The sequence below is a fragment of the Erpetoichthys calabaricus genome, chromosome 11 (genome assembly GCF_900747795.2).
Source record: "Erpetoichthys calabaricus chromosome 11, fErpCal1.3, whole genome shotgun sequence".
Classification (NCBI taxonomy): Eukaryota; Metazoa; Chordata; class Cladistia; order Polypteriformes; family Polypteridae; genus Erpetoichthys; species Erpetoichthys calabaricus.
The window spans coordinates 23,558,716-23,847,073 of record NC_041404.2 but is presented as its reverse complement, the minus strand read 5'-3'; the positions used below and the strand labels follow the sequence as shown (position 1 = coordinate 23,847,073).

General features: G+C 39.2%; 2 protein-coding genes across 12 annotated transcripts in view; both read right to left on the bottom strand.

The window, feature by feature from the left end:
- Positions 1-72,350, bottom strand: part of rapgef6 (Rap guanine nucleotide exchange factor (GEF) 6) — a 287,599-nt gene extending 215,249 nt beyond the window's left edge. For 2 of the 9 annotated variants that reach the window (XM_028812818.2, XM_028812821.2), the window contains exon 1: positions 71,372-72,348. In XM_028812818.2, the coding sequence (XP_028668651.1) occupies positions 71,372-71,440 (69 nt within the window). In that variant the 5' untranslated portion in view covers positions 71,441-72,348. Of the gene's footprint in view, positions 1-71,371 lie in introns of all 9 variants that reach the window. The other 7 variants (XM_028812815.2, XM_051933460.1, XM_028812813.2 and 4 more) reach the window with 5 other exon arrangements.
- A 31,328-nt stretch (positions 72,351-103,678) lies between these two features.
- fnip1 (folliculin interacting protein 1) lies at positions 103,679-272,143 on the bottom strand. 3 transcript variants are annotated; one of them, XM_028812810.2, is made up of 18 exons: positions 271,954-272,143; positions 203,000-203,132; positions 187,007-187,144; positions 186,100-186,200; positions 183,489-183,563; positions 180,626-180,717; positions 171,354-171,437; positions 169,924-169,995; positions 168,607-168,742; positions 160,463-160,658; positions 151,550-151,635; positions 137,396-137,542; positions 136,288-136,457; positions 129,368-130,646; positions 122,791-122,959; positions 116,948-117,145; positions 115,072-115,187; positions 103,679-105,863 (listed from the first exon to the last, which is right to left on the bottom strand). In XM_028812810.2, exons 1-18 carry the CDS (start codon positions 272,040-272,042, stop codon positions 105,785-105,787), a joined length of 3,360 nt encoding a protein of 1,119 aa, XP_028668643.1. In that variant the 5' UTR covers positions 272,043-272,143; the 3' UTR covers positions 103,679-105,784. The 3 variants fall into 3 exon arrangements, with proteins under 3 accessions (XP_028668643.1, XP_051789421.1, XP_028668644.1); XM_051933461.1 differs by lacking the exon at positions 271,954-272,143 and adding an exon at positions 216,982-217,667; XM_028812811.2 differs by lacking the exon at positions 171,354-171,437.
- Positions 272,144-288,358: the final 16,215 nt, after the last annotated feature.

The window sequence follows — 288,358 nt, the reverse complement described above, 5'->3', positions numbered from 1 at the left end:
TCGCATACTTAAAAGCTCGAAGGGCACGTATTGATTTTTGACTGAAAAACAAACTCTCCCTCTCTCTCTCTTTGTCTGCTCCTGACGGAGGGGGTGTGAGCTGCCGCCTTCAACAGCTTTGTGCCGCGGTGCTTCGCATACTTAAAAGCCAAACAGACATATTGATTTGTTTGCTTCACTCCTTTGAAGAGGAAGATATGTTTGCATTCTTTTAATTATGAGACGGAACTGTCATCTCTGTCTTGTCATGGAGCACAGTTTAAACTTTTGAAAAAGAGACAAATGTTTGTTTGCAGTGTTTGAATAACGTTCCTGTCTCTCTACAACCTCCTGTGTTTCTGCACAAATCTGTGACCCAAGCATGACAATATAAAAATAACCATATAAACATATGGTTTCTACTTCGCGGATTTTCTTATTTCGCGGGTGGCTCTGGAACGCAACCCCCGCGATGGATGTATAAGCCGGACTTATGTATAAGCCGATATTCTATTTTTTCATTTTCACAACTTTTTTCCTTAGATAAGCCGCGGCTTATAGACAAGAACTTAGGGTACAATAAAGCATTTAATTCATTTAATCATTCTACTGGTAAAAAACAAACACTCACAGTTCATCACTCTTTATATGAAAGAAAGCTGGGTTGTTTCATTTTGTGTTCTGACCTCTGGCAGTGCACTGCTGCAATGACCAACAGAAAAGAACATAACAGCAGCAACAACATTTATTTATATAGCACATTTTCATACATATAATGTAGCTCAAAGTGCTTTACATGATGAAGAAAAAAAGAGAGAAAAAAGACAAAGTAAGAATTAAAATAAGACAACACTAATTAACATATAATAAGAGTAAGGTCCGATGGCCAGGGAGGACAGAAAAAACAAAAAAAAAAACTCCGGAGAAAAACGGCTGGAGAAAAAAATAAAATCTGCAGGGGTTCCAGACCATAAGACTGCCCAGCCCCCTCTGAATGCACGGAGCAATAATAATATGCTGAATGCACGGAGCTTGATTGCCAGCTTTAACTATTCTACCCCCGGCACCATACATAGAATAGAATAGAATAGAGGAGATTAGGGTTATTCATATAGAATCTTTAAGGGCAAGGATTAAGCCCAACAACCACGAACGATGCACTGAAATTGTAGCATTTTTATTGAAGAGAATTCTTCACATCCTTGCAAATAAAAGCTATTTCTAGAAAGACTATATAATGTAGCATTATCGAGCAGACATTCTACTGAATTTCTTCATATCACTGAATGACCCAAAATGCAAATAACTAATATCAGTGTTCTTTCCAAACAACAATATTCTGTCCTGCTCAACAGAATTCAGGAAGCAACCAGTGCAAGACCAGAATCATTGCTGAATAAAAAAAACAGTCCATGGTAGATCAAACACCCAACACTAAGGCAATACATAATCTTCAGTTAGTCTAACAGAACACTTTTGGACTTTGAAAGGGAAACCAGGAACAACATCTGTCTATTATAAAAAAAAACTTGGGCCAAGACTTTTTTCCTGCGACGAGACATGATCTTTTGAAGAGAGACAGAGAGACACTTTCAAGTCCCACGAGATAAGCAAGTCACGTCATACATACAACCGTTGGAAGCAAGTCCTGTGATACATATGCAGAGCAGGTTAGAGATAATGGAAGTAAGAAAATTCGAAAGTCTCAAAAAAAATGAGTAAAGCACATTAGCGCAAACAAGCGGAAAATATTACTCAGTGAAATATCGGAACAGTGAAAAGAGATCGAATAGTGTTGAGGATGTCTGGGAGAGAAGAGAGACAGAGCAGTGACTTTAAAACGTTCAAAGCGCTGCACGAAATGCAGATCACATGGCACGGGAGCAGCAGCAAGTCAGCAGCAGATCGAGCAAAGAGGAGGTAAAAAAGAAAACTATTATTTGATTCCCATTGTATCATCGTTAAAAAGGGGTTTCGGAGGAGCGACTGCGTCTCCTTGGGATGCGTTCAGCCCCCCTCTTCACAAAAGCGCATATTGTTCTGGCGGGGATGGGAAGGGGTAGGCGAGCGAAGTACAGATCATACGGCATGGCGGCAGCAGCAAGCCAGTAGCTGATCCAGCAAAGAGAAGGTTAAAAAAAAAATAAAAGGAATTTGTTTCCCATTTTATCACTGTTTAAACGGGGTTTCGGAGGAGCAGCCACACTTCAAAATGGTGCGGGCGGGGGCGGGGGGGTCGTTGTGGAAGGGGTTGGCGAGTGAAGCTCCCTAGTGTAAACTAAAAATCACCAACTTCAAGCTCATCACCAGATAGGACTTTCCTCTTGCTGTGCCTTTTAACATGTTTCTAAATACTTAAAATGGTTTTAATTGGAGCAAGAGATTCATTTAAAAAAATGTTCAGGGATTATAAATGTGTAGACCTAAAACAAGTAATCATTTTAATAAACTGCAGTTAAGTGTCCATTTTCTGACATGCAGGGATATTCACATGTATACATAACAACAAAAAGACAAACATAAAATGCTGTTCAGCTATGGACACTATTTTCATTTTATTTCTCAAAAATCAAAGGGAAAGGTTTCTTTGTATAAATGTAACATGAAAAAGAAGCATGTGACTAAAATAATTTATTATTTTGCTCAGACCAAGTCATATTTTAACAGTAATATTATACTGTATTTTCTAATTCACAGTTTCCAAAAACACAGCTGGGTAAGACTGGGCACAGAATAAAAAGGTAAGTAGAAAAAAAAATTATTATTACTGGCACTTAAGGTAAGCTGTCTTAGTAATGACCAAATGACGCTGACAGGAAGCACTAAGTGAATGGAGAAAATGACTGTCAGCTTCATACTGGTAACACATATCACCATGCATATAAGGGCACAAAGGATTGTAAAATCATTTGTCAGCACAATATTCTCTCCTGCCTTTTTTTAATATAATCTAATTTCCCACAAGAACATGTTTCATATTAAAATGCTTAAAGTAAACTAGACTGGACAACCTCTCCCCAAAAACATGCAGTTCTCCTTTGAACTTGAATGCTTTCCTCAGTGGCTCACTCAGTTATGGAAATGCAGCACAGATTTAGCCACATGCATAGTCAGTGAATTTACATTGTAGCTGGGGTGGCCCGGGGAAGCAGAAAATCAGTACATTAGATGACTAGGGATCATTTTACTAACTACACAAGGGTTCTTAGAAAGTAAGGGCCATCATTTCAATTTTAGGGGAGTTTGTCAAAATGTATTGAACTCCATCATAAACGTTAAATAAGAAACTAAGCAATAGTTCTATATTACTTCCCCCAACTTGGTTACCTTTAAGTCTAACAAGACTAACATGTAAAGTACAAAACACCACAGCATGCAAAACACCACATTTGAATGCTGTACCTACTATTGTTCCCAGAAGCAATATTCCAGCATCCTGCTTTCAGAACTGCTGTTTTATTACTTTTATTTTTTTGGAAAATCCCATTTGAAAAATACTTAGACATTAAAACAATATTATCTGAACATTCGATATCTTTAATTCTAGAGGCCAAATTTCCTATGCCAAACAACCACATGATAGTCTGCAAATGGTCTTCCCTTTTATGTAAGATGCAATTTTATAATGATTCATCTCAGTTTTTTTTAATTTTCTACTTTTAAATGTTTTTGTTACACACAGACAAACTTGCTTCATGGAAATTTCCTCCAGTCAGGCAGAGACAGGGGAATGGTGCAGCCTGCCTTCACCATGTCATTCCACATAACATGCACAGAGTTCCCAAACATGGGTAAATAAAAAAAATAAATAATAAGCAAAATTTTGCAACCACAGTATAAAGGTTAATCATACAAAAATGATTTACAGAATGTCCACAAACTATATATAAATACAAAATATAGGCTTCAAAAAAAAAAGAAAAAAAAAAAAAAAAAAAGAGGCAAGAATATGAAACAAAACATGAAAACCAAATCGAAAATACCTTCAGAAGAAAGAAAAAAGGATTATGGCCTGCAGTTAAAAAATAGAAAAGAACCACAAATCATGCAGTTTGTCTGGTTAAAGCGTTTCACAACAAGGCAAAGAGATATCAAGCACTTGTTTACAGAGGGATTTATAGTCTTCTCAGTTCCTTGCAGTAAAGGTATATATGATATAATGCTTTCAAAAGCAGCTAGATGAGATCGATGGATCAATTACCCAAATGAGGAAATCGAGCCAAACATGTACTATTCATCTCAAAATGTTTATTTTATTTTATTTTACAGGCCATTTTTCACAATTAACAATATCACTGCATCCCTTGCTAAAGCAATGAAAAGTAAAGTACCAGATAAAACAAGGAAGTGTACAGTTTAATGATGGGACCTTTTTTGATATCTTTAAATTTTGTTTGCATCAGAAATACTATATATGATACTATATATACAGTAGATATATTTTAGGATTGATCGTGAAAAATGTCATATCCTTCTTCAGCATATATATACACATCTTAATACATAACTCGCCTGCCTACTCACTCACTCACTCACTCACTCACTCACTCACGTCCGTCCGAAGCCGAATGTGCAGTCGCCTTCTGTGCACGTCCGAAGCCAAATGCGCAGTCACCTTCTGCGCAGCTGCCCGAAAAACCTTACGAGACCGACATCCAACCCCAACATCGTGGCAGGCGGCGGATTTACGGCCACAAAAATTAAAAGAGATAGGCTACTTCGATTAAAGCTCTATAGAGGCCTGAAAGGCGATTTCAACTACAGCTCGAGGCCTAATTACGCATTCTGATTCAATTACGCATTCATTCAATACACCTATATCAGGTTTGTGGTGCTTATACTTATTACTATTCCATATTGTACTGGAACATTCATCATTCAATATTATACTATAGGCCTGGAAAATTCATCAACTAATAGTACAAGCCTGTACAGTAATGAGTAAAGCTGACTACAATCATTACAAAACAACTTCTTCGTTACTTATCTTTTGTTCTTCATACACTGCTGATACAAACTCGTGCCCGTTTCCTATATATATTGTAGCAGTAGAGGCCGCTATCGACCTCTTGAACCCTCAGGTACCACGCCAAACACCAGGTAAAAGTGCAATACTTATTTATTTTATAATAATATTGTGCACCAAGCACCCTCCACTCCAGACTATTCATACAATTCTCAATAATAATACAACTCTTACTCCCAATCCTCCTCTTCCAGACACTTAGCCACCCTTCCTCCCAGCTCAGCTCAGTGTTCTGGTCTCTCTCAGTCCTTTATATAGTCCATGACCCGGAAGCGTTTTTCTCTCTCTCTCTCTCTCTCTCTCTCTGTCCATGTGACCGTGAACACTTCCGGGTCGGATAAAAGCTCCTTTTCTTCAACCTGGAAGCACGTCGTTTCTACTGTTCATGTGACCAGGACGTACTTCCAGGTTATAGGGCACATAGCACTCCCCTATAGCAGCTCCTGGTGGTCCCCATGGTATCCAGCAGGGCTGTTTATAAAAACTACAAGGTCCATAAGGCCCTGCTGGAATTCGGGGAACCTCCATGCTGCTGGGAGGGCTCCATCTGGCGGCCTGGAGGTGTGGGCCGGAATATTTGGCCGGCCATCCATCACAATATATACACACATATACATACATATATATACATATATATATACACACACACACACATATATATTTAAAGCAACTGTTTTGTGTTCTAAAGGCTGGTAAACATTTATTGGTTAGCCTTAAAATTAAAGGTTATGGGTTCACGGTTAGCAAGGGAAACAAAACAATAGGTGTCAGAAATGCTGTTAGAATTGCAATATAGTAGTAAAAACACCAAAGAGAGATCATCATCTATGCAAAATCCACCAAAGTCAGCTTTTACATAGTAAGCACTAGTTTTATTTAGCAAGCACAAAGACTGGCACGTGCATCTTTAATCATTGTGATAGAACCCACATAGACTGGAAGTTAATATAAAAAAAAAAAAAGCAGAATAAAAGCAGAAAAAGCATTCTGTATTTTATAAAGAGCATTTTCACAAAGTATTTGACAAGGTATTAACATATGTAGCACAGTATTACTCAAAACAAATTTAGGCAAAAAACCCTGAAAGTATAGAAAATGGAATGAATATGGGAAAGCCAGTAAAGATAATAAAAATCACACAGCAAACTGAGACTACTTATCTGTGACATGCTAACACTGAGTACTTTCAGTCAAAAGAATCATTCAGCAGAAGTGTGTCAAGAAACACTACTGGGGCTCCTTTACACCAACAGCAATACAACTGCATGATGCCTCACTGGGACTGGGACAAACCAAGAGAGAACAGTTCTTTCTTTTGAATTTTCTTGCTTTATAGTCATTTTTGGTGTGTGTATATTAGTTTATTTTCTTGCATATCTACATGTTTATGTATGTATTTATTTAAAGAGCTTCTGTAAAAAGCCAACTTATCACTGACTGTGAAAGAAACAGCATTAGAAATTCTCATATGAAGAATTGAAGGTACCTCACCCCTAATATTAATCCAAAACAAGATAGTACCTTAAAGTTGTGCACAGTGCATGCATAATTCAAATCAGTTTTCAATTTGCTTAAACTTTCATAAAAGTATTGTACAGCACTTAAAATGATAAAAGTGCCTCATAGGTTAAGCATCTTAGGACAAAGGAAAAAAAAAAAAACTACACAATGTTGTACCAAGGCTTATGTGATTAAGCAAATTTAACTGAAGTGAATGGGTAAGTCAACAAACCACTGCAGGGCTGACAAGGAATCGAAAAATATTGCTGCTGGGCACAATGTAAAACGTGGTTTTCTTCAAAGGCACATTTTTAAGCTGCTACCCTCTGCTGGCTGTTTACAATGCCCATTTAAAAAACAACTACTCCCTTGTTTGCATGCACACTGAAATAATTTAGCTGCCTTGGTTTGTAATTTAAGCCCTAGAGAATATTTTATTTGAAGGCAGTGCACAGACAGAAATTCCTTTTCTAAAACTCTTCATAAATGCCTGGATAAAAAAAAAAATTCTCACTGCTTTACAGCTGTATTTTCAGAAAATAAGCACAATATTTCAAATATGACATTGTGTTGTCTGAAAGATTCAAGGTTGCAGGTTCAGTACTGTCAAGAAACGTTAGCTGTTTGACACTCTATTTGAATAAATTAATGTATCTTTCAATACTGTGCTGTACTCTGTACCCAAAGAACTTCCATCCATCCATCCATTTTCCAACCCGCTGAATCCGAACACAGGGTCACAGGGGGTCTGCTGGAGCCAATCCCAGCCAACACAGGGCACAAGGCAGGAACCAATCGCGGGCAGGGTGCCAACCCACCGCAGGACACACACAAACACACCAAGCACACACTAGGGCCAATTTAGAATCACCAATCCACCTAACCTGCATGTCTTTGGACTGTGGGAGGAAACCGGAGCGCCCGGAGGAAACCCACGCAGACACGGGGAGAACATGCAAACTCCACGCAGGGACGACCCGGGAAGCGAACCCAGGTCCCCAGATATCCCAACTGCGAGGCAGCAGCGCTACCCACTGCACTACTGTGCTGCCCACCCAAAGAACTTTTAAACCATATTTACTATGGAACTGTATTAATTACATTGAATAACAGCAGAAAAAGTTAATTCTTCGCAGAATTTGGGGGGTGAATACTCTATGAAGAGGACAACTGCTCACGCAAATTGCAATTGCAAATGCAACCAAAAACTGTTAAAAGAAAATACTGTAGTCTGAAACAAATTACTTTAAGAAGTAGATGAGTGCAAAGAAGCCAAAGCAGAAAATTCACACTTCTTTCCTTGTTTAAAGTTGATCAGCACTTTCAGTTAGGTTTACATACAAGAACATTTTAGTTTTTTGTGTGGTAAAGTTAGTAAGAAATTGCAGGAAAACAACTAAATAAATAGACATTTTCATTCTCCAGGTCTGCAATTCTTCAGCTTAAATAGATTTATAAGAATATCAAAATGACCAGAAACAAGAAAAAATGTGTCTCATTCTCTGTGGACATCTGAATCACTGTGAAAAATACATTATAGTGAGCAATTATAAAGTAGTATTAGAAATGGTCGGCTGTCTCAGAACTTTTCAGTTCTTTAGACATCCAGCTACTTGGGCTGAATGCACAACACCAAAATAAAATAAAAGCACACTAACTTAGGGTTAATGGAGGCTAAGCTAGTATACAGTAGTATAGCATAGTATGGCTGACTTACAGAATACCAAAATTTCAAATTTCTATAGGATACTAAATATTGAAATTTAATACTATTTTTGAAACCGAAGACAGTATACAATGCAACTCAATAAAACATTTAAATAAACTGCAATTCTATATGCATTAAAATCTTGTACTTTGATGTAAAAAATACGCTATATTAGTAACTATACGCAATTACTTCAATTAGTGCAATCTTTTGTAAAAGGTAAGAGTACTTTTTATTGTTTACAAAACTTTAAAGAAGCTTAAATCTGGTCAATGGTTTTTTACATTAATGAAAACAAATACTGTTTCTGAGATAGTACAATGAAATGTCAATAAATTGAATACGTATTGTAATCTTTTGAAAAAAGTATACATAAAAATATTAAAATAAACATTAAATAAACATTCAATTAAATGTGGTCCTTTGCAAACAACAATCATTTAGAAAAGTAACAAACAGACCACTAACACACTAAAAGGCTTTACACGAGCCCTGACGTACTAAATGCATGCACAGCTGGAAGTATATGAGCACACTGAAGAGTAAAACCAGTATTTATACAATTGAGCACTAAAAAGTTATAATGCCTTATGTTATATAGTAAATATGATGAAATATAATTTTAAAAATCACACATAATAAAATAAAAGAAAGTATTGCACTATAGTAGCAGACTTCGCGGTGAGGGTTTAAAAATAGAAAAAGGGACAGAACTATAGTGCTAAACAGTGTTGCCTCTGAATGAAAAGTACAGAATAAAACTTGCTTGGAGGTAAAAAATAAATAAATAAATAAATGATTGAAGACTTCAGTTTTGATGAATTAACATTTAACTGACAAAAATGTTTTAACTTGTAGAAGGAAACAATTGTCATCTCCCTACTTCAAATACCACAGTTTACATGATTATACTTATTAATGCTTCTGTAATTAAGAAATAAGATACTTCTCAAAAAGGATGGCACGGTGGCGCAGTGGGTAGCGCTGCAGCCTCGCAGTTAGGAAACCCGGGTTCACTTCCTGGGTCCTCCCTGTGTGGAGTTTGCATGTTCTCCCAGTGTCTGAGTGGGTTTCCTCTGGGTGCTCCGGTTTCCTCCCACAGTCCAAAGACATGCAGGTTAGGTGCACTGGTGATTCTAAATTGTCCCTAGTGCGTGCTTGGTGTGTGGGTGTGGGTGTGTGTGTGTGTGTGTGTGTGCCCTGCGGTGGGCTGGCCCCTTGCCCGGGTTTGTTTCCTGCCTTGCTGGCCAATCTAAATCGGGCAATTTTCACCAAAAAGGACACAATCGGTGATCTGTAAATTGGCTAAACACTAAATCCGATACTTTCAGCCCCCTGCTTGTCTAAGTGTTATGGTAATTTAGTTGCAGATGTCCTTTATGCGAGATGTTAAGGTAGTTGCGCCAGCACATTTTTTAAAATTTTATTTATTTATTTATTTTTATAAACACATAAACTTCCTGCAGCGCAAACAAAAAGCAATCAAGGCCTGTTTTATCATAGGGCTTAGTCTGGACATTAAAGAAAGTGGAGTAATAAACTGAGAAAATGAAATCAGAGAAGTCATCCTGTGCTTTAAGACAAATGCCAAAAAAACTACTTTAATGAATTCAGACCTTTTTATTTTATCTTTTAAATTAAAATGAACACCATTTCAGTTTGGACAGTGAAATTATTTTAAGTGCAGCAGTTTACATTTTTAATTGGAAAAAGAAAAGAAAGAAGAATTTGAAACTGCTGCTTAGTAAACAATAGGTATGTTAGCTTAACAGCAAAATGTATCTTTTATTTATACACCTGTTAAGCATTTTTTTATTTGTTGGAGAAATGGTGAAAAGTGCTTTTTTTTTTTAATTAAGCCTCTATTCAGATAGGTACATTACTGAAAAAAAGCACACAGAACTGGAGTGACAAAAACTTCCGTTTGCTTGTGAGTGTGGTCGTAAGTTGAAAGGTTGCAAGACACATAGGTCGTAAGACGAAGACTATTCATAAAACACACAGTCACATATTCATACGAGAAACATACAGACGTGAAAAATTAAACAGTGAGAAAACTGTACGCCATCGTCACCCCAATGAAAAAAATCAAACATTTATGTTTCTAGTAAATTAAAGACTGACTAAAATTCAATTACTGGAGTTCAGACAAAGCTAAGCAATAAGGAAGTTCTATTACAAGTTACCTTTAGGAGTAATTTGTCCATTATCTACGTAGCTATGAGAAATGCACATTCTAAACAAATTAAGCAAACGTGTGTATTTTAAAATTAATACTAACTTTCCAAGATGGGCTATTACAATTGACATAAGTGCTTAAATATTAATAAAAGTGTAACAAAGCAGTGTCAGAGCATCTGGCTAGTAAGGATTTAGGTTCTTTTTAGTGGTTGATTTTATAGCTCACTGTCCTGATGAGGAATCATGCACCCAGTCGCCAGCACTAGAATGAAGGAAAGAGAGCAGTGCTGATGCTTCCCTTTCACAGGGGACACTTGCTTGGAATTTAGATGGCTTTTACTTATAAATAGCAGTTGACCAAGTACCGCTACAATTTTTTTTTTTTTTTCTGACATTGATGTTTGTTCTTTCTGTGGCTCTTGCTGCAGCTGTTACTATAATAAGATTTTTTTTAAAAAGCACATATGAATGTTCTTGTTACGGCCAAAATTGTTGACCAAATTTCCAAATATATTTGAATTAACTTATTTTAATTTCAACATTCAAACCTGTTTTTAAACTAATTAGACAGCCCCAATACACACAGTTGATACAGAGGTCTCTAAAGGTCTGGGTACCCCATAACTTCCACGACTTTAATACTGAATACCAAAAAGGCTGAAATATTCATTGTGATGTACTACAGACACAACAAATAGCACCTCTACTTTCCAGGTTCCCTACATGTTAGATGTTTTAAACATGTGAATTAGATTGTTAATTGGAGATTGTTATTGATGACCGGGACATGATTTAAACCTTCAGCATTCCAGATTGTAAACCTTAATGAATTTTTTTTAGCAAAACCTTATATTCCCCATAGCTGGATTCTGATAGTGACACCATTAAAGTGTTCAACAAAGTTCCAGAATGATTTAGCCTCAATAACACTGCCGCATCCTCTAAGCAATTTTCCATTCCCAAAAAGGCTAAGATCAAACACTGCAGAATCTGTGTCCTCTGACACACCAATAAGCATGGCACACCTGAAACACTCTAAGTTAGACAAACATAAGATAAAAGATAGAATGAATAACAGAGAAAAATATAAATACATAAATTCATAAATAAATAAATAGAAAAACAACAGAATTAGTTCATTATTTGTTACTTTTGAAGTTAAACAGATATACTGGATGGCTCACATAGACTTATCACTAAAACTAAAATTACAAAAGTAATGGACTATAGCTAAATGTAACAATGTTAAACACATGAATAATGTCAAATGTATCAATGAGAATGTTTACCAGGTAACCAATATGCTCTTTCAGCTACCAGGTTCTCCATAATGACATTGGTAGGTTTCCACACTCTGAATTCTCAATATTCCAACAAATCTACTGTTTTCTCAATCTGAATTCATTAATAGGCTTGTAATTAGGCTGGTCTGGTCTTGTAACACTAAAGAACTACTGTACATAAGAAAGGGCAGAACTGATTCTCTTTTCATAGGAGACTGTGTTCATTTGATGTGGGTTATGATATTCTTTACATGTTCTACAACAGAACTTGAATGCTGCAAGGTGGTGGCAGGGGAAAGTGTAATTAGGCAGCATAGGATGGTGGTCTGTAGGATGACACTAGAGATCATGAAGAGGAGGAAAGTGAAGGCAGAGTGAAGGATCAAATGGTGGAAGTTGAAAAAGGAAGACTGCCAGGTTGAGTTCAGGGAAGAGGTAAGACAGGCACTGGGTGGCAGTGAAGAGTTACCAGACAGCTGGGCCACTACAGCAGAAGTAGTAAGGCTGACAGCAAGATGGGTGCTTGGCGTGACATCTGGAGGAAGAAGGAAAAGGAAACCTGGTGGTGGAAAGGAGAAGTACAGGAGAGTATACAAAGGAAGAGGTTTTGGTGAAGAAGAAGTGGGATAGTCAGAGAAATGCAGAAAGTAGAAAAGAGTACAAGGAAATAAGGCAGAGGGTGAAGAGAGAGGTGGAAAAGGCTAAAGAAAAAGTTATGATAGGTTGTATGAGAGATTGGACACTAAGGAGGGAGAAAAGAACCTGTACCAACTGGCTAGACAGAGCGACCGAGCTGAGAAAGATGTGCAGCAGGTTAGGGTGATAAAGGATAAAGATGGAAACGTATTCACAAGCTAGGAGAGTGTGTTGAGTAGATGGAAAGAGTACTTTGAGACGCTGAAGAATGAAGAGAATGAGAGAGAGAGGTTGGATGATGTGGCGATAGTGAATCAGGAAGTGCAACAGATTAGCAATGAGGAAGTAAGGACGGCTATGAAGGGGATGAAGAATGGAAAGGCCCAGATGATATACCTGTGGAAGCATGGAGGTGTTTAGGAGAGATGAAAGTTGAGTTTTTAACCAGATTGTTTAATGGAATCTTGGAAAGTGAGAGGATGCCTGAGGAGTGGAGAAGAAGTGAAGTTTGCTCTGAGGGTGCTAATGAAGAAGTATAGAGAAGGCCAGGAGGAGTTGCATTGCGTCTTTATAGACCTGGAGAAAGCATACGACAGGATGCCTTGAGAGGAGTTGTGGTACTGTATGAGGAAGTCGGGAGAGGCAGAGAAGTATGTAAGAGTTGTACATGATATGTATGAGGGAAGTGTGACCGTGGTGAGGGTCTGTGGTAGGAGTGATGGATGCATTCAACGTGGAGGTGGGATTACATCAGGGATTGGCTCTGAGCCCTTTCTTATTTGCAATGGCGATGGACAGGTTGACAGATGAGATTAGAAAGGAGTCCCCATGGACTATGATGTTTGCTGAGGACCCTATGATCTGTAGGGAGGGTAGGGAGCAGGTTGAGGAGACCCTGGAAAGGTGGAGATATGCTCTACAGAGGAGAGGAATGAAGGTCAGTAGGAACAAGACAGAATGCATGTGTGTCAATAACAGGGAGGTCAGTGGAATGGTGAGGATGCAGGGAGTAGAGTTGGCGAAGGTGGAAGAATTTAAATACGTCAACAGTAGAGAGTAATGGGGATTGTGGAAGAGAGGTGAAAAGGAGAGTGAAGGCAGGGTGGAATAGGTGGAGAAGAGTGTCAGGAGTAATTTGTGACAGACGGGTATCAGCAAGAGTGAAAGGGAAGGTCTACAGGCCAGTAGTGAGACCAGTTATGCTACATGGATTGGAGATGGTGGCACTGATGAAAAAACTGGAGACAGAGCTGGAGGTGGCAGAGATAAAGATGTTAAGATATGCATTGGGTGTAACGAGGATGGACAGGATTAGAAATAAGTACATTTGAGTACATAGTCTTAACCCCAAGGAGGTAGTGCAGAGCTGTGAACTATGACAAAGCCAATGTCCATTATGAACAATGCTGCACATCCTCTCTATAACACACTAACATAGTGTACCTTCAAACAACGAATTACCCAACAGAAGCATATCAAGAAATGCTTCTGGGGTTCCTTCATACCTACAGTTAGGTCCATAAATATTTGGACAGACAACTTTTTTCTAATTTTGGTTCTGTACATTACCACAATGAATTTTAAATGAAACAACTCAGATGCAGTTGAAGTGCAGACTTTCAGCTTTAATTCAGTGAGGTGAACAAAACAACTGCATAAAAATGTGAGGCAACTAAAGCATTTTTTTTTAACACAATCCCTTCATTTCAGGGGCTCAAAAGTAATTGGACAATTGACTCAAAGACTATTTCATGGGCAGGTGTGGGCAAGTCCATCGTTATGTCATTATCAATTAAGCAGATAAAAGGCCTGGAGTTGATTTGAGGTGTGGTGCTTGCATGTGGAAGATTTTGCTGTGAACAGACAACATGCGGTCAAAGGAGCTCTCCATGCAGGTGAAAGAAGCCATCCTTAAGCTGCAAAAACAGAAAAAACCCATCCGAGATATTACTACAATATTACGAGTGGCAAAATCTACAGTTTGGTACATCCTGAGAAAGAAAGCAAGCACTGGTGAACTCAGCAACGCAAAAAGACCTGGACATCCATGGAAGACAACAGTGGTGGATGATCACAGAATCATTTCCATGGTGAAGAGAAACCCCATCACAACAGCCAACCAAGTGAACAACACTCTCCAGGGGGTAAGCGTATCGATATTCAAGTCTACCATAAAGAGAAGACTGCATGAAAGTAAATACAGAGGGTGCACTGCAAGGTGCAAGCCACTCATAAGCCTCAAGAATAGAAAGGCTAGATTGGACTTTGCTAAAGAACATCTAAAAAAAGCCAGCACAGTTAGTTCTGGAAAAACATTCTTTGGACAGATGAAACCAAGATCAACCTCTACCAGAATGATGGCAAGAAAAAAGTATGGAGAAGGCGTGGAACAGCTCATTATCCAAAGCATACCACATCATCTGTAAAACACAGTGGAGGCAGTGTGATGGCTTGGGTGTGCATGGCTGCCAGTGGCACTGGGACACTAGTGTTTATTGATGATGTGACACAGGACAGAAGCAGCCGAATGAATTCTGAGGTGTTCAGAGACATACTGTCTGCTCAAATCCAGATAAATGCAGTCAAATTGATTGGGCTGCGTTTCATGATATAGATGGACAATGACCCAAAACATACAGCCAAAGCAACCCAGGAGTTTATTAAAGCAAAGAAGTGGAAAATTCTTGAATGGCCAAGTCAGTCACCCAGATCTTAACCACAATTGAGCATGCATTTCACTTGTTGAAGACTAAACTTCAGACAGAAAGGCCCACAAACAAACAGCAACTGAAAGCTGCTGCAGTAAAAGCCTGGCAGAGCATTAAAAAGGAGGAAACCCAGCATCTGGTGATGTCCATGAGTTCAAGACTTCAGGCTGTCATTGCCAGCAAAGGGTTTTCAACCAAGTATTAGAAATGAACATTTTATTTCCAGTTATTTAATTTGTCCAATTACTTTTGAGCCCCTGAAATGAAGGGATTGTGTTAAAAAAAATGCTTTAGTTGCCTCCCATTTTTATGCAGTCGTTTTGTTCACCCCACTGAATTAAAGCTGAAAGTCTGCACTTCAACTGCATCTGAGTTGTTTCATTTAAAATTCATTGTGGTAATGTACAGAACCAAAATTAGAAAAAAGTTGTCTCTGTCCAAATATTTATGGACCTAACTGTACGGCAGTACACCTGTATAATGCCTTACTGTGACTGCTCTTTTTATCGTTAGCCAAGTCAGAGGTTTTCTTTATCTTTTGTAATTCTAGAGTATATTTGAGGGTGTGTGTCGTTGTTTATTATAATAATTTATTTATTGTTTTATTTATTGAGTTTCTGTAAAAAAGCTAAATTTCCACCTTGAGGCAAATAAAGTACTATCAATATAATATACCCATAAAATTACTTTATCCTTGACTAATTCCAGTCATATCCCTCCTAAGCTTAATTATCACCATCCTTAAGTTTAAGAAGATCTGTAAAATGAAAGCTGGACTTTCTGTATAGTATCACTGCATAAATGATAAACTAACCTGCTAAAGTATGGTATGTCTTTAGTGTACATAGAAATGTTTGGCATGTACGCATGTATAACTCCATATCAATCAATTCATATTTGGTCAACTTTAAACAGTAACAGACTAGACACTTATGACACATACTGTGCAGTATACCCTTTAAGAATAAATAGTATTTGGTAACGTATCATATCAAGGTAAACCAACAGCAACAGACTTAAAATGAACAGTGGTCACTCCCTGGATACTTTAAGAGTATAACACCAGTATCAGGACAATGTATAATTTTTCATCATCAACCTTCTAGACCAACCAGGAAGCACAGAACTATTGTTTTACCACTCCCTTTCCTTTTTCTGTAGGAAATGATTCCCCTGAGAAGAACAGAGTCATGTTACCCTCTCTGGAAATAATAAATGTTTATCTGCAAAATTGTCTGTTGCATTCAGTAAGAATTATAACAGTATGCAGTTTTCACCAGAAGCTACAGGAAGCCTATAGGTATCAGATTATTCATATACAGAAAATACTGAATGTAAGTAGCTCAAGCCAAAAGAACTTGAATTCACAGGGGTTAAGACTAATATAAGCAAAAATTACATAAATATAGGGCAGTAAATGAAACAAGTTAAGAGTGAGGATGTTATTTTTAAAAAACTATATAGAAAGCTGGCCTTGAAGGTTTACATCAAACACATTTTATAACATGTTGGAGAAAGACTTGCAGGAACCAGTTGTAATGAATACTTTTCACCACTAAAGTCAAGCACAAATAATTTCCTTTCCATTCTAGTATGCATATTCCCATCCACCTAGTCTGTGAATACCACTGCAAGACAAGTAAACAAAGAAAGTAATCCCTAAAATGTGAATAAAGTAAATCAGTTTTCTTCTGCCACCATCTGGATATCAAGTGAATCGCATCCAGACATGGTGTGTATTAGCAACTTGCAAGGGTTAAAGTTTCTTTGTTTACAGTAACCATATAACAGGGAAACAAGGACAATAAGTTTAAATGTAGTATGCAAAAGACTCTATGCCACTCTGTTAACTACAGTGTGTGTCAATAATGCTGCAGCATCTATAATAAAAAGAGAACAAACAAACAGAAGCTATACACTAATTCAAATACAGAATTCACCATATTGACACCCTCAAGGTTATTCAGGTCACATTTCCAGCAAACAATAGGTTATCTCTTGTGATAAAATCTGGCAATGACAGCAGGAACTGCAATAGAGAAGGAAATGAAGCATGCTACACAATGCTTTAAAAAAATCCCGAATTATGTGCTAGTCAAAAGAGTTCCTTCAGTTCAATCAAGACAATATTTAAATATTCCCTGTGATATTATGGTACAACATCTAAATTATTCTTAAGTCTTCACTACACAAGCAACAAATTTGGATACAACTTCTCTAAGGTCTGGTATTTAATCATCTTTCAAATTACTGTAGCAGTGACTAATTAAGCTCCAGTACTAGTCAGCCAAGGTTGTGTGTTTTCTGAAGTACTGGCTCATTTAAATAAAATTTGGAATGCAAATAAGTTTCAGTTTAGTTGACTAATCAGGTTTTATTATATAAACTGTAGTGGTGCTTAATCTTTTTACCCCACTGCAATCCTCTTTCATCATATCTGAAGGTTATGTAGACCAGAGGCTAGTGAAACTGGGCAAAAGGAATCCTTGTGTTTTTAAGTGAATTTGGGTTGCTTGCCTGAAGAAGTGACCTGAGTTGCCTCGAAAGCTTCCATATTGTAATCTTTCTAGTTAGCCAATAAAAGGTGTCTCTTTGCTTAAATTCTTAACAGGTTGACCAAGTAATTAATTAATAATTTAAGATATTGTCAGCTCTAATCGAAGTGAGCACTAGCTGGGCAGACATGGAAAACAGACAGGCGATGTCTAGTATAACAACTGCTTTCATCACAATAAAGATCAATTCAGTTTCCATTCCCAAAACATTACTTTCATAAAAGTTTAAAAACAGCATCATTCATCTAATGACTGACCAGGCCATTTTAAATTACCACAGTTATTCTTCCCTTTTGAATTTGAAATCCTTTAACAGCTGTTGCCCACTTTACCCTTTAAATCTAACAAATGACAAGTAAATAAGGATAACTGGATGAACTGCATGCAGTCACACAAATATTTTGAATGACTGAACACAAGAAGTAAGATTAACTGCTATGAATGAAAGCTTTTAAAAGTTGCAGAATACTATACTGTAACTACGCACAGAGAAAACACTATACAGATAAGAACATCCCAGCATTCTGCATCAAGAAGGCAATGATACTTTTACTGATGCTGTTAGGAGAGACTTGGGTAGCTGCAGTTCTGTAAAAAGGAAATCTAGTTAAGAAATTGCTTAGACAAGTCACCTATGCTACTTGCAGCTTAAGTGTTCATTACTTGTCACCGCCAGGCACACTGGAACTACTGTATGTCATGTATGCCACAGCCCAGCCCTCCTGACTAGTGTGTTACTGACTGTGCAAAAGAAACTTACGGACGAGAAATTAAAACAACTTGTTGATTATGACAGCAGAATTGGGAGATCATTTGTGATCTAGAAGCAAGATTAATATGAAAGGATACTTAGTTATAGTTGGTGATTTCAGTCCAATAGCAATGCAGCTTGATTAGAAGTTAGGTTTACAACAGGCACTTGAAGATGTCCTGGGTTTCATACTTCAGGCAGTTATTAACTGTAAATGATTTTTAATCAAATATTGAAAATGATAATTATATTTATGATTATGTTAGTTTGTCCAAATACTTTTGTGCTCCTGAAAATAGGGGACCATGTATAAAAAATGTCTGCCTTTTCTAAACAGCTCATACAATATTTTTGTTAAACCCCATGAATTACAGTTGAAAATCTGTACTTCAATCGCATCTTGATTGCTTTGTTTTAAATCCATTGGTGTACAGAGCAAAAATTATGAAAATTGTGTCACTGTCCAAATACTTATGGACCTGACCATACCTTATTACGAGTACTGGACAATCTGGTCCAAGTACTCTGTTGGGCAAAATGTCTAATGCATCATACAGGAGTGAATGACTCAGCTGAAACAAAATGCTGCCCTATATGGATCAAAGAAAAAAAATAAAAACTGTGTATAGTGGCTAAAAAAAACAACAATTTTTTGTATATGTAGTTAATGTGCTTCAAGACCCTGCAAAAATCAACAATCTACTTTCTTTTTCATTTAAAGCTGTATACATTCAAACACTTCTAAAAATCTCCAGACAACCAAGCCCAGTATTAACATCAGTAACTTGAAACAGCACCTTTCTGTTTTCAGCCAGATGGCTATTTTTATGTGCATGCAGCTGGTCAGACCAATATAGTGGATGCTCTGTTTTAAACCAAACCCGTGTAATCAAGCAGCATTGCTAGCTGATTTGATAAATATCCTGGCTCTGCCATGAGAATCATTAAGGACATTATGTGGCACATGATATACTGGAATGCTGGGGTATAGAAATCACCTCTGGGAATACTGGTAAGAAAAAGCAGCTGTCAAATAAATTGAGCTGCTTACAACAACTATAAAATACAGGTGACATTAGGTCTTTTTTAACTGACTTTTTGGCCAGGCTTTAATCAAAGCAGTGCATAACTAATAGTACACTTTTAAAACAGAGACTCGGCTAATTTTACTTCTTACCTGCACAAGTTAAACAAGGGTGCTTCTCTATTATTGATTCAAACTAATCCCTTCTAGTTTTATACATAACTGTTGACACGTGGCATGTTCAGAAACAAAAGTTTCAGAGAGCTCACTGTCAAATTTAAGCATTAATGATCAGAATATATTTTCCTAGGTAATTACATTTCCAAATTCTGGGATAAATAATGCAAACCAGTTTTTTTCATAAGTTTCTGCATATGTATGCTTAACTATATACAGCAGTACTGTAGGCTACATGGAAGGAAAACAATAGCTCTACTTCCTTGTCATTCTGGGTAAACAATATGGCAATTGTTAGGAGTGACTACCTAAGTATCTTCCCTTCAATTGTGCACAGTAGAAGGGAACCAGACCAGAGGCTATCGGCACCAAATAACTTTCAACACCTCCGATCCTTACAGAAGTTCCTACATGTATTCAAAAGAAAAGGGAGTATTTGGTTGGTCCTGCCAGTTGCACTTGAGTTTTTGCTGGAGTAAGAATGGTGACCAAATACAGTTCATATTACATACTAGATTTTTCAAACTAATTTGATTCAAAATCCCAGTGACAATATTTTAAAACAGGAAATGAAGGTATTTTTCCAGATTAAAAGCAAAGTCTACTTCAAACAGAAAAGAAGGTAGACTCCCGTTTTTCTCATATTTTCATTATATAGTCATGCAAAAACTATACAGATATGCTATCTGTAATAAAGTTAAGCCCCATCACATTATAGGATTTTTCCAGTGATTTTAATTCATGGATTTCATTCACATAATCTAAAGGCCACATCAAGTTACATGATTGTTTCAGTGATTTTCAGCCACTGTATTTACATAATTTTAGTGAGTTGTAGGCAATCATGGCATACTCATGTGACTACCAGCCATGCAGTCCTACATATCCAGTGACTTAATTCAACCAGTCTGTAAATCACCCCTATAAAATCAAACAGGATATATTTTGTCTTAAGTCGTATAGGCAGGCTCAGTGTATGCGTGTGCCAGCAACCAATGAGCGCACAGCCTGAAGTACAAAATATGATGTAATTACGAGGAATAAGGGACACAAACAATTTGGACTTAACCAAAAGAAGAAAGATGCATCTCTCTGAAGTTGTATGCTCAAGGTTGACATCAAGTTTGACATCCCGTCAGACCAGAGGTTTAGTGAGTTGGGGGCAGTCACAGCATGTAGTGTGACATCCTCATTGACTCAGTCAGACTGGTCCGCAACTTGTCCCAACAAAATCAAAAACTGATTTTTGTCTTAATTCGCAGAGGAAGGTCCATATATTTCCAAGACCAATGAGCATTACCCCAATGTATACGATGCACTTGCAAAGAAAGCTGGAGCACTGGTGATTTGGACCGTACACAGAATAAAACTCACCTATCTGATGTCAGAAATGAAAAAAGAAAATAAAAGGGCAGAGGTTTGCAGATGAACTTACCATAGCTGGAAAGCCTTTGTACCAAGTTTAATATCATAAATGACATCTAAAACAAAAAACTATTAATAAAAAAACATATATAGAAATAAAGTTGACAAATCTGAGTTGAAAAACTAAAACTAAATGAAACTATTAAAGTAAATGAAAAGACTTAAAAATATAAAAATTTACAAATAATATTTTCAATTTTCAGTAAAACTGAACTAACATGTGACCCTGAAATTAATCAAAATATATGAATAAATATTTGTTCTGTTTTCAAAGAAATACTGCTCCCGCTAAACTGGCTGATAGAGAGTCTTCTTTATCCTTCCACTGCAAGTCTTATGTGCATCATCATACCCGAGCTTATGCGTCCCCAGCAAACAATAGATAGTGATGGGAGTGTTGACACTGCATTTGTGGCGACAGGGCAAACTGAAAACAGACGCATAAAGCATGTAAAATGAAGGCACTTTACTGTGTGATTACAGTGACAATTCTTCACTTAAGAACGTAACTGCACAGCAAAATAACAGAGCAGTACACACTGAAGTATATTTCCAGGGTGCACATGTGGTCTGATGTCAGATTCTTTGCACGTCTTGTTCAATAAGGCATAATTTAAAAGCCTAAACCTGATATGTGGGGAGGAACAAAACCTATACTTTAGAAAATCAGAAGTGAAAAAATTGCAGTTTATTTTTTAGGCGTCTGTATTTTGTTGACAACAATTTAACTGTCACTTCACACAGGAAAAATCTTTTTTGAAAAGAAAATTATTTTTTGATACTCTAATAGAGAAATTCACTAGGTGTATATACTTGAACAGAATGGTGCTGCTGTTGATTAATCACTAGTAATTTAAAAAATGGTTGTTTGACAATGAAGCAATACAAACTTCATTCAATTACCAAGCATCTACAGTCTGCAAACTCATAAAAGACATCAGTAGGTTTACTTTTTCATTTTAATTTACGTTGGCTTTTCTCTTCATAGTTTTACATTCACGGATGAAAATACCTGATATTGTGAACATAATTTAGTGCCAGAATAATGTTTTATAATATTTTTCCTACCCTCTATTTTATTCTTCATTCTCTCTCTCCCAAAAGAGATAGTTGACCAATCATACTCTCTTTGTTCTGGACCACTTTTTCTGTGGTTCCCTCAGAACAGCTAGGAGAGGTCCAAACAATGATTCAAGCCAGGGACTCCCTACATTTACTGCAAGTCCCAGTCTGTTTTCATGATTAAATTTATTGAACACAGAACAATCTATTTTTCTGATTTTGATAACCTTTTGACCCGACAAGTGACAAAATTCTGTCTTATAAGCTTTCTCTTATTGAGATGGCTTTAGAGATCATCATTTGTAATAGAAAACAACAAAGCTCAGTATGGGATTTTGTTTTAATACCATGTTGAAAGCAGTAATTGTAAGTGCATTGTCTTGATTCAGGATATTTTGTATACTGTACACATTAAAGTAAAAAGCACACAAAACTTTAAATTTCACCTATAAAGTAACCACAAACTGGCCTACAACATACTTCCAGGCAAAGAAAAGGAAATGTTGAAAAGCACAAACAAGAAGAGCACACAGGAATGTCCAAGACCACATAATCTAAGGCACAAATGTTAACAGGCTGTTGCTGTTTGCAAAGGGCGGCAACTTGGGGGAAAAAACTCAGTCGAACACAAAAAGATTGATGAAGCCCAAGGTAATTTGTTCATTGAATAGAATTAGTTTTATTTACAAATCTTAACTATGTAGTGCAAGACAGGGTTGATTAATCAAGTGCTGCTGAAATGGGCTCAAGTACTTCTAATCTCACAGAGGAGAATGAGGATTCAAAAGAAAAAGGATGACAAGATGGACATTTGGAATTTAAATATTACTGGACATTTATCCTGCTAAACATAAGAACTTCAAAGCAACATAAAGTGTCATATGCTAATGTAATATTAACACACTTACTGTGCTTGGTGACTTGACAGTTTCAGATTAACTTCAAGACTACTTTCAAAGTCTTTCCTGCTACACTGTCAATTTTAAAACACATTCCAGGGTTTCATCATTCACTGAGCCTAAAGCTCAAGAAAGTGTGAATCACATTAAATGAAATCTTTTAAAGCTTTCATTAAGTCACCACTATGCAGCTTAAAATAATTTTCAGACTGACAATGGGACAAGCACATTATTAGAAAAGTTTTCCTTTCCTTAAAGGTTTTTTGTCTGAACAAAATCAACTGAAAACAGCCTGGCAACATTAGCATATTAACAAAGCAATGCACTAATCTAGAATAAATAAAAGTGGGTGTAAACAGTACAGTGAATAACTGAACAAACATAACAATGAGATGTGAGCACTATTCAACTCCACCTCCAAAACACATTTCATATTCTCACAAACCTTGCTAGACCATATAATCAAGTCTAAGTTACTTAACACCTACATGGGGAGTAATTGCTATAACATTCAAAACATTTGAAGCAGATCCCACAGCCAGCTACACAAGGGAAACAAAAAAAGCAGGAGGTTTTACAGAATTTGAATGCAATGTTCAGTACTTGATATTTGTAAATGTCTATCATTGCAGGACTCTGTGATGATAATACTGTAAGCAGAATGTGTCCCGAGATATAGTATGGTCTGACTAGGTTCACTTCATTGCATCCATAGCAAGGGGTACTGTGTATTTGAGGCAGTACACCATAATAATATATACAGTTTACTAATTTCAACAATAAAGACTTCCCTAAGACCAAAAGGGTTTACAGAACATTTTCTGGATATGACATGTTCTCATTAGATTGCAAGCAAATGCTTGGAGTTGACACAAAAATGTCAACCCAATAGCACTAAAATCACTTAGGACCAAAATCATTCCATTGGCTGAATATTGTAAAATAAATGTATATATAACTCAAGATGAAATTAAACAGAACTAGGAGACATGAAAGGAAATCATATATTTGAGTGTTGGCATTAATGTAAAGCAAAACATCTTCCTGAACACAGCCAAAAAACAAATGAAATAATGGTAAAAACAAACTCAGCAATGTGTTCCCCTAAAAACAATTGCATAGCATCCTCTTCCTGTCAAGTGAAGAAGTCAGCAAAATCTACTTTCTTAAGAAGGAAAAATAAAGCTCCCTTGTAAGCATCCACTTGATAACCTTATCTTTAAATTGTTCAGGGAGATGCATCACTTCTACAATCAGCCTTTTTGTAATTTTGATTGGTTAACTTCTCATCATTAGCAAATTATGACAGTCACACACCTTCACAAAATAGTTTGTGACAATTTTTTTATAAGCTACTGAACAACTTTTGACCTACCGCTGTACTGACAGCTGATTTTGAAATACTTCTCTTGTAGTTTCAAAGTATTATTTTAGTCCTAATCTTGATTATGTTCCAATTCACTCTTAAACCAGGTCTCTGACCCTGGCCATTTTTTTAAAATGTTCTCACTACTGAGAATGGAAAATAACTGCCACATTACTGATTTTCCTTTTATGATTATAATGGCTACATAAGGAAAAAAAAATCACCATTCTACAGCCTTTCCAGTACCAACAATGAACATTTAGCTATCTTTAACATGCCATCTTTTGTGCTAAATGGCTGCTGGCTTAAAACATAATGCCTACAACAATGTAACATAATTCAAAATATTCAGGTCAAATTAATTACTTTTTCAATGTATCTGTAAAGTGGGAATAAAGACCCCATTTGGTTAAATGCCATCTGATATTCTGCTAAATAAAAAAAAAAATATGAGGGCTACTTAATGACCATTACAATGCAACATTGAGTGCATTCAGTTACTTCATTCATAAAACTATGAATTAGTATGTTATTCATAAATCATAAAACTGTGCCCCATCATTTCTGGCTGAAGTCAGATATGCTACCACTCAAGGCTCAGTACTGAAACAAAATGTTTCTCAATAGTAATATTAAATTTTATTCTAAATTCAGTAAATACACACAATACAGTGGAACCTCAGTTCACAAACGTCTCGGTACACGTACAAATCGGTTTACAACAGAAAATTCGCCAAACTTTTGCCTCGGTACACGACCACACACTCGGTATACGAACAAGCCAGTTTCCCTTTCGGTTTGTACATGTTCAGTCTCTCCCTGTGCATTTCCTGTGCAGCAAGCAAGAGACAGAGTGCGCGACACACACGCACACACACAGGCAGCACGAGAGAGAGCCGCGCACACACACACAGGCAGCGCCAGAGAGAGACAGACGCACACACACATAGGCACCCCGAGAGATGCACACACACAGGCAGCGTGAGAGAAAGACAGACGCAGACACACAGGCAGCGCGAGCGAGAGAGAGGGCTTGACTCATAAGGTAGAAAAGGCAGTTAAAGAATGCACTGGGCTTGATTTTGTTTTCACTTCTGTTTTCAGCGATCAGTTCGTAGAGTGTATTGTTGCAATGTTACTTTTCTTGGTGGTTTATTAAATTACGGATTTTTTCAAATGTTCATTTTTTCCCTGTGCTTAAAACTCATTAAAAAAAAGTGTTTTTAGCCAGCAGTTGGTAGCACTATAGCGCGAACTATTGCAGTGTTAGTTTTCTCTGTTGTTCAAGGTTTTCTCAGTGTTATTCAATGTTTTTACATTTAGTTTACTATTACGCTGTGCATTCTATGGTTTAATTAACTAGATTTGTGCTTAAAAACTTAAAAAATATATATTTTTACATACAGTTCGTATGGTCTGGAATGGACTAATTGTATTTACATACAATCCTATGGGGGAAATTGCTTCGGTTCACGACCAAATCGGTTTACGACCAGAGTTTTGGAACGAATTATGGTCGTCAACCGAGGTTCCACTGTATCTAGTGTCAGATAAACAAAAGCTAACATGCTAACTTACATTAACCACACTAATCTTCCTTACAAACAAAACCCCAGTACATGTGAAGAACACTGGAAAAAAATTTTGAAAAATTACTTATCAAGACTTAAAGTAAAAAAATATCTGGCTAACAAATAAAGGGACTTATTTGTAGTCACCAATGTCAGCTACAAATTGCTACACTTAAATTACTTCTAGTTAAAAAAGTCTTTTTCAATACTAGCTTCATTTACTTCAGGCTCATTATATGGTAAAGAATGGAAGCACAGCAAAACTACTTTCAGACAAGATGCAAGCCTGCCACAGGGGTCGAGTACAGGACCCAAGTGCTGTTTGATTACATTTGCAAAATGCTCTAAGAGGAGTTCCCCTGAAAACATTTTGGCACACAACTTGTTGGAAAACTCAAACAAAATCACTGTTCATTTTCCTTTCAGCATTCCTTTAATAGGAGTGCCTGAAAAAGATAACAGAAAGAAAACAAATTTTCACACTGACTGAATGCGTTAAATCAAATCACTTTTTAACCAATCAAACCTGCCCCCACACAGTCTCTGAAACTATGGAGGCATTCTTGCCAAAGTAAAGAGTTAAAAGAAAAAGTTACCAATAACAATGTATGGAAATGATCAGAAAAGGTGATGAATGCAACACCCAACATTCTTACAATAGTCTTACAGTTAAATATACAATACAAGTACAGAGATGAAGCCTCCTAAAGAAATTTTCTGTGTTCCTTCTCTTATATCATTATAACACAAACATTATTATTGATAAGTAATGTGCAAGTCTCTATGCTACACAGTAGAATAACAATGATGCTTGATATTTTTACACCATGCACACCCACCTCTCATTGGCATTAGCTAGCAGGCTCTTATCTAAAAGAGTAAACTTTTAACTTTTTCAAACACACAGCATATTACTTCTTAACAGAGAAAGCTGTGAAGACATTAGCCATTACTATAACATGTTCGTAAGTTGAACACTTTTAAAATTTTTTTTATAATAAAGTGTCCACCTTGATCTCCCATGTTATTTACAATCATTCAGATCGCTCCGCTTTCTGCAATAAGTTCCATTCTTCCATACATTAAAAGCTATTGAAGAATAGCTGTTGCTGAATAGTACCTGCCAAAACCAGTTCCTTCTGCCATGCTGAGGAGGAAATACCATGGTTAATCATACAAAGTGTGTTCTCCAAGCACTAGGGAAAAACAAAAGAAAACTAAACAAAAGACCATATACCCAGAGAAGAAAAAATTTCATTTGTAAAAAAAACTAGCAGAGGTCTGAGCCATAAAAACATGAGAACTAAACTGCCAAAGCCAAAAGGCTATACAAACTTTGTCAAAACAAACATGCAGAAGACCTGACTCCAAAATCCACATACCACCATCTTTCACAAGTAGGGAGAATGTATGTAGCTTCTGCGTCCACCTTGATAATCTGGGTAACTGAATGTCATTATAACTTTCAAACTATGTACAATCATCAAGAACCATGTATTTTACTCAGGCTCTGAGACTGTGTCACTGACCACCAGAATGTCAGTGTCAGAGGGCCATCCAGTTTTATTTAATCTTCTTTTCCTCTTGTTTGAAATGAGCCAGCATTTGTCACAGGGCTCAAGATCAAACTGTTCAAGTGATGGGCCTATTGTGCTGATCCTGACTCAGTCCTCCAAGGCTGAGACATTAAGTGAGTTTAGTTCTTTTGATTTTATTCTGCTCTATGCTGAAATGCCGCGTTCACAATGAGCTGCTGCAAAAGGCACAACAAGCATGACCCCAACAAGTTGTAGAATATTGTGGAAAACTGACAATTTTGCACAGAAAGACTTCCCACAAATTGTTGTAAGACTTGTCTGAGAATTTGCCTTTAATCAGATTTCCGTTTGTACAGCCCTGACATCACAGGTGTTCTTCAAGAAGACTTCTTGACACCTGTTAATTAAAAACGTGTCAATCTGATTTTCACCCAAAGTGGTTAAATCATCTGGCCATGAATCATGATAGAAGACTGAGAAACAACAAATGATTGCAGATGCATGTAAGCTTTTTTGTTGTGTATTACCCCTCATATTTTCAAACCGGCTTTCCAATTCCTTGACCGTAACCTCCACTGTTGTCACTGCATGCAATTGAAGGTCATCTCTTAAGTTGGTGAGACTTGTGCCTTAGACTTGGATATTCTGAAGCAGATGCCTATATTGGTATTACTCAGACTTTCCTTGTTTTTTAGTCTTCAGTCTGTTTGAGATCTGTGTATTACCAGTGATTCTAGCCCAGTGTGCAGCAGTAACTCCTGCAACTTTCCATTCCATAATGGTCTGTCTGACATGCCCTTGATTGTGAGAACACAACTGTCAATACTTGAGGCAAAAAGACTTCTTCTGAAGTACAACACTTAAATTTGAAATTTCCCCCAAACAAGTCATGTTGAGAGTGAGAGTCATGCTCTCCCTTTAATGTCACAGTTTTTTGAGCTTACCGCCAGGTGTTCAATGTGGTGATGTACAGCTGTACTGTGTTATCTGAGTGCAGAAAACAGAAACTGACCAGTAAATGTGAGGCAACCAACGGTGGGTGATCACTGCAGAAGATGTATGTATAGAACAGCCTAATTACATTACAATTGTTCTCAGCTTACAACTGCTTTCAGAGCTGGTATGTTTTCCATATCAGCTGTAGTAACTCATTGACTTTTTCAATCATTAGCACTCATTTCTACAGCAAAGGCCTAGGTGAGGAAATAAGTTTCTCCTCAAATGGATGGGACAGTAGGGCACAGTAGACATGAAAGTGATGTAGAAGACTTCCTTTGACTTTTTAAAATATTTTTTAGACATCTGTATAATTCCATTATTTATCATGCAAGCAACAGGCAGGGGGAACGCATTTCTATAGCTCTGCTTTCACTGTACAAATGAGTGCTCCCCACTGGATGGGGCAGAAGGCCAGAGTAGACATGAAAGTGATTTAAAAGACTTTGCGAACGCTTTTAAAAACATTTTGAAGAATTTAATCTGTCTTTTGTTTATTTTGTAAGCAGCAGAAAGGGGACATGCATTTCTACAGCTCTACTCCAGCAGGTGAAATAAGTGTTCCTTCCAATGGATAGGACATAAGGGCACAGTGGAGAAAAAGGTGACAAAAGACTTCCTAGTGTCTTTTTAAATAGGTTTAACTCTATTTTAGATGTCCAGTGTTCCTTTTGTATACAGAAGAGCATTTCAACAACAAAGGCTAAGCTGTGGAAATCCAGTGTATGGTATGGAGGGGTAAATTAAATATGAAATTAATATAGAAAACTGCCTACAGTCCTTTAAAATAAATTTAAAAACAATCTGAGCTATGCAGTGTTCATTCTGCAAGTAGCTTACAAAGGCATGCATATCTACAGCAAAGGTTCAGCTGTGGAAACAAGTGTTCCCTCTGGGGGAAGGAATACTGTGCACCATTTTAACTACCCAATATTCATTTTGAATCAGGGCACAGCAGATAAAGATTACCATTTCATGTATTTTAAAAACAATTGATCAGTTTTAATCTGCCAAGATCAACTGTGAATGCAAAATAAAAGAAAAAGAGAGTTTTATAAGATAATACCTGTTACTAAAATGAGATGCTCCCCTAATTTAAAAAGGTAGTCATGACAGGCGAGGCATTTTTTTTTTGATAGAACTATTTCATTCACATGGTTTTAATCACTCATATGACACAGCTGAAATTGGAGTTCCACAACAATTTCCTGTGGAAATGCCCACCAACCCCAACCCCGAGAAAACTACCTGAGTAAATGTTTAAGAGCAAGGGACCATGTATGGCATGAAAGTGGATTAGTATATTTAACAATTTGTCTTTTAAATGTCTTTGTTCAAAGTTATTGGGTGTCAAGTAATGAATTATTAATTTTATTACTATTATTTATATTTTACTAAAGTATGATGAGCTCCCATTTAAAAAATTATTGATAACAGAACATATAGTGCAAATGCCAAAACAACTGAAGAAACAGCTGATAAATAGCATTTTTCAGTACTTTTTTAACAAAGTTTACATTTCCCATCAATCACTGAACACTCTGGTAAAACAACAATAACATGTAGGCAGTGTGGTTTAATGGTTAAGGCTTTGGACTTCAATCCCCGAGGTTGTGAGTTCAAATCCCGCATATGACACTGTATGACCATGACAAAGTCACTTGACCTGCCTGTGCTCCATTTGGAAAACCAAAAGAAATTTAACCATCCATCCATCCATTTTCCAACCCGCTAAATCCGAACACAGGGTCACGGGGGTCTGCTGGAGCCAATCCCAGCCAACACAGGGCACAAGGCAGGGACCAATCCCGGGCAGGGTGCCAACCCACCGCAGGACACACACACAAACACACCCACACACCAAGCACACACTAGGGCCAATTTAGAATCGCCAATCCACCTAACCTGCATATCTTTGGAATGTGGGAGGAAACCGGAGTGCCCGGAGGAAACCCACGCAGACACGGGGAGAACATGTAAACTCCACGCAGGGAGGACCCGGGAATTGAACCCAGGTCCACAGATCTCCCAACTGCGAGGCAGCAGCGCTACCCACTGCGCCACTGTGCCGCCCGAAATTTAACCAATTGAATCATAAATAATATAAGTCAACTTAGATAAAAGGCATCAGCCAAATAAGTAAAAGACTTCATGACGGCAGGCAGCTGCATGTGCATGTTTACTGATGAACAGGCCTGCATTTTGCATGGAGCATACATTAAATCAAAAGAGAAATGGTACACAATGATGCACGAAAGCATGACAGCCATAACTTAGTGCGCTTGTATGAAAGCAGATGGGACACTTCATTCCATGGAGCACAGATATCTTCATAACAGGAGGACCTACATTATTTTAGTTGCAGTCTGGAACGGCATAATTGCATCAATGAGTTCATACACTGAAAAAGTGATAACTATTTATATTTAAGGATGGACAAAATGAAACAAGAAATGCTATTAATATTAGGAGTAAATACCAAAATCAGTTAACCAAATGTCATTACTTTTTGACTCTGGACAGCCAGATTGGTTTAGGATGTAAAACGTGTTACCTTTCACACTAATCCATGCTTATCACACAAATTACAACATTCAAGACCTGCTAAGAAATACAATAAAACGTTCACTGTCCAAGACAAAGAAAAACGGGTATATCGCTTATATTTCAGTTAGTAACTACTGCATAGATTTTCTCACAGGCTAATAAAATCCTTATTATGTTTTGTTTTCTGGGTTCTATTTTTAACAAGCAGATGCATCTGTCATGGGTATCTCGCAGGGCTAGAGACGAATGTCAAACATGAATGTATTGTGCAAAAATCCTGTGTGCAAAGGCTACAACCACAGAGTTTCTTCCTAAAACATCCACCCCCCATTTTCCTTCAGTCTACGCATTTTAAACCACCACCTGGAATTTCAGGGAGAGAGTAAATGATACTTAACAAAAGACTTGGCGCTGAGATAACAAAAAGCTAAAAATTATTATCCATTCAGGAGCTCAGCAGCACAATATAACTGATGCCTAATAATTAATTTGCTAGTTGTAATGAACGCTGCAACATTGGAGACAGACAAACACACACACACACACATAGATCACCACAGCTATTGGGCTCCACTCGTTTCAGAAGTGCCTCTGTCTGCTACAAAACCTGTTCATAATTTACAGTATTGCATCACTGTATGACATAACAACAGCAAATAGAGTTTAGATAAGCATTGTGATCTTTGGATATAAAACATGTTAAAATGCTACAGCTATGTTGTCATTGCATGCTTGCATTTCCAGTTAGACAGTAATGTTGAATTTCTTTAATTATTCTTTTAGACATTGAGTCAGAAGGTGAATGTTGTGCAGCCTTGTCCCTGATGGTACGAGATTTGTTGATTCGGGTGTTTTGAGTACAAAATCTATATATCCTGATGCTCTTCATTATCAGTTCTCTTATCAGGAGACCATTTGATGAGGTGTAACACGCAGTTTACTTCAAAGGCATACTTTGCAGTTCATATTTTCTCAAGCATAGCTGCCAATTCTTTAAGTATACATCGACTCCTACACTAATCAGTGTAATGCTGAATGACAGAGAGCACACACAGCTCCTGTGACAACGTATTGCTAAGGAAAGGTTCTTCTCTTGCAACAGGTTATGTTTATTTTTAAAATGTGCAATGGACTCTTTGAACACATGACACACACATTTATATGTCTAACAGGCTTTTTAAGAGACTTTGACTGTAGACAGTTCATCGTAATCAAAAGTTTGCTCTGTCGGACCAGGTTAATGACAGCACCTCTGATCTTTGCATTTCAAAAATCACCGCCCCACTTTTGCGTGCTTCCAAAATGAGACGTTGGATTGGTTTAGAAATGCGACATTCAAGGAGCCATCTAATTATCCCTACCTTGTTTGAAGCAAAATTCACTCATGGTTGTCTTCAGATGTATGTATTATGTGTCTGGTTTCAGTGAGACTACAAGCATCTAAACTATAAACAAATAAAGTAACTCCCGTTCTTAACTGGGAAGTAAGTGGACACTTAAGTTTAAAGTCGATTTCAAAATTGCTTTTCTAAAACATAAAATTGCTAGTCTAAGTGATCCTTCCATATTTAAATCCAAGCTAACATCAGACTAATTTAGTGCAGCATAATCTTTTAAAATGTTCTGGTTATGCTGGTTAAATTTCAACCAATTTACTCTACAATAAATCTTGAATATTAATATCACCTGTTATTGAACTTTCTTAGTAACGTATTGTGGCACTTGGGATCACTGCTACATTGACCAAGCTACTAATACTGAAAATATTGTGATCGGGACCTTTGAGGATCAACATTTACCAGTTGAGCACTAAGGAATCATTTTACATTTATGTAGCTTCACAGGTGTAGAATTCAGTTTTGAGGGGTTGTGGGGTATGGGGGTTTGTGGCCAGCTGATCTTGGTTAAAAAAAAAGAAACTGCAACTTTGTCACCTATAAACTAGGATTTTTTGTCTTTCATAAATAAATCATTAAATAATCTTTAATAAAAGAATGACTTAGTAAAAATTCATAGTACTGTACTGTAATTGGTAAATGTTTAGCATGGAGACAATAGCCCAGAGTGCTTTATAAGAATGATACAATACAACCTGGACATTTCCATTATTTTTATGATATGGGCACACCCAAGTAAAATGACTTTAGTGGCACAGCAGGGCGCCAACCTATTTGTTTGAAGCTTTAACTTCTTAGACACTAAATTGCATTGCTTGCAGGTTTTATTCTCCAACATATCTATGCTTTGCCAAAAAAAAAAAAAATCAGAATTGGGTATTTATTACTCCTTTATTTAAAAAGCCCCTTGTAAACCTCCACTCTAAGCACTGCAGCACTGTTAACACCACACTGGCTTTGCACCTATATGAGATGCAGGAATCATGTTTCTTCCCAAATACTGATATTGCACATAAGCTCTGCTGAAGCCAAACACCCCTAATTCTCAGTATACCATTTGGCAGTACTGATTCACATTAAGCTTTACTCCACATTCTTACTGATGCAGAATGCCTGGCTGGGACAAAATATGTCACAGTAGGTAAGAACAAGCATGCTAAGTAGGCAGCATGTTTTAATAAAAACAAAAAGCTGCCAAATGATGAAGTGCAAGCCAAAGTCTGAAGTACACTTTAAAAATAAAAATTCTAGTACAAATTATAGAAAAAATATCAATACTGTGTATTCAGTCATTTAAACATGCCAGTTTCACATTAAGATTGCCTTTTTGGTTTTTTACCAAACTCAGTAAGATGACACCACTGTGCTTTGAATTTGTATAAGTAAAATCCTAATTCTCCAGAAATAGGAGACCTGTGTATCCTTGTTCATTTAGAACAACACCCACATGTAAAGTGGCTTTGTTTAAATTCAAACAATGCCTAAAGTAAAGATTATTCTATCTGAAAGTGTATTACGACCCATGTGCCAATTAAAAAAAGGAGGAACAAGTGAATTCTAGGTTTGCAGAACTGTGGTGAGCTATATACACACACATTCCATACTGCAGTTAATTTGAATATTTTTATTGTCCCAAAAAGCCTTGCATTAAAAGTGGAATACAGTAGAGATGAAGAGAGCTAGAATTCAGCAGTTTCAAGGTGTACCTTAAATAAGAATTATGTGAATATCACAAAAAAACAATTTTACACAAACTTAGAAATAAATCTGTCACCAGTTATATATAGTACACAAATAAAGGCATATTAAATAACTTACAGATATGCACAATATCTGCACAGTGAATATTACTCAAAAAAGCTTTGTAAAGCAGTAATGGGTGGACAAAATCCCCCAAGGAACAGAGTATGTACTTTAAACAAGGTATTTCTTTACAAAAATGATTGTAACAGGTAATCCACTGAAGTGATTAATGGTTAATGTTGGAAAGCAGTACAAATAATTAAATGAAAGTAGCCAAGAAATTAAAACTGTTAGATGTTTCTGAATAAACTTTTAAAGTACACTATACAACAAGCCTCAGAAGTGTTGTGCAAAGAAAAGAATGAACACAGCACAGATGGGAACAAAACCTTTAAATTCCTTATTAAATAAATTGGTGTTCAAATTTGGCTTATTGCCAAATGTTCAGAGTACAATGAAATATGTATTTGCATGTCTAATAAACATACAGCTCTTTGTAGCACCTTTCACAAAATGCATCATAACAGGTTGCTATTGAAAGAATTCAGATTTGCAAAGAAAAAGATGAAATTATTTTAAAATCCACTGCTTTACATTGCATGCATATAAAATTACGGCTATAAAAACAATTTTGAAACTTTAAGAAGGAGCCACTGCGATGAACAAATCATTTATCAATAAGTACACTTTTGTATAGTACAGAACACAATATTACAAGCTATGAAAAGCAGAATTAAATAAAAGATGTGTTTACCCTCAACATTATAGTAGTGCTTCCTTATACGTAATTTGAAAGAAACACAAATTTGAAACCACCAATGTATAACTTCAACAGAACCTTCATATAAAAATTATTGAATATTTGCTTAATATGAAACATTTTATCATTACATTTTAAAATAATTTATTTGATGATTAACCTCAAAAGCTGTATCATTTTAATACAATGCACAACTAAAGGAAAAAAGAAGCAACTTTTAAGGTTCAACTTCATTAACTCACACTACCATAATGATAGGCACTCCTATCTCCAAATTCCAGAAGAAAGCACAGAGTTCCTTGTCAAGTTATTATGTGGAGGGGTACATTCTCATCACATCTGTAAGAGTTTTCTCTAGATACCTCAGCTTTCTCCCATAATAAAATGATATTCATGTTAAGTCATAATTCTAAAGTGGCCCATCATGAAAGTATTTCTGTGAATCTATTTCTGCATTTCAGGACAACAGCCAGCTGTCTGCTGACAGAGTCACTATAGTGACCTTTGATCTTCCGATTTGGCTGAAGGCTGTGGATATCATAAAGCAGGCAAATCTATTGGGTGGATTTCACCTGCTGAAGTCTTATCTTGGATCAATGAGTAACATCATGGAGGATTCTGGACTACTACAGGTGATGCAGTTGATCTATCCTGGAAGTACAACAGCCAACCTCATTATGGATGGAGCATGTTTTGACAAGGCAATCCGTGCTCACCTCCTCATCGATGCAGCCATCTATCAGCACTTCATGAAACTTGCCTTCACAGAGGAGGAGCGTGGTGACATGAGGACCTTCATGGAGAAGGTGGCTATTGGGAAGATGGGAGCCAGACACACAGACCCAGTAGTGGCAGTGTTTGAGCAGAAGTTTGAAGAAACCTTCAAATGACTCACAGAAGGAGGAAGCACGCCTGCACTCTGGGTGCAGTACCACCATACCACCACATGGTAGATGTGATCAAGATCTTTATCAGAACCAAGCGACTTGCAGACCACAAAGGGCATCTGTCCTGCATTGTTACCCAGATGCTTGACATCTTTGCCACTGCAGGCCATCATCACTACGCACGCCAAGGGTGCACAGCTGTACTGTCAACTCATGAAGGAACTCGAAAGTTTGCCTGCTCACAAGGACACCTTAGAAAGTTTTACTGCCCACGGGAACCACATTGTCCGTTACTCCAGCCATGAGTGGTCCGGCGCTTGGTGTGACATTTGCATTGAGCAGACAATGAAGTCAGAAGGTGGACTGAGTAGAGGGGGAATGAGAAATAGTGTTTCTGGCCACAAGTGCTCACCCTCAGTTACTTCTCTGATGTCAACCAGTGGATGGAGGAAGACATCAGGAAACATGTTCCACTCCACAGAGACCTTGCCAAAACACAGATGAAGCGAGATGCAGGGGCAGCTGAACTTGTCCTAAAATGGTTAGAGGAGAACAAGCTATTCGACAACAACTGAGACAATGAGTTGCTCGTGTCTTTCTCAACAGGATTCACAAGCACAGGGAATGACTCAGTCAATGCTGAGAGAGCAGCTGAAGTAGGGATGGAGATGCAGATCAAGAAGATGAACAAGGCAAACAAGGCAGACTTTTCAAAGACAAGCCTGAAGGTGTTAACTGATCCACTTGACCTCAGTAACCAACCCTGCTGCACCCTGGTGATTGATGACTGATAGCTTCTCTACATGGTGAAGTGGGAACAACATCAGACCTGGCAGGAGCTTGCCAACAGTTACCTGAGCTACGTGTAGCGTCTGGGCCACTGTTCCCAGAAGATCATTGTGGTCCTTGATGGCTACAGCAGATCACCAAAAGATCATGACCACATCCGGCGTACCAAGAATTCCGGCTGTGATCTCCAGATTCAACCGGATATGTTCCACTGGACCCCAAGAGCAAAGTTCCTGGACAACACTCATAACAAGAGTGAGCTCATCCACTTCCTCTCTTCAGCCTTCCGAAAACATCACATCACTGTGACAATGATGCTGATACTTCGATTGTAAGAGAGGCATTGGCTGCTGCTTCAGATTGCTCTGTTGAGGTCAGTAACATTTGTGTTTGTATTTTTCTTCATTAACTACTAGATGGTGCCTGGAGGGGGGATGGGGTAGTTTAAAAAGAAGAGAATTCACATTGTTGAAAAGTTTGATCTGTTTTTGCACTGTTCACTATGCTTTGTATATCTTGGTCTATTTTCAGGTCTGGGCAGAAGATGCAGATGTGCTGGTAATGCTGGTGCACCATAGCTCAGGCAGCCACCATCCACTCTTCTTCACCACATCAAACGGCTCTTATGACGTCAGAAAGATCCAAGAATCTCTCTCTGAAAGACAGATGCGCTACCTGCTCTTCTGTCATGCCTTCACAGGGTGTGATACGGTTTCTGCAATCACTGGCCATGGGAAAACAACTCTATTTGACAGGTAACAATGATAATATTACTATTACTTTGACAAATAATAATAATCATCATCATTTTCATCATAGCAAAACTATTAAAAATAATAATAATAATTGTATTTCTGTTTAACATTATACTTGACACAAACCTGATGCATTTTTTTCAGGTTTTGTGCAGAGGACGTGGATGAGTACATGGACATCTTCCTTGACACAGAAGCCACCAAGGAGGCAGTGATTCAGGCTGGTACTGTGATTTTCCAGTACATTTACCATGGACCAGATACTACATTGGATGAAATTCGGTACAACATGTTCTCAAGGAAGGAGGTGGCAGGAGTGATCAAACCAGAGACTCCACCTCCAACAGAGGGTGGCAGCTGCACAGCATTCACTCCATGCGTACCTGCAGACCCTTGACTGGATCCTTCTACAGAGCATGTCTCTGAACACCAGTGACTATGGATGGACATTAGGTGTGCATGGGTATGAGCCAGTTCCAACACTAGACCCCATGGCTCCTGAGGAGCTACTTAAGTTCACGATCTGTAACTGTCATGGAGATTGCAGCAACCGACGGTGCTGCTGCAAGAAGAATGGGGTCATGTGCATATCGGCCTGTGGAGTCTGTAAAGGCATTACATGCAGAAATTGTAGTGATGATGTTGTTGAGTCTGAAAAAGACATAGACAATGACTCTTGAAGCTTCTGACATTGTGAATGAGAAATAACTGAGTATTATATAAGTATGTGAAATAAAAGTTACTTTGAATGTAAATGTAAATGTAAAAGGGAGTGTGGCTTTTTCAACAATGGAGTGTTTGTGGTGAAATATAAATACCAACAGTCAACTCAGATTCATGAAAAACCCTTATTTGACCCCTTACAAGTTACTTAAGGCCCAATTTTAAAAAATAGATTTTTCGAAAAATAATTAATCGGTACCCTAACTTGAGCAGGTTTTATCAGGGTTTCCCATGGGAGTTGAATTTCAACATTTTAATACATGTTATTACACACCTTTACAAACATATTGGTGAAGAAATTGTTTGGTAACAATTTAGTTTGCAGATTAGTGAGATATCTCATAAAATGCCCTTACTATAATTTACTATATACTATATTTAATCTGTACAGCTCAAAAGTTAAGTATTTTTGTAACACATTTAACAAATCATTTATCCTGGCGTCGCCCACAAACATAATTTCAGTCGTCATCCAAATGAGCTTAAACAATCTACACTGGAGACAGCAGGTAGCTCCAAGCTTCCAATAAATTAACTTTGTGCCAAAAATAAATAAATAAAAGATGCTATAGATTCTGTTATCTGTAAAGATACAAGACCTTACACCATTGTTCAAAACAAGGGCTTTCGACAAATGATACAGGTTTTGGATTTGTAGTATGCATTAACACTAGAATCCTTTAAGCATACGAAAAAACGCAATGCCACTCATTATTTAGGAAAAGGTCAGTTATGAAAAGTGTGATGGCAGCTTCCATCTGCAGCTAGACATGTCAGTATGCGAGCAACTCTCCACGTTAGTGTTTAGATCTGACAAGAGTTATGTTGACAGTTCACTACACGAGCAATGGTACAGAGAATGCAGTCAGACATCTTTTTTTGGGTACATACACAGACAGCATGGCACTGCCAGATCTAAACACTAGCGTGGAGAGTTGCTCATGTACTCAAGTGTCTTTAATATTTGGACTTTGGTCTTTACGCATTATACACTTCATGTCAAAATTTTGTCATTATTACTATAACATGAAAAAGTTTCCGTTTTAGCTATGTGTTCAACATTTCTTGCCTTGCATTTCCTGTCATCCTACATTTACATAGATCATTGTAGGCACAAAACACATGAAATGCATGTGTTCCAAATAACGACATATTATTTACCCTATACAACTCCAGGCACCTCACACCCAGATAAACAGACTTGAGCTGGGAGAACTTTTTGATTGACTTGAGCAGCAGAGGTAGGGGGATGGGATAGCAGGCTGCTTGCTGCTTGTGCCGATCGGCACATGTGCAAAACAAAAGACATTAATGGAGAGGTGCAAAGGAATTTAAGGTGGCTGGGAATTTTTTGTAAGCTTCAAGGATTCCAGTGTTAAGCATGTTACTGGCTATATTGCTAGGGTGGAAAAAGTTTGCAACACGCCTTACCTGGCCGAGCAAGCGGGTAATCCAAATTTTCATAGCAGCCTGCAATACCAAATTGAAAGTGTGTGCAAAGAAACCATCACGAAGCAGCTCCATAAGCTGTCCTGCAAGTGTCATATTAGTGGCATTGTCATTCATGATGGGCTGTTCTTTTCCTTTTATGTTCCAGTCATCCAACGCTGTTGTCAACAAGCAACAGCTCTAGATCCTCATTTTAAAACACTTCCTTTTTCTCTGAGGAGAAGAGTGAAGACCCAGTTTTGAAAACTGATTAACGTGACTGCTACACATGAGCAACTGCAGATATGTCTTCCCACTGTATCTTTATTTTTGACTGTTTCAAGATCATTTTAAATGTCCAATAGGAGAATAAATTTTGCTAACAGTTTAGTTGAAGGATGTCAACATGGAGATTCATAGCACACAAATAGGTTATTGAATAACATTTAGCTAAATTATTCATGTCATTCCATGCTTATGCATATGTTATGAAGTCACTATGTAGACACCCTTCAAATAAATTTTTACTGAAATTGGTGACATTATATGAATGTTCTCTACGCAAGGTTAAGTAATCTCTTAAAAACCTACCACTTCAAATATATCAGTGCATGCTAATTCAGTCAAGATAAAATCAATATTGAATCGAATCAGGGCATCATGAATCAGAATCTAATCGAATTGGGACATCAGTGCCAATACCCAGTCCTTTCACTGAGCATTGCAGCCACACTTCTCAATGAGTCTAAGTTCACATCCTAGTCTAGCCACTACATATGTGGAGTTTCTGGTTCTCCCTAATACTGTGTTTGTTTTACCTGTTAGGCAGGGTGCTTTGAGTATGGAATTTGCATGGGCCTTTTTATACAGGTTGCAATTTTCATCGTACTTCAAAGTCAAGTTATTAGGGTGCATCATTTTTCACATAGTTTATTATATAGCCAAGCCCTGTCCAGTATAAAGAAGAAACTAAGTACACAATGTGTAAGTGGACTGGAACATACCCAAGACTTTGTGCAGAAAGATACATATTTTTTCTTCTCACCAAGATAAAGCCAGTGAAAAGAAAAAAGAAATATGGCATAAAGACATACTGTGACATGATAAAGCTGAAGAGGTACATTCAAAAATGCAAGAAGCACTCAATGTTGTTTAGTGAAATCCAAATTATTATGTTTTCAGAACTCGCCACTAGCTTTATATAATCCTGACCAACAGTGATTGTGCTGCTAACGAAGTTCAGAGACCAGGCCAATATCAAACCTTAACACTATTATTTCTTCTCAAATCACATACAATTCACTCGTATAGGAGTTAACAATAGGGTAAAATGAAATAAATATTAAAGCACAGAAAAATAACAGTATAGTAAAGACCAACGCATAAGCATGTATAAACCACCAGTAAAAGTAATAACTAACTAAAACAAACTACATACAGTGAACTGACCAGATAATATTACTGTATTAGAATGAATAATAACAATTTTAAATGGATGATCTGTTTAATTGTCCAGAACAGACAAGTCAATTGCATAAACCAGGTGAACAGCTTACCTAAAAACAAATACACAGTTTATCCTAACAATTATCTGAGTCTACAATGTCGTCAAGGCCAAAAGGATTCCAGAACTTTGGTAGCAGCCCTCCCTTTCTTTAGGTCTTCAATATGTCAAACAAATTCTCCAGTTCATTTCACTTTTTACTAGCAGTTAGAATGTTTTCCAGTGACTCACTTTTGCCTCACTGTTTTAAATTGAATTTCCCTCACTCCCATCTACTTCTGGTTAAATAAACAAAGGGTAATTGATATGCAGTGTAAACAGAGATCTCTCTCAAAGAAACATCAAATATCGTAACATTGGCGATCAGGTAAAAAGTACAATCTCCCATTTTACTTAACAGAGACAAATGGCAAAGTCTGGTATTTTACTTAATATTTAAGATAGAAATATTATTTTTTTGCCACTCCTGCATTATGAAAAAAGGAACTGGTAGGCCGGGATGTTTATCAAAAAGTTCTGTTTTCCAGATAATGAAAAATTATATTTCTTAGTGTTCCTAACAAATCTTAAGCCAGGGTGCTGAAACAGATGCTGACTGAAGAAGTAATAGTAGCAGTAGTAGTAAATAACTTCATTTCTTTTACTAGTGATCAGGCAAACAGCACTGCCGACTCTTGGACCCTGTAATGATTTTACACCCAGGTGTTGTTTTTGTGTAGTTATTACTGCGCTTGTCCAGATTTCGCCTTGACATCCATTATCTGGCTTAGTCAAAGGATATGCTGCATGGTAGGCTGGCAATTCTAAATTGTGCTATTATGAAAGGGAGTCATAGAACCTACAGTTGGATTTTACTAACTATTGCCAGGATATTCAATGGTTCCTTGCTATTAAACAGCAGAAAAAAATTATACTATCAACTGGTCAAAAGTTTTAAAAACACACCACATTTAGGCAGTTCAGGTATAGTGAATAGCCTGAAATGGTAAAAAATGTAAATCAAAAACAAAAATAATGCAATTTTCAGAGTTATAGAGCAAAGAAGTTATAATAAAAATAAAGTAAAAATATACTAACAAAAACTACCCAAATGCCTGTCTAAAAATATAAGTCTTAAGCTGAGCTTTAAACTGATCAAAACATTGTACCAATCTCAGAGCAGAAGGACTGTTCCACATGAAATGCTCAATCCCCACGTGTCTTCAACCTGGAGCAAGGGACAGAACGAAGGCCTTGTTGGCTGGATCACAGGACTAGTGGTGTAATGGTGCAGGAGATCCACAATGTATTGAGGAATCTAACCATGCAGGGCTCTATAAGTGAGTATGAGAATTTTACTGGAAGCAAATTCAAAGAGAATAATATAGGAGTAATAAGAGTCCATTGATGGGAGCATGTTAAAAGCCTGGCAGCTGTGTTTTGAGTGGTATGAAGGCGAGTTAAATCAGATTTGCTTAGGCAAGTATAAAAGAGAGTTACAAAAATCAATGCGTGATGAGATAAAGGCATGAATAAGCAGCTCAATCTTGGCCTTAGAAAAAACAGTCTAGTTATCCAAAACAACACCTAAGCTGCAAGCAAACTTGTATAGTTGTTGGCTCATAAAAGAACAACAGATGTCATCAGAATAGAAATGATAAGAAATATCCTTAAAAGAATTAATAAAATAAGCTAACATTGGCATATATAATGAAAAAAGAATAGGCCCAAGGACAGAACCCTGAGGTGTACCCCACAAGACAGCAAAGCATTGACTGACATGAACTCGCCCACAAGAACTGAAAAACTCCTATGAGCTAAATAGGATGAAAACTAGGCTAAAGCTGAGCCAGTGATACCTACAAAGTGGGACAACCTGTCTAGAAGATCTTTTGGTCAACAGTATTAAAAGCTGGACTAAGATCAAGCAACACCAGTACAGAGTACCTGCCAGTGCCTGCAGCCATTAGTAAGTCATTTGAGACTTTTATTAGGGCTGTCTCTATGGAATGTTTCTTTCAAAAACCTGATTGAAAAGGGTCCAAGATCTTGTTTGTCTCAAGAAAGGTGGCTAGTTGTTGCTCAACAACCTGTCCTAAAATTTTTGAAAAGAATGGCAGTTTTGAAATAGGCCCTTAGTTTTTTACAATGGAGGGATCTAAATTCATTTTTTTTTTCCAACAGGGGATGAACAACAGCATGTTTAAAATAACTGGGGACACAACCAGAGTGTAGAGAGCAATTAATAACACATACAGTATTAGGTAAATTCTCAAGAGAAAGTGGATTGAAAGAGTCAAAATTTGAAGTACTTGAGGGACTGGTGTCTAGAATAGCAGGGAAATGTGGAGAGATAGAGCTGCCAACCATGGCTTTGCTAACAAAATAATTAAGAATACCATCACAGTCACTGAGGAGACCAGGATATTAGATGGAGTAGGTGAAACGATATTGGAAACTGTATCATATAAAACTCTAGGGTTGCACTTACTGTTAGAAAAAAGATTGGAAAAATACAAAGCTCTAGCTTCCCTCACCATGTTATTACATGTAGAAAGCTGATCTTTAAGATGGAGACAGTGCACCTCCAAGTTAATGGCCTTCCATAAATGCTTAACCTGCAAGCAGGTGCGTCTGAAACTACAGATGCTATCATTCATCCAGGGAGATGGGTTAACAGCAGACTTCGACCTTAATTTAACAGGGGCAACAATGTTTACAATATTGGTTACAGTGATCATTAATAGATTAAACCAAAATGTCAACATTGTAGCTCACATCAGCAATAAATTTATTACTAAACATATCAGAACATTGTGCAATCACAGTTTCATTGTAATTGTTTCATTGATAACACAAGCACGGCTAACCAGTTTGGGTTGAAAAGAATCCGAAATAAAGAACAGATTAAAAGAAATACATTTATGATCACTGAAAGTTACAGCCTTAAGACATGAAAGCTGCAAGGTTTACACCATGAGAAAAAAATGTATAAAAAATTTGTGTGCCCTCCTATATGAGTGGGATTTAGAACATACTGTGTGAAATTAAAAGCCTTAGTAATGCTCAGAAAATCAGAGGCTGCACTTCACAAAAAGTGACAAAAAAGTCAACATGGAGATTATAAGAAAGAGTGATCTGCGTCTTGAGATTGCATGTGCATTGTAAGGCAAGTAAGAAAATGTGCAAAAAACACATTTATTCGTCAGATTTTAAAAAATACTCCAGTTGTGCTGTTCCTCATTGCTTCTCAACCTGTGCAGCAATCTTTAACCCTTTGGGAATTATCTTCATGAAACTTGTTTTTTGAATGCTACTGTTTTATTAGAGTGTGATTTGAGCAGTTAGCAGGAGTGGGTAGTAGAGCCAAAAATCCATATAATGGTATACTTAAAATTGCTGATGGTTTTGGTAGATATTGGCATTATGATTTTGTATACAGAGCACTTTTCAGACTAAAATGTGTATTTTTTTAACAAGTAACACATATATTAATGATTAATTGTGCACAAAGACACACCTCTTATCTGTCAAAATGCATTTTAATGCTTTGATAGTATAATGGATTCAATAAGCTGCTATACACCTCTGCAGTTTGAACCAAGAAAGTAAAGCTTTGTTGTCACTCATTTACTCACTCATGCCACAGCCAAGCAAAGTCAGAACAAGACATGTTTTTTTCCCCTATCCTCTCTGTTTCTCTGCTTCAAACTGCCAGCATTAAGCATACATACATTGTCAACTCTACTTAATCCACTACAGAATCATAGCGGGTGGCTGAGCCAGCATCAACTAACTAATCAGGTCTGTACTTGTTTCCCATCGTATCACTGTTTAAGAGGGGTTTCAGAGGAGCAACTGCATCTCCTTGGGGTGCGTTCAGCCTTGGGGGGCTTGGATTTTGGGTTGGCAAGTGAAGCGAGCAGGGGGCAAAGCCCCTTAGTATATATAAAAAAAATTAAATAAAAGATTTCTCTGCATTCCATACTAATGAAAGTGTAGATAATTAAACACCAAAGGATAACATTAATCAAGATTTCAACAAATGAAGTTGCCACCAATCAAAAGGAAAAATTGGGGTTAAAGGCAAAATTAAAAATTTCATCAACCCAATATTATCAAATGGATAAATAATGATAACCCACTCAGAAATCAAAGATAAATATGGGATACTGGAAGTCAGATAATATTACCACACTCATTTGGTACATGGTTCATCATATAACCAATCCCAATGTGCATCATTAACCATAATCAACAAACAATACAACACACATATCCCATAATTATAGTTTACCCTGTGGGATTTTTTATAGCACAGTGGTCCCATAACTGCACTGGAGCTTGGGGATCCACACAGAGCACAGGGTAAGCACCTCCAGATGGCCTAGCTAACACCTTTTACAGCAGGAACCCAAACATATTATTTGAGGTGTTTTTTTGCGGTGCAGCTACTTATAAAACTGTTACAGCTTCCTTTGTTAATTTTTCATTATCTTATCGTGACAAAACGTACCAGGTTTTGGGCAGTATAGAAAATGTGTATATATGTACTTGTCTATATCATGTTATCTTCAATCTTTAAGGTGTTTTTAGAATACAGTATATCGAAAAAATACTGGCTAAATAATCACAATGCCAATTTATATCCGTATCATCAAGCAATAGTTGTAAGTAGTCATTCTTAGAAAAGTCAGTAGCACAAACTTGTAGATTAGCTTTCTGTAGTCCTTTAAAAAGGCTTGCTCACACCAGATCTAAGCACTATAAGCCACTTCAAGGTATCACAGCTACCATAAGGAGGTGGATGGAAACTTTAAATAGTTTATTATTTTATTTTCACATTCCCAATGCATACATTTTCAAAGTATTTAAGCAACTTTAGATAAATATTTCAAAGTATTTAAACAGCTTTAGATAAATGTGTGGTTTTGTGCTATTTTACTTCCTTATTTACATGAAAACTATACCCATGTAGTGTGAACAAACAAGTGAACAAGAACGTGTCCTTACCTTAGAAAAAATACAACCAAGGATCATTGATAAAATCTGTTACATCTAATTTCCTTTTATTGTCATAAACTTCATTCAGAAATGTGGAAGATGTGTTCTGAAATCAAAATCTTTTAAGCTCCAATGTGTACAAGTTCAGCATCTTTCAAGTCTTTAATTTTCAAGATTTTACTTGTTTCCCCATAGACATTTCAAACTGCAAGAACAGGCATGGTTTTTTCTTTAGTTAATGAAATGCTGTCAATATAAATGAACACAATGATCATGAAAAAATAACTCATGCTTTAAAATAATATTCACAGATTAATCATTAAAAATGGCACAGGAACAAGCATTATTTTACAGTAAAGCTTTTTATATATTTCTTTGTGTTGTGATGTACATTTACTCTGAAAATATAGCTGGAACCTTTTGGCTGCAGCTTGTATACTTTAATTTTCCTTATACCCTGTTGTATAATCTGAAAGGCAAATTAAACTCATTTCCCTTTCACCACACTGGGCTTAACTTGTTTAATGTAACAATTGGGAAAAGGTAAAACTGAATCCAAAAACAAAACAAAGATAATACATAAAACAAATAAATATTAATAATGCTGACAGCACATCTTACAGCACATGTCAGAATTAGGGAATCCATTCCCGGGCTCCCAATTACCGGGAGCCCGGGATTCCCGGACATTTTTCATTCCCGTATTCCCGGGAATGAAACTGCTGTAATTCCCGGGAAAGCGAGAATGGCCAAGCTCGCATATATAGCGTGTAAAAATCGATCAAGAAATAACAGAGTTATAGTTGAAAATAATTAAGGTGGCGCCATTGCTGCACCTTGCACTTCATCAGACAACAGCTTTGAACAGCAACTTGAAGTTGCAACGCGTCAGTCTGTTGCATCTGCATTATCTGTGCCAAGAAACTTGCCATCACAGAATGATGACAAGAAACTGGATGCATCAGTAAAAGCTGAAATGGCGGTGTTTCAGAGCAACGGCAAGTGTGGGCGTTGTTTAGAACAAGTGTATCCGTATCTGATGTGCCGCCTACTTCAGTTGAGGCAGAGCGTGCATTCTTAGTGGCTGGCGTACTTCTGCACGAAGGTGCGTTCTTGCCTGGACGACCGCATGCTGGACACATTAATAATATTAAATTACATTTATATAGCGCTTTTCTCAGTACTCAAAGCGCTATCCACACAGGGAGGAACCGGGAAGCGAACCCACAATCTTCCACAGTCTCCTTACTGCAAAGCAGTAGGACTACCACTGCGCCACCTGTGAGGACATTGTGCTTTCAAAGCTCTTATTACCACAACTAAAGATACATGTACTTATATTACAGCATGAACTGCTTGTAGATAAGGTTAGTCTTTTATTTGTGTCAACATATTACAGTAGTTTTATTAAAAATAAGTGTCAGTCGTTCTAAAGCCGTTCACATGTGAGATGCCCGTGCACTATTTCATGCCCGGGAGCTCGGGATTCCCGAATTCCCGGGAATGGATAAACCCGTCCGGGAATGGATTCCCTAGTCAGAATTACACTGAAATGCCAACTCTAAATATAAATTAATCTAATAAAAGAAATATTACACTTTACAATAAAGACACATATAAAGAATAAATAAAGTACTGACAATGCTTTAAGTGGCTTGAACAGAAAACACAACTATACTTCTTTCTATTAGTTCTTCACTAGGGGGTTCTGCCCCCTGCTCGCTTCGCTCGCCAACCCCTGGTTTTGGGTAACCCGAAATACACTGATCTATGTATGAGATATATTGGAGTGTAAAGGTGCAGATGACGTACATAGGAAGTAAAGAATACATAGTATGGCAGACTACAAAGATTTATTTGAATATTTCTTTATACACAACATTTGTAGTAAAGATGCTGTGTTGTCCTTGAATGAGTTCTCCTTGGTATGGAGTATTTATAACCTTAACCTTAATGTCAGATGAACGCCGAACTCTTGAAAAGGCTACATAAAGTTGTCCATGTCCAAATACAGGCTCAGAGAGGTATATGCCAACTCTGTCCATGGTCCATCCTTGGGATTTGTTGATTGTCATGGCGAATGCAGCTTTAATGGGAAATTGGCGTCGTTTAAGTGTGCAATCAAAACAGTATTGTTAGTATGTGATCCTGTAAGTACATTTGCTTCAATAACATTGTCTGTCATGGTGTTGATGAGTAATCGTGTACCGTTGCATAAACCTTGTTTAGTATTAAGGTTTCTTAATAGCATGACTACTGTTCCAACCTTAAGGTTAAGATTGTGTTGTTGCAATCCGGCAGGGTTAATAGTGTTTAAATATTCCAAGGGGAAATTAAGATGCTCATTTGGAGCCGAGAGTGTTTTGCCTCCGCTGTTTCAGACGCGCGTTGTAGGATTCTATACGTTTAATACGGAGCGATCGTTAATTGTTATTATCTATCTGGTGATATGTCTGTGTTTTCTGTGGTTGTACTGTTAATATTGTATTACTGTAATGTGATTCACATATGCTGTGTAGTCCAGACATTTATTAGATAACGGGAGTTCCTAACGGCCATATATAACGAAAACAATAGTTCAGCCCTACCTATGAAATGTAATCCCCCGGGATTTGGTGTAAAGCGTTCAGCGGTTTGTACAATCCCAAGCAGCACATTATTCCTAACTTAACTCCGCAGCAGTGCCACCCACAATATGGCGGTGACGCCTGCGCCTTCCGTACTATCTCGGTTTTGACTATGCTGTGTAGTGTGGATGTTTGCAGCATCCGTACTCTCTCTGGTTTGACTTTGGGCGGGGCGCCGAATCCTGTTGTGTTTGTTTGTTCTGTGGCCGTTCTCTGTGGCCGTGTCGTTAGGTATGGGCTTGTTTTTTTTTGCTATTTCCGTTAGTTGAGCTGTATTGTGTTTGAATTTGGTGTAAAGCGTTCAGCGATTTGTACAATCCCAAGCAGCACATTATTCCTAACTTCACTCCGCAGTAGTGCCACTCACAATATGGCGGTGACGCCTGCACCTTCCGTACTATAGTTTGTCTACCGTTAGTAATATGGATAATTGCACTTACTGTTAAAATTACCTATTTCCGTTAGTTGAACTCTTTCGTTTCTGAGTCATGGCTCCTTCGCTTGCGGTGCATAGGCGCATGCGCCTTCCGTACTCTCTCGTGTTTGACTATGCTGTGTTTTGTGGACGTTTGGGGACTCCATACTTTCTCTGGTTTGACTGTGGGGCGGGACGCGGAAGCCTCTTCTGTTTGTGTATTCCGTGAGTACTTATAGTGTTGTATTACTGTAATGTGATTCACATATGCTGTGGATTCCGGATCTTCGGGACTTCTGTACTATCTCGGGTTTTTGCTTGCGGTACTTTAGAAGCGCGTTGTAGGCGCCTGCACCTTCCGCACTATGTCGGGTTTGACTATGCTGTGTAGTGTGGACGTGAAGGGTTTTGTACTCTCTTGAGAAGGCTACATAAAGTCGGTTAAGACTGTTGTGGTAATCCGGCCGGGTCAATGGTGTTTCTCGTTTTGGAGCCGTGACCGTGACTCCATTAGTTATAGCGTCCGTGCCTTCCGGTTTACCATTCTCGGAGGCGGGACGCCGAAGCCTCTTCTGTTTGTGTTTTCTGTGAGTACTTATAGTATTGTATTACTGTAATGTGATTCACATATGCTGTGGAGTCCGGATCTTTGGGGCTTCTGTACTCTCTCAGGTTTTTGCTTGCGGTGCTTTCGAAGCGCGTTGTAGGCACCTGCACCTTCCGTACTATGTTGGGTTTGACTATGCTGTGTAGTGTGGACGTGTAGGGTTCTGTACTCTCTTGAGAGGGCTACATAAAGTTGTCCATGTGATTCACATATGTTGTGGAGTCCGGATCTGTGGGGTTTCTGTACTATCTCGTGTTTATGCTTGCGGTGTGTTAGAAGCGCGCGGACCATGCTGTGTAGTGTGGACGTTTAGTTCAGAAGCGCGTTGTAGGTGCCTGCGCCTTTCGTACTTTCACGCACCTTCCGTACTATCTTTGTGGACCTGTGGGGCCTCCGTAGCCTCTTCCGTTTGACTCTGGGGTGCAGCGCAGAATCCTCTTTTTTGTGTGGCTGTGTCGGTAGTCTTTAGCTATGGGCGCGTTGTTGCTTCATTTCTTATTCACGTTAGCTGAGCTCTTTCGTTTTTGGGCCGTGACTCCTTCGTTCGCGGTGGATCAGACTTCGCTTGCGGTCTATGAGACGCGCGCTGTAGGCGCCTGCGCACTATGTCTCCTGGTCCCATCGCCGTGTACCTGCGTCCGTGCCTTCCGGTTTACCATTCTCGGTTAGTAATATGGATACCCTCTTATTGCATCACTTGATGGTAATAAGTACAAGGGTCATCCGTCTCTCCATTTTATTTACATATTAAAATGAATTGCAGTACCACATTAAGTCAAACAGATGACAAGATTCTAAATTCAGAATTGAAGTAAACAACACAACCAGTAGTGGTTAGTGGACCACAAAGGCTTAAATCCAATAAAACTAAATGTAGTGGTTTATAGTGAATGCAAATGGAAAACTAATCTAAATACTGTACGTTAGACTGGTGAATATCAGAAAATTTAAAATAAAGGGAAAAAAATAAAATTAGTCTAGACTCATTATGTATTGTGATGGAAGATAACCAGATAACCATTTAAGTAGCCATCGATTTTTACTGCACAACTAACTTTCAAGGTGAAAAATTTACTACATGGCCCTTACCGAACAATAATAAAGTGGCAAGAATCCCCAAGATATTTCAAAAAACCCAGCTAAATTACTAAGTAAAATGTTTAACGTAAAATCGATAGTATTAACTTGAAATCTTCGGTTAACAATAAACACAGCAACATTATAGTTACGTCACAGCGCAAAGAACAATAGTAACTGTATAATAAGTAACACTGTGTCTAGGTGTCCGAAAGTCAGACTCCAAATTTCATTCTATGAATTATTTTGAGGTTAATATAGCAAAGGAAAACTGTTCAGCTTCCGGAAAATTCTCGTCTGTTTTCATCTGGGCCTATTTCAGGAATGGGCCTAATGCTGCTGCAGCATCAATAGCACCCACCTTAATCCCGCCATGGCCATGCTGTCAGAAACTTTTGAAGCATGTTTAGTTGTACTTTTTTTCTTTTCAACGGAACAAGGAAGCTGGCTTGTGTTCAACATATCTTTGACCAAGATTAACTTCTTATCCAATAGCATCACTGAACTTTTGGCTCTCCCGGAAACATAAGGAAATCATATTTAGTTTCTTACTACAGGTTCACATAATATTAAATCGCTTTTGTCAGTAAAAATTCATAAACTTAAGGAAAAAGATTTTTTTCATTGCAATAAATGATATGGTAACTGAGTCTCTCTTGTTAGTAGTGGTACAAGTTGGACAAAACAAAAATAATAACCATTATTTTACATGCCCTTTTCTATTACTAACATCATCCCAAAGAACATTGAATTTTACATTTCTCTTACATTTATTTCCATACTTCTACTGTCAGAGCACTGGTAAGTTACAATAAGTCATTGAATTCATAAAACAGTTGGTTTCCAGTCCTGTTTCTTTTACAGAGCCCAACTGTTTAACATGGTTTAGTGATAATTAATCAATTATGGAGACGGAGAAATCATCTTCCAAAAAAGACTATAACCATTATCCCAATTTCCTAAAGAAAACTTACAGGCAAAAGTTCCTACTAGAGGTAATGTCAAACAAGCTTTCCTATAGTTTCAACAGATGTACCATGCATTTTTAAAATAATCTATTGTGTTCATTTTATCAAAGTCACACTCCTGGCTTCAACAGATGTCAGTTTCTGTAAAGTGAAATTATAAGGTTCAAGTAAATCTTTCTACCATTTCTGTCAATTTCTTTTTGCAAAATATAAAAGCACTCTAGGGACAAATAAAGTTCTATCTATCTATCTAACAGAGATTGATGATGTTCTTCAGCACATAAAAGCTTGCATAATGCAGTCCTAGCCATGTCCTGATCTGCTAGTTGTAGAATGGCCTATTAAAACAAACATAATGCATGTCTATGTTTTACTAATAACCATAAAAAACAAATAGAGATGGCATTAAAAATGTCTGGTCTGTCTTGAAAATGACTTTCACTTTATACATCTGTGATTTTACCAATAAAATACAGTAGACCAAAACTTCACTATGTGAAATGAAATGGAAGAATCGTGTTAAAAATATGAATTTCTCTTTCCAAAATCTACAGGAGATATTTTGCTTAAAATTAACTGACTTATACAATTTTTCAGTACTAATAATAGTGTCACGTTTTGGTCAGTTTAAGCAACTTATTTTTTAGTTTTCCATAGACTCACATCTTGACAAACAGACAGGAACACACTGTACAAGGAGTCAGCATAGATGATAATATCATTGGTCTTAATACAGCTTAGACTCAGAGTTGGGGTTTGGCTGGAGCTAATGGGCTCTTTATGTGTCTGTATAGGTTTTCTCCAGTGGATATGCCATTTGGTTGACTGGCAATTACACTCCACTACAAGTGTGCATGTTAGAGTTGGTAGTGGAGTGGTAGTGGAGCCTTATTTTGGACCTACCCTTGACCTACCATTTCCTTACTGCTGATGGATAACCTCCAGCTCCCCTCATTCCTAAACAGGTTAAAGTGATTATAGAAAAAGAATGGATGACACCTATCAGCGAGACAATGGTAAGTGTCTACCACTGAGTCAAGCAAGTAGATACTTAACTAAAACAACTCATGGCAGTCATGTTCCAAAAAGTTCCAAACATACATAATTAAAGATTTATGAGATCAAGAATTTTGGAAGGCAATGTAGTCTTCTAGTGCTGGACTGTAAAGTACAAGGCTCTTAATTCAATCATTTCCATTTAAACTTAAACAATTTAAGTTTAGTCAACTGCACTCTGTACCTACTGTATAATTTACAGGTCACTGTCAATAAAATCATAAGCTACAATGAATAAATGGACTGTCACAATGAACCAGAATAATCTTGCCAATCTGGAAAACAAACATTCATCGTTTACTCCAATGTAAAACATACAGAAAATCACTTCACACCAGGAGGTAAGAATTATTCATGGTGAGGAATTTCTCTCAGGTTTCTTATCAGCGGTGTGGCCAACATCAGGCTTAAACATTCACTGCTACAGCTGCAAAATTAGTGAAGGAAGCCAAATCTGATGGACACTGGCCTTTACACCTTTGTTATCTTTACCTCCCCTATCCACAAAAGTATGCTACTACTCCACTATTTACACAAGAATGAGGAAGATACAACTTGATTTTGTAAAAGAAACAAAGCAGCATGATGATTCAGATAATGCCAATCACAATAAGCGTATGAGTGCATGAAATTATCCAAGAAATCTTCTCTTTCGTATAGTTTTAAGGGTGATATCAAGGAAGAGAAGCAGCTGTTCAAACATTGATACTAGAAAGGACAACTGTTAAACTGGTTACATTATCATTTCTTTTTATTCCCTTGTTATATACTGCAGAATTTCAGCTTATCAGTGATTTTATGTGTCATCTCTGAAACAAAATATATTCACAAATTTATATCTTTTGCTTTTAAAGCAATTAATTCTACCAGGCCACACTTCTTCCCCAGGCAACCGTAAGGTTGTCATGCAAACACAAAGGACAGTATAACTTGTATAACTAAGGTTTATTTAATACATTATAGTCCTACTTCAAAAATCTGCTTCTTGAAAGTCAAACACCATACAATAAATTAATGTTTACTATCACTACTGATCTTGGCCCTGCCATAATGCAATCAATCAACAAGAACAACTTTTAAGGAATGCTTTTTCAAAATTCTGAAAAAAAGCATTACATTTTTTTTTTTGATTTTATTAAAATAAAATTCAATACAAATAAATCAAGTTTCACAAAAATAGATTTGAAACAAATCCAGTTTGATTTAAGCCAGCAGAATAAAAACTTTAATCTAGTAAAAACAATAGATAAATTAATAAATAAATAAAGATAAATAGAGTAAAAGAGGGTAGAGAACCTGCCTCATCAATTTAAATGCTTATTCTAAAATGTTATTGATTAGATCGTGCTAGGTTTTGAAAAAGTTTTGTACAGATCCTCTAAGTGTGAATTTGATTTTTTTTCCTGTTTCAAATAGTATATAACATCAGTTACCCATTGACTTAGAATAGGAGAGTTAGGATTCTTCCAGTTGAGCAAGATAAGTACACATGCCAATAGTGTAGCAAAGGCAATTACAGCTTGTTTGTCCTTCTCTACTTTAAGCCCATCTGGAAGTACACGAAGCACAGCTGTTAATGGGTTAGGAGGGATTGTGACTCTGAGGCTATCTGAAAGGCATTTAAAGATTTTGGTCCAGAATTAGGTTAATTTGGTGCACGCACAAACCATGTGGCCCAGTGAGGCTGGAACTTGATTTCAGCATTTGCAGGTTGGATCTTGCCCTGGAAACATTTTGGACAATTTTAAACAAGAGAGATGCGCTCAATATATAATTTTGAGTTGAATAATTCTATGCTTTGCGTATATGGAGCTCGAGTGAATTCTGTGCACTGCTACCTTCCACTCCTTTTCTGAGATGTTGAGTGAGAGATACTTTTCCCACATTATACTTGGATCTTTGAAAGGGAGGGACTGTAAAATGGCTTTATATATTACGGAAGTCCTCAGGACTGATCAATATTTTTTGCAGCATAGAGGTAGGTGGGAGGTGAGGAAAACTGAGCAGGTTCTGTTTAACCAAGTTTCTAATTTGAAGGTAGGGAAAGAAATGTGGTGCTGGAAAGTTAAATTTGAGAGTGTAATTGTTCGTAGGATGCAAAGACGTTGTCTATGTACTGATTTCTGAGTGATTTAATCCCGAATGTTTTCCAGACATTAAAAACTGCGTACGTTTGAGAGGGTGGAAAAAGATAGTTCTCGTGCAGAGGTGCCACAAACAAAAGCTTCTCTATCTTAAAATTCTTCCTACATTGGTTCCATATTCTGAGTGAGTGAAGCACAATTGGGTTGTTAGTATATTGGTGATAACTTGTATTTATTGGGGTTCAAAGCAAGGAATATAAAGAGGTACTGGAGGATTTTATTTCTATTGCAGACCAAGCCTGTGTATGTTCATCTATTTGTGTCCATGTCCAGGTTTTTATAGCTTGTATATTTGCTGCCCAGTAATAAAACTGAAAGTTAGGTAGAGCCATGCCATGGTCCACCTTAAGTCTTTGTAGGGTCGCCCTTTGGATATGTGGATGTTCTGAATTCCAAATAAATGAAGTTATGGTTGAATCTAATTTCTTAAATGATTTATTTATGTATATTGGAATATTTTGAAATAAAAAGAGAAGCTTAGGAAGGACATTCATCTTAACAGTGTTAATTCTTCCAGCAAAAGTGAGATGAAGGGTTGACCATCTATGCAATTCTTGTTGAATTTTTTCCATACAGTCTGCAAAATCTTGTTGATAAAGAGCTTTATGTTTACTTGTGATATTTACCCCTAGGTGTTTAAACTGATCTGCGATGATAAAAGGGAAGATGTCCAATCTAATATTGTATGCTTCAGAACTCACTGGAAACAGCACACTTTTATTCAAATTAATTCTGAGACCAGAAATCTTTTGAAATACTATTAGTGCTGTTAGGACTGCAGGCACAGTATTTTGTGGATCGGATATATACAGTACCATATCATCTGCATATAGAGAAATTTTCTGTTTAAGTCCTTCTCTGAGAATTCCCTTTATCTCCTACACATTTCTACACTTTCAGCATTTCTGAACTGCCAGTGGCTCAATGGCTATTACAAAATGCAGTGGTGACAAGGGGCATCCTTGTCTGGTACCATGTTCTAATTTAAAGTAGTCAGAATGAATGTTGTTACTACAAACTGAAGCTTCTGGATTGGTATACAGTAGTTTGACCCATGTATAAATGTTCGGGCCAAACCTAAATTTCTCCAATGTAGTGAAAAGGTAGTTCCATTCAACTATATCAAATGCTTTTTCTGCATCCAACGATATCATCATCTCGGGGGTGTTTGACTTTGTGGGTGAATATATACATTAAACAGGTGTCAAAGAAGAAAGGTAAATGTCTGCCTTTAATAAATCCAGTTTGGTCTTGTGATATTACCGAAGGTGCACTTTCTCCATCCTTCTAGCTAGGACTTTGGAGAGTATCTTAACATCATTATTCATAAGTGAAATTGGTCTGTATGATGCACATTGTAACAAGTCCTTATTTTGTTTAGAAAAGACGGTAATTCATTCATGGCAAAATGTTTGAGGTGGAAATTTATTGTCTCTAGCTTCTGTAAATGTTGATAATAAAAGGGGAGCTAGTTGAGTTGAGAATTTCCTATAAAATTCAGCAGGGTAACCATCAAGGACTGCTGCTTTCCCACTCTAAAGCGAGTTTATAGCATCTAATAATTCTGATAGTGCCAGAAGTTTATCCAGTTCCTCTCCACTAAAAGTATCTATTGTGGTATCTGTAATGCATCCAGAAATTCATTAGATTGTGTCTCGTCTTCTTTAAACTCAGTAGAATATAAACATTTATAGTAGTCTGTAAATGTGTGCATTATATTTTTATGGTCAATGATTTTGTCTCTGTTTGTGTTGGTGATTGCTGGGATTGCATTGCGAACTTCTTGCTTTTGGATTTGTTGAGCGAAGATCTTATTAGCTTTCTCTCCATGTTGATAATAATGATGCCTTAATTTAAAATGAGTTGTTCAGTTTCGTAAGTTGTTAAGAGGTTGCGTACTGAATGCAGAGCCTGCCTATTCCTAGGAAGTGCTTCACTTGGACACCTGGCATGTTCTTGATCTATTCTAGTAATTTCACTGATTAGCTCTGATACCTTCTTGGTTACCAATTTATTTCTGTGGGAAAGATATGAGATAATCTGTCCTCTTAAGAAGGTCTTCAGGGTTTCCCAGAGTATTGCTGCAGAAACCTCTGAGGATGTATTTGTCTCTAAAAAAAATATTGATTTGTTTGGATATAAATTCTGTACAGTTCTCATTGGCTATTATGCGGGGCATAATGATTTTAGATCCAAAAATCAAAGGGGCATGGTCGGAAATAACAATAGTATCGTACTTACAGGATTTAATCGTAGGCAAGAAATTGTTATCTACAAAGAAATAATCAATTCTTGAGTAGCGGTGATGCACTGGTGTGTAGAAGGAATATGCTCTTGAGTTTGGGTTTAGAAATCTCCAGGGGTCTGATAAGTTGTGGTAAGTTACAAACTGTGTAATTGTCTTTGCAGTGTTAGATGTCATCGCCCCTGTGGCAGGAGACCTATCTAGGTCTGGATTTAAAACACAAAGTCCCAAGCCATTATAATTTTATGAGTGTTCACATTGGGAATGGATGCAAAAAGATTTTGGATGAAGTCCCTATCATCGACATTGGGTGCATAAATATTTATCAAAATCACTTTACAGTTAAATAAATTACCTATGACAATCACATTTCTCCCTTCAGGATCAGATACTACATCTGAAACTATAAATTAGACTGTTTCTATGTACAAGAATTCCCACACCTCTAGTTTTCTTTGTAAAGCTGGAATGGAACATTTGGCCAGTCCAGTCTTTGCGCAGCCAAAACTGATCCTTGCTTAATAAGTGGGTCTCCTGTAAAAATGCTATTTTAGCGTTTAGACAGAGAGGTGAGAGAAGGTGAGTTAGGTGAGAGAATACTTTCTTTTTAATTTGTGATTCAGGACTTTAACATTCCAGCTCACAAAGTTAACTGTCCGGTCTTGGAGACACTGCTTCTGAACTTTTGTTATCATTTTGTAGTCTTAACTGAAAATAAGACAGTTTTGAGCTTAATTTCCAATTTTCCCAGGAGTTATTGCCATGAAGCATACAGTTACGTTGCACTTATAAGAATTAAAAGGACAGATTAGAGATAGCTTGCTTTTTTTCTCTACCCCCATTTTGCTTCCCCACATGAGGCTGGATCACACTTCACAAAGCCCCAGTCCTCTGACATACCTAGAGACAGAGCACGTCCAAAACAAAACAAGTCCCCCAGCAGAAATTGAGATATTTATTGCCAATACAGTAATCCCTCGCTATATCGCGCTTCGCCTTTCGCGGCTTCACTCCTTCGCGGATTTTATATGTAAGCATATTTAAATATATATCGCGGATTTTTTGCTGGTTCTCGGATTTCTGCGGACAATGGGTCTATTAATTTCTGGTACATGCTTCCTCAGTTGGTTTGCCCAGTTGATTTCATACAAGGGACGCTATTGGTGGATGGCTGAGAAGCTACCCAACTTACTTTTCTCTCTCTCTCTTGCGCTGACTCTCTCTGATCCTGACGTAGGGGGTGTGAGCAGGGGGGCTGTTCGCACACCTAGACTATACGGACACTCGTCTAAAAATGCTGAAAGATTATCTTCACGTTGCTACCTTCTGTGTGCAGCTGATTCGTGAAGCGACATGCTGCAAGGTGCTTCGCATACTTAAAAGCTCAAAGGGCACGTATTGATTTTTCTCTGTCTCTCTCTCTCTCTCTCTCCCTGCTCCTGACGGAGGGGGTGTGAGCTGCCGCCTTCAACAGCTTTGTGCCACGGTGCTTCGCATACTTAAAAGCCAAACAGACATATTGATTTGTTTGCTTCACTCCTTTAAAGAGGAAGATATGTTTGCATTCTTTTAATTGTGAGACGGAACTGTCATCTCTGTCTTGTTATGGAGCACAGTTTAAACTTTTGAAAAAGAGACAAATGTTTGTTTGCAGTGTTTGAATAACGTTCCTGTCTCTCTACATCCTCCTGTGTTTCTGTGCAAATCTATGACCCAAGCATGACAATATAAAAATAACCATATAAATATATGGTTTCTACTTCGCGGATTTTCTTATTTCGCGGGTGGCTCTGGAACGCAACCTCCGTGATGGAGGAGGGATTACTGTACAGTTCAAATACTATAAGCATAAAATATAATCTTCAGCAATCTTGAGATAGTAAGATAGTAAACCCAGGGAATGGTGTTAAAAATGGCCCTGGATAAGCATAGTAAACCCTAATACAATTCTCTTTAGAAGAGAAAAAAAAATTATTTCTTCCTTCCATCCACATACATATGAAAAAGTTTGGGAAAACCTCTTAATTCTTTGGATTTTTGTTTATCATTTGCTGAGCTTTCAAAGTAACAACTTCCTTTTAATATATGACATGCCTTATGGAAACAGTAGTATTTCAGCAGTGACATTAAGTTTATTGGATTAACAGAAAATATGCATCCTAGCATAATTAGACAGGTGCATAAATTTGGGCACCCCAACAGAGATATTACATCAATATTTAGTTGAGCCTCCTTTTACAAATATAACAGCCTCTAGACGCTTCCTATAGCCTTTGATGAGTGTCTGGATTCTGGATGGAGGTATTTGACCCTTCTTCCATACAAAATCTCTCCAGTTCAGTTAAATTTGATGGCTGCCGAGCATGGGCAGCCTGCTTCAAATCATCCCATAGATTTTTGATGATATTCAAGTCAGTGAACTGTGAAGGCCATTCCAGAAAATTGTACTTCTCCCTCTGCATGAATGCCTTTGTAGATTTCGAACTGTGTTTTGGGTCATTGTCTTGTTGGAATATCCAACCCCTGGAGAACTTCAACTTTGTGACTGATGCTTGAACATTATCCTGAAGAATTTGTTGATAATGGGTTGCATTCATCTGACCCCTGCGGTGGGTTGGCACCCTGCCCAGGATTGGCTCCTGCCTTGTGCCCTGTGTTGGTTGGGATTGGCTCCAGCAGACCCCCGTGACCCTGTGTTCGGATTCAGTGGGTTGGAAAATGGATGGATGGATGGATGGATTCATCTGACCCTCGACTTTAACAAGGGCCCCAGTCCCTGAACTAGCCACACAGCTCCACAGCATGATGGAACCTCCACCAAATTTGACAGTAGGTAGCAGGTGTTTTTCTTGGAATGCGGTGGTGTTCTTCCGCCATGCAAAGCACTTTTTGTTATGACCAAATAACTCAATTTTTGTCTCATCAGTCCAAAGCACTTTGTTCCAAAATGAATCTGGCTTGTCTAAATGAGCATTTGCATACAACAAGTGACTCTGTTTGTGGCGTGAGTGCAGAAAGGGCTTCTTTCTCATCACCCTGCCATACAGATGTTCTTTGTGCAAATTGCGCTGAATTGTAAAACGATATACAGATAAATCATCTGCAGCAAGATGTTCCTGCAGGTCTTTGGAGGTGATCTGTGGGTTGTCTGTAACCATTCTTACAATCCTGCGCATATGCTGCTCCTGTATTTTTCTTGGCCTGCCAGACCTGGGTTTGACAGCAACTGTGCCTGTGGCATTCCATTTCCTGATTCCATTCCTTATAGTTGAAACTGACAGTTTAAACCTGAGATAGCTTTTTGTAGCCTTCCCCTAAACCATGAGACTGAACAATCTTTGTTTTCAGATCTTTTGAGAGTTTCTTTGAGGATGCCATGCTGTCACTCTTCATAGGAGAGTCAAAGGGAGGCACAACTTGCAATTGACCACCTTAAATACCTTTTCTCATGATTGCACACAACTGTCTATGAAGTTCAAGGCTTAATGAGCTAATCCAACCAATTTGCTGTTGCAAGTAAATCAGTATTGAGCAGTTACATGCATTCAAATCAGCAAAATTACAAGGGTACTCAAATTTTTGCACAGCCAGTTTTTCACATTCGATTTAATTTCATACAACTAAATACTGCTTCACTAAAAATCTTTGTTCGGAAAACACCCCAGTACTCAGATGTTCCTAGGAAATGAAAGACATACCACTGTTATCTTTTTTGTTGAAAGTAGAGTAAAATATTATGCAAGCTGAGAGGGGTTCCCAAACTTTTTCATATGACTGTACATGTATATAATTGTAATTAAAGCATAAGCAAAAAGTGTCAAAGAAGGGAAAAGGATATATAATTCAAGTACCAGTATCATTGCAAGCAGATCAAACAGTCTGTAAGATCTCCTTTGCCATGCCATGATAGGATGTGACTCACGACTGTATTTCAAAAAACTGTCGGGATCAGTTTTCTTAGCTCTTTTTCTGTTTCCTCCGTAGAGGTAAAGATGTAATGATTGCCTTGAATGTCCACTTTCAGTTTGGCAGGGTACAAGAGGCTGTATCTGATCTCAGCTTTCCGTAAGCGCTTTTTAATGTTGTACAAAAGTGGCACATTTAGCAGCTGTTGAGGGTTAGAAATCAGGGAAAAACATGAATGTGGTTATTCTGAAATATAATCTCTTGTTTCTACCTGAGAAGTAACAATACATATAATTAAAATTGTAATTTTTCGAAACGCATGATAAGTCTTTAGTTTAGAGGTATCCCCATATGCGGTAAGCTGCTGCTATCTCGGTGTCCAATTTAAAGTCCTCTCCAATTATCTTAGAGAACAGTTCAGCTATGAATTTCACTGGGTTTAGACTTTCACGATTCTCAGGGAGACCTTCGATTCTAATATTATTCCTTCTGCATACATCTTCCAGTGCAGCCAGTCTGCCAGATGTTCGGCTGTTTCAATTCGATTCGTGAACATTTGCTTAACATCGTCCAACTGTGGGCCAAGAACTCTCAGTTTATTCTCAAACTTAAGACGCATTTTCCTGAATTTGCTCCTCAATATTTTCTAGCATACCTTTAAAGGCAATTATTTACACATTTCTCCTGGTCTATAATATTATGCCACAGCTTCTCGTTTGTCTTGTGAATATCATTTATTTCCTTCCTTATAAACATTTATTTTTTTCTTTATATCTTTCTTGAGCTGTGGCCATTGCAGTGATCATTACCTTCAGTTCGGACAGATCGTTTCAGCCTTCGTGCTCCGTAGGTGAAGTGGCAAGTCCAGTTAAAATTGATGCTCCCAGCTCACGAGGAGTAGATGAGAACACGGAAGGTAAGGCCATTTTCAGTTTCAATGAATCTTCTGGAATCGATGAGCTATCATGACCTAAATCACTTGCACATTCGCTTCCACTTTCGCTCTCGGCTGGAGACAATACAACGGCCCTGGTTCCCGGGAAATCTGGGCTTTCGCCTGTCTGTTCCGGGTCAGTCTCTGTAAGGCTATACCTTGAACTTGGACTTGATGCCTGTCTAGGCTTGGATGGAGTTTTAGATTTCTTTTCAGTTTCTTTCTGTGCCCCTTTCTTGCTGCTCATGTTTATATATGCTTGCATATACTTTAATAGAACTTCCTCGTGTTGGGTTCTTATAGCCTAGGCCATCTTTAGGTTGAGCAACAATTCTTTTTTTCAGATCCTCAGAGAGTTCTTTGCCATGAAGTGCCATGTTGAACTTCCGGTGACCAGTATGAGAGAGTGTGAGAGCGATAACGCCAAATTTAACACATCTGCTCCCCATTCACACCTGAGACCTTGAAACACTAACGAGTCACATGACACCGGGGAGGAAAATGGCTAATTGGGGACAATTTGGACACTTTTCACTTAGGGGTGTACTCACTTTTGTTGCCAGCGGTTTAGACATTAATGGCTGTGTGTTGAGTTATTTTGAGGGGACAGCAAATTTACACTGTTATACAAGCTGTACACTAACTACTTTACATTGTATCAAAGTGTCATATCTTCAGTGTGAAAAGATGTAATAAAATATTTACAAAAATGTGAGGGATTAACTCACTTTGTGAGATACTGTGTCTGTGTGTGTGTGTATATATATATATATATATATATATATATATATATATATATATATATATATATATATATTAGTTGAACCTCGGGTCACGAACATCTCAGACCACGTACAAATCGGGTTATGACCAAAAAGTTCGCCAAACTTTTGCATCTGTTCATGACCACACACTCGGGTGATGAACAAGCCAGGTTCCCTTCCGGTTCGCACGATGATTTCCGCGCGTGTTGTCTCTCCCTGTGCAGCGAGCGAGCGAGCGAGAGAGAGAGCGCGCGAGACAGCAAGCAACAGAGAGAGAGCTGGCCGCATAAGGCCGAGAAGGCAGTTAAAGAATGCACTGGGCTTGTTTTTAAAGAGACTGATTTGAGCATTGTTTTAACCTCATTGTATTAATGAAGACTTTTTTCTATTGGATTTTAACCTCCACTTCACTTCTGTTTACAGCGATCGGTTCGTAGCGTGCATTGGTGCAATGTTACTTTTCTTGGTTGTTTATTAAATTATGGATTTTTCAAATATTCATTTTTTTCCCTGGGTTTAAAACCCATTTAAAAAAAGTGTTTACAGCAGTGGTTCGTAAGGCTATAGCTTGAATTCTTGCAATGTTACTTTTCTCTGTTCAAGGTTTTCTCAGTGTTATTCAATGTTTTTACATTTAGTTTACTATTACGCTGTGCATTCTATGGTATAGTTAACTATTTTTCTGCTTAAAAATCTTTAAAAAGATATATTTACATACAGTTTGTACGGTCTGGAACGGACTAATTGTATTTACATACAATCCTATGGGGGAAATGACATCGGGTCACGACCAAATCGGGTTATGACCAGAGTTTTGGAACGAATTACGGTCGTGACCCAAGGTTCCACTGTATATATATTGTAGGAGACGGCCGGGGTCCATGACCGGCCGGGACGCCCCTTCGTTATATGCTCAGGGGGAGCAGCCATGGCCTGTGCAATACTTCCCCCTGGACACCAGATGGCCGCCCCCCCCTGGGATGGAGCTGTGCCTCGGTTTCCCGCAGGGCTCCATGGGATTTGGAGTTGGGTGCAGCCCTGTTGGGTCCCACAGGCGGCGCCAGGGGTTGCTGCAGCTGGAACTCCTGAGCCCTTATGGGCAGTGTTTCACCACACCCAGAAGTGCAGCCGGAACTCGGCAATCAAGCACCTGGAGCACTTCCGGGTGAACTATAAAAGGGGCCAGCAGCCACCACTCCAGGAGCCAGAATCCGGAGGAGGAGGACAAGGTTGCCTAGGAAGAGTGGTGGAGGAAGAAAAGAGTGCTTTGCTGTGTGTTTTATTTGGTGTGTTGTGCTTGGGACTGTGTACTGCCTGTAGGACACAGGGAGGACATGCGCCCACAGGCGAAGAAAAAAATAGTTTATTTTACATGTGCCTCCGTGTCCAGTCTGTGTCAGGTCGGGCACCTATATAGCGCCTTTTCACACTGGCGTAGACGGCAGGATTCCTGATCGTCTGGAAGGCAGGGACCTGCAATCATATCTGTGTGATGACCTGTCACAGCAGCGAGAGGCACACGCACGGCACAGGAGCACGAAGCACAACCCCCACAACAGTGCACCGAAGTGTGCTCACACAGTAGGACGACTGCGGAAAACTCCCTCATCCACCACACCTCATGGGGAGGAAAAGAGCCGGACAGGCCCAGCGATCAGTGTCCAGAACTGCTCGTGCCATCAGGACCGACTCAGAGGCCAGTGGGCTCCGATGAGGGGCCACTCAGGAGCAGACGGTTCCCAACCATGGGATCCGTGAGGAGGTAGGTGATGGACTCCGGGATTTTGTACCCTGGGCGTGTTATACAGCTCTGCCGTCTACCTACCTCCTAGATACCGGTGAGCTGGACCCGCGCTGGTGGCCTGGAGATGCCTGCCCCTGGTATGATGGTGGGGCGCGCTCGTCAGAGAGGGAGATCGGTCTGGAGCCCCTTTTTGCAGCCAAGCAAATGCGCGAAGACGGCAGCCCGGAGGATCTTCCCGATGAGGATTTTCCCACAGAGCAGGGGGCAGTGAATGTGTGTCGGCTCCCCGCCAATAAAAGGTGGGGACGACGAACCTCCACCCTGAACCCAAAGAACACCCGAAGGGGCTTACGGGAAACCCGCTTGGCCTCGATGGCTTGTGGTCGACGGGAGAGGACGAGGTGAATCCGAGTCCACCACCGACCGAGGAAACTAACCTGCTTTTGGCTGTACAGGACTTGGAGGGCATCCTCCTACCCCCTGCAGTCCCCTCTTTCATGTTTTTCAGACCCTACAAGAGACGAAGGAGAGGCTGGAGAAAAAGCTCGGGGCGCCTTTAGGGACTATGATTGAGTGGCTGAAGTGGCGTGGCAGTGGATTCTCCAGCCTGCAGGATGCGGCAGTACAGGTGAGTGAGGTATGACGATGCGGGTTCGTGCATGCTCCCATCTTCTGTATGGGAGCCCTTGAACCCAACACCGTCCGTAATGCTACCGATGAGCTAAGCAGTGAGGCACAACATAGCAAAGGGAATGGTGAAAAAGTGCAAAGTGCTTTTATTAAAACAGAACAAAACAGTGTTCAAATTAAATAAAGTGCAGTGATTCACAAAGTCTTCATTAAATAAATAATCCATAAAAACAGATGTGAAGAGTGGAGGTTAAAATCCACTGGAAAAAATCTTTAAAACAACAAGGTTAAAATAATGCAGAAAGCTGTCCTTTCAAAAACATTACAACAACAAGAAGCCCGGTGCCTTTTTACCTGGCGGCTCCCCTGCTTCTCCCGTCTGGACTTCTCAACAGGGGAGTCGCCCTTTCTGCTGCTGCCCTTCTCTTCACTCTACTGTTGGTCATTCGCGTCTCCGATCTCTTGCTCCAGTAGGCACCACCGAACAGCAACTTGGGATTCCCCAACGACCAGGGCTCTCATGCTGGGGAAAACCAAATCCCAAGTCCCAACTCCCGCAGCCTTCTCTGCCTTACGCGGCAAGTCACCCGCCTTCCGGTCACTCCCGCCCTTCAGAATAAACTCTGCGGGAGCGACCACTACTGCTACTCTTTGGGTGTCGGCCTAACACCCAAGCTCCCTGATCAGCCGAGCGCGAGCATGCAGTCACTCGCTTGCTCGCTCTCCCACACTGACTTGCTCCTGCAGCTTCCTGCTCTCCTGCAACCTCCGGCTTTCTTTCACCTGTTGTCTCTCTTCTTTTTTCCTCCTCACTACCTGACTCGCGCTTCTATTTTATCAAGAGGGCTTGGCAGCTGTGGCAAATCAGCAGCCCCAGGAACAATTACGGATGCGGGCGGTTTCTGACATGTGCACTTAGGTGAGAAACGCCCACATCGCGAATCACCCTGAGAACCGCTTCAGCCACATAACCACCACGCCCCCTCACCAAGCCGCTAGCGCGGTGATTATTTATTTTAAAACTGGCCTTAGAACGGGAGCTGTGGACTCGCAACACCACATGAGGCCTGTGCCATAAATTAAAGGGGAGGGTGGAGCACAACAGTGGCAGTATTGGTCAGTTCTGCTTGCCAAGCCGCCTCGCCTCCTACACAAGACGCAGCCACAATAACTGACAGCGTGGCAGAGCGGCAGAGGAGTGTGCAGGGAGGCAGATGCTTGACATCGGCTGCCAAACAGCCTTGCCTCGATTGCCGGCACTGGTCTTGTGGGTATCCAAATGGGTGCAGACGGCACGGGATCCCTCTTCTTCCCGTAAAGGGACCCAGACCGTCGGGGCGCCCCAGAGCAGGAGGAGGTCACGGGAAAAGAAGACGGGGACTCCTGACAAAGCGCAGCGTGAGCCCGTCTGCTCGCAGACAGTGGAAGGCTGCGTTGCGGAGGGGCAGAGACACCATGAGCCCTCAGCTGGGCAGACGTCGGGGCAGGAATTCCCCTCCTGCTTCCGATCCCGCAGGGTTCGGAATAAAGGGGAGCAGCGTTGCCATGAATGTGGCCGCTGTGGTCACAGCTGGAGGGGTTGTCCCTGGAGGACGTCCAAAGGATGTGGACATCGGGACAACTCCTCCCGTTTTCGCAGTTTTGTTTCCACAGGACAGGCCTGTGAACCAGATGACACTGTCTCCCTGTCCTGGAGAAGACCAACCCTCGCGGGACGTGCCGCTCAGCGGGGCAATGTGGCAGACGGCCAGGGTCCATGACCGGCAGGGACGCCCCTTCGTTATATGCTCAGGGGGAGCAGCCATGGACTGTGCAGTACCTCCCAGGAGGTGCTGCAGCTGGGACTCCTGAGCCCTTATGGGCAGTGTTTTCACCACACTCGGAACTGCAGCTAGAACTTGGCAATCAAGCACCTGGAGCACTTCCGGGTGAACTATAAAAGAGGCCAGCAGCCACCACTCCGGTAGCCAGAATCCGGAGGAGGAGGACGAGGTTGCCTGGGAGGAGTGGTGGAGGAAGAAAAGAGTGTTTTGCTGTGCTTGGGACTGTGTACTGCCTGTGGGACACGGGGAAGATGTGCGCCCACAGGCGAAGAAAAAATAGTTTATTTATTTTACGTGTGCCTCCGTGTCCAGTCTGTGTCGGGTTGGGCGCCTATATAGTGCCTTTTCACACTATATTTTATATATTATATATCTATATATGCACACTTTCTTGACTACTCAAGGTCTACTGATGAAAGGCGTCTGTTGATGCCAGCTCTGTGTGGTATCAAATCAAAACAAAAACTCTTCTGATGTGTGCCTCCGAGCTGAAAGAATAAGCTACTCACATCCACTTGAAATTTTGACTCCCTTAATGTGTTTAAACAGTGTTTAAAACCTCATTTAATGAATTTCTGTCTAACTGATGTTAGGCATTAGGTTTTTGTAACGTGGTGATTTTAAATAGCTTGTAAACTTGTCCGGTAACAGACACATATTTACTTGATTATGTTGACAATTTTTTGTAAGTTGCTTTGAATAAAAGTGTATGCCAAGCAAATAAATGTAAATGATAATGAGTGAAAAACATCCATCTGGTAAGTAGTGCCAGGTAAGGTGTTGGGACTCTAAACTAGGATACTAGATCAGCAAGCAATCACTGGTTCAGTGACTAACTGAGAACAAGTCCGTTTTCCTGAGAAAAACATGGTCAAAAACAAAGTATTTGTCAAATGCATTGGAATAAAATATTTGCTAAATAAGCAACAAACTGGATGAAACACATTAAAAAAATGGGAGAATGGACAGATAGAAATCGAATTCATACTCCGTTAATGATTAATCAACACTGCCATAAAAATATACCACAGTCCAACTACACCTCGGTTTTACCCCTGCATCTACACAAAAATACAATGTGCTAGTAGGGCGATGTTGCTAAAGATAAAGAAAAAGAATTAAAAGGGGACTATACAAGTCCAATGCCTTGACATGTCAACTTGGATTACCTGGATATAATATTTGCTGTTCAGGCAAAAGAATATGTAAGAGGATACACTGAAAAATTTTCTCTCTTAAAAGTCCAGAAACCAACTGGGGCACATTCACCCAAATACCAACTTTAAAATGTCAGATCTATCACTTAGTGCAGATTCAATTCATACTGTATCTCATCTTGCTCTCAAGCCAGACAGGCCTGTATACAGATGACAGTTTCTTGCATGACTATTAACTTGTGCACTGACAGGTATATATTTCCTGCTTTGTGATTTTACTGTTTCATGTTCATCCATGTGATTAGGACAATAGACAAAAGACTGCATCTATGGCCCCGATTACATATTCTTTTACAAAGGTGATATAAATATGTCTTCTGGATGTCTTCAGAAAATAGTTTAAAAAAGTAACCTACAAGTAACAGTAGTTTGAAATGAAACAAGTTAAACACTGAAAGTAAAACATAATGAAGCTTTCATGTTTTGCCCAATAAGGTAAAGCTAATCTCAGGTTATGCTGGGCCTTTTTTAAACAAAGCAACAGATTTACAATGTTTGTATTTTGTAACATCAATTTGTAATTTTTTTAATCACATTTAGTTTTCCTTTCATTTGCTATTCTGATTGGCAATCAATTCATAGGATATTGGCTGTGGCTTACAGGTTTAAATCACCATGAGTCATCTTCTGCAATGTTTTGCCACCAGAAGGCAGACACATCTGGTGGAAGCACTGCTCATCCCCGAAACATAACTGCAGGTATAAACATAACACATGATTAACGTGGTAAAGGGCTTGCCTTCCTCAGCTCCCTTCAGGTGGCCCAGGTGCATACTTATAAATGGAAATGACACAGCATGCCATTCTGAAGTCAGACGATGATTAACAAACACTCCAACATTTCCATGCATTTATTTGGCAAGTAATTTTTTACAATATGTTTTATATGTTATACCATGTGAGATCAAGTGATTTGGTCAGGTTAATATCTTTTGTACTCATATTATTTCCAGACATGACATTTGTGACCACCTAGGAGTTAGCCTCACATTAATTCCCTTCTGACTAAATGCCTTCATTTTCAAAATAGTAGAATGAATGGATTATTCAACACCCTATAGTACAGACACAGCTTCAGAGGTAACATACACATGACACAAAGTCACGGGATCTAGTTACTTCCCTTCTTATAATTGCTAGACATGAAATGACAGATATGAGAATCAGCAACACTGTCATGGTCTGAAGGTTTGCTGGCATAGTAAATTATAATGCATCACAAGCAACTCAACTTTTTGTATCGAACTAGCATTGTACATAATGCAGCATGAATCATGGCACAATTCTAATGGTCTTAATCAAGGCATGAAGGTTGGATTTTTAGACATTAGAACTGCAATATGAGACTCACAAAAAAAAAAGGGAAACTAAAACATCAGCAGAAAAAACTACTTAAAAATAAAAAGTAAGGAGAAACTGTGCCACATATCCACTAGTAAAGGAAAATGTTTGTGCTTTGTCTCTACTCAAAATGATTATTTGACAACAGCGGTTAGTGCTGCTGCCTCATAGCTCCAGGGCTGGCTTCGAATTCTGACTCAATCACCGTCTGTATGGTATTCACATGTTCTCTACATGGGTTTTTTTGCAAAATTACAAATAAATGCACATTTGGTAATCTAGTGACTCAAAAATTGGCCTACTACGAATGAATGAGAGTATGTGCATGAAGGTGCCCTGCAATAAACTATTAGATCCTATTTTGTGCTCCCTGTTCCTGGGATAGATATCCATTCTATAGAACCTTGGTAAGCAGGTTAGAAAAAAAGATGGATGGACAACAAGCACTGTATAATGATGATCAAAAAAGGCAACCACATTACATTTACAAGAAACACAAGAGTTATCAAAGCTACTGAAGCAGCAGAATTTAAACTGGATTTAAATGTCCTAAAACTTCAGTACAACAATGCAGAAAACAGTGTTGCTACCATGTACCATTTAGATCCTGGCTCTATTCCCGACTGGAGTAGCTTCTGCATATGTTTCCATACAGGTACTCTATTTTCCTCCAACAGCCCATAGACACACATGGTTAGGCCAACTAGTGACTCTATACTGGCTCAATATGACTATACAGTATGTTACATTTTGGCATGTGAAAAAAGGACATTCTGCCCAGGGGTGGCTATTGCCACATGCCTGTTACTTGAAAACATCTACCAAGGAAGGCAGGTTTATAATAATAGCAAATGTTACTCTTTATCCATCCATCCACTATCAGGCACACTTAATCAGTGTCAGACTTGCAGAGAGCTTAAGGGTAACCCAGCAATACAAGAACCAGCACATCATACTGCACATTGACACATATGGGGTTGATTCACCTGCCTCTGGTGAATTATTACTGTTTTGGAAACACAAAAAACGTCATGTCAGCAACATTTTCCTTCGTTTAATTTGACCCGAGTATAAAACTGGCCGTTTTAGCAGTGGCAGTATTGTCACTTGAGTCTAGTGAAATTCTTGCATGTAAAACTAACATGCAATATGTTGCCACTCTACAGGTGATGTGTCAAACGTAAGTTTGCATATGAAAAATCTAATAAAGGGAAAGGTAATTTTATTGGTGGTGGTAAGAATAAATAGAAAAAAGTCAACTGCCACTTAAGATGAAGAAACTGAGTAAAATTATTGTAATCGTATCTAACTTTGTAGTTTAAAATTAACGGAGTTACCATTTTGACACATTGGACTTGTACTTTCCGCTTCACTATTAAAGTAGCTATGTATTAAGTTGTCACTTTACACATATTATTAGAACAGCTGGAAAAAGCGACATCTTGGTGACTCAAAAAACAGCGGGAAGTCGTTGTGTGAATCATCTGGAATGATAGGGCCCTCTACACCACCCTCTCTGAAACAAGGAAGAATTCTGAGACTAAAGTTAACTTGAGCTACTGCAAATATCCGCCGATTGTATATTAATCTTCTCATGTGGTGAGGTTGATTAATTGTCAAAAAGTGTAAGAATGTACAAAAATTGCACGTACACACCCCTTCATATACTGTACTGTGACGAACACATTGTGCGTTTAAAGAGCACATTAGGCACTATAGAGAGATTAAGTCGGTTAGAATGCTTTGGTTAACCATTTTGACTTCTTAAACGATCACAGCAGATAGGCAAAATGAAATCGTAAGAAAAGGCAACCAGACAGACATAGCAACCAATATGGAGTGAATTAAAGTCAAAGCAGCAATCTCCAACATGAAATGAATCGGAAAAGAGAGGAACCCGAGAGGCTACCCGTATAGAGAATCGAAAAGCCAAGCTGTACAACGGATTATTCAGTAAACGGCGACTCCTTACCTCTGAAGTCCTCTCAAGCGGTAGCTTCTTTAGAGCTCGTTTAAACAAGACGTCCATGACAGATGTCATTTTATTTTCAACGCCAATAGTTCAACAAAAGAATTCACCCTCAGGCTTAAAACAAAAGATACATTTCTCAATTCCTGTTAGAGGGTTACAGTTAGTTATTTTCGCTTCCCCACTCCAAATGTTCCCAAACGCAAGTCGAGTAAAGTAGGGACAACCCCTTTGCTTTCAAGTTTTGGGGCGGCATACTTGAACCGCCAGAACAGCGCGGCTTGCTTCGGTGGTCGCGCAGAGCTCACTTTAAAGATAGAAATCTGTAAGTGATGAAATCCAGGTGCGTGGCATACATTGTGAACTCCGTCCAAACTTACTGAGAAATAAGACTGACCGGGACACATGGGGCTCCCCCTTGACTAACACTCGCTTTGGCTGCCTCCATCCCCCAGTCCGCCTCCATTCAAACACCAAGGTTCTTCACAGAAATCCAAAACACTGCATCTCAAAGTTGTAAAACATTACAGTGGTAATTATTTGTAATCCTATAAGGAAGAGAAAAAAATAGCAATTTTTTTTTTTAAATGAGGCAAAATGAGAGCAGAACTGCTTTACAGAACTGTGCGTTCAGCCCATGTGCGTCTGTCGCGCTGTCACCAAATTAACGTTTAACATAGTTTGAGCCCCATATAATAAAAATCAAAAAAACAAATGGACAGCAACGCGGTGTTCCGGCAGCTGTTTCCAAGTCATCCGCATTTCCACTTTTAAAGTTTCTCAGGAAAAACTAAATGCGTGTTCTGCTTTAGAGCGAGTTGATACAAGAGTTGCCTAACTGCGAAACATACTGCGGAGAGTAACCAATTACGCCTACCGGCAGCAATCCCGAACTGTCACAAATGGCATACCCCGTTTCTCCCTTTCTCCGCTCCAAGTGAGCGCCTTCAGGGAAAACTCGCGATAGGCCGCCCCTCCCCCTTGCAGCCAAACTCTGCCTATGACGTCATCCCGCGTGCAGCCGCACTCTGCCTGTTATAACAAAAGAGGGCGCGTTCTTACACAGACAGCGGGGCAAACTTCACAGAGATAGGAGGTACGAATCCCAAGACAAGCAGAGTTTTTGTAAGTTAAATTCCATTTAGCGTCAAAACTTCAACAGCCACTAAACGTCGTAAGTAACGGCAAAGGAATATTTTTAGACAAACAGCCAAGTGTGACGCTCGATTGTGTACATTATACCAAAAAAAAAATCAATCGTTACATCAGGTCCAGGGTTTATTGAATGGCAAAGATACGTTTGACTTTTTTTTAAATTTTACCGATAAATTGTAAAAAGCGTGTCTTGATGGTAAAGTAACACAAAAATGGGTAGGCTTAGATAGGGGACGCACGTTGGAGCCCATGGAGGTAGTCATGTAGGAGAGGATAAAATCAGACCCAAGTGCCGTTATGAGCAATGCTGCACAGCCTCTCTCTGACACACTAACACAGAGTACAACGAATCATTAAGCAGGAGTGTGTCAGGAAACGCTGCAGGGGCCTCATTATCAATGGTTGGGGTTTAGAGCTGGGAAAAAAACTCAAGTCTTGGGCTGAAAAGCTCAAAGTAGCCAGCCAGTTGTTCAAAGCTGATCCTCCAGCTAGGATGTTGGATATCTCTGGGTCCAGAGTTATTGAGGCTGATCCTCCAATTAGCTGTGAACCACCCAATCTCAATGAGATTGCACAGGTGGTGAACCAGCTGAGTGGGGGAAAGGCTAAAGGGATCTGTGGTATCCAGGGTGAACGTCTCCAGGCTGGTGGTAAGGCTGTCCTCCTGGCATTGCAAGCAATCTTTGCTTCCACTTGGGAGACTGGCATCATTCCAACTGACTGGAAAACGGGACTTGTTGTCCCTATCTGGAAAGGGAAGGGTGATTGCCTGGTTTGCAACTACAGGGGGATAACACTGCTCTCTGTGCCGGGTAAGGTCCTTGCTAGGGTCGTCCTCAATAGGATCCGTGATCACTTGCTTACCTACCAGCAACTGAAACAGTCTGGTTTTACGCCTAAGAAGTCTACCATCAACCACATCCTGGCACTGAGGGTTCTCATGGAGCACAAACGCGAATATCGGCAAAGTTTCTTTGCAGCCTTTGTCGATTTTCGCAAAGCGTTTGACTCAGTTGATCGAGCTGCCCTGTGGGACATCCTGAGGATTCGCTGGATCCCCTCGAGGTTGCTGGATATCATGGCCGACCTGTACACTGGTACTGTGAGTGCTGTGCAGAGTGGAGGCAGGACCTCTGCGTTTTTCCCAGTTGATTCTGGGGTCCGTCAGGGGTGTGTTCTTGCTTCTACTCTGTTCAATGCTTGTATGGACTGGGTGTTGGTCATGGGATCCAGCGGCTGTGGGGCTTCTGTTGGTGAAGAAAGATTCACGGATCTTGACTTTGCTGACAATGCTGTGATCTTTGCGGTGTCAATGGAGGCTCTGATTGGGGCACTCTAGAGACTGAGTGAGGAGTCTGAGTGTCTGGGCTTGCGAGTGTCCTGGATAAAAACCAAGATCCAGGCCTTTAATGACCTCTTGGGCACAGCCATCAGCAGTGTGTCTGTTTACGGAGAGAGTGTTGACCTTGTTGAGATGTTTACATACCTGGGCAGTGACATTCATGTCTCTGGTGAATCTTCCTATGAAGTCACTAGACGGATTGGGAGAGCATGGGGGGTCATCAGGTCGCTGGAAAGGGCTGTGTGGCGCTCCCACTATCTATGCAAAAGGACGAAGGTCCATGTCTTTAGAGTCCTGGTGCTTCCTGTCTTGCTGTATGGTTGCGAGACATGGACGCTATCCAGTGACCTGAGATGAAGACTGGACTCCTTTGGTGCTTGTGTCGAATGAGCGGTTGCTCATGGAGTCCCGAATGAGGCACATTACCTGCATTGTGAGGGAGCGTCAGTTACGGCACTACAGCCATGTGGCACGTTTCCCCGAGGGTGATCCAGTTTGTAAGATCCTCATTGTTGGGGACCTGAGTGGCTGGACCAGACCAAGGGGTGGCCCACGTAACACCTGGCTGTGGCAGATAGAGGGTCATTTACGGAGGGTGGGACTGGACCGCGTGTCTGCCTGGGGGGTTGCAAACCGGGATCCTGAGTTGTTTCGTTGTGTAGTGGGTGCGGCAACGCACTGTACCAGTGCATGCTCCCCAACTTGACTTAACTTGGGCTGAAACCACACTCATAGCTAAATGCTGGTCTGGGGTATTCACCTGCATTTCCACATATTGGATCTTTAAATGTGAAGTTCTTTGTAATGAACGAAATGTACTAACTTAAAAAAAAATAAACTGTCAAATTAAGCCTGCTTGCTTTTCACGATGAATCACACATGTTCATTACATTTTTTCAGTACTGTAGTTTGGTCAAATTGAGAAAGGTGCAAAACATTTCCTTTTGTATTCGGCTACACTCAAAGTCAAACTGCCAGTGCCTTTGTGTAGTTAATATGCAAACCACCATCTCTGAGAACTCTATTCTCAACTCTATTCTCTCTATTGAACTTTATGTCAGAATAGGGGGTTGGCAAGAAAGGGTCTGTGCTGTTCACCCAAAGCATGACATACATCAAATATAGTTCTGAGACTTCACACTTGCACAAGTTATTAGATGACAGTGTAATTATATAAGGTGAATAGCAGTAGGAATACAAAGGACAGGTTCTTGCTTTTGTTGGGTAGTGTAGAATGACCCATTGGCAAAAGCAAAGAAATGTTGGTGGACATAAGAAGGAAGTTGTGCATTACCACAACACTGTTTACTACACAGGATGCATTATGTGTCTGTGGGAGTTCCACACCAAGTACTTTTGTTTGGTTTCATTCAGTTTTATTGTCCAAAACGGAAATTTGATTTGTAGGCAGGTTTGAAAGAGAGAACACTATTTACATTAACATATCAAAAGAACAAAGCCATCAAATATAAACTTTATACAAATACAGGAAATATAGCAGTAAAGAAAATATTTGTGGTTATGGTATAACATCACATTCTGCATATTACACATAAAAATTAAAAAAACATCAAGACTTGACTAATGTTTGATGCAAATGATAGCTGCTCATCCGATGAGTTAACCTTGTGGATGTTTATTAAAGTTAAACTTATTTAAAAGATTAATAGCAGTTGGTGTGAAGGAGTGCTATCTCTTTGGCCCATGCTGTTTATTGCAAGGATGTAGTGCTGCTGACCACACCTGGGGATGTAGTCAGGCATTGGAAGGAGCACTTTGAGGACCTCCTAAATTATATTGACACACTTTACTTTGAGGATGGAGAGTCAGGGGACTCACCCATTACTGGAGCTGAGTTAGTTAAAAAAAAGTCATTGCTGGCAGAGCCCTGGAGGTGGATGATATTCACCTTGAGTTCCTGAAGGCTGTGGATGCTATCAGGCTGTCTTGGCTGACATGCCTCTTCAACATTGCGTAGAGGTCAGGGACAGTGCCTCTAAATTGTCAAACGGGGGTAGTAGTCCCCACTCTTTATAAAAAGGGGACCGTAGGGTGTGTCTTAACTTTAGAGGGATCTCACTTCACAGCCTCCCTGGGATAGCCTATGCCAGGGTTTTGGAAAAGAGGGTCCAGATGTTGGTTGAACCTCAGATCCATTTGAGACAATTTAGTCCCATCACATAACACGGGACCAGTCTTTTATCTTTACAAGGATTCTGGATGGTTCATGGGAGTATGCCCAACCTGACTACATGTGCTTTTCCCAAATTGTAAAAGGCATATGACTGTATCTCTTAAGGTATACCCTGTGGGGCTGTGCTTCAGGAGTATGGAGTTCTGGGCCTGGTGTTGCAGGCTATTCGGTCCCTGTACAACTGGAGCGAAAGCTTGGTTAGTTTTGCTAATAGTAAGCCAGACCCATTCTCGGTTAGTAAAGGACACCGCCAGGGATGCCCTCTCTCACCGATTCTGTTCATAATTTTTATGTTAGCTTCATCATGTTGTTGGATGAGGATCAGCACCTTCAAATCTGTAGCCATGGTTCTCAGCTGAAAAATGGTGGAGTGCCTTCTCCAGGTTGGGGAGGAGGTGCTACCTCAAGTGGAGGAGTTTAAGAATGTCGGGATCTTTTTCATGAGTGAGCGAAGAAGGGAGCAGTAGATTGACAGGCAGACTGAAGTTGCACCAGTCTGTCATGGTGAATAGAGAGAGCTGAGGCTAAAGACAAAGCTCACAATTTCCTGGTTGATCTATTTCCCTTTCCTCACTTATGGTCATGAGCTATGGATAGTGACCAAAAGAACTAAATCACAGATACAAATGGCAGAAATGGACTTCCTTTGCAATTTGTCTGGGCTCAGCCTTGGAGATAGGGTGATGAGTGCAGACATTCTGAAAGAGCTCAAAGTAAAGCTGCTGCTCCCCAAAATCAAAAGGAGCCAGTTGAGGTGGTTCAGGCATCTGGTCAGGACACTCCCTGGACATCTCCCTGTCTAACTGGGAGGAGACCTCAGGGCACACCCAGTACATACTAAAGAGAATACATCTTTCAGCTGGCCTTGGAACATCTTGGTATCACCTCAGAGGAGATGGAGAAAGTGGCAAGGAGAAGGAATTTCTGGGCATTTTTGGATGGATGGGTTGAATGGTATAAAGGAGTATTTGAACTGATTGTTTTTGTTTCTTGAAACCTTGAACCTTTAACCTGACAACAACACCTGGTATTGCGAATGCAGTGGGTGAGTCCTGTCTGACATAATACATTCTGCTTTCTGTAATACTTACTTGGTAAACAGGTCTATCAGATTTGACTTTTGAGACCTTTTTATTTTACTACTTTGTTTTACAATCTGATCAATTATGTCTTTGTTGCTGATACTAAGATTCCCAAAGCAGGCCAGCAGAACATAAGTAAAGGCAAACTCAATACAAAACTTACAAATATCTGGGAACAATCATAGACTCAGAACTTACTTTAAATGAAAATATAGAAGCCATCTGATAAAAGGGACATCAGCACCTCTAACTGATAGAAGCTGAGTTTTTTTATTGAGAGTCCTATCATCCTATCTTAGTCTTTTATAACTTTGAAACATCCTCACTGCCTGGTCTTTGATTATTGTTTCTTGTGGTTGAATGGTGTTTCTTCTACAATCAATTATTAGTTCCTTATTTTTTGTAATGTTTATAATAATTCTTTACATTTATATAGCGATTTTCTCACTACTCAAAGCATTTTGCATAGTGAGTGGAGAGCCATTTCAATTATCATTAATGTACAGCATCCCTAGGATGATGCGACAGTAGCCATTTTGGGCCACATATTAGCTGTAAGGTGGTGAACGGGTGAGAGATAGCTAATTAGAGAGAAGGAATGATTAAGGAGCCACAATGACCAGGCCTGGGCAATTTTGCCAGGACATCAGGATACACCCTACTCTTTACGAAAGATGGCTAGGGATTTTGTATGACCACAGAGAGTCAGAACCTTTATTTATAGGTCTCATCCGATGGACGACTCCATGTATACAGCACAGTGTCCCTGTCACTGCACTGCGATCCAGATTCAGACCACAAGGCAGGTGCACCCTGCTGGCCTCACCAACACCTCTTCCAGCAGCAACCCAAGCCTTTCCTGGTTGGTCTTCCATCCAAGTACATGCTGAACCCAAATATGGTTAGCTTCAGGTGGATGACCTCTTCTGAGGGACATGTAGTATGGTTGTTGGTTATAATAAAGACTCCTCACACCAGTTAACAAAATCATTTGTCACTGGATTTTGGTTGGTTTCATTCTCATTAAGTAAGCTTACAATTATTGCAGCAAATTTTAACATAAACCTGTTTTCAAATTTACTGTGACAACCATTAATGTAGAGAGTTCACAAAAGTGGTGAAATAACTCACCCGTGAGTGGACCCTTTGGGTGAGGAAAGCAAGTCAGACAGACAACCACTGACTCTCCATTTTTGGCTTTTTAGCAGACAAGGATCAATCATCACCCTGCCAAGTTATAGTTCAAATTAAAATCTCCCTCTGCAGGATGGTGGGGCTGGCTGGTACTTCCTACCTTATCCCAGACACATGCATGTTTGGTTAATTAGAAACTCTAAAGGGGTCCTGCATGAGTGACTGTGTGGTGAGCCTTGAAATGGAGTTGCACTTTGCCCAGAGCTAAACTTCTCCTTGCATTGAATGCTCTTTGGCGAGACTGGATAGATACATGGAAACTGTTAAAATATTTTGAGAATCAAAATATGTTTAAGGTGAAGCCAACCTTGGCTCAGTCCCAGAAAATCAGATTAAGAAGCCTGCATATAGAATACATCAATCAGTCAATCAAACTTGATTTTATTTCACAGTTTCATAGTGTGCATAATTAGAATGTGCATTATAAAAATGCATAAGGGGACTGAAGCAAAAATTTTTACTGTTCAGTTTCTTTAGCAAATAGGCCACACTGCCTATCAGACCATGAGTACGAAAACACAGACAGCCTGGCGAAATCAGCAGAAGAAAATGAGATGTAAACTGTAAATGAAAATAGATAAAACCAAGTATTCCATCATGTTTTCTAGAGGACATGATTTAAAAAACCTGCTGTAATATCAATAGGCACATGGTCAGAACAGCACAATTGAGGGGTGTCAAATTATAAAAAATAAAGTTTGATCAATTATAATAAAGTGTATGAAAAAAAATTATCATTGGGCATTGAGGTTAACAAATGACAGCAATGCAATGTATGATTTCTGAGCACTCCTTTGTCATGAAAAGTGTTATCGTTTTGAACACTGCCAACTATGTCAGGAAGTGAGGGCTTAAAGGAAAAACATCACTCACACTGATTTATAATGTACAAAAAAAATGAAAACTATATGAAAAAATAGGGAAATGAAATATGGGAAAAAGTAAATTAATATTGGGCATGTGCCAGCCTCTGCTGAAGGTGTTACAGTAGGGTATACGGAAAGTGGACCTAACTTGGGTGAGGCGCTTTGTTGCATAAATTATTAACTATTTTAAATAAATGATGGCTACTGCAGCTATTGAAAACAAGACAGATGTTAAAAATATCCAGAGGAGAACTGCTACACACCCATGTACAGTAGTGTTCAAAGTAATTGAGTGGGGCATCATCTGATTCCAAGTACCAGGCTCCTCTCAATCCTCCACACTGCCCCCTAAAAAGTCAACACATGGCTTCCGGCCCTGTTAATCCTCAGTGACATTGCTTTTAATTTGGTGAGTATCGTGTGCCAAGTGTGGCTCACTCTGCCACTGCTAGTCAGAGGCAGCACCAAGTCAGTGGAAAATATATACAATTTTGAAGCAATGGCATATAACAAAATTACCATTTTCCTTTTAAGAGTGATGCCATGGCTATAATACTTGTGGTTTCTGGGCCATAGGGTAGGTGTGGCACTGGCACACACTCCTAACAGTTTTTGGCAACAGCTAGAGACACGCTGTGCTGTTTAACTAGCACATGCACAATACCAGTCCTCATTTTAAACCATGCCCAGGGACTCTGCTTTTGCTCCATTAGGCAGAAACTCAGAAACAAAGAGCGTGCCAACAGGAGAGTAGCTCATCAGCTCAGTGTCTGAGCTGGGCCTAATTGGACTGCAGTTCTGAAAAATGGATCAGCTCTTATCAACCATTCAATTTTCTAATATGTGCTTTCTAATATTTGTGGATCACAGTCTTTCCCAGCAGCACTGGAAGAAAAGCAGGAACCATCGCAGGACATCCTTGATCACATAACAAACACAGATCCAATTTGGAATCAGCAATCAACATACTACACATCTTTGGTATGTGGGAGGAAAACAGTACAGTCGGCAAGTACACAGCAGGCCAAGGTGAGATTTGAGACATATTTTAAAACGTTTTTGTGTTTTTATAATTAGGTGCAGTATTTCTATTTTGAATTCTAAAAAATAAGAAACATAATCTTTTGACACACAACTGAGTAATACAAATTATTATGTATGGCAGCAAAATCTCTCTAGATGATGCATATTGTGGTCTTGTTGCAATTGTTTAAAAATTAAGTCTGTTTTCAAACAAGGATCATATATGCTGTGCCTGTCAAAAGTAAACCCTCCACGAAGGTTTTCAAATTTAATTGTTACACAACTTTGAATCACAGTGGATTTAATTTGCCTTTTTGACAATATTAACAGAAAAACACTCTTAATATTAAAGTGAAAGAGGGGTGAATATTTTTTATAGGAACTGTGTACAAGCCTGTGTGTGTGTTTATTAAATGGTGATGTTGTTGTTACTGAGCTATTCCATCCGTCTCCCACACTGTCTCTTTATCAATTTTTCTTCTCTCATGAGTTGAGAATTTGTTCTTTTTGGGTACAATTGCATTCCAGAACTGTGGTAACTCCTTGCTGGGTTGTAATTACAAACATTGTCATGTCTGATTTGTCATCTTAGCTCTACATGGACAGTTTGTAGTGCGTAAATTATGAAGAAATGCCAACAAAGCGGGGGTTAAACAACAACCATTTGATTCTGCTTGGTGTAGCTCTGCACTTACATCTGCGAACAAGCCTCACCCAACATCCCCTGCAAAAGCTCACAATACTCCTTTAGGTAATATTAAGCTCTGGACAATATGTCTGCTGGTCTGACTTAAATCTGTGTGGATATTTCACTTGCTTTGAGCCAGTTGGTGGTACTGGTATGCAGACCATTGCGCACAGGAAAAAAAACACTGGGACTCTGAGGATCAAAATTTTGTTTTTCAAAATAGTCTAACTTGTCTGTATGGTCGTAGAGAGCAACTATGTAAAAGTCCAGAGCGGTGGAAGATGAAGGATTTTATAGGGAACATTCAGACAGAGATTCTATTATATATATGGTAAGAGAAGGACGAGGCAACGATAAAGAGTACCACCCTGGTAACCCTGTATAATTTGTGAAATCAAAATCAGGAAAAAGCATGCAATAATTACAAAGACTTTTTTTCAGATCAGACTTCCAAGTGAACTAACAAAGATGCCAGTGCTTCCAGTTTTGAGACCTTCTGGCAGAAAAAAGGCAGATCCAGGTGGACGGACACTGGAAGTGACAGAGGTATTGCAGCCGTCGATCATCCGATCTGCAGAGTTAGCGAGAGAAAAGACATTAAGACACAGCTCCAACCCCTGGAGCGGCGGTAGAATTACAGTCACTAGAGCCCTTTATTTGTCCCCTATGTGCACACGTGTAACACACTATATATATATATACATAAAAGTAGATTAGATTAGATTAGCAGATCAAGGGTTGGGGAGATTCCCCATATACTGGATGAAGGTTCCAGTTTTTCAAAGCAAAGTCAAAGTACATTGAAACAAACATTTGACAGTTACAGAATGATTTCTTGAAGCGTTTATAGATGGTTATCAGCAAGTACAATTGGTGGGGAGGAAAGGTGCAGTAAACAGGTGATGTTGATTGTAGAAGCCGGGGATCACGTCAGAATCGAACTGAAGTCATCATGATTAGACAGGAAATGAGCTAATTTGGTGAAGACAGAAGATAAGTCTTCTGTAGTGAGTGCCATGGAGGTGGAGACGTGAACGTTTTGTCAGGAACAAGTTTTTTTGATCTTCCATCTTTCTGTTTATGAAATGAAAAGAAAGGTATTAGCACTCCGTTTCAGTCCACTATGTTCCGTTCTTTCGTACCATATCAAGCCTTTTGGCTGTCCCCTATTCACGCATGTGTGACAGTATATATATATATATATATATATATATATATATATATATATATATATATATATATATATATATATATATATATATATATAGTGACTTGTAGGGGTTGTTGCAACACCCTAAACCCCCAGACACTACTTCACAAGACAGTCCTTGGTTCAAATAAAATGCATTTATTTCAGACAGTACCTCCACAGGGCTTCAGTTTCCTTGCTTCTAGACTGCACAACAAGCAATAAGTTCCTCCTACAATACACACACACGCACATATATATATATATATATATATATATATATATATATATATATATATATATATACATATATATATATATATAATGTGTGTGTGTCAATGATAAGAGAACCAGCAGGTCTGTTGGTGAAAGGGCAAAGAAGGTAAGTGACAGTGATCCCAGTCTCTGGAGAAGAAATACAGCTATGGTTACAGCCGTGAAGACACTCCCTAACCGCACATCTGAGTTGTAGCGTATATATATATATATATATTTATATATATATATACACAGTGGAACCTTGGGTCACGAACGTCTCGGACCACATACAAATCGGGTTACGACCAAAAAGTTTACCAAACTTTTGCATCTGTTCACGACCACACACTCGGGTGACAAACAAGCCAGTTTCCCTTTCAGTTCGTGTGCGCCAATGATTTCTGCACGTGTTCAGTCTCTCCCTGTGCTTTCCCTGTGCAGCGAGCAAGAGAGAGAGCGTGAGCGATGGAGCGAGAGAGAGAGAGCGTGAGCGATGGAGCGAGAGAGAGAGAGCGTGAGCGATGGAGCGAGAGAGAGAGAGCGTGAGCAATGGAGCGAGAGAGAGAGAGCGTGAGCAATGGAGCGAGAGAGAGAGAGAGCGCGAGCGAGGGAGTGAGAGAGCGTGAGCGAGAGAGCGTGAGCGAGGGAGGGAGAGAGAGAGCGCGAGCAAGGGAGCAAGAGAGAGAGCGAGCGTATATATATTTTCATACAGCTTGTACGGTCCAGAACGGATTAATTGTATTTACATACAGTCCAATGGGAGAAATTACTTCGGGTCATGACCAAATCGGGTTGCGACCAGAGTTTTGGAACAAATTACGGTCATGACCTGAGGTTCTACTGTATATATAATATTTACACACTATTACCATAGTGTGTATATATACAGTATAACCACAATTATCCATCAGTGGTTGGGATGAGGCCATGATGGATAAGAGAAAAGACGGATAACAGAACAGCTACTTTAAAAATTATATACAGTAGATTAGTTTAGCAAATAGTCATATTTATTTACTAAACAAAGCTAGATTAACAGAAGAGTCAAAGAGTATTTATTGTCATTTCATCCATATACAGTAGTACAGCATACAGTGAAACGAAAAAACGTTCCTCCAGGACCATGGTGCTACATAAAACACAGAACAACGAAGAATCCACGACACATAACATAAAGACACATAATATATAACAAGGTGCATGTTAGTCAAATGTGCAAACATGTGCAACCATGTGGAACACTGCAGAACAGAACACATATATCAGATATCAGTCCGGTCCATGAGTGTTCAGGAGTCTGACTGCTTGGGGGAAGAAACTGTTACACATTCTGGTGGTGAGGGCCTGAATGCTTCGGTACCTTTTTCCCAATGGTAGGAGTGTAAACAGTGAATGTGAGGGGTGTGTTGGATCATTCACAATGCTGTTGGCTTTGCGGATGCAGCGTGTGGTGTAAATGTCCATGATGGAGGGAAGAGAGACATTGAAGATCTTCTCAGCTGTTTTCACTATCTGTTGTAGGGCTTTGCGATCCCTGACCGTGCAATTTCCAAACCAGACAGTGATGCAGTTGCTCAGGATGCTGTCTATCGTTCCTCTGTAGAATGTTGTTAGAGAAGCTGGTGGAAGATGGGCTTTCCTCAGCCTATCCAGAAAGCAGAGCTGCTGCTGGGCTTTCTTGGCTAAAGAGCTGGTGTTGTGGGACCAGGTGAGGTTCTCTGCCAGGTGGACACCCAGGAATTTGGTGCTATTGACGACCTCCACAGTTGAGCTGTCAATGTTCAGTGGCAGATGGTCACTCTTAGTATTCCTAAAGTCAACAATCATCTCCTTTGTTTTGTCTACATTCAGAGACAGGTTATTGGCTTTATACCAGTCCGTTAACCGCCGCACCTCCTCTCTGTATGCTGACTCATTGTTGTTGCTGATGAGACCCACCACAGTCGTGTCCTTGGCAAATTTTATGATGTGATTAGAGCTGTGCGTTGCTGCACAGTCATGAGTCAGTAGTGTGAACAGTAATGGACTGAGCACACAGCCTTGAGGGGCTCCAGTGCTCAGTGTGGTGGTTCTGGAGGTGTTGTTTCCAATTCTGACTGATTGAGGTCTCTCAGTCAGGAAGTCCAGAATCCAATTACAGTGAACCCTCGTTTATCACGGTTAATCCGTTCCAGACTCTACCGCGATAAATGAATTTTCGCGAAGTAGGATTCTTTATTTTTAAATTGAATATTTTCACAGTTTGAGTATAGAAAACCTGTTTACGACCTTCTCAATATGTTTTTTAACATTATTAGAGCCCTCCAGACATGAAATAACACCCTTTAGTCACCATTACATTCGTATTATCCAATATATTAGACAAAATAAGAGAAAATAAGACATATTAGATGTTACAAATATCATATTATTATTATTGTACTGTACATTTAATTATACACACACACAGTTCTTACACACAACCACTAACCTATGAAGGCACGACCTCAGTAGGAGAGTCTTCAGGTGGTGCAGTATCTTCAGCAGGTGCGTCATTGTCTTCTTCCGCTGAAGGAGTACTAGGAGTAGGCAGTGGGTGTCTGGGTGCGCGGCTGAAGAACATCTTGATAGGCAGTTGCTGGCGCTGTCTTTTCATATGCATGAGGAGGCTTTTGTAGGGTATTGCCATCTTTGATCATATCCAAGAGTTTCATCTTCTCCTGGATGGTAAGCATCTTCCTCCGGCGCTTAGTTTCATTGTCGGAAGGCTTAGAAAAAGCAGCACATTTAGGAGCCATCGTGGGGCTTAGATAAAAGTTCTCAGAAAGCACATGCGTAGTGACGTAAGCGTGTATGAGAAAAAATCGCGATAGAGTGAAGCCGCGAAAGTCGAAGCGTGATATAGCGAGGGATCACTGTACAGAGGTAGGTGTTCAGTCCCAGCAGGCTCAGCTTTTCTGTCAGCTGCTGAGGAATGATCGTATTGAATGCTGAGCTGAAGTCGATAAACAACATTCGAACGTATGTGTCCTTATTGTCCAGATGACTGACAGCCAGATGGAGAGTGGTGGCTATTGCATCATCTGTTGAACGGTTCCAGCGGTAAGCAAACTACAGGGGATCCAGTGAGAGGAGCAGCAGGGTTTTGATGTGCCTCATGACAAGCTTCTCAAAGCACTTAATAATGATAGATGTGAGTGCAACAGGATGGTAGTCATTGAGGATAGACACTTGCGACTTTTTTGGCATGGGAACTATTGTGGTGGTTTTGAGGCAGGTTGGGACGATGGCGGTGCTCAGGGAGATGTTGAAGATGTCCGTAAAAACGTCTGCCAGCTGATCTGCACATTCCCTTAATACTCTGCCAGGAATATTGTCTGGTCCTGCAGCCTTCCGTGGGTTGACTCTTCGTAGAGTATTTCTCACATCGGCCACAGTCAGATTTAATGCCTGGTCACTAGGAGGAGAGGTGGTCTTCCTCATCACCACGTGTTCTGTGCTTCAAACCGTGCATAGAAGTTATTTAGCACATCTAGAAGGGAGGCGTCACTGTCACAGGTAGGTGGTGTTGTCCTATAATTAGTGATAGCATGGAAGCCTTTCCACATGCTCTGTGCATCTTTGACATGTAGGAAAAGTCCATGGATTCTCTGAGCATGTGCACGCTTTGCTGCTCTGATGGTGCGGGATAGTTTGGCCCTCTCTGTTCTCAGGGCAATTTCGTCACCTTCCCTGAAGGCAGAGTCCTGGGTCCTCAGTAGCACACGCAATTCCTCTGTAATCCACGGTTTCTGGTTGGGGCATGCAGTGATGTACTTGGAGACAGTGACATCATCAATGCACTTGATCATCAATGCATTGATGTAGCTGGTCACTGATGATGTGTACTCCTCCAAGTTTATACAGTCACTGTTGGTTGCAGCCTCTCTAAACATGTCCCAGTCGGTGCACTCAACACAGTCTTGAAGAGCAGAGATGGCTTCTGCTGGCCAGGTTCTCACCTGCTTCAGAACCGGTTTGGTGCGTCTGACGAGCGGTCTGTATGCTGGAATTAACATGACAGAGATGTGATCTGAGTTTCCAAAGTTTGGGCGGGGCTCCGCCTGGTACGCAGCAGGGATGTTTGTATAAATAAAATCCAGCGTGTTCGTCCCTCTCGTTGCAAAATCCACAAACTGATGGAATTTAGGGAGCACTGACTTGAGATTCGCATGATTGAAATCTCCTGCGACAATAACCAGTCCATCCAGGTGTGTGTATGTCTGTGATGGTGCTGTACAGTTCCCAGAACGCTTCCTTAGCACTAGCGCTGGGAGGTATGTAAACTCCGATTATGTGGATGATGGTGAATTCCCGAGGCAAATAAAAAGGTCTACATTTAACAATCACAAACTTCACTAGCGGTAAGCAGTAGCTAGAAACAAGCACAGAGTTACTGCACCATTCCATGTTGATACTGTATAAACACACAGTCCACCACCACGAGTCTTACCACACAGAGTAGCATTTCTGTTGGCTCGAAACGCGGCTAGTCTATCTAGCTGAATGGCGGCGTCCGGAACCCTGTCGCTTAGCAATGTCTCCATGAAAACAAAGACACAACAGTCTCTATACTCACGCTGGGTAGTTCACTGGAGTCGGATGCACTCCAATTTATTGTACAGGGAGCAGACATTAGAAAGTAATATGGATGGGAGCGCCAGCCGGCTAAGGTTAGCTTTTAGCCTAGCACAGACTTCCCGCGTCTCCGCTTCCTCGTGCACCGTTTCTGTGTGCCACTCCCTCGGTCATTGACATCAGGCAACGCCGGGGGCTGAAGGTCCGGTTCTCGGAGTAGACCAAGGTCGTACAGTTTGTCCCGCAGATCATTCTTTATGTTTTTTATATGAATATCGGTAGCAGAGCACCGTCTCACGTTGATATACATGGACACTAGTTGTTCTGATGTCCATGTACTACTGAAGAGCGGAAAAACAAAATGACAAATACTACATAAAAACACCATTTCGGTCCAGAGAGGCCGCTGCGAGCTGCCGCTGCACCGCCTACCGTGGTGTCCCTCTATATAACATAGTATTAACAAAATTAATTAATTCATATAATATTGTAACAACCAGCCCAATAAACAAATACAACTCCGAGGTACTGGAGTTTTCTACATTTTCCTTGAAGTCTTCGTTCCATAACAAACGTTGCCCTGTCTGACCTGGGTTATAGAGCACACCTTCAAAACAATAAAATAAAGCTTTCCCTATCAGTTAATTTATTCCTTTTTTTCTCTATATTGCAAACACTGATGCTTATTGTCTCCTGACTCCCTGCTCAAAGCTGCTTTGCACCGCACCTTCCTTATCCTCCAAACTTCTCCTGTCACTCATCTCCTAAGAGGCATGACCTCCCTTTACAGAGCAGAATCCTTTCAGCCAGTTCCATCACTTACAGCATTCATTACACCCTTTCTACTCCCGCACAGCACATCACAAGCTGCCTGCAACAAAACATAACAGAATTTAAAAAGAAAATTACAATACAGAAGAACATTAACAATCGACACGTTTTAAAATTTTGTCAGCATCACGCTTTATATCGGTTACGGTTGTTCTTCCTACTCCATAAATTGAAGCAATACTGGAAGCACATTTGCTGTTTCGTACATGTTTAATAACAATTTTTTTTTGTGACAATTACTGTACAACACCACATGCATATGTTTATCAGCCATTACATTGTATAGTAGATTAATTGTTACAAAAGTGTAAAGCTACAAAACACTATTAAAACTGAAGGTACATAACTGACACTAGCTGTGTAAGCCTGTGTTGTAAAAGCCCAGGGTCCTAGAAACTATTGAAATCGTCAGGTAATTGAATGGAACTACTCTGGGCATCTCTCTCCTAGGAAGATTCGTTTTGCCAATGTGCTTGCATTGCTTGTGCATTAGTGGCGGGAGGAAAAGTAAAAGGGATACCGTTTCGCTAATGTTAGCAGCTAAGCGACTTTATCTTTCTTCTGAGGTTTCATTTTGCTGATGTGCAGGCCCTGCTTGTGTTATTAGCGGCTAAACAAGTTTTCTGTTTCCTTAGAGGTGGAGCCCTTACCCCGACTCCACCTCTCACTTCCCGGCCGGACAGACACACACACTTCCATGCGTAGACATTTATATATAAGATACAGAGTGTGTGTATATATAAATATACTAATGGAAGAAAGAAACACAACACTCATTTGTCTGATATTTCAACCCTCATTGTTGAAATAACAACAAACAAATGAGAACAGTAGAAAAACAAAATAACAGAAGAATGAACATTATCTGCATTATCCTTCAGCATCTTGTGTGATGGTCTCCATCAGCCACTCCTTCTTGACACCTCTGACCGACAGAACCAACAGGCCTTTTAATCTTGTGAGATGTTATCCCGTTTCTATCAACTGGTCTGACAAGGTTGCTGGACATTGACATCTTCAGATGTTGTGATTCTGGGCATCCCAAAGAGCCGTACGAAGTTATGGCCCAAGTAGCACAAACAGACCAGCAAGTCATTCCCTTTGTGTGTGGTCTGGCATTGTCCTGCTATGGGTTCAGATGTCTAGGAGCTGTAAGCAGAAGTCTCTTGACAGGTCGTTTTGCTCAAAGAGGCAGCATGGATCCTGTCCAACCTGATGCCACTAATGGCCCCCCAAATCTGAAATGATCTCTCAGATGGACCAGTCTGATGTGTTTTCCTTCACTAGTGTGATTGTCTGTCTTGCCAGTCGGCTAAATTCTTGGCAGCAGTCGGAGCATGCTGGAGCAGTTTAATCCATAGTGGCTGGCAAAGCTGGCACATGACATGTTGGTCTGCAGCAGGCCGGTGGCCATTTGCCTTGCATTTGGTGACATTCCACGCTTTAGGGAATGCAAAGAAAACATATATTGTGGCCTTTATCTTATTGTAACTTAAGCTTTGAGGAAAAAAAGCTTTTTAAAGGTGATCAGGTCAGACATTGTTCCATCTGGACCTCTTTGGGTAAAGGCGCAACTCGTGAACATTAGTGTTTTTGGCAAGTTGCAGTATCTCAAGGTGTGTTGTTTTCTCAGGTGGCTACAAAAATCTTCCAAGTTTTTGTGAAACTACTCAAGCTACAACTGTAGTCGTCCATGTTTCTTTGTGCCATCATGTAATTTTCTTTTCATTTTGGAGCTCTGAAGCTGCCTCACCCAGTGTACAGACGTTCATGGCAGTTTATTGTGTTAAATAAACTGACTAGCAGCTCAGCTGCTGTGCCACATTCTTCTGCCTGCTTATTTTCATTCTGCCTCGGACTCTTTTCTTTCTGTCTGCTTTGGCTGTGGTGCCATCTTGAGGACACAGCACTTGTACTTGACAAGCAATATGGCCTAATGGTTAAGGCATTGAACAAGGTTGTTAGTTCAGTTCCTGTGTGAGTAAATTGCTTAACCTACATGTGTCTCAATTGTGAAAAAACAAATTGAGCAAGTCAATGTGCAGTAATTAATATCAGTAATACAGGGGCTTAAGGTTGGCCTGCAATGGACTGTACCACATACTGGAACCCCAAAGTCATTTCATTTTCCACACCACTGTAGGACTGGATGCAAGGTTCAGTAAATGAATGGCTGGATGTTTCAGTGCCTGTTTCCATCTCTTGAATGCATCACTTTCCCTTCAGTGATTGATAAGAGTGTAGATGATGTTGTTAGTCGTTGATGTGAGCATTTGTAACCCCCAGAAAGGAGGAAACATGAATGTTTTTTACATTCTTCTCCAAAAAACATTTTTTCTTATCTGCTGTCATAAGCAGAGGGAGTTGGCTGTTGGTTAAACGGCTCTGCTCCAGACCAAGGGACTGGCAGTTGGGCTTATCTTGCTGAGTTCCTCACATCAGGTCATTTAACAATTCTAAATTCCTCAGACGTTCATGCTGTGACATGGAAGACGAGCATCTCATTCAGTGCATGGTCCTCTCCACTGTGGCCAGGATGGTCGCCCATATCCAGTTTGGGTCATGTTTCACGTGTGCTTAGGATGTATATAGTGTTGTTTCTCTTCGGGCAAAAATTTATTTTATTCTGTGTTCAAATTTGTGTTTCAGACCTTTTATACAGTTTGTGTTCCACAATGAATGATCTGATCGCACCATTTGTAATTCAGCACTTGTATAGTTCAACTACCACCAATAAATGGTAAGGTGGAGTCATGGTGGCAAAGAGCCCACATCTACGCCTCAGTCGACTTCCTGTGGAAGTCCTGGTACCAAACTGTGAATATCCAAAACTTGTTAAGATTATATAAGTGAAGTCTCTAACTCATAACTGCTGGAAAAGCCATGTTATGTGACAGGGGCCTAAGGCTAGCATCACACATGACGTTACTAGCAATTTTTATTTACTCATAGTGCTTCATTTATGTAATCGTGGTGAGTCGTGCTGCACACCCGTGACTGCCGGACATGTAGTGGGACATCGTCAGCAAGTCCTAGTGGTCTTTTGATCTTTTGTCTTAAGTTGTAGGGGTAGGCTTCTGTTTCTGTAGGTGTATAGAAAAGGCACAAACACAAAACTTCAAACAGTTAACTCATGTTTGGTTGCTGAACATGACTGCTAACAGCAGAATATTGTGAGTTCCAGAGAAAACCTCCTGTAAGGTAAGTACAGTATTGCATACTTCATTTTCATACCATAAGTGTAACCTCTGAAACATCCCTGCAACCCCTCTCCTATTAAATTGATTTTGCATGTTCTCTCCGTGTCTGCGTAGGTTTCCTCCGGGCGCTCCGGTTTCCTCCCACAGTTCAAAGACACGCAGGTTAGTTGGATTGGCGATTCTAAATTGGCCCTAGTGTGTGCTTGGTGTGTGTGTGTGTGTTTGTGTGTGTCCTGCGGTGGGTTGGCACCCTGCCCAGGATTGTTCCCTGCCTTGTGCCCTGTGTTGGCTGGGATTGGCTCCAGCAGACCCCCGTGACCCTGTGTTTGGATTCAGCGGGTTGGAAAATGGATGGATGGATGGACTCTTCCCAGTGTATCTACAATTTCAGCCAGACAGGGGTTTGTGCAAGCCTCCCAGAACAAGAATATCTTTGTGCTGGAATCATGTTGTGTGTGTTGATAAAAGAAGGTGTGAAACCTAGGGGTTTTCCACATGCGACCTTCTTTACTGGAGTATTGTTCAGCTCCTTTAGTTCTATCTTCTGGTCTTCAAAGACTGGTTCAGGATTATCTACGGACTCTGCAGGACTGTCAGGCAGGTTGGATAATTACTCCTTATTCACCTGTGTTGACCGCTCAGCTGTACGCAGATCTATATGGTTGCGTCAGTACAGGGCTCCATCAATGTTTACCATGTATGAATGTGGGGCAACTTTTTGCCAAAAAGTTTTTATCCTCCTGCGCTTTGTGTGATCACCTGGCAGTGGCTTCATGCAAACTGAAACCCCTACCTGAAGTTCTAGGAAAATCTCTTGCTGAGGAATTGTAGTGAAATTTGGCTGTCGGGTGCCATTTTAAAAGTTTTGCAGGAACATCAGGGACGACGCAGGGTCACTGTTAGGGATGTCTTTAGTCCCCTGGACATGAGTCGCTGTGCTGAGCTGCTTTCCATGCCCTCTGTAGGAGTATTTTGCCAGCCAAGGACAGCTTTCCATAAATCATCACCCTGATGTTTTGCTTTTCTTCACAGCTGTTTCACTATTTTAACTGTGGATTCTGCCTTGCCATTTACTTGACGGTGCCATGGAGATGATGTAACATGCTGGAAATTCCATTCTATAGCAAACCTCCTGGACTGTTCACTTGAAAACTGGGGCCCTTTGTCTGAAATGACTCCGTCTTGTTGCCCATAGCAAGCAAACTGGGCCTTGCAACATCTAATAGTGGCTTCAGCTGATAAATATGGCAACAACTCGACCTCCCAGAAATCTGAATTGTGGTCAACCATAAGCAGGAAGTCTTATCCTGCAAAGGAAAACAAATCCATGCTTACTGTTTGCCAGTGTCGTGTCAGCAGTTTGTGAGACATCATTGTCTCTGACTTGGGTTTGTGTGTATTCAATACAGACTGAACAGCTACTTCCAAAGTCCTTAATTTCAGGCTACATATTAGGCCAATATAATGAGTCTTGTGCTTATCGGTAGGATGCTTCACTCACTACAGTATATGGCTAGAGTGTAAGTGTTCAACCATCGTTGGCCACAGTAACTTGTAACTCTATTGCCTTTATATAGTATGCCATCCTGCACGCTGATTTCATCTCTGTAAGTCCAATATTCTCTCACAGACAATGGTGCCTTCTCCTTAGAATCAGGCCACCCTGAAAGCACGACAGCCTTGAGAGCCTGAAGGGTGTCATCTTTCTCTGTGTGGTGCTTGATCTGAAGGAGGCATTGAGTGGTGCTGTTCAAATAATCTGCCTGCTTGATATCTTCTGCCACCTGCCTGGCCTATTTAATGCTCTAAATTGCATGTTTGACTCTGTCATTGTGCTGTAACTCCTCAGCTGTCACTCTACTCAGTGCATATGCCATTACTTATGTACATTTCTTAGCCTGGTTTGTATGTAACATTTAAGTTGTAGCATGCTTTGTAGACATTTGGGTGCCCAGAGAAAAGGCTTTTTGAAGATCGGAATGAGGGTCTTATGATCAGTCTCTGCTGTGATAATGCCAGATCCATAGAGATAGCGGTGAAATCTCTGACATGCAGTTGTGATAGGAGCTCATGCTGTTTATGCTGGGGCCACGGACACTCCAAGTGGTAGTTTGAGCCCCCTCTTTCTTCTCCATGGGGTCCAAAAGGTTGTTAAATACCTGCTTTCATCATAGAGTTTACACTGTAGGAATGCATCCTGGGCATCCACAAGAGTGAAGAGTTGTGCCTGTGGTAGCTTACGTAATACATCTTTAAGCATAGGCATGATGTAATGTGACCGTGTCAAGGTGAGGTTCATAAATTTTGGGTTAGTACAAATGTTTTAAAATAACCATATTGCTTATCCAGCTAGTTGGTTTGGTACTGGTGCAATGTGACCTACAGCTTCATATTTATCAATTTGTGCTTTAACTGCCTGTTGTATAGCAACTGGAACATTACGTGGAGCACATTGCACAGCAGCGACATTAGGGTCCGGTTCAACAGTTACTTCTCCTGGGAGAGATTCTATTGGTCCATTGAAAACATAATCACATATACAGTATGTGCTGATAATGCACTGTTTTCAGACTGGTGTGTTGGTTGCATGTTCTACTTTGTCAAATCCAAATCATATTATGTGATATCATCTACTGTTAAATTCTGCTCCGTATTTGAAAAATGTTTTTTTTATACTGTACTGAGGATTTGCTGTGTTCTGTGTATTGTATTGTATTGTATTGACCCCCTTTTTCTTTTTGACACCCACTGCACGCCCAACCTACCTGGAAAGGGGTCTCTCTTTGAACTGCCTTTCCCAAGGTTTCTTCCATTTTTTCCCTACTAGGGTTTTTTGGGAGTTCTTCCTTGTCTTTTTAGAGAGTCAAGACTGGGGGGCTGTCAAGAGGCAGGGCCTGTTAAAGCCCATTGCGGCACTTCTTGTGTGATTTTGGGCTATACAAAAAGAAATTGTATTGTAAATTATACTTTGTGCAACTCCATAGGAGTAGTGAATTTCATTAATCCTAGTAGATGTGGTCATTGTTTGGTTTTGACAATTTCAAATTTAAGTGGATGTGTTTTGAAAATTCCCATTGACTGCACCATTTCTCCTGAGACTAGCTTCAGCTTGGTAGAACTTGGCAGCAGCTTACTTTGTAGAGCGAGCCACAGCTTGTCTCTCAGACTCATGACATTGTACGTTGCAGCTGAGTTGAGCTGGCATGGCAAAGGCTTATTGTTCATTTTAAGAGTGGCTTACCATTTTTTTCCCCTTTGGCATCAAGGCTGCCAATCGTCTCTTTAGTGAATACTATATCATGTGTTGTGTGATCATCACTTTCAGATGCATCTTTTTCAATCATATGCTCTTTCTTAGATTAACATCTGCCACTTAACAAGGACACCCTTACAAAATGGTTGCTTAAACCATAGGACTTGCAAGTCTTCCCATATGCAGGGCATTGCTCCTTGCATCATTTATGTCCTGTACCACAGTATTTACACAATGGTAATATCGGTGTGGCTTCGCTGCCCGCGGACGTACTGCTCACAGATCTTTGCACTGTTAAGGCCAGTTTATACTTAACTCTCAGAACGCTTACACGCACATGTCATGGCTGCCACAAGTTCCCAGCATTGTTTTGATGCGTCTTTTGACCACGTCATCAGAAATTAATGTGACATATGCGCAGTACAAGCAAAAATATGGGAGGCATGTGTGTTCACGCTTAGTAAACAATGATGCTGACATCACGTACCAATCAACATGACAACAAGCCTCATTGCAGCTCCAACAGAATCAATCTGCGCGCTCCAATGTCTGATAAAAGGTTCAATGCAGTGAAGCAACTCATCAAACCTAAATGCTGACATCTGAATGTGCTTTTCTTCATCCGTTTCTCACATTGGTAATACAAGGTTAGACATTCCCCCATCATAATGACGTAATATATTTAAAGGTCTCGCATACCATCGATACTGCGGTTGGCATCTTTTTTTTTTTTGCATCTTGCAAGAGTTTTTATTTTTAACATCTTTGTCCCTCAACTCGCAAAACACAGTGAAACCAGACGTTTTCTCACTGTAATGATTTCTTGCACTGCCTCCTGGTGGAATCCTCCAGATTTACTTTGAGTATACGCACAAGTATAGTCGGTACACCGTCCTTAAGTGCACACATCGAATTAAGTATATCCCTGGACTAAGTGAGACCTTTAAACGTGCTCAGAAGATGTGTTGAAACAATGCTGGGAACACGTGGCAACCATGATGCATGTGCATAAGAGTTATGAGTGTGAAGTATACAGTGGCGTTCACACAGTCTGTCCATCACTCATGGAACTCTGTAAGCTGCGCCGCATGGCAGATTTCAATCACGCTGGTCAGTGTCAGGTCTCTCTCTCAATAAACGGCAGCATGTAGTTTCATCAGTGATGCCAAGCACAAACCTCTCCTGTATTACTTCATCTTTTAATGCTCCATATTGCGAGTATAGAAACTGTCAGTAGTTTCACCCTCATCTTGTTTGCAGCTTCCAAAAAGAAATCTTTCATATATAACATTCTTCGCAGGCTTAAAGTAAGCTTCCAGCGTTGCCAACAGACACATCTTCTTGCTGCTCTGAAGACAGCGTAAGGTTCTGCTTACAAATATGTCGGTACTGGCTGCCCATTAATCATCTAAGTGTTGCTGCTTGGACCGGAGGATTTCTTTTCTGCCAAGTCTACTGTAAGCATATCTTCAAAATCTTCTTGAAATATCTCCCAGTTTATACTCAGTTTCTATTAATCATTCTGTTTGCTTCAACCATTCTTCAGCTGTTTTGTTTTTTTTTTTTGCTTATAGATTTAAATTGCTGCGGTGGGTTGGCACCCTGCCTGGGATTGGTTCCTGCCTTGTGCCCTGCGTTGGCTGGGATTGGCTCCAGCAGACCCCCCATGACCCTTTGTTCGGATTCAGCGGGTTGGATGATGGAATTGTTTGTTTGTGACATTCCCTTTGTCACTCTTATTACTGCTATTTTTTAATACTTTACAGTGTGTAGTCAGGCTTCAGAGTAAACTGAAAGGTTAGACTCGACCACTTCTAGCACCATGTTTCTGTAGAAGACGCAAACACAAGGATTCAAACAGTAGCAGTCACGTTCAGTGACCAAACCTGAGTTAACTGCAAAATATTGTGAGTTGCAGAGAGAACCTTTGGGTCAAAGGTAAGTACGGTGTTACATACTTCATTTAAGTGTGGCCTCTGAAACGTCTCTTGCAGAGTGGAGTTTTTGGCATGAAAATTCTGGTGTGGGCAGGCAGACTTGGGAGAGAGACCCAGTCAGAAGGGGCTGTGCCAAGCAGAGGGGGTGTGTAAATGCACGAGAGATGGTCAAGTGTTACAATTGGACTTTTCATTCTTTATTTTTTTTATACATTTTCCATGACCTCAAGTGATCAAACTATGTCATTGAGATTTTCCATTTAAATGTCTTTTTAACACTGCTATACAGACACTCCTCACGTAATGACCGAGTCCTGTTCCTACGACTAAGTCGTTAAGCGAATTGGTCGATAATCGAGGAGCCACCTCTTACTGATATTTCAAGCATACTGCACTGGTACGCCCATTTCCAGACAATAATACGTCGCAGAGAGTATGAAGCAGGTGATGAACCAACCCTCAAATACAGCTTGCCTTATTATTTGCACAATAGTAAATGGTCAGCGTGTGCTTACTAACCTAATTCAATAAACTTGGGTTTCTCAGAGTGATAGTCGAGGAAAGGGTTTAACTTGAACTCGGCGACATTTCCTCCCAACAATGTGACTCTGTCCTTAAAAGCCTAGAAACTGGCCATTGTTTTATCCTCTTTGTGTATGTAGGACCTTTCGGGGATTTTCTTCCAAAAAAGTACAGTTTTGTCCACATTGAAGATGTTCTGAATGGTAGCCGCCTTTCTCGATGATTTCATCAAGTTGGTCAACACATTTTTTCGTTGCTTTTCCATCTGTGCTTGCTGCCTCACCATTGATACTCTGATTGTGGGAACGAGACTGAGACTGAGAAAGGGTGATGCAAGAAGAGATGCTTGCTGCTGAGACGCCGTACTGCCATTTCCACAATCAATGTTCTCATACAGCATAAAATACCGACTGGTCAGACAGCTGGGCTTAAGTTTGCGCAGTTGTTAAACAGGTAGGTCATTGGGTGAGGAGTGGCTGTATTTAGACCCTGTCTTTCCACAGTGTCATTGTGAATCCGTTGTTTCGCATGTTGCTTGCGTGTTAGGCAAGACAGCAGAGACTGTGCAATGCGTGACATTATTATCGGGCTGGTATAAATGTCAGCATCGCACACTTCCTGGTTTGTCCAGGTTTGTTTGGATTCAACCTAAAAAAGTCTGTAGTGTTATTTTTGCTCATCATTTTGATCCTTGGGTATGAAATCTTTTCTGTAGTTTCGGCTTTACATTTTCTGTGCATACAGTAATCCCTCCTGCATCGCGGGGGTTGCGTTCCAGACCCCCCCGCGAAAGGTGAAAATCCGCGAAGTAGAAACCATATATTTATATGGTTATTTTTATATTGTCATGCTTGGGTCACAGATTTGCGCAGAAACACAGGAGGTTGTAGAGAGACAGAAACGTTTTTCAAACACTGCAAACAAACATTTGTCTCTTTTTCAAAAGTTTAAACTGTGCTCCATGACAAGACAGAGATGACAGTTCAGTCTCACAATTAAAAGAATGCAAACATATCTTCCTCTTCAAAGGAGTGCGCGTCAGGAGCAGAGACTGTCAGAAAGAGAGAGGAAAGCAAACAAATCAATAGGGCTGTTTGGCTTTTAAGTATGCGAAGCACCGCGGCACAAAGCTGTTACAATGAAGGCCTCCGTCAGGAGCAGAGAGAGAGAGAGAGAGAAAAACAATCAATCAAAAATCAATACGTGCCCTTCAAGCTTTTAAGTATGCGAAGCACCGTGCAGCATGTCGCTTCACGAAGCAGCTGCACAGAAGGTAGCAACGTGAAGATAATCTTTCAGCATTTTTAGATGAGCATCCGTATCGTCTAGGTGTGCGAACAGCCCCCCTGCTCAATCCCCCTACGTCAGGAGGGGTGGCTTCCTCCTTGGAGACCCTCGAGCTGCATTCCACATCTTTCTCTTGGTTCCAAATGGTAAATTTAAATAAGAGGCTGGTTATGCTTATGCCAGACAAAGTGTGAACAAAGGGCTGAATGTGACGCAACGGGTCATAAAAACGCAAGGGAGGCACACAAAACATTTGGAATTCATATGCCCATCACATATTTCTTCTGTCATGAATTCATATCTGTGCCCTGTGGAATTCAGTTGTTCCTTCTGACTTGGTACACACGTACTAAGGTGTGAATATCACGGATCTCCTCGTATCAATAGACTCCGGACTCTTGTCGCTCGTGTTCATGCATCTTTGTGCGCCATTTCTTTTGATTTAATGCATGCACCAGGCAACATGCCATTCTGTCCATTGCTAAACATGAACATGCAGCCGCCTGCCCGTGGTCATGAAGTCTGCTTTTTAAGTTGGCAGGTGTATTACATGTTATTGTCATTTTACTGGGGTGCTCTGTGATTGACAATGGGCAGTGAACTTTGTTAAAATGGTATAAAAAAGCCACATAGCTGCTTCTTCAGTTGTTTTGGCATTCACATTATACATTCTGTTACCAGTACATTCTTCAACGGGAGCTTCCCAACAAGGAAACATGGAAAAAACGGATTTAGTAAAATAGTAATACAGTGGAACCTCGGGTCACGACTGTAATTCGTTCCAAAACTCTGGTCGTAACCCGATTTGGTCGTGACACTAAGTAATTTCCCCCATAGGATGGTATGTAAATACAATTAATCCATTCCAGACCGTACGAACTGTATGTAAATATATTTTAAAAGATTTTTAAGCACAAAAATAGTTAATACCATAGAATGCACAGCGTAATAGTAAACTAAATGTAAAAACATTGAATAACACTGAGAAAACCTTGAACAGAGAAAACTAACATTGCAGGAGTTCACGCTACAGCCTTACGAACTGCTCGCTGTAAACACTTTTTTTTAATAAGTTTTAAGCACAGGGAAAAAAATGAACATTTGAAAAATCCGTAATTTATACAAAAACTAACCATAAACAACCAAGAAAAGTAACCTTGCACGAGTCGAGTTCTGGCATGAAGGAAGTGAGGAGGAACTGGGTGGAGAGGAGATTACAGTTTTGAGGTAAAGTTCCTCTGCACGATGCACGTCTGACTGAGAACAATGTAATGTACAGGGAGAGACTGAACACGTGCGGAAATCACCGGCGCGTTCAACCCAGAAGGGAAATGAAAAAGAGCACAAAGAGTCCACAGCGAATGCACAGGGAGAGACTGAACATGTGCAGAAATCACCGGCGCATATGAACCAGAAGGGAAACTGGCTTGTTCGTCACCCGAATGTGTGGTCGTGAACAGATGCAAAAGTTTGGCTAACTTTTTGGTTGTAACCCGATTTGTACGTGGTCCGAGACGTTCGTGACCCGAGGTTCCACTGTAATTATAATTAACAATTCATTAGTTCATACCCAAGAACACTGTACAAATACATTTTAAATACAAGTTATTAAAATAAATGTACTAATCCACTTTCACACCGTAAGTGGTCCCTTGCTCTTAAACCTTTACTCAGGTAGTTTGTTTCTGTGGGGAAAAGAAAGAGAAAGACAAAAAAATATTCCATGGGAAGGGCTTTGATGTGGAACTCCAATTTCACCTGTCATACGAGTGATGAAAACCATGTGAATGAAATCGTTCGATCAAAAAAAATGCCTTGCCTGTCATGACTACCCCTTTAAATTGGTGGAGGATCACATTTTAATAGAACGTATCTCCTCTCTCTCTTTCTATATATACAGTGATCCCTCGCTATATCGCGCTTTGCCTTTCGCGGCTTCACTCCATCGCGGATTTTATATGTAAGCATATTTAAATATATATCGCGGATTTTTTGCTGGTTCGCGGGTTTCTGCGGACAATGGGTCTTTTAATTTCTGCTACATGCTTCCTCAGTTGGTTTGCCCAGTTGATTTCATACAAGGGACGCTATTGGCAGATGGCTGAGAAGCTAGATTGCTCACTTTTCTCTCTCTCTTGCGCTGACTATCTGTGATCCTGACGTATGGGGATTGAGCAGGGGGGCTGTTCACACACCTAGACGATACGGACGCTCGTCTAAAAATGCTGAAAGATTATCTTCACGTTGCTATCTTTTGTGCAGCTGCTTCCTGAAACGACATGCTGCATGTGCTTCGCATACTTAAAAGCTCGAAGGGCACGTATTGATTTTTGACTGAAAAACAAACTCTGTCTCTCTCTCTCTATCTCTCTGTCTGCTCCTGACGGAGGGGGTGTGAGCTGCCGCCTTCAACAGCTTTGTGCCGCGGTGCTTCGCATACTTAAAAGCCAAACAGCCCTATTGATTTGTTTGCCAGAGATTGTTTTCTCTATCTATGTGACATTCTGTGCTCCTGACACGCACTCCTTTGAAAAGGAAGATATGTTTGCATTCTTTTAATTGTGAGACTGAACTGTCATCTCTGTCTTGTCATGGAGCACAGCTTAAACTTTTGAAAAAGAGACAAATGTTTGTTTGCAGTGTTTGAATAACGTTCCTGTCTCTCTACAACCTCCTGTGCTTCTGCGCAAATCTGTGACCCAAAAATGACAATATAAAAATAACCATATAAACATATGGTTTCTACTTCGCAGGTTTTCTTATTTCGCGGGTGGCTCTGGAACGCAACCCCCGCGATGGAGGAGGGATTACTGTATATATATATATATATATATATATATATATATATATATATATATATAATCTAACGTCTGTATGTTTATTTGTCTGCTTTTCATGAGAGAACTACTTAATGGGTTTAAATTGGTTTTTTTTTTTTTCTATAATTTGCTTGAACATTCTGGTTGATTTTGTGATTTCTCTCCTCGCACTAAGTATCATAGTTCGGTTGCAGCACTGATTTATTCGCACAAATCCGAGACACAGGCTGTGGGCCGAGGGGATGGGGAGGCAGAACCTCAGGAGCAGGGAGCCAGGCAGGGCCCTCCTCACTCACATGGCACCCTCCGCTGAAGCGTACTTTGCCTCCGCTTAGCTAGTGATACCTGTTTGTTCAGCAGACATTATCATCTAGAGATTTAAAGAGCAACATTTGACTCTTTTGAGAGAGAGAGATCACAGCTACGTGTGTTTTAGAGGATACCTGCTCATTGGCAGGAATATCACGGCCACGTGCTGTTCTCCCCACGCAGGGGACGCACTCGTGTCAGAGCTGAACATGGTAACAGATACAGTGGCAACGTCTGATGTTGGAGCGTACCTACTTTCCGCTTGGCCAGAGATATCTTGACAACGTTTTACATATTTTGCAAAGAGATCACAGCTAGGTGATCTAGCTAGCAAAACCAAAAATATTGTATATAAAGAGGTTCTTGGATACAACATAAATTCTTCTCAATACAAATTATTACATTTTTTAAAAATGTTTTATTGATCTTTAAAGTTTATCCTGTTTCACTACTACGCAGGCGGACCCATAGGGCACAGCTAGTTACCCTATAAAACTCGTTTTCCTGTATATTACATGCACAGTTGATCATGGCAGATTAAAACTGATGAAATGTTTTTTTTAAAAACTTGTAAAAAGCATTAAATGGTAATCTGTATCTGCTGTGCCCCCCTGCAAAATTTAAATGGCGCACAGTGTCTTTAATATGCCTGTCAGGCATGTTCATATCTGCTGAGCCCCTCCATCCCTTCAACCAGAGCTGAGCCTTTGCTGTAGAAATGCGTGCCCCTGTAAAGCTGCTTAACATAGTATAGTTAAAATTGTTCAAAATGTATTTTAAAATATGTGCATTTTAAAATATTAAATATTCAGTTAGGTCCATAAATATTTGGACAGAGACACCTTTTTTCTAATTTTGGTTCTGTACATTACCACAATGAATTTTAAATGAAACAACTCAGATGTAGTTGAAGTGCAGACTTTCAGCTTTAATTCAGTGGGGTGAACAAAACGATTGCATAAAAATGGGAGGCAACTAAAGCATTTTTTTAACACAATCCCTTCATTTCAGGGGCTCAAAAGTAATTGGACAAATTAAATAACTGGAAATAAAATGTTCATTTCTAATACTTGGTTGAAAACCCTTTGCTGGCAATGACAGCCTGAAGTTTTGAACTCATGGACATCACCAGATGCTGGGTTTCCTCCTTTTTAATGCTCTGCCAGGCCTTTACTGCAGCGGCTTTAAGTTGCTGTTTGTTTGTGGGCCTTTCTGTCTGAAGTTTAGTCTTCAACAAGTGAAATGCATGCTCAATTGGGTATGTATGTATGTTGTTTTCATATTATTGTGCCTCTCCATCCCATCCACTGGAATTCCACAGCTGAGGCTTTGTCATTTGAAATGCTCTTCTGTTTACAAAATGGACACTGACTGGACAGTTGAACTCTTTTTTTCTCCCGTGTGCCCTCCTGTCCTAGCCAGTGGAAGGAACTCGTATTTCCCCAGATGGAGTAGAGCCGTAGAAATGCGTGCCACCTTTGCTCCTTTGTTTTCCTTTTTTTTTGCTGAGCACTTGGGGTGCACCAGGATGTTTATGGAAATCACAAATCATTTTCCTTGGAGTTCCTTCACACATGTGCACTTAGTGGATGTTTAACAATCTATTATGCATAAAAGCCTGTCATCCTTTAAATAACATGTGGCATTGTTACATAATCAGTTTTTACAACATTTTACAATGCATTCTGAAGTCCTGTAATTCTGCAGTTTTCCTTTACATGCCATGACCAGGAAGTGCAAATGTCAGACAATTAGTAGGTGAGGATGCAAAGGAAGAGGAGAAAACCAGGAGGCCAGTGCCAGAAGGGGTACACCCTATATGGGGCAGGGTGCTCAGAGTTCACAAAGGGCCCTGAAAGACCCCTGGAATGACAATATTGCCCAAAAAAGTGACCTTTCAGATAGGCCCCACATCCTGACCGCTCTCCCCGAGTTCAAATTCTGAGACATGGCTAGATACATTTTCATAAAGGGCCCCGAAATTTTGTCCATAATAAGGATCCATCGATCGGGTGGAAGACAGAGGATATTCTTTGGGTCTAGGAGCCTCACAATAACTTCTTGTCACGATTAGAGTACTTTTAAGAATTGTTCCTGAACATAATAAATATTTCTATTTCATTTTTATTATGCCAGGGAATCTCTAGGTAATCATATTTTTACTGAGATAGCATTTTTTATTGCCTTCATTTTTATTTTTACCATGACGTCATTTTGTTTTGGAAGCCGCCGTTTTCTTGTTCAGTTGCTAGTGGCGCATCTCTGAAAGTTGCACCAAATTGCATCATTGGCACAATGAATGTCCAAAATGGTGAACAGCAAATGTTGTCTTGTCCGAATCGGTTAATGTCGTCAGTTTCTTTGCTTTGCGACTGACTACACACCTGCCTCTCTCTCCCCTGTTTATTTTGTTCAGTTTCGCCCCTAGCCTGGATGACTGCTTGTATTCACTTTCCAGACCTTCCACGATCTTCTGCTTGTCCTGCTGCTTAGCAGAACAGTCACTCGACTTTGTGAAATACGGGCTCACGGAATTATGTCATCCTCATCAACAACACATCGAGCTTTAAAGGTAACATGGCATCTTTATTGCACAACATTCCCATAGAATTGGGAGATAAATTAGTAATACAGTGCATATGTAAAGATATTATGTACAAAAAATTGTGGTAATGTAGTTATATACAACTTACACAAGCAATGTGCACACCATATATTCTAAATAATTTATCATTTAAAAAAATACTGTGCCAGGTGTGTCTTTACAAAATGAAATAAAAAAAAAAAAAACACAACTACTTTTACAGAAACCAAAAGCGCAAATATTTGGAGAACACAGTTTGTATTCAGCATGCCACGCTTCCATTAAGACTTTAGTAGACAACATAGCCCAAATGAGAACAAAATGTACATCTTAGAAAGATTTAATAATTAAGTACAAACCACGTAATTTTGCAGCAAGTGTAGTATAAAAGAGTAGGAATAAAATTTCCCTTTTTAAAAACGATGCTTTTTTTTTTCAGCCTAAAAAATGTGATTTTTGTATTCTGATGGCCTCAATTTCTTAAATGAAGATTACTGAAACACTAAACGTGTGACTCCCACAATCCTTGAAGATGCTCCTAAAACAAACACTTTTGACTTTTTTTTCTTTACACATGAAACCGCGCTAAATGTGTGTAAGATTTGTGTCCGAAATTTTAAAAGGCCAAGATTAGCTTCTAGACAACGCTCTAAAAGGTCAGAGATTTTACCAAAAAGGTACATTTTAGACAGAGCAGATCCTACCTTTGTTCTGGTTGAAAGTGTTGGACTAAAGTCCAAATGATGCTCTTGGGAAGAAGACTGTGATGAGGTCAATTTCACATGATGCGTAACTGCAGGGTGGCACTCTGGGTCAGAGGGGCTTTGATGTGCATGCAGTTTGTTTAGATTAAGGACCACAGCGCCTTCAGCTTTCCATTCCCAATCGTCACTCGGCTACTTCACCTGAATCATCTTTGATCAGCTGAACAAATAAAGTTCTCAAGGTCCCCATCACTATGCCACTAAACCATCCCGTACAAAAGAAACTGGAAGACAACAATAAATACTTCCAAATAAACATACCAAAAGACAAACTAACAGAAATACAATTTAAATTATACATGGAAGACTTAGCAGCTCTGACAAACACAGTGTACAATATGTATGCAGCTTGCCCCTACAGTGAAGGAGCTGCCGTCTAGACAGAGCAGAGTGGTTTTCGTTCACTCACTTAAAGGACTTGAATCAAACTCTGCTGTTGTCTTCAGTGATATTCCTGTCGAATCAAGACAACCTTTCAAAGTACAGCATGGAAAACGAACAACTGAAATACACGCAACCTTCATTCATTCATTCCAATTCAGTGCTTCCATGCTCTTCTCCTGCTGGTGTGACCTCTGAACCTCTGCTGCAGCTCAATTGCCCGGCTAGAAATGTAACATAAATACAAACGCATAACCTGCAAGAAGAGATCTCAACTGAAATAAGCTGTTAAGAGTCACATTGTTTCTAACCAGAACCTCATTTATGTTAGAATTCTCTGATATGTATAGTAAATTAGCTGGCCCAAGGTAGGGCTGCTCCATATGTAAATGTAAAACTTCAGAGTAATATTTCATTTCTCACATCCCTCCCAATGTGCACAACACTAGCGGACACCCTGGGAGCCCTTAAGGTGCCTTAAAAGCAAAGTGGAAATCATCACGAGGCTGATGGCACACCTTCCAGAGTATGTTAAAAAACAAAACAAAAAGCGGCTGTCTGAAATCTTCATTCTTAGGTCACCGTGCTTCTAGGTCAAACAGACTTTATGTTGCTGTTAAAAGAATTTAAAAAATTGTAAATATATCTGTAGTCATAATAAAAAAATAAAATCATTTCAACAGGTGTAGTTTCTTCGTTTTTGGTAGACGACAATCATTTGTTTAGCTTTGTATTCGTTTTAAACAGGAATATTCTTTTTCTTCTTCTTCTCTGCTCCTTCTCCTTTTCTCGCTGTGTATAAACAGTTCTGGTCTCGTCTTCGAGAGATCTCTCCCACTGCGACACGATGTGTAATTATCTGTCTCCAGATAGTAACAGTGCTTCCACCTCGGTGCAGTTCTGCTATTTAGCTGAAGCTCCTCCATGTCAGTGTTTTGTCTTCTACAACAGGATCTGTGCCACATACGGAGAGTGAGTACTGGCAATCGCTGCTAGCAGAGGGAGATCACTGGACTCGATCCTGAAAAATATCAAAGGATGCCATGTTAGCCTCCAGGCACTGCTGAAGTAGGCTGACTAATAATCCGCGACATTTAATAAAGCATTTAACTCATTCGATTCTATTGTGCTGCGTTATGCCAAGTGTTTCAACAAAGTCTTCATTTTATTCGGTTGTTTATTACCAGCTTGATTGCTCCATGAAAGACATGTTAGAAATGCAAACCTTTAAGCACATTACAGTGCAGTGTTTTGTTTTTTATTAGAATATTCCAATGGTATACTGCTCAATGAAATAAATAACAGATGCAACAATTAACTTCAAAATCAATCCAAATAAAACAAAAGGAGTACAGAGATACAAAAAAAAAAGACACAGCGAGATTTAACTCCCACCCAAAAGAAAGAGAAAAAGAAGAAAGACACGAGCAGAAAAACTCCACCTAACATTTTAAATGTAATAAAACAGTTAATAGCTTAAAAGAGTCAATCACAGGCCTGGCATGCTTATTCTAAAATTGTATTAACGAATCCTTGCTTTGTTTTAAAAAAAGTTTTGGACGTATCCTGTTATAGAGAATTAGATTTTTGTTTAATTTGAGATAATACAGAATGTCTCTTACCCACTGAATTATTAGAGGTGGGTTGGGATTCTTCCAGTGAATCAAATTACAGAAAGCCCACGTTCTAGTAGCGTGGTGTCGGCTATTGCAATTGAATAATTACTATGCACTTTAATGCCAGGTGGCATGGAGGCCCAGTGGTAGAACTGCTGCCTTGCAGTAAGGAGGCCAGCGAGTGCGTCCTGGCTCTTCCCTGCATGAAGTTTGTATGTTCTCCCCATTTCTGTGTGGGTTTCCTCCTGCAGTCCAAAGACATGACGGTTAGGTGGACTAGTGTGTGCATGGGATGTTTGTTCACTCTGTTATGGACAGAAGCCCCGTCCAGGGTTTGCTCCTGCTTTTCGCGCTATGCTAGCTGGGATGGGCTCCAGCACCACCGGCAACCCTGTTTAGGACTAAGCAGATTAGACATGACTAACTTTAATGCCAGGCATCCAAAGACCGCAAATTAATAGATCAGCAGTGATTGTGCAACCAAGACTGTCTGACAAGTATAGAAAGATTTTCGTTCAAAATGATGTTAATTTAGTGCGTTCCCTAAACATATGGCCTAGTAATGCTGGAGCAACACTCACAGGTTAGATATCACCTCGGGTACATGTTAGACAATTTTAAATGAGATATACAGTTACGTGTGCCACTTTTGGTTGAATTATGGAATGCTTGACATATACAGAACTCATGAGTGTATTCTATGCATGGCCAAGTTTCATGCCATTTCTGAAAGGTCCGTTTCCCATCATTCCCAGGAATCGATGAAAAGTTGATTCTTTGAAATAATTGTACATATTGTTAAAAAGCTGACTTGAGTGAAGAGAATGATGTGGATGTGAGGTGTGGAAATATGGATAGCTTTCTTATAACAACATTTCTTATTTGTGCATCAGGGAAAACGTGTATAACCTGAAGATTAAATATTGAGTATAACTGTTTATAAGATGCAAATACTGTACATTGATCTCCGAGTGTCTTAATTCCGATGGTTTCCACAGGTTAAATGCTGAACAGGCTTGAGAAGGTTGAAAAAGATGATTATTGTGTACAGGACAAACAGATAAGGTGTTTTCCCTTGAAATGTGTGTTACATTGGTTCTATATTTTAAGTAATTGGTGTCTGGTGGGGGTGGCATGGTGGCGCAGTGGGTGGTGCTGCTGCCTCGCAGTTAGGAGACCCGGGTTTGCTTCCCAGGTCCTCCCTGCGTGGAGTTTGCATGTTCTCCCTGTGTCTATTCCTCCAGGTGCTCCACTTTCCTCCCACAGCACAAAGACATGCAGGTTAGGTGCATTGGCAATCCTAAATTGTCCTCGTGTGTGTGTGTGTGTGCGCGCGCCCTGCGGTGGGCTGGCACCCTGCCCAGGGTTTGTTTTCTGTCTTGCGCCCTGCGTTGGCTCCAGCAGACCCCCGCGACCCTGTAGTTAGGATACAGCGGGTTGGATAATGGATGAATGGATGGTGTCTGGTGGATTACTGGCAAATTCACAATAGTATTGATTTGAGCACTGAGGAGGGCATACAAAGGTTTGGAACAAGATTTGTTTTTCATTGCAAGCCATGCTAGTGTAAATGAATGCATTTCTGCCAGTTTCCAGGACTTTAATGTGTGTATACTTGCTGCCCAGTAGTAAAACTGAAAGTTTGGCAGCGCCATTCCAAGAGATGCCTTTTTGTAGTGTTGCCATTTCAAATTCCAGATGAATGATGTTATGATCAAGTCTCTAATTTCTTAAAGAACGATTTGTTCATTATTGTGCAGTGTTACCCAACAATTAACAATATCCACATTATAAAATGTGGAAATTGTTAAAACCTTTCTGATGCGCACTCACATTAAAGTGTGGAGAGACTGCCAATGAAAACCTCCGTCTGGTGATTGCTGGACCATTACAAACATACAGAATAACAAGTCCTAGCTATTCATCACTTTTAATTCCTAGTTAAAAGATTTTTTTACAAAAGGTGTAATCAATCAGAAAGTCTCCTGAACTTTTCCATACTCCTTGTATGGTGAGAAGCTAATGAAGCAATGAAATCTTCGTGGTCCAGTTCCCTTTAGTGTATGGAAGTGCAAGTGAAAGAAATTCAGTGTGGAAGACTCAGACAGAACAAAAAACAACAAAACAAAATCTCAGTAATCACCAGCAGTTAATGGTCACGAAAAAGAAATCCCAATAAAGTAGAAAATAAACATATTTGTTTTAATACCTGTGCAGTTTAGAGAACACAACATCCTGTTGATTGATGTTCATCTTGTACTCAAAGTTGTGTACAGAAGAACAATGGAAACAAGGTGCATATTTTAATAACCTTGTAACCACCATTTAAATATTCAATAAAAGTTGCCAAACTACAGGGGAGGTAGTAAACATTACTGGTGAAAGTTGCTATACAATAAAGTTTTGTGCAGAACCAACAGGAACAAATGAACATTACCAGCAGAGGACAATTTGCCTTCAGCAGTGTTTTTGTATTCAGGTCCAGTGGGCTCAGGCCCACCAAGTGTTGTGCAGAACTAGTGATGAGCTTCCTGCATTGCCATACTAATGAAATGATTAGACCAACACTCAACTTTGTCCCTTTAAGTAATTTGTTTTCCAATTTTCCATCATATGCTCAGTGTAATTCATATCTATAAAAACATGGCCTTGTTTGGGGTGCCACAAGCCTGTTTCCAGCTGAGACAGCTTGCTCTACTGGCCTGCATTGTTCTTGGTTTACTGTTTGCGCACATGTACGACCTGAACTTGTGAGTTTAGCAATGGGACTTGAAGGTTGGAGCCCCTCATTCTTAACATTTAAATTAAGATTTGTTTTTTTTAATCACACATTTTACTTCCAGTTTGAGCTTTTCCCCATCAAGGCAGTGCAGCATAAGCCAACAAGGAGGTTAAGAAATGTCGGGTACTTATTTGCTCCCTTAAAGGAAGCCACAGTAATTAAAAAAAGGAAGCAGATCACTATATCTGGAATGTATCAAGTGTAAGACATTACATTTGCAAAGAATGAGAAAGTGAGAATTCATCCATCCATCCATTTTCCAACCCGCTGAATCCGAACACAGGGTCACAGGGGTCTGCTGGAGCCAATCCCAGCCAACACAGGGCACAAGGCAGGAACCAATCCCGGGCAGGGTGCCAACCCACCGCAGGACACACACAAACACACCAAGCACACACTAGGGCCAATTTAGAATCACCAATCCACCTAACCTGCATGTCTTTGGACTGTGGGAGGAAACCCACGCAGACACGGGGAGAACATGCAAACTCCACGCAGGGAGGGCCCGGGAAGCGAACCCGGGTCCCCAGGTCTCCCAACTGCGAGGCAGCAGCGCTACCCACTGCGCCACCGTGCCACCCAGTGAGAATTCACACTTGTGAAAATGAATATTAGTCAAGATAACAGGAAAAACTCAAAAAAGCAGGAAGGCACTATTGTCCGTGTCGAAACATGTTGCCCAAAAATCCTAACAATGCTGATCACAACGGGGCTGAGAGGCACCTTTATCTTCACCCACCACTGAAAGAACTACCTGATGGCATTAAATTTGAAAAAGCCAGTAATGAATCCTTACGTCTGCTCGTCTCACTTAAGGATACCAGTGGTTCAATACAATGGGGAGGCCTGGTGTGGAAAGAACATGTATGTAGTACGTAGAAAAAAGTTGGTTATAACTGAGCACATGGTGGTCAGCGCTTGTGCAGTGGGTGTAGTCTGCATGTTCCTTCTGTATTATTGTAGCTTGTCCTTTTTCATTTCAAAGCACTTTGATTCTAAAATCGAGATGTTGCGGTTTCACTTTAAGCAATTCATAGCCAATTGATTTTCCTGGGCAGTGTGTGGTTAAGTGGGCTATCAGTTTACTTAACATTCAAATGTTAATTAGCCTCTTTTGACAGATGATGAAGATGACACAGGGTATCGCAATAATCTGATGTCAACTTTGACAATCCAGCCACCAGTATCCCATTGTCTGATTATTTTTAATGTCAACAGAGTGTGAACTTGCACATCTTGTATAAGTCTGCACATACAAAACAATCTGGCAGGGCCCCACTAGAATTGTCATGCCAAAAATAACATTCATACAAAAATAAAGAGAAGGATATTTAAATACTTTGTCTTAGAACAACTATGGTGTTATTAGTTTAGTACTGTACTGGTTTTAGTTACATCCAGAAATTTCATTTTTCACCTTACATGTACTCCTAGGCCTTTTGAGATACGCTTCTCAAAGGCAATCATTATGCTGTACCATAACTGGTTAAGTCGTGGTTTAAAATGAATGCTGCTCTATTTAATTGTGGGACTATTTTGGACACCTTATGTAACCCTTATTCTGGTCTTATTTATTAATTCATGAATTTTTGTGTATGCTATAGTTTTTTTTTTTAAACACAAGCATTTTGTTTTTTTTGCTTCATTTTGACTTATTTTTGTAAAGTATATTATTATTGTCTTATTTCTTTCTTTTTTTTTAAGAGCGTCACATGACTGCGCCTGTCGTGTTTCTGATGTGGTGCTCTAAATATGCAAACGATGTAAACATTTGCTATTCCTTTGTGAATCAACCTGCGTCTCTTTAGTATTAGCATAGTTAGCTTATTTTCCAAGTAGGCCCCAGTGCTAGGGGGTTTCTGGTTCTTTTGATTTTCACTTTGACTTCTACTTATGATTAACATCTTGCCCTTTGGTTTCTGTTTATCTAGTTATTTCTAATCTGGCTGGTTACGACTTCTGGCTTCCCCTTACCACTCCTATTGCCCATGTACATCACCCCCGGGTCTTTTTGTTTCCTCACAATAACTCTCAGACACTATACATGTCTACAATGTCAGCCTAGTGTCTGCCTCAAGCTAAGATGATCACATATTTCACTGTGCCAATGGCTTTTTTCTAGCCTGCAAGTTTACATGGCATGCCCCAATTCATAAAATAATGCATTACTTACAGGAACAGATTCACAGGCCACTTTAAACGTAGGTTTATGAAATGTCACTCTGAGATTTGACAATCCAGTATTAATTCATTTCAAATATTGGAATTTATGCAGTGAAGAACTTCATATAGCAATTTCTGTTTCATGGAGCCTTAGCAGGCTGCCAGTCTACACTACGATAGACGGTTCATACTGTACTGTATATACCAGCTGTGTAGATATGTGCAGTGAACCTGGAATATCAGCTTTACAAAGTGTCTGAACACACCAGCACTCATTGGCTCAGACTGACATTATATTTATCATCCAAGATGCAATGTGATACAAAGAAACTTTAAATGTATATTGAAGGTTTCCTTTTCCAGCTATGCTTTTGGCTTCCAGTGCAGAAAGTGGATAACAGTTCTAGGACTTGTTTTTGGTAGTTTTAGCTGTTATCACCTTCATTCTGTTTTGGCTTCTTTGCAAATTCAGCAGGATTGTAATCTTTGGCTAGACATTTTTTTGCAAGTTCAGAAATGTCAAAAACTGTCATTGTGTCAGTGAACATTCTGCTTATTTATTGAAGGACACTGCTCTCTGTACCAGACAAGCCATTGTACTGCCCACTTTTGGGGCTTTTCAATTGGGATTGTGCAATCCCTTTCGTATGACATTGTCCGAATCAGAGATTTAATGTTATAACGCCACAATCTTCGGCTTTGCAAATGAATTTAAAAATAGATAACCATTCAGATAAAGTGTGTCCTCTTTTGTTCTATTGCTCTTTTAATTATTTGGTGTTACTTTTGTAATCAGTTCACATTACACAGCCAAAAATGACCAAAAAAACTTTGTTAAAGTAAGTGTTCTATTTTATTTGCATAAATCAATATAAGGACAAAACAAATTGATCTGCATCCCTTGTCACATTCTTTTTAGCACTGCTCAGCCTTATTAAACTGAAAGAAAGTTGCTGACATATTTAGGAGATGTACTTTATACTGTACACTTGTGTAGAAGACTTGCAAGGAGTTTCCATCAAAAAGAGAAGACAGCAATAGGGTTATGCTAACAGACAGTAACACTGCCGATTGGTAAATCATTTCTGATACGGTGCACTTCAAAGCTTCATAATGATTACGTGAGGGGGCTTAAAGTGGAAAAGAGCACAATAGCTCAAAAAAAAAAAAAGTAGGCCTGCTACACACCAGCAAATAGGTGTGCAAAAAAGCAGGGGTCCAGTCTGCTGTGGTAAAGATGAAGGAGAGTCAGTGCCACCCTTCATGAAGACAGCCACTACTGATATCACTTGAAAAAGGTGGCCACCTTACAAGTCAGGAAAGCAATGTAATTGTACCAAGACTAATGTCAGAACAGGTTGAGAGCATTATTATTACCCTCGAATGCTCACTTCCTAAAAATCAGAGAAAGTCCCAAAAACACCCAGCTACAGATGATTTCTCAGTTTGCTGGTTTACTGACAAACAGTGTGGATTTTCAGATCATGCTAATACTCCGCACGGACTGTCAGCAACTTCATGGCAATGAAAATGAAAATCAGAGAACACCCGCCTGCCACTGAATCCTGCTCAAATCTTCAGTGCCTTCTAAAGGAGTATCCCCTTTGCTTTTACATCAAGCTAACATTAAGAGAATGGTAGACTACAGCTGTATAAAAGACACTTCTGAGTTTCACAGATCCAAGTGAGATTTGTAATCCTACAACCAAGACACAGTTACGTATGGTACTGTGAGGTATCACCATTTTAAAAATCAGTAATACATTTGTGTACAGTCTTGTTTGTGCTCAGTTTCATGTTTATGATTGATGGGCAAATGATGGTTAAACATTTTAAGTAAGTAACAGTGTAGTATAAGAGTCATTAACAGTATAATGACAGGTGGAGGAGTGTTGTTTATTTTTTCATTTAAAATTACACTCCTAAAGGACTGCACTAAGCAACCACAGAGCTCAGTTTGCTTTTGGCAGGGAAAGCAGGTGGCACAACTGGTGGGATGTCCTCATATTACAGAATGAGCAGTATTAACAAATGTGGCCCAGGCACATCATTAGTTGGCATCACCTGTCTCAAAGGGGCAGGGGTCTACAGCAGACTGCAAACAGACGCGCTATGACTACCTCTCAGAGTCCACTCAAGATACTACACGACCGTGGTGTTATTCTAAAGCCAAACTTAACGTGGACCACTCTGAGCCAGCAGCCAATTATTTATTAACATAAATTATTATTTATTATTATTATTTATTAGCATAAATTGTGTGTAATGATTATTATTATACACGTAATAGGCGAAAATACTGCACTGCTCCTCAGTTACTTTCTGTGATGCCCACTTTTACTCATCCTACTCCAAGTTGGTAAATAAAACTCTGATTTGATTTGCTTTAACCTTTAGGTTTCCACCTCTTGCCTACAGTCTTCTCACAGGTCCAGGTGGTGTACACCATTCCCATTGCCAACAGTTCCAAGTCTCTGGGATGTTACAATACTCTTACTGAAACCTAATGTTGCTGGATTTTCATTTCCATGTCCAGAATGTCTGTGACCCATAATAAAACGGCCATCGTTGAATGTGGCGCAGACCAGGAGTTAATACAGCAGAAGTGGCGTGTGTCAGCGGCCACATGGAGTTAAGGAATTGTCATTTATACCATGTGCCAGCGTGCAGCATGTACACGAATGCTTGTGCCACAAAGTGGAATGGGGTACCGCTAGAGGGGCTGTATTTGTATCTTTTTTTTGTTTTGGAATTTGGGAGAGTGAATGATCTCTAGAGGGAGGCGTATTTAAAAGGAAGAGGAGTTTGGCAGCAGCGGCCATGTTGACTAGCAGGACCGAGAGCTGTGTGACAGTTCTGTACTGTGGCAGTGTTCTCGTCCTCTGAGCTGTGGGGCATCAGAACATGTTACGGGGGGGGCTCAAGAGGAGCAGTTTTCGGAGTTGGGAAAGGCACCCTGGGAGTTGCACACAGTGATGATTCCAATTTGCTTTAGGATCACAGATGCGACGGGGTGCAATCCTGAGGTCTCTAGTGGTCCTGACAAGGACCGAGTGAGAGAACATCCAAGGACTACAAAAACTTGTACCTCTCCAGTATTTGGGTTTCAATATATTAGACTATTTATTTGCACCCAAAAGACTGGTTTAATGGCACACATTTTATAGATTCAATTATTTTTTGAACTATTTATTTTGGAAATGCACTGTTTTTGCACAATTTTCCCACTTTTGATTCTCTGTTTCTCCCTATTATAAACTCTGCCTGTATTCGAACTATAAAGTTTGATTCATCATCCTCACTTGCCTGGGTCTGGCTGTCCTTGGCCAGGACTATTGATGTCACCAGATGAAGGACTGTGACCTTAGCTGCGGGTCCACAGCTTCACAACATGTCCAGGTGGATTAAAAAAAAGTCCTATGTAGTGATGGCATTTGGATGGATGGAAGAGAGACAGCAAGTAGAAAAACGTGTCAAAGGAGAGGGAGTAACCACTGCCAGGAATCAAGAGCAGAGCAGACCTAAAAGATGTCACTGTCTGTAATAAGGACAGCTGGAGTGTCCTTGGTGGTTATTTTAGTGTTCATCTAAGAAAGGTAACGATGTCAACCAATGGACCACACTTTGAGAACTACTGCGGTTATTTATAAACATAATAAAGTACTTACCCTAGGACCATGCCCAACTCTTTGACATGAACTCTGGTCTGGCCCTTTAAATACTCGGACAACATTTTACTCTTGAAATACAGTTCCTGCAGGCGATCTTCAAGATGCATGATACACTGGGAAAGAAGCAAAAGGTGTTTGCATTGGATTGCAGTCTACTGGGATGAAAACACACACCAAAGATGACACTCATCCAATGGCAAAAATGCATACAACCAGCCATCCATCCATTTTCCAACCCGCTGAATCCAAACACAGGGTCACGGGGGTCTGCTGCATACAACCAAGGAGCTTCAAACTAGGGTCTGACTGTAGGTTTTAATTCCTACTTTATTAAAGAGGTTCAGTCTTATTATTTGTACTCTCAGTTTTTAAAAAATAAAGTCTGCAAAGTCTTCACATCATATTAGTTAATTACTACTCCTCAATGTGTTTCCTATTGGAATTCCTTCCAAACATTTTTTACAGCTATTACTTTAAAGTGAGCACTGGTACAGATGATAAAAGTGCAATATTTCATTCGCACTGCGGTGGGTTGGCACCCTGCCCAGGATTGTTTCCTGCCTTGTGCCCTGTGTTGGCTGGGATTGGCTCCAGCAGACCCCCGTGACCCATTCACAGCGTAATCTTTGACACTGCGTTCTTTGTGTTCTCCTAGTTGCAGGGTTTCAGTGCCCTCCAGAATGTCTGGGACAAAGACACCTTTTTTTCCTTGATTCCCCCTGAAATAGGGGCACCATGAAGAAAAAGTGTTGCCATTTCTACATGGTGTGACTGAAAGGTATGAAAATACCCTTAGATGAAAGTCTGCAATATGCACTTCACGTTTGAAATGTTTGATTTGCTATTTTAAACTGTGGAGAAGATGAGTCAATCAAGAAAAAAAAATGGGTCTTTGTCCCAAACATTACGGAGGGCACCACTGAAAATAAAGTTTGCATTTTTAAATAATTCTACCTATCCACCTCTAACCTTGTTAATGCAGCTGAGCATTTGCAAGTAAACATGAACTAAAACTACGGGCATTAGTAGTGAATAAAATAACATAAATGCCTACTTAATCTTTTTTTTTTCTTTTTAATCAAATTAAAAACTCAGTTTTTAAGTCCTTCATACTGTTATCTAAAGTAACAGTACTAAATGCAGGAACTGGCTGCTGATTAAGAAACTGATACAGTAACAGCCTTCAGCCACAAGAGTTCTGGGATCTGAATTTAGCATGTCACGTCACTGCACAGTCACACATGGGGACAGAGACAGCAGTAACGGGAACACACAACCCCGAACGGCATGCTGGGGCTGACCTGAGAGGATGCTGCCAAGCCAAGGTCTGCGCTCTTATTTAGTACTGATGAAAACAAATAAAGATTCATACTGCCTCATGGGAAGACTTAATGTGACACATGTGGAGGAAGTGTCCCACCATACACACAGAACCAAAGCAAAGGGCTTGCTATCTAATCACTCCATCTGCAATGTGTTTCTTTTCATGGCCCTTCCTGCTGCTATATTCTCTTAGGAAGTGCTAAAATGAAAGGAAGTGTGCTCACAATAAAAACGCAATCTCAATCACGTGTTTTGAGGACAAACCATAACTGGCCTGAAATTAAATAGATACAAAAAATATGCATCTCACATTAGGCAATGCAATGAATGTCAGAGAATGTAACACGGGACAAAGCACAGCAGGGTTATCTTTCTAATCTCTGTGCCATGAATGACTGCATTTTTGGGTCCTAATACACTTTCTGTACTTCAAGAGATGAAACCAACTGTGCCTTCCAACAAAACGGAAAAGCTTTTAACGCAATCATGGTTCACATGTGTCTGTTAAATAACACTAAAATGAAAATTAAATTTAAACCACACAACATACAAAGTTTGAGGAGACATTGAGCTTGTAGAGTTGAAGAGTTGACTGCAGGATGTTCGACACCAGGCTGGAAACCAGAACCTCCTTCCCCAGCTTGTTGTCTGTGGCCCTCCGCTGACTGCTGGCCACCTGCACAGTCCATTTATCAATGTCTGCAATAACGCAAACGGCCTCTGCGATGGGCTCATCCAAAACTGGATGCTGAAAACAAAACATTCAAAACAATACCAGTGTTAAAGTCGGCACTTGGCTCACAAAATGAAACAATGTTATCTATCCATCCTCAAAGCTACATCATGAAAAATGTTGCAGATGTAAACAATAGCCCTCCACAGAGAGTTCAAGGAAGGAAACGGGGGGTGTAGCCTGCACCATTGTGCCCTCAAACTGTTTGCAATCAAAATGGGCACAGAGCGAAAGACACCTGCATTTCAAAAGTAACTGTCATTGTGGTTAAAGCAGCGCCAGACGGAATGAAAAGCCCTGAACTCCGAGTGCAGGATTAACTTTCAAGATGGGTTTGGTAGTACTAGGGTGTTGTATCGTGTTAGCCAGGCAAGAAGAAGAAGAAGAAGAAGGGGCCTGAGTTGCCTCGAAAGCTTGCATATTGTAATCTTTTTAGTTAGCCAATAAAAGGTGTCATTTTGCTTGACTTTTCTCAAGATGGTTTTGGTAAAAGCAGGGCTGCTGCTCTCTCTTTGTTTTTGCTACATAAGCAATGAAAGGCTGAACCCACTTAAAGAGGATGTTTACATGCATGGTGATGGGTTGAGTAGTTGGTTAATGAGGGGTAAAATGAGCGGCAAGATCTTTTGTTAGAGGAAACCAAAACGAGGAAAAGAGAACCACTCCATAAACAACAAGACGACGTTGAAAATGGTTGAAAACTTGATAAGGGCAGGTTTTGAACAAATGTTAGAAAGTTTTTTCATGTAAGGAATCACAGACTCATAGAAAAAAAATGACCAAGTAGGGTGTTTGTCGGTAGGACGTTAAGGACCTTCAAATCTTGACGTAACGTTACTTTGAAAAATCTGAGTAAATAGGATGGAAGTGTTTATTGGGCTCAATGGCCTCTTCTTGTCACAGTTGTGCTAATGTTCTAATAAAAGAACAGAGGTAAAGGAAGGAAGTCATCGAGCAAAGAACTATAGGAGAAAAGTAAGGTCAATGTGTCATGAACTACGAGTTCCAAAGTACGCAAGTCCCAAAAGCACTTCCAGAAATGTCCACTAGAGGGGGAAATCCCATCAAAAACCAAGACTAGACACAAAATGGAATCTTTATAAAATAAAACATTTATTTTTCACAAATAATGTTCTCCAATAACCATGAAGCCCCCGCAAGCTGGAAACACAGAGGGTCGAATCCAGAAATTACAAAGCACACTTATTTTACAAAAAGCATAACAACTCTCTATTCCTAAACGCATTCAAAATGAACCGCCAGGCACTGTGGGAGACCCTCAGCATTTATAGGCTGCAGGGCAGTTCCTGGTGGTGATTGGCAGATGGCTCCGCCTCTTGGGGACCTCCCACAAAACACACTGAACATAATACATGAAAGAAAATTAACAAAAGAAACCTTAACATAAATAAACGTCACAACAAAGAACAGAAAGGGGCATAAAATAAGACTTTGAACCTTGGCTGTGATGCCACAACAGGGGCAGAAACATTAATCCTGTCCATACAGGGCAGAGAGCCACAAAAGGCTAAAGGACAGGCACCACTCTAATAAAAGACAGTGCTCAAATATCTCAAGAGACCACTGTGACCTACAAGACAATGCCTGTCTCCAGAATTGATCCGGGATTTGGCCTGAACGTTTCTCCAAGCCTGCGTTTACCTGGTGTCTCCCTGTCAGTTCCAAGTGGTTAGAAAGCGACTTGTGGAAGACTCACTGACTGATCACGTACTGTCGACAGAGATTTTGAGAAAGACAAGGGAGGACACTGGGAGTGTTACCTGTGTGCTGTTTGGCAGTGGACAAGTGAATGAGCCACGCCACATGATAAGGACTTGAGCAACGCTGTTTCAACTTGTATCTTTTTGTGGACTGTGAAACGAAAATGTGCATTTTGTAAGGAATTCAGCAACAACGCTTTGCTAATGTCTGGTGTACACCTAGCTAGGTACTTTAAGACAACTTAATGGACATAAAGGGGAACTGCATTCAGAGAGGTTTACTAGACTATAGCTGTCAAACAGAATGCAAGGCTGTAGAGTAAATACAGAAAGCTGAGGTTCGTGTTTGCAAGACTAATGATTAAAGTTAGGGCAGGATACCTTTGTTTGTCACTCATTTACTAAACGACTTCTATTATAAAACTGTGTCACCCATGCATGCTGGAAGATCTCCTCACGGGCTTGATTGAGGTATGTACTAACCCACCGGGGCAAGAGGGGGCGCTGTCGCCAACATTCTCTTCTCATTCTCTACCCGCGGCACTGAGAATCTACCCAGTGCGGGCACTTAGCCCTGCCCCTCCCGGTCTTTGTGATACAAGAAGCCCCGCTGCCCAGAAGGAGGCGTCTTTTGCAATCGGAGTAACTCACCAAATGGAGCTCCAGTCAATGACCCTCAGTTCTGCAATGAAGAGCTGAATACGTTTGTTGTTATTTGCCCAAAGGGCTGACTGTACAGACGTCAAGAGGTGTGCTTTTGTTGAGTTGCATTCAACTAAATGGGGAGACCCGTTTGAGTTCCCAGCTTTTCATTCTTTCCATGACCTGTCATTCCTGCACCCAGCCAAAACTGAAATGTACCATAATGGGATTCTGTTTTTAACTGGGCTCTCCTTATCCATAACTTTTTAACCCTTCCAAGATTAAAAGAGATAGCGCACTAACGTATATTGCAGAAAACATTGATGTATTTCAAGTTTAAAATGGGGAAAAAAATCAAACTTGAATTTGAACCTTTGTATTTTTTATAACACTCTTTCCATTTACAGGCTCACAGTCATTGCATTATATATATAGAGAGAGAGAAAGATGTGTCAAGTTGGCAGATTAACTGACACACTCACCCTCTTATCAGCAAAAAGACTACTACTTCCCATTTAGTTAAAAAGCTGAAATGTGGAAGGATGGTACATCTAGGCCTTTTGGTATCGGCTAAGAAAAGGACATTTCAATAGATCAATTTTTAGTTGTACACCGCCCCACAATATAAAAGTTAAATACGGCTTAATGTCAAAAACACTTTGACTGAAACGTTTTGACATCATAGAAAAAAGAAAATTGGTCGACTTTTTTTTGTTTGTCAATATCTGTTGGTAATAATGATGTAGCATTTTTTTTTTCGTCTCATCGCAGAGAAATGAGGCTTGCAGTTCAGCCGCCAGCACAACAGCACGTTGAGAAATGGGGCCGCCGAGTTAGGCAAATGAATGTGGCAACCAGAAGCGAAGTCGAATGTTCAGAAAAGCTCTTAGAAGATGTGCTTAGCAAATTACATCATTGGGAACAAGCAGTGCCCCTTATTCTGTCAAATTCTTTTTAATCCTTATGATGAGGTATAAAGCACATACAAATTCAAGCCGAATCTTATATACGTGTACTTCAAACAATGAAGATGGGGATGACAGGGCCCTTGGTAGTGAAGTACATGCAATACTGTGGAGAATAAGGGTGTCTACTTGGAGGTCAGACTGTATTGTGCCACTGTGCTGTGGTTTGTAAAGCAAAACCAGTGAAGTGCCAGTACAGCACATCAGCCCACTTCAAGCCCCGTGTACGACACAAGCCTGGAGCGACAGCATGCCTTGGTCAGTTTTAATGCTTGGACAGCAATGGATAGAACACTGAGGAAGTGGACATTGTACATGGCCAAGATATTGTTTCTTTTCACCCATTTTTTCCATGGGCCACATAAATGTGCCGCCTGTAAACGTCAATGCTGTATGTAATAATAAGTGAAAGTAAACCATGAATGAATCAGTGTATACTGTGTTTCTAAACCCTCCAAAACTTTGTAACAGTAAAAGATTACAGTTCAAACTGTTACATTCAAAACTGATACAGGATGTGCTACAGGGTGTTATACCCAAAATTCCCATCATTCCTACTATAGCCCCAGTATAAAACAAAAATAACAAAGTCTCCATACAGGAAAGTACTCAGTTAGTTTAGCTACCCAGGATTTCTGCTTCACTGACGCCACTAACCAAGGCCCATTCTTTTAGGAAACTGTAACACAGCTTATTAATACAGTAATCCCTCGCTGTATCGCGCTTCGCCTTTCGCGGCTTCACTCTATCGCGGATTTTATATGTAAGCATATTTAAATATATATCGCGGATTTTTTGCTGGTTCGCGGATTTCTGCGGACAATGGGTCTTTTCATTTCTGGTACATGCTTCCTCACTTGGTTTGCCCAGTTGATTTCATACAAGGGACGCTATTGGCAGATGGCTGAGAAGCTACCCAACTTACTTTTCTCTCTCTCTCTCTTGCACTGACTTTCTCTTATCCTGACGTAGGGGGATTGAGCAGGGGGGCTGTTCACACACCTAGACGATACGGACGCTAGTCTAAAAATGCTGAAAGATTATCTTCACGTTGCTACCTTCTGTGCAGCTGCTTCGTGAAGCGACATGCTGCACGGTGCTTCGCATACTTAAAAGCACGAAGGGCACGTATTGATTTTTGATTGATTGTTTTTCTCTGTCTCTCTCTCTCTTTCTCTGCTCCTGACGGAGGGGGTGTGAGCTGCCGCCTTCAACAGCTTTGTGCCGCGGTGCTTCGCATACTTAAAAGCCAAACAGCCCTATTGATTTGTTTGCTTTTCTCTATCTCTCTGACAGTCTCTGCTCCTGACGCGCACTCCTTTGAAGAGGAAGATATGTTTGCATTCTTTTAATTGTGAGACAGAACTGTCATCTCTGTCTTGTCATGGAGCAGAGTTTAAACTTTTGAAAAAGAGACAAATGTTTGTTTGCAGTGTTTGAATAACGTTCCTGTCTCTCTACAACCTCCTGTGTTTCTGCGCAAAGCATGACAATATAAAAATAACCATATAAACATATGGTTTGTACTTCGCGGATTTTCTTATTTCGCGGGTGGCTCTGGAACGCAACCCCCGCGATGGAGGAGGGATTACTGTATAGCAGTCATTTACATTCTTCAAAAATAATAAATAAAGAATTGCACCTTGCAGTCTTTTGAACTGTACTGCATTTAAGAAAAATAAATTAAGTTATCCCAAGCTTTATTGCCTATGTTCAAAGCTGTTTGTAACTTTCTGTTTATTTTAGAAAGCACAAAAAAAAAAACAGATTCTCATAAATATTGTGAACTCACCCGAGCCACTAACCTTCATGTGTTACACCTACTTTCTGCAGTGGAATGAACTTTGTCTTCTAATCTTTAATATTCATATTACTTTAACAATAAATATTTTAAAGAAACTGGAGTCAATCATATTTTCTATAAATGTGTCTAAAACTAGAAAGTAGAATATGAGTGAATGAGTGCCTAGACAGTACTGTTACAGTACTTCAAACATTATTGTTTAGATAAGAAGATAAAAGAGTCCAAATAAAGAAGACAGGCAAGCAGGCACGCTGTTATTTTTTGTGAATACAGCGTGAAAATAAAAGCGACTTGCTCACTTTTAAGCCCTTAGCTGCTGCAGAGGAGATGGTGTCCCTTTACCCATTGTGTACAAATAATACCTGAACACAGCACAATACGCTCAGTTGTCAAGTGAATGTAATGTATTCACATCAACATCAATGGTTTACAATTCTTTCAGTAATGCTCTCTGCTACTGAATGTATTTCTAACAATTAGGAATCTAAGGGTTTTAAAAACATGAAAAAAGACGGGAGAGCAGATTACCTGTACAGCATGAGATAAGTCGGCCATTAAACTCAGTTTCAATTTCTCTTCATTTGGAATTCCATGTAGAACAAAATCTGGCACATATGTGGAACAGTAGCCCCCAAACAGGGATCTTCCAAAATTTGCAATGCTAGGTTTACAAATATTTGCTTCAACTAATTTAGACCTGTAACATAAGGGGAAAAAAAGAAATGAAATAAAGGGCTATTAAACAAAAAATAATTGCATTCTCGTCAATATTGGTAAAGTTCTTACTATCTAATAAAGTAGTCATCTTCTATGACTGCATCAAAACTTACTGACAGGCTGCAACCACTGCTCAATAAAGGAGCCACGTACATTTTATAAAACAATTCCAAAGAAATGCAAACATAATTCCAAATTTCCATCATGAGATGTGGCACCAAACTGTGTAGCATTCACCAAAGTCTTGCCTTTCATCAACAGGTCAGTTAGCAGGGGGGCAGCAAATTTCAATGTACACCACATTGGCTTTTCCCCTTTAACTATCAATTCGGCAGATGATGCACTTTTAGATTAACTATTTTTTTTATGTTAATCCTGCCAAAAATCATTTAATACTGCTAGTTTGTTCTTGCTGGCATGCAAGGTAAAAAATGACCACACAGCTGACATTATACCCAAGAAAACACTAATTGTTTAGTAAGTAGACTTCTGTAGCTTAACATCAATGTTCCATTAATCTGGTCTAGACATCAGATTACTCTTTTAGAAGTCAATATCAATTTGATATCTGCATTCATAATTAGCAGACTACACCCATGCAGTCTTCCAATATCAAAGCCAATCATGGCAGCAGTGATCACAGAGAGGGAATCAGCCATGAATATGACACCAGAAAGTTGTAGGACATTCTCACACAGTCCAGTTTCAAGTCAGCAGTCTCACCTAAATGCTGCCACTGTGCTATCCATTAACACCATCTGTAGCACTGAATTTAAGTGTATAGTCTGATTCTGTGTCCGGAATTGGTACAATAAGCTACATCACTGACTGTCCTGTCTGTCTGTCACTGCTGCCGAAATACGGACTGATAATTAGTGTTGATCAGCGAATTTCGCCAAAGCAAATTTGCTGCATCCACCCTTGTTCATCGAATTATTGAGTGATAATTTGTCCAGTATAGGAGAACTTTTATTTTTCAGTATCCCATTATGCTTTGTAAGGCCAGCATGACATCCCCCGGAGCTATAACACCCAACATTGGATGGGACCGTCCCCTGGGTATATAATGCTGATCATTTGCATTCCAGACTGGTTACGAAGCTTCCACATCTCTCGCTACATTCTTTCTTCTTTGATCTCACAGGGGCATGGTCACACAGTGGCTGGCATTATGAAGGGCACACGATCGCACTTACAGTATCGCTAGTCTACTGGCTGACACACTGCAGATTTGAACACTGGGAGAAATTCGGGAATACCAGAGAAAATTCATGCAGATTTAAACAGAACATGCAAACTTCATGGAAACCAAAAAGGCTAAGGCAGCTGGTGAACTACTATAGCATCAGGATTCATACCAGTTTTTTACATTTTCCATAAAAATAAATGCTATAAAATGTAAAGCCATACAGGCTCATTAATACTGTGTATAGTAGGTGAACTCCATTCAAGGAGCTTAACAGATAAGTGAATGATGCAGGTTCTCAAATTCTGTTTTTATGAAACACATTCAGCATAAATAAGGAGTTATCGCTGCTTGTCGGCAAATGTGCAGGTCGATCTTCAGGTTCCACGTCAAGTTAACAGGAGGAGGCGCGTGCCCTATAAATGCGTAATTAGCCACGTGGAGGATGAAAACAAACCTTGAAAGAGTCTGATGCCATAGAAACACAGGAGACTCTATGAAATAATATTGAAAGATTTATTACTATTTAAAAGGCATTTTTATCTTTTTGATAGAAGAAAACATGCAAAACATCAGCACAGACAGTTTGTAGAGCCTTTAGCGTAATGTCAAAAAACAGAACGAGCCAATGGCTTCAATCCTGACACACCACTCTGAATTTTCTGCCTTTAACTCTTTTAGGAACGATTTTTTTTCCTTTTCTCCAAGGTCTGAATATTTTTCCCAACAAACTCAAGTTTTCTGAAAAGCATGCAAAGCAATAGTTTCTCACATATATCAACAAACTACATATTTTTTTAGACTGTTGACTACGATTTTTTCATTTCCGTTTTGTCTTGGTGAAATATATGATTGCGCGTCTCTGACTATGTTTTTTCTTCTTTGATCTCACGGAGGCACGGTGGTGCAGTGGTTGGCACTGCTTGCGCACTGCTCAGTTTAATCTTTTTGGCCACAATAATTGGTCTAGTATAGTTGGGAGTTGTTTCCCTAGCTCTCAGGGACAGTTTAACATTAAAATCCCTGAAGGTTACGAGAAAACTCGCAATCCTGGCCCACCTTAAATCCCTTCGCACCTCTCCATCAGCGTCTTTTGTTTTGTAAATGTGTCAATAGGCACAAGCAGCAAGCAGCCTGCTGTACTGACGGAGCTCAACTCGGGCAAAAAGTACTCCCAGCTCAAGACAAGGCTTCTTATGTGCATGTGAGGTGCCTGGAGTTGTATAGGGTAAATAATACAGTACATCATTATTTGGAACACATGAATTTCATTTGTGTTCCGTGTCTACAAAGATCTGGGTAAGTGTAGGATGAAAGGAAATGTGAGGCAAAAAATGCTGAACACATACCTAAAGCAGAAACTTTTTCCATGTTATACTAATAATGACATGTATAAGGGTATAATGTGTGAAGACTTTAGTCCAAATATCAAATAAACACATATGCTTTTATTCAAGAATATAACCAAAGTAAAAAAAAAAAAAACATTCAGTTTACATGTTGCTGTCAATGAGTTACAAACTCAAGCTCAAATGTCAATCGACAGAAAGCTAATATGTATTCCTGGATGGTGCAGTGGTATGAGCTGCTGCCTTGTAACCAAAAGGTTGTAGGTTTGAGTCCTGGCGCTCCATGTTTTGAGTAGTGAGCTGTCTGTCTGCATTTTCAGTACCATGTACCATAACACAGAGTACAGGCAAGATGATTGAAAGGCGTGAAGGAATTTAATTTGGGCCGGGATTAGGAGTTTTTTTGTACACTTCAGGGATTCTAGTGTTAAAGACGACTGCACCATTAAAATCTAGTCAAATCTTGTCGAGTTGGTCTGTCCCTATTGACTTCAATGCATTTCACAGAGTTCGTCAATATTCACGAACATTTCTGTGATTTATCCAAACTTGAAGGTGAAACAAATGCTTTGAAATCCACTAATCATTACTGATAATCAAAAATGAAAAACTGAAGGACAGATGCTTTATGTAATTATGGACTACTTCTGTTTTTAATTTTAAGCACTTTCAAAAAAATAATTGAAAATGTGATAAACTCATTATTTTAATTTAGAATTACACTTTAATTCAATGCATATTAGCGTTATTACTGTGCATAATAATCCCTTTCAGTGCAGCTTCTTCATATACAATTAATGTTTACTTTTGACACTGTGATTGTTCTGCACTGACACCACCATTAACTCTATTATCAACATATATATTTGACTTATGTCTGTGGATCACTGTATTTCAGATGGAAGATGATACTAAAGGGAAAAATAAATGGATTTTAATAAAGACCAACAAATGAAACAATGCAGTAATACTGACAACAACGGAATACCTTACTGTACCACACACGGGAATTGAGTCAATAAAATGAAGGACAGACAGAGGTACAGTGGAACCTTGGTTTGCGAGTAACTTGGTTTATGAGTGTTTTGCAAGACGATCTAAAATTTTTAATAAATTTTGACTTGATAAACAAGAAACGTCTTGCAATACAAGTAGTATGTATACGCTTTGTCTGCTGAGCGTCATGTGATCACAACTGAGCTGATGGTTCTTCTCTCTCTCTCTCTGCGGGATTGTGGGCAATCGTCTCCTATTTTCTGTCTGAGTCGGCGTCACTCACTCATATAGTCAACATCCGTACGAGCATATACTGTTTACTACAGCATTGTGACACTGTGTGTGTGCGCGCGCGTGCGCATGTGTGCTGTGACATGCGAGTCCCCGTCTTGCACCACCAGCTTTATTCAGCTTGAAACAGCAACAGCGCGGTTATTTATTGTAGCGGGATCTGCCCCTCTCCTATACACAGTCACAGCAGTCAGGCAGGGTCGTGGCCAAGTAGTACTGTGCCCTGCGCATTTATAATGTTCCTTGTATCACCCATCGACGGCAGGCGCTTATAGCATGTCCGCGATCTTTTCAGATTCGCTTTTACGGCGAACTGCTACAGCGCTGGGAGACTGTGATTGCTTTGGGACGCTCTTCCACATGTCTTCCCGTTGGGTGGAATCCCACAAGAGTTTAGAAACTCACTCACACCAGCCATGATTCTTTTCAAAGGTAAAGTGCAGGTTAATTTGTTTTATGTATTTTTACTTTATATTTTGTATTAATAATTTTTATATGAATATTTTTTGGTTGTGGAACGAATCATCTGAGTTTCCATTATTTCTTATGGGGAAATTCACTTTGATATACGAGTGCTTTGGACTGCGAGCACATTTCTGGAACGAATTATGCTCGCAAACCGAGGTTCCACTGTACTGACCCATCATCTTAGAAACCAACGCTCAGATAATGAGACCAATGCACCAGTTAAGGAAAACAAATCGAAACAGTAAGAAAATGAGCAAGAGCATTGTTTATTTTCAAAATGCTCAGCTCACCAGTTAGACTCCCAAAGAAGCCACTGCGACACAAACATAGCTAGACTCTAATGAGAGACAGAAACCATGAAATCATCTGTGTCCATATCACCAACACAATGGCAATATTTTATCTAAACCCTGTACCATTACCATATATTTACCGTTTACCTTTTATAACATTTTGTTTTAGCACAATCATTTCTTAACATGTATTTACTAGAAAATTATAGATTTTTAAACTAAGCAATCACATTATATTCAGTAACCTGCAGAAATCTGCTAACATGACACACATCATTTTGTAGCTTTTTTTCCAGCTCCTAAGTGATTTTTGCCTGATATGCGGTCAACTGTTTGTTTAATGAGGTCACAAATAATGAATCCTGACTTTGCTAGCTGCTTCAATGCAGGGTAGTCTCCCTGTTTAAAAGGAAGAGTGGGTCAGTCCCGAGACTGGCATATCCCTATCAGCAGAGCACTGACCCAAATGACCGCTCTATTCTTAATTATGGCTTCATTATTTGATGAGTGGACATAGCTGCAGCAGAAGTGTGCTCTTCACAGAATAAGACCTCTCTTAACTGTCAGCTTGTTTTAAAATATAATTAAATTGCTTCCTAAATGTCTACTTAACAACGCTTTACTATTCACTTGCCCAAATGTGGCAGCACGCTGAGCTGGCCCTTACAAAAAACTCTGTCTTAAACCTCCCCTGGGAAACACTGAGACACTCTGAGACCAAATGAGAGACATAATCTCTCCAGCATGCCCTGTGCATGCCCTGGGTCTCCTCCCAGTTGCACAAAATTGGCAAGCCACCTGTAAGAAGGACCCAAAAAGCAGTCATTCATTTGCCTTTTATCCACAGCATTAACATTTTGATCAGCACAATATTATGTTATCATTAATTGCCACACCTAACTGACCTTTAGCATGCACTCCAGCAATTTACTGCTGAGTATGAGGTGGCTGGGATACGGATCAGCACCTCTATGTCTGAAGTTATGGAGTGCATTGATTTTTCCAGGTGAGGAAGGGCACAACTGCCCTTAATGAATGAGTTCTAATATCTTGAGATCTTTCTCATGAGTAATGAAAAAAGGAAATGTAAGCTTGACAAGTGCATTGGAGCGGCGGCGGCTATTCTGTGGACATTGTACCCATCAGTTTACCGGTTGATCTACACCACTGTCAAGAGCTGTGTATAACGACAGAAGGAATTAGACTGCGAGTACAAGTGGCTGAGATAAGTTTTCCTTGCAGCGTGGCTGAGCTGACACCCCACAACAGGATAAGCTCTGCAATTTGGTAAAGCCTCAGAGTAGAGTTGCGAGATTAAAAGGGGCCAGCTGAGGTTTTTTGGGCATATCGTGAGCTGGTCAGAGCATGTTGCATTGGGCGGATACCCTGCAGCAGACACAGGACATGCCAGAAGGGTTATATGTCTCAGCTGGCTTAACAATGCCTGGGAATTCTCTAGGAAGAACTGTAATCTGTAATTGGGAGCAGGGAAGTCTGGGAAGACCTCCTTGGCCTACTGCCACCATGACCCTCACCAGGAAAAGTAGTTTCAGAAAATGAGACAAGATAAGAATACATGGCTCATTTATATATTTTCAATTTTTACTAATAATGTCAAGAGTTTGCTTTAATAATTAAAGCATGGAGAGAAGTTTCATGATGTATCAGTGTTATGACAAGTGCCACATAAGCCACTTCAAACATACTTTTCATATACTAAAGCACCACCTCCACACTTAATATAACCATATGAAAATAATCATATACTTTTAAACGCAGTACAAATCCCCCAACAAATATCATACCCTGGAAAAGGTATCTCCACTTCTTCTAGCCAATCATCTTGTTCTTCACCCGGACAACTGCCATAATGCCTTTGAAGGTCGTGGCCCGTGTCTTCACTCTCACTGTCCCCTAGCGCACTGTCCGAGCTCTCATTTCTTGGGATGTCCCAGTCTGAAAGTGTAGTCACTTTTTTTTTTAATTCAGTTTTGTCCCCTCGGGGGACAATAGTAGAAGTGCTAACTCTTTTGTTCTGCTCAGCGGAACAAAGTCTACACAAGTTATCATTGATGACGTCAATGGTACTGCAGCTGCATTGACTGGAGCTAAGTTCTTGGTTTGTGTTAAAACCATCTTGTAAGTGCCTGAAGAGGTTAGCGTGACTCAGTCCTCCTGAACTTAGTACATCATCAATAGTCCTAGTTTCTACTGGATTTTCATCTGTGAAATATTCATCAAACAGGTCACTACTGTTGAGCTTTTCTTGCATTTGCTTTTTGTGTCTTTTTATTTGTTCCTCTACTTTTTGACGTCTGATTTCTGTGTCAGAGTCAGGTGACATTGAATCTCCAATCAAGAAAGTCACTTTCGTAGACGGTTGATTGCCATCAGGTATATGTGAGGGAGACGAGTGCTTATCTGGAGGCTTCTTTTCTACTGGTATTTCCAATGACCTGAAAAGTTTGATGGGCATGCCTCCAGTATCCTGTGAACCATCACATCTGTTACCTTGGGCATCTGGCTCAAGTCTGGCTTCAAGCAAAAGACCTTGGTCCCTGGATGATGATCCCACACATACAACTGTCTCCATCTTTGTTTGTAGGCAACAACTTGTTATCTCTTTGTATGGTTTCATGTCACTGTCATGTTCTGTTTGAATATCAGGAGGCCTATCATTATTGCACTGTATCTCCCGAATATCATTTCGGTTGTTTTCTTCGTGCTGTTCACTGGATGTCATAGACTGTACTGGGCATGTAAATCCCTGGCAGCTAGAATTGGTGTAATTTTCCTCACCTTCAGAGTCCTGGGAGAGAAGGCCACTTTTGTGTTTATGCATTGTAACAAGCACATATTCGGATTCCTCCACCTCCCCCTTCTCAAGCGATATTGTGATGAGTGTACCAGGCATAACTATGGCTTCATCATCCCCATTTTCAACCAGGCATGTTTCTTGAAGTTCAGAGCACCTTATAAAATATGTGAGCAAGTGGAGTAGTCGCTGAACAAGATCTTGCCTCTTGCCAATAACCACAGTTTTTGATAATCTTACAGGTGAGCCGATAGCACCATACATGTCACCTGCAATGAGAAACCAGAATTAAAACAGCGAGTACATTTAAGCTACAATGGTACTTATTTATAATCTAATTAATCACCATTATCTACTAGCTCAGTATTTTTTTGTTTATGCACAGTTATACACAACTAATACCAAACACTATGTTTACAATTTGTAATTCAATTGCGTGTTTTATGCTATAAAGTTTAATCTGTAACAGGACGAGGTGCAAATTACTTGATGCCCATGCAGGTATCAAAGGAACACAGAACATATCCATTTTTTACTATACACACAATAAATATTTATAATTTATTGGTAGACTTTACACATTTTAAACTGCTTTTCCCAGGAATAATAAGTGAAAGAGGAGCTACAAAAAATACTGCATTAAACCTTGAAATACGTTCAGTGAGGCTAAAATACAACTAAACCATGTGTTACACAAGTTAAGCTCTGGTAAATTCAACTTTATGTAGACCTGCAGCAGAACATAAAAAAGGAAAAGAATATAGAAATTAAAATCACTGCAGGACATGGCAGCATGCTCTTCTATGACACAAGAAGAAATTAGGGATGCTGCTCCAATACTCTTGCTCTGTCACATGCACCACATGGTATCTTCTCCCGTGTAGATCACACTTGGATAATTGTGATATTTGTTTATTATGGACAGTAATACCTGGTAGTATTTTCACATACCATGGCTTCCAAATGCAAGTCTACTTACTGCTATGCCTTGTGGAGCAGAATGGAAGAAACAGCTAATTCTGCAGGATAAATGTGGCCATACTGGACGTGCTACAAGGTGCTATATTTACATCTTCAATACACTAATGCAGAAAGCCTGAAACACGCAAAAAATAACACTGCCCTACAAATGTACTGTACATTATAATTATTCATGTGCATTTACATTAGAACCTTTTGATGTACTGAACATATACATTCCAGGTACACTGCAAAATTGCAAAATGAAGTTCACTGTATTTTAGTAGTGACTTAAGAACCTGTCTAGGGACATTTCACTAAATGTGATTTTCAGCTAAATATCAGACAAAACTTTCTGCTGTAATGTTGTTTACACTGTTTGGTCTTGTTTCCATTTTAATGATCTCACTGTGAATTTAAGAAAGAAGATGGAGAGAATATCCAAATGAACACAATATGCAGATAGCAACTCAAGAAGAATCACAGGGCAGAAGAAGCTTTAAAAGGTGACAAATGTAAAGCCAGTGAATGAGGCACTGGATAATAAAGTTGTCTGTGTGATCTACTAAAGAAACTGCATCAGTCTGGGGGTTAATATACCAATACTAGGTAGGACATCAGTGCTAATGTTGCTAGGAAAAATTTATTTATTTGCTGGTGCAAAGGCTATTGTACCAACATATTTTAAGGATATATGTTTTTTTTTTTCTTAAATATAAGAAAAAGTGGCATGCTGGCACAGTGGTATAACACAGAACTGTACAGCATAATGCTTACAATCTATCTAACTAACTAAATTGCAAATAACAAACATACACTATTTTGCAGCAACATAATTCAAAGAGGGCAGCACTATGACAAAGTCGTTTGACCTGCTGCCTTATAGCCTGAGTCTTGGGTTTGTATCTTGGTTTTATATTTTATGGTGGAGTACACATGTCCCCGCCGTGTCTGCTTTTGTTTCCCTCTGGTGGCTCTGGTTTTGCATTCATATCCCAAATTTAACTGTGATTGTAGGCAAATGTATGAGTGTTCCATGTGACGAATCGCTGTCCCGTCCAGGAATGCTCACAGGAACGAGTTCTGGCCCTCACAAGTGTGATCTGAATTAAGATACAGTGCATCTGGAAAGTATTCACAGCGCATCACTTTTTCCACATTTTGTTATGTTACAGCCTTATTCCAAAATGGATGAAATTCATTTTTTTCCTCAGAATTCTACACACAACACCACATAATGACAACGTGAAAAAAGTTTACTTGAGGTTTTTGCAAATTTATTAAAAATAAAAAAATTGAGAAAGCACATGTACATAAGTATTCACAGCCTTTGCCGTGAAGCTCAAAATTGAGCTCAGGTGCATCCTGTTTCCCCTGATCATCCTTGAGATGTTTCTGCAGCTTAATTGGAGTCCACCTGTGGTAAATTCAGTTGACTGGACATGATTTGGAAAGGCACACACCTGTCTATAATTATAATAATAATAATTCATTACATTTATATAGCGCTTTTCTCAGTACTCAAAGCGCTATCCACACAGGGAGGAACCGGGAAGCGAACCCACAATCTTCCACAGACTCCTTACTGCAAAGCAGCAGCGCTACCACTGCGCCACCTGTGAGGACAAATATAAGGTCCCAAAGTTGACAGTTCATGTCAGAGCACAAACCAAGCATGAAGTCAAAGGAATTGTCTGTAGACCTCAGAGACAGGATTGTCTCAAGGCACAAATCTGGGGAAGGTTACAGAAAAATTTCTGCTGCTTTGAAGGTCCCAATGAGCACAGTGGCCTCCATCATCCGTAAGTGGAAGAAGTTCAAAACCACCAGGACTCTTCCTAGAGCTGGCCCGCCATCTAAACTGAGCATTTGGGGGAGAAGGGCCTTAGGCAGGGAGGTGACCAAGAACCCGATGGTCACTCTGTCAGAGCACCAGAGGTCCTCTGTGGAGAGAGGAGAACCTTCCAGAAGGACAACCATCTCTGCAGCAATCCACCAATCAGGCCCGTATGGTAGAGTGGCCAGACGGAAGCCACTCCTTAGTAAAAGGCACATGGCAACCTGCCTGGAGTTTGCCAAAAGGCAAATGAAGAACTCTCAGACCATGAGAAAGAAAATTCTCTGGTCTGATGAGACAAAGATTGAACTCTTTGGTGTGAATGCCAGGCATCACGTTTGGAGGAAACCAGGCACCGCTCATCACCAGGCCAATACCATCCCTACAGTGAAGTATGGTGGTGGCAGCATCATACTATGGGGATGTTTTTCAGCGGCAGGGACTGGGAGACTAGTCAGGATAAAGGGAAAGATGACTGCAGCAATGTACAGAGACATCCTGGATGAAAACCTGCTCCAGAGCGGTCTTGACCTCAGACTGGGGCGATGGTTCATCTTTCAGCAGGACAACGACCCTAAGCACACAGCCAAGATATGAAAGGAGTGGCTTCAGGACAACTCTGTGAATGTCCTTGAGTGGCCCAGCCAGAGCCCAGACTTGAATCCGATTGAACATCTCTGGAGAAATCTTAAAATGGCTGTGCACCGACGCTTCCCATCCAACCTGATGGAGCTTGAGAGGTGCTGCAAAGAGGAATGGGCGAAACTGGCCAAGGATAGGTGTGCCAAGCTTGTGGCATCATATTCAAAAAGACTTGAGGCTGTAATTGCTGCCAAAGGTGCATCGACAAAGTATTGAGCAAAGGCTGTGAATACTTATGTACATGGGATTTCTCAGTTTTTTTATTTTTAATAAATTTGCAAAAACCTCAAGTAAACTTTTTTCACGTTGTCATTATGGGGTGTTGTGTGTAGAATTCTGAGGAAAAAAATGAATTTAATCCATTTTGGAATAAGGCTGTAACATAACAAAATGTGGAAAAAGTGATGTGCTATCAATACTTTCCGGATGCACTGTATACCTCAAGCTTTCTTCTTGTAAGTAAAAAGCATCTCCTTTACATAGTAAGAATAAATAGACCCTTTTTAGCTCCAGACAACTTATACTATACTCTAAGAAAAATGTACCATAATTACATAGTATGCCAGTCTTTCAAAATTGACTCTGTCATAACATTAATTACAAAAGATATAATGTTTCTCAAGAAAAAATGTAACATATAAAGAATGTCTATCATCAGCTATTTCTAAATGAATAAACAGTCTTCATCAGCCTTATAGAAAAAGCTCACTAGACTTCTATTCGCTTGTCCTTTATATATGTTTCATATCACAGAATAAAAACTATGAAATGTCACAATACAAAAATTACAATGAACGTTTATCCTATACAATTTCTGTGTATAAAATTTAGGTGTTTTTAATTTTTATTAGTGAACAAAATAACTTTTTCAAAAGGATAAAAGATACTTCTTTGACCTGTTTAGCCAGTTCATTGTTTTTTAATTCCTCTTTAGCTGTACTTTACTAGGTGGCCACTAGGTGGCAATAGTCAATTACCTGAGTATGACTTGCTATGCCTCTAAACTACAGATAATTATGTCCTCAATGTTCCTTTTAAAAATGTTCTGAAAACTGCAGAGCTGCATGCAACATTCATATGGTGTACTGGGACAATGAAGCCAAACGTGATAGTTTGTAGTATACTCGAGCAATGAAGTGAAATGATGATACAAGGGAAATATCACACAGTTCTTGTTGTTTCTTATTTAAAATTTCACAGTACTAAACTTTGTTTCAGTCTGTTCAATTACAAATAATACTAAGGTAAATTAAAGTTTGGCTGCAAATCCTTTACACATAATAACTAATACAAGCGTTACTGAAATCACCATATTCTGGGCTCTGAGAGCAGGAGGGTTGTCCTTCTAACATGCTTTGCCAAAAGCTACTTTCTGTAGGTATACATTGCTTACACTGGCAGCATGTCATTGGCTTCCTGCACCTGATGAAGCATTTGACAATTCTGAAGACACTTTCTAATATAGAACTAGGAAACATAAGTCTATACCATTTCAACTTCACTGCCCTACTGCAAAGCTTTGAGACAAGCAAGCTTATTTCAGGTACAGCACTGTGGGTCTCAGCCATGACAGTAGATACTGTCTACACCATGTTTCACAAATATGGTGGAATACCTGCAATCATCTAAAATGCATTCTTTCTTTCTTACTTTCAAACTGTTGTCTTTTTTGGGGAGGTGTACGTTTGTTACAAAAGTCATTTATCAAATTCTAATCTGTCTCATCTGTTTTTGGTACCAATGGGCACTTTTGCCATTATATTATACTGTTAAAACTGACTGTCAACAGTTTACCGTGACCCCTTCACCCTGCACTGTGATTGTTTTTGGTGTCGTTTTTCTTCTTTCCTCAAATCATTTTTCTATCATCTATTAACTGCTAACCTAACTATTCACTTAAGTTTTCCTATTCTGATCATCATCAAGTGTTTCTGGTTGACCTAATTTGGGGAAAGACACAATTGAAAGCAGTCATGTGCTTTTAAAAGTAATGTGGAAAATGTTGTTATTGCAGTTTCGTGTTACTCTACTGGTAAGATGGGGGCCTAAGCTTCCGGGCTTGTATATCAAAGTTCAACTACCTCCAACACCTCTGGCAAAGATATGTGAGTATTTTGTAATAGAAAAACAACTATACTATAGACTGTTTCTACTTCTGTGAAACAAGGCTTTATCTAATGTGGTTGGTTTTAGAAATCCAATGGTGAAAATTTCACATATGCTTGGAATCACAATTGGGGGAAAAATCTTAAACTGTGTTACCCGCCACCTCTATATACTTATATAATTCACACCCAAAGGATACATTGCATGTCAGTACTAATATTAATTTTGCTTTTCAATTCAGAAAAATTCTTAAAAAAAAGATTAAAAAACACGCTCAAACCAAACTGCTTGCAAAACACGTTAAGAAGGTACAACATGTTGGCTGAGCGATGACTGACTCAGCAGGACACCAGGCTTTCTCTTACCTAGCTGTGCCCACAGAGGATTATATGGATGTGTCTTGGCCAGCATGTCAACACTCTTAGAGGAATGTTTTTCCAAAAAAATTTTAATAGGTGGCTGTCCATTAGGCATGACAGTAGGGACCCAGGCCAGGTGATTAGTGAGAACAGCTGTTATCAAGGCTGGCAGGAACCTAAAAAGAGGAGATGATCGTCATGAAATTATTTCTGGATTACTCACTTTTTCACCCATCAGCAGTCACAGAACGAAAAATACACAATTATTTCAAGCACACTTGTGAGGCCCTTTAAAAATGAATGTTTACTAAAGCTAATGAGAAGATATTTAAGTTGATAGCTTCAGAATGTTGATGCTATTTAACAGTTTCAGGGCTGCCGTGTACATTCTTAGTTTGTTAGCATTTTACAGTTACAGCAATGTTGTTATTTTTATCATTTTGGGTTTTAAGCTTGAATAGGTGTAAAAAGGAAAATCGCGCAAATGCACTTTGATTACTGTAGATTGTGTATATGAATAAGAGTGTATATGAATCAGAGGGATATTAAGAATATTCAAATGAAGAATATGTATTAATAATAGTACAGAATGTATACAATGACATTCTACTACAAAACTGAATAAAAACAAAAAGCAAGATTACTTTTCTTTTGTACAAATGTTTATTTTCATCTGCTAAAAGAAAGTGATAGTGATAGGCTAAACACAAAAACAAAGATTCAGACTCATTTTGCCCCCAATTTTTTTTTTTTATTTTCTACCCTTACCATTGCAGGGTAGATGCCTAAATGTTAAATTATGCATTGAAAAAGAACATCTATTGTGTAACTGTAGAAACTACTGATGGGTGAGTAAGCCATTGTCTTTCATAAACATTATTGGCAACAATCTTCTTAGACAATTCCACAGTTCCTGCTGTGTCCTCCTAAAAACATTATTTACTTTAATGTAGGCTGAAATTTTCTTTACTCCACATAGACTTTCAAGAGGGCATATACTTCATGGTGTACTGTAAAGTTCTGTTGGGTTTTTGTCCTTAAGTTGCCACAAAGCATAAGTAACCTCAGCTTTTCTGAGGTTCAAGGATAAAAAGTAACAAAAGAACAACTCAACTGGTTCTTTGCCGTTTGCTCCATCAGGAAGGCAAATTCTCTCATGAATTGTTGGCATAGCTGGTTTTTCTCTGGAGTTCCTGACATCATTGTGAGCCACACGGGTTCCAAAATCCGAGGCATGGTATAAAGGTTACTGATGGTCGTCCTGCAGGAAAACAACAGTGCAATTGTAAGTTAAACAAATGGACAGCTGTCTTGACTTAAGTGAAGAGAGTGATCTGTAATGGAATTATTCATCAATTGAATGTGTGAGTCAGAGCAGGGAAGGGGAAAGCTCCCTTTTTGTTGTACTGCAGAACAGAATGACTTTATCAGATTCCTCCTAGGGTATAATTGGTGACTACTGAGGCAGTTTATATTAGGATTATCTTTAGGCATTGTACAATAAAAAAGCATGAATCTTTTGGTTTACTGAGGCAACAGTAAGGAGCAAAACATGTCTAACAATCAACACAATACAAAAAACCAATCAAAATATAAAAGATTTCATTTTTAACACAAAAATGTAAGTTTGCAGGAAGCTGAAAATGCATGATTGCCTTCTGATCTATTGAAATGTACAAAAGAAGTGGGCCATGGAAAGTAAGCCTCCTTAAGTGCAAACTCAGTATGAAAGTATGCTTTAAGTGCTGCCTGACATGTTGCATTGTTTTGTAATTAATTTACTGCAGACTGGTCGTCTAAGTGGTAGATTAGTATAGGTTAAGCATGTGATGTGAGGCAAAAACTTTGCTGATAACTGGTTCCATTATTTATGTCAGCTATGAGGAGGCAGCAAATTCTATTTATTTACTGGTTCATTTAGTTTAACTAGGATGTATGAGAAAAACATGATAAAAAAGAGCAAAGATTTCAGACAAACACTTGTTTACTATATATAGTACACACATACAATCCACTTTTTATGTTACAATCATCACTGAAATGACTGGCTGTTCAGTAACCTTGTGATCTGTGGAAAATGATGGTCCCTAAATCTACTGCTGTGAGTGCCGATGGTCCTGTACTGTTTGCTAGAAGGCAGGAGTGGCAAAAGCAGGATGCTTCACATCTATAAATGTTTGACTTTCTGAGGTCCTAAGTATTAGTACTGGGCACAAGGCAGCAACCAACTCTGGACAAGCTGGTGTCAATACATCAAGAGTCACCACGCACAGACTACAACTTTCGCATTCCTAATATCAAGCCACTACTGAACCAGAGACCAAATCAGAAGCATCCTACCTGGGCTAAGGAAAAAAAGAACTGGACTATTGCTCAGCGGTCCACATTCCTCTTTTCAAATGAAAGTAAATTCTACATTTCATTTGGAAATCAAGGTCCTAGAGTCTGGAGGTAGAGTGGAGAGACACAGAATCCAAAGTGTTTGAAGTCCAGTATGATGTTTCCACAGATAATTTGGGGTGCCATGTCATCTGCTGGTGTTGGTCCACTGTGTTTTATCAAGTGCAAAGTCAATGCAGCCATCTACCTGATTTTAGAGCACTTCATACCTCCGTCTGCTGTCAAGCTGTATGGAGATGCCGATTTCCTTTTCCAGCATGTCTTACCACATGCTAAAACTACTACCAAATGGTTTGCAAACCATGGTATTACTGTGCTTGATTTGCCAACCAACTCACCTGACCTGAACCCCATAGAGAATCTATGGGGTATTGTCAAGAGGAAGATGGGACACAACCAACCCAAAAATAAAGACAAGCTGAAGACCATTATCAAAGTAATCAGTGCCACAAGCTGATCGCCTCCATATCTCACTGTTCTGATGCAGTAATTCATGGTAAAGGAGCCCCAACAAAGTACTGACTGTGTAAATTAGCATACTTTTCAGAAGTTGAACATTTCTGTATTGTGAATCCTTTTTGATTGATTGCAAGTAATATTATAATAATTTGAGATACTGGATTTCTTCTGATTTTCATGAGCTATCTACCATAATCATTAACGTTAAAACAAGAAAGGCCGGAAATATTTCACTTTACGTGTAATGAATATAGTATATGAAGGTTTACCTTTTTGAAATAAATTACAAAAACAAACTTTTTTACGACATTCTAATTTTTTGAGATGCACCTTTTGGATCGTTTTACATTCCAGTGACGTTGATCTTTTAACTGTTCCTGATCCTGCCTTTGACTTATTATGGCTCACTGCTTCTAATTCTTTTTAATGTCTTCTGTCTCTATGGCTGTCCCAAATGGATTGTCTGATTCCATTCATATTCTGCACCCTGCTTAATCAGCATTGCTTTATGCACTGTCAAAATGACTGCCAAGTAAATGTTTCTAAGTTTTATAGAGTAGGTGTTTTAAAACTGACTGGATTTGCAGTAGTTAATTAAAAATGAACAATTACACCACTTCAACTAGTGTCATGCATATATAGCTCAGCTGATGTGCTGCTTGGAATATTTTCACTTTCTATTTGTACTATTTATTCAAGGTTTTTTGTTTTTTTTTTTTAATTACTCTAAAAATTGCATTGTAATGCAGTGCTATAACAGTCTGTTCACAAGTTAGAATGCCGAACACCAGGTAGGAGTGTAACTACACCCACAAAATGCTTTGGACTCATGTGAACGCAAGACATCACACAGATTCACAACAGGTATGGGTAGGAATAGCATGGGAGTTGTAAGAGCTCTGCGCTGTTGTGGTATCAAAAGTATAAAAGTCGAAGTATAAAAGGGGCATTTAATTAGTCTGGGAATGATATGCGTGAACTGCAAAAGGACAAGCAGTTTACAATCTTGAGGCAGATTTTCTGCTGGCCTACAATTTTGAAAAGCAAAATAAAACTTTTATTTCTGTGATCCAAGTTAAAAATCATGACCTCATATAACCAGGTTTGTCTATATTTGAACCTCTCTACAGGAACCAAGTTATTTTTTGTGGGATGATTTCCTATAAAGAGATGGAAGAATAATAGCACAGAAAGGCTGACAAACTCGGCTAAAATTATAATCCATTTTCCCCCCTACTTGTGCTATGTTATTTTTTTTTGTAATAACATTTATAGCTTTTACTTTTTACTAATGCCTTTTAACTTTTACTAAGCCTGGCCTTAGGTAAGCTACAGATACTTGCTTAATCCAATTCAGGTCATGCTAGAAAGCCCATCCTGCAACAACGGGGCAAGCCCTGGCTGAGGTGCCAGACTGTGGCCAGTCCTATTTACACACACACACACACACACACACACACACACCAATATTCACACTCACAGGTGACCAATTTAGAGTTGCGAATTAACACACATGAATTTCAGATGTGAGAGAAAAATGGGTATAAGATGAGAAAGCACAACAGAGACTCAGGCAGAACTGAGGCATTGGTGCTGCAAAAATTACACGGTTCATTTTTTAAGAATATATAAAAAGAACAAACCGCTGCCACTGTTAATTCTGTGAAATAGATAACTAGGCAGATTATAGTGTACAATGAGAATAACCAATACATATAGTTTAACACATTGTTGAGTGTTAAAAGTCATGTTACAGGCAACTTAAAGGATCTTTAATAGCTGCCCACTATGATTCTCCAAAATGGTACTTATCATGTATACATTTGTTGCTTACAGTATCTGAAAATAGTCAGATCATTGGGTAAGATCAACTAATCCCTTAGTGGTTCACAGAAAATCCTGTAATCTTCTGTAAATAATAAATGTTGTGTTTATGTCAGGATTCCCACGCCAACCCTGGCTTATGTTTAACTCTTTCAGGGCGGATGTCAACTTTTGTCGAAATTCAGGAGTAGCGGACGGCAATCAGCCCTTAAAACTAGCTGCTTTGTTTTAGTTTGGTTCTCTTTGCTAGAAGGAAAGTCAGCTTCGTTGATTTGACCTTGATTATCTGTGCATGCATAAGTAGCAAAGAGCAAACAACCTCTAAAATGGCATCAAAGCAAAAGTACAAAGCAAAATATTCGGTGCATGACGTTTTGCGTAATATTGCCGACTCGGACTCTGACTTGTCGAACTCTGATTTTGATGCAAGTGACCTGAAGACGAAAGTGAGGAACCGGCTGCGGCTGATCGGTCGGTCGGCCCCCAGCTGATCGCGGTGCTGAACACACGCTTGTGTAGCTGATGCGCCTACGGCAACGTTCGCCTGGGAGGACCGCCACTTACGATGACAGGAAGTACAAACCAGACTGTGTCACACTGCCGTACGAAGACTGTCAGGCAGCCAGCCCGCCACGCATTCCTACCGGCCATCGAGCGGCCCCCCTACACAGCCACCAGAGTCCCTGAACAGGCACCGACAGCAGCCACAGCAACATATGAAACCTTTGCTTTGTGTGCTCTTCAGAAAAGTGAGTTACCTGCAAAAAATATTCAGCCCTCAAAGAGTTAAATTCATTTTTATGTCTTTTTCATTCATTTATAATTCTTTATCATTTAAGTTAATATAGTTTAGTTTATTATTTGTATATATATTTTTTTTAGCTTCCGAGTATGACCATCTGTTCTAGCAAGTTCCTTGTAATTTGTGGGTGGTTCGCCAAGAGGCAAGACCATATGTCCAACTCTCTCTAGGTAATGCCCCTTGCCCTATACATGCTGAGTAGACAGGCAGGTAAATGTAGTACATTGTATGCACTTGGTGTTGGCAAGTTCTCTTGTGTTTTGCTTATTGTTATTACTGATTTACTAGATTTTTGACCACTCCATTCAGATTGTGTTTTAGACTGTTTGTTACTGGATTGTTTTTTTTTTGGTAATTGATTTTGTGCCTTTCTGCTTTTTGAGTTGTTTTGTTGCAGAGTATTTTTTAAAATTATTCTTTTACTTGCATGTACAGTATAGAGAGACTATTTCAACCATGTTTGTCTCCTAGCAAAGAGTTTGCAGCCATCCCTTTTTCTAGTGTCGCACACGTGCGCTTAGAAGGCAGTCAGCAAGCCCTAAGGTGAGTGATCTATCGCGATATGAAGGGTTGATTTTAGGTACTAACACCTCTCTCTCTCTTCCACCAGACCCAAAGAAGAGAAATAACAATCCCATTTACTTACCGCCACCATTTCCGGGTTCTCAAGATCGTCGTCCTACATCATTTCCGCTGCTGACTCCAATAGATGTTGTTACTTCCGGTCCCACACTGATGACGCCACTTTCCGTCTCATTGCGATGACATCACTTCCAGTTCTGTCATGATGACATAACTTCCGTCCCACAATTTTGACGTCATTTCCTACCATATCACATCCAGTCGCCATTTTGTATAAATATCTCCACTTCAATGCTGTATTTTGTCAAATGTTTTGGCTTCTTGATCCATTTCTCAATTATTTTTCATCAAGTCCACTGAACATTATACAGGGTAATTCCCCAACTCTTTTAGATTTGCTGGAGTCTATTCTTTCGTATTACATTGGCATATTGGGCAGGATATTTTTAACTGTTCGATATGTCAGAAGAACAGGACCCGAGTACCGTTTTGGCCACCATAATAACCGAGCTCCAAACAGTCCAGATCCAGCTAGGAGAGACGAGGACCCAGTTGACAGAATCGGAAGCTCGGGCTGCGGCAGCAGTAAGGACAGAGACTGCTTGGTCTGTTCCCCTTCAGTTGACTAACGGAGATGATGCAGAATCGTACTTTCTTATTTTTGAGCATATTGCAAAATGCAACATCTGGCTGAGTTCAGAATGGGCTTACATTCTGGCACCTTATCTGAAAGGGGAAGCGCGGAGGGCCTACTATGATCTGACCACCGATGAGCAGGCCACCGATTATGATATCCTGAAGATGGAGGTGTACAAACGCTACGGCGTTTCAGTGACACAGCTGGCAAGGGATTGGAAGTTCAAACCCAAAAGGACGATTCGAACCTAAGCCTTCGAGGTATGGGGCAAAATAGGGCGCTGGCTAAGGCCAGATATTAACAAAGCCCAGCAAGTTGTTGAACAGTTTGCATGTGAGACCTTTGTCAATGCCCTCCCTGACTATTTCGCCCAGCAGGTCCGCAAGTAAGTGTATACCACCATGGATGCCTTAATCAAATGATAAAACGTCACTGTGCAGTCTGTAAATCAGACAGGTCAGAATGGTCTTCTCATCAACCCAGATAGGTTCGTGTCGCTGTCTCTGAGCCCACCCAACAACTCACAGTTCAGCCTTCCCCGCTGTTTCAAGTGTGGGGGGGTTGGCCATATCTTCCCCACATGCCCCACTACAGGTGAGCCGATGCATTGTTCACACCGCAAGGGAGAGAGGTACTGTGCTTTGATAAACCCTTTGTCTCTTCCTTATACAGGAGTAGTGATAATAAATGGCTATAAGGTGATGGCTATGATTGACTTGGGGAGTAACATTTCTGTTGTTGCTCGCCGTTATGTTTTACTGCGACAATGGCTTAATACTAAGATCAGTCTCAGATGCATACATGGCAAAATTCACTATTATAAATCCGCCTCATGTATTATTTCTGTTGGTAATTCTATGAAGAACTTCGTAGTAGCAGTTTTGCCCGATCCACCCTACCCAGTAACAGACCAAAACGTGACTGGTCTGATAATAAAACCGGTATTACCATTACTACGCTTTGTAAAAAAGATAGGCTTGTTAATGGATGGGGATAGTGCTAATCCTGCTGCCTCCACACCATGTATGACAGCCACTAGGACCCATGCATCAACTCAGTGTGATGGAGCAGAAGGTCCCTCAGGCAATCTGGAAGTCACCCCAACAACTGAGAAGCCGAGTCTGAAGCTCCGCCCATTGAGGTTGGAAGGGATCCTATTCAAGAATTAACACTTGAAATTTGCTAGAAATGCAGTAGTTTCAGTTAATGGACCGGTGTCCCACGGTCCTACACCACGAATGCCCTAATTTGTCGTTGAAAACAATCTCTTGTATCAGGTGGCAGAACATGAGGGGGAGGCGAGATCACTGCTGTTAGTTCCGTGTACTTATCGGAGGCAAGTATGCAAACTAGCTCATGCCCATCTCCTAGGTGCCCATTTGAGAACCGAAAAAACATAAGAAAGAATTAAGTTTTGATTCTATTGGCCTGGGATAAATGAGGAGGTCAGATGATTCTGTGCTTCATGCCCAGAATGCCAGCTTCGTTAGATTCCCAGGAAGGACAACACTCCTCTTATTCCTTTACCCCTGATTGATATTCCCTTTGAACAGGTCGGCAATGACCTTGTAGGTCCGTCAGAACCCTAATTACAGCCTTATTCCAAAATGTATTAAATTAATTTTTTCCTCAGAATTCTACACACAACACCCCATAATGACAACATGAAAAAAGTTTACTTGAGATTTTTGCAAATTTATTAAAAATAAAAAAATTGAGACAGCACATGTACGTAAGTATTCACAGCCTTTGCCATGAAGCTCAAAATTGAGCTCAGGTGCATCATGTTTCCCCTGATCATCCTTGAGATGTTTCTGCAGCTTAATTGGAGTCCACCTGTGGTAAATTCAGTTGATTGGACATGATTTGGAAAGGCACACACCTATCTATATATGGTCCCACAGTTGACAGTTCATGTCAGAGCACAAACCAAGCATGAAGTCAAAGGAATTGTCTGTACACCACTTGTGTCTCGAGGCACAAATCTGGGGAAGGTTACAGAAAAATTTCTGCTGCTTTGAAGGTCCCAATGAGCACAGTGGCCTCCATCATCCGCAAGTGGAAGAAGTTCGAAACCACCAGGACTCTTCCTAGAGCTGGCCGGCCATCTAAACTGAGCAATCAGAGGAGAAGGGCCTTAGTCAGGGAGGTGACCAAGAACCCAATGGTCACTCTGTCAGAGCTCCAGAGGTCCTCTGTGGAGAGAGGAGAACTTTCCAGAAGGACAACCATCTCTGCAGCAATCCACCAATCAGGCCTGTATGGTAGAGTGGCCAGACGGAAGCCACTCCTTAGTAAAAGGCACATGGCAGATTGCCAAAAGGCACCTGAAGGACTCTCAGACCATGAGAAAGAAAATTCTCTGGTCTGATGAGTCAAAGATTGAACTGTTTGGTGTGAATGCCAGGCATCACGTTTGGAGGAAACCAGGCACCGCTCATCACCAGGCCAATACCATCCCTACAGTGAAGCATGGTGGTGGCAGCATGATGCTGTGGGGATGTTTTTCAGTGGCAGGGACTGGGAGACTAGTCAGGATAAAGGGAAAGATGACTGCAGCAATGTACAGACATATTCTGGATGAAAACCTGCTCCAGAGTGCTCTTGACCTCAGACTAGGGTGATGGTGCATCTTTCAGCAGGACAACGACCCTAAGCACACAGCCAAGATATCAAAGGAGTGGCTTCAGGACAACTCTGTGAATGTCCTTGAGTGGCCCAGCCAGAGCCCAGACTTGAATCCAATTGAACATCTCTGGAGAGATCTTAAAATGGCTGTGCAACAACGCTTCCATTCCAACCTGATGGAGCTTGAGAGGTGCTGCAAAGAGGAATGGGCAAAACTGGCCAAGGATAGGTGTGCCAAGCTTGTGGCATCATATTCAAAAAGACTTGAGGCTGTAATTGCTGCCAACAGTGCATCGACAAAGTATTGAGCAAAGGCTGTGAATACTTATGTACATGTGATTTCTCAGTTTTTAAATTTTTAATAAATTTGCAAAAACCTCAAGTTAACTTTTTTCACATTGTCATTATGGGGTGTTGTATGTAGAATTCTAAGGAAAAAAATGATTTTAATCCATTTTGGAATAAGGCTGTAACATAACAAAATGTGGAAAAAGTGATGCGCTGTGAATACTTTCCGGATGCACTGTATATTGGTCATAGGAGACTATGCCACTCGATTTCCAGAGGTTGTTCCTTTGCGCTCGGCTACTTCCATAATTATCGCACAGGAACTTGTAGGGATATCTGCGCATGTCGGGATCCCCAAAGAGGTGTTAACAGACCAAGGGACTCCCTTCACTTCGGAGATGTTCAGGGAGGTAGCCAAGTTACTGCAAATTAAACATCTAAACACATCTGCCCATCACCCTCAAACAGACAGGTTGGTAGAACAATTCAATCAAACACTTAAACAGATGTTATGCAAGGTAGTTAGTGAGGATGGAAGAAACTGGGATCAGTTACTTCCCCTCATGTTATTGCCTATCGGGAAGTACCACAGACCTCTACAGGGTTTTCTCCCTTAATAATATTATACAGACAACATCCCCGAGGTCTATTGGATATGCTAAAAGAAAGCTAGGAAGAAGAGGTCCTTCCCTCCTCTAATATTTTGGAATATATCACTCAGTTACGTGATAGATTGGCAAAAATTCAGCCAGTGTTAAAAGATCATCTGGAAAAAGCTCATGCAGCCCAGGTGCGATATTATAATAGAAACACCACCCTCCGCCAGTTTCTCCCGGGAGATTGTGTTATGGTACTCATACCTACTTCACATTCCAAATTATTGGTGCATTGGCAAGGCCCTTACGAAATTAAGGAACGAAAAGGACTCATTGATTATTTGGAGAAACAACCAAGTCGCCGACCAAGTGAGTGTGTTTATCATGTAAATCTACTAAAACCGTGGAAGGACAGGGAACTCGATCTTTTCTCCAGACAGCCCTGCTCCCTTTTTCATCTAACATAACCTTAATTTCCAACCTGATTTGACCTGGAAACAAAGACAGGAGCTGGAAACTGCCATCCTGTCAACACCAGAAGTAGTAAGCCTGCAATCCGGTCATACTGCCCTGATTGAACACAACAACATTACTGGCCTGGGAGTAATCATCAGAGAATGCCCATATCAGCTCCCTGAGGCAAAGAAACGGAAGTGGAGATGGAAATCAGATGTATGTTGGAACTGGGTGTGATTGAAGCCACTGTCCCTGGTCCAGCCCCATCGTCCTGGTTCCAAAACCAGATGGGACGTGGAGGTTCTGTAATGACTTCCGCTGTCTCAATCAGGTCTCCAAATTTGATGCTTATCCGATGTCTCGAGTAGATGATCTCCTCAAAAGACTAGGTAATGTTCAATATCTAACTACTATTGACATAACTAAGGAGTACTGACAAATTCCCTTAACGGCCTTTGCCAATGAGAAAACCACGTCTAGTACTCCTAGTGGTCACTGGTAGTATGTGGTCCTTCCATTCGGCTTGCACGGGGCACCGGCGACCTTCCAATGTCTGGTAGATACACTGTTAAGGCCCCACAATGCCTATAGTGCTGCTTATTTGGACGACATTGTCATCTATTCCGACACCTGGGAGGATCATATACTGCAGGTTAAAACTGTTCTCTCAACACTTCACAAGCTGGACTTTGAATTAATCCAAAAAAATGCTTTTTTGGGTTAAAAGAGGCTAAATATTTGGGCTATCTGGTGGGCGGAGGAACAGTAAAACCACAATGTTCCAAAGTTGAAGCCATTCTCAATTGGCCCCGTCCGATGACTAAGAGGCAAGTACAAGCTTTTCTGGGTTTAGCAAGCTACTACTGCCGATTTGTACATCGATTTTCAGAAATAGCTTTGCCCTTAACTGATCTGACAAAGAAAAGAGCACCCCTGAAAAGGGTTTGGGATGACAAAACTGAAACTGCATTTTGTGACTTAAAGATGGCCCTGACGTCAGCACCTATATTCAAAACTCCTAATCTTTCCTTTTATCCTCCAGACTGATGAATCCGACACAGGATTTGAAGCCATGTTGAGCTAATGCATCGATGGTGCTGAACACCCTGTTATATATCTGAGCTGGAAACTGCTAGATCGAGAGACCAGGTATGCAACGGTGGAACGTGAAGCCTTGGCGATTAAATGGGCTGTGACTCAATTGAGGTACTACCTTTTGGGACGAGAATTTACCTTGATCATGCTGCCTTACAGTGGATGACCCTGCATCAAGAATCTAATTCTCATGTCACTAGGTGGTTTGTAGACCTTCAACCTTATAGATTGCAAGTCATTTATCGCAGAGGTTCTCTACAGGCCAATGCCCACTCCCGTATCTACAACCTCACGGTTCAGATCGCCCAACCCAATGGGTCGGGGCTGAGGGAATGGGGTCATGTCACACACGAGTGCTAAGGGTCAATTTTAGGTACTAATGCCTCTCTCTCTCTTTCACCAGATCCAAAGAATAGAAATAACGATCACATTTACTTACCTCCACCATTACTGGGTTCTGAAGATCCATCCATCCATCCATTTTCCAACCCGCTGAATCCGAACACAGGGTCACGGGGGTCTGCTGGAGCCAATCCCAGCCAACACAGGGCACAAGGCAGGAACCAATCCCGGGCAGGGTGCCAACCCACCGCAGGACACACACATAGAAACACACCCACAAACCAAGCACACACTAGGGCCAATTTAGAATCGCCAATCCACCTAACCTGCACGTCTTTGGACCGTGGGAGGAAACCGGAGCGCCCGGAGGAAACCCACGCAGACACGGGGAGAACATGCAAACTCCATGCAGGGAGGACCCGGGAAGTGAACCCAGGTCCCCAGGTCTCCCAACTGCGAGGCAGCAGCGCTACCCACTGTGCCACCGTGCCGCCCCTGGGTTCTGAAGATTGCCGTCCTATATCATTACCGCTTCCAACTCCAATAGATGATGTCACTTCCAGCTCCACACTGATGACATCACTTCCGGCTCATTGTGATGACACCACTTCCCAACTCATTGCGATGACGTCACTTTTCCAGTCCCTCCATGATGACGTCATTTTCTGCTCCTCCATGGTGACATCACTTTTGGCTCCTCCATGATGATGTCATTTCCGTCCTACAGTTTTGACGTCATTTCCTGCCATAATTTGTATAAGTATCTCCATTTCAGTGCTGTATTTTCCCAAATGCTTTGTTTTTTTGATCCATTTCTCAATTATTTTTCATCAAGTCCATTGGACACTATACGGGGCAATTCCCCAACTCTTTTTGATTTGTTGGAGTCTATTCTTTCATATTACACTAGTTGGGTATTTTTGATATAGTGGAACATTAAAGAATATATTTTTGAAGATTGATTTAGAAGCACATTTTGGTTCTGTTGTACGACAAAGCCAGCAAGTCTTTGTGGATCTCAGGCTACCTTTGTGTGCACCGCTCTGGAAGACAGGTGAAGATTCCACCCTGCTTGCCTGAACATTTTGGAGGCCTCACACCACTTTGGCTATTTTCAGTGAACGGATCACTACAGTAAGTTGAATTCAATGTCCATTCAACTCAAACTTTTTGTCATTACAACCCACTAAAAGCTAGATGTCAGATTGTAATTGCCAATGGCCCTCAGACATGTCAATTAGAAAATTGTAAATACATAATAATAGTTGAATAAATTAAATCATGGAATATTAATTAAAAAAAAAATCAGTACATAATGGAATATAAACTTTGCTATAAAATATTTTGGCAAAAAGTATTTGAAAAGCATTACTGTTCTCAACACAGTGAAATAAAAAAGCACATTATACAAAGTATTTTGTACCATCAATAAAAAAAAACCACAGTAGCAAACATCACATGAACAATATCCAGACAATCCGCACCAACAACTTTAGTCCAGAAAATATACAGGCTTTTTTTTTTTTTTTTTTTTTTAAACTAACCATGATGACCTCGTGGTATTAATGATAAGTACAGAAAAGCATTTATATTTAACTCTGAAGGTGAGATATCAAAGCTATTTGTTTGTCTCATGGAAATGGATACCACCTGGTGGCACTGACAGATTATTTACTATTCTGGTAGCCCTGGCACTGTTTGGGACTGATAGTATTTCCTCTGAGACTGATCAGGTTCCCCTGGCAGCTCGCCAGACAGCATATGACTACAGCAAAGGGAACCCTTCACTAAAAACCATGTGACAAGCAAAGCAGAAACACAACCATGGGCCTATGGTTAACCCTTCACCATACATTATCACAGCCTTCAAAAAAGCAATCTCAGAATGCTGGCAGTAGCAAAGAGCTACAAAAATAATCCTGACCAAGTACAACAGCAGATACTTACCCTGTTTTTCTGAATGGGCTAAATATTTCAATTTAAATAACACTGATAAAATAGTGAATAAGTTCTGCAAATATTAAAAATCAAATGTTAAATCTACAGTATAGAAGTAAATTTGAACTTTCTTTAACATTCTTTCATTAAGAATACAAGAGATCTAACAATCATCTTAACAAAAACTCCATAATTCCATTAATTTTTTTGTCCCGCATGCCTAGTTTAGGGTCACAATGAGGCAGTACCTGACAGAGCTGGATGCAATGCGAAAAACAACTATGAAGGCCATTACAAGACACACACACACACACCAGGCTAATTTGTAATCATCAATTAACTTAACATGCTTTTTGGGACTGGGATAATTTGGCCATTTCATTCCCTAGAAGACTCTCTTCTATTCAGTATCACAGAGAGATGCTGCCACCTACCCTAACATCACTGTTTGCAAGGCATGAACTAACACTGTGAGTTGAATAGTCTAAATGAAATTCGTAGAAGCAAGACTTAAAAAAAAAAAAAACTTACACATGAAATTACCAGATATAACTTCTTACAGGAGACTCATTAAATATGTCAATATTTATTCACACACATCTGCCCATGCCACCATATACACATTTATTATGAAAATGTTGGATGCACCCACAGTGTGGTTTGCAGGCTAATCCTCTCTGCAGTTCACCTACAGAGTGCTGTTTTATTTGGTCTTGGCGTACACACCAGGAGTTATCATCTCATGACCATTTAATATTTCTGATTATGACTCCAGTTTAGTGCAAGTCAACTAAGCTGTATATGGAGAAAACTACGAAAATGAGAAAGGTGTATGCCTCTATGCCTTTCTAGTGGTCAGGATAAGGCTGTCATTTTGTGAGTGTCCAAGTGCTTGCTAGTTTAACTTACTTACTTATTGACTACTAACCTTCATCTTAAGTACACTTTGTACTTGTTATATTCTGTAACTGGCTGAGTGATCTGGTGTTACCTTTTTGAGAACGCAGAAAGGTAGAAACATTATACTACTAAACATTACCCTTAAGCATTATATAGAGAGGACTTCAAGAATGTGCTAGTGCCAGTGATTTTATTTAATGTGTATGGTGTGCTTTCCACAGCCTTGAAAAAAACATTTTTAAAAACTTTTTAAAAAAGATTTTTTAGAAAAGTGCACAACAAAATAATCTGACAGTAGACATTTAACAACAAAAAACTCACCTAAATTCACTTAGGGCTTCTACAATCCTGTTGTAAGCAAGCGCTCTCTGGCTGGCATCTGTAGATCGGCGGCTTGCTTTCATAGCCTACAAGTTAAGAATAACATAATGTGACAAATTTTTAGCAAAGAAGTCATGAAAAGGCTGTCTCTTTCTTTTGGCAACCTTGCAGATCTACTATACTTTATCAGTGATGTCAGATATTTGCATAAAGTTCAAGTAACACTTTCTACCTTAGATTACACCAGTAACAGGTACAAAGCAATTGCAGGATCAGAAGAATAATTATTTTTTGTAAATTTTATTACTGAAAAACCATACGAAACTAATTGAGTTTAAAACAGAAAGAGATGATTTGTAGTTAGGTTAGAATGTCCCTAACCAGTTGCACTTTTTATAGCTAAATCCACAAATGAAACAGGTATCTCAATAAAACCTGAGATTCTGCTATGCTAAAATAGATAAAACAGGTTTGCAGTTATGTGGAAATAAAAGGGGTTGAAGTTCACTAATCTGACTATCAGATGAAAAATCAAGGCTGACGACTACTTCTACCAAAGTGTATTACAAGACAACAAGATTGCATCATAATCGGTTAGGTGAGGATTATCGTGTTTAGTTCCTCACTGGTGCTTCAAAGCTAGCAGAGTCGTACATTTTACAGTGATGTGCTCTAAATGTTTTAAGAGAAAAATGAGTTTACAGGCTCACGAACGTCTCGGTACACGTACAACTCGGTTTACGACCAAAAAGTTCGCCAAACTTTTGTCACAGTTCATGACCAGACACTCGGTATACGAACAAGCCACTTTCCCTTTCGGTTTGTACATGTTCAGTCTCTCCCTGTGCATTTCCTGTGCAGCGAGCGAGCAAGAAAGAGAGAGAGAGCGCGACACACACACACACACACACAGAGGCAGCACGAGAGAGACGCAGACACACAGGCAGCGCGAGACAGAGAGCTGGATGCATTAAGGTAGGAAGGCAGTTAAAGAACAGCGTGCATATTAAATTACCGATTTTTCAAATGTTCCTTTTTTTCCCCTGTGCTTAAAACTCGTTAAAAAAAGTTTTTACAGCAATCGGGTTGCAAGGCTATAGTGCGAACTGCTGCAATGTTACTTTCTTGGTTGCTTGTGATTTGTTTTTAAATAAAGTTTGGATTTGTTCAAATGTTCCTTTTTTATCCCCCTGTGCTTAAAACTCATTAAAAAAAAGTGTTTATGCAGCGATCAGGCTATAGTGCGAACTGCTACAATGTTAGAGAGAGAGAGAGAGAGAGAGAGAGAGAGAGAGAGAGAGAGAGAGAGCTCACATGCCGATGAGAGCAAGAGAGAGCATGTGCAGCTGACAGCAAGTGAGCGAGCGAGCCTGCGGGTGCAGCTGAGCAGGGAGCCTGGGTGTTTGTGTCAGTGTTATTCAATGTTTTTACATTAGTTTACTATTACACTATGCATTCTATGGTGTAATTAACTATATTTGTGCTTAAAAATCTTTAAAAAAATATATTTACATACAGTTCGTATGGTCTGGAACGGATTAATTGTATTTACATACAATGCTATGGGGGAAATTGCTTCGGTTCACGACCAAATCGGTTTACGACCAGAGGTTTGGAACGAATTATGGTCGTGAACCGAGGTTCCACTGTATCCATATTTAGATGATTAAAAATCTTTTTTTGAATTTCTTTGGAGTATAAATCATGTACTGTTATTTAAGTTCTATATGTAAATATGATTTAAAAATAGTAAAAAAAAAAATATATATATATATATATATATATATACAGTATATATGTATGTGTGTTTTCATAGCAAAGGCATGTCATTTTTTTTCTTTACTTCTGATGACTTGTTACATTGGCCCATAACATGAGTACAGTAAAGCATACATGAACCTTAAACACTTATGAAATTTTTGTGGTTGTTTTTCATTTTATTACAAATGTGTAGTAAAGGGCTGGGAGTGTATACAGGTAGGTCCATTAGTATTTGTACAATTACACAATATTCATAATTTTGGCTCTACACAGCAAAGTGTGGAAGTGTAGGCTTTCAGCATTAATTCAAGGGGTTTAACAGAAATATCGTATGAGCCATTTTGGAATGACAGCCATTTTTATGCATGGCCCCCCTTCCCTATTAGCAGGGGCTCAAAAGAATTTGGACAATTGGCTGACGAGCTGTTCCATAGCCTTGTGTGAGCAGGTCCCTCATTATTTAATTAATTATTAAGCAGGTAAAAGGTCTGGAGTTGATTCCAAGTGTGGAATTTGCAATTGGAAGCTGTCACAGTGAACACCCAACATGAAGTTCTAAGGGCTGTCCATGCAAGTAAAAACAGGCCATTTTAAGGCAGAGAAAACAAAACAAACCCATCCAAGAGACAGCAGAAGCACCAGGGGTGGTCAAATAAACCATCTGGTACATTCTTAATCTTCTTTACATTAGACCCGAGCATCATTTGGGCTATAAAAACAGTGCTAAAAGTGTTAGTCCCAAGTGTCACTCGGTCAACAGTATACATGCATCTCGTGCAAGACCCGAGGTTTACTCAGGCTGTAAAAGTGGCAACAGTGTTAGTGCCGAGCGTTACTCGGGTAATGGAATAGGCATGTCTTGTGTAAGTGTCAGGCCTGAGCGTTACACGGGCAACGGTGTAGATGCGATTTCTCCTAGCCTCATAATGTCGTCTTATAAGAAACGCCTCTCATCAGCAGTGATGATGAAGTGAATCTGTCTTCATACAGTGAAATTGAAATGGTCAGTAAAGCTGAATGTGATTCTGGGAATCCAAAAGTGACTATTTTTTTGAGAAAAAAAATGTAACATTAAGGAGGTTAAAGCAAAGGAATGAAAAGTGATCTCAGCAACACCAAAGGAATCCACTGGTGAGTTCAGTAACACCAGAATGCCTGGACAACCATGGAAGACAACTGTGTTAGATGATTGCAGAATTCTTTCCTTGGTGAAGAAAAACTAATTCACGACATTTGCCAAAAAGTCTACAATGGACAGAATACTTCACAAAACTAAATACAGATGGTTTACCACAGGGTGTAAACCATTGGTAATCCTCAAGCATGGTAAAGACAGATTAAACTTTGCCAGAAAATATTTTTAAAAAAACAATCCAGTTTTGGAAGTTTTCTTTGAACAAGATTAAGATCAATATGTACCAGAATGATGGACAGAGAAAAGTATGGAGAATGGAATGACAGCTCATGATCTGTAACATACCATATCATCTGTGAAGCAGGGTGGAAGCACTATTATGGCATGGGTGACTGCCAATGGAAGTGAGTGAATGGTGTTTATTGATGAGGTGACTGCTGACAAAAGCTGTGAGATGATTTCTGAAGTGTACAGGGATATATTATCTGCTCAGTTTCAGCCAAATGGTGCAAAACTGATAGGACAATGTTTCACAGTTCAAATGGACAATGAGCCACAACATACTGCGAAAGCAAGCCAAGTGCTTTTAAACAAAAAGTTGTGGAATATTCTTCAAAGGCCAAGTCAATCAACTGACCTCAACCCAACTGGACTCCCATTTCACTTGGTGAAGACAAAACTGAAGGCAGAAAGTCCAACGTACAAACAGCAACTGAAGACAGCTGCAGTAAAGTCCTGGCAAAGCATCACTAGGATGGAAACTCAGCACTTGGAGAAGGCCATGGGTTCCAGACTTCAAGAAATCATTGACTGCAAAGGATTTTCAACCAAGCACTGAATATGACCATTCTATTCTATTGTATCAAAATGGCTGTCATTCCTAAATGATTCATACTATATTTCTGTTACACCCTTTGAATTAATACTGAAAGCCTACACTTCAATCGTGTAATTATTTCTTCATTTCAAATCCACTGTGGTGACGTAGAGAGCCAAAATTATGAAAATTGTGTCACTGTCCAAATACTTATGGACCTGACTGCATATTCTTGAAGCACACAAATACTTGGAAGAAAGTCAGCTTGGATCAAATGCTTTATTATAAGGGCTTGGCATCACCATCAGTGTCAACTATTAACATCACATTCCCAAACCATCTTAATCTAACTGAGAGTGGCAAAGGATGATGCCTATCCTGAGAACAATGGGCACAAGACAGGAATTAGCCCTGGAAGGGTGCCAAGTCCATCACATGCCAAGAGCTAAACAGATTTTCACAAAGGTTTTCAATTACTACTTCTTAGTGCTTTAACCAAACCTGATCTCTTATAAATGAGTAAGAAGTTGTAAATAATACAATGTGAGCTACCACACTATATAATTTTTCTACTATCTTAACTTGCTTCTTTCCTTTAAAACACTCTTTAAAACACAATCCAGTATCTATGACAAAGCTAAAAACAAAATAAAATCATGGAACACATAGGCTTTTTTACTGTATATATGAGGCCATTTCAGAATGACATCTTTACTATAGAGGCCACTGCTGGCAATTCATTAATAATCCTCTCTAAATAATCTGTCACAAATCCTGCTGCCTTAGTATCCAGAGGAACTCCAGGGAGGAATCAATTAGAACCTTTGCCCAATAAGGAACTGTTATGCATGTCTGTCCTGACTTAGTTTGTTAAGTATTCTAAATTAAGAGAGTGCTGTCAATCTGTGCCATGTCAATACGTAAATGTGAAGACTACACCTCTTTTTTCTTACCACTTATGTAACAGCATCAGTATTTAAGTGCATGCCCTAACCTATTCTGAAAGAAGACATAAACTAAAGTGAAACTGTATCCATATTACACAAGCTCTAAGCAACTGTCTATGCAGAGAAAATTTCAAGTCTTAAAAATGACTTCAGGCTCTATAATTGTTACTATTATCATTGTCATGACCTTATACAAGGGCAACTTACTGCAAAATACACACATGTACAGTTGTATGGCTTATATTCCTACTTAAACTTAAAAATTCATGACAAATTTCTGAATGGAGCTTATTCTGAATTTTGGCTCCTGCCTTGGGCAAATGTACTCTTGAAGCGTTTTTATCAATGGAATTAAGCACACTTAAATTTTATACTTGTTTTCCTCCTTAGCTGAGAATGGAAAAAATGCTTTGGTTTGTCTCTACTGGCAGAACTACTAAGTCAGCCCCCCAACTAAGAAGAGTTTGGCTATGTTGTCCGTTTATTGTATGTCAAGAAGATAAGAAATTGCCTGAAAAGTCCTACAAAGGCTAGTTAGTGGTGAGGGATGCAAGGATATCCAGGGAAGGACTGCCCCTGAAAATGTGATTCTGAAGACTGGTTAAAAGTAACTCCAGGGGTAAGAGATGCCTTATGAAAAAAGACAAATTGAGTTAAGTTGAAAAAAGAGCTAAGCCAAGCATTCACCTGGAGGTGCCAATTCAAGAGTAAGGGATTACTTTGTAGTGCACGAGAGGTGGGCAATTGATTTGCTACTCCATCTTATGGGTGTGGTGAAAAATATTTGGGAATCCCCTGAAAGTCAAAATTGCCAGGAAGTTTGAAAAAACATTTAAAATATGTCACAATGCTATAAAGTACTCGGTGCCCATAACAGAGTTTGCAAGAAAATATTGCAGCAGAGTGCAGAAAACTCTTTACAGGCAGGACTGGAGGCCAGCTATCTACAGTATATATGCTTCACAGGCAGGACATGATAAGATGAGGAACGGGCATCACGCTGGGCAAGACTAAATGTCTGAGTAGCAGCAGTCCACTAGCAAGAAAGGAGAGCACATCCTTCTAAATAAGAGGGTTCAAAATAGTGAGGGAAGCATTTTCTTAAGAAACAAACAAATTAGAACCCCACACAGAGACATCATCCGATGATGAAGAGTTCAATGGTGACTGCCAATGCCATTATACCAATAGTGCTCATTTTGGGAACAATTTTAAGCCTGTGGTGTCTTGTTCCCAGTTTATATCAGTTTTGGGGCCTTGACCTGTAAAATGGGTAACTGAAATCATCAGTCACATTAGGCTTGCTGTATATTGTTAAATAAACAAGTCAGTTATCAGGATGAACCTGTGGCAGTAATAGAGAGAGGACTTCAATTCCCAACAGTCAGCAGGAGTGCACAGGGGTATATGTGAGATCGAGATGCACTTTAAAGGGAGTTGGCTTACAGAGGGAAAACAGTCGGAGCAGAGCTACAGTGGTCCTTGACAGACACCATCTAAATGCGCATGTGTCATGAAGAGAGGCATTTCTATGTGTTGCTAGTGTGATTTTTTTGTTTTGAAGACTGTATATTCATGGATAATGTGATTTGACTATTTACAGTAACATTCTTTTTATTACTGATAATATTCTCGATATCTAATTTATTCTATACTTCATTGATTTCACTGTTCCTCCAACTGGTCAGCTCCCCACCCAAAATTAACACAGGATATTTCTCAGACTGTATATATCTATCTTAGACATTATTTTTATAAAAACACATTATTACTTGTATCTATATCTCACCTGGAATAGGAATAAAAAGAGGCCACAAGAATGCCCTCTGATGCAAGAATTAATCACTCAAATCTGTTTATTAGGGGAACCCCTGGAGCCAAATCCTATCCCACAGCACAGGGCATGATGCACAAATTAACCTCTTAATTGGGCCCCCTTACACACACAATCCCATTCATAGATAGTGGTACAATTTCAGACGTGGAAGTAAACTGCAGAGCTCAATGAAAATGCAGGTAGGTGCAGAGAGAATGTGCAAACTTCACACCAACAATGTGTGGGTTAGAAATCAAGTTTTTGGATGTGTAAGGCAAAACGTTTAACCACTGAAACAGGTACATAATGTAAACACATACACATAACCTGTATGATATATTTAAATTGCCTTTTAAGTTATAATAACTTTGTGCAAGGACTTGTGAAATGTAGTATTTCTTCACAATAATGATGCCAGTCCACATGAATGGTTACACAAGGTGTCCAAGGTTTTATCGCTTTTAATAGTTTCACGAAATTCTTCTAGAAAAGAAAAAAAAATTATGACCCAGGGCAGAAAGATTACAACAAAGGAGAAAAAAAACACATACACACAAAAAAATAACAACACAAAAGCTATTTTCTGTGCTAGTTTTTTCTAATATAAACCTGCAATGACAAAAGGAGATCCTATCATGAGCCAATGTGGCTTAAAATGGTCTTCCAGGGGCATTAAGCCCTCTAACTGTACGAAATGACCAGCCTGGAGAGAAATTCACTGCGTCATAAATATTCATGAGCTGCCAAGTCATTGAGAGACTCGTAAAGGAAATACTGTGGTCCTGCTGAATGCAGCAGAAACCTGGCCGCCTAGCAATTCTTTAGGCCAGGTCATACAGTATCTAATGCTGTACATAAAAGAAAGGCATAAGGGATGTAAAGAAACCAGAACCAATAAGAAGGCTACACAACTCCAAAATGTGGTGTGAGTTGCTGCTCTCTAACAATGTTAAGTGTTAATCAGAATGAAAGCAGGTAGAAGGCAGGGAAGTAGTGGGCTTTACAACCCAATTACTAAACTAGGCATCACATAACAGACCAACTGATCTGCTGAACATGGTCCTTCTCGTTGGTAGCATTTTGCCATGCTCAGCTATAAAACACATGGTACTCTGACTTGATGCTTATTCAATACAGGGTATTATATTTAAATCAAAACTTTGTCACTTCTTGTTCCTTGACAGTAGAGTGTTGTTTCATTTTTAATCAAGAGTAGTTTTTTTGTCTTGGGTTCTCAACTACTCTTTTATCTCTATTCAATATATATTTGAGCTGGGTCCTAACTGCCTCATTAAAATAATGCTAAATGAAGCCATCACTGACCCAGATATCAAGTTTAACAATGAGATGCTTGCAAAGTAAATAACGTCCCAATTGGAGATGAAAAATGAACTGTAATGAAAAAGATTTAGGGATGAAACTTGCTGAAACTGACGAACTATACCAAGTTAAGGCCCAGTTGCTCATTATACTTCACAACAGCAAGGTGATGCTTTTGGGTGAAAAACATACTATATAGACATGTAAGCATTGAGAAATTGTAAAGAACTCGCACCAACTCACCATTTTTTGTTAAAGCATTTTCAAAAACAGTTCATGCTATGATAACTCTGATTAAATGAAAAAAAAAGCACTGAATGTAGAACATTGGCTGACTTGACTTTGATACACCAGTTAAAAGAAAATCAGAATTACTTGTAGTAATTAACTAATTATTTTGGAAAACACATTTTTCTATAAGAAAGAAAATGAAACTCTATGTACTGTAGACATCCATCTATTGACCTTCATGTTAGCAACAATGTAAAGTTGAGCCCAGATCTAGTAGGGAGTAGACAGGTATATAGAAAGCAGTACTACAGGCTTCAGAAAAATACAAATATTCAAGAAAAAAGCAAACTGATATGTCATACAAACATGTAGAAAAACAAGACTTTTGTCAATCATCTGAACTAACCAAATCAATTTTTTACAGGGTCCACCAAGAAAATCCATTCAGCTTCAAAGAAAATTGGGGTAGAAGGGAGTAAGTATAATCTTAAAGTACAAAGAAATAAGGAACAATCTCACCCAGGCCATGGAGCTTAATCCCCAAAGTAGACACAAACAGAATCACTCACATGAGTGTCTACAATGAGCCCAATAAAAATAAATGAGAGGAAATCTGAATATGCAATTACACACATTATAAAAACTACCAAAAGTCTGAAATCAAACTTGAGTCTGTAATGAAACAAAGCAAACTACCATAATACCTTCTGACAAAGTGAAAGTAATCCTGTCATTATCTCTCTGTATCTTACTGCAAAGGAGACAGAGATACACAGACAAGATGTAAAATGATGGCCCAGTTACAAGGTTATCTTTAAAAACTGCATTTAAGCAAATTCAAAACTTTAGTAAGGAAGCAGAATACTATAATAAAAATGATAACTACCTGTTCAATTGCACTTTTAAGTTTGTTCATGTGGCTTTCAAACAGAGGGAAGTGGGAGAAGAAGAATTCATGAAATTTCTCCTCCTCATCCTGCGACAGAAGAAATATGACGCCAATGGCAATCTTCTTTTTTCTCATCACTCCAAGACTGGCGCCGCTACTCTCATCCGACATGTTAAAACTTTCTTCTACAGAACTGTGAAGTACATTTTCCAACTGTTTATTTACTGACGGGTTTATCTACCATAAACTTTGTAAAATAAGTATAATCAGCCATAAAACATTAAAAATATTACAACACTTGAATACCCAATAGTCATAAGTGTTAGGACTGTTAAACTGATAATCACATACTGTAAATGCAAGTAAATTCAAATGGAAAGGAAAATGCATTTATTTTATACATGGCCTAAAATATAACAATTTAAATATATATATATATATATATATATATATATATATATATATATATTTATATCTGTCAATTAATACCTGGGCTGTAAACTACAGTGGTGTGAAAAACTATTTGCCCCCTTCCTGATTTCTTATTCTTTTGCATGTTTGTCACACAAAATGTTTCTGATCATCAAACACATTTAACCATTAGTCAAATATAACACAAGTAAACACAAAATGCAGTTTTTAAATGATGGTTTTTATTATTTAGGGAGAAAAAAAATCCAAACCTACATGGCCCTGTGTGAAAAAGTAATTGCCCCCTTGTTAAAAAATAACCTAACTGTGGTGTATCACACCTGAGTTCAATTTCCGTAGCCACCCCCAGGCCTGATTACTGCCACACCTGTTTCAATCAAGAAATCACTTAAATAGCAGCTGCCTGACACAAAGAAGTAGACCAAAAGCACCTCAAAAGCTAGACATCATGTAAGATCCAAAGAAATTCAGGAACAAATGAGAACAGAAGTAATTGAGATCTATCAGTCTGGTAAAGGTTATAAAGCCATTTCTAAAGCTTTGGGACTCCAGCGAACCACAGTGACAGCCATTATCCACAAATGGCAAAAACATGGAACAGTGGTGAACCTTCCCAGGAGTGGCCGGCCGACCAAAATTACCCCAAGAGCACAGAGACGACTCATCCGAGAGGTCACAAAAGACCCCAGGACAACGTCTAAAGAACTGCAGGCCTCACTTGCCTCAATTAAGGTCAGTGTTCACGACTCCACCATAAGAAAGAGACTGGGCAAAAACGGCCTGCATGGCAGATTTCCAAGACGCAAACCACTGTTAAGCAAAAAGAACATTAGGGCTCGTCTCAATTTTGCTAAGAAACATCTCAATGATTGCCAAGACTTTTGGGAAAATACCTTGTGGACTGATGAGTCAAAAGTTGAACTTTTTGGAAGGCAAATGTCCCGTTACATCTGGCGTAAAAGGAACACAGCATTTCAGAAAAAGAACATCATACCAACAGTAAAATATGGTGGTGGTAGTGTGATGGTCTGGGGTTGTTTTGCTGCTTCAGGACCTGGAAGGCTTGCTGTGATAGATGGAACCATGAATTCTACTGTCTACCAAAAAATCCTGAAGAAGAATGTCCGGCCATCTGTTCGTCAACTCAAGCTGAAGCGATCTTGGGTGCTGCAACAGGACAATGACCCAAAACACACCAGCAAATCCACCTCTGAATGGCTGAAGAAAAACAAAATGAAGACTTTGGAGTGGCCTAGTCAAAGTCCTGACCTGAATCCAACTGAGATGCTATGGCATGACCTTAAAAAGGCGGTTCATGCTAGAAAACCCTCAAATAAAGCTGAATTACAACAATTTTGCAAAGATGAGTGGGCCAAAATTCCTCCAGAGCGCTGTAAAAGACTCATTGCAAGTTATCGCAAACGCTTGATTGCAGTTAGTGCTGCTAAGGGTGGCCCAACCAGTTATTAGGTTCAGGGGGCAATTACTTTTTCACACAGGGCCATGTAGGTTTGGATTTTTTTTTCTCCCTAAATAATAAAAAACACCATTTACAAACTGCATTTTGTGTTTACTTGTGTTATATTTGACTAATGGTTAAATGTGTTTGATGATCAGAAACATTTTGTGTGACAAACATGCAAAAGAATAAGAAATCAGGAAGGGGGCAAATAGTTTTTCACACCACTGCATTTTAACTGAATACCACTCATATATTCTCTACTTTTACATACAGTTGTATGTTTGTATTGTTTTTCTTTGTACTTTTCTATAGTTTATGCTGGGAAAAATTGCAATCTCTCTAATATGAAGAAGAACTTCCAATGTACAACTAAAACATGGCAATTGAAGTACCCAACATTGTAAACTAAAAGCAGACCAATAAAGACATACTGTATATCACAATGGGCTGAGTTTAAAGATTATTCTATCAGGCTTACAAAGACAATGGCTAAGTATAACATAATTATTAGCACAGTCACATACTTTTCTTAGTTTGTTTATTTGCTGTTCAATGACAAGCACTATGGGAAAATATGAATTCTTGAACAGACTGAATACAGTGAAATACTCACAGCAGGCAACTTTTCTGAGATTGCTAATTAGTTTATACAGTGGTGTGAAAAACTATTTGCCCCCTTCCTGATTTCTTATTCTTTTGCATGTTTGTCACACAAAATGTTTCTGATCATCAAACACATTTAACCATTAGTCAAATATAACACAAGTAAACACAAAATGCAGTTTGTAAATGGTGGTTTTTATTATTTAGGGAGAAAAAAAAATCCAAACCTACATGGCCCTGTGTGAAAAAGTAATTGCCCCCTGAACCTAATAACTGGTTGGGCCACCCTTAGCAGCAATAACTGCAATCAAGCGTTTGTGATAACTTGCAATGAGTCTTTTACAGCGCTCTGGAGGAATTTTGGCCCACTCATCTTTGCAAAATTGTTGTAATTCAGCTTTATTTGAGGGTTTTCTAGCATGAACCGCCTTTTTAAGGTCATGCCATGGCATCTCAATTGGATTCAGGTCAGGACTTTGACTAGGCCACTCCAAAGTCTTCATTTTGTTTTTCTTCAGCCATTCAGAGGTGGATTTGCTGGTGTGTTTTGGGTCATTGTCCTGTTGCAGCACCCAAGATCGCTTCAGCTTGAGTTGACGAACAGATGGCCGGACATTCTCCGTCAGGATTTTTTGGTAGACAGTAGAATTCATGGTTCCATCTATCACAGCAAGCCTTCCAGGTCCTGAAGCAGCAAAACAACCCCAGACCATCACACTACCACCACCATATTTTACTGTTGGCATGATGTTCTTTTTCTGAAATGCTGTGTTCCTTTTATGCCAGATGTAACGGGACATTTGCCTTCCAAAAAAAGTTCAACTTTTGTCTCATCAGTCCACAAGGTATTTTCCCAAAAGTCTTGGCAATCATTGAGATGTTTCTTAGCAAAATTGAGACGAGCCCTAATGTTCTTTTTGCTTAACAGTGGTTTGCGTCTTGGAAATCTGCCATGCAGGCCGTTTTTGCCCAGTCTCTTTCTTATGGTGGAGTCGTGAACACTGACCTTAATTGAGGCAAGTGAGGCCTGCAGTTCTTTAGACGTTGTCCAGGGGTCTTTTGTGACCTCTCGGATGAGTCGTCTCTGCACTCTTGGGGTAATTTTGGTCAGCCGGCCACTCCTGGGAAGGTTCACCACTGTTCCATGTTTTTGCCATTTGTGGATAATGGCTCTCACTGTGGTTCGCTGGAGTCCCAAAGCTTTAGAAATGGCTTTATAACCTTTACCAGACTGATAGATCTCAATTACTTCTGTTCTCATTTGTTCCTGAATTTCTTTGGATCTTGGCATGATGTCTAGCTTTTGAGGTGCTTTTGGTCTACTTCTCTGTGTCAGGCAGCTCCTATTTAAGTGATTTCTTGATTGAAACAGGTGTGGCAGTAATCAGGCCTGGGGGTGGCTACGGAAATTGAACTCAGGTGTGATACACCACAGTTAGGTTATTTTTTAACAAGGGGGCAATTACTTTTTCACACAGGGCCATGTAGGTTTGGATTTTTTTTCTCCCTAAATAATAAAAACCATCATTTAAAAACTGCATTTTGTGTTTACTTGTGTTATATTTGACTAATGGTTAAATGTGTTTGATGATCAGAAACATTTTGTGTGACAAACATGCAAAAGAATAAGAAATCAGGAAGGGGGCAAATAGTTTTTCACACCACTGTATGTGTCCCTGCCTTGGTAAGTTAAAAGGGGAGGGGGGGTACTAGTAAATAACTGGTGAGTTGTGACAGCTTTTGTTCATAATTTGACCTTCTGCCTGCATGATAACAAACACCTGACTTGAGATTTACTTCATTACAGTACCAAATTTCGATATTTGATCATTACTCAGAATTGCTTTAACCTTCTAATGTAAATCATTTATAGAAAAATATCAAGGAACTGTTTAATTTACAGCTGAGTACCAGCAGTCATGAGGTGCAAGGCAGGACAACACCCAGACAAAGTGCCAATCCATTATAACAACACATGAGTACGTACATGTGTACACACACGCAAACACACACGTCAGTTTCACAAAGCCCAATCACTTAACCTGCATGTCTTTGGACTGTGGGATGAAACCATACTACCTGGAGAAGTGAACCCTAGTTTCCTTATTGAGCAGCAGAAACACTACTATTGCACCATCATACTGTCTGTAATACTGTAGGGCATTTGAAGCTCATTTTTTTCTTGCACTTAACTCTTCAGAGTAACTTTCATGTGTGATAGTACACTTTGGTATATTCTTTCAGCCAATAAGGATTTCTCACACCACATACCAAGGGAGTGTGACTTTGTCACAATTGTAATAACATTTGTATACACCTGTGCTGTAACTTAAGCATGCAGTCATCTTCACCTTTAAAAATATAATTTTACTTTAATACTGTACTTTAATATATATTGTAAATATTTACATGTAATAGGGCTGACAAATTAGCTACTAACTCAGATTGGAAAGTTTATTTTAAAAATAAGTTTAGGTTTACATATATTCAAATGTACAGTAATTATTCAGATTGTTACATAAGATATTATAAGATATTTAACTAGCAGTGATACTATTAGTATGCTCATTTTAATAAAACAGACCTGCCAAGTTGCCACTTCAAAATGTACCCCTCCACAATGGTGAATTTCACAGGCACACATAAGTAAGAGAGGAGACAGGCAAATTTCACACTGCCTACAAGTAATGCACATAACAAAAAACAAGCAAAGCCACTCATGATGGCTTAAACACATTAAATGCAGTCATTAATTCATTTTATTTTGCTTCCAGCTATGCCTCTCTATGCTGCATGAGGCCAGAATATATAATACATCTGTCAGTCTGACTTTTACTGTACATAAAATGAAGCATTGTCAGTCTTTACATGTTTCACAAATAAAAGAACTTAATGTACTAAATATCAAAGATTAGTGAGCATCTACTCATTATCTAGTATAGTGTAATTATTCAGTATACATTAAATGCTGTAAATGGATTCTAGGTAGGGACCAGCATTGCATGCCACAGTGGGCCACCACGATAAATTAACACTAGAATTACCAGAGCCTACAAAAAAAACTCGTAGATCCGTCCCACCTTAAATCGCTTCTTAAATCCGTTCGCACCTCTCCTCCATCGTCTTTTGTCTTCTAAATGTGCAGATAAAGACAAGCTGCAAACAGCCAACTATTCCATCCCCCCACCGACTTAGAACGTGCACAAACCTCTCCCAGCTCATGCCTTGATGGATTATCTGGGAGTGAAGTGGAGTTTTAGAGTGGAACTAATAGATCGTTATTTGGAACACACACATTTCATGTGTGTTCCGTTTCTACAGTAATCTGTGTAAACACATTTTTAAAACAAACATTTTTCATATTCTAGTAGTAAATGACAAAATGTAGGCATAAACTATATAATTTATGAAGCCTGAAGTCCAAATCAGTCACTCCTAGATAATCAAACAAGGCATGAGCTGGGAAAACTTAGTGAACATTTTGCGATGGTGGGGGATGGAATAGCCGGCTTTTTGCTGCTCGTCTTAATCAGCACATTTAGAAGACAAAAGAGAGGTGCGAACGGTTTTAAGGTGGGCCGGATCTACGAGTTTATTCGTAGACTCTGGTAATTCTAGTGTTAAACAATAGCGGGGGGAAAATCCTGTTTAGATAAATCTGAGGTGGCAGCAATTTATCTGTTTTCCTTTATTTTGTACTCTGTGTCACTCTTTATGTTTATCTCTGCCTTGTGTGTTTTTATTATAAACATACCTTCTTTGTATTTCTTTAGTCTTCATAGCAAAATTTCAGGTTTACGAGTAGCTCGAGAGTGACTCCAACTGCCCACAATGCATTGTATTATAAGTACAGCAAATTAGGCTAAAGTTAATTTTTATGGGTAGATGAGAGTTAACAGTTAGAAAAACAATGTAGTCACTGATCAGTTGATACAGAGAGTGAAACCTGACTTAATACTTTGAAGTGCATTATGTCACTTCAATGCCACAAGTAGATGCAGACAGTCAAGGAATAATGTGTGGTTATAAACTAATTTGAACTTTTAAATGTGCTTTATACTTTTCTTCTGTTGCATAGATCTAACAGAGGTGACAAAAATCGTTGATGAATGCAAAATGTGCCACCCCAGCAGGTAATTACATGGTAAACAGTAGTAAATGCTCCTTTAACACAGAAACCTACAGCAAAAATAGTTTGAAAATGAGCATTGGCTGTGGTAGCTAAGATGAGCACTGCTGATGCTGAAATGTGCCTTAAAAACTACAATTGTAAGCCATTAAAATCATAAAAGTCAAACTAGACATACACTATCAGTCAAAACATGGTCATGTTTTACAGATAAACTGATTCTTTGATTACCAATGTATCATTATATTGATTTAAAACAAAGCCAAGACATTCCTAGTGTTGCTAATGGCTACTACTGCTTGAAATGACAGATTTTTAAATTATTCACATATGACTGCAAGGCCCCATTTTTAGCAGCCATTCCCTCAGTGTCCTAATGGCTTCTTACTTAATTAGTAATTTTTTGTTATTAGAGAAACCTTTCTAGTTTGATTAGCACCGCTGAAACCTGGCATTCTGTTCACTTGGGTTGCAAGGTTCTGGCATTCTTAAAGTTCAGTTCTGGTTCACAAATTGGCAAAATGAAACAACTTTCTCAAGACACATATCAGTCTATTGTTTTTTTTTTGTTTTGTTTATTTTTCACAATGAAGTTTATTCTGTGTGACAGATTGCCAAGTAACTGGAGATTTCATGCAAAGGTGTCTGATACTGTCTTTGGAGAAAAGGGCAAACTGGATCTGACCAGGACAGAAGAAGACCCAGATGCACAACTGGATAAGAGGATAAGGACATCAGATTCTGTAGTGTGAGAAACAAACGCCATACAGGTCGTCAGTTGGCTCCTTCATTAAATACACACCAAATGCCAGTGTCATCTGCAACAATGATTCTGGGAAACATTGGACTGGCAGTGTATATGAGTATATTAGTCATTTACCATGGTCCTTAAAAAAAAAAAAAAAAGGCCACGAGTCAACATCTGCCACTGAAATGATATTTAGCAGACAACTGCAACAAAGTAGGTGCCATAGGTCCAAAAATACAGAAACTGGAAAACATGTTAGCGTGCAAAAGAGATATTTTAAAATTATGGACCCATGCCGCCTTTTACCTATAATTACAAATCAGAAGGAACGTAGTAGGGTAGTGTTTGAAGGGGTGCATTTTTAAGAAGCAGAAGACTGACTGTTTCATTAATGCCAATACCACATAACCACTTAAAAAAAATCAAAAGCTGGTCTTGGAAGAGATTTGTAAAAAAAATACTGTGTGTCACGTGTGTTCTTCTAGCTTTATTTGCCAGTTTTTGCCTTCACTTTTTCTTTTCTTTTTTTAATAAATTCAAATTGCATTCAACTACTGAAATTCAACCCAACAATCTGACAGCACTAATACAAACAAAACAGTATGATGTATAAAAAAAAAATTTTTAAAAAACACACACACAAAATTACAAAATGGTTGGAACTTTTAGTGGATTCTCAGAATATATTCCAAGTACAACCAACAAGAATCTCAGGTAAAAAAAACTTTGCCTAGGAAATAAGTCTCTTGTGAAAATAATGTACTTACCATCTTGGAAAAACACCATTTTCAAGACTGGTCGTCTGACTACGGAGCCAACGCCGCTGGTAACTGCTTGCACAGCTGCTTGTTAGGGATGAGCCAGGAGAGTGGAATGGAGTAACCAACAAACTACTGAGAGAGGCTGAAAAAATGTCACATATAATTAAGTTAATCATTGGAAAACAAGTTCCTCAACAGACCAGCTACACTTCAGTGAGGACAGAATGCCAAAGGTAGGGTGAGAACCACTGCTGCCTTGATACATAGCCAAGTTAAATGCATGGGTAACATTTATACACATAACTGGCCAATGGGTAAACAATATTAATCTAAAAAGATGAATAAAAATATACTTAGGACTTCAAATGGAAAAGTCATTCTCCACTTCCACCTTTAGACAGCTTTAGAAAATAAAACAAATATCTTCATGCATTCAATGTACTAAATGGAATGAGAGCTGTTTTCCTAAGTAGCTGGCACAAACATCAATGTGCTGCATCAATGTGAAGAACTTTATGTCGCCTACCAGATTTCATTTTCTATATATATTTGCTCACATACAACAGAATCTAATATGTACACTGCAACTGGCATCAGATCATCTTGCATGCTCAGATCATCTCCAAGCCTGACAAGAGTTTTAAGCATACCAATCAACTTTTCCTTCTCTGGTATGCCTTCGACGCAAGGTAAGCTGTGCAACAGAACTCACGACACAAGTGCTTAGAATATCTTACATCCTCTTTCCACATAAGCTATCCACAGATATTTCCACTGAATTTATTTTGCCTACTAAACAATTTGGGTAATTCTATGACATGTGCAGTTTGATGACCTAACAGAGTAAACACAATTACTCAAATAGAGCATGACCTTCACAAATTATGTTCCTTCCACATGAATCCATGCATGTCTAGAGCAAGGGAAGTACGTCATTCAATCACTTTTGACCCCTGAAGCATTTTCAGTAGCGTATACAGTATCTCAACACTCCTTCCAAAGCACATTTAAGTCAGTGCAAATTAACAAATCACCACACTGCAGGCTGAAGTGCCACTGCTCAACCACTTTGTGGCCCTGGCCAGGTAAGCTAACCTTTCAAACTGTGAAAAACTGGTTCATGGGTGATTTATTGTAAATTATTTTGGATAAAACTACTACAAAAGGTTAATTACATGTATTTAAATAAAAAGGCTCTGTTGATTATAATGTAATTATCAAGATAATTGCAGCTAAAAACTTTGAAATTGCAGACAGTCTGTTAACTCAACTCAGTTTTACAAGAAATTTTTTTTAAATTCCAGCTCCAAACTGCTCCATTACCCGATCGAGCTATTCCACCTTCTCGTTCTTCATGCTGTCCCCTTCCAGGCATGTCCATAGGATTGCTGTGACCTGCAAAAATGCATATTACAGCTTTTAAAATATAGTGTTAAAATGAAATGTGAAAGTAATAGTTCATTTAAAAAGGAAACAACATCACCCACCACCAGTCGCTTTAATCCAAAAAATGTATAAAATTGCTAGAGAAGATTTAAAACTCTGTATAATTGCTTTAGGTTAAATTGGGTTTTATCCTACAATAACCATTTCAGCAGAATTTCCTAAAAGTGTATGTTTGGTGGAGTCAAACTATTGTGAATGATTCTTACCATCTTAATAGCTTAACCATTTAAAATAGCTGAAAATTTAAAAATTAATACACATAAGTACTGTTAAGCTTTTGGTTTCAAGGAAACTTTACAGTGGCTATATAAATGTATCCTTTAAATATAAATATGCTATGACGCTGTTTAATTATTGTGTATTGAGTAATTAATACACTCTGTAATGATCTGCCAGCAAATGTGAGTGATTGCCCATTGTTTGCAGAATTAAAAATAACACTGAACCATTACTTTTAAAATGGCCAGTCGCTGCTAGAGCTGGTGGAATGATGCATAATTAAAACTTGCAGCCTGCATTTTTGTAAATCTAGTAATATACACCTTGGTATTACTGTATATCTTCTGGCTTTGAGCTTTTTTTTTTTTTTTTTTTTTTTTTAACATGTCCTAATTATTTGACATGGCTAAACAACAAACTGGAGAAGAGCCTTCAGAGACTGTGCACACATTATCACAGCAGTCTTACCTATGAGTTGTTGAAAAACCAAGGGAAAGACCGGGTGCCTGACTTTCCCAGGTCCATGGGTCCCAAGATTCACTTTGCATTATTTGCCTACGTGACTTAATGCTCTTGCCATGTATGTTGTATTGTATGTTTCTAATTTAATTGAATTTCTAAACTATTTGATGTGTTTAATTTGTTGGTGACATATTCAATGGTATATAAAAATAATTTTTAAAACTCTTCACTATACATTATCACAAAACAACACTCTTAAAATTCACAACACTTTCCAGTGAGGTTAAAGGCAGGTGCTTTATTAGACTACAGTGTTCACCACAGGGCTTGGAGTATATTGCAACAGAGGCAGCCAGTGGATGCTCAGAAATGATGCTTGCAACCACATGCATTTCTATGTTTGCTTTAAAAATATAAACCAAAGAATAACAGTTAACCTTCACCCTGTAAAAGACAGTTAGGTGTTTTAAAGGCAGAAAAAAGAAAAGATGCAGATATGAGAACATAGCAAGAAAGAAGCAATATAACACACTACAACAGAAGCTTTCTAAGGGCCGACTCTCAAGGCACTACACAAGCACAGCACACCAAAAACACTCTAAGAGTCACACAGCTGGATTGCAAACCTGAAAAGAAAGAGGCACTCTTGATCAAACGGAGCGGGCCTTGCTCAGAAAACGCCCGCCTTGGGCTGCAAAGCTGAGAGAAACCTACATTGCAAAATAATGAAACAAAACAAAAAAGAAAAAGAAAAAAAAAACAACATAATATAAACATAAAACCAGGTTAGTAAAGCAAGACAGGTCAGAGGCACACAACAATAAACTTACACACCAAAGCAAATAATATAAAAGAAACAGAAGCAGTCTGTGGCAAGTTTCACCCTTTCTCATTTAAAAGAGATTGGTAACACATTTCATATGCCTTTTATGTCTACCTTGGTTAGTTACTGTTCTTACAAAGTACCGTACCTGAAAGCATTAAACTTGTTCTCACAATAGAGGTTTTTTCTTATTTCCACTTATGTACATTCTGACATACTAAGCAATACCAGAAAAAAGCCAGCCTGAAAACAAGATATTAAGGAATATGAACTTTGTTTACAGTGGCAAGAAAATGTATTTAGAAATAACTGCATTTATATATAAATGTGTCTTAAAATATGGTCTGATCTTCTTATAGGTTACAATAATCACCAAGCACAGTCTGGATTAACTAATAACAATAATAATTGTATTTGTCTTGTACATATTGAATGCATCCTTCGAACATTTACAGTGTAGGCTGGAAAGTCTGTGAACCCCTAGGCCAGGGGTCTGCAACCTTCACTATGAAAAGAGCCATTTTGCTCCCTCTTCCTCCAAAGAAAAATAGTCTGGAGCCGCAAAACATAACACAGCTTATAAACTTTTAAAAGTTTTAATCTTTTTTTAGATTTTACATGTTACAACCACGGAATACAACAAACAGAAGTGCAGTGTGCATGTGTAGGCCTACTTTGAAATAAATGTAACTGAACTCTGCAGGCCTATTTGAGTCCTTCCTCTACCTGTATAAAATTAAAATAAAAACTAGCCCACTTTAATATAAATAAAACATTTAGCTGTAGCTTAGCAGCTTTAAAAAAGTAAACATAAAATTCCATTTCAGTGTGCTCTCATCCTCTTCAGGTTTCCCTCTCAGCCAGCAATCAACTGAAGCACCTGAACATACAAAAAAACCTACATCAGCTCCGGGTCTGAAATAAATGTGTGTTTTTTTTTTTTTTTTTAAATATTAGCCTATTAAATGCTATTGTTCTCACCTGTTTAATGTGACTTCTGTTTCTGAAGTTCGCTGCAGATCATCTCTAGCACTTTGAGCTACTTTTTGTATGAAAATGTGCTATATAAATAAATGTTGTTGTTGTTGTTCTATGTCGGGGCTATACGATGTGACTTTGACCTTCACACAGGACTGCAGGCTCATGTGTGAGGTGGGAGAGATATTTGGACTTTATGAAGTTCATTCTTGAGAAAACTTGCTCACATAAGTATGTTGAGCCAAAGATGGACAGGACTCCAAATGCATATTTTTTCATGTTCATATATGTTTCGAGAATGGCACTCCATGTATTGAAAACAAGTTTGTCGGGTTTGGGGAGGTTTTCAATATCAGTCCATTTGTGCTCTTTAGCGAGAGTAGCCTTCTGACGGGCGACTTCTTCAAGATCCGCTGTCAGGCATTTTAACTTGGACACCCATAAATCTTTATCCGCTATGCGGCCAGTTCAATTTCTAGATCGGGCTTACTTACTCCTGTGAATGCGGATGTGTTCAGCAGGGATGGGTCGATGTCCAGGGAAGGAGAGAGTGTTTTTTTTCTTTCTGAACTCACTGAATCTTTCTCTAAATGCAGCTTGCATTGCAATAATTGTACGGTGGAAATAATCACAATTTATGTGAATGTTCACTGCTTTGAACTCTCTCAGGGAGGGGAAGTGAGAGAGTGTACCTTTCTGTACATCTCTGGCAAACACTGTCATCATGCGCTCAAACACCAAAACATTTAAAGTCAGAGAATAGATGCTCTGATATTTTTATGAACGATTCTTTCATGTATTCTCCGTCTGTGAACGGCTTACCCCTCCTTACGATCTCTTGAGCTGCCACAAAACTAGCAGCTGTAGTTGATTGTGGAGAAGTGATACACTTTTTGAAAGTATGTTTGCTCTGTTCAGCTTTCCGTTGCAGTTCCGAAATTGCTCTCTTTCGCTCATCTTCACTTGGGTATTTTTCAGTGAATGCTGAGTGCTTGTTTCGAAAATGTCTTTCAACGTTACATTTTTTGTTGTTCGATAATTTATCGCCACATATTAAGCACACCGGTAAGCCAGCGTCGTTGGCGGTGAAGGCAAATGCTTCTGTCCACGCAGAATTAAACTCTCTGTTCTCTTCTGGGATTTTTCATTTTTGGGATTTATTCATGGTTAGTGCAGGGGTCGCACACTCCAGAAGCCACCTGCAGGTAAAGGCGAGGGCTATAGACGTAGATGTGACGCATATTTTAGTTGACAAATTATAAATAAAAATAAAAATTAGATGTTAAAGTGTATAACAGTAGTAGTAGTAAATAAACATTATATATATTACATATATTATATACAAATTAAATTAAGAAATTGCCGTTATTCATTTTCATGTTTTTTTTTTTTTTTTGTCAAGGCCAAAAGGAGCCATTACAAGGAGGCTGAAGAGCCGCATGCGGCTCCAGAGCCGCGGGTTGCCGACCCCTGCCCTAGGCTGATGACTTCAACAAAAGCTAACTGGAGTCAGGAGCTAGCAAACCTGGAGTCTAAACAATGTAATGAGGCCAGAGGTGTGGTTAAGAGTTATTCTGACCTATAAAAATGACTAAGCATTATGAGTTTGCTAATATGACATATGCCTTACAAAAAGTAGGTTTCAGAAGATCTACCATCAAGAATTGATTTGCATAAAACAGGAAAGGGTTACAAGGTAATTTCAAAGAGTCATCAGTCCACAGTTAAAGAAATCGTGTATAAATGGAGACAATTCAGAAGTAGGCGCTTAGCCAGATGACTCAAAAGGCACAACACAGAATGCTCAGTGAGGTAAAAAAAAAAAAAAAAACCCTTGAGTAACAGCATAAAGTCCTGAAGGAATCACTGAAACATGATAACATCTCTGTTCTTGAGTCTAACATACATAAAACACTGAACAGGCATGAACTTCAAGAAGGATGGCACAGCTCTCCAAAAGAAAAAAAAATCAAAGCATTCCCCAAAATCATCTGAACACTCCACAGTGCTACTGGAAAAATGTTTTGCAGACTGATGAAATTAAGTTCAAACTGCTTGGGAAGAATATGCAACCTGAAAAACTTGCCTTCATCAAGGGGAAATGGAATTCACAGGTTTATTGTGGTATCCTACAGGATAATGTCCAGGTGACTTGTCTGCCAGCTGACGTTCAGTAGAAGTTGTGGGATGCAGAAGGACAATGACCCTAAACATCCAAGTAATTCAAAGTCTGCCATGTGGAGTGGCCCAGTCAGAGCCCAGACCTTAACGTAATAAAGATGCTGTTAAATGAGCTCAAGAGAACCGTTTACGCCAGACATCCTAAGAACATGGCTGAGCTGAAGCCGTTCTGTAAGGAACAGTGGTCCAGACTTTCTCCTGAATGATGTGATCAGCAGTTAGCAGAAGCATTTCTGAGAGGCTATTGCTGTCAAAGGAAGTTCGACCACTTATTTAAATCCAAGGGTTCACTTACTTGCTGCCACAGCATAGCATACTGTGAATGTTTGATGGGTGTTTTCAATAAACACATGAAAGATTACAAGTGTTTGATTGCTTAGTTTAAGCATATCGTCCTTGTCTATACTTATGGCTTAGTGAAAGATCATATCATATTTTATGCTATTTAATACTGAAAATCACGTAATTCCAATAGATTCACATACTTTTTCTTGCTACTGTATTTGTTGCATGCTCAGATCAAGGGGACAGTAGCCAGTAGAATTCAGTCTTGTCTTAATGTGCTGGTTCTGGCTTTAGCACAACTTATTTCTAGATTACAATTTACTTATGTTATCATCAATAGCTTTAAGGATTTTAATTAATAATAAAAACTCTATACATACATTTATATAAGTTTATTTCTATATACAGTGTGTGCAGTGTTTTGTGTTCTTATTGAATATGCTGTGTGTCGTTATCAAAAGATGTTTACATGCTTGTAGAGCTTCAAACTATTTAATTGGCAAGTAGAATAAAAAATTAACTAACCTACTTAATATTATGATGGCTTATTGTGCGTATGTGGTAAAACATAGCACCCATTACTGTGGGGAGGGGCATACTTTTTTTTTTTGGCTGTTTCACTTTAGTCTGAGGTACAACACAAATAGGTTCAAAAATACAAGACCATTATCTCTTTGTTGATTTTATTATGTCCAAGGAGATGCAGAATGTTATACAGACAATGTGCCATATAAATATCAATCAGCTGTAAGAACAGCTCATAAAAGAACAGAAGAAAGCACTTTTAGAACTCCTGACACCTGCTAGTGTCTTGTTTCGTGAGGACTATACTTACTGAACAGATACACTTGTTTGGACGCACCAATGCCTCAAGTTTACAAGTGTCAAATATAATTTAATTTTTTATGTAATCTGTGACTGAATTTTAAGCAAACAAAATATAAATTATGACTTTTGAAACTGTAAACAAATGGGAGCTGAATGCAGAAATAAGGTGGACTTTGGGATGATGGCCACTGAGAGGCAGTTTTTCCCAAACTCGGTCCTGGGGACCCACTGTGGCTGCAGGCTTTTGTTCCAACCAGCATCTGTTTTTAATTGAACTCCTAGGCTAATTAAGTGAACTGATATTTCCCAAGTTCTGTGTTTTGGGAACAATATAGAAATTAGAAAATTAAGTTTGCTAAAAAAAAAAAAAAAAAAAAAATTAAAATGTACCAAGCAGTTATATAGGAATAATGCATTTTTTTCTTTTTAACAGTATTTTCGTCTTGATTTTCATTCTACTTTTCTAGGTCTTCTAATTGTTTAATTAATCCATTATTTACTCATTAGTGGGTCGGTTGCTACAGTACTTGCAGCCTTTGATTATTTAGTGTTGTTTGCCTGCGTGTCTGATCTGCTTGTTTTAAATTGTCATTATTAAGATACAACAAAGGGGGAAAAACTGCACAGAAAAAGGGCAAAGTATAATGAAATCAACAAAAGAGAGTTAAGCATTTAAATCTATAGCAAAAGCAGAAATATTTCTAAATGTCTTATAAATGTAAAAATCATGCTGCTATGCTTTTCTGAATGTCGAATAAAAGAAAAAAAAATACCAGCTAATTAAATGAGATCAGTGCTATCAGGTGTTGTCACTGATTAGAAATCCGGTTGGAACAAAAACCTGCAGCCACAGGTGTTCACCAGGACCAAGTTTGGGAAACACTGGGCTAGATCATTGAGCATTTGCTTCTATGTATTATAGTGGGAATGATTTCAAATTAGAGCCCACAGATTTTTCATGGAGTAGACATGAGTAGTGCCACAACTCATAACTTGCACAAGCACAATGCTTCAGATGACCACCATTGCCTAGAATGTTTTCATTTGACGGGTATTTTCTGATATCTGGCAATAATGACTTGTAACAGATTTTGTGATCGTTCACAGTATATTTTGTTCTGCATCTTAAGTTTATTAATTAGAAACCTGAGGCGATAAAAAGCACTTTTTCCTTAACTAAAAAGTACAACAGACACTGCTGGGAACTCCTTCTAATTGGTGAAAAGGTAATTAAAGAAATCATACAAGGATGAAGTCTGACTGAAAACCAGCATTCAGTCAGATTCCCTGTAATCCGAAACACTACCATCAGATGAACAGTGCCTTATACTACAGCACACGCATGCTGCACTATTAAGCATTCTTACAGTGAGGTTTACTGCGGATTTTGTTACCTTGCAGTGGAGCAAAATAAGACCTGAAACCTAGCATGGTTCAAGTTCAAAAGCAGAAGAGAAATCCAAAAGAAAAACAATTTCAACACCTAATTGGATACCAACAATGACTACAAAATGAATAAAAGCAGATATGGAACAACAATCTTACTTCATTCTAATTTCATTCAGCAAACTGACAGAGTATTATACAGCAGCTTCCTCTTTTTCCATTTGCTCTGGCTGAAAATAAATATTTTCTTTGCTGTACAACCTACAAAATGCCTAGACATATTAACATATGGTTTCAAAACAAAAATTGTGAAAACCATACCAGTTTGTCCCTAAGTGTGCATTCGTTTTAAAAGCAGGGTGATTTGGTTTTTGAAGACCGGCATATGGCTTGTTTGCACAAACATAACTGCAGTTTTTGGAGCAATCACACAGAAGGCATCTTCTGAACATAGAATGTACACACTATGGAGGTATGTACATGTGGACACAGAATGCAGCCACAAATATTCACACATAAGCATGTATATCAGGTGAATGTTTTTGGTTAGAACTGGACATCTTCCTTTTTCTTACTTAATGCATGTTATATCTTTGCCCATGTATAAGCCTTCCACCAGAACACCCAAAAGAAAATAAGCTATTGTATTAAATGATACATGTAAAAACCAACCAGAACAAAGTTTGGGTTTGTCTCAACTCACCAAGGCGAGAGTTAGCCAGGAAATAATAGACTTTTTTGTTGCTTTGGTGGAAAAAGAAGACAGGCATTCATGACAGACAAAAATAAACTTGAAGCAATACAAGTTAAACAAAGATGGGTAGCCCTGATAGTGTGGATTATAAAAATGAATAAATATAATTTATTCTCCTGTATGTGTGTATGCAAAGGACAATATACTGCATATGAAATAAAAATAGCTTGGAATTAGATACATAAAAGTGATATTATGGCTGCCACTCTCAAACTTGTGACACACTATAGCAATAGACTGACCAGAAAAAAGAAATACCACAGAAATCTCATCTCCAAGTCAGTAATTGAAGACAGAGCATCTCAAAAATTTTTGGTAGCTTTTTATAAAACACTTCAACTTTCAAATAAGACTATATGGAAAGAACATACAAGAAAGAAGCATGATTTAAAAAATTAAGAAAATGGTATGTAAATATCTCACAGTGAAAATATATCATTGACATAACCTCTTTTTTGCTTCACTAGAGCAAAAGGAAAACATTAAGGAACTGAAAATTAAAAGACAATTTAACTCTGTAACTTAAAATGTAAAAATGATTGTTTAATAAGCACAGTTCAAAAACTAAGAAATATGTCAATATAACCTTGGAGTTTAGTGCCAAATGAAAGCGGCTGTTAAATTTGCATAATCCAATTTGGGGTCATGGGCCTGGAAATAGTGAATGCAATGTGGGGTGCAGGTCCACTGTGGGGCCCACTCAAGCACACACTACACAGGCAAACTTTGAATCATTAATGAAACTAACATGCATACAGTGGGGCAAAAAAGTATTTAGTCAGCCACCAATTGTGCAAGTTCTCCCACTTAAAAAGATGAGAGAGGCCTGTAATTTTCATCATAGGTATACCTCAACTATGAGAGACAAAATGAGAAAAAAAATCCAGAAAATCACATTGTCTGATTTTAAAGAATTTATTTGCAAATTATGGTGGAAAATAAGTATTTGGTCACCCACAAACAAGCAAGATTTCTGGCTCTCACAGACCTGTAACTTCTTCTGTAAGAGGCTCCTCTGTCCTCCACTCGTTACCTGTATTAATGGCACCTGTTTGAACTCGTTATCAATATAAAAGACACCTGTCCACAACCTCAAACAGTCACACTCCAAACTCCACTATGGCCAAGACCAAAGAGCTGTCAAAGGACACTAGAAACAAAATTGTAGACCTGCACCAGGCTGGGAAGACTGAATCTGCAATAGGTAAGCAGCTTGGTGTGAAGAAATCAACTGTGGGAGCAATTATTAGAAAATGGAAGACATACAAGACCACTGATAATCTCCCTCGATCTGGGGCTCCACGCAAGATCTCACTCCGTGGGATCAAAATGATCATAAGAATGGTGAGCAAAAACCCCAGCAAAAATTCCAGAACCACACGGGGGGACCTAGTGAATGACCTGCAGAGAGCTGGGACCAAAGTAACAAAGGCTACCATCAGTAACACACTACGCCGCCAGGGACTCAAATCCTGCAGTGCCAGACGTGTCCCCCTGCTTAAGCCAGTACATGTGCAGGCCCGTCTGAAGTTTGCTAGAAAGCATTTGGATGATCCAGAAGAGGATTGGGAGAATGTCATATGGTCAGATGAAAAAAAACTCTACTCGTCGTGTTTGGAGGAGAAAGAATGCTGAGTTGCATCCAAAGAACACCATACCTACTGTAAAGCATGGGGGTGGAAACATCATGCTTTGGGGTTGTTTTTCTGCAAAGGGACCAGGACGACTGATCCTTGTAAAGGAAAGAATGAATGGGGCCATGTATCGTCAGATTTTGAGTGAAAACCTCCTTCCATCGGCAAAGGCATTGAAGATGAAACGTGGCTGGGTCTTTCAGCATGACAGTGATCCCAAACACACTACACGGGTAACGAAGGAGTGGCTTCGTAAGAAGCATTTCAAGGTCCTGGAGTGGCCTAGCCAGTCTCCAGATCTCAACCCCATAGAAAATTTTTGGAGGGAGTTGAAAGTCCGTGTTGCCCAGCGACAGCCCCAAAACATCACTGCTCTAGAGGAGATCTGCATGGAGGAATGGGCCAAAATACCAGCAACAGTGTGTGAAAACCTTATGAAGACTTACAGAAAACGTTTGACCTCTGTCATTGCCAACAAAGGGTATATAACAAAGTATTGAGATGAACTTTTGTTATTGACCAAATACCTTTTTTCCACCATAATTAGCAAATAAATTCTTCAAAAATCAGACAATGTGATTTTCTGGATTTTTTGTTCTCATTTTGTCTCTCATAGTTGAGGTATACCTATGATGAAAATTACAGGCCTCTCTCATCTTTTTAAGTGGGAGAACTTGCACAATTGGTGGCTGACTAAATACTTTTTTGCCCCACTGTATCTCTGATATGTTGGAAGAAAACTGAAATACACAGAAGAAAAACACAAAAAACATGAAGAGAATGTGAAAATGCCACACAGACTACAATTGTATGCAGTATCTGAACCCAGGAAGCAGAACCTGTAAGACAGCAGTTATAACCACTGTGACACCATGCCACCCAGAAGCATTTGTACCATGCAAGTAACACAATCTTAAGAATATGGGCTAATCTCTCAATCTCCATAGATTTAGGAAGCATAATGGCGGTTTCACACATACTGAAAGAAAGTGCATGTTTATTACAAAGGAATTCAAAACAAACATGTACCTATGTTCCCAAGAAGTCCATTTCCAGCTGTGTTTTGATCTGCTTTTAATGTGTTTGATTCTTGGTTGATGAGTTCAAGGCTATCCTGCAACCTACAAAGAAAAATGCATTTACAAATCCTGTACAGCTATTGAAATTCAAAGTTTCACTTATATGTACAAGCATAGTGAGTTAAAGTACCTGTCATGTCACTGAAAAGGATTCAGCTGTGAAACTTTCTTTTCTAGAATAACATTGAAAACAACAGCAGTGCTACCATCCCATCAACTACAACCACACTGTTAATGTAGTAGTAGTAGCAGTAATGTAGGTAATGTAGTATTTACCACAGCTGCTTCTTCAAAAAAATATAATTCTCGCTGAATTTTAAACAAGACCACTAACCCCCAAGTCAGTAATTTTACACTTGTGGCAGACCAGAGATGATGTTCCAAAGAATACAGGTATACAAAAAAATAGAAGGACTGTGTCACATTGTAGCATACTTGACAATGCACAAACCATTCATGCTATCAAACCGAGTTAAAGGATACAATCTCAATTTCATTTCATAGACTGTGTTTTTAATATATTTTGGCAAAAATACAACATTCATGCATTGCCAAAAGATAAATATCCTGCTTATGCAATTTTAAAGGACATATTATATTACATTTGGGTGGTACTTTTGAATGTACTTTGGAAACAAGTTTCACAAGAATGTATACCAAATACCCAGCATCTGTACAAAATGTAAACTGATCCTTAAGTAACATGTGTTTTATTAGCTGTTTCGTGAATCTGTTTTTCTGAAATACTACAAAAAGCAAAATGCGGAGCAATTAAACATGAATCACAATCTCATCCCTCAAATGAAGTTACACACCAATAAAACAGGACTTTGTTAAAACATGAACAGATAAGAATGGACCTTGAACTTATGCAGTGTCAATAATGAAACAATTGGTCTACTAGTAAATGCTATTCTGTGTGGAAAAAGTTTAAATGTTATTAACAGAATGCTTATTGGATTCAAACCGATCATATTAAGCGCCTCGAGTATGGGAAAGGTGCTAAATAGTTAAAAATTATCATCATTATTATTATCACCAGTTTTATTGAGTGATCCTGAGCCTGAACTATAAACTTAGAAAGCAAGATGTACTGTAGATTTAAAGTACTTTCCCAGAAAATGCACTATAGTAAGTGGTGTGATCTTGAGAGTGGGTGAAACTGTTGAAGCCTATCAAAAACTGAAAAAAAACCCAGAAAATAATAAATCATAGATACATATAAAGTAACACTAATCAACTGCTAATGGATGGCTTTTAGGTGATGAAACCCTGAATTATAAAAATAGTGTAAATAATGGATGGATGGAACAAATGTATATTTATATACAAATATGCCATATTAATGTAATATTAAAATATATATTTTTGTTATACAAAATGTTCTGGCCATTTTATTAAATACAGTGCTTCGAAGCCATTGGAAATTCAGTAAAAGTTTTAACTTTTTTGTCTATTTTTTGTTTACACCTACTTGTAAGGTGTCAATATAAGTATAAAATAAAAAAAATGGGAGAGATTTCAGCCATTCAATCTATATATATTTTGTCAACCATACAGTAGTTTTTGTACAATAAAATCAAGCCAAGAGTGCTGCTTCTTAGCTTGGCAAAAGACAATGTTAATGTGCACATCATTACTAAGGAAGCACTGCTTTATTCGTCATTGAGCATGTCACTGTCATAAGCCTCTTCTCACCATCTTGATACATGCAGAGACTGACAAAAATAGAAGCAATTCCGTATACCAGTTCAGCAGGGAATTATACAAATTAGAGCCATACTGTGCCACTAATCTGGGGTAATGATGCAAAGGTACAGATCAGACTCAGTAAAACAATGTGATGGGACATCAGTGCAATTAAAACTGGGACTGTAAAAATGAACTTTATTCACAAATTCTGTTGACTAAAACAACTTTTTTTTCTAAAATGTAGTTTGATTGTTTCCTCTTTGTTTATTCCTCTTCGACAGGGCGGAGTGGTGGCTCTGAGGCTAGGGATCTGTGGCAGCAATAGGAAGGATATCGGTTTGAATCCCATAAATGCCAGAAGTGACTGTACTCCGTTGGGCCCTTGAGCTGGGCCCTTAACCTGAACTTGGTTTGTCCTGGGTATGATGTTATCCTGTACCCAGCACCGCAAGCAGGTCCTCCAACTTACAGGGAAAGCTTGGGGGTTGGTGGCAGGACTGGCACTCCAGTTACCAAATAAAAATCCTCACACAGTTTTAGTGTGGTGCTGACGTGTCACCCGCCTCACTTGGGTCCCAATCCAGGTGGTTCATCAAGTGGTGGGTGCGGCAACACGCTATCAGAGCATGCTCCCAATCTCTGTCTCTCTTTGTTCACATATATATATTGATATTTTATGCAAATCAGACTATAAATACTGAACTGAATTTTAAAAAGTAATTACTCTAAATCTATGTATTTTATGTATTACATTATTGTAACAGGAAACATGTTTTGAGGGGGAATTACACTTTTTAAAAAAAGACAAATCAGATTTTATTTACATGTCACACAGCCTGTGAACATGAATTATTATGATAATACCAAGTCAGATACTACCCCCATATAAGACAGCATTCATTCAGTCATCCATCCAGCTAATTTTCACTTTCTAAAACTTTATCCTATTTGTCCCAAATGAAAAGCTCAAGATTATCCCAAGAACTTTGAATATAAGACATCACGCCAGAGAAGATGCTTTCATCAATCCATCACGGTATGAGCTTATGTTTAAAAATATAGATGCACACTAATTAATTATTGAAGCTTAAAGGATAAATAATTCAAAAAGAAATACTTACGTGTTGAGGCTGCCATAAACACTGCTTCCTGTCCGAGCTGTAAACACCTTGCTAAGCATTAGCTGAGGAGGAGAACTGAAGAAGAGGGGAAAAAAAATCTTTTCATATTTATACTCAAAAGAATATTTTATTTCAAGTGCAACTTATTTAAAGTTGCTGTGGCTGCATAAATAAAGCCGATGACACAACTTCTGGTCCAAGGGGATGTCAACTTTGATGACTGAGTTGCTCATCTTATTTACACAAGTAGAAATCATTGGGCACGTCAAATTACAAGACTGTATGACAACTTTCTTGCCCAGTTTTACTTTCAAAGAATTACACTCCTTTTTCTGATATCCAATACATTTACATTTATTTATTTGGCCGATGCCTTTATTCAAAGCGATTTACAATATTTGAGATAGAGTTTGTTACATTTATTTTCTTTTCCCAGCTGGAGCACAGGCAGATTAAGTGACTTGCTCATCGTCACACAGTGTCAATGGTGGGATTTGAACCCACAACCTCAGGATTTGAAGTCCAAAGCCTTAACCACTGTGCCACAATGCCTGCAATAACAATAACATGCTGCACGATTGACCATGTGCTGTATGAATGATTTTCAAGTATGGCAAGTTCAGCTGCAGTCTCTGCCCATTATTTTTACTTTTTTCTATTCTGTCACGGTGCATACTATATAACATGAGACATCAGACAGATGAGCCACTTTTTTGTTTGCACAGTCCAAAGCACTCACATTAAATTTTTCCATGTTGCTGCATTATATGCACAGTACTTCTGGGTGGTGCTCATTGGTTGTCAGTGCTCATGCATACAGAACCCACCTATACAACTTAAGACAAAATCAAACTTGGTAATCACAGGAACTCCCCACAACTACCTCCAAACCACTAAGATTAAGTAAATGAAGTGTACAACTGAAAATTACTGGAAAAGTTGTGTAATGTGACATGGCCTTAAGAATGAATATTTTCCTGTAAAAATAGACTTACTTAAAAGCAATCTTAAGAACCTAGATCTTAACAAAAACAACATTTCCCATTCTTGAAGGATTTTGTTCTCACTAAATTTAAGGGATCTACAGCTTACCTGAGCAGCAATGGCCACAAAGAAATAAAGAGTCCGGGATTGGACACCAACCCACTGCAGGGTACACACATGCCCAAACATACACTTTTCATCATTCAAGGTCAATTTAGACTCGCCCACTGACTTAAAATTCATATCTTCACAAAAAAAAAATATTGGGAGAACACACAAATTCCAGAGATAGAGTGACTATGGATGCACTTAAAACCAGTCTCTCAGTAAATCTGATCAGTTTGCAATTGTATTTATCCATATTCAAGTTTATTACAGAATAATTATATCCTACTGATGCAAGAGCTAAGATAGGTGTCTTTAGTCTTAATGGTCTAACAATTTATATCTCTCTATTATATAAAAAAATCTTGGGTCGAGACGTGACCTTCTAAGAGACACTTTAACATCCCACGAGACAAGGCAGTGAGACAAAAGGACAGCTGCTGTACAGGCTTTTAGATGTTCGAAGTGCTGCGCAACATGCACATCACGCAGCATAGCAGCAGCAAGCCAACAGCAGATCGAGCACAGAGGAGATAAAAAAAAAATTATTTGTTTCCCACTGTATCACCGTTTAAGAGAGGGTTTCGGAGGAGCGACTGCATCTCCTTAGGGTGTGTTCAGCCCCCCCTCTTCACAACGCGAGTGACAGGCGCATTGCACGCCCCCGGGGAGGGGCACAGGGGGACAAGGATGGGCGAGCGAAGCAAGCAGGGGGCAAATCCCCCTAGTATTTATAAAAAGAGAAAAATGTACTTGCATTAGCTAAACAAGAAGATGCTGCTTTTCTTTTTGATTATATTGTTACAGTTCATAGCCTTATTCTTTGGAACAGCAAACTGAAAAGCAATTGTTTGTCAAAGTTTTTTTATACGTGCTTATGAATTAAATTTGTCCATCTGTGTTTGCAGATATCCAGTTTCACTCTCGGTTGACCCTCCTCACCTGTTCTAATCCATAGATGATTACTTTGCATTTGTTTAAATCCATTAAATTCCTTATACATACACCTTTGCATTCACCTGTAACTGTCTAAACTAACATTTTTTATCTAGTAAATGTCTGGTTTTATTTCTATCATTCTTTGAAATTTAATAACAGTAACTGATCTGTAGTCTTAAAGATGGTTTATACCTGCTACTAAGAGTGATGCAAAAGAGACAATATTAGAGATATCCACTTCTTGCTTGGTAATTCCCTTCTATTTGTTTGAATCCATAAACCCTTCTCCCAAAACAAACACAACAGTATGAAACTGTCCAAAGAATTTCAGATTCTTTTTTTTTTTTTTCCATTTTTAAATTAAAGTAATCTGCATCACCTGAGGTCACCTGTATTTCATACCTTTTGGAGAATAGCAGTTCTCAGACTTCTTATGAATTAACAGAGGGGTAAATCTTTTTGCATGCCCAGAGGATTGGTGTTATTTTTTAAATATTTCATCCTTGTCATAGCTATAATTAGTTAAAAGTTTCAAATTTTAAAATCTTGTCAACTCTGTTTGAGTTCTACTTGTACATCTTACCGTATCTGATGAATCTTCAGAGTTGATCCAGTGTAGCTCATTGCAACTGACCCAAACATCATCTCTCCCAACATGTTGGCATCAGATGAACAACGTGAACCCTGATGATCAAACAAAGGATTCAACAATTATTCAGTGGAGAAACTTTCTGGCGTTTTGAGTGGTGATGCTACATGAGCATGTTGTGAGTGCACGTAGGTGAATATATGTGGAATGATCTCCCTTTATCTATGTGAACTGCATCTAATTTACTTGTATTTAGGTGTATTTTGAAAATGCAACTTTTCGTTAAATATTTTAGATGTTTAGCTTCTCTCCTAAGATATATGTTGTTGTACTGATGAACAGTTTAGGATACTGATTTTTGTCTGTTTAGTTATAGATATAATTATACAGTAATTTTACTTATTTTTTTATCTTATTCTCTGTTGCTTTGATGCTTGCACCTTCATTCTTGCATGTATTATTACTTGCTTTTGGATAAAGGTGTCAGCTAAATAAATAAATAATACATCGTGCTCCATCGAGGGTTTATTCCTGCCTTTCGGCAAATTATACTACAGCACAACAAGGTTGTAATTCCAAACAACTATATACTAGAAAATATGGGGTCACAAAATGAAAAAAAAAAATGGAGCACAGCAGATTGAGATTTTGCACATTTTTCTCCTGATGAGTGCTGGTTATTTCTCTGTGTGCACGGGACTCCACCTACAATCCAAAGACATACTTTTTCATTTACTAACTTCTCTGAATTGCATAGTAGTAGGTGATTTCTTATGTTTCAGGTGATACTTGCTAAAAGTGCATGCATGCGTACCTGAACATTCTAACCCTGTTCATATTCCTTGATAGGAACACCGGTGCTACATTACACCCAGAGCCTTGTTTCCACTGTTTCACTCACCTGATACTTGTGACTTGGCTCTTTAGTTTCTGAAGCTGATGATGAAGAGGAACTGTCCAGGGAGCTTGAGCTTCCACCTGCTGGTCGCAGCTGGCAGCACTTTCCAAGCACTTTCACCTGGCTATCACTGCACAATTTCTTTGGAAGAATAAGACAAAAGTACACAGTATTAGTTCAGAAACCAGGAAATTCTTCTTGCTGTTTACATAATGTTGCTAAACCATACTAAAATACCAGGACCAAAAAAAAAATTAAAGTTTTGGTAAGGAACTCCATTAAAGTTAGAGACAGAAAGAAATAAAAATACATTTCAAAGAGCAGTTAAAAAATGCAGGTGTTTGCCATCTGACAGAATGCTTTTGTGTCTTGTTGTTCTTAACAATGTCTGCCTCAGTTGTTAACATGTTATTAGCAGCGGGGGTACCTGTGCTGCCTGGGGTGGGGGCACCAGCTAAACATTTGAACAAACATGGTCCATAGTGTTCTACCCATAAGAATAGGGAATCTGTGAAAAACCTGGTGGATACGGGTTCAACAGTGTACATCTGAAAACTGGATAAAGAGATATTCAGTTTTCTATATTAGATTAGGGAGGTAAACAGCACTATTGTTTTACTGTTCACTTGGCATTGGTCAAAGAAAATCATTGCTTAATCAGTATTCAAACTGACAGCTCTTCAACATTTTAGCTAATGTTTTCTTTTTATTTCCATCCAAATACAGTGGGGCAAAAAAGTATTTAGTCAGCCACCAATTGTGCAAGTTCTCCCACTTAAAAAGATGAGAGAGGCCTGTAATTTTCATCATAGGTATACCTCAACTATGAGAGACAAAATCAGAAAAAAAATCCAGAAAATCACATTGTCTGATTTTTAAAGAATTTATTTGCAAATTATGGTGGAAAAAAAGTATTTGGTCAATAACAAAACTTCATCTCAATAACTTTGTTATATACCCTTTGTTGGCAATGACAGAGATCAAACGTTTTCTGTAAGTCTTCACAAGGTTTTCACACACTGTTGCTGGTATTTTGGCCCATTCCTCCATGCAGATCTCCTCTAGAGCAGTGATGTTTTGGGGGCTGTCACTGGGCAACACGGACTTTCAACTCCCTCCAAAGATTTTCTATGGGGTTGAGATCTGGAGACTGGCTAGGCCACTCCAGGACCTTGAAATGCTTCTTACGAAGCCACTCCTTCGTTACCCGTGTGGTGTGTTTGGGATCACTGTCATGCTGAAAGACCCAGACACGTTTCATCTTTAATGCCCTTGCCGATGGAAGGAGGTTTTCACTCAAAATCTGACGATACATGGCCCCATTCATTCTTTCCTTTACACGGATCAGTCGTCCTGGTCCCTTTGCGGAAAAACAGCCCCAAAGCATGATGTTTCCACCCCCATGCTCTACAGTAGGTATGGTGTTCTTTGGATGCAACTCAGCATTCTTTCTCCTCCAAACACGACGAGTACAGTTTTTTTTCATCTGACCATATGACATTCTCCCAATCCTCTTCTGGATCATCCAAATGCTTTCTAGCAAACTTCAGACGGGCCTGCACATGTACTGGCTTAAGCAGGGGGACACGTCTGGCACTGCAGGATTTGAGTCCCTGGCGGCGTAGTGTGTTACTGATGGTAGCCTTTGTTACTTTGGTCCCAGCTCTCTGCAGGTCATTCACTAGGTCCCCCCGTGTGGTTCTGGGATTTTTGCTCACCGTTCTTGTGATCATTTTGACCCCACGGGGTGAGATCTTGCATGGAGCCCCAGATCAAGGGAGATTATCAGTGGTCTTGTATGTCTTCCATTTTCTAATAATTGCTCCCACAGTTGATTTCTTCACACCAAGCTGCTTACCTATTGCAGATTCAGTCTTCCCAGCCTGGTGCAGGTCTACAATTTTGTTTCTGGTGTCCTTTGACAACTCTTTGGTCTTGGCCATAGTGGAGTTTGGAGTGTGACTGTTTGAGGTTGTGGACAGGTGTCTTTTATATTGATAACGGGTTCAAACAGGTGCCATTAATACAGGTAACGAGTGGAGGACAGAGGAGCCTCTTACAGAAGAAGTTACAGGTCTGAGAGAGCCAGAAATCTTCCTTGTTTGTAGGTGACCAAATACTTATTTTCCACCATAATTTGCAAATAAATTCTTTAAAATCAGACAATGTGATTTTCTGGATTTTTTTTCTCATTTTGTCTCTCATAGTTGAGGTATACCTATGATGAAAATTACAGGCCTCTCTCATCTTTTTAAGTGGGAGAACTTGCACAATTGGTGGCTGACTAAATACTTTTTTGCCCCACTGTATATGCTTTCCATATGTGTGCTAAATTATTGCAAAGTTGTGTACTTTCCTATTACTGTTTTATATTTGTAAACTGCTTTGAATGTATGAACACTTTTTACATGAAGGGAACTATATAAGAGCAAAGGGAAGTGAGGCAAGCACTGTGATGCAGTAGTTAGCACAGCTGCCTCACACTTCCAGGGGAGGCATTTAAATTTAAGTCTAGATCAATGTGTGTGTGAAGTTTGCCTGTTCTCCCATGCATGTCTGAGGCCTTCTACAGTTGCTCTTGCTTTCCTTTCCAACCTAATTGTGTTGATGTTAGTGACTCCGTGTGTGTGTGTGCTCTATATTGGACTGGTCCCACATTTAGGGTTGGTTACTGTTTTTCTCCTGATGCTGCCAGGATGGGCTCCAGCTACCATGATTCTACAGATGACTTAACTAACTTGAAAAAATTATGAATCAAGTTTATATGAGCAGTGTTTAGGAGGACTGGGAATTCATCCATATTGTAGGATCAAGATGAATGCCACTTTCATTATAAATTTGCCTTTTTTTCTTGAAGTTTTTTTTTGTTGTGGACTGGAAGTATCTGTTCATGTTAGACTTCATGTTCATGTTAGACTTTAGTTAGTTACTGTATTCAGAAACTTATGCATGATCATGATCATGTCCTCTATGAGGTTATTTATTTCAGTTTGAAAACTGAGTGGCACCAAAGATACTATTTCAAAGCCTGTGGACATGAGATATCCCCTAAAGAATGCACACATCTTGACATGTACTGTACAAGCTCAGAAGAGGCAGATACACAAGGTATTCAAGGCTTCATGAGGCTGATCACTCCTTGTGTGGTGGGGATGCAGAGGTTGGTTTATCTATATTTCCCAAGTTGCTTTATCCTGCTTTGCTACATGTCCAGTACACAAAGAGGTTAGCTGTATGGTGGACGCAAATATTTAATGCTATAATAGCTAAAAAAAGTATAAACAAAAAATATTAAAAAAATATATATATATATATATATATTTTTTATATATATATATATATATATATATATATATATATATATATATATATATATATATATATATATATATATATATAAAAATGAAATAAACCAAAAATACATTTTCTGGATCTAGTAATGTGAACCACCCAAACTTTGTGTTCCTCTGCAACAGTTCTTTCCTTCTTTTGGTTACAGTTTGTCTGGGCTAGAAAGTGCCAATGTCAAACTACTGAAATATCTACAGCAATGTGGGTGAATGTGCAGGTGAACTGAAACAGTGTAAAGGAAGACTTCACAGCACGCTCCCAGTGACAGCTTAAATATACTCTTTTTAACAGCTCATCCTAAAGCCACTCTTTGTTTCCTATCACAGGAACTCTCCATTTAATAGAACATAAAAAAGTAAAACAAATTTTTGATTAATTAAATGACCCATTGGCATAGACACTCTCCAAATCGATATGGCATTTGCTTTTACTGCTACCATTGTTTATTTGGCTAACCTTCTCCAGCCTGTGTTTCTGAAGTCCACAGTCAGAGCTTATCAGCATTGAACACAAGCTGAAACCAGTCTTGGATGAGATACTAGTCCATTCCTTATTGTTTTTAATTTAACAAAAATTTATTATTAAAATTCCAAAAAATTAATTGGTATGGGAAATTGGGCATAACCTTGCACAAGCAGGCCTGTCTTCCTTTGTTCTGAAACCATCTGCTTTCCAGAAATGGAGCATTTAAAAAAAAAAAAAGCAACAGTACAACATCTTTTCAGAGAATCTTCATTGCTGACATTGAGGAGAACTGCTTCTTTAATACTATATTCTCTAATAGGAGTTTTTTTTTATTCAGTTTTGCTATTTATAATTCACAAATAAACATAGAAAAGTATTTTAAATTGAAAAGGATGGCTCTGCTGGTTAATGTAGTTTATACTGTTGAAAGATCAAACATTCACAACTCACTGTTACACTACTGCAGGGATGTACAAATTGTTTTAGCTTCTTACAATAAAGAATACATTATTCATCTAGCATCTATTAAGAAAATCAGTATCTTTTTATTGTCTCCACATTAATCACATTAGTCCTACCACTAAGACAATTGTATATCTAAAGACACAATGACAAAACAATTAATGTACTGTACTGTGAATTGCTGCTGTAGAAGTTTGATAATTGAACTTTAAACCACAATGCATTCCACTTAATCCTTACTAACAACGTATTGTGTGACCCTATGCATGTCATTCACACCTGCCCATCTGTTTGCCTACTGTAAAAAAGATGCATAGAAACACTTGTATGGTAAACAATTTTTTAAGACTCTTTGGTAAAACACGTATGCCAAATATAAATGAACAAAGCACACTAGAATTTATCAAACTCTCATTGTAACTGTGATCTTCCAAGATACCTTTCTAGAAAAAATTCTTATTATTGTAAAATCCATCCATCCATCCATTTTCAAACCCGCTTATCCTGAAGCAGGACTGCAGGGAAAATTGAGCCCATTCTTACGAGCATCCGTTGGAAGGAAGGAACAATTCCTGGAGTACACAGGGCACCAGACCCACTGCAGGGTGAACAGACAGACACATGCACACATTCTGCATATACACTGTATATATAAACACAAACACACAATAAATCAGAGGTAAAAGGGCAGCTCTTTGTCACTAAGCTGGACCTACTGTTGCCAAGACTGACAAACACTTCTTGCTTGTCAGTTAGGTAGTGCTTTAATCACTAGAGATCTATGCCAGAGATAACCAAGATGCTCTCCATTCTGGGCAGTCATATACTTTGATTGACAGTATCAAATGCTGTATTAAGGCATAACAGGACTGATAACTGGTGTGCAGAGTAAGTTTGCCGCCGTAAATTGTAAGTTACTTGGAATACAAAAGGTTCACTGTGCAATTAAAAGCAGGAAGGCTCAGCAAAACTGAAAAAATATTTCTGAATAAAGATAAAAAAAGGGGAAATGGCTTAAAGATTGTCTAACCACTCGACTACTTAAAACATCAAAATGCACCAAATTAATTAAAAAAGACCCAAGTCACAAACAGTAGTTATTTAAATCATGTATTTATTACACCTACCTACTGTAAGTATATAATATAGACAATATATGCACTACTGCAGTATAACACAATTTTTAAAAATGTGAGATGTTAACAATAATAGACAAGCAAAACAGAGTGGACCTGAATTTCATTTTTAACAGAGTTATACCACATATAACAGCTAAATGGGCAAAGATTTTAAAAGCCTGGGAGGACTTCATCATAGACTACCTAAGTTGCCTTAACCATATGCACATAAATGTATCGTGTTAACTATCTAAAAATAAATCCCACTTAAAATCAAATTCTAAAGAAATTACAATTCAAAAATTATGGCAAGATGAATTAGCAAACTAATTTATTCAGTATAGTTTTTTTAACATTTCATTTGCAAAAATGTTTAAAAGCTGTTTTTGCAACAACACACTTTTCAAAATGTCAGCAAGTCACTTTGTCTGGTTTTGTGACATTGTCTGCTCCGAGACGTACATCTACATCAATGCATGTAGTAAAAATTAGCTTACTTACTGAAAAGAAGCATTAAATGAAATTCTCAAATTAATTTGAAGGCTAAAGTGTCATTAAACTTCTGATGTTTCCATTTTCGAAATCACCCAAATCTAAATGCTAAATCATTTTAAGCAATGGAGCAGGCTGCTTTAGTAGCTCCACTAACTATTCATCGCCACGATTTCGCAATGATTCCAATATATATTTTATCAATAGCATGATCTGCCTTGTTTTTCAAAACAGCATCATGAGCTGAGCCACACAACTGCCTGGCCAGTTTGGAAGTTTTGACAAAAAACATTTTATTTTAAAATAAACACACAGCACTGCTTATCTCATCATCATATTAAATTAGACAGAGGTTCAGAGAAAGCTTGAAGCTTGTCCTAATTTGTACTTGATGAAACTGCAGCCTGAATTTCCAGAGCAGAGTTTTCTTGTTCTTCTTGTGTTAGTGTGTTGGTTCCTCTAGGGCTCCTATTTTTCTCCCAAATCCCAAAGATGTACAAGTTACATGATTTAACTCTATGTTTTCTAAATTAGGCTGGTAAGTGTGAATGCATGCAATGAGTTGTATCCCATCCAAAGTTAATTTCTACTTCGTGCCCAATCACTGGCTTTCTTAAACTCTGAACTGGATAAGCCTCCAGGAAAATATATGCACTCTGGCTACACTCTAAAGATGGATGTGAAGATTGTTCTCTTATTAGGAGCCAATATGCAGATTTCACAGTACTAGGCAAGGATTTTAATGTTTACCTATTTAATAAAAATATAAATAACAAAGGTTATATTCTAGCTGTGAAAAACAACAATATTGTAAAGCAGTACTTCACAAGAGCAGATAAGAGCTTCTCGTAAAAAGATCTAAAAAAAAAAAAAAAACAAAGAAAGAAAGAAAACAAAAAGATTTAGTGGATCTCAAAACTGACTCACTGTGGAATTTAACACTATAGCTTGGCAGAACAAGCTAAGCATGTATGTATCTGCGTGGAATGCGTGACATGCCTTGATTTCCTAATGGTTCACATCAAACAAATGTGTTACTTGCCCTCACTAAGTACACAATGGCTGAAACATGTGAATGACAGTCATATGACTTCTCTGGAACTCGTGAGCTCTCTCTCTCTCTCTCTTTTGCTTTTGCACACTCTCTCTCAACACACAAGATAAACAACATCTCCAGCCACAGTGTCATATGATAGAAACCACAGTGAATCCACTGTTCTTACATTTCTGAAGGAGAGCTACTAAATCATCTGTCACAGACCTCACCCACCATGCGCTGAATTCACAACTGACACATGCCTACAGCCTTTATGCTTTTTTCTAAGCATTGACTCTATCCTTTCTTTGATAGACAAGAATTGCTACATCCCCCACCAGAAACCTAAACAAAATGCCTTATTATCATTGTCATTAAGCACAAAATGAATGACCAAAAAACAAAAACAAAAATTAATGCATAAGGTCTGAAAAATAAATTCAGTTTCTCTAAATTACAAAAAGCTGACTAAATTTTCACAACTTCAAATGCTAAATTTTTGATCAATGTCATACTTTAATAAACCAATGGTTTGTTTGTTCATCTGTAGGAGTGATCCCTCAAGATTTGGACCGCATAGCATTGCTCCAAGATCTCTAAGGCAGCAACTTGTAGGCATGTTGCCCACTGTGCTGATATGTCTGAAAAGCTGAGTTCAATTCTGAGGCTTAGAGTAATTTGTCCCTTTTGACAAACACTCCATGTGTCATGTGCCTGTGGCAGTGACCACTGAATCAGATATAATAAGGTTAAGATATTGATCTTCTAATCAAACACTACACTAATCAAGCCAAGTTTTGTGACAGATTTGGCACTAGCTCTGCTTTTAAACTGGCAATCCATACTGAACCCAATATGGAGTGCAGGACTGCAGGACTTTAATGTGGATTTATATTCCTTGTACCATTATCATACCAGAGAAAATGTATATGGTCAGGTGTAACAAGGAGGGTGAATTGCATCAGACTTTTTAAGTTTTTGAAATACTGGCTAAGGTGCCTTTTTTCAAATCAGTTATTGATTGTTGTACATAGTCTCTAATAACTGTATTATAAGGCTGCTGTAAATGTAACCTTTGTCCTTTTTATTATTATTAAGTGAATATGAGGTGTTCTAGTGGATAGTGGTGCTGTCCTGGGCACTAGTTACACACTGTTCATTATCTGCATGGGTTTTCCTTTCATATCCAGAAGTTCTGTGTGTCAGCCTAATTGGTAAAATTTAATGGTGCCAATATGTATATGTATGCAATTTTCAGTGACACCTTATTTTAATAATAGACTTTAGAAATAAAGCCTATGAAGTTTAAACTGTAAGCAGGGTCAAAATCTTACAGTGAACACAGATGAATCATTTATACAGTACAGTAATCCCTCGCTATATCGCGCTTCGCCTTTCGCGGCTTCACTCCATCGCGGATTTTATATGTAAGCATATTTAAATATATATCGCGGATTTTTCGCTGCTTCGCGGGTTTCTGCGGACAATGGGTCTTTTAACTTCTGGTACATGCTTCCTCAGTTGGTTTGCCCAGTTGATTTCATACAAGGGACGCTATTGGCAGATGGCTGAGAAGCTACCCAACTTACTTTCTCTCTCTCTCTCTCGCGCTGACGTAGGGGGGTGTGAGCAGGGGGGCTGTTCGCACACCTAGACTATACGGACGCTCGTCTAAAAATGCTGAAAGATTATCTTCACGTTGCTATCTTTTGTGCAGCTGCTTCCTGAAACGACATGCTGAACGGTGCTTCGCATACTTAAAAGCAGGAAGGGCACGTATTGATTTTTTTTATCTGTCTCTCTCTATCTCTCTCTCTCTCTCTCTGCTCCTGACGGAGGGGGTGTGAGCTGCCGCCTTAAACAGCTTTGTGCCATGGTGCTTCGCATACTTAAAAGCCAAACAGCCCTATTGATTTGTTTGCTCCTTTGAAGAGGAAGATATGTTTGCATTCTTTTAATTGTGAGACGGAACTGTCATCTCTGTCTTGTCATGGAGCACAGTTTAAACTTTTGAAAAAGAGACAAATGTTTGTTTGCAGTGTTTGAATAACGTTCCTGTCTCTCTACAACCTCCTGTGTTTCTGCGCAAATCTGTGACCCAAGCATGACAATATAAAAATAACCATATAAACATATGGTTTCTACTTCGCGGATTTTCTTATTTCGCGGGTGGCTCTGGAACGCAACCCCCGCGATGGAGGAGGGATTACTGTATATTCAAAGCAGGTGAAACACAGTTAAATCATTGAGCATATGCAGTATTTCAAGTAATGCACGTCAACGCAGCACTTCTTGGTACATTACATTTTAACTTATGTTAGGGGCTTAAATAAACTGTTCTCTGTTGCTGCTGCTCCTCACATATAGGAGGTCACATGACAGGCAGCCCAAGTTTATACTGATGCCTGCTGTTGTCCAAGTCTGGCTCTCCATCTTTTTAATAGATGAAGGGGGAACTGATGGTGCTTTCAAAGCAAATCGCATTTTGGTGGAGAGTTATATCATTGAATTGTATTTCATTATATGCTTGTAATCGGCCAGAATTTTGAAAAAAAGTAATTAGCACTCCAATTTTCAAGACATTATCCAATGACCTCATTTCCCACTCCTACTAAATAATGTACTCAATTCTGCAATGCATGTGGAGGTGACACAGACATTTTGCTTATAATTCATTTTGCATCATTGTATATTCATTCTGTCATTTTGTTTCAAGATGGGGAAAGAAATATGTGTTAATTAAGGCTTTAAGATGGGTTATCCAACAAATGGCCCAGAAATTCCATCCATATTACTAACCGAGAATGGTAAACCGGATGGCATGGATGCAGGTACCCGGCGAAGGGACCATGAGACATACTGCGCAGGCGCGTACAGCGCGCGTCTCATAAACCGCAAGCGAAGTCGTATCCACCACGAAGAAAGGAGTCACGGCACAAAAACGAAAGAGCTCAACTGACGTGAATGAGAAATGAAGCAACAACCCGCCCATAGCTAACGACTAATGACACAGCCACACAAAAAAGAGGATTCTGCGCTGCAGCCCAGATTCAAACGGAAGAGGATATGAAGGCCCCACAGGTCCACAAAGATAGTACGGAAGGCGCAGGAAAGTACGAAAGGCAAAGGCACCTACACAGCATAGTGAAACCCGACATAGTACGGAAGGCGCAGGCGTCACCGCCATATTGTCAGTGGCACTACTGCGGAGTGAAGGCGCAGGCGTCACCTCCATATTGTGAGTGGCACTACTGCAGAGAAGTTAGAAATAATGTGCTGCTTGGGTTTGTACAAACCGCTGAACGCTTTACACCAAATTCAAACACAATACAGCTCAATGATACAAACACGAGCCCACCTGGATAAGATCAATGAACGCAGGCGCCTACAACGCGCGTCTGAAACTGCGGAAGGAAAAAAGGCACAGGTTCAAAACGAACGAGCTCAACTGACGGATATACAAACACGAGCCCGCCTGGATAAAATCAATGAACGCAGGTGCCTACAACGAGCATCTGAAATGCCACGGGCAAAGCGGGCACGGCTCCAAAACGAATGAGCTCAACTAATGTATTTCAGGATACCCAACGCCAGGGGTAGGCGAGCGAAGCGAGCAGGGGGCTTGTAATAACCTATTCAGCCATTAATGCATGGTAGAAAACATACTGGCAGAAAAAACACAATTTTAACTTTACTGACATAAGTTGACTGAATAGAAAACACCGATACAACAGAAAGAACTGAAAACTCTCAAAGACATTCTCCATAAAATTAAAGGTAATATCTAAAAAATACAGTTCTGATATAGATACAACACATATCTCCAAAGGCAACTGTCTCTTGAGACGTTTTCCTAAAAAATAGGTGTCTGTGATACTGCACGGGTATAACCATTCATTATAACTTATATGGAATGAAATTATTAATTATTGCGGTCTTGTTTTGATGAAAAATGTTTAAACTATATTTTTCTTAATTCCATTTGCTTTTCATAATTCCATTTGCTTTTGAATACTTTTCTATTCTACTGCAAAGGATGCTTTTTCACCATGGTCAAACAGCAATGATTCAAAAACTACAGAATCACTTTCAATAGGTCAGAGGAATTTACAATATGTAAATATTTACAATATTTATAATATGAATTTACAATATATCCCCTCCTCGAACCGCCACCTTATCATGGTGGAAGGGTTTGCGTGTCCCAATGATCCTAGGAGCTCTGTTGTCTGGGGCTTTATGCCCCTGGTAGGGCCACCCAAGGCAAACTGGTCCTAGGTGAGGGATGAGACAAAGTGTGGTTCAACATAACCTCCTATGATGAATAAAAAATTTTGACGGCGTTTTCCCTCGCCTGGACGCGAGTCACCAGGGCCCCCCTCTGGAGCCAGGCCTGGAGGTGGGGCTCGATGGCGAGCGCCTGGTGGCCGGGCTTGCACCCACAGGGCTCGGCCGGGCACAGCCCAAAGAGGCAACGTGGGTCCCCCTTCCCATGGGCTCACCACCTATGGGAGGGGCCAAGGAGGTTGGGTGCAGTGTGAGTTGGGTGGTGACCGAAGGCGGGGACCTTGGCGGTCCAATCCTCGGCTATAGAAGCTGGCTCTTGGGACGTGGAATGTCACCTCTCTGAAGGGGATGGAGCCTGAACTTGTGCGCGAGGTTGAGAGATTCCGGCTAGATATAGTCGGGCTCACCTCGACGCACAGCTTGGACTCTGGAACCAATCTCCTTGAAAGGGGCTGTACTCTGTACCACTCTGGAGTTGCCCCCGGTGAGAGGCGCCGAGCGGGTGTGGACATACTTATTGCCCCCCGACTTGGAGCCTGTACATTGGGGTTTACCCCGGTGGACGAGAGGGTAGCCTCCCTCTGTCTTCGGGAGGGGGGACGGGTCCTAACTGTTGTTTGTGCGTATGCACCAAACAGTAGTTCAGAGTACCCACTCTTTTTGGAGTCCCTGGAGGGGGTGCTAGAGGGCATACCTTCTGGGGACTCCCTCGTACTGCTGGGAAACTTCAATGCTCACATGGGCAATGACAGTGAGACCTGGAAGGGCGTGATTGGGAGGAATGGCCCCCCGATCTGAACCCAGGTGGTGTTTTGTTATTGGACTTCTGTGCTCGTCACGGATTGTCCATAACAAACACCATGTTCAAGCATAGGGGTGTTCATATGTGCACTTGGCACCAAGACACCCTAGGCCTCAGTTCGATGATCGACTTTGTGGTCGTGTCGTCGGACTTGCGGCCACATGTCTTGGACACTCGGGTGAAGAGAGGGGCGGAGCTGTCAACTGATCACCACCTGGTGGTGAGTTGGCTTCGATGGTGGGGGGAGGATGCCGGTCAGGCGTGGTAGGCCCAAACGTGTTGTGAGGGTCTGCTAGGAACATCTAGCAGAGCCCCCTGTCAGAAGTAGCTTCAACTCCCACCTCCGGCAGAACTTTGACCACGTCCCAAGGGAGGTGGGGGACATTGAGACAGAATGGGCCATGTTCCGTGCCTCTATCGTTGAGGCAGCTGACCAGAGCTGTGGCCGTAAGGTGGTTGATGCCTGTCGTGGCGGCAATCCCCGAACCAGTTGGTGGACACCGGCAGTGAGGGATCCCGTCAAGCTGAAGAAGGAGTACTACCGGTGCCTTATGTCCTGTGGGACTCTGGAGGCAGCTAATAGGTACTGGCAGGCCAAGCGGAAGGTGGCTTCAGTGGTTGCTGAGGCAAAAACTCGGGCATGGGAGGAGTTTGGGGAGGCCATGGAGAATGACTTTCAGACGGCTTCAAGGAGATTCTGGTCCACCGTCCGAGGGGGAAGCAGTGCAGTGTCAACACTGTGTATGGTGGGGATGGTGCGCTGCTGACCTCGACTCGGGACGTTGTAGGTCGGTGGGGGAGTACTTCGAAGACCTACTCAATCCCACTAACATGCCTTCCAATGAGGAAGCAGAGCCTGGGAACTCGGAGGTGGGCTCCCCCATCTCTGGGACTGAGGTCACCAAGGTGGTCAAAAAACTCCTTGGTGGCAGGGCCCTGGTGGTGGATGAGATACGCCCGGAGTTCCTCGAGGCTCTGGATGTTGTAGGACTGTCTTGGTTGACACGTCTCTGCAACATCGCATGGACATCAGGGACAGTGCCTCTGGATTGACAGACCGGGGTGGTGGTCCCCCTCTTTAAGAAGGGGGACTGGAGGGTGTGTTCCAACTACAGAGGGATCACACTCCTCAGCCTCCCTGGAAAAGTCTATTCGGGGGTTCTGGAGAGGAGGGTCCGTCGGATAGTCAAACCTCAGATTCAGGAGGAACAGTGTGGTTTTCGTCCTGGTCGCGGAACAGTGGACCAGCTCTACACCCTTAGCAGAGTCCTGGAGGATGCATGGGAGTTCACCCAACTAGTCTACATGTGTTTTGTGGACTTGGAAAAGGCGTTCGACCGTGTCTCTCAAGGAATCCTGTGGGGTGTGCTCCGGAAATATGGGGAACCGGACCCCCTGATAAGGGCTGTTCGGTCCCTGTACAACCGGTGTCAGAGCTTGGTCCGCATTGCCGGCAGTAAGTCGAACCCATTTCCAGTGAGAGTTGGACTCCGCCAGGGCTGCCCTTTGTCACCGATTCTGTTCATAACTTTTATGGACAGAATTTCTAGGCGCACCCAGGGTGTTGAGGGGGTCCGGTTTGGTGGACTCAGGATTGGGTCACTGCTTTTTGCAGATGATGTTGTCCTGTTTGCTTCATCAGGCCGTGATCTTCAGCTCTCTCTGGATCGGATCACAGCTGAGTGTGTAGCGGCTGGGATGGAAATCAGCACCTCCAAATCCGAGACCATGGTCCTCAGCCGGAAAAGGGTGGAGTGCCCTCTCAGGGTTGGGAGCGAGATCCTGCCTCAAGTGGAGGAGTTCAAGTATCTCGGGGTCTTGTTCACGAGTGAGGGAAGAATGGAGCATGAGATCGACGGGCGGATCGGTGTGGCGTCCGCAGTGATGCGGGCTCTGCATTGGTCTGTCGTGGTGAAAAAGGAGCTGAGCCGTAAGGCAAAGCTCTCAATTTACCAGTCGATCTACGTTCCTACCCACACCTATAGTCATGAGCTATGGGTAGTGACCGAAAGAACGAGATCGCGAATACAAGCGGCTGAAATGAGTTTCCTCCGCAGGGTATCTGGGCTCTCCCTTAAAGATAGGGTGAGAAACTCAGTCATCCGGGAGGGGCTCAGAGTAGAGCCGCTGCTCCTCCACATCGAGAGGAGTCAGATTGAGGTGGCTCGGGCATCTGATCAGGATGCCTCCTGGACGCCTCCCTGGTGAGGTGTTCCGGGCACATCCAACCGGGAGGAGGCCCCAGGGAAGACCCTGGACACGCTGGAGGAACTATGTCTCCCAGCTGGCCTGGGAACGCCTCAGGATTCTCCCGGAAGAGCTAGAAGAAGTGGTCGGGGAGAGAGAAGTCTGGGTATCTCTGCTCAAGCTGCTACCCCTGCGATCTGACCTCGGATAAGCAGAAGAAGATGGATGGATGGATGGAATTTACAATATGGCCTCAACCATTCTTTTTCTATATTTACATTTGGCTAAGAGTTTAGTACTACACAAACATGATAAAAATACAACAGCCTTTATGGGTTTTATACATAAGGAGATAAACTACTGCATCATAAACATCTTGTGAATTTCCCCTTGGGATTAATAAAGTATCTATCTGTCTATCTACATTATCAATAGTACCAAATCCCAACAGAGACACAGCAGCAGCAAAAGTCAAATTACAATGATTCTTACAAAAATGTAATAAAATCAGTTTGTTAGTAATCATAAACATAATATTAGAGCCTAATTCATTTGTCCAATAATCTGCTTTCAAATGTCATTTTTTCTGGTACAGAGTGACACACAGCTCATTGTGAGACACAGGACATTAAAATGCCCTGACATTTTCATATACATTAAAATCAAGTCAAGTGTTCGGCTCAGCCAAAATGGTCTACAAAAATTATGAGATACATATTAGATTAATTCACTTCTGTTTCCAGAGATTAATTTTTGAACAGAAAACAAGTTGAATGTCTTAATGGCGGGGCAAACCCGGTAAAGATTAGGTGGTAAAAATCAAAAGGTGGTCTAAAGGGTGGCACAAGACAAAGTTATATTTCAACAAGACACCTTCTAATAAGAGAAAAAACCACAGTGTCAGAGAAATAACTGTGCAAGGCACTGTGCACAGGCAAGGCCACAAAGTTGGATGAGCACTGACATTTTGGTGGCACCCCGTACCTGAAGTTCAAGAAGACAAAGACAACTACACACAGCCCCCCAAGCCTATCAGAGGCATTAAACAGTCTCTGGCTACAATAACAGCAAACTACCTTGCCTGTTAATGGGATAGACAGTCCAGGAGCACCCTTGAAGATTTTAACCTTCAGTTGTCACTCAGAGCTCATTAGAGAAGGGTACTAGAGGCCATGAAAGAAAGATTTGACTTGCTCATCTTGTATCCTCAGAGGGCAACCCTTCACATCAAAAACAATGCTGTGACTTTCCCTAAAGAATAACCCTTAAGCGGGCTTCATAAGTCACTTACTGTCAGGTTACTTTGAAGGCAGGACGCGTTTAGACAGAAAGTGCACTGGCTGGGGGAAGAGAGGCTAAGGTCCAGACATAAAAAGGGTGTGGGTAAGAAGGGGATTGCTTTTCATACTGGAGAAATGGGGAGGTTTTCCATGTAACAGAAAGGAGCATGAACCTACCGAGGAAGGCCCAGACAGGATGCATGACTGCTTTGTCTAAGTTTTCCTTTGTTACTCTCTTCCTTTCCACATCCCTCCCTTGTGTATGCAAGGAAAATAAAGATTCACCTTTTAGTAAATCCAGTCTCTTTAAGTATTACTTAAGGTGAGGAAAGACATTTTCTCCTGCTTCAGTATATGCGTTATTTATAATTTGCTGCTCTTTCTTTTGGAGTTATTATAAGACTGCTGTAACAGAAAACTTAAAACATGTCACTATATGCCTAAAATGTTTATTAGAAGGTAAAGAAGATAGCATTAGGATTAAAAAAATAATTTTTGGTTTTCCTTTTTTCTTACCGAAATAGATACTTCTTCAGTGGTCAATTTCTTCTTTGCATTTGAGTCAAACAGGACGTTTCTTCCACGCCTCTCACAGTCCTGATACACTATCAGCCTGATGTGGCTTGGGTCAAATTCTGAAGAAGGCCAACTGAAAGACAAACATGTTAAAACAATGTTATTATATGTCGAAAGGGCTCCAATATTAACAAACATGAATGTTAACAAGATGAAGGGAGCCTGCAAGATTACCAAGTCTAGCAAAGTCTTAGTGAGTTACTCCATTGGCAGCTTAACAGCGACAGACTAGCTGGAGAAACCCAAACACTCTTGGCATCAAGTAGTGATAATTAAACTTAATTTATTAAGTTAATTTATTAAGTTACACATCAAATGTTTGAACAGAAATGTAGTTTGATTACTCATCTGATATTCTATTGTTACTGTTGTGATGCCACAGGGGCTGGAAGGGTATCCCGCCCAGAAGAGGGGATGGTTCCTTACCCAGGCGGGAGGCTCCTAACAGGCAATAAATGGACATCCTAGCCAGGGAGGAGAAAGGGATCAGACCCGGAAGAGAGGACCAAATAGGATGGAGGCACCAGTCCATTATAGAGCATGTTCAGTCATACTGGGCTAGTGTGGCTAAAGTAGTTAACGCCAATGCTCACAAATAGCAGAAGCAATATGACCAAGATTTCTAATTTGCCAGCTATATGTGACAAAGTCAACATAAAAAAGAAAAAAAAAAACAACAAACAGAAAGGTATGACTGCTATGTGGTTCTATTTATTAGAGCTAAAAGGATTTCAAACTGTCTCACTCTGTGACTTTAACATATGATAAACACAGACAAGCGCAGCATCTTAATTGACAAGACATTCACTGATGATCTGTTTCTAGTGCTTGGATAAGATACAATCTACGTTTATCCAAATCACTTGAAAATGCAAAATCAATCAGAAAATGGGAAGTAAAATGTAATTTAATTTGTGCTGTTACTTTATTATTAGAGATGACACTGAAACACCAGTGAACATTCATCAGTTCTGATTGCATCAAAAATGTTTGACATATGACTCCATCCACATTCCATTCTATCAAGTACAAATACAGCATGCCAGAAACAAAAGGCACAGGCCCATTCCAGAAATATCTTTTGGGACTAAGACCGTTGCTAAAACTGATCAGTCAAATGAAGAAAATGAGGAAGTGACAAGTTTGATATGCAAAAAAATACATAAATGCCAGAAAAAACTGAAGAGTTTCAAAGTCCAGATGTGGAGGAATTAGGTAAAGACAAAGATGCCATTATACTTAAATCACACAGAAACCTGTACTGTATATGCAAATATACTACACATGTCCCGAGATGTTACACAATAGAAAATATAATCCATGTAATAAAAATATAACCACAATAAACATTTTTACAAAATAGCTAGAAATTAAACTTAACCTTAAACTGCACTTTTCTACAGACAGAGAATATTCATCAATTTATTCGGAGCAAACTTTCCTGGTTTTCAAGTTATTCATTGATTTTTTCAGAACTTACCACTGCAGGGCTTTGCTTCTGGGACAAAGGAGATGAAAGTTATTCCATTTGACAATTTTTCATTAGTTTGGGCTATAAATCGAATCCCTTAGTGACAAGCTTTCCAATTAGTGCAAATGAGAATTAATAAATCATATATAATATATACATATATGGAGAAAGAGAAACAAGGTATTAATTATAACTACTTGGAATATAAACAGATAGTCAGTTAATCGATAGTCAGTCAAGGGTATCTGCATCTAATACAAAAGCAATAACCTGATAGTCACAAGTTTTTCCCCTTGTATGGTGTTTATGTGTCTTTTTTACCAGTAATACAAATGGTCTCAGTGAATGATACTGAAGTACTAATGAGGTGGGAAGAACGGTAAATTATGGAATTACCTTAATCTCACCATGGATGCTCTTTGGAAAGAGTGATCACTACCACACGTGTTTACTTGCATGTAGGAGTTTCATGAACAGCTGGCTGATGGCCCCACTGTGGATGGGTACAATATAATACAGACATGCATACTTTTTAGCAGAAGCCCATACCAAACAAAAAGTAGTCATAACATTAAATCAAGAAAAGCATTTTTTTTAGTGTTAATATAAATGGTTTTATTTTTTGGTTCATGCGACAATTAAAAGCAATAACAGCATTAATATTTGAATAAAATAGCAATGCTTAAAAATACTGACTGTGCATGAGCAAAAACTGCACCCTCAAGTGTGACGGAGATAACAAGACAAGGTACAAGATGGCACATAGATTTGAAGCTACTTGTGCTTCCCTGTCATTTCTGTGCAAAAGAAATGGTCAATCTGTTGTTTTTTTTCCTTAAACAGGTAGATGCTAGTTTTCTTAAATAATCGCATTGATATTTAATTTCCAGAATAAGTTCAATTGTGATAATAAAAAATAAGTTATGCATATGTCTAAGCCACAAATCATACAATTTTTTTTTCTCAGTACTGTTAAACTACACATTTTGACATAACTATGAAGGTTTCGTTTCACTGAAAGTTACTTCAGATTCAATAACCTTGTTGTAATGTAAAATGTTTGACACAAAAATGTACACACTACCTGCAATTTACATACTTTACACATTTATACAAACCCTGCTGTTGGGGGCAAAAAAAAAAAAAAACACTCATCCCTCAATCCATTTTTCAAAGCTTAGAGTACAGAAGCCTGTGCCTATTCTAGAAGCGTTAGGAGAAAGTGGGTATGGGTCCATTGCATGCTGAACTTATGCAATATCTCAGTTATCTCAACATGCAAGTCTTGGAGAGGAAAACTTGGAGAATAAGAAAAGTCAACTCGGACAGAGACCAAGCCGGGATTCAGAACCTAGCAGTCTGGGGCTGTGAGCTGCACTAACAACTGAGCCACCCTGATAAACACAAATACATTTAATGGATAACTTTGGTATTTTTCAAATTGACGTTATTTCTCTACAATCATCGTATTTATTAGTTTGCCACATGAAATTGCATTCTAAAGTGAAGAAAAGAATTCAGACTTAGTATACATCCACTCGGAAGTAAAAGGTTTCGATTTCTGAGACATGCTTGCAACAACAAAAGTAAACTGCTTCTTTGTACTATTTCCTGGAGTTAAGTTTTCTTGAATTGTGACGGTGGTATGCTTTATGATACACTGTTTCACAATGTGTGTGTAATCTCAAGATGCAAATCAATACTCAGTAACATTTTTTGCCTTGAAAAAAGGATGTATTTAGTAAGTTTTAAGGCTTTTCATCAAAATGGGATCCCAAGACCTGATAGCTCCATTATAAAGCACCAAGAGTAGACTAGTTTTTTTTTAATTTATAACATATGCTTCACTTTACAAAACAATTTAATTTGGCAAACTAATATATACCATAACTGTCAAGAAATAACTTAAAATACTGAAATTATTCTTTAAGAATGTTTACTTCATTTCTAGTTTAATATAAGATCTTCTCTATACCTTAAAAAAGGCTAACTGAAACTGAGCCACATTAGTTATGAACTAAACCCACAAAAACCATAATGCTCATAGTTACTACAGTGTTGCCTGGGCTATGAGATATGTTCTGAAATTAAACATGCTAATTACGCAATTACAAAAGGCCTTGGCAATTTAAATCTCTCACAGAAGTAGGTTTCTACCAAACGGGAATCGCAGACATATTAGCAACACTTTTCTTAAATGAACAGCTTGAATACGGTGACTGCAAACACAGCTGGATTTTGTCTCACCTAAGGATAGCGGAAGCAAGGCTGTGCTGGGTAGACCACCCCCTATAAATCAAATGCATGAAAAACTAAATGAAGTTGCCCATTAGGCTTGGTGACCTTGGACTCCAGATGGCCAAACCTCTGACTCCAATCACTGGTTATAACATGTAAGTCAAACATTGGCTGACTTTCTTATACAAAGTGCATACTCCTTACGAAAATGCAAAAAGGAGGTCTCATCCTATCTTTACAGACTGTGGTGACGCTAGCCAATAAACCCCGTGACAAGTGTCCAAAACCGAAAATTGTGCTTACTAGTCCGTAAAATGTTATCATGTCTCTTTCTTCCAGGATCTGCTTTCTTTTCTCTTGGTGCAATGTAGTGCTACAACGTTTCAACAACACTTCTTGGCTTTTTTAAGCTTACAAACATGCATGTGTAGGCATAAAGAACTTTGAAAAACACCATGCTGTGCATGAAGTCCATTGGAAGATGACAAAGAACGGGCATTTGCTTTGTGAGAAGCTAAGTAATAAAGATGTGGTCTCATCCTATCTTTACAGACTGTGGTGACGATAGCCAATAAACTCAGTGACAAGTGTCCAAAAATGAAAATTGTGCTTACTAGTCCGTAAAATGTTATCATGTCTCATTCTTCCAGGATCTGCTATGTTTTCTCTTGGTACAATGTAGTGCTACAACGTTTCAACAACACTTCTTGGCTTTTTTAAGCTTATAAATATGCATGTGTTGGCATAAAGAACTTTGAAAAACACCATGCTGTGCATGAAGTCCATCGGAAGATGGCAAAGAACAGGCATTTGCTTTGTGAGAAGCTAAGTAATAAAGATGTAAATTATCATTTTGTTCAGAACTAATAGGTTCATTTAGCAGCACTGTAGGCATTGTAGGTGGGCTGCTGCTGCTCCCTGAAGAAACCCCATCCACCAGTCCAATGACTGCATTCAATTCACAGAAGCAGCATCACAGGTAGAACACAGACAATCCTGGATGACTTCCCCAACCCATGCTTTGACATTCATGTTCGATTAACCAAGGAAGAAAATGATCACGCTCGATTCACCTGATGTTCTGATGATCACATGGGACCACTCCCTTATTACAGTCAGTCAGTCATTTTCTATCCTGCTTAGTCCTGAACAGTGTCACTGGGGTCTACTGGAGCCTATCCCAACTAGCACTGGGTGCAAGAAAGGAACATACCCAGGACAGGGCACCAGTCCACTGCAAGGTGAATACAGACACACACATCTCCACACACACACACACACACACACCCCAACCACACACTAAGGCCAATTTAGGATTGCCAACTGACCTAAACTGCATGGCTCTGGACTGTGGGAGGAAGCTCAAACAGACATGGGGAGAACATGCAAACTCCACACAGGGAGGACCCGGGACAAAAACCCTACAATTGAGCTAAATTCACAGAAGGGGAAAGGGTAGTCACAAACATACTGGCATGTGAAAAACTAGGTTGTGACACCACAAAGTTAGGGAAACACTGTCATAGGGTCAAAACTGTCATATATACAGAGTACAGTGACTTTATTTAATAGCATGTGCTACTCAATATGTAACAAGTCACCACTCTCACTTCCACTGGGGTGGCACTGAGGGACAGTGGTTTACACTGCTACTTCACAGCTCCAGGAGACTTTGTTTGTCAAGTGTCTCATTTTTTTTCCCTGCCAAACTCCTAAGACATTCATTTTTGATTAATTGCTATTTAAATTTTCTCGGTGTGTGTTAGTGTGGACTCATGCAAGACTGTGCTCTATAAAGGACTGGCAGCTTGTCCAGTGTTGACTTTTGCCTTGTGTTTAATGATGCCAGGATAGGCACCAATGTCCTGCACCCTTAACATTTGATTTATGCAGGGTCAGTAACTAAATTGATTTCCATTGTTCACTAAGCAGACATAAGCAGCCTACTGGAAGTCTAATGTGTATGTAATGATATCAAGAATAAAAGCAAAACATACAACCTGGAAATGCTTTTTAACCAAAGCATATGCATGAAGAAATTTATTCTAAAGTATTATGATGCACCGTGAAGCAAAACAACAGGTGAAAAACACTTACGCAATCTTGTTTTTTTTCTACTTTTTTCCTTACGTTGTAAAGGTCACAAGATTGTAACCCTAAAGTATCTAATGATTACTCAGCAGAGAATCCTGAAGGAAAAAATTTTAAGCATCACCATGGGCTGGAGTTCAACAGCGTGTGAAAGTCTATTTATAAAACTTCTGTGGATGCATTTTGCAGCTCCAAGAAAGTGTGTGACGCCTGAATTGTGAGAGCTGTTTATTGGAACACTGAGTGGCGCTGACAGCAGAGCAAGGTACAGTAAAGTCTACACACCAGAATGCCCAGTGCTGAAGCTGTGACTCTCAAGCTTTCATAACCACTGCCAAAAAAATTCAAACAAAAATAAATAAATCAATTAGTTTTACTGTTGGATGAAACATACTACTGCCAGAGAAAAACCAGGCTGCAGTCAGGAGCTTTGGGAAATGAGAGACGTGCCTATTTCAGAATTAAAATCTGAGAAGGCACTTGCATGCACCTTGCCTTGCCGTGATCTCGTTAATAAGTGATCAAGAGTTAATAAGTCATAACACCCTGAAAATGCACACTGCCAGCTCTGCAAGGTTAAACAAATTAATCTTTTTATTTTTGTTTTAGAAAATGATTACATCCGTACTATGTGGTACCAGAGTGACTGAATGTATGAATTGGTGATGATACACAGACTGGGTGGCTTTTTTTTAATGGTTAAATGCCTACAAAGCAAATCTCTTGTGACCACCCCCTGCCAAGTTTAGTTAGATCACAATTATTTACACTGCAAATAATAGCAAAGCTCTTTGGGACTAGAAAGCTTCCAATCAGTGTTAGCCCACGGTTGACAGCTACTCAAATGGTTATGTAAGTACAGTGTTCTTGAAATTCATTCCACGCAGTAGACAGATGCACATTCAGGACCCTTGCGCCTGCCATGTAAACAACTCTGCACTGTGCTAGAAAGTGTCAGTAACACAACCTCTTCAAAGTGAGTATTTCAGAGCAAAGCTATCCCTTGAAACAAGACAGCACCAATTCAATGTCTTAAAGAAAGGCTATGAAAGAAAATTCACACATCCAACAACAAAAACAAAGATACAGGCACATTCACATACATGCAGAAATCAGGCAAAAACACAAAGAGGCAGGCTTCTCTTTGGGACGTCAGTGCTGAGCAACTTACCAACTCTTGTCCTTTCATTACTTAATCTACCTATTCTGTTTCAAGGCTGTTAGGCGCAGAGCCTATCCTGACAGGATGAAGTGCAAGGCAGAAGCTAATTCTGACTGGGGAGCCAGTTCATTGCCAGGCACATTTTCAGTTATATTCATAGAGATTCGATTTAAAAATGCAATTTAGCCTAACCTGAAGGTGTTTGAGATGTGCAAGTAAAACCAGAGTACATGGAGAAAAGTCCATGGGGAGAATGTGAAATATGCATACAAGCAATGACTGGGTCAGGTATCTATCTCAGGATTCTGGAGGTAAGAGGACCTCTCGAACTATGCCACCAAGACATCCAACAATGACTGTCATGCTATGTTCAGTTTTCCGTCTTACCGCTATAGAGACAGACAGACAGACAGTTCTTTATTTGTCCCCAGATGGAAATTTAACTTTTTACAGAATCTCTTTAAACAAATAAAAAAATACAAAAGTAGATACTGTACATAAATATATATATATATATATATATATATATACACACACACACCCACAATATGGTCTGAACACACATGAGAATAACTAAAAAGGAAGAACATTTAAAAAGGAAACTTCTAACTTGGCAGTCCCAGTTACAGTGAAGCATTATGTAGGTGTATTGCTGTTGGTATAAAGGAGCCCCAAATACTGTACACACCAAATAAGAACCTGCGAGAAACTGTGACTTAAGACTTGTACCTTTTAAAAACATTTTTAATTTTTCAGATGAATAGTGAAAAATAACTTTTTATTGCATTATATTCACATTATATTCACACGCAATTTCTCACAACTCTTGTTTTTTTACACATTAACTGTTTTCCACTTTAAACATTCCCTTTTTTCTGAAGTAAGTCTATGGGGTCACATGGTGACCCTGTGGTTAATACTAATGCCTCACAGATGCAGCACCCTGTGTTTGAATTGCACTCCAAGCTTTCTCCATGTGTATTCTGCACTTTTCCCCCCCCAATGTCTGTGTAGTCTTTATTCCCAAATCCCAGATATATGCAGGTGAGGTTTAGTGGTGGTCCCAATAAACCAATGTGACAAGCACTGATGTGTGCACATCTTTGTCCTGTGACAGAAAGTCATTTCACCCCAAGCTTGTTTCTGCTTTGCTCACGATGCAAGTAAAGGCACTGGCTGCTTACAGCCCTAAACTGCACACACAGCTCAAAATAACAAATGAATATGTAGAACAACTGGCCAGTACCAAATGCAGACTTAAGTCAGCACATGACTGTATATGGAACTGACTATCCAGCTCAGGTTAACAGAGATCCAGAGCCTACCCCGACATTAATTAGTCACATGGCAACTGCAAGCCCTGGAGAGCACCACTTCATCACAAGGCAAACTGAAGCACACATCCATACTTACTCAGTTGAAAGGATTATTACAAAGTATAGGACAAAAGAATAACTTTCACTTCACACTACACTGGGAATAACTGACCGGTGTAGGGGAATGTGGTTTAGGTGTAACCGATAAATAATTAAATACAGTAGAAATAAGAAATCAAATATTGTGAAGAACAGCCATTTTTAAACAAAAAGGAAAATATGCAAATTTTTAATTTAAATACAATAAAAGCACAAATAAAAAGAGCAAATGCACATGTTTTAAACTGAATCCCATTCACAAAATGCATGTTCACAAAAAAGGCATAAAAATTTTAAATTGAATCACAGTCAGAATAGGCATACAAATTTCTAAAATAGAATAAGCTGAATCACGTTAAATTGAGCAGATGAAGGGTGTGCAGAACAGTGCCACTACTTTACAGTTTATCATACCAATATTCTGTTGAGTGAATGACATGATTTAATAGAAGGTTATTCAAAATCCTATATTTTATGTTACTAATACATGCAACTGCATTTTGTCATTACTGATATTTTTAAATATAACTCATTGTTACAAAAATATTTAATTTGCTAAATTATTACCTCTGTTTCTCTTTAATGAAGTAAATAATAATTTCAAATGCTCCAACTTTCAGAACAGTGAACTAAGTAAGTATTTGACTGCACCTAAATGCTACATACATTTTCTGCCTTGCTGTATGTAGGAGGTCAGAAAACTGTTTTGCATTATAAGATGAATTATTGAAAAGAAATTAATGTTACACAAATACATTTACTTTGGGAGTGCGGGTAGATCCTGTGACTAACTGAAGGCAATATCAGATTTCTCAAAACAACCTGCAACAAGTGTTAGATGAAATGCATGTCACATTTAAGAAGTGCAGTTGCTGAAATCTCACAGACTCTCAGTTGCTGGAGCTGTTATGTTAAGTGTGTGACAAATTAGGTTTTCACACTGATTCAAAACCTTGTGTTGCACCAAGCAAAATGGTAAGGTTAGGGACATTTTGGCAGGCAACCAATGCAAGGAACAACAGAATATGAACAGAAGTACCATGCAAAAGTAAACAAATATTATAGAAATTCAGTTGCAGTGTTCTGCCTTTGAAAATTCACTAAATTCAATTTACTTCAAGACTGGATGCAGCAATCCCATTGGCATCTATGGATTATTGGGTGGCCAATCAAGATTACAGACAATTACTCAATAATTTCAAGGATGGGGGGTAACACTGTGGCCTACACTATATACAATGTTGCTGGTAAATCACCCACCACCTGCAATATTGTAATGGAATAAACAGCTTGAGAAAACAGATGTATAAAAATTTGTACCGGTAAATAATTATTAATACAACAATGTAGGACAAAGTCGGCATTACCTATTTTGCGAGGTTTTTAGTGGCACCCAAGGCCTGCTAAGACAGTAGATTTAACAGGGATGCAGAAATCCAACTGCACCCCCCACCTACATTCCTGAGTGAATATTAAATTGAATGGGTGAACTGCAGTCTACCAACACTTAGCTCTGTGCTTCATTTGATAACAAATGTGTAAATCAGAGTTGAGTGGACACCACTGCCGTGATTTCTTCAGACAAGAAGGCACTCAAAAGGACATTCATTTTAGGTTTGTAAACTGCTATTTGAACTCTGGATGTATTGGAATAAATAACACATCTTTAAGCAGGCATTGGATCTGTAATTGGAACATGCCTTGAACCTATAACCAGAGGTTATAGCTTCCCTCAAAAAGTGCTATGTTTATCTATTCTGTCTCTTCTGGGAAGCTAACACCTGACAATCCATTCTCTTTGTTGGAAGCTGAAGCTGACAAGCCATTCTTCTTGGAGGAGCTGAAAGTTGATGATCTCTTTGGGGTTAGAAGCCACCGTAAGTCTGCAGAGTAAAAAGCTCACAAACTTCGTTTGGCTTGAAAGTTACTCTCCAGAAAGCCTTGGAGCAAGATGACCTGAACTTGATCTAAAATCTACTCTGTCAAACCACATGTCTAGATGACTCAAAGGCAGCATTATTCAATAAGGGAACTTCAGCACCTACACTCTTGTGCCCAGTAGAGCAATGTCTTTCCCTATGGAGTTGAAGTTACACAGGTCACAGCAAACAGCCTAACAAGGAAGCTGAGGAAGGCAGTAACACAGCACACCATGGATTGAGGACCATATAGAAAAAGACACAGAGTACACTCCAAAGCAAGAAGAGTCCTCCACTTGAAGCTGCAGCAAACAACACTCAGCTTCACACAGCATCAAACCCCATCCTTTAAGCCTTGGTATCGTAAAACTGTTTCTTTGTGCCAAGATAAATTAGAACTCTAAATAGCCAATAAATGGCCAACTTCTTCTGTGTTACATGTTTCTCTATGTCAGCTGTCTTACATCCATCCGGTCTTCTATGTCACTATGTATGTAGTTATCATATTTCTATAATCTTTGTGTTTATCAATAAATAGTATTAGTATGTTTCTTAAAATGAGTGAGCTTCAGTTACCTTCATATAAGCCAAGCAGCTCGACACCCCTCCTACAGAGAAAGGTAAGAAAAATAAAGATGGCAGCCTTTCCAAATTATTTAATCAATTACTGGCATTGCCAAAGAAAAAACTGATAATTAAATAACTGATTGATTAACATCAATCAATCAATTATTGTTTTCACATCAGATACAGTTTTCCAGCATTACATTGTGGTCCCTAGGTGGCCAAGAAACAGATCTCTCACTCATTTCCTACAACATGCTTGATGTCAGTCTGATTTATTTTGAAACTTGTACTGAGGTTCTCTAGTAAAGTGGACGAATTACTGTAGAGTACAAAACAAAACATATTTTTGCATTAGTTGGTTTGCAAAATTACTTTAAGATATTTTAACATACAGATCAAACCAGTTTATAAAATTGACTTGTAATAAAAAAGTTAGTGAGGTGAGAATAACCATAAAAGATTTAATGCGAAAAGGCCACTCAAATCAACTAATGCTGTTACTCTCAATTTACCTAACTTTTGTAAAATTCTGTCAAGCTGAGATCTGAATGTCCCACAAGTATTTTCATGTAGAACAGTCCTTAATAATTTATGTTTCTCTGTGTGAAGGATTCTTTTCAAACATTATTTTGAAATGTATCCACTTCCATTTATTAAATGAAAATCATTTTAAAGTAAAAGATGGCACCCATCTAACTCATTTCCTTCATACTTGTACACACTTGAATCATGTTACCTCTAAACTCTTAAATGAATTAAGCAATGAATAGGAAGCAAGACCACTGCCTAAATAATCTGAGATCTGGGGTTTTTGGAAACTACTATTAGATAAGGTTTCTAGTCTTCAACTCCAAAAAACTAGCTAGAGACAGCATTTATGGGGGTGAATAAATGGAGGGGAAAAACAGCAAAAACAATGTTAAAAATAAAAAAGTAGCGTGTCTTACTCTCTCATTCATACCAAACAACCCAGACACTGTCAGCCTTGCCCCCTCCCCCATAAATAATTTGAACAGGGATAGATAGATAGATAGATAGATAGATAGATAGATAGATAGATAGATAGATAGATAGATAGATAGATAGATAGATAGATAGATAGATAGATAGATAGATAGATAGATAGATCGATCGATCTTGGATAAAGCCATCTGGCGAAAAAGAACAATAATAATAAAATAATAATAGTAGTAAATTACTATTGTTTCATAAGATAGAGACAAAAACAAATGCCAGTGTTCAGCTACACATAAAGATGCCCAGAAGAATGAAGACAAGCAGTACCAGGAAACTCCCAAAGGCCTATAAAGGGATACATAACACCAGACACAAGTACAGACTCAGAATCACTGAAGTACATTCAGTCATAAGCAAAGACATGCTCAGAGTTACACAGCAAGTGGCAAGCAGGACGACAGAGGTGACCTCACATGCAAAAAAAAAAAAAGGCAACTACACACAGACCGAGACGTGCAGAAAAAGGTACACAAGCACTAATTTGCAGCCAGAGTACTGACCCTTGGCAGCATTCTGAGGAATGGTATAAAGCACTGCCCACACCAAAGGGTAGGTCTAGTGCAAGCTGCAAGTGGTTGTTGAAACTAAATCCCCCGGTGAGGAGTGTTTCCAAGACAGCCGATGGAACAATCATCAGCCGTGCATTCTTTATATAGCTGACTGCCAGTAGAATGAGAGCAATAAACAAGTGTATTGTATTCGCAGCATGACTGCGAGCTCTGGCCAAAACTGCTAAATGACATATCACTTTCAAGTTATTTCTGTAATAAATGTATTTATAGTTTCTCCTAGTTCACCCCTCCAGTCAAAGCTGATTCTTACTTCTGAACTTCAGCACTTTCAAAATTTCAGAATTTAGAAACATGCAACCAAATTCAGCATAAAGGAAAACAAATTAACAAAAGAAACAAATCAGTGGCACTAATCCACATCTTTTTAAACCTGGAAGAGATACTAGTCCATCACTTGTATATTCATATACATTTCACCACTTGCACAGAGCCAGTATAGATTCACCAGTTTCACACATATGTGGGATCTGAAAAGAAAACTGGAATAATCAGACAATACAAAAACTAAACGTAGAGAAGTCCCACTCACTTTATTAGTTAGTCCGAGTGTACAAATTACATGTTTCTAACTTTTCAGACCCTCCACCACTTGTCTCAGTGTGCAATGATCCTGTGGGATTAAAATCTTTGAGCCAAAGGGCAAACACCACACAAAAATAAATAAATAAATAAACAAAAGAAAACCTTGCAGATGCTTGATTTGCATTGACAATCAAAACTGGGATAGGGCAAAAAAAAAAGACCTCTTAAAAACTTTTTACATTGCTGAATTTGTAATCGCTTTCTAAGAATTGTTTTTTCTATAAATTTTAAAAAGGTCCAACTATGTTTGTGTTGTGGAGGGGGGTGGAATTGACTAAAATGAATTACCTAAAACATCAAAAAAATCAATATGTTGTGCAAGTGATATACTTGCAACACATTTTGTATTTTCAAAAATTAAAGATAATGTCCATCCATCCATCTATTAAACCCAATTATTCTAATCCTAGCGGCACTGTGTAAAAAGCAGGAATTAAACCTGGACAGGAAAGAATGAACTTTGGACAGGGCACCAGCCCACTGCAGAAAAATTATTCAATTGTTGTCACTTTTTGAATTTTGAATTTAAGTGTTACTATAATAAAGTTACAGCACCATACAATATATTAAAATAGTACAATATATAATACAGTATGTGTGGCACTTTACGCACTAATCTTGGTAAACTGCCGTGTAATAATTCTTGTTCTTAATGATAATATAATATTCTCAAACCTACTAAATGAAATTCAGGGTCAATGTAAAGCCTGAGTCATCATATAAAATCAAGATGGAATGATTGTTTGTTAAATTTTGCCATTATATTTCATTCTAACATTAATAAACACTATGTCTACAGTATAGTACAACAGAATATTCTACTTTGTATATTAAATAAAAATGTTGCAACTGCCTTTTTAACAGGGAGACTACAAGGCCACAAGGTACCTGAGCATCTTTGTCCAGCTGCCAGTCCAGATCCCCTAAGCCGCTCTTGCTTGCTCTCTCTCTCTCCCCTTCTTTCTTGTTCCAATGCCAGCTAATAATAGCTTGGCACTAAATTCATCCAAAAACACAAGACTGTCAGGTGGCCCCCTGTGAGTGCTGGGCAGAGCTCACACAAAGGACTGTCCATGCTGCTGATACTAAGGACAGTTATCTATTACCCACTCTGTTAAATAATCCACTTTGCTTGAATTAGGCTGCATACAGCCCTCCCATTGATTAAAAAAATATAGTCTTATCAAACAATAATGCAATTCACCATGAAAGGGAAAGGAGAGTGAAAGAAAAAAAAAAATCAGTTAAGGCATGTCATTTGTTCCTGTTGTATTCATTTTGCCACCTTCTCTATTAAATCCTTCTCTAAGAATCAGGTCTCCGTGGATTTGAGACTTGAAAAGTAGGCTGTTGAGGTCCCTGATGCTAAAACCCAATCAAGCTGTCTTCTTAGAGAATGTCGATACTTGTCAAGCCACATAGCAACTGCATCTTTGAAATGTGAAAACAAATCTTTGCACCAAATTTGTCGGTCGCGACGAGAGGCACAAAGCTAGAGTGAGCAACAACAGAATTAATTGAACAGAAAAATCCTTCAGAAGCATTGTCTAAAGCACTGAGCCGCTCTCAATGTGTGCTGCACTCTAACAGGACTGGCCGGCTAGAAAAGTAGCCACTAATTGCTGTCATGTGACAAGCAACAGCCACAGCCATCGAGGTCTGCCCAGAAACCTGCCAGCTAATCTCAGTGCGGCAACACCTCCCTCCTCTCAGTCCTTCTGTTCTGTCTTAAAGACAACATGCCCAGCCCAGAACTGGCGTACTGGTGCAAGTCTTGTAAACTTACAAAGATGACAAAGTAGTTAGGAAGAACTAAGTGGTATAGAAAAAGAACAATTAGAATCCCTTGAAGCAAAAATAGCAAAAGGATAGAAAACACGACAGTCCATGGCATATAAAAATAAGTCAGGCGAATGGACAAGTCCAAAGACATTAAAAGCTCCCCATCTATAAAAACCTTTGAATGCATCTATAAGAAAAAAAACTGAATAAATTGTCTCACAGTTTCCTGGATTTAAAGATGAGTTACAAGGTTCCCCTGTGTCTGTGTGGTGTTTTCTCTATGCATTTCAAATTTCAATCAATATCTCAGAGCTATCTGGATACATGCAATATGCCTCAAATGAGTGAATGTGGGTATTTGTGAGAATGTGTTCAGCAATGGACTATCATCTAGGGTTCCAGGGTTGGTCCCTACTTAGGGTCAGAGTCTGTCAGCCCCTCAATGACCCTTACTTGGATTAAGAGGGTTGACTAATGGATGGATAAATGTAGGCACACGTAAAACCTCAATTTTCATTACTAAGTGTTCTTTACATTTCATGCCCCTCTCTACTTGCCTGTATCACCTCAGACCCAGGCAATGTCTTCTCTATATTCTGCGCAATAATTTTATTTTTTGAATAGATGGACACGCTCACACATATCAAATTAGAAGCAACAGTTAAACTAATCAGAATATATTAGGAGAGGAAAACTGCACACAACACAAGGATAATCACTGTATGATAGCACCACACAGAAAGTGACAAGGCATGAGATTCAAACCCAGGGCACTTTATGCAGCTGTACCATTAAACACATTGGCATCATACCACCCAAATATCAAATCATGTAGAGTGAAAGTAGAAAAGAAGCCTTCACCTGTGTAGTTTGTTAGCCCTCATGCTCTAGAATAAAATTATACTCAGCACTGAAACAAAATATTAATATTGACAAATTAACGAAGATGGCCCTTCCAAGAAAAAAGAGGAGCTATTGTATGCGCCTGACAAACTATTTGGCCTCAGAGACGGTGCTCAAAAGGGTGCTGCCTACTGACACTGTAGTCCAAATTAAAGATGTCAGCGTTGACTTAAGTAATGACAGTGATACCTAAAAAAGAATGACTTGATCTTAGTCCAAGTGGCTAATCATTAGAGAATTTTGTTGATAGTTATTGACTGTCCATAACAAACATGAGGATGCACACAAATTTACTTGGTACAAAAGCACCTGAAATCAAAAGTTAATGACTTACTTCATAGAGCTCATATGGTCTGATCACATGACTAAAAGGTGATAATTGGCTAATATGGCTTTAGAATCAAAGAAATTCTAAAGCTGTCATGTGCATGCTTATTAGTTTGGGATAAGATCTGATCTCACCTCAATATGGCTTCATCTTAGGTGAAGGCTGGAAATACGTAATCTGACTGGACCTGGTTCAAGACCTTTGTAATGCAAGAAGTTGTGACTCAGAAGGTGTCCTGGGTGTCAAGAGAAGCCTTTCACTGAAGAGCTTACAGTATGAAAATACATCAAAAATTGGAGAAAATGGGCAATACAGCATACTAAAAGGAAATGGCCAGAGGTGCACAGACAACTATACTGACAGCAGCACCCAAGAGTGTCTCTAATTATGCAAACCAACACGGTGTAGTCATAAATATGTCAAAATATAAAACTACTACATTAGTCATTAACTCACAAATAGTGCAAAAAAATCACAGATTTGAAAATATACCATGGTTTACGGTATAGATTTATTTATGAAGTGCTGAAATTGATCACCTTGACTGTACTTCAGCAGAGTGAAAAATCCAGCCTTTAAATAACAGGCAAGAACCAGCAGGCCAGACAATGAAAGAGAGAGCTGGCGAGCAAGGCAGAGACAACCGGCATTTGCACGTGACCTACATTACATAAGCAGAGAAGGGCTTTAAGGGAGTGTCAGCAGGAAACAAATTCGTGCTACTTCTAGAATATTTAACAATACTTTTAAGAATGCAAAAGTAATGGCAAAAATAACTGAACAACTCAAAAAGAAAAAAAATGAATAACAACCAGCCAAACAGATGCTTTACTGGGTATTGGATACTATGAACCTGTACTTGCCAAAAGATCAACAGGTTTGGTGTGAAAAGTGAAGTGACACAACCCTTCATCATCCATGTGTGTGAAAGAACTCAAAACTGTCGAAGACAAAGTCAAGCATATTTATAATTTTCAGTCTGAAAGATAAACTTTTGTACTCTTTTCACTGGAGAGCTGAAGACATGAAATTGTCAATTTAGGTATTCGACAGAAATCTAAAATTCAATGATGAACCAAAATCAGCATCATATGTAGTGTGTTACTGTGTAGCTAAGGAGAAAGCTACACATACTGTTTCAGAGAGGTGAATTATACCTTCAACAATAAATATGACTGAAGCGGTCATAAATGAAAAAGAAAAATCCACAGAAACCTCAGACAAGTCAGATTTGAAAATGTCCAGAACTTGGAAAAACATCTTTTATCTCAGTTAAAATACACAGGGCATTTTACAATACAAGTGAATGAAATCATAGATACCTCATTGTTCTCAAATTTGTTGCAGTACCTTTGGTATATTTGGGAAGAACAGTTTGTTGAGGAGTTTCTGTGCTGTTTGACATTGCCTACCAGAGTGATGGGAGCACAGATATTTTGAAGAATTAAAATCTTGCAGTAGAATGCTGACAGAAATTACTAAGCCATAACCACTGCCAGGGCTGCCAACATGGTGGGAAAAAAACAAGCCTCAAAAAGACCTCAGAAAGAATGTTGTAGTACTTTAGCTTGAGGGAGTGCTGAAGAATGACATGAAGGGTACCAGCTATATTAAAAACAGCACCCTCAAAAGTCATCTGTTTAAGACTTTTACTTTGAAACACATGTGATTGCTTTTTAATACAGACACACATGTGGCTGTTGAATACATTTCTCATCATGCAGACTGTATGACTGAGAAATAAAATACACACATTCCTTCACGGAAAAGAGTGCACTCAGGCCAAGTTATTCACTGATGTGAAATGATGTCTAAGCCTCTAAAACAGGGCTATTCAATTACAAATTCAGTTAGGCTAGATTTTCAAACCAAGAAATTTTACCTGGGCCAGACATTTTCAGCGGCCAGTAAGCAGCAGGCAATGACAAATTTTAAACCAATACTAATGAATGTGCTGAAAAAGAAATAATGTTAATTCATTTTTTCCCTTTTAATTTTGGTCATATCTGACACAGGCACAAAAAGGGATTAAAAACTTTAAAAAGAGCTATAACTGAACAGAATCTGAGGTAGTAGCAATACTTTTTTCACTTTTGAAATAAAAAAGTGCATAAAAATAAAATAGTGCACAGTATTAGCAGTAACATCTATTTCCCTTTTGAAATAAAATGAATTTTTAGGTCATATATGACCCAGGCATACCACAAAGTGCATTTAACAGAATAAAAAAGAACTATCAATACTATCAAAGCTATCAGTGCACAAACCCGTAACAAGTGATAAAAGTAACTAACACACATGAATACAATGTCTACTCTACACTGAGGGGACACAGGTTTGTTTTAAATCACCACAAGTGTGATTAGCAGTGCCTTTTTTGTAAATAAAAAGGTGGCGATACAAATATGTTGCACGTGGATCAAGTCTGAGGTTCTGTGAAGGTATATAGAGGCCGAGAGTCCTAGCACTACGCATTTTGTTTATTTGATGAAAAATAATGTTTAAAATTTGAAATTGACAAACACAATAATAATAATAATAATAACTCTTTACATTTATATAGTGCTTTACTCGCTGCTCAAAGTGCTTGCACACTCCACATAGGGAGGACCTGGAACACGAACCCATAATCTTGTTGCAAGGCAGCGGCGCTATTATTACACCACCTCCACAGTTGTACTGTACCATATAATATTGTGCTTGATAGTTTAAAATTACACAGAATTTCTGAATTTGAAGAATATTAACCGCAGGTTAATAACGAGCTCTACATTCTACAAAAAAATTAGTTATGTAGCAATTAGTGCTTGATTTGACCGAGTTTTAAAGAAAATTCCAAACATTTTGCATGCTTCCATCAAATGCAGTCTTTCTCATTCATTCTTTGCTTTGAGTGTCAATGGCTAATCGTCGTCCTCGTAACCGCCATGAATCTGCAGGATCAAAGTGTGTGAGAGAGTGCCTGACAGTAATGAAGTACTCATTGGAATAATGATTTATTTGCAAAAATCCACATTCGCACTCACTTGTTGAAAATGAATACACCTAAGACTCAACATACCTTTGATTACAGAATATATGATATATATATACACATATATATGATATGATATACAGCTCATTTAGACATGACTATCTCACACATTATTCTATGGAGGAAACATTTAATCTTATGTGACAAAAGGTACAGCTGAGAAATCCACCAGAGTTTGACAATGCACTGTTCATTACTGACTTAAACTCAACTCCAAGTTAACAATCTGAGTGGGTAAGGTGACCTCTGACCATTACTGGAAGACATGCCACAAGACTGAAAATTTGTCCACATTCTGGATCAGCCTGTCCAACAAGTACCCAGTGCCGAGTAGAAAAAAAACTATTTGCTGCTGTAGCTCTTTTAAAAAAAATAACCAATTTAATCGCTGGATATGATGTGTGCACTGCCCTTTCATCCTGTAAACCCAACTGAAATACAACTGTGTGTCATTTTTCTCATTAAGCAAGTGATGTATCAGTAAGTAATCTTTATTACCAAATCTTCAATTGGTGTTTACTCATTGAGCATATAGATATTAAGTTATTTACTTTATTATTTATCACTGTAAATATTGGTTTAAAAATATGGGTTGTTGTTTGAAAAATATCACTTTAAAGTGACTATGCACACCTTGAAGAAACAGAAGAAAGTGTCTGCATTTCCATTTACACCCATTGATTGTAAGATCAGCTAGATTGACAGATAGATAGATCCACAGATCTACAGACAGATCCTTTATGTATAATTTGTTTCAAAGTTTTAGCTTGTCTAAATGTTTACTGACATATTACTAGAGGTTTTACACTTAGGCTAGCTGTCAAGAGTATGGCTGAATTTTACTTGAAAAACTGAAAACGAATATATGAAAGCTGTATGGCATTTTTATTATGTTGTGCAAATTATCATAAAAATTGTATTTTTTGACCACTTCAGCATTTAGAATTAAACAGTTTTCACCAATTTACAGTTCAAAATCATTTTCTACAAGCTTTCAAGCCTATAAAAAAAATTACTACTACCAAACTGAACAGGAATTTCTAAAAATCATTAATTATTATATTTGTAATACTTCTGCATGTAATTAAGATTTTTGAATTTACAATAATACTACAGATTTATTAATAATAATAATATTGACTAACTACTTTGCTGATTGCTGTTTATAAAAGCTTAATAAAAAAGATATATAAAGTGACAGCAGCCTGAAGCTGTCTTAATATTAATGCAATTAGTCCACCACAACATATCTGAATTTTCTGAAATGCATTTTATTAATTATACAAACATTGTTTCTATGGACACCACAGTCTCATTTAGTTTTTCTGATAAAAATGTTCATTATCTCATTGGTTAGTCCTTTAGCCATACAACTCAGAGTCCTCTGTTTGAGTCTTGAATCGGGCACTCTCTAGGTGAAGTTGGCACATTCTACCTGTTACAATGTGAATTGTTTCTGGTTATTGTGAATAACCTGGATTTTCTCCCACACCCCAAGGACATGAGTGTAGTTTAACTGTCAACATCAGATTGCCCCAGTATCAGTGTGTGCATGAGTGGCCCCTGTAATGGACTGGCACTCTGTCAAGGGTTGGCTGCTCACGTCATAGATAGGCAAATGGACAACACCACATCTACCTAATTTGCCCTGTGAGCATATATAGGGGAAACTTTCACCTTAGGATAAATTTTTATGTAGAAGCAATAAATATGCTCAAAATATAAGCATTGTGTTATTTTTTACATGACTGGCTCATCATTTAGTACAAATTAAAAGTCCGAAATGTGGAGTGTTAACAAGTCCAGTACCAGTTGCATGTAGGTGTAAAGTGTGTTTATTAATTGAAGGCCTGTTTTTAAGTGAATCCCTTACATAATTAAAAAACGCAGAATCTGCTTTTAATCTGCATATTCCAAGACACACAGATTGTATGCTTTGCTTAAGTAAGAAACAATGTGTACACTAAGGAGTGGGAGTTGCTCCTGTGAAATACATTAAGATTATTCAAAACTCTTTTCTAAAGAATCTGCTTAATGATAAGTATGAACAGGTGCAAAATAGGCAGCTACTCTTTAGAATACTTTGTCATTTGAATCTGTCTCACTGTTTATTGGTAATTGCCTGCTAAAAATAAAAAGGTACTTTGAAATAATGAATGAACACATTTTAACAAGCAAGTAAACTCAGTTGAATTGAAAAATACTGTACTGTAAATAGTATGTCTTCTATTAATTGAAATCTCCGGAACTGAAACATCTTTTTTTTTTTTTTTTTTTTTTAAATCACACACTGTTGTGTATTTCAAAATACACCGACTAGCTATACAGTTGTAAACTATTCAGAACAGGTCCCACAATTAAATTTCACCTACAAAAATTACAAAAAGCTAAATATAAAATATAACAGTCAAACATTTTTAGCTGTAATAAAATCTGATTTAATCCCAAAGTGACGCAGGTCTTCTTATCTGTGTATCCAGCACTTTTGACCTTTTCTTCCTTTTAGCATTATTTAGACTTTAATGAATACCCTTCAACTAAACTACATTTTTCTACCATTTCAATATGATGATTTTAAGCAGATTGTGAACATATTTATCTTACTCTTCAGACTTGAGTGAATTATGTTTGTGTTTTATGTACAGTACATCTGACTGCCATTTGCATAAGCGGATATAACGCGGCCGTTTGTCCTTACATTAATAAAGTATCTGTCAAGTAACTACCTACAGTATTGTTATTAAATCAATCATGCCAAACACATAAACACTAAAGTACATAATAAGACAAGTCAAATAAAAGGGATTATTCTTTGTGTTCTTCACTCATGGATGTTGCTCAATGGCCTTATAATGAGTAAATGTTCTTTTTCAGAACACTCAACCAGAGCAAAAAAGATTCCTCACACTGTATCTTCTCAAATAAACTTAGGTGAGTTTTTGGCAGTGTAGACTGATATGTTTAACGTTGTCATATACATATTTGTATTTTGAATTAAAAAAACAATTATAGGACCAGTAACTCTATGATGTGCGCAGTTAAAAGGTAAGTAAGTTTGATTAAAATAATCAGTGAAGAATTTTCATTTTTGTAACTGTAGTTAAACTGTTAAAAATGTTAAAAATGTCATGAACAGCTAGTTCACAATAATTGAAATTAAATATAATAAATGTTATGTTCAATTACATTGAAAAGTAAAAAAATCCACTCACTTTCTGCTAATTCAAACTTTTTTAGACATCTCTCCTATTACTCTTTCATTGTTCTATTATTTTTTAGGTTTATGAAGACACAGGTTTTCAAGTAAGGTCATTATACTTGCTATTCATTGTGCCAGAGAGTGCCACAACGGTGTATCATGATGGGCCCATCCAAGTAAGAATTTCACTAAGAAAATATAATCAAGTTCAAATTACAGCTACAGTATGTATTCTTTAATTTTACTGTGCAGTTTTGGTCCTGCCATTTTACTGGATACCCCAGAATAATTATAATTGTTATGTGTTATTACTTATAAAAGTATGTAGTAACACACAATATTGGCACTAAGAAGCTTAGAAATGTAATAACGATATATTGATGTATATAGAACATTTTATATGTTAAATGTAGATCAAAGTATTTTACAAACAAATGTAATACCAATTACCTTACAATATATACAAATATACAGCATTTAAAGATAAAAAACGGATACTACTAAGATTTGCTACTAAAATAATAATACAAAAAACATTTTCAATAATTAAATAAGGCAAACAGAACAACAAATTTGCTACAACAATCTACTCATTTAACAAGTAATATATACACTTCAAAGAAAGTATGCACAGATGAAAGGAAATAAAAAAAAAGATAAAATACAAGATATCCTGTTGGGGCCATTAACCAATCTATTCATATTTACAAGAAATATTCAGAACATTGATAGATGTGTTTCAAGATGGGCAGAAGGCTGATACCTTTTCAACAGGCACAAAAGTGACATACTCCTAAAATAAACTGCTGCTTCCATTACCCTCCCTTTGTTCCAGTTATTTTTAATTGCACATGTTTATCAACAGCTGCTGTGACTGCCTGCAGGGATAACAAATGAGTTCAAACTGCTACTACGATGGGACAGTGAAATGTAAATGAAAATGTTCACAGAAACTGTTTAGGGGTAGACATGTTTTTTCTTGTTTTTCCTCATACATACTGTAAATTTTCCAAACTGGATTCGAGATTCAAAAGATGAAAACTGAGCAGATAATAAACCATTTTATTAGATGAACAAAGAAAACCAAGTTAACAAGTAATGGACTAGGGCCCCCCATCCCTTGATAAGTAGGAATACAGAAGTTATTACAGCTTCATATTGTATAACCCATCCATCCTACTATCCACTTTCTGTGCCCTCCTTATACAGTTGGAACTCAGGGCTGCTGTTCTAATGGGTGAAAATGTAATATTTTTGAATTACGTATTTCTCAATATAGGCTAAAAACTGGTGCCAGTTTACCAATACAGACCTTTACCTATATAGAAAATATAAACTAGGGCAAAATTATTATGTTTGTTGGTTGCCAGTCCTTTAATCCCTATTAAGTATACAGTATATGAGAATATTATTCAAATCAACTCAGTTTCTTACTGCTTCTTAAAAATTTTGTGTGGTCTGAACAAAAATAAATGTTAGGCAGCTTGACAAGTCCAGAAAAAAGATAACATCATTTACTAAAAATAATCTATTTTTTAGCCTGCTTATAAAACACATGTTAATATTCTGTCAGTGATGTGTTCAAGGTGAGAAACAACTCTGAACACTGCGCTAGTCAACTGCAAGGCACAATCATACACATTCACTTAGAATGGGAAGGTTTAGTCTCCAATTAAACTAAATACCATGGCTTTGGAATATTTTTAAATATTTTGAGCAATGAGGAGGTCAGAAGGTTCTAAATCAAGAATACAACTATTACCAATAAGCCTAAAAAGAAGTGTAAAATGCATCTTTTCTAAGAAACGTGGTTCTGAAAATGTAATAAAAATCGGTATTAAGAATCAAACACTCCAGCTGTGCAAGATTTACTCTAACATACAGAGGTGATTTATAATTGTCCTTCCTTAAAAGCATTTAAACAAGCAGGGCTACAGTAAAAGACCAGTCATCAGTGGAAGCATGAAATAACACAGAAAGCAAAATACTGAATATACCTGCACATCAGCCAAAGGTGCAACTATTCATCCACTTTCATACAGGCTTAATTAAGTTTAGTGTTGTGATGAGGCAGACTCTGTCCTAACATCTGCTGGAAAAGAAGATCCAACACCATTCTATAAAACAGCCACACTCGGACATTCACACTAAACAAACTCACAATTACCAATCAACATAACACACATATATTTTAGTGAAAAGGGAAGAAACTATAGTACCAGAAGAAAATCCATTCAGACAAACAAAGAATTTGCAAATTCACAACTCAGACTGTGACTAGGTTGACAATTCAGCCCCAGTGTCATAGAGCAGTGAGATAACAGCTGTAATCACTGCACCAATCTATGATGCAAAAAATGTGCACACGCATTTTCAGAACTATGGAAAAAAAAAAAAACCAACCTGACAATAATAGTCTGTCAATACAATTGCTTTTAGCAATTTATCAACTTTACTATATACAGTACTCCTCTGTGCACATAATGGTCAATATCAAGAAAGATGGGGAACAAAATATTATATTATATATATATATATATATATATATATATATATATATATATATATATATATATATATGGAAGAGAAGGTCTGTGATACGGTTTGCATATTTGCAGCTGCAGATCCACGAAGGGAGAAAAAACGAATCACGTATCATAAAATAGTTTTTTTATTCCTGAGCTTTCAACCCCTATCAGGGGTCTTCATCAGAGGATAATGCTTAGACTTACAAGAATCAAAGGCAATATATAGCAACACATTCAGTGGGGGGTGGGTGGAGGTGACTAAGTCAGTATGATCAAGGGGGGGGGGTGAGGGGGGGCTGTATAGTTTAATTATTGTGTACATGTCCTTCTTAAGTTGGCATATGCTGGATTTATGTCCAAGTGTCTGTTGATGGCGTTTTCATCTGATAGCCAAGACTCGGCCAACTCTCTGGCACTTTTAGTACTGGCCTTAAATTTTACTTTTACGTTGTCCCAGTTGAATGTGTGTTCTGTCGATTTGGTATGTGCCTATATCAAAGATAGTGCGTCCTTTCTTCTGATGGCGTTGCGATGTTCCTGTACACGTGTTGAGATTCCAGTACTAGTACTAAAAGTGCCAGAGAGTTGGCCGAGTCTTGGCTATCAGATGAAAACGCCATCAACAGACACTTGGACATAAATCCAGCATATGCCAACTTAAGAAGGACATGTACACAATAATTAAACTATACAACCCCCCCCCACCCCCCCCTTGATCATACTGACTTAGTCACCTCCACCCACCCCCCACTGAATGTGTTGCTATATATTGCCTTTGATTCTTGTAAGTCTAAGCATTATCCTCTGATGAAGACCCCTGATAGGGGTTGAAAGCTCAGGAATAAAAAAAAAAAAACTATTTTATGATACGTGATTCGTTTTTTCTCCCTTCGTGGATCTCCAGCTGCAAATATATATATATATATTTATTTATTTATTTATTCATGGCATTCGTAGTCTGAATCACAATCTGATTGTAATGGTGCTTACCTACTATTTTATATATATATATATATGATAGAGAGAGTTTCAGCCCTTGAACACACAGACTGACCACAGATGTCCAAAAACACACGTTTAATATTTCTTTTCTGCTTTTACAACACCACACAATGCATTAAACAGCCACAAGTTGCTCACAGTCCCTCCTTTCCATAACTCTCTTTTCTTCTGCCGCCTCTACTCCTCTCCTCTTCCCTCCGCCTCCAGCTCCTCAAATGGAGTGAGGTGGCCCCTTTTATAATACCCCTGATGTGCTCCATGACAATGTTCCGGCAGCACTTCCCGGTGTGGAAGTGCTGCATGGATACCCGGAAGCACTCCGGGTGTACTCAGTTCCTGATCCGGCAGCACTTCCTGGTGTGGTGGAAGTGATGCAGTCCAAGGCTCTGTAATCCTCCAGGCACCCCCTTCCAGTGGCCACGGGCCCCAACAGGGTTGAGCTTCTAAGATCTGATCCCATGGCCCAGATGCAGACCAGGACGGCTGCCCTCTCATGGCCCGGGGAAGGTATTGTCCCTCTCCCGGTCCTTCCACCTTCCAGGGCAGGATCCCCCAGCCTTCTGCCACTATATACTGTATATATATATATATATATATATATATACACACACACACACACACACACACACACACACACACACACACACATATTAGTAATTATATATGTATGTATTGTGGGGAACAGCCCGGACACAGACAGGCAGACACCGATGGTTCACCAACCAACACACGTTTATTTACATTTTCCACATTTAAAAAAGTGTACACACAACCCAATACTCCCCAAAGTCCAAGCCTCACAATGCCTTTCCTCTCTTCAGGTCTGCCTCCACTCCTCTTCTCTCCTCTCCACTCCACTCCACTCCTCCCGAGCTCTGTCTCTCTTCCTCCCAACTCCAGCCATTGAATGGAGGGAGGCGGTCCCTTTTATACCCAGCCGGATGTGTTCCAGGTGCCTCCCAATGAGTGCCTGCCAGCACTCCCCAGTGTAGTGGAAGTGCCGGCTGTGCACCCGGAAGCACTCCAGGTGTCCCTGGTCTTCATCCCCCCAGCACTTCCGGGTGTGGCGGAAGTGCTGAGGGCCTGGGTTCCTCAGGCATCAGGGCACCCCCTGGCGGTGACCACTGGCCCCTAGAGGGTCGAGCTTCCAAGCTCTTTTCCCATGATCCTCATAGCCACCAGGGCGGTCGCCCCCTCGTGGTCTGGAGGAGGCATAATCCCTCCTCCAGTCTTTCTGGGCATCCCGGCTAGGTACCTCACCCAGCTGCTTGCCACAGTATATATATATATATACATAGATAGATACATACACATATTATATAATATATATATATATATATATATATACACACACACACACACACACACACACACACATACACAGTATATACAGTTAGGTCCATAAATATTTGGACAGAGACAACTTTTTCTAATTTTGGTTCTGTACATTACCAGAATGAATTTTAACAACTCAGATGCAGTTGAAGTGCAGACTTTCAGCTTTAATTCAGTGGGGTGAACAAAACGATTGCATAAAAATGTGAGGCAACTAAAGCATTTTTTTAACACAATCCCTTCATTTCAGGGGCTCAAAAGTAATTGGACAATTGACTCAAAGGCTATTTCATGGGCAGGTGTGGGCAAGTCCGTCGTTATGTCATTATCAATTAAGCAGATAAAAGGCCTGGAGTTGATTTGAGGTGTGGTGCTTGCATGTGGAAGATCAAAGGATCAAATGGCAGTCAAAGGAGTTCTACATGCAGGTGAAAGAAGCCATCCTTAAGCTGCGAAAACAGAAAAAACCCATCTAAGAAATTGCTACAATATTACGAGTGGCAAAATCTACAGTTTGGTACATCCTGAGAAAGAAAGCAAGCACTGGTCAACTCAGCAACGCAAAAAGACCTGTGGTGGTGGTGGATGATCGCAGAATCATTTCCATGGTGAAGAGAAACCCCTTCACAACAACCAACCAAGTGAACAACACTCTCCAGGGGGTAGGCGTATCGATATCCAAGTCTACCATAAAGAGAAGACTGCATGAAAGTAAATACAGAGGGTGCACTGCAAGGTGCAAGCCACTCATAAGCCTCAAGAATAGAAAGGCTAGATTGGACTTTGCTAAAGAACATCTAAAAAAGCCAGCACAGTTAGTTCTGGAAAAACATTCTTTGGACAGATGAAACCAAGATCAACCTCTACCAGAATGATGGTAAGAAAACAGTATGGAGAAGGTGTGGAACAGCTCATTATCCAAATTATACCACATCATCTGTACAACACAGTGGAGGCAGTGTGATGGCTTGGGCGTGCATTGCTGCCAGTGGCACTGGGACACTAGTGTTTATTGATGATGTGACACAGGACAGAAGCAGCCGAATGAATTCTAAGGTTGCTCAAATCCAGCTAAATGTAGTCAAATTGATTGGGCGGCATTTCATGATACAGATGGACAATGACCCAAAACATACAGCCAAAGCAACCCAGGAGTTTATTAAAGCAAAGAAGTGGAAAATTCTTGAATGGCCAAGTCAGTCACCCAGATCTTAACCCAATTGAGCATGCATTTCACTTCTTGAAGACTAAACTTCAGACAGAAAGGCCCACAAACAAACAGCAACTGAAAGCCGCTGCAGTAAAGGCCTGGCAGAGCATTAAAAAGGAGGAAACCCAGCATCTGGTGATGTCCAGGAGTTCAAGACTTCAGGCTGTCACTGCTAGCAAAGGGTTTTCAACCAAGTATTAGAAATGAACATTTTATTTCCAGCTATTTAATTTGTCCATTACTTTTGAGCCCCTGAAATGAAGGGATTGTGTTAAAAAAATGCTTTAGTTGCCTCACATTTTTATGCAATTGTTTTGTTCACCCCACTGAATTAAAGCTGAAAGTCTGCACTTCAACTGCATCTGAGTTGTTTCATTTAAAATTCATTGTGGTAATGTACAGAACCAAAATTAGAAAAAAGTTGTCTCTGTCCAAATATTTATGGACCTAACTGTATATATATTAGTAGTAGTGGTAGTAGTATTGTCACATGAACAGAGTACAGTTGAATGTATGAATTTCATTTATTATTGTAAACTGGACCAGGATGGATGTTTGCCCGAGTGTGTATATCTGCTATGGATTGACTATCCAACTTGGGTTATTGGTTTCTCATGCTCTGGGTTAAATAATCTAGGATCTCCATGATACTATAATAAAAAGCTTGTTTGCAAAATGTAGGAATGGTACAACTGAAGGAGCCTGAAAAACAGATATATAGAGGAAGTTTCACTAAAAGCTCTTTTTAAATCTGAATGAGCCACACCAAAATTGTGACCTGTATACTGTACAGTTAGAAGACTGCCATTGTCTGGTAAAGCAAGAACACAGGTACTCTCACAGACAGGTTTTATATGTGAGGACAAATAACCAGAAGATAACTTAAGTACAATGGACCAAACACCTGCTTCTGTCACGTCCTGCTACACTACATCCAACCTCCACATCACCTTCACCCAGCAACTTTTTGCAGCCAACTCATTGCCCATGCCAAGAGACAATATTCAGTGATGGCTAGTGACATCAGAGTCTGCATCAGCCTGAGCCAACTTTCCACACGTCACTCTGTCTGGCCACTTGGGCAAGTGTCAAACTCGCCAGAGTCTCCTCTCCATTGGCGTTGTAACAGGCCTGTTTTGACAAAGCAAAGATGTAGCAAAGATCTCACCTCCCATAGGTTCTACCATCAGTTGCGAATATGAAGGTGCAGCTGACAACTGTCCTTGAATTTATTCCTAAACCTTAATTCAAAGGTTACCTTTACACTGAAATGGCATTTCTATCACTTTTTGGAGATTTTCTTAGTCAGTGTCTGTAACACCTCTTTTTCAATTTCCAAGTTATTAAGGCCTAAACATTTTAACTGCTGATACTTGATACTTGAGAACTGTAACACAAGTGATGCGGAAAGACATTATTTAATTCTTGCTGAAACATGTTCAGCTTTCTTTGCCCTGTAAGGCACAATTCTTTAATAAAGAAACTGCATTAATTTCTGCAGAGCATTTTTCACTATCACTGATGTGTCAGAGAGACCTTAGAGCCTTGAATGGTTGATATGAATTTCACAAATGGCTCTTTCATATCAAATTCAGGCTAGGCCTTATTAATGAACAGGTACTGTATGCATGCCACAAAACAACTCAGGATTTTAAAAATCCTCTCAAGATATTTCCTGTAAAGACCTATATTGTCCACATGAGTTTTCTGCAGATTCTCCAGCAGATTTTTATTTCTCTTGGCTAGTGGATCCTGACAATTATGTTAATCCTGTAGCATCTGAGGCATTATAGCAAAAACTCACATATTTAAATAATGTTACATGACTTTTTAATGTTAAATAGTAAAAGCAATCATTCAAGCATATTTCAAAATGGCTTAAAATTTTAGAAGGCTACACCACTGGCACTACCTGAGGTTCATGGCTCTTGTAAGGTGATATTTCATGTACACCTTTCACAGCAAATCATTACTTATGGTTTCATATATTCTTCATTTTTGCAATTCATGTAAAGCAAGTTGGACACTATTGCTCAGAATAGATAAAAATTAATCATTAACCATCCTTCTTGGCGCTTCATAGCAGTTTTATACTTCACTTGCATGTATAATATGACTTATGCTATATTTAGTATGTTGCTCCTTGAAGGACATTTGTGAACACTGCAGCTCTTTAACAAAAGGAATGAGCCTCATGTCAACACCACTTCACAAAGCATCTTGGGACTGCTCAGGCTTTTTAACATGCTGCTGTTCTATTAATCAAATTAAAGTGTTTATTAGCTGTCATTTTGATGCTTTTCAGCTAAACATGAGACCAACTGTAGTAATAAGGCTCTTGTGCTCTACTTGAAAACCTTTGCTCACTACACATTAACTTTATATTTTCTTAAAAATCACTCAAGAGCAATTGTAAGAATATTGTATTTTATGATGTTTTGGATAAAGGCATAATGATGAACTAGATAATTTAGGGCATGATTATTCTATTTGTTAAACATGGAAAGACTTAAAAGTGCCCCAAGTTTAGATTAATCAGAGTCTGACATTACATGATCTGTTTTCAGGCAACCTCCATAGAAACACTGTTATAAGCAACGCAAACACATTAACTTTATATAATAAATGTAACCAATCAAGAGGTATTATACCCAAGTTTCATCTGTGTAAAATTCCCTTAGCCCCATTGTGCAGGATAGGCAGAATGGGAGCCACAGCATAACACATAGTATGTGACTTGTACTCTCCTTTCTCTCAGTAAATACTCTCTAAATACATTAGTTTTTGCTTACTAGAAATCTACAAAAGCTGCCATGAGGAGTTTATATATTAGAGATATATGTACTTGTAAGCTCTTCTAGCTGAAAGGTAGGATGGAGCCAAGCTATAATGGGGCTGCTGAAAAGGAAAATGCTGCTCTTGCACAGTGAAAAAGCTATGAATTACATGCATTACAACAGAATCTACCATTCCAAAACTAAACATTGATTATTTCTGGAATGACAGGCAAATGTGAGATGGTAGTCTTAAAAAAATCCCAATATTCGACAAAGCAGTGTCTGGAGTAATTCAATACTGAGTGAATAATCAAATTAATGTTGATTATTCAAACTGCAATACATGATCAAATGTATTTGAAGCCCAAACATGTATGTGATGACCCAATCCTAATATCCTGAGTTCTGCACTCTAATTACTAGTGAAAAAATCAACAAAAACCATGCTTAATTTCCTCCTTCAGTTGGTTAGATAGCAGTTCCCCAACAGCAGAAATTGTTCAATATCCAGACATTTTCTAAATAAGCAGACATTTAAAACAAACACCCTAAAACATTCTTCCTCCATTGGAAACAGACTACAATACTGTATACTTTACTTTTGTGGACTGTAAAATATGGGCTGTTTAGTGTATAAAGTGCATTAATGCATAATTTTATTAACAATATTAAACTATCACTTTTGTTATGCTATTTCATTTATATATTTTCCTTTTAATTATCACATTTTTCTCCCCTTTACCAAACTTGATATCAAAATTCATTCTCAAACTTTATATCAAACTCATTCTCTTACCAATACTAACAACTGCAGTACAATCCTACTCTCTAACTGAAATCTCCGCCTGTTGCCATGCTGGCTCTCAACTGTGGCCCTTCAAGGCACCAACCATCAACCAAGGCACAAGCACACTGCGCAGTATGAAGCAGAAGTAAAGACAGACACCTACGTTTTGTTGTACAGTTGTTTGCTCAGCAGGTTCTAATTTTTGGCTGCTATGTGTTACTATGGCAACAGAGGCTTAAGAAACACTTTTTTTTTCCCAGCTACAATTAATGTGAATTGTAAGCCAAAGCCTCACATGAGGGAAAAATCTGAAAGCATGATGCTTATGGAAAAGCTTAGTAGTTAAGTTTTATGGGTTAACATTTATAATATATATATATTTTTCCCTTTAAACTCTTTAAACAAAAAATTAAACCATTTTAACTATCCATCCATCCATTATCCAACCCGCTATATCCTAATATAGGGTCACAGGGTTCTGCTGGAGCCAATCCCAGACAACATAGGGTGCAAGGCAGGAACAAACCCCGGGTAGGGCACCAGCCCACCGCAGGGCACACACACACACCCACAAACCAAACACACACTAGGGACATTTTGGATCGCCAATGCACCTAACCTGCATGTCTTTGGACTGTGGTAGGAAACCTGAGCACCTGGAGGAAACCCACGCAGACACGGGGAGAGCATGCAAACTCCATGCAGGGAGGACCCAGGAAACTAACCCAGGTCTCATAACTGCAAGGCAGCAGCGCTACCTAACACTGCGCCACTGTGCCGCCCATTTTAACTACAGTTATAAAAAACATAAAAAATAGTAAACTATTGACAGTGATTCTTGATTAAAGTTAAATTTTACTCTAATATAAAAATTTAAGAAACAAAAATTTACACAAACTATACCTTCCATATTAAAAGACTAAAAAAATCTTCAGTTTATTTACTGACATTTCTAGTTAGTTATGCTGTGTAATCTTTAATTCATATACCACATAACAAACTTGATTCCACCATTATCTAAATTTCAGTATTTCAATTAGATTCCACCACAGAAAGGAGGGGAAGTTAAAGAGAATAATTTCCTGAATAAATATAATTTACAAAAAAATGTATTGTCAAATACTCCTTTGGAGCTTCACTAGTGACTCCACACTCACTGACCAAAAACTGAGCACTAATGACATTAACTGGTAACGGTGAATTTTCAAAGATGTACATGAGTATGTGTCTGAGTATGCTCTGTTCTAGTCTGGCAGCTCTTGCCCTTTGCTTGTTGTTGCCGAGAGAAGCTCAAAGAAACAGTATAAGCAATTGCAGTGAAAATACAAATAAAGGAACCTCAAACAGCTGCTTAACATTCTAGCCTGAGGTGGTCACTCTAGCTTACTTTTTTTAGCTACTGAAACCGGTCTAAGATTCAATCCCCAAAAACCCTTAAAAAACAATTTTGCATTTACCTGCTTTGGAAATGAGCCATACTGCTGTTTCTTTTCTCTCTTATAGCTCTGGGAATCATATCCAACAATGTATGAGACATTATGTGAACAAAAAATAAGTGTTCCAAATGACAAAATAAGGCTTCTTTTATATTTTTGAGCAATAAGTAATGAAGTTTGAATGACAATGATTCATCAAGTCATACGACCTCACTGCTGAGTAAATGACTACAAATTCATACAAAGCTCACAGCCACTTGACTAATAGGAAAATAACCAGACAATAAAAGCTATTTGTTTTTATAGTCATATTTACAAATGCAATTGGAACAAATTGAAGTGAGACAGGAGCGCACATAAACTCACTGGCACTGCCCAAGCTAAATCCTGACCTGACCTGTTAATAATGTATTTATTACATAAAAAAACAAAACAGACACTGGCTTCAAGCACTATGTTAAACATTAAAAACAATGTGGTCCTTTAAACAGCTATAATCAAATAGCCACAATGATTTATAGGTGCTGTTTTAAAACAATTTCTGCATTGGCTCAATTAAGTATCTGTTTATCCATTTGCGGTGTCTAATAACCTTTATTAAAAAAAAAGTAATTATCATCACTACTCCTATTGCTAGTGGTGATAGACTACCCAAATGTTACTAATTTAGTCACATTCTGGTGATTTGGATTGTTGGGGTCCATGTTTTCCTTTTGCTTCTTTACTGACAAACTTCAGCTTTCTAGTTTGGTAAGCCTTTCTTGAACTACATGTTTTCTATCTGTGCATAAGTTCAAGTGTTACCCAAATGTCCCTGTTATTATTGTACCAACAAAAATACTGTTACCTAGTGTATAATAATGCATTACTGGGAAGAATGGTGTAGCTTCATACTCATATGACAATTGTGCTGATAATCTGTAACAGTCTGTATTGCCACCAAAAAGCACTGTCAATAAGAATGACAAACGTTAAGAAAATATTTTTTACCTGTAAAATTAAATTTTCTTCAGTTTCTCAAGTTCTCCTTGAAACACAGTGTAAGGCTTTCCTGACTTACAAATACGTCATTTTGTTCAGTTCACTCATAGGCACCAAGCTTTTTTTCCTGTTATGGGGTCAATGACAGCAAGGATGACATCCTACTAGCAATAAGCACTAAGCAAGAATGATCACCGAGTGGCATAACAGAATCTGTGGATACCATTAAACAATGGGGACATTTACAGTAGCCATTTAATATAAGGGTATACTATTGCACTGCAGGAGGAATAATGTGTGAATGAAGGAAGAATACCAGCTCCACACACGGCAACTTGAAATCTGAAATAAAATGGAGCTTAGTAACTAAAATGAAGCAAAGCCATTAGCTGTGTTGCCATGCAACCCCTGTAATATTTTATCTATTTACCCATTTTGCTTTGTCCAATTGTAGGGCTGTTGAGATTGCTGGCATCACTGGAAACAAGACCAGAACTAAACTTGGACTGGGCACAGAGAAAGAGACTTGATGTAGAATTTGATCCCAGGCAAGGCCGGCCCTATCATATAAGCAAACTAGGTAGTCTCCTATGGTGTCAAAATATGTATTGGGGGGATTGTTTTTTTTTTTTTTCCAACCATAACCATAACCCTCCACTCTTTGATCTAAAATACATGTATCCCCACAATAAAAACACTGACGGGCACCCCCATGCTCTCCAGTCAAATATACAAGTATCTGAATGCTTTAAACACCAAGGAGGAAACTGTTAGTGTTCTGTTTTGTGTGCTGTATTCACCCCATTTTTCTGACACCCATTGCACACCCCACTTTTTGGAAGTTTTTTCATGTCTTCTTTGGGAGTCAAAGCTGGAGTGCTGTCAAAGAACAGGGCCTGTTTAAGTCCATTGAAGCAATCCTTGTGTGATTTTGGGCTACACAACAATAAATTGTTGTCGCTGTTGTTGCTCCTTGATTGTATAATTCCAAGATCTCTGCACTCAAAATACCAAGGGTGAGCATTAACTCCCCCAGCTTTTAGATCTTGCATATCTAAATCTCCATGTTCAAAACTGCAAGGGGTACCAAACCCCTCTTCACCCTTTAATCTAATATACATGTATCTCAGTGATCAAAACAATTAGGGGAACAACAACCCTTCCCGTATTATTAACATACCAGTAACGGCGCACTGCACGATAGCGTGCAGTGAATACACTTGACTTGAGCATTCCTAGTTTTTGTCCTCTTTCTCTGTACGTTTAGCATTTGTTTGCTCAGAGGTTGATGCGCGTGCTGCTTCCTGAGCAGCTCTTCTTTTCTCCACCCTAGCGGCTCGCTTCTTCTCTTCTTCCGTCGGCATCTTTTCGCATTAAAACTGATTAAGTCAGTGTTTGTGTTGCAATTACTTAGTATGTTTTCTTTAATTTTTCACTTAAGCTGGCACTTACGTCACCAATCTGCCTCAAGAATAATTTAAGATATGAAGGTGGTAGGGAATGAGAATGGCGCCCGTATACATGCACCACACAGCTGCTCTACTGGCTGCTGCCGAGAGTTGAGTCTACAATAAAATAAAAATAAAAAGAGAAATAACCTTGGAGGTCAGTCATCACACTGTAAGCGGATAGTAGATGTCATGTAGTATATATGTACCGAATTTCAGGTCAATAGTTCAAACAGTTTGCGAGCTACAGGTGATTTAAAATCCTGGACAGACAAACAGCCACGGTAGTGTATTATATAAGAAGACCAGTAACAGCGCACTGCACAATAACCTGCAGTGAATACACTTGACTTGAGCATTCATAGTTTTCATACTCTTTCTCTGTACGTTTAGCATTCGTTTCCTCAGAGGTTGATGTGCTTGCTGCTTCCTGAGCAGCTCTTCTTTTCTCCACCCTAGCAACTCGCTTCTTCTCTTCTTTCGTCGGCATCTTTTCAGGTTAGAACTGATTAAATCAGTGCTTGTGTTGCAATTACATTATCTTCATTTTTCACTTAAGCTGGCACTTAAGTCATCAATCTGCCTCAAGAATGATTTAAGATATGAAGAGGTAGGGGAAGTGACGGCGAAAGTGGTAGGGAAGAGAACGGTGCCCGTACACATGCGCCGCACAGCCGCCCTGCTGGCTGCTGCCGAGAGTTAATTCTACAATTAAATAAAATAAAAACAGGAATAACTTTGGAGGTCAATCATCACCACGAAAGCGGACAGTAGACGTCACGTAGTATGTGTGTACCAAATTCCAGGTCAATAGCTCAAACGGTTTGTGAGCTACAGGTGATTAAAATCTTGGACAGACAAACGGACAGCTACAGAAGCATATTATATAAGAAGATATGAGAGTGGTCTAAACAAACACCCATATAGCTCCAATGCTTCAATTTTATATATGTGTAACAATGTCCAAAAAACTAAATGCTCTATAGGTGTGTGAAAAGGTATAAAGTTTGACCACAACGTTTACAGCTTCACCCAGGGTAGAAAAAAATGCAAGAGCCAGCCCTGATCTCAGGACACTACTTACAGTAGCTATTACTACTTGCACTCTTTTTTGTCTTGTATATTACAATATTTTTATTTCATTTCAAGAAATACTCCTACATCTTTACTCAATTTCTGCTCTGCTTTTATTTTAAATTCAGCAATCCTACTGGTTTTAGCTAGAATTTAAAAACTCTTTAACTTTCACATGTGATGTCCATCACTGGAGGTATTACAAAAGTAGGAGTTATGTAAATGACAGTGATGACAGAACATTTGATTTCATGCACTTTGGAAAACACAAAAGTACTTCCTTTCTGCCCCTTAAAAAATTGCAAATCATTTTGTATGTTGTACTATACCTTATTATCAAATATAGGATTGAGGGGAGGAGCAGTCCATTTCAGTATCAGCAAACTTAGATAAGAAGGAACCTTAATCCATCACAGCGTAACATGCGCGCATCACTCCTTGCTTTTACTCACTTAGACATACATGTTCATTTGCACTACTCTGAATCACTTATGGTCAGCAATATTGTTCATACAAATGGCAATTTTAATAAACAGGCAGATATGCATTTCTTGTTTTAAGGTATTTACAAGTTCCTTAGGGGTATCAGGTGGTAAGAGAGTACCACTGTTGCCTCATTAATCCAGTGACTGGCTTTTGAATTTGCATATTCTCCTTGCGTCTGCATGGGTTTTTCTCCAGGTACTCCAGTTTCCCTCCCACATCTCAAAGACAAGCATGTTATGTTGGACATTCTGTGTGATCCAATGCTGCCAAGTTGGGCTCCTGCCTTACACAACCTTGAACTGGATTAAGTTTGTTTGAGAATGTTTTTCAAGGTAAAGTTGGTGGCCTTCTTTATTACCAGTGAAAAATAAAAAAAAGACTTATAAATTACAATATAGTGGAAACAGCTGTAATAAAAATCTGGCTCATCCTCAGCACCAAAGACCAATGGCATTACTTTAATTATAGCTACTGTACTTGGTATATGTATGCCTCCTAACTATTTTTGCTTAAAAATTTACTTTTTTACTTTACACTGCTGACGACGCTTATCTTTTACATTTGGAATGTCCCTGATGATTTTTAGTTGAAGATGGGGGTGTTAATTTACAACTATTTCATTTGCTATTAGGCACCTGTAAATTGTCCGTTTGAGAGTATGTATATTTGTCGAGTGAATATGCACTGCAATGAACTGATAAGGTGTAATAGGGTTGGCTCCTATGCTGTCTTGCAGACATTTTTGCTGGAATAGGGTGAGTCCCACGAGACCCTTGATTTGGATTATAAGGCTCTAGCTCTATTAATGGATAGAAGGATGGAGTGTTTCTGCTCAGGTAAAAGGAAGCAGCCAGATCATCAAATCAATTAAATGAACTACTACCATGACCTGTATCCTCTCCTCTATTTTGTATGCTATATTCTAATAGTCTATTAGTAACAGCCAAGTGAAATTTAGCTCACTTACATATTTAAAATATGTGCATCGTAAAACTCTGGATTGATATCAGAAATCTACCCTGATCCCCAAACTTGGTCAGGGAAGAAACTGAAAACTGAATAACTGCTTTGCTGCTAATGAATTAAAAAACACACACTCACCAAAAAAATGAAAATGATGATGGTATCTCAAACATATGAAAAGTGAACAAACCTGTCTACAAAAAATGAAAAATAATACTAAACCAGCCCATACATTTCTAAGATAACTGCTGTCCTTTAGAGAAGAGTGCAATGTGAGGGAGATGTTCTATAAATCAACTTTAGGATACTTCACCATTTTTTTGGGAACTACACATCCAGGACCATGCCAAGCTGAACCAGTATGGAGCCAAATGCAGGTCCACACAATCAGAATGGCCCCATGAGCAGCAGCTAATACTGTCAAGATCAGTTCTTGCCTTATTTCTATAAATTTCCATTGTAGTCACCCTTCCAAAAATTGTATTCTTTTATCTCCAAATAAAAAAAAAATCAGTTTAAGGTGCAAAAACTATCAAAATTTGCAATAAAATTGGCAAACCAACAACTGAATCTGACTAAGGGATTTAATTAAATGTTGGCACAGTTAGACACAATCTTTGGTCACTCATTCATAAATAATAGTGAATATGGTCTGTGTCATGCACTATAACATTCTCTTTAGGGATAATCAAGTTGTCACCTACTCCAGGGATGGTGCCTTCATTATTCCAAAACACCAGCCCCACACAGCCTTGAATTACAGTGGTGTGAAAAACTATTTGCCCCCTTCCTGATTTCTTATTCTTTTGCATGTTTGTCACACAAAATGTTTCTGATCATCAAACACATTTAACCATTAGTCAAATATAACACAAGTAAACACAAAATGCAGTTTGTAAATGGTGGTTTTTATTATTTAGGGAGAAAAAAAATCCAAACCTACATGGCCCTGTGTGAAAAAGTAATTGCCCCCTGAACCTAATAACTGGTTGGGCCACCCTTAGCAGCAATAACTGCAATCAAGCGTTTGCGATAACTTGCAATGAGTCTTTTTACAGCGCTCTGGAGGAATTTTGGCCCACTCATCTTTGCAAAATTGTTGTAATTCAGCTTTATTTGAGGGTTTTCTAGCATGAACCACCTTTTTAAGGTCATGCCGTAGCATCTCAATTGGATTCGGGTCAAGACTTTGACTAGGCCACTCCAAAGTCTTCATTTTGTTTTTCTTCAGCCATTCAGAGGTGGATTTGCTGGTGTGTTTTGGGTCATTGTCCTGTTGCAGCACCCAAGATTGCTTCAGCTTGAGTTGACGAACAGATGGCCGGACATTCTCCTTCAGGATTTTTTGGTAGACAGTAGAATTCATGGTTCCATCTATCACAGCAAGCCTTCCAGGTCCTGAAGCAGCAAAACAACCCCAGACCATCACACTACCACCACCATATTTTACTGTTGGTATGATGTTCTTTTTCTGAAATGCTGTGTTCCTTTTACGCCAGATGTAACGGGACATTTGCCTTCCAAAAAGTTCAACTTTTGACTCATCAGTCCACAAGGTATTTTCCCAAAAGTCTTGGCAATCATTGAGATGTTTCTTAGCAAAATTGAGACGAGCCCTAATGTTCTTTTTGCTTAACAGTGGTTTGCGTCTTGGAAATCTGCCATGCAGGCCGTTTTTGCCCAGTCTCTTTCTTATGGTGGAGTCGTGAACACTGACCTTAATTGAGGCAAGTGAGGCCTGCAGTTCTTTAGACGTTGTCCTGGGGTCTTTTGTGACCTCTCGGATGAGTCGTCTCTGCGCTCTTGGGGTAATTTTGGTCGGCCGGCCACTCCTGGGAAGGTTCACCACTGTTCCATGTTTTTGCCATTTGTGGATAATGGCTCTCACTGTGGTTCGCTGGAGTCCCAAAGCTTTAGAAATGGCTTTATAACCTTTACCAGACTGATAGATCTCAATTACTTCTGTTCTCATTTGTTCCTGAATTTCTTTGGATCTTGGCATGATGCCTAGCTTTTGAGGTGCTTTTGGTCTACTTCTCTGTGTCAGGCAGCTCCTATTTAAGTGATTTCTTGATTAAAACAGGTGTGGCAGTAATCAGGCCTGGGGGTGGCTACGGAAATTGAACTCAGGTGTGATACACCACAGTTAGGTTATTTTTTAACAAGGGGGCAATTACTTTTTCACACAGGGCCATGTAGGTTTGGATTTTTTTTCTCCCTAAATAATAAACACCATCATTGAAAAACTGCATTTTGTGTTTACTTGTGTTATATTTGACTAATGGTTAAATGTGTTTGATGATCAGAAACATTTTGTGTGACAAACATGCAAAAGAATAAGAAATCAGGAAGGGGGCAAATAGTTTTTCACACCACTGTAGATGGAATGGGACTGAAAAAAGATGGATTTATCTATTTTAAAACAAAATCAGAATACATTCATATAATCATGGTCAGTCCCTGTTTGATTAATTACAAGTATTGGCAACCCTCTAACAAGTATATCTGTGGATTCAAAATAAGAATAATTAGATTAGGTAAAAAATCTAACACAAACTTCTTTGTGAAAGGAATTTGTTTTAATGAAATAAAAGGTTGTCCATCTGAATAATTATTGTTAAAAGATAACTAATCAAAAATACAAAAACACTGATCTTAGAAGTAATGAGCAAAAATAAGATTTGAAAAATCCAGCCATATAGTATGTATAACAAATTTGATTTTCAGAATTTTCTCCTCAAATAATATTCTTTATGCAGTTGAATTATATTCACAGAATTAAATTTGATCTCATAGCCTTAATGTGTTTCATTGTCAGGTTGCTGATCAGAACAAGGTGTATGGAAGACAGACATTTTGTCATCGGGTAAAAGTAAAAGTACACAACCCCACTAACAGTCATTATAAACAAAAAAGGCACTAAACAAAACAAAATATCAAAATTAGGCAGAAGCTCACATAGAGCAACTGGGTAGGCAAACACCCAAATACACTAGTGAAACCTCATTATGGCTCGGGAAAGTATATAAATGATCACAGAGCTTGAGCAAAGTTGCCAGATTTATGCGAGTATTAGCAGTATATCGCTCCATGTATCTGTGCATGTTGCTAAATACATACTGCCAGTAGAAAAGAGTGTCTAGGAACAGAACCCCAAGATTGTATGTGTTTCAGTACCCTAAGACTGTATGTTGGTTATTCCAGAAGAGGCATTAATATTTACTGCAGGTCTGAGATTTATTGGAGGTGGCACGGTTACAATGGATAGGACTGCTGCCTCATAACACCAAGTCGCCACAGCATGAGTTAGCATGGGTGCATGAACTAGAGTGCTCCATTATTGGATTGGCACCATGTTCATGGCTGGTACTGTATACACATAATACTGCATGCATAGATTTTGGATACCTTCAAATGTAAAACTGGATAAAGCTAGCTAAGTGAAAGAACGGATGATACTTCATAGTGCTCACACTCTTCAATAGTAGTGATAGGCTCAGCTTGTAGTGTATGATACAAAACAGCACAGCAGAGATAGGAAAGACAACCTTAAAATACATAATAGCAAACACATGATGGCCATTTCATTCATCATTATCTATCTATAAGGGTCTCTTGAAAAATCACTTCATGAGCAACTGTTAAATAAATTTTAATTTCTCTGACATAAAATAGCAGCTATTTACTTTTAGAAGATCAAGATGCAATACTTACCATTATTATTTTGGCTTGTACTGCTATATAACAATAATACGCACTGATACTGTGGATGCCCACATACCTGTAATTACTAAGACTTAATATTTGAAAAGGAACATTCATGATTTCACTTATTATAAAAATTCAAATCACAAACTATTAGAATTTCTCTACAAAGTAAAAATCCTTTTCCAATATATACAAGGATTACAATGAGCTTAAGTGGGATTCTCAATAAATATTAAATACTTCACGGAAAGAACATTGAGAACAAATTCAGCTGGGATGTGTGCAGGCATGTGGGTACTTGGATAAAGACTGAGAAAGGGTCACTTCTGGGGTTATGGCAAAAATAAACCCATACATTAAAACATCACTGTGAGCACATGCGTGACTCACTGGCGCTCAAACACACACGAAAGGACATGACGCCCAGCAAGCGGGTGTAAGTGAACAATTACCAGAGGACGCTTAAATGCAAGAGCCCCCTTTCAAGTGTTCATTTACATGTATTCAGTTCAGAATAAAGGATCTTGTTCATTATAAGGGAAAGGACAATATATTTTGTGACCTATATAAAGGTAAATCTTGATGTAAACAGAACAGTGGGGAAGATATTTAACCTAAAAAAAATGTCTGAAAAACTTTGAAGCTTACCCTTTGAAGGAATGTACAAATGCAGATAGATAGAGATTCTGTTATATTTGCTTAAATGTGGGGGCTTCCCCTTTAAAAAAGATTTACAGAAATGGGGAAGGAAAGGGGATACTCTGTGCACTGAAGGACAAAATTCTATATTTGACAAGGCAGAACTGGGCAATTAAATTAAACGAAAAGGGGCCTACACGTAAAATAGAAAACATTACAAAAAAATCCCCTCACTTTCCCAGAAACTCACAGCATAAAGTGTCAGAGACAAGAGTCTTCAAAAAAGTTCATTGTCTTTGGAGGAAAATTACACTTATGTTCAGGTTTACCAGCTTTCCCTTTTATGATACTGAATCACATCAGAATCTAGGCAAAGTAACTTATGCAGTTTTAGATTAATGACTCATGCAGAGAGAACATAGCAGGCATGGTTCTCTCATAGTACAAGTCAGCCACTGACAAGGAAAGAGAAAGAAAAAGAACAGAACTACACTACTCAAAAAATTTAGGGAACACTTAAATCATCACAGTCTAACACAAAGTCAATTAAGCTTCAGGGATATAAATCTATTCAGTTAGGAAGCATAAGTGATTGTGAATCAACTTTACCTGCTTTGGTGCAAATGAAAGTAACAACAAGTGCACTGGAGGGGCAACAGCAAGACAACCAAAAAAAAAAGGAAATGCTTTTTTTGCAGGTGGTGGCCACTGCTCTCTTCTTATTCTTCCTGACTGATGCTTCTCTAGTTTTGCATTTTGCTAGTGTTCTTGTCACCACTGGAAGTATGAGGCGATACCTGCAGCAGGTACAGGTTGAACAGGCAGTCCTCCAGGATGGCATATCCATACGTGCCATCGCAAGGTTTGCAGTTTGCCATTAAGAGCATGGAGAAAATACCAAAAGATGGGCCTAGGCCATAGAAGGGCATCAACCCAGCAGCAGGACCCCTATCTGCTCCTTTGTGTGAGAAAGAACAGGAAACTGTCAGAAACAGATGCCATAAATCAGCATAAAATGTCTGTTGCTGGTTCTGTAGTCTTTCTCACTACACATTCACCACGTTCTCTGGATGCAGCAGCTGCGTGGGGGTGGCATTGGTGGAGGTCGCAATGTGAAACAATCTGGTTCGTATCTCTTGTCATTGTAAGTGGTGGTAAGTCCTTCAAGACTAACGTTGCCTTAGGTGTATCAGCTACATGAACATGTTCAACACCATGATCAGCTGGGGACCATTCAGCTGATGCCAGTACCTCACTTTCGATCTCGATCTCTAGATCACGTGCACCAAAATCGGAGTCCGACAAGTCAGAATCCAATACAAAACAATAAAATATATGCAAAAAGTCAATCACTGAGTATTTTCTTTGCACATCTGCTTTGATCTCTCACCAGATCTCAATGCCATTTTTGCCATTGTTTGCTCATCACCACTCATGTACATGCAGGGATTAGACGTGAACTCAATGAGTCTAACATTCCTCCAAGCAAAGAGAGTCGATCTTTCCTGTAATAGTGAGTATTTTCAATGTTTACAGCTGATCATTGCCCTCAACCCTCCTCTCAACATGCACACTAAAAGAGTTAATAAAATCTTGAAAAGTTAAGGGTGCGCATTATATATGAATTTCCTTTTCTACCTGAAAATTTTGGGCTAAATCAGCATGCACATTATAAATTAATTGGGATTTACACGCAAGATTTCACTATAGATAGATAGACAGACAGACAGTTAGTGCTAATGCTTAGCTTTGGAAAGGTATCTAAAACCGACTGATTCTTTATATGACACTGTTGCCAAACAATAAGGAGTAAACCCCCAATGGACTGGAAACTCTAATCATCTGACAAGACAAAGAACCAGAAAAAAAGTCTATTTATATCTCAATGCTGAAAAAAGTAAAGAAAAACACACGGCTCTTTACCAGTTAAGAGATTTTGCTGAACAGACTTCTTGCTCACTCACATGAGGGCTCATGTGTCTCTTCAATGAAGGACAGGATGATGTCTGTCCTCTTTCAAAGCACATATACAGACATATACAGTAATTCTAAGACTGGTTGGAGGGTCTTCCTGAACAGGTGAAAAACTGAGATGACTGCTACACTGGGGTAACTGTGTCGAACTTACTGATATAGCTAACAATGAAATAAGGACCACGGTTTTTGAGAATGCTCTATACTGAAAATACAGTACAATACGTTACACCAGGTTAAAGTACTGTGCAAGTGCACAGCACATCCAATAATGACATCCCATTCTTTAATTTTCTGCTTTAGAGAATAAGCAATACAGCATGTCCACTCTTTATGTGCTACAAAGAAAAAATCTTATATCCGTCTGTCCATTATTTAACCTGGTTAATATAGTTCAGGGTCAGAGGGCCAAAGCCTGTGAAGGTCTGCATCAAGCAGGAGCCATAGCCTGAGTATGTCCAGCTACATTCAGGTAACAAATTCATACATTGAGTTACCAACAGTTCTAAACAGACCTAAGAAGAGTACTGCGGGACTGACTTTATATAAAAGTTGGAGGAGTGGTATAGAAAGGCTAAAACACAGCATGTTGTGGCTAATGAGGTAACTCAAGGAATACATAACTAAAGGTTAACTCAATGGCTAAGAAAATAAGTTATGTAGGCAAGGACTTTATATGCAATGGAAACAGACTTATAATTTTACTTAAAATTTGATTAATTTGGCTTAAGCTTATTTTGTACAATTAAGGGATTTTATAGCTGGTCTCACAATGCAGAAATCAGTGTTTGCATTTTCCTTACATATCTGTATCATTTAATCCTTATTTACAGATAATAACTATTGAAATAAAACAGCTGATGTCAACACTGATTTCATTATTCTGGATGGTTTTAGAATACAGTAGACCCCCGTGAACATGCGGTTCAGGGTTCGCGGCCTCAGTCGTTCACGGATTTTTCCTTAGAACCTAACTAATAATTGCTAGCGGAAACCGCAAATATCCTCTGCAATTTTTTATGCCTTTTTCGTGGCAATACTGTACTGTAGAGAGAACAGGAAGCAACCGTAGAGGAAAACGTGTCTTGGGATGGTGAAAGTAGCCAATCCGAGAGCTTTGTACTCTACAAGAATTTGAAACTAACTCCCAGCAGTGGCTCTGATTGGTCTTCTGCTGAGGGTGCTGGGGCTGTTGGGGTCAAAGGATGTCAGCGCGGCTTTTAAAAAGGGGGCCGGTGACCAAAAGAAAAAAAAAAGTTTTTGTAATTTGTGTTTCAAGTTCCTGTCTCTCTGCCTGCCTTCTGTTGGGTTACCTGTACTTACTCGTTTTGTTCTGGATCGTTTCGTGGTTGGGGTCAGGATTGTCTGCCGTCTGCCTGTGTACATGAAGACTGTAAGTGGATTCACTGCCATCCTGAGAAGAAAGGAGCGCTCCTGAACCCGTCCACCCATCTTCACCATTTCAGGAACTACCGGTAGGACTATCTTTACATTCCCATTCAACATGCGGATCTCTGGACTATCTATTTTCATCATTACATTTCATCCATTGCAGTTTTTCATGGACTTTACTGTGTGTGTTTTGTTGGTGCTTTGTTGTATTTAATGTATAATCGCAGTAAGGAGAACAGGGGTGGTATCGTTGTTTTATTTGTTTTCGTTACATTCTTTATTTGCTGTTTGATTACCGGTTTGCTTTGTTTTTGTCTCCGTTTGCGAGTGCGTGTGGGTCGGGTCAAGGCTGGGTGCATCCCTGGAATCCCCACCATGAAAATAAAAAAATCACCATCTTCTCGACAATGTGAATCTTAGCAACACTGGACTGCTACAGCATTATTCATTTCTCCTTGCTGCTGATTGACTGCTGCCCTGTGACGCATCTTCAGCTGAGTGTTCTCGTGTTTTTTTACATCACATTTACCTGTGATTTCATTTTTTCACTTTAACAATTTCCAAGAAATGGGCATGAGTTATAGATTTTTGGCCCTGCCAAATGGGAGAACAATTCTATATTTTTACTTCAACAACCAATACATTAGGATATATTATAGTTATTTCCTCCAAGCATGCCTAAAAAAGGATCTCATAGATTTCCAGTGTAAACAGAAGTGCAATTACAGTCAACAGGAGAAGTGAGAAAACTTGGAAGTGGAAGAGAAACCTCACTGGCCATTCAGGACAAGGCAAAAAAAAAAACAAATCTGCAGCACATCAAATGCCATACAAACCACACATGGTATCACAGGAAATTTAAATGATATGATGTTTATTGTTCTTACTTTAGGAAATAAAGATGCAAGTACACTAATATTTAAAATTGTATTTGATGTGTCAAGTACATTAAATTTCTCTATATAAACCTATGATTTTAGCAGCACCATATATACAGTGGTGCATCTGGAAAGTATTCACAGCACATCACTTTTTCCACATTTTGTTATGTCACAGCCTTATTCCAAAATGGATTAAATTCATTTTTTTCCTCAGAATTCTACACACAACACCCCATAATGACAACGTGAAAAAAGTTTACTTGAGGTTTTTGCAAATTTATTAAAAATAAAAAAAATTGAGAAAGCACATGTATATAAGTATTCACAGCCTTTGCCATGAAACTCAAAATTGAGCTCAGGTGCATCCTGTTTCCCCTGATCATCCTTGAGATGTTTCTGCAGCTTAATTGGAGTCCACCTGTGGTAAATTCAGTTGATTGGATGTGATTTGGAAAGGCACACACCTGTCTATATAAGGTCCCACAGTTGACAGTTCATGTCAGAGCACAAACCAAGCATGAAGTCAAAGGAATTGTCTGTAGACCTCCGAGACAGGATTGTCTCGAGGCACAAATCTGGGGAAGGTTACAGAAAAATTTCTGGTGCTTTGAAGGTCCCAATGAGCACAGTGGCCTCCATCACCCATAAGTGGAAGAAGTTTGAAACCACCAGGAATCTTCCTAGAGCTGGCCGGCCATCTAAACTGAGCGTCTGGGGGAGAAGGGCCTTAGTCAGGGAGGTGACCAAGAACCCTAAGGTCACTTTGTCAGAGCTCCAGAGGTCCTCTGTGGAGAGAGGAAAACCTTCCAGAAGTACAACCATCTCTGCAGCAATCCACCAATCAGGCCTGTATGGTAGAGTGGCCAGACGGAAGCCACTCCTTAGTAAAAGGCACATGGTAGCCCGCCTGGAGTTTGCCAAAAGGCACCTGAAGGACTCTCAGACCATGAGAAAGAAAATTCTCTGGTCTGATGAGACAAAGATTGAACTCTTTGGTGTGAATGCCAGGCGTCACGTTTGGAGGAAACCAGGCACCGCTCATCACCAGGCTAATACCATCCCTACAGTGAAGCATGGTGGTGGCAGCATCATGCTGTGGGGATGTTTTTCAGCGGCAGGGACTGGGAGACTAGTCAGGATAAAGGGAAAGATGACTGCAGCAATGTACAGAGACATCCTGGATGAAAACCTGCTCCAGAGCGCTCTTGACCTCAGACTGGGGCGACAGTTCATCTTTCAGCAGGACAACGGCCCTAAGCACACAGCCAAGATATCAAAGGAGTGGCTTCAGGACAACTCTGTGAATGTCCTTGAGTGGCCCAGCCAGAGCACAGACTTGAATCCGATTAAACATCTCTGGAGAGATCTTAAAATGGCTGTGCACCAACGCTTCCCATCCAACCTGATGGCGCTTGAGAGGTTCTGCAAAGAAGAATGAGCGAAACTGGCCAAGGATAGGTGTGCCAAGCTTGTGGCATCATATTCAAAAAGACTTGAGGCTGTAATTGCACCTGTGGCAGCATCGACAAAGTATTGAGCAAAGGCTGTGAATACTTATGTACATGCGATTTCTCAGTTTTTTTATTTTTAATAAATTTGCAAAAACCTCAAGTAAACTTTTTTCACGTTGTCATTATGGGGAGTTGTGTGTAGAATTCTGAGGAAAAAAATGAATTTAATCCATTTTGGAATAAGGCTGTAACATAACAAAATGTGGAAAAAGTGATGCGCTGTGAATACTTTCCGGATGCACTGTATACCCTGTTCCCAGCAGATACCCCTAGCGGCACCCAAGAACCCAGGGCTGCCCACCAAAAATGCAGCTCCTGTGCAGCCCTGTGAGTGTCCAAATAGGAGCAATACCAGAGGGATACTGCCACCCACTGTACTAGGGGAACACATAGCTCACGGAGGCAGCCTCCCTCTGTCCTTCCCTTATAATGGTGGATTAGTGTTACCTTTCACAGTCAGAATGCTCGTCCATCCATATCCTATCCTTTACCAGCCAACCCATGTTTTCTATGACAATAAAATGTACAGTATATTCTTCTTTCTCAACTGTAACACACTTTGGACTAAATAAAATAGTTAAAATTGCTAAAGAGAGTAAATCACTTGAAATACTAATAACTGTGTCAGGTTCCATTTGGACTGAGTGATTTATTTTTGAATTAACCAGGGGGCTTCGCTCGCCAACCCACCAGCCTATTTGGATTGAGTGATTTATTTTTGAATTAACCAGGGGGCTTCGCTCGCCAACCCACCAGCCTGCGCTACACGCCAGCCACTTCACATCTCTGGCGCTCACGTATGTGGATTTCATTTTCACCAAACAACAAACCTTTTCATTTTCACGGATACACCTCTTCATTGAGATGAAACACTACTTTTCCCTGATGGCTACACGAATTAGACAATCTACAAGTCTCTGACTTAAAGTTTCAATCTGAACAATATATTCAATCTCTTTTCGATGTTCCATTATTTCACCGCTAATGAGATCTTTACTATCATTTTTTGGAGATTTTAGAATTTTAGTACTTTTATTATCTCTAACCTGCTCTGCGCATGTGTATCGCGCCAACGTTTTTGAACCTCTTTACAACGTTCTACTTTGTCATCTACTCTTTGTCTTTTATTTCCGGCCCCGGGCATGGCTAAATCTCTTGGCACAAAGTCTCGTCTCACGGGACTTGAAAGTATCTCTCTGAAAGAGTCACATCTCATCCCAGGCTAAAAAGTCTTGTCTCGTCCCAGGATTTTTTATATAATAGAGAGGTATGCTTCAAGAATCACATCCTCACAGACAGTCACTATGAAACTCATCATATGGTGTTTTAAGAAGTTAAAGATTATCATCCTGTCCCTTTCCCTTTATGCAATGTAAAGCTTCAAAACTCTTTTGGGACTCCCCCCAACGGGACAACACACCAAAGAGAATCCCGATGTGCAATCACCACGTCTGTGGAAGACAGCTTATCCGCTTCTCACTGCGATAGGAAATCCAAGCCAACCAGGGTCGCGCTATAAGCGCCTGTCGGCGATGGGAGATGCAAGGAACATTATTAATGCAGGGAACAGTATTACTTGGCCACTAACCTGGCCATGACCCTGCCGGATTTCTGTGTCTGTGTATAAGGGAGTGGTAGATCCCACTACAATAAATAACCACGCTGTTCCTGTTTCAAGCTGAATAAAGCTGGTTTTACTAAAGTACTGAGACTCAGACTCATATTTTGGGGTGCAAGACAGGGACTCACACATCACAACATATACACATATATCAGAAAGTGAAAACTGGCTGATTTTAATATGTGAAATGATAAATTTATGAACAATAATATAATAAACTTTTAACTGAACAGAGAGAGAACACTGGAAAAAGACAATAACATGCAAAAACGTCAAAATGTATTAAATAATATCATTAAGTTACTTAAAATCTATATATATAAAAATGGAATGGGTGGGTCGTCGGGTGGGCCTTTTTTTCATTCCGTTGAAAGACACGCCCTACTCACTGGACAGTTAAAAACACCAATCAAACTAACGATGACATCAAGTATTACCCAATCAAAAGTAGGAAAGGAGGCATCTTCATAAAATGCGTGTGGGATGATTTGCATGAGACGCTGCTTTAAAAAAAAAATGATAAAAAAAATACGGGATAAATCCCGTCCAGTATTGATTCAAAACGGGACGCGCAATTTCATTCTCAAACGCGGCACGATTCCGTATTTTAAAGGACGGGTGGCAACCCTACAGTGCCAGGTAACCACCCATACAATCACATTGTGATTCACACTAGGAATGCAATGAATGTAATTACCCCGATCTACATACAAGGCGAAAGTGTTGCAACATTCAAAGATGATGGTTTGGGATAAGTACACCATACAACATAAAAGAGCTTATGAAGCCTTGAACCGAAAAAAGCAACATCTCAGAGATCGTAAAAAAAAAAATAGGAGCTAATGTCGTTTTACTCGCTGTAGATTTTAGTCAAACATTACCAGTTATTTCACGAGGGAGACCAGCACATCAACTCAACGCGTGTTTAAAATCCATGCTTCTCCCACGCTCGGTTATATGTCGCGTGTTCTCGGGTAGGTGCACCAAAAAATGTATACATTTAAGCATGTAATGGGCAAACAAAAAATGAGGTATACCCGAAGGCACAGCAGTAGTACTTAATGTAACTTTACTTCTTAAATGTTAATGTTTTACTGTTTAATAATTTATACGCTTCTTATATGTTGTTCAAATTCTTTTATCAAAATACCAGTGACAGCGCAATGCACGATAACGTGGAGTGAATACACCATACACATCCGCCTACGGCTGCCCTGCTGTGCGCAGATAGGACTTGATTGTACAATAAAATAAAATAAAGATAAAAAGACTAAAACAATCATCACCCATAAAGCGGATAGTAGACGTGACGTACTATATGTGTACCACATTTCAAGTGTATAGGTGCAACGGTTTGCGAGCTACAGGTCATTTAAAATCCTGGACAGACACACAAATTGCCACGGTAGCAAATTACAGAAGAAGATTTTACTGTTTAATAATTTATATTTATATGAAATGTGCTTCTTATATATTACTTCATATTCTCATATGATAATGATGTTAATGTTTATATTGATTTCTGTGTTATTAAAACTGCATGTATGTGTGTATATGTGTATATATATATATATATATATATATATATATATATATATATATATATATATATATATATACTAGCAAAATACCCCGCGCTTCGCAGCGGAGAAGTAGTGTGTTAAAGAGGTTATGAAAAAAAAAAGGAAACATTTTAAAAATAACGTAACATGATTGTTAATGAAAGCCCGTTTCACTCAGTAAGTCTTATGTGTGTGTTTATGTATGTGTGTGTATATATATGTACATGTGTATATGTAGATATGTATATATATGTATATGTATATAAATGTTTATGTGTGTGTGTATATTATATATATAATATATCTCTATATATATATATATATATATATATATATATATATATATATATATATATATATATATATATATATATATAAAAGACAGCAACAGTTATAACAATGACAACACAATTACATTGACAATCATGTTACGTTATTTTTAAAATGTTTCCTTTTTTTTTTCATAACCTCTTTAACACACTACTTCTCCGCTGCGAAGCGCGGGTATTTTGCTATATATATATATATATATATATATACGAGCTGTATATACCCGGCGTTGCCCGGGGCAGACGTAACCTAATCGGTCAAACACTTACATATATAAAAAAACCGAACCTAATCGGACAAACAGCTAATCTATATACATAAGCAAACCTAATTGGTCAAACAGTTACATAAATACAAAAGCAAACCTAATCGATGAAACAGCTTCATATATACAGAAGCGAACCTAATTGGTCAAACAGTTATGCATGTGCAGAATAATTTTACAAAGATTATGCGTGTTAACAATCATTAAAAAGAAAAGATTGAGGAACTCTTCTTCTATATGTGATGAAGCTGGATGAAGCTGACTTGACGAAGACGTAGGTGGCATAGATTGGTTTTTCTAAAACAGAAGAAAAAAATGAGTATCTATTATTATTTTAAATTAGAATGAAAATGAGAACCTTGATTAGAGATAGATTATCCGTATTAAAATATGTGCATGAATAAACTTTTGCTAACTCTCTAGCAAAAGTTTATTCATACAAATTGGCATGGGATGGCTTTGTGAAAAATAAAAATTAGATAAAAATAAATTGAGAATGCGTACTTCCATTTGAGTGAGATTATGTGTAATGATGAAAAAAAAGTTTAGTATGTTTTTTTTTCCATACGGGAAGGATGTAAAACCTTACATAGGCACCCTTCAGCCCGTACTGAAGGGTAGTGTCAGATTCTTACTGACTAAAAAACACCCTTTTTATTCCACAGCTACCCAAAAAACCACTATTAGGCATTACTTTGGGGTGGCAGTAGTTTAGTTATGAAACAGCTGGGTCCTGAAAAAAATCTGTCTGATTAGTGGCTTCATCACATATAGAAGAACAGTTCCTCAATCTTTTCTTTTTAATGATTGTTAACACGCATAATGTTTGTAAAATCATTCTGCACATGCATAACTGTTTGACCAATTAGGTTCACTTCTGTATATATGAAGCTGTTTGATCGATTAGGTTTGCTTTTGTATTTATGTAACTGTTTGACCAATTAGGTTTGCTTATGTATATAGATTAGCTGTTTGTCCGATTAGGTTCAGTTTTTTTATATATGTAACTGTTTGACCGATTAGGTTTACTTTGGTATATATGTAAGTGTTTGACCGATTAGGTTACTTCTGCCCCGGGCAACGCCGGGTATATACAGCTCGTAATGTATTAAGATGCAGGGTTGGCGGGTCGAGTTTGTGGAACAATGGACAAGATTCCTTTCCAGTTACTGCCTTGTGCTCAATACAGATCTATACAGATAGGCGCCAGTGCCCCTTGACCTTAAACCAGATTAGAAAATGGATGGACGAACGTTTTCCCTGTATCCGCAAGGATAATGTTCCTGGTTTTCTTTCCACACCCCACTCACTTGCAGATTAGATTGACTGCTGGCCCCATTTGAGACACTGTGATTGACAGCAAGTGTGTGCACCAATGGGATGGTGTGCTATATAGGGTTGCTCCCTGCCTTGAACTTGATGATACTGGGAATAAAATCTGGCTCCCTGTGACCCTGAATTGGATAAGCTTGATGAGAAATAGTAGGATGGGTGGATAATTTTACATGTTATGAAGGGAAAGCTAGGTTGGTTCTCAAATCTAAATTTGCTCTGTATGAATGAGTAAGTGTGTTTTGGAATGGACTTGCAACCCATCCAGGGTTACTTACTCCCTTATATCCAATGGTAAAAATAATAGACTACAGCCCCTGCTTCCTTGGTCTGAATAAAATGGGATTATTAATAGATTGATGGATGTTAATTTAATATAACATTATCAGATCCACATAATCTGGATATGGAGGGTGGGGCCTATCCCATTAGCTTCAGGCATGAGGTAGTAACCAGCTCTAGACAGGGTGTGAAGTCCTTTACAGGATTCACTTGCACACACACCCACACAGGGCCAATTTAGAGCTGCCAATTACTCTAACACCCAAGTCTTTGGATGTGGTAGGAAAACTGGAGTACAGTACTCAGAACTCACAAAAACAACAAATGAGTGACTGATTCGAAATCAGGATTCCAGAATTATGAGGCGCCAGTTCTAACTATTGGGCTAGTGTGTCACTCCGCAACAGTAGCTTAGATCATTAATGTGTTAATCCTGTGCTCAGTTCTTGCAACAGTTGAGGTTGCTGATGCAAGTGAAAATCTGTGATGATATTAACAATTTATCAAGTATGTGCTACTCACTGTATTACCACTTTCCATCAAATCCTGATGGTTTCTTCCACAACTAAAATGTAATAGGCGGGAAACTGTGTACATACTCAGCAGGAGGGGCGTGTAGTTCATGCTCCTCACCGTCCTTCTTTTGGCTACTAGCCAGGTCATCTTCACTACTAATAATTAAAAATATATTCAAGATCAGCTCAGCCTCATTCCATCTTATTTTTGTATGCTAAAAAAGATATACACACAAAGTGAACATTTTTCAAATTGTGTAAAAAAGTATGACTCTTTCTGTTTTGAGATTGGCATCACACCTAATTACTTAATAAATTGTGAAGACAACATTCACCTATTTTATTCCGCAAAACACACACACATTAAATTACTGCACACTACTTCAATAAGGCTGCTGATATGACAGCTTTTGAGTTTCACTAACAAAAACGGTAGCACTCATGTGAGTCAAAGCACTTCCTTTAAATAGTTGCTACGCAAGGCCATGGAAATGACACAATAATTACGGGAATTAAAGCAAATCATGCAGTGAAAAAGAACTTTTATCAGAGAAGGACCATTTTGCTGAAGTTTGGTGAATATTAACAAGAAGGGAACAATGTGAACTTCTGTCTGAGGTGTGGGTGTAGATATATTAAATGTCCAAAAATTCTTTGCAATGTCACAAAAGATGAACAGAGAGTTACTCCTACTTGTTAAAAAGCAAGCTTATTAACCGTGCAGGTGTTTTGGTGCCACTGCTAAAGGTGGGCAGATGGTTACCTCTTTTTTAAAAGGACAACTTTCTTCTTCATTTTAAATTACAGATATGTTATGTTGCTCTGTGACAACAGTTAATTGCTTTTTTATGCAGATATGCAAATTAATCAGAGGAAAAATTGGAAACAATAAACAGGGGCACAAAAGGCATAATCTTCATGTATGTAAACTAGCATTCCAGAATCGCCAACCATAACTTCACAACAATGTGTATATTTGTACTATAAAGGAATTAGAGCGGTAAAGGTAAAAGGATAGAATCAATGGGATCACACTAAGTGGTCAGGAATGTCACATGTCACAACTGAGGTCAAAGAGGTAGCACCAATCAACCCATGCCCACCTAAATGTGACAGGATTTAATGAATTGGCTTGTGGCATACCTAAAGAAACAGGTTTCCTTTAAAAACATACAAGTACAGTACAGCTTGAGCTCTCACATGAACAGCTGAAAAACAGGTGTGTGGAAATGGGTGACTCTGCTAGAACACTGAGACCTAAATTAAATATGATTAGACTCTGGAGACATTATTAACAGCCAAGCTGGAAAGTTGTCAGATACTGGTTAAATGAGTCATCTCTGTTTAATGGTGTACTTTTCATGGTGACTATATCCCTCAATGTACAAACAACCCAGTACAACAGCTTTGGTGGGTTCAACTGGCTCAAGTAGGCAAACTAAAATATTAAGTTCCACTCTTCAACTGTACTTTTGTAACACACTCTCTCTGTGAACAACTTTGTGTGGAACAACATGATGCTTATGCACTAACAAAGCAATACAGTTGGTAGTGTCACACAACAACAAACTATTCTGAAACTAGATTTTCTCACAAAAAAGATTGCACAATTTTTGAGGAGTTTGACTAGTATAAGTGCAAAACAGCCTCTGGTAATGTTATTTACCTGTGGATTTTAATGACAAACACTGGAAAAAACAGAGATGTCATCTGGTAAGGGAAAAGTCAAGATGTGATATAGGCTGAATAGGTAAAAGAAAAAAAAAAAGCAAGACAAGTTTTCAGTAAAACAGAGACAAAAGGACAAAGCATGAACAGAAGTCCAAAAATGTAAGCAAAGGGTATACTAAACTAGAAAATAAAGCCTACAGTGATTGTTGTCTAACTGCAGACAGGAAGCAGCAGGAAGTCAACATGAGGCAAGTCAGGTGATGGGGTGAAAGGAAGGTTAAAGGTCCTCAGGGATTTGTAAAGCAACACGGTGACAAGATAAAATTCAGATGACAATAAAACATGATGCACAATTTCAAAATTACATTAATGGCTTCAACTCATGAATGGAAACTTTGACATATCGAGTGGAATATATATCCTACTACATTTGCATGCCACATGTCGGTCGACAACTGCCTCAGATACCATATTTATCCTGACCTTAACTTATATGTTTAGCTGATATCCCCTCTAGAGTTTAATGTATTTGAATGCATATGCAAGTAATGTAATTAGTAGCTTACTGCAGGCAATTTTAAGCATTGTGGGAAGAAGCAAATTGTATGTAAAAGATAATAAAGTCCATGTGAGATATATCAGACATGTTCAGCTAAAATATTGATATCCAGTACTTGGCAAAAGGGCTGTGAACCTGCATGCTTCTAAACAACTTTATGAAAATGCACTCGCTATTTTTATGTTTTTATGTAAAGTCTAGAGGGAGGACAGTACTGCAGTTAGGACTTTTACTTTACATGTCCAGTATGCTAGGACTGAACCCTTGGCCAAGCAAAGACGTTCTTTGTCTTTCTCATGCAAAAACAGGGCAAAGTTCAACTCGCACTGTTGGATAGAGTTTTATACATCCACCCATTTTTTAACCTGTTTAATCCATTTCAGAATTACGGGGCGCTGAGTCTGTCTGGGGGCACTAGAAATATCATAACAGGGTATTTAATAAAATATTATTAAAATCAATTTTAATTTAATTTAAATCAATTAAACATACACAACTTTAGGATGTGGGAGTATAGTTTATATGGACAGAAACAGACAGTTTAACATACAGTATGGAAAATAAAACACCAGTCAAGCATTAAATTCAAAACACAAACACATTTATTAAGCCTTACTTTAAAAATTCTCTCCTGTACTATATGGAATCACTTTCTGACTTCTGTGAGCTGGTCAACACTAAAAAATGCTTAACCTTCCCGCAATGCCCACACCTTCCTGATATCTTATCTAAGAATTAATACAGTCAGGATGCACATATCTCCTTAGCCTATGCATGTGTCAATAGGCAGGGCTGCAGCTGCCTTAATGAGACAAATTTCAACAATGAACATTGTATATGACTTACGATAGATTTCCTTTAAAAGGATGCAACATTCCAGAATAAATAATTTGACACAGAACTATCAACTTATTTCATACTATTTTGTGTTTCCCACACTAAATGTACCAAGAATGAATCTGTGTGCCAGACTATATCTTAAATAGTGTCCAACTTAAATTCCTCAATAAAATGGACATAAACTAAACTTTTACATATACAAAAATGCAATTACAAAAGCTTAAAGCTCTCAAGTGAGAGGATAACAATACCACCTTCCTTATTTGGTCTTTTAAAAATCTCAATTGTAGAAAAAACCATAAAGTACAAAAAACAATACCACCTTCCTTATTTGGTCTTTTAAAAATCTCAATTGTAGAAAAAACCATAAAGTACAAAATATTTTACAGCATCTATGCCAGCCATCATGTTAATGTAAAAAACATTGTAGGTTAGTCATTTGTTTTGTTCCATTAACTAGGTAAATTTTTAGCGAAAATCAACAGCAAATAAAAAATAAAAATAATATACACAATGCATCCTATGTTTCAAATATTTTGTTTGATCCAGTGACCAAATCTTACAAACCAGTAGATGCAGCACAATTAAATCTACACTTCATTATCCATCAATTTTTAACCTGATGAATCCAACTCACAATCATGAGTGGGCTGAGCCAGCATCAGACACAAGGAAGGAGGAAATCCTGGGCAGGGTGCCTGTCCACTGTAGCACACATTTACTGTACATATGTGGGGGAAAAAAACTGCATTTACCAATTTTGTAATGGAAACCTTTTCACATTCTGAGGAAAAGCTGGAGTACCCACAAAAAATAAAAAACACAATAACACAATGAGCAACAGAGGGAATGAAATACACCCAGAGTGACCACTCTGGGATTTGGACAGCATCTTGAGACTGACAGGCAGCAGCAGTGGTCACTTTACCTCTTTAATAAGAAAGAGTTGAATAATATAAGTGTAAATTTCTACCACAGCTTGTGCTACTGCAAACACTTTACTACAGGTGAGGCTTCATAGATTTTGTTCCTTCTTCCACTACACTGTAGCACAATTTAGATTATGCAGTGCTCATAACTGTTTCTTTAACTTTTTACTTAGATGCATAATCAAAAGACAAAGAAAATGCATTTGATTTCATTTGGGTTTTAGAATGATATGATTTTAAATAGTTGTAACAGGAAAATGAAGAAAAACAGTTTTTGATCCACTAGGTAGACGAAAGAATTCAATGGCTGAAGTTTTATTAATATACTAGTCATTAAGCCCGTTACAATAACGGGCACTAGAACAGTAGTGCATAAACATTAGTAGGAACAGTCTATATTAAATGGCAAGGGACTTTGACCTCATTCTTTTTGTTGGTCGTATTTTTCTTTGTCTTTCAGCCTTTCTTTTGTTGATGTTTACTTGCTGAGCTGACCGTTCTTCGTGGGCTGCCTCCGTGTATTGTGTGTCTTTAATTTTCTGTGACAGTAATACTGTCTTGTACGTCCGTAATATACCTTTAATTTTCTCTGGCGGTAATACAGGCGTGCATGTCGGTAATATGCCTTTAATTTTCTCTGACAGTAATACTGGCTTGTATGTGGGTGTAATATGCGTCACTGTATTGTGTACCTTTAATTTCCTCTCGCAGTAATACTGGTTTGTACTTCTGTAAAACGCCTATAACCTTCTCTAACAGTAATATCGCGCATCGCACCGTGCCCGCGCATGCACACTTCTCCAGAAGACACACACACACGGACACCTGGACGCACATAGGGATTTTATTAAAGAGGATTGCTTTCTGCTAGAACGCATTTATCACAAAAAAAAAGGCAATGAGAGGTTTTATGCTCGTGCTTTTCTTCACAGCCTGACAAAAAATATTCTTGCAGTTAACTAATTCAGTAAGACAGGTCAGCTGTTCACAGTTCTCTGGCAAATAAGTACAGAATAAAAACCATAAAATAATATTGCCACACTCAACATGACCACAAAGCGTAAAACATCAATCAGTTTTCTATTAGTAAAAATACAGTATGAATGTGATCAAAAATGGTTGAAACTTTTACATGCATTGGTAAAGTGATCAAAAACGACAAAAAATAGCTAGCCAAGCTGTGTGACTTGTTGCCATATTTTTTACAGAGAACTGTTAACTTATGATGTGTTCTTCCCATGCATTGCCTGCTCCTGGATGAGAGAGAGAGAACACAATACTGAAACCTCATAAGCTATGTAATAATTTTTCTTATTGTTTTAGCCAGCAAGTTGCTTTATGTTTTGTTCCTTTTCTCCCCCCCAACATCTTCCTAATACTTAACTTCTGGAACTTATGAGTCTTCTACATTAATATGAAGAACATCCCAAAGTGCATTGACAACAGAATAGTTGTTTGGTTGGGGGAGCTATGTTGATTCCTTCAATCCTTTTTAAGTATGATTGTAATAATTTTATTGAACTGAATCAAATTAGACACAACTTATTCTGTTTTAGTAATTAAGCTGTTATAAAGTAGTGATTCCATTCACACATTTCTGCAGTCATTATGCTGCTGTGCTACAGCAAGAAAGCAGATTTCAGCATTGCTTTATTCCTATTGTGGACCACCAGGCAGGCACACCGCCGCCCAAACCCAACACAGACACATGCAGAGGCACAAGTACAAGCACACGCTTTTGTTTTTCCTTTTCCCCGAGGTTTCCCACAAGTCTAGCATAGTCCCAAAAGCACAGCACAATACCAATTTCTTCTTCTTCTCTTTCTCTTTTTTCCTCCTCCACTCCTACTGGCAAGCTGGCCCCTATTATAAGGCACCCGGAAGCGTTCCAGGTGCTCGTTGTTCCACTTCCGGCAGTACTTCTTGGTGTGGCAGAAGAGCTGCACTCAAGAGCTCAGCCGTAGCTGTAGCACCCCCTGGCGGCACCCACAGGAACCCAACAGGGCTGCTCCAAACTCCAGCTCCCATGGAGCCTTGCGGGAGTCCAAGGCACCGCTACAACCCAGGGGGGCTTCCATCTAGCACTCCAGGGTGGTAATGCTCTGGATATGCTCCCTCCCCCTGTCCTTCCAGCATGGAGATGCCGCACTATGATTGGAGCTATTTTAAACTATTACCATTAAACAGAACTACCAAGTCACATGTCAAATCCTTAGTATATAATTTATAATATCTCTGCTGATAATGTGATTCCTAATAAATTTAAATTAAAATAATACAAGAGTGATGTTCATGCATTATTTGGCTCTACAATTTGGAAGCTTATAGGGTGGGGCTGACAAATAAGCAGGGTAGGGGTACTGGAAGTTGTCTGGCAGGCTTCAGAATATTATTTGTAGAAAGATGACAGGCTACACTTCCGGATGGGTGAGCTCTAATTTTGAAATGTATCTTGTGAGTCTTGTCCTGGGAGGAGTGGCTGAAGTCATTGTTGTAAATAAAGTATTTCACAAGAAATGTCTGCACAGAACAATACCTCAGCTTGAATCACATGACTGCTCAAAATATAATGCCACATCTATTTTGGTTAGCCCTAGTATTAGTATTGACATGTGTGCAGAGTACAGTGAAATTCTTATTGCATGAGCTTTACCTTACATTAAACCTTCTGAGAAAACTTCCTGAGAATAAAAACTACAGTACAGTAATACTTAGGTTAAAATAAACTTAAATTCATGCATTTTACAATAAGATATACTTTGTATAAGATATACTTTGTAATCAATTATGGCATACCAAGCCTAATTATTAATGTAAATGTCCATATCAGAACATTTAGTAAAGGTGTCTGAGCAGTTGCAATGACTACAAATCTATAATGCAGGCAGTCTCTTAATAAAAGAAAAACCCAGTGCTGTATCAGAACTTGTAGTTTACTGGTTTCTGCATACAGTCTGGAGCTTCAAAATGTACTCGCTGTACATTGTCAACTTTAGCAGATTTGGATCAAAATGCTGCGATATTAACTCCATAAAAGAACTGACACTCTTTATGTGTCAGTTCTAATTTTATTATTACTTTGCTCCTCCATGGCTTTTTGAATGCAGCTAGCTAGTAGGGGAAGGGTGAATAACAATGACTAAGTGTCATCTCTGCAGGACTGGTTATTTGCTTTTGTGTCTGTTTACAATACTTTATAAAGTATACTTTTAGAGTTATATGCACCATCATTAACCAGCCATGGTGCAGACATAACACTGATTTCTATCTAACCAATTTCTTAAGCAGATGCTCAACTTTCTTGGGCATATCTGTGTACATTTCTGCAGACTTTTTAACTAGGAATTCAGATATACTACACACTATAATTCTTTACATTTATATAGTGATTTTCTCCCTACTCGAAGTGCTTTAATAAAGAGTAAAGCAACGTCTACCATCACCAATGTGCAGCATCCACCTGGATGATGTGACAGCAGCCATTTTGTGCCAGTCTGCTCAACACATATTAGCTATTAAGTCACTAAGAGGTGAGAGACAGGTTAAGGGGTGAGAGAGAGACAGCCAATTAAAAACAGGGGATGATCACGTGGGGCACAGAAAGACTAGGATATGAAGGGAAATTTAGTCTGGACATCAGGATACAACTCTGCTCTTTATGAAGGATGCTCAGGAATATTTAATGATCACAGAGTGTAAGGACCTTGGCTTTATGTCACAATGTAATTTTGTATCATGGCCATTACACATTACACTTTATACTGTACATGACTTTTTGCTTTAAATTTACTAATGAAGTGAAAACTGTGCTGTTCATGTTTTCAAAAAGAGCCCTAAGGCTATTTTTAATGATCAAACAGACAACACGTAAAAATGTGGTGAAATCATGTCACGGCCATACAACCTGCTGTTAATTAAAACCTGTTAGCTTTAGGGTTTATATGTTCCCCACATATATGACAGGTGTGTGTATATATTTTTAATCTATATACAACTGGATTTTGGTCTTCCTAGCCAACAGACTGCAGCATGTGAGAATTGGCAGCATCACATACTCCATGATGACCACTAAACACAGGCACTTCACTGGGTTTTGCTGCAGAGTCCCCCAAAGTACTCTTTGTTCTCCTATTACTGTGTGGCCAGAAATATCTGAAACACCATTTAATTTGCTAATGACTCCAACATCATAGGTCTGATTACCCACAAAGATGAGACAGCTTACGGAGAAATTGTTTACCAGCAGACTCGGTAGTGCCAGGGCAATAATCTCCACTTAGTGTCAGCAAAACTAAGGAGGACAGACCACACTTCCATCTACTGTATCTTGGGGGGATGCAGCTGAAAGGATCAGCAGTTTTACATCTGATTAAGTGACCATTACTGATGAACAGAAGAGGGAAAAACACATTTCAGCTCATATCAAAAAGGCTTCCGCAGCACCTCTATTTCCTCAAACATCTGAGGAAAGCTCTCATTTCATAACCTGTACACATGATCTTCTATAGGTCCAGAGTGGAGTCTATCTTCACTGAGGGCATTACATCCAGATATGGAACCTGCTCAACTCAAGATCGTTAAGTGTTTTGAAGGTGGCAAAGAATATGACCAGCACCCAGTCCCAGTTACCTTCTGTTCAGAACATATACAATAACTCTTGTTAAGAAGGGCAAATAGTATAATTAAAAACCTCAGCCATCCTGCACAGCTTATTTTCTTACTTCTTCCATGTGGAAAACAGTTCAGGACCATCAACACACAAATAAAAGCCTTGTGTATGTAGGGGAAATTTCAATATTGATTTTCACAGGCTAATCAAACATAATGGACAGAAATCCAACTCAACTTGAGAATTTATGGAAGGGGTACATTTTTTATAGGACTGCATTGGAAATGTATAAACAAGTTGGTTCACACAGCTGGCACCTTGTCCTACAGGTTGCTGCCATCCACCCAGTGTTACCACGATAGCCTCTTACTCCCAGCCTGAAATGGATTAGACGATGTTGATAATGGATGGATGGTCATTTTTACTCTGAATGAAGAAAAATTAAAACCATGTGACTCCAAGAGAAGAATCTGGAATCAGATTAGTTAATTCAATTCTTATCTGGCATTTCACTTAATACCACAGACGGATGTTAATATTAGATGTATGGGTGTGTTATGCTATTCAAATGCACTAAAAATGATTTGAAAGCCATCCAAGTGCCACTGGGAGTGCCAGATCAAAACTTTAACAAACAGTCAGGAAAGGCAGGGCAGCACTAAAGGCTGAGAATACTCTTCTTCTTATTCTTCTGTTCACTTTTTGATTGCCTGGTTATGTATGAGGCAAAATGAAAAGACTTTAAATTAAAAGCTCAATATGAATTCTTGCAAATCGTTCATGCCATCATCAATCACACTACTGGATAAAATCCTTTTGGAAAATATTTTGTTTACTCAGCACAGCAACCTTTCTAACAAAGATTTTCAAACTATACTATCCGAACACAATGTTAATCAATTTCTAACTTAATACAGTGGAACCTCGAGATACGATCACCTCTGTATACGAGAAATTCAAAATACGAGGAAAGTATGAGCGAAAAATTCAGATCTAAATACGAGCATTGGCTCGCGTAACGAGCCACGAGCCAGGCTGTGGGTATAGCTTGCGGCTTAGCAAGGGGGCGTGGTAGCAGTTGCGAGCCGCGATCTGCGGTGTCTGAGTTTCTCCCTTAAGTTCACAGGTGGGAAACTGCCCACATCCATGATTGTTCCTGTGGCTGATGAGCTGCAGCTGCCATGTCCTCCCCGCATATATAGAGAAGCGTGAGCCGGTTAAGGGGGAGAAGAAGTAAAAGAAAAGAGAGGAGAGAAAACGCAGGCAGGCAGCAGGAAGAAGAAGAAGAAGAAGAAGAAGAAGAAGTCGTCGGTGCGGGAGAGCGAGCGAGTGCAGGCTCGCGTGTAGCTGAACAGTGAGCTGAACAGGTGAGCCAAACAGCTGAAGCAGGACGGTGTAGAGAAGGTCAGCTGCATTAAGAGTGTCTCGCCTGTTGCAGAGCCCGCAGGTGAGACGCTAACAGAGAAGAAGCACCGGGGATTGTCATCTGTTTTTTAAAGACGGCATCCTTTTGACGTTTTAACCTCGTGTTAAAGGATTGTTATTCTTGTGTATTTTAAACCTCCACTTCACAACTGTTTTAAGGATTATTTATTTAAAGATTTATTGAATGCTCTACTGCACTTTGGACACCTGTTTTGATTCTTTTAATAATCAGTTATATTATTTACCAGTGTTATTTATTAAAGGTAGACTACAGTATATATAATTTATCAGTGTTATTTGTTAGGAAAATTGATTTTTATGTTAATATATTTGGGGTGCAGAATGGATTAACTGGATTTCCATTATTTTCAATGGGGAAGTTTGTTCTAGATACGAGAAATTCGCTATACAAGCTCAGTGCTGGAACGAATTAAACTCGTATCTAGAGGTTTCACTGTAATTACAATTAAATATTTTAAAAATGTTCCAATTATGCATTCAATGCTTCCCAATCAGTCATTTATCTATCATATGCAAAGCATGATGTACTTGAAGTACATGATTTGCTAAAAGTGCAACACTGCACTGTTAAACGATGTGCGCTCAATGCACAAGCTCAATGCATACTATGCAGTATGCCATTAGGTTTCAAACTTGGCCCTTAAGGCAGCCAATAGGTGGCAAGTTTTCACCCCAACTTCTCAACCAGACACCAACACCTAATATTAATGAAACATAGTATTTAATTCTACAACTTGTTAATGCTCTCATGGTGCCATATCACACATTTCTGACGGTGATGATTTTCTTCACCTTTGATTTTCATTTTCCTAATGACATTTTTACACTCATAATCCGTTTGCTTTGTGACAAACTAGTACATAATTAGTCACTTTGTATTTAAATAGTTATTTCATGATAAACACACACAAATACGTGCAACAGGGATCAAATTAGGCTTTTGCATATAACTGTTAAGTGCAAGCTTAAATAAGCACTAAATCTTAAAATATAAGTCAGTTGTAATCAATACAATGCCCATGTTCCACTAGCAGCATTAATTACCTACTAATGAGAAAGTGACCACAACAAAGACATAGGGATGCAAGTCAAATTAACACCGCTGACTCACCATGTGAGCGTTAAGGAAGGCACTGAATCTACCCATGTAAAATACAAAATGTAAATATCTGGTATTTCTGGCATGAAAATTCTGGTGGGGCATTTCACAGTTTTCTTACATGAGGTATGCAGATTCCTCTAAAATTGATATTAATGTATCTATAATGACCAGCAATTCATGCAAGTTCGCTTATTGTTGGCATCGGTATTAGCTGGACTGCATGAGGTCAACAAACAACTGAAGAAAAAAAAAAATAAGATTTTCTAAATATCTGTTTCTTCTGGATAAGGACTCTCTGTGTTTCTTTGGAAATGGAGCAGCATACTACAGTAGTGTTATTTTTCATAAAATTTAAAGAGCAAATGAAAAAGGCTTGGTGGCTTTTTCAAATTTAGAGCAATTAAACCATCCTCTTCATCTGCGGTTGAATGAATGACTTTCGGCCTGTTGCTCTGACATCACATGTGATGAAGACCATGGAGAGGCTGCTGCTTCACCACCTTAGGCCACAGGTTCAACACGTCCTTGACCCTCTGCAGTTTGCATATCAGGAGAAGGTGGGAGCGGAGGATGCCATCATCTATATGCTACACCGATTCCTCTCTCACTTGGACAGAGGCAGTGGTACTGTAAGAATTACGTTTCTAGACTTCTCTAGCACCTTCAACACAATCCAACCTCTGCTCCTTAGGGACAAGCTGACAGAGATGGGATTAGATTCATACCTAGTGGCATGGATCGTGGACTATCTTAAAGACAGACCTCAGTATGTGCGTCTTGGGAACTGCACGTCTGACATTGTGGTCAGCAACACAGGAGCGCCACAAGGGACTGTACTTTCTCCGGTCCTGTTCAGCCTATATACATCGGACTTCGAATACAACTTATTATCATTCTTTAATTTAATATTATTTATTGTATCAGTATGCTGCTGCTGGAGAATGTGAATTTCCCATTGGGATTAATAAAGTATCTATCTATCTATCTATCTACAGTATAATATCAAGAAGCTGCTCTGCCCCATCAATTTAATGTCTTGTATTCAATATGTTCCTTAAATTAATCTTTTCTTTTTTTCAAAATTACTGTGGATACCTTTAAGGGAGTGTTTATGCCCAGAGCTACAGTGGAAAGTGTGGTTGCATATGCACACACAAATCATAGGATAAAGCAAAAACACCTCAAGGCCAATTGCTCCAGACCCTCAACTGTGGTATATGAAATTGTCTTTGTAGCACTAAGCAAAAAAAAAAAAAAAAGTTCATATACTGTACTAAAGAAAAAATATTTTCTAAGATAAGTAATTTGAGCACATGATGGAAAATTAAAAAAGAAATGCTTAAGACAACAAAGTTGAGGGTTGCTATTCACATTTTTAATAATGAATTACTGAGGAATGCTTATTATTTATTTTGTAACAAAAATGTCCCACTAGCCTTCAATGCAGAAGGAACACTAGGGGACTTCTGTGGATTAAGTATCTTAAATGAGCAACATAAGCATTTAAAGAGCTTCTGTAAAAAGCCAAATTTCCCCCTGGGGACAAAGAAAGTTCTATCTATCTATCTATGGCTATGTCATTTTACGTGACTTTCCCAGCGATGTTTAGTCGTAGCCTTCATTTACACAGTATCAAAGAAATGGAGGCAGTTGGTGCTACGTACCCAGCGACTTACTAGTCCATGACTCACTTCAATAAAATCAAACAGGTTTCATTCTTTCCTTTGGTCATACGGATGGGTTCAACCAATGAATGCTCATCAGGATGTTCAATACAGCACATAATAATACAGTGAAAAGGCGTAAAGAATGCAGGAGTTTTAGACCTCAGAAATAGGAGAGGTTTGTCTAAAGTCTTATTTCTCATATTTTAGTACCATGACAAAATTGAAAAAAATAAAAAAAAAGCAGAGATTACAGCTGAATACATAGTAGCAGTTAACCGTTCATACATTGCCAGCTCTGTCAGGCAATACATTATTAACTATCACAAAAGTGAGAGAGCACGACTGTGCTTGAAGGCTGCTAAATCAGACATACCCAGGAATTTTCGGTCTTGTAAAATGACATGGTCAAGCGACATGATCAGCAGGAGCAGTTGCCAAGTGTGACACACCCTACGAGTACAAGTCATGTAATGTGACATTGACTATTGGGACACATTCCTCCCATTGAGTGTGTAAGGACAGACAATACAAATGAACTGGTGCAATGCCCAGACATGGTACTATGGATTTGAAATGTCATTTGGTGGCATGTGAAAGCAGGAAACTGTGTTTTTCAATTGTGCTATGTACTGGCATTGTATGATCAGCCTCGAGTTGCAGCATACAGTGGCAGCAGACCATTTTTTCAAACTGCGTCCACAATGAATCGCGTGGTGCCAGATGAGACGAGTAGATTGTTTCATATTGGTGTTAGTGGATCTCGTGTTCAGATCTGTGCCATTTTTTTGTACAGGGCTACTGTCTTGGTTTGCAGACCCTGCAGGGATAACGTATCGCAGAAGGTGCACATCAAAGTATCTATCTATCTATCTATCTTTCTAACGAAGCTATCTATGAATGTTCTTCTGGCAGTAATGTTTTATTGGAATAATACACGTGAAAAAAGAGCATATCAGTTAAAAGCATTATTTTAAACGAGCAAAATTATGATCGCATGTCTCTGAAGTCAACACAGTCTCGTGCACAAGGTTGCCTCACAAACCACGAGTCTCATGCCGAAGCATCTGACGATCAGGCTCTGAACACACGAAACACCTGATGAAACTAGCGTCTCTCAAAACGTGGCTCTCGGTAACCGTTAGAGTTTTCGTTTTGTGGGGGCTCCCCCACCCCTGCACCCTGAGCTAACTGCCGCGTCGTAATTCTGGGAGATGACGTTCCCCGCGGGAGTCACATGGCCGCCACGACTCCTCACCCTCCCCCCCCCCCCCCCCCCCCCCCAGCCGATGCAGACGCGCAACAGACTGCTGGAGTCTCTCAGCTTCTCGCAGTACTTGGCAGCTAAGCTAAATGAGCCGCAGGGCGCTGATCTGCACGTAAACGTCAAGTATTCGCCACCAAGCTCAATCTTTGCCCACCTGCGATATTAAAAATAAATCACCACCATGCAATTCCAAAAAGGATTTACGTCTTTTTTATTCTTTCTTTCTTATTCTCAAGCATGTGCACGTGCTGCCTTTTCAGTCGCAGCTCGCGCGGGGCAACAGTCCAAACTGCACGTCTTCTCCAGCTGGGGCACTGCCGTGTCACACTCCTGCCGCCTTCTGTCCAGGCACTACAGGCGGCGGGCAGCACGCGTTTACCTGCACGCACGCCAGTGTAAAAACAAACAACATTCCAGTCGAAGGAAAATTACACACGAAGACACGTTATCTTATCTTTACACACTCAGAGTAGCATCATAGCGCGTACCTTAGAGCCTGATCATCTTTGACGCACTTGGCAGACAGAAGAACTCCATTTTTCTTTTGAAAAAGTTTATGAAATAATGTCGGTGCCATCACGGTCTTGTATTCAAAAGACTGTCGCTCCGTCTCTCAAATGAGAAACGCACCTAATTCCTTGAAACTAACTCCATTTGTGTCAGAGTCATATGACAGTCATTAGTCACCCAAACTGCCAGGAAACACCAAGAGATTTTTTTGATTGGACAAAGCATTTTCCCGAGAGGTCTGATTGGCTGTTATTTCTGGGGCCTGCACCACGTGCTGGACATGATTTGCCGTGTTGATGTTTTTTTTTTTCTGCTGGGCTACCCTGCCCTGTCATTAAGCAGAGGATGCCACATCGGAGGATCGTTCTGCACTCCACAATGAAATAAATTGAATTATTTAAAGCCAATTTCGTCTGTTTGTGTTTTACGCACCCATGAACTGGAAAAAAAGTGCTTTCAAAGTTTATTTTATTTACAAATAGTATTTTGGACCAGATGAAATGTCAGGTCCTAATGAAGAATTAGCTCAAGATACAACGCGATCGCTGTTGGGCCGACAAGATGCTCTAAAGGTTTCGGATAGTGTTGGCTGTTGTCAACAGGTTAACGGTGCAAAATAAAACAATGATTATTTTGTGATTACCTGTGTACCATAATTGAAAGATTGTGACGAAAACGAGTGTGAACTACCAGATTATTTGAACACAACGCGCCTTGCACAATAGAAAATGGAATTTAAAGACGTAATTTCTATGGATTTTATTTTTTTTTTACAATAAGTAGCCCAGCTTCAATGTTTTCTCCAAGAAAGACATTGACTGATCTGCTGGGATAAGTAAGAAAGAAATGAAACAGGCACTCTGACTATTTTAAATTAGAGTGGTGGATCAGGCAGGGGCGTCCATTGGGCAAATATGCATTGAAAAAATTGCTTTGATTATTTTATGTCGTGGGGCGGCACGGTGGCGCAGTGGGTAGCGCTGCTGCCTCGCAGTTGGGAGACCTGGGGACCCGGGTTCGCTTCCCGGGTCCTCCCTGCGTGGAGTTTGCATGTTCTCCCCGTGTCTGCATGGGTTTCCTCCGGGCGCTCCGGTTTCCTCCCACAGTCCAAAGACATGCAGGTTAGGTGGATTGGCGATTCTAAATTGGCCCTAGTGTGTGCTTGGTGTGTGGGTGTGTTTGTGTGTGTCCTGCGGTGGGTTGGCACCCTGCCCTGGATTGGTTCCCTGCCTTGTGCCCTGTGTTGGCTGGGATTGGCTCCAGCAGACCCCCGTGACCCTGTGTTCGGATTCAGCGGGTTGGAAAATGGATGGATGGATTTTATGTCGTTTTTATTTATTTTTATGCACTGAATTAAACATTGAAAATCGTTTTTCTCAATCAAGTAACACTTTTTTCACAATATGCAATTTTTGGTGTCTATTATAGTTTCTGTATAGCTTTCAATATCAATAATTTGCTTTAATGCTAATTTTTAAAAATTTAGTCAGCCATTTTCAAACCCATTTAGTCTTGAACAGGATTGTGTTGGTCTGTTGAAGCCTATTCCATCAAGCACAGGGCACAAGGCAAGAAATACAACCTGGACTGGGCACCAACCCATTTCAGGGCCACACACAAACGCTAGGGCTAAATTAGAAATGCCACTTCACTTGACCTGTGTATGTTTGGACAGTGGGAGGGAACCGGAGCATCCATGCAGATATAGGGAGAACATGCTAACTCCATGCAGAGGACCCAGGATATGAATCCTGGTCTCCATGCTGTGAGGCAGCATCACTACCACTGCACTACTGCTGCCCCTTGTTTGAATTAATGTTTTCTAATATGAAAATATATGTTTAAAGGACTTTGGAAATCTTTCCTTGAGAATTAACTTCAAAGAGCACCGTCAGCTCAAATGTGAGGACGTGAAAGTTCTGTGTATTTCACTGGGTCAGCAGACAGGGCTTACACAATTCTCACGTTTTCTATGTGAGTGAGACAGCAGTGCCAATAATAGAGATTGGGTTCAGAAGGAAGGGCCTGCTACAAAACAGCTACAGCTTGACACCAAAAATTCTTTGGTACTTTTTTCTTAATAAAAAAATAAAATTAAACATGCATATTACACCATCTAAAGAAAGATCTAAAGTTTTTTTAAAGGATCCTATTCAAATATATAGTCTTTAATTTTTTATTGAATACTTCAATACAACACCTTTCACAGTGAATGCTATTTTAAATCCAGGATCATGAACCTGAATCCCATGTCTGGGTATTATCATATACAGTTTGTATGTTCTTTCCATGTCAGGTACATCTTCAAAGACATGTAGGTTAGGTTAACAGGTAAGTCTAAATTTGCCCCCATAAATGTATGAATGAGACTATGAGTAGTGTGAAGTAGTGGTTAAGGCTTTGGACTTCAAGCCCTGAGGTTGTGGGTTCAAATCCTGACACTGTACAAGTCACTTCACCTACTTATGCCCCAACTAAAAAAAAATCTCAAATGTTTAAGTTGCCTTGGATAAAGGCATCAGCCAAATAAATAAATTAGAAGCTGCTTTCTGCCTTACACTCCATGCTAACTGGATGAGCCCTAGCCCACAATCCAGCCCCCTGATTGCATTAAGTAAGTCACATCATGTAGTAAATTATGTTACATTAATTTTTCAAAGCATTCTGTACAACCCATTTTGTGTGACGGTAGGCATACTGCATGCATGTACGTATGTGTAATGTTACATCTCACTCAAAGACTGACTTTTTACTTGTGGATAACAACATGTCTTAAAGCTGATTTCAATTTTATGTTAATGTAATTTTCTATGTCGATTTCACTTGGTATTCAAATTCACATTTACGTTTATTTTCATGTGTTTATAATCAGATTCCTACCTTAGTTAGTGACAGTAGTGTAATAGACAATGAATACAATATCATATAATATATTGTATATACAAACACATATCAGGGGCACTATATGCAGTTTCAGTACAATTGGCTGCAGAGTGGCCTTATGACCTGTAAATAGAAACTGTCTGTGAATCTGCTGCTGTGACTATTAATGATTCAGAACAGAGGAGCAACAAATTTGACTCTGCAAGATACCTGATGTGTTTAATAACACTGTTTAAGTATTAAGTGTTATACCGTACAGTAAAAGTCCTGAAGAGAAGGGAGCTGGCTGCCGGTAACATCCTGTCTAGACTTCATCACTCTCTGCAGTGCTTTATGATCTTGGGATGAGCAGGTGCCATCCTTGGATGTGATACAGCTGGTGAGGATGGAATCCGCTGGTAGTGAGAAAAGACAAAAAAATATGAGCAGTCCTCAGATGTCTAAGAAAGTTAAGGCACTTGATGAGCCTTTTTGATCAGAGCTGAAATGTGTTATGTACCAGAAGGTTGTGCAGACAGTGAATATACGTAGGCTCCACTGTGCACCTAGAGAGGATGGTGACCACAGATGGAGACATCCAGGTTTTCCTCAGATAACTGAGAGAACTGAAGTTGTTGACAAGACTGCTTGACAAAGTAAGTGCTTTATAGGTTCATCAATTCAGTTTTTTTTGTAGCACTTCTTATGGTGGCAAGTGAAACATATCAGGGGTCCTCTAAGTATTCATTGATTGTCTTTACCTGCAGTAAAATAACACAGTGCCCTCTGCTGTGTCAGAAGTAATATCCATCACTTTTGTCCAGCTATCACTCTTGTTGTGTCTATAGTAAGCTTCACATGGGCTCTATTGGAACTACACGACAAAACAGCTTGAGATCCTGGATGGCAACCCTCCAGGCAGACACATGGTCCAGTCCCACCCTTTGGAAATTACCTTCTATCTGCCGCAGCCAGGTGTTATGTGGGTGACCCCTTGGCCTGGTCCAGCCACTCGGGTCCCCAACAATGAGGATCTTACGAGCTGGATCACGCTCGGGGAAACACGCCACATGGCCGTAGTGCCGTAACTGACACAATGCAGGTAATGTGCCTCATTCGGCACTCCATGAGCAACCACTCATTCAACGCAAAGTACCAAAGGAGTCCAGTCTTCATCTCAGGTCACTGGATAGTGCCCATGTCTCGCAACCATATAGCAAGACAGGAAGCACCAGGACTCTAAAGACTTGGACCTTCGTCCTTTTGCATAGATATCGGGAGCGCCACACATCCCTTTCCAGTGACCTCATGACCCCCCCCCCCCCATGCTCTCCCAATCTGTCTACTGACTTCATAGGAAGAGTCACCAGAGACATGAGTGTCACTGCCAAGATAAGTAAACCTCTCGACAAGGTCGACACTCTCTCCGCAGACAGACACACTGCTGATGGCTGTGCCCAAGAGGTCATTAAAGGCCTGGATCTTCGTTTTTATCCAGGACACTTGCAAGCCCAGACACTCAGACTCCTCGCTCAGCCTCTCGAGCGCCCTGATCAGACCCTCCATTGATTCCACAAAGATCACAGCATCGTCAGCAAAGTCAAGATCCGTGAATCATTCTTCACCAACAGATGCCCCACAGCCGCTGGACTGTATGACCTTGCCCTACACCCAGTCCATATAAACACTGAACAGAGTAGGAGCAAGAACACACTCCTAACGAAACCCAGAATCAACTGGGAAAAAATGCAAAGGTTCTGCCTCCGTTCTGCACAGCATTCACAGTATGTGTATAGGCTGGCCATGATATCCAGCAACCTCGAGGGGATCCTGCGAACCATCAGGATGTCCCTCAGGGCAGCTCTATCAGCTGAGTGGAACGCTTTACAAAAATCGACAAAGGCTGCAAAGAAATTCTGCCAATATTCGGGTTTGCACTCCATAAAAACCTCAGTGCCAGGATGCGGTTGATGGTAGACTTCTTAGACGTAAAACCAGACTGTTCCAGTCACTGGTAGGTGAGCAAGTGATCACAGATCCTATTGAGGACGGCCCTACCAAGGACCTTACCCGACACAGAGAGCAGTGTTATCCCCCTGTAGTTGCCGCAATTCAGGCGATCACCCTTCCCTTTCCAGATAGGGATGACAAGTCCCGTTTTCCAGTCAGTTGGGATGATGCCAGTCTCCCAAATGGAAGCAAAGATTGCTTGCAATGCCAGGAGGACAGCCTTACCACCAGCCTGGAGAAGTTCACCCCAGATACCACAGATCCCTGTAGCCTTTCCTCCCCTCAGCTGGTTAACCACCTGTGCAATCTCAGTGAGATTGGATGGTTCACAGCTAATTTTAGGATCAGCCACAAGAACTGTGGACCCAGAGATATCCAACGTCCTAGCCGGAGAATCAGCTTTGAACAACTGCTCAAAGTAGCCAGCCCAGTGGATCACAACTGCAGTGTCATCCGTAAGGACTGTTCCATCAGCCGCCCTGACTGCGACTCTCCGAGGAACAGGTTCAGATGTGTGTAATGCTTCGATTCCTCTGTAAGTACGACGTGGGTCACTAAAGCACAGATGGTATGTCACTTGCTCACAGATTCCTCTAACAAATGCCTCTTTATCTGCCCTCAGAGCCCTCGCAGCCATCTTTCTCAGTTCCCAGTACAGACCAGAGTTGCCTTTGAGCCGTGCGCTGCGACTCCTCTCAATGATATCCAGGATTCCCTGCAAGATGAAACACCTCCTTTTGGGAACACCGGTAACACCAACACAACCCTCAGCAACTTCAGGGACTTGTCACGGAAGGTCTCACACATCACATTAGGATCGGCAGTCGCACCCAAATCTGCAACTTCCCCACACAAGCTGCGTGCAAACTCATTAGAAACAGCCAGGTCTTGGAGTCTGGCCAAGTCCAGGCTAATTTTCCCCTCTGTATATTATATATATATATATTGTGGCAGACAGCTGGGGGTTATGCACAGCCAGGACGCCTGGAAGGACCATGAGAGGGTCTATACCTCCCCTGGACCACAAGAGGGCAGCCACCCTGGTCTGTATGGGGGCCACAGGCACCGAGCATGGAAGCTCAACCCTACTGGGGCCCGTGGCCACCACAGGAGGATTGTGGAGCCCTGGATGTCAGCACTTCCACCACACCCGGAAGTGCTGTTGGAAGGAATTCCAGGGACACCCAGAGTGCTTCTGGGTGCTCATGCGGCACTTCCGCCACACCAGGAAGTGTCGCCGGAAGATCGTCACAGAGCTCTTGGAGCACATCCAGGTGATTATAAAAGGGGCCACCTCCCTCCAGTTAGAGAGCTGGAAGTCGGGAGGAAAAAAGACAAAGTGTGGGAAGAGAGGAGTAAAGGTGGCAAGAAGGAGAAGTCCACACGAGAGAGACGGACTTATTACTGGTGTTTGGTGCACTGTCACTGTGTAGAGTGCAGAACTGTAAATTAAACGTGTGTGATTTTTAGAACATTATGTGTCTGCCTGTTCGTGTCTGGGCTGGTTTACCACAATATATAACATTTTACATATAAACACTACCAGTCAAAAGTTTTAGAACACCCTGATTTTCCCAGTTTTTATTGAAATTTAAGCAGTTTAAGTCCAGTTAAGTAAAACTGGAAAACAATGGGGTTGTTCTAAAACTTTTGACCATTTTATGAATGGTTTTCTTACTGTTACTCGACCTATCAAACCTGCACCTCAAAGTCTTCCTTTCTCAGTTGAAAGCGACACTTGTTTACTTTAACAACTGTGCTTGAAAATGTGGTCTTGAGGGGTGCCCATCACACAAGCTGTTGACTCCCAGAAACTTGTCTTCTGGTTGTGTTGTAGCTGTCTATCCAGATCATTCCCTTATGATGTCCTGTCAGGGTGAGGAATCACCCTCCCCTCCTGGTTGAGAAGTCAGTCCATCCACCTTAGCACCTACAATATACAGTATACTGCTCAAAAATATTAAAGGAACACTTTTTAATCAAACTATAGCATCAAGTCAATGAAACTTCTGGGATATTGATCTGGTCAGTTAAGTAGCAGAGGGGCTTGTTAATCAGATTCAGCTGCTTTGGGGTTAATGAAATTAACATCTATCTATCTATCTATCTATCTATCTATCTATCTATCTATCTATCTATCTATCTATCTATCTATCTATCTATCTATCTAACAGGTGTCACTAGCATGAGGCGATACCTGGACCCTACAGAGGTTGCACAGGTAGTCCAGCTTATCCAGGATGGCACATCAATATGTATCATTGCCAGAAGGTTTGCTGTGTCTACCAACACAGTCTCAAGGGCATGGAGTAGATTCCAGGAGACAGGCAGTTACTCTAGGAGAGCTAGACAGGGCCATAGAAGGTCCTTAACCCATCAGCAGGACTGGTATCTGCACCTTTGGGCAAGGAGGAACAGGATGAGCACTTCCAGAGCCCTACAAAATGACCTCCAGCAGGCTCTGGTATGAATGTCTCTGACCAAACAATCAGAAACAGACTTCATGAGGGTGGCCTGAGGGCCGAACGTCCTCTAGTGGGCCCTGTGCTCACTGCCCGGCACCGTGGAGCTCAATTGGCATTTTCCATAGAATACCAAAATAGGCAGGTCCATCATTGGCACCCTGTGCTTTTCACAGATGAGAGCAGGTTCACCCTGAGAACATGTGACAGACATGAAAGGGTCTGGAAAAGCTGTGGAGAACATTATGCTGCCTGTAACATCATTCAGCATGACAGGTTTAGTGGTGGGTTAGTGATGGTCTGGGGAGGCATATCCATGAAGGGACACACAGACCTCTACAGGCTAGACAAAGGCAACTTGACTGCCTTTAGGGATCAGGATGAAATCGTTGGACCCATTGTCAGACCCTATGCTGGTGCAGTGGGTCCTGGGTTCCTTCTGGTGCACAACAATGCCCAGCCTCATGTGGCGAGAGTATACAGGCAGTTCCTGGAGGATGAAGGAATTGAAACCATTGACTGGACCCTCACGCTCGCCTGACCTAAATCCAATAGAACATTTCTGGGACATTATGTTTTGGTCCATCCAACGCCGCCAGGTTGCACCTCAGACTGACCAGGAGCTCAGTGATACCCTGCTCCAGATCTGGGAGAAGATCCCCCAGGACACTCATCTGTTCTTTTATTAGGAGCATGTCTTCTGGTGAAGTGCGCATGTGCGGGGCATGGTGCGATGCGCGATATTACTGTCAGAGAAAGTTAGAGGCGTTTTACGGAAATACAAACCAGTATTACTGCGAGAGGAAATTAAAGGTACACAATACAGTGACGCATATTACAGCCACATACAAGCCAGTATTACTGTCAGAGGAGATTAAAGGCATATTACCGACGCGCACGCCTGTATTACCACCAGAGAAAATTAAAGGTATATTACGGACGTACAAGCCAGCGGACGTACAAGACGGTATCCTTCAATAAGGGCGCGCACAAAAAGGCGAGCCCTTATTCGCCGCAATCAATTGAGGTCGCCCTTTTGAAGCTCGCCTTTTTGTGCGCGCCCTTATTGAATAGAGCCGTACAAGACAGTATTACTGTCACAGAAAATTAAAGACACACAATACACGGCGGCAGCCCACAAAGAATGGTCAGCTCAGCAAGTAAACATCAACAAAAGAAAGGCTGAAAGAAAGAAAAATACAAACAACAAAAAGAATGAGGTCAAAGTATATATATATACACACAGAGAGAGAGAGAACAACATAGTGGCACTGCTGCTCCACAGCTCCAGAATTTGTTTGCTTGAACCCCAAACCTGTGATTCTTATGCTAAAGTGGATGCATGTGACTCTTACAAAAATGAAATATATTGTAATAAACTTGAAGACTATGTGGAAATATCTTTCAGTATAATGTAAAATATATGCGGTTTAAGGATGTATTTTCAAAATGATATCTGAAATATTCTTAATATTTTATAACAAACTTTTTTCAAAATTCTTTGTGTATAATGCATGCAAAATACTGTGTGCAAAGCCTCATGTTTTTGTAAGATCCTTCATACCTTGTCTTTTAGCCAAAAAAAAAAAAATTGAGCATAGGCTTTCCAATGAATCCCATTTATTTCAAAATGCCTGTTAGTCACCATAAGTTGTTCAGGTACTGTAGGTAGCTGTGTCAACATATGAGGGCTGCAAAGTTTTCCAAGCTGTAAGTTTAACATTCGTTGACATCTCAATAAAAATGGTAAAAAGAATGATAGAGTGCTACCAATTTGTTAAATGTACTGTATATCTCTTTAATTTTAGTTTCTGTAGATGAATCAATCTGCTGTTAGGCTAACTATTTTAAGTATAAATGGGTCTGGATTATTAGAGCATCTAATAATACATTTTTTATTTATGGAAAGTTATACATTTTCATGAAGCATATCAAAATACAAAACAACAAACCGTAATCAAAATGAAAAACAAGAATATTAAACAATTAAAAGTCTCTTTAGAGACAAGGATCATTTCCAAATCAAGTCCTGTACTGAGGACAGAACATTGCAGGCTACAGCCTTATTACTTATTTGGACTTGGTGAATGCTAGGGATTACAATTTGTGCTGTCACTGCAATTTGGGCCAATATATACGGTAGATGCCAATGCAAGAAAGGCCTTATTGATACCTGTTAGATGATATTTTCAATGCCAAGGTAATATATTTTAAATATATACTTCAATATACAACAATGACAAATATATATAAAATATATTGAATACAGTACTATATACTATGTCTATCTATTTCTTAATTTGAAAAATATATTGCAATATACAAAAACAGCAATACAGTAATTAAGATATTTTACAATATTATTTCAGTATACAGTGTACAACATTTATTTCTATAGCACATTTTCATACAAACAATATAGTTCAAAGTGCTTTACAAAGAAGTAGTTACATGTAAAGAAAAACAAAAAATAAGAGAAGAAAAATAATGCATAAATAGTATACAAAACAAATAATGCACACATACATTTACTAGATATGTATAATGCACAGTACTGTAATATATTTATCCATGAAGTATATATATAAGAACATATTTTGCATATATTTTATTTTTGTAAGGGCAGTATGTGTGCCTTCTGATGGACTGGCAACTGATGCTGGTTTGGTTTCTGCCTCTCTGTCCCTCCCAGGTGGATGGACACTCATACACACACAATATACCGTATATAGTCACCATGTCTCTCTAGAGCAGCTTATAAGCAATATAGCATCAAACCAGCCAGCATCTCATACTTTTCTCAAGGGACACAGCATTGTTGCTCTGTAAGAAACCAGCCAACTAATTCCTTGTTGATGGAGCTGATTATCCTTGGAATCTGTTGCAGGCTGCATTTTCTTCCTGTCCTCTCTTGTCAATTGACCTTAGCTTAATATGCAGAATTCATGTTACTGCATTTTTATATCATAAATGCATATACGTTTTAGGAATGTATTTTTAAGCTTATACATATTATAAGTTTACCAGAATAAGGATTTCAGCAGGGTGGCAGAACGGCAGAAACATATTCAGACATGAGCACAGTTCATTACCCTGAATGATCTCAGAAAGCAACTTCATTTCACAAGGAGGTTGTCCTTTTCTTTTTAAGCAAAGATCAGATGACCTGTCACATTATTTAGGGCCCTTGACCTGGTTTGGCATTGTCCCACACATTAAAGGCTGTCACTGGATCTCTCACATACTTTTGAACAGTTCACTGTCATGTAGCACCATGTTGAGTGTCTCTTCGTATATGATTTGTGCATCTGTTTCAGTGTCAGTTTTAAATTTACCAGTAGGTGAGTAACTATGCAGTCCATCGCCCCTGAGCTCTGTCAAAAGGATCTCTGTCTATGAAGCATATTTTATGATTTTATAATGTGACGCATGCTTTGCCAATGTCGTAGTTTCTGGGATTTATTCCAACTGATGTGATAGCACAATGTTTGAGCAGACTTTTATCTCATGTTTTAAACATCTAGCAGTGGTTAGCAATGCGGTCTTACAGCCATAGTGTTACATTATATTTCTGGCTTGGTCACTACTTGTACAGACTTTGCACATTTTCTTTATGTTCATGTGAGATTTTTAAGGGTACTCTGGTAAAACAAATAAATCAGTATTTATTTTTATAGTACCTTTAACAGCATATACCATCACATGATGCTTTATGCAGCTAAACTGTAGCACTGATCGACAGAGAAGGCAGGATCCCCCACCCACATTAACACATGGCAATTTGAAATCGATATGAATGATGATCAACGTTTCCACTTGTCCTTAACTTACAAAGCTTTCATTGCATGAAAGTTTTTGTCATTTAGAAGATTTCTGCGGTGATAATATGTTTACATCCATTGAACATCTATTTCTCAGATTTCTTCTGGCACCTCATTGTTATTTTTTTATATGTTACTTGCCCAATGTACTTAGTAGTGGTTGCTTAAAAAAAAATTATCTTATGTTTTTATGCAGAATGGAGAGAAAGAATTTTACAAAATAATAGAAGCCAATAGTGACCAATGCTGCACAATGGCAAACATGTCCATGGAAAAAAAAGAAAAATCACATGTTACTTGTGTTTCATAATTCACATGTTTTTTATCCAGTCCATTATGCTCAAAATGTTTGCTAAAATGTTGTTATATAGTTACGTCCTGAATAATCAGCACACACATAAGCAGGAAACCTAAAGCCTCATGGGACTGAGCTTTTGAATTGAAGATCCACCTTTTTTCTTCATTCACTGGTCAAGAGTCCTGTCTTCAGTTCAAAAAGTGTTCGGTGTAAGCAAATTATCAAACACACACATATCATCCCTACCATGAAGCATATTGGTGGCAGAATCACATTGTGGGGATGCTTCTTTGTAGCAGGTGAGGGTAGAGGGGAACAGCAAAAAAAATCTTGGGGGAAAACCTAAACCTTCACTGGTGCTGCCCATTGGTGTTAGAGGTCAAGTCATTAGTTCAATGGAGAGCACTAGTCTGGGGTTTCAATTGATTATAGCATGAATACACCTTATGTGGAAGGTCTAAATTATGGTGAGTCAGTAAGGGGCCCTAACCTACACAATGAAGGCAAAAATAACACTCCAGGGAACTCTGTGAAAAGGTGATTGAAACACGTAAAGCAAAGGATGGAGACAAGGAAATATCAAAGTCACTAAATACACCTTGGAGTCCAGTTAAATCAAATCTTTAAGAAATGGAATGGCACTGCTGTGAATCCACAACAACTAAGTGATCACGCGGGAAGAAAACTAGTGAGGGAGGCCACCAGGAGACCTATGAGAACTGTAGAGAAGTTACAAACTGCAGTAGATGAGATTGGAGAGACTGTGCATTATTGTAAATTATTGTGAGAGGAGAAGAACCAGGAGATGAAAGCACATAGTCAGACAGGCTGGAATCATTACCAAAAAGACAAGAAATCCAAGCACCAAGTTAAAGCAGGTAATCAGAAAAAATAGGAAAACTGAAGCTAAAGTTGAAGAAGACCAAAACAGACCTCATTACGTGTTCTTTTGAATGAACTACTGAGAATTCAAGGAGTGTTTTGATTTTTATCCTCAGAGTCATAGTTTCAAGTAAAAAGGCATTGTATTTATTGCATTGCGGTATCATGTAATCCCAAGTACTTTCACTTAAAAAATTAATAGTACAATTTTTTTTAATTTATCCAAAGCATCAAGCAAATGTTTAACTTGAATTCCTCACAAAAATAATAAGAGTAGATGAACAAAATATGTATAAAATGACCCACATACCAGAAAAGAAAATTTAAAATATCCCATAACAGATCTACTTTGGCTTTCCGCTACTAATACCAAAGTGAAAATGGCACAAGAGCACCTTCCCATCACAGTGGCTTGAACCCTGGCCTAATTTATATATTCTCCTCAGCATATTTTAGCCAATGATGTGTGCGTCAGGCTAACTGGTGAATGTGAAGTGGCCCAATGTGAGCCAATGTGGGCAGTGTAAGGGTGCCATGTGAAAGACTGGCATCCCATTCAGCATTAGTTCCTGCCTTGCACTTAATTTTGTCAGGATAGACACCAGCCTCAGATAACCCTGATATGGGTAAGGGTGGTGGACGATGAGTGGATTGCATTCTCTTCAGATACTCTGCACAGGTCTGCCAGTGTACTGCTTGGAAGGAAAAGGCAGACTAGAAAAGACTTTAAACAGGACTAGGAGATGGACTCACCAGAAATGTCTTGTAAAATAACAGGCCAAAGTGAAAAGTCAAAACATCCAAACACAGAACTCAAAACATTATATGAAAATGTTATCAGAAGTAATTTATTTGGGGTTTGGTTTCTGTTTTTATTTGTTATACTTTTATCATTTCGTTTTAGTGATTTTCGAGGCACTTCAATATGACTTTCACTTTTGGAAAATAAAATAATTTGTTCGACTTTTTCACCCACCATTTTGTATTTCTCATGATTGCCACTATGTTTGATTTCCATCATTATTCCACAAGGGGCATGTCCTTGGAGGTCCTGACTTTCAGGTAACGACATGCTGGGATCAAAGGTCATCTAGGAATTTACTTCTCATTATCCTTTTTCAAAGCAGTTTTTCTAATAGTTTTCAGTATCATTTCCTGGTTCTATCTTTTTGCTCTTTATTTTTGACCTCGGTATTTGTTTCTTGCTTTGGTTTTGATGCTCGGTTTTGACTATTTTCTGATTCTCTTCTTTTCTCTCGGTCATTTCTCAAATCTAAATGGTTCACTGACATAACAGAATTCAGGCAAGAGACACTAAATCAGGACTAAACACATGAAAATTCTTTGTTGCTATCCGGAAACTTGGACAATTATTTCCATTGTACAAGTGACGTCAAGTGTCCCATTGTCACATGGTAGCAACAGACAGCAAGCACAAGCAATACAGCTCAAAATGGCAGCGCAAATAAGGAAAAGAAAATGGTGGCGCATTAAGACAGAATATATTTTTAATGCACTTAAAAATGAATTTATTTATGAAATGAATTCCATTTATTCCGAAGCCCCCCAAAAAAGAAACTAACATGGAAACATGCTGAATCATTTAAAAGCAAAATCAAAAAAAATCCTATATTCATGAGAGCCAGTTTGTGACTTTATCCCCGTGTTCACCTCATTAGATCAGAAGTCAGACCTGAAGAGGGTACCATCGAAGATGACTGAATCAATTGGCTTAACAGTTCTAAGTATCAGTGAGAATTCCAAGTGTGAAATGAACCATTTATGCAGTAGAAGAGGGTAACACCTCAGCACAGATAGTTTGCAGTTACTTATTGTGATATAGATTTGCTAAAATAGAAGATGACTGCAAATCCTTGCATTGACTGCCACACTTTCCTAATTGCCACTTTGTTAATTATAATTCATTTAACACATTTACAAATTCGGTGTTAACAGCTTTCATGCTAACAATCATAGTCCTCCAGATTTCCATGTTTTACATTATGCTTAGTGTTGTAGTGTTATGTATAAATAATGAGTCAATTAAAGGAGTTCATTCACAAAAATCTGCTTTTGCTCCAGAGTGTACAACATATTGTTTTTATGCAATTTAGCAATCAAACTTGCTCTGAATTTTGAAAAAGTGCCTAGTAAAGTAAGTGGTTCTGTGACTACAATGCTGATTGTGTTTTAAAATCCTCAGAACTGAACAAACTGGAGCAAATACTGAAGGCAATTGATTCTAAGTGTATGCAGTTGACTGAAGAAGAGAACTGTGCCGACAGTAAAAGATCTGTCTGTTAGATGTCAACCTGGGCTTGTTCCCTGACTTAAATAAATTTTTCTTTTTTTATCATTTCTGTTATTTTGTTTTTTTTATTTTTCATGTATTTTTGTTATTTTCCAATTTTTGTCAAAATGTCGACTGACATAGTGAAAATAGGTACATTTATTCCTGACACCAATATAAAAGCAGGATTTAACTTTTAATATACTAATTAAATGCATTTTGTTGTCAACCAAAACCCACAATAAAAATAATTTTCCTAAAGAATATCTATTTGAGTTACCTCGTATTTGGCACATGGAACTGAAAATCCTTTGGGCACGCCAGCTGCGTGATAACTCAGTGGAGTCTGACAAGCTACATCTTGCACAACTTGTTGCAATCAGATGTCACAGTTTCCACTTGAGTTTTGTAATGGTGAGACGCCAGTCACTGAGAGATATGCACATGGTTGAAGTTTTACATTTTTAAATCATTTTTGTGAAACAATAGGTAATAGATAAAAGTGAAATATTCTGCTTGGTGATGCCACACTGACTTTTCAGTGTTATATTAGAAACCCATCATCCTCTGTTTACATGTGTTATATACACGTATGCTTGTGTTTGACACTAAAGCCTTGACAATGGTTTATGAGAAACTCGTAGGTGACGTCCGTCTGTAGATCATCCATAATGAGTTAACTCACAAATAGCAGTCAGTGTGCTAATACTGTTTTATTGAAATGTTATTTGGTGTTTCTGTATTTTATATGTACTGTATGTGTCATGTGCATATTCCTTGATTTGAGTTTATGCAAACCCTTTATAATCTGCCGAAGGGCTAAATGCTGCAGAATGTCATTGGTGTTGGTAGGGTTTAGAACATTCTTAGTCAGTACTAATTTATTTTTAATTTTTCTTTTTTTTTTTGGTTTCTGATTACTGGATTCATTTTGTCACCCTTGGGTTGCCTTTTGTGCAAACCTGTTTTGCTTTATTTTATCATATTGTTTGTTTTCTTTGAATTTAAAAAATATTGTTTTTTTTAATTTAAAAATTAATTGTTTTTTTATCCTATAAACCATAAGGCATTTTATAGTTTTCCTTTCCCTTGAAGGGCATTTTTATGTATTTAAGTATTTTTTGCGTTTGGAACATGGCGGCCTGGGGTGAGGCCTGTTTTGAAAGACATTGGTGAAGTGCTTGTCTTGGTTTTGATTCATTTTTGAGGCCTATCATCTTTTTTGCCATTTTGCTGCAAATTTTGAGGTTACAAAAATCACGGCCGTGTACACTAGATCTACACAGCTTCCCCAACTAAATACTAAGTGCTAATGTTTGCTTCCCCATGTAGCTGCTGTAAAAGAGTAAAAATGCCAAAGCAAACTGGTACAAATATGGACCACACTCAACATCCATCCATTTTCTGGATCTCAAGTTGTTTAACCAGCAGGAGACCAACAGTATAGATAAGAGGAGAATGCTCCATGTGGAGTGAGGTCTTCTGTGGAGTCCCTTCAGGCACCTATCCTTGAACTGTTTCTTTTTCTGATTTACATTAATGACAAAGATACAGATATAGGTAGCAAATTTGTGAAATTCACAGCTGACACCAAAATTAGAGGAATGGTAGAAACTGAGGAGGCAGCAAAAAGAATTCAAAAAGATCTGGAGAAGCTTCAGAACTGGGTGAACACTTGGAAAATGCAGTATAATGTGAAAATGTGTAAAGAGCTACATGTGGGCAAAATGAACATCAGTTATAAATACAAGATGGGAG

What these genes read in the sequence shown, in the direction of transcription:
- fnip1 (XM_028812810.2), bottom strand. Translation starts at nt 272,042, where the DNA reads ATGGCACCGACATTATTTCATAAACTTTTTCAAAAGAAAAATGGAGTT. An exon ending in AAAGATGATCAGGCTCTAAG is followed by an intron (nt 203,133 to 271,953) that starts GTACGCGCTATG and finishes TTTGTCTTTCAG; the next exon opens with TTGGCCTTCTTCAGAATTTG. An exon ending in GAGCAAACGGCAAAGAACCA is followed by an intron (nt 136,458 to 137,395) that starts GTTGAGTTGTTC and finishes TCCTCTTTTTAG; the next exon opens with GTTCCTGCCAGCCTTGATAA.